At 42.8% G+C, this 230,826-nt stretch overlaps 3 protein-coding genes across 8 annotated transcripts; 1 reads left to right on the top strand and 2 right to left on the bottom strand.

The window, feature by feature from the left end:
• Positions 1-13,660: 13,660 nt before the first annotated feature.
• PRDM2 (PR/SET domain 2) lies at positions 13,661-121,777 on the bottom strand. 5 transcript variants are annotated; one of them, XM_030222057.1, is made up of 9 exons: positions 121,527-121,777; positions 98,489-98,560; positions 81,188-81,305; positions 78,828-78,931; positions 61,591-61,743; positions 49,678-49,804; positions 35,684-35,794; positions 21,937-26,209; positions 13,661-13,683 (listed from the first exon to the last, which is right to left on the bottom strand). In XM_030222057.1, the coding sequence occupies exons 2-9, from the start codon at positions 98,495-98,497 to the stop codon at positions 13,671-13,673; spliced, it is 4,908 nt and encodes a 1,635-aa protein (XP_030077917.1). In that variant the 5' UTR covers positions 98,498-98,560; positions 121,527-121,777; the 3' UTR covers positions 13,661-13,670. The 5 variants fall into 5 exon arrangements, with proteins under 5 accessions (XP_030077917.1, XP_030077919.1, XP_030077918.1 ...); XM_030222059.1 differs by lacking the exon at positions 121,527-121,777 and adding an exon at positions 120,819-121,026; XM_030222058.1 differs by lacking the exon at positions 121,527-121,777 and adding an exon at positions 120,827-121,026.
• Positions 121,778-148,505: 26,728 nt separating this feature from the next.
• PDPN (podoplanin) lies at positions 148,506-178,558 on the bottom strand. Of its 2 annotated transcripts, XM_030222101.1 has the most exons (6): positions 178,240-178,558; positions 172,383-172,466; positions 163,339-163,409; positions 155,093-155,231; positions 153,715-153,826; positions 148,506-148,709 (listed from the first exon to the last, which is right to left on the bottom strand). In XM_030222101.1, the coding sequence occupies exons 1-6, from the start codon at positions 178,304-178,306 to the stop codon at positions 148,700-148,702; spliced, it is 483 nt and encodes a 160-aa protein (XP_030077961.1). In that variant the 5' UTR covers positions 178,307-178,558; the 3' UTR covers positions 148,506-148,699. The 2 variants fall into 2 exon arrangements, with proteins under 2 accessions (XP_030077961.1, XP_030077962.1); XM_030222102.1 differs by lacking the exon at positions 172,383-172,466.
• Positions 178,559-194,856: 16,298 nt separating this feature from the next.
• Positions 194,857-212,030, top strand: LRRC38 (leucine rich repeat containing 38). Its single transcript, XM_030222097.1, has 2 exons — positions 194,857-195,569; positions 211,718-212,030. Exons 1-2 carry the CDS (start codon positions 194,930-194,932, stop codon positions 211,960-211,962), a joined length of 885 nt encoding a protein of 294 aa, XP_030077957.1. The 5' UTR covers positions 194,857-194,929; the 3' UTR covers positions 211,963-212,030.
• Positions 212,031-230,826: the final 18,796 nt, after the last annotated feature.

Below are 230,826 nucleotides of genomic sequence, written 5' to 3'. Positions count from 1 at the left end.
AAAAAGGTTTTGTGAGATGATACAAATCCAATCATGCTATCCACATTCCCCTCACCATCCTTCAGTGGTCAACTTTCATTCGGGCATCTCACTTTATCCTCAGCAAACTTATATATAATGTCCATTCATAATGTTATATCATGAAGGAAACGGGTTTTAAAAAAAGGTTTGGACAAGTTCTTAAAAGAAACATCCACAAACCATTATTAAAGTGGACTTACTACTACTACTACTTAGCATTTCTATAGCGCTGCTAGGGTTACGCAGCTCTGTACAAGTTTAAACATGGGGAAGGACAGTCCCTGCTCAAGAGAGCTTACAATCTAAAGGTAAAAACTATGTAGTCAGTGTAGGTATCAGGGAAGGTGGTTAGGCGCCAAAAGCAAGGGAGAAGAGATGGGCCTTGAGTAAGGACTTGAAAATGGGCAGGGAGGGCGCATGGCGTATGGGCTCAGGAAATCTGTTCCAGGCATAAGGTGCTGCGAGGCAGAAGGGGCGGAGACTTGGGAAAATCCACTGCTTATTTCTAGGATAACAATATGCAAAGGTAGAGCTACAATACAGAGATAACATCGCTATTGTAGGCACCCTCTACTACGTGGGGATTTTGTATTTAACTGGAGGAGAAGTCTCATATATTTGTGCAGCTAATTTCACACATCCTTACGGTGAATCACTTGCTGCTTAATAATAATCATTGACTTTCTCCTCCCACCTGTATTGATAACGTGCCCTCAAAAGCAATGATCTAAATCTAATTGATGTCTATGGCTGCACTATACTTATCTTATGTCGGTCGGTAAGCCTTTACATTTCTAGGATAAGCAGCATAAAATCTGTCTTACTCTTTTGGATTGGTCACTGTTGGAAACAGGATACTGGGCTTAATGGACCTTCAGTCTGTTGACGTTTATATTCTTATGAAGTAGATTTTTGGACTGGATGGAGGTTCTGTAACATGACCTTATAGTTGCTGGAGGAGCATATCCTGGACAAGGTGCTCATCTCTTACTGCTGAGACATTTCATCCTTCTCAGGCATTGCAGTTAGTGGACCACAAATTGAAACTTGGCACTGATGATACTTCAGTATGATTTAAAAGCTTCTCTTTCATATCTTAAAAGTAAGGTCACAAAATGAATCTAGAAAAATTCTAGGCTACAATACTAACACAGAGGTTTCTCAGCTCAGTCCTCAGGCCACACCCAGCCAGTCAGATTTTCAGGATACCCACAATACTAAAAATTTGCATATAATGGAGACATAGCCACAATGAATATGCATGAGGTAAATTTGCATATCTTGAAAACCAGACTGGCTGGGTGTGTCCCGAGGACTGAGTTGAGAACCTCTGTATTAATAACGATGCATCACAATTAAATATGAACACTGAAGCACAGCTTTGCCATAATAGTTAAGGCTTTAGGCAAAAGTGTAGCGCAGTATTTAGCAAAGCACTTGGTTGCCTGCTGCCCTGTAAGGTCATTTGAACAGGGATTTTTACAGCTGCCTTCTTTATCAGGGGTTCTCAACCCAGTTTCAGGACACATCTAGGCAGTCAGGTTTTCAGGATACTCGTAATGAGTATTAACAAAATAAATGTGCATACACTGCCTTCATTCTATATAAATCAATGCCATGCATATTTATTGTGAGTATCCTGAAACCTGCGTGGATAGGTGCACCCCAAGGATTGAGTTCAAGAACCCCAAATAATGAGTGGAGTGGAACAGGTGGATATGAAGCGTCTGTTCACGCTTTCCAAAAATACTAGGACTAGGGGGCATGCGATGAAACTACAGTGTAGTAAATTTAAAACAAATCGGAGAAAAAGTTTCTTCACCCAACGCGTAATTAAACTCTGGAATGCGTTGCCGGAGAGCGCGGTGAAGGCGGTTAGCTTGGCAGAGTTTAAACTCCATATATCTGATTAACTTAACAATGGTTACAAGTGAACTTTAACGCTACAACACTGTATCTCTGATCCTGATAATGAACTCTTTACAATCTGCTTTTCTCTTACGAACATGTATGCATTACCAACTTGTAGTTCCTCATACCGGAAATGGCGATCGCCATTACGGAATAATGTAAGCCACATTGAGCCTGCAAATAGGTGGGAAAATGTGGGATACAAATGCAATAAATAAATAAATAAAAAGGGGTTAGACGGTTTCCTAAAGGACAAGTCCATAAACCACTACTAAATGGACTTGGGAAAAATCCACAATTCCAGGACTAACATGTATAGAATGTTTGTGCGTTTGGGAAGCTCACCAGGTGCCCTTGGCCTGGATTGGCCGCTGTCGTGGACAGGATGCTGGGCTCGATGGACCCTTGGTCTTTTCCCAGTGTGGCATTACTTATGTACTTATGCTCACCCCATTTGACTGCTTTCATTTATAAGGGACCAGCCTTACCGACTTCCCTTCCTCAAGAATTGAAAGAAATTAAACCTTGCTTGTTTACTTAATCCTTTGGGATCTAGAGTTGCTTAGATCATTTTTAATAGGGGTCTAATGTTTGCCAGTATTTCAATTTCTCTTATGTCTTAGACTGTGTTGTACGTTTGCATTGCTATTTGTAGATTGACACTTGATTGATGCAGCCCACCTAATGCTAATAGCTAATGACTGTGTATCAATCAACGAAATGGAATAGAACTGGTAGCAACTGTATTACTGTACTTGGCCAAGGAACACAGCAACTGGCACTGAGCCATTAATCTGGTCAATCGTAACTGATCAGAAGCAAACACGAGTAGTTTCTGATACACACACACACACATGATGGAAACAGTGAAATGTCTTTTAGAACTGTTCCTTTCATTTGGAAGAGGGTTTGAGTATTCTAAAAATATTTGAGTTGTCAGAGAAAAATACAGATTTAAAAAAAAGGCATAAACTAGTATTAAAAAGACAGATATACTACAACATTTATGCTTACCAGCTTCTTCTTCTGATTTGCTGCACATGATGTTCATTGGCATGGAGGGACATCTAGAGGCAATCTGGTTATTTTTTTTTTTTTTAGGCACTAGAAAGTATTTCATCTGATCTGAAGTAGAGGAGTGTGGTAGCCGTGTTAGTCCACTCTTAAGGTTATCAATAGAACTCAAACAAAATAAAACATGGAAAAGAAAATAAGATGATACCTTTTTTATTGGACATAACTTAATACACTTCTTGATTAGCTTTCGAAGGTCGCCCTTCTTCCTCAGATCAGAAATAAGCAAATGTGCTAGCTGACAGTGTATATAAGTGAAAACATTCAAGCATTACTATGACAGTAAAATAGATACCATTGGAGATTCTACATGGAATGTTGCTACTATTGGAGATTCTACATGGAATGTTGCTACTATTGGACATTCTACATGGAATGTTGCTACTATTGGAGATTCTACATGGAATGTTGCTATTCCACTAGCAACATTCCATGTAGAAGGCTGCGCAGGCTTCTGTTTCTGTGAGTCTGACTCAGACTCACAGAAGCAGAAGCCTGCGCGGCCACATTGCTGATCTACAAGGGCCGACTTCTACATGGAATGTTGCTAGTGGAATAGCAACATTCCATGTAGAATCTATAGAAATCAAACAAAGTAAAACATGGAAAAGAAAATAAGATGATACCTTTTTTATTGGACATAACTTAATACATTTCTTGATTAGCTTTCGAAGGTTGCCCTTCTTCGTCAGATCGGAAATAAGCAAATGTGCTAGCTGACAGTGTATATAAGTGAAAACATTCAAGCATTACTATGACAGTAAAATAGATACTATTGGAGATTCTACATGGAATGTTGCTACTATTGGAGATTCTACATGGAATGTTGCTATTCCACTAGCAACATTCCATGTAGAAGGCTGCGCAGGCTTCTGTTTCTGTGAGTCTGACGTCCTGCACGTACGTGCAGGATGTCAGACTCACAGAAGCAGAAGCCTGCGCGGCCACATTGGTGATCTACAAGGGCCGACTTCTACATGGAATGTTGCTAGTGGAATAGCAACATTCCATGTAGAATCTATAGAAATCAAACAAAGTAAAACATGGAAAAGAAAATAAGATGATACCTTTTTTATTGGACATAACTTAATACATTTCTTGATTAGCTTTCGAAGGTTGCCCTTCTTCCTCAGATCAGAAATAAGCAAATGTGCTGACAGTGTATATAAGTGAAAACATTCAAGCATTACTATGACAGTCTGACAGTTAAGTTATGTCCAATAAAAAAGGTATCATCTTATTATCTTTTCCATGTTTTATTTTGTTTGATTTCTATCTGATCTGAAGCAATTACTAATAAGAGTTCACCTTTATATGTTTTCCTGACATTTTTTTCTGAACATTTAGGTGCAGATTTGGATAGCCCTTACCGAATGGCATCGCTCGGACTTTTCCTCTATATAAGAACGCCTGGGTTCCCCTTTCATCAGGCACATCTCAGTCTCCACAGTTAGAATGTCTTCTGTTATTTCATAGTGTTCTTATACAAAGAAAAAAAAGCACAACTGGGCCTTCAAGACTGAGACAACAGGAGTCCTTTATTTCAATAAACGACTCCTGTTGTCTCAGTCTTGGAAGGCCCAGTTGTGCTTTTTTTTCTTTGTATACTTTCTGTGTATGCTGTATTACCCTCTCTGTTTGCTTTATAGTATTCTTATATTTTTATTTATTGCATTTGTAGCCCACATTTTCCCACCTCTTTGCAGGCTCAATGTGACTTACAATATATCATGAATAAGTGGAAATAGAAGAGAATAGACATTTGGTATTACAGAAGGATTTTGGGTTACATGGTAATGGAATACATGATAGTAATATAACAGAAGGCATTAAACATTACTGGGTATATGTGGGGAGATTCAGATGTTATATTATATATATAATATAATCCATAATACTCAACTCATTCGGGGTGCAAGGACATCTGTCTTCTTATTTCCTATCTTCTGTATCACTCTGCACTTGAATATAAAGGAATCAAAGTCTCCCAGCTATTCTTCTTCGGAGGAGTGTGGAGACAGCAGTAAGAAGGGGCAACAGGGGTATTAGGAAGAGTAATTTTACATAAACATGTTTGCACAGTCCTTTATCAGGATAATTACTAGAACATCCCATGGTGACCTCATTTCAAGACTATTAATGGACAACTTTCTTTCTGCCCGAGACTAAAATGGTTGACCTAAATGTTTTAACAAAGTATTTATTTATTAGGATTTATTTACCGCCTTTTTGAAGGAATTCACTCAAGGCGGTGTACAGAAAGAGTAGATCGAACACGACCAATAGGCAATTACAGCAGTAAAAATATTCAAACAACAATACAAGGTATGGCATGATATACAACTTACAATGTCAACACAATACGTACTAGAACATTTGAATTGATAGTGAAGGGTAAAGCAAAGGTGGAACATATAGATAGGTAAGAAGGGTTAGAAAGTAAGGTGACTAATTAAAAAAACGTTGTACATGAAGTTAGAGAGATGGTTAAATATTATCTGCTAGGGTAGGAGTGGCTAGTTTTCCATCTGAGCAAGCATCCAGCAATGAGCTGCCAATACTCTCTACTATTCTCCCTCCAAAGAAAAAAAATATATTATCACTTGGTCTGTTTTTCCAGCAGTAAACTAGCTGGAGGACAAGGAAAGAGTGGAAATAGCTATTGGCCAATAGAACCTGCAAGGTCTCTCCCTGTCAAACCTTCAATCAGTGGGGAAGGGAGAAGAGGCATTCTGAGTACAGAACTTCAACAGATTGTATAGGTTCGAGTGGACCCCATTTATGATGGCAGGTAACCTTTTGATTGTATCCACTGTTCCCCTGCTTTACACAGGTATCAGCATCAATGATTGATATCCTGAGGCTTATTTTCCCATAAACTATTTGTTCTGGATCTTTGGTGTGTGTTATCTTATTGATTTTCTAATTTGTTATATTAGTTGTGAATAAATACTGCTGATGCAGGTACAAGGTACCAAAAAATGACCATGTAGTGTTCTGATGTGTCAGTTCTATGTTATTATTTGATGCATTCTATTTATCGATATCAATACAGTACTTACAGTGGTGGAAATAAGTATTTGATCCCTTGCTGATTTTGTAAGTTTGCCCACTGACAAAGACATGAGCAGCCCATAATTGAAGGGTAGGTTATTGGTAACAGTGAGAGATAGCACATCACAAATTAAATCCGGAAAATCACATTGTGGAAAGTATATGAATTTATTTGCATTCTGCAGAGGGAAATAAGTATTTGATCCCCCACCAACCAGTAAGAGATCTGGCCCCTACAGACCAGGTAGATGCTCCAAATCAACTCGTTACCTGCATGACAGACAGCTGTCGGCAATGGTCACCTGTATGAAAGAAACCTGTCCACAGACTCAGTGAATCAGTCAGACTCTAACCTCTACAAAATGGCCAAGAGCAAGGAGCTGTCTAAGGATGTCAGGGACAAGATCATACACCTGCACAAGGCTGGAATGGGCTACAAAACCATCAGTAAGACGCTGGGCGAGAAGGAGACAACTGTTGGTGTCATAGTAAGAAATGGAAGAAGTACAAAATGACTGTAAATCGACAAAGATCTGGGGCTCCACGCAAAATCTCACCTCGTGGGGTATCCTTGATCATGAGGAAGGTTAGAAATCAGCCTACAACTACAAGGGGGGAACTTGTCAATGATCTCAAGGCAGCTGGGACCACTGTCACCACGAAAACCATTGGTAACACATTACGACATAACGGATTGCAATCCTGCAGTGCCCGCAAGGTCCCCCTGCTCCGGAAGGCACATGTGACGGCCCGTCTGAAATTTGCCAGTGAACACCTGGATGATGCCGAGAGTGATTGGGAGAAGGTGCTGTGGTCAGATGAGACAAAAATTGAGCTCTTTGGCATGAACTCAACTCGCCGTGTTTGGAGGAAGAGAAATGCTGCCTATGACCCAAAGAACACCGTCCCCACTGTCAAGCATGGAGGTGGAAATGTTATGTTTTGGGGGTGTTTCTCTGCTAAGGGCACAGGACTACTTCACCGCATCAATGGGAGAATGGATGGGGCCATGTACCGTACAATTCTGAGTGACAACCTCCTTCCCTCCGCCAGGGCCTTAAAAATGGGTCGTGGCTGGGTCTTCCAGCACGACAATGACCCAAACATACAGCCAAGGCAACAAAGGAGTGGCTCAGGAAGAAGCACATTAGGGTCATGGAGTGGCCTAGCCAGTCACCAGACCTTAATCCCATTGAAAACTTATGGAGGGAGCTGAAGCTGCGAGTTGCCAAGCGACAGCCCAGAACTCTTAATGATTTAGAGATGATCTGCAAAGAGGAGTGGACCAAAATTCCTCCTGACATGTGTGCAAACCTCATCATCAACTACAGAAGACGTCTGACCGCTGTGCTTGCCAACAAGGGTTTTGCCACCAAGTATTAGGTCTTGTTTGCCAGAGGGATTAAATACTTATTTCCCTCTGCAGAATGCAAATAAATTCATATACTTTCCACAATGTGATTTTCCGGATTTAATTTGTGATGTGCTATCTCTCACTGTTACCAATAACCTACCCTTCAATTATGGGCTGCTCATGTCTTTGTCAGTGGGCAAACTTACAAAATCAGCAAGGGATCAAATACTTATTTCCACCACTGTATATACCACTTTAGCCCCAAAAAAGGTCCAGTGCACATTACAATTTAAGAGAAAAATAATACATGGTTCAGAGATACATTAAAATATGTGGAGGGGCATAATCGAACGAAAACGTCTATCTCCATGGGCGTTTATCTCCGAGAACGGGTCCGTGAAGGGGCGGACCGAACCGTATTTTCGAAAAAAAATAGACGTCCATGTTTTATTCGACAATTTGTGAGCTGGGCGTTTTTGTTTTTCAGTGATAATGGAAAATGAAAGCGCCCAGCTCAAAAACTAATAAATCCAAGGCATTTGTTCGTGGGAGGGGCCAGAAGTCGTAGTGCACTGGTCCCCCTCACATGCCAGGACACCAACCGGGCACCCTAGGGGGCACTTTTACAAAAACAAAAAAAAAAAGGTAAAAGAGCTCCCAGGTGCATAGCACCCTTCCCTTGTGTGTTGAGCCCCCCAAATCCCTCTCAAAACCCACTGCCCACAAGTCTACACCATTACTATAGCCCTAAGGGGTGAAGGGGGGCACCTACATGTGGGTACAGTGGGTTTGGGGGGGTTGGACGACTAAGCATTAAGCAGCACAATTGTAACAGGTAGGGGGGGGATGGGCCTGGGTCCACCTGCCTGAAGTCCACTGCACCCCCTAACAACTGCTCCAGGGACCTGCATACTGCTGCCAGGGAGGTGGGTATGACATTTGAGGGTGAAAATAAAAAGTTGTGAAACATCATTTTTTGTGGTGGGAGGGGGTTAGTGACCACTGGGGGAGTCAGGGGAGGTCATCCCCGATTCCCTCTGGTGGTAATCTGGTCATTTAGGGCACTTTTGGGGGCCTTATTCGTGGAAAAATAGGGTCCAGGAAAAGTGCCCTAAATTCTCGCTAAAAACGAAAGGCGCCCATCTCTGATCGCCCGATAACCACTCCCCAGTTCCGCCTTCACCACGCCTTCGACACGCCCCCATCAATTTTGTCCGCATCCGCGACGGAGTGCAGTTGAAAACGTCCAAATTCGGCTTTCGATTATACCGCTTTATTCGTTTTTGTGAGATAAACATCTATCTCCCGATTTGGGTCGCAATATAGGCGTTTTTCTTTTTCAATTATAAGCTGGATAGTATGTTTCAAAGTTATCAAATGAAAAAAGTCTTCTTTCTTATGAAAGGATAAATAATTTGAATCAGTTCTGATATTATGTATCTGGATTTTCAAAAGGCATTTGACAAGGTACCTCATGAAAGGCTACACAGGAAATTGGAGGGTCATGGGATAGGAGGAAATGTCCTATTGTGGATTAAAAACTGGTTGAAGGATAAGAATCAGAGAGTGGGGTTAAATGGGCAGTATTCACAATGGAGAAGGGTAGCTAGTGGGGTTCCTCAGGGGTCTGTGCTAGGACCGCTGCTTTTTAACATATTTATAAATGATTTAGAGATAAGAGTAACTAGCGAGGTAATTCAATTTGCTGATGACACAAAGTTATTCAAAGTCGTTAACTCGCGACAGGATTATGAAAAATTACAGAAGGACCTTACGAGACTGGGCGGCTAAATGGCAGATGACGTTTAATGTGAGCAAGTGCAAGGTGATGCAGGTGGGAAAAAAGAACCCGAATTATAGCTACGTCATGCAAGGTTCCACGTTAGGAGTTACGGACCAAGAAAGGGATCTGGGTGTCGTCGTCCATAATACGCTGAAACCTTCTGCTCAGTGTGCTGCTGCGGCTCGGAAAGCGAATAGAATGTTGGGTATTATTAGGAAAGGTATGGAAAACAGGTGTGAGGATGTTATAATGCCGTTATATTGCTCCATGGTGCGACCGCACCTTGAGTATTGTGTTCAATTCTGGTTGCCGCATCTCAAGAAAGATATAGTGGAATTGGAAAAGGTGCAGCGAAGGGCGACTAAAATGATAGTGGGGATGGGACGACTTCCCTATGAAGAAAGAATAAGGAGGCTAGGGCTTTTCAGCTTGGAGAAGAGACAGCTGAGGAGAGACATGATAGAGGTATATAAAATAATGAGTGGAGTGGAACAGGTGGATGTGAAGCGCCTGTTCACGCTTTCCAAAAATACTAGGACTAGGGGGCATGCGATGAAACTACAGTGTAGTAAATTTAAAACAAATCGGAGAAAAGTTTTCTTCACCCAACATGTAATTAAACTCTGGAATTCGTTGCCGGAGAACGTGGTGAAGGCGGTTAGCTTGGCAGAATTTAAAAAGGGGTTAGACGGTTTCCTAAAGGACAAGTCCATAAACCGCTACTAAATGGACTTGGGAAAAATCCACAATTTCAGGAATAACTTGTATAAAATGTTAGTACGTTTGGGTAGCTTGCCAGGTGCCCTTGACCTGGATTGGCTGCTGTCGGGGACAGGATGCTGGGCTCGATGGACCTTTGGTCTTTTCCCAGTGTGGCATTACTTATGTACTTATGTCCTCTACTTGGCTCACTTTTATTACACAGAGCAGTGATTTAACCTATTGTGATGTCATAGTGGCTCATTCCACCAATAAGAGCCAACCTCATTAGTGATGTCACAATGGCTTGATTGTATAGAATGTTTGTACGTTTGGGAAGCTCACCAGGTGCCCTTGGCCTGGATTGGCCGCTGTCGTGGACAGGATGCTGGGCTCGATGGACCCTTGGTCTTTTCCCAGTGTGGCATTACTTATGTACTTATGATAAATAAGGGTAAAGTGTTCCAGAATGGGAAAGAATTAAACAAACTTTTAAAGCATATACCTTTGGAAGAGGGACAGTTGGTCCTGTAATAGAGAAGAGTAGTTGAAAGTTTATTAAAACTTGCTAGAGCGCTCTAGCTGACAGTGCAGTACAGAGCAGTGCTCAAATGTTCTAGATGAGTTGGAGTTTGTTCATTAGTCTAGATGACAAACCCAAATAAAGAGAATTGCAGTAATCCAGATGTGATAAAATTAACATCTAGACTAACACAGCAAAATGTGTTTCATAGAAATGATTGAATTAGACGCAGCTGTTTTAGTTTTAAAAGTGTTTTTCTTCCTAAGGGCCTCTTGTACTAAACCACACTAGTGACTCCCGGAACGGCAAATGCGCAGCAGCCTGTTCATTTTGAATGGGCTGTGTTGCATTTGCCCTACAGGAATCCCTAGCGCATTTTAGTAAAAGAAGCCCTAAATGATTTACCTGAGGATCAAAAGATAAAGAATAATCCAAAATGACAGCCAACACTTTAGAATTATCTTGTACTGGTAAAAACTTGCCTAAAGGTAGAGAAATCCAATCTTAGGAGTGGAAGAGTGGCCTAGTGGTTAGAGTGGTGGACTTTGGTCCTGGGGAACTGAGTTCAATTCCCACTTCAGGCACAGGCAGCTCCTTGTGACTCTGGGCAAGTCACTTAACCCTCCATTGCCCCATGTAAGCCGCATTGAGCCTGCCACGAGTGGGAAAGCGCAGGGTACAAATGTAACAAAAATAAAATAGATACTATTGGACATTCTACATGGAATGCTGCTATTCCACTAGCAACATTCCATGTAGAAGCCTGCGCGGCCACATTGGTGATCTGCAAGGGCCGACTTCTACATGGAATGTTGCTAGTGGAATAGCAGCATTCCATGTAGAATCTCCAATAGTAGCAACATTCCATGCAGAAGGCTGCACAGGTACGTGCAGGACGTCAGACTCACAGAAGCCTGCGCGGCCACATTGGTGATCTGCAAGAGCCGACTTCTACATGGAATGTTGCTAGTGGAATAGCAACATTCCATGTAGAATCTCAAATAGTAGCAACAGTGGAGGAGTGGCCTAGTGGTTAGGGTGGTGGACCTTGGTCCTGAGGAACTGAGTTTGATTCCCACTTCAGGCACAGGCAGCTCCTTGTGACTCTGGGCAAGTCACTTAACCCTCCATTGCCCCAGGTACAAATAAGTACCTGTATATAATAAGTAAGCTGCATTGAACCTGCTATGAGTGGGAAAGCGCAGGGTACAAATGTAATAAAAATAAATTAAAAATTTTTATTTAACCCACAATTTAAAAGGTATTTGCACAGTAAAGCGAGGGGTTGTTGTTGTTTTTAAACTATGATGACAAATTGGAGCATTAACAGGTGCTGCCACTGTTTTTCTGAGGCTTTTACTTTCCATTTTATAAATTTTTCTGATTACCAATTCTTTAAAAAAATGTTTTAATGGGTTAGCCTTATGAATTTTGTTAATGTAAATAAAAACTGTGACACTTTCCCCTTTAATTGTTCTCTTGTCTTTTAGATTGTAAGCTCTTTGAGCAGGGACTGTCCTTCTATGTTTAAATTGTACAGCGCTGCGTAACCCTAGTAGCGCTTTACAAATGTTAGTTAGTAGTAGTAGTTAATCAGTTAACTACAAAAATTTACTCTTTGCACCTGATAAAACATATAGTACAGAAAAAGCAAGCTTTCAGAGGTTTTTATAAAGTTTATTTTATTGGTTACAATTATATAAAATGTATCATGGTAGCGCCATCAACCTGGTCATTAAGTGCTTGCAACACCATAAAAGATCTGTTTACATATATGACAGGTACACAAAGGTCGATTTCATGCTAGAATAAAATTAGCACTAATTGTTCTTCAGTTGCAGACCTGTACTTAAAATATATATGTCAATGCTGTAATGTTCAAAAAGCAGTGACAACCTCATCTGTAGTCAAATTTTAATATTTTCATAAGAATTCTCTTTTTAAATCATTTTCAACAAAAGAAAAAACAAAAAAATTCAATACAGGAAAAACACTTCAGATTATAAACCTAAAAATGACCTTCCCCTCACAATAAAATCATAAAATGTAAATCACATAGTACAATTGAAGTGTCCAAAACAATTTAAATAATTTTAAATATTTTATTTTTGTACTAACTACAAATGCTTTGTACAATATTTTCAACATAAAAGTCCCCCATAAGAGAAATGTAACACATTGGGAATGATAGTGAAAGTGAAAGCATTAAAGTGGCACAAATTCACTAAACAAGTTAAGCTACAAACTGTAAGAGGTAGATTACTGTTTAAATCAAGAACAAAAAAAAAAGTATGTGAGGGGGGGAGGGCGTATATGTCAGTAAAATGAACCATTTCCCACAAACTTAAACCTTGCAGGGCAACTGAACTGCTGGAGAAATGACACCTACAGAAAAGCAAGTTACCGAACACAAGACCAAAAGTGTTACTTTTAGCTAAGCTAAGAGTAAGGTGCAAATACTTCTGCCATAACCTTTAAACGTATCTTAATTTCTATTTTATTTCTACATAAACATTTACTGTCTCCAAGGGCTGGGCTTTTGGATTTGTGAGATTTTAGCAGTTAATTAGTGCCAAAAAAAATTTCTAACGTGTATGGGTCCATGTGGATGTTTAAAAAAAAAAACAACAAAAAAACAACAGGAAAAGGTTTAAAAAAAAAAAAAAAAAAGGGTCTTCTTTCTTCCCATCCACCCTGGTCAGTAGACAATCTTCAAACACAGAAAGGACTTATCGTGCTGTTGGAACTATGGTCATCGCCTGATGGATTTTAATTCTTTGAAGATTAGAATAAAACCCATTGCATGTTAGTCGAATGTAGCTGTTTGTATTCCACCAATCCTCAAGCATGTAATGACTTATAAAACTTCCAAAGACACTGCTGGCAAGGATAATTTGAAAGTGTCTCTCTTCCCTCCATCTGGCAACCAACACGGCCCAGGAGAAAAACTCCAATTCGGTCCAACAGCAGCACGTTATCTTCAGCCCAGCCTGCTCATCTTTTTTTCCCTAAATAATCTTGAAGCCCAGCATGGCCTTGGGTGCACTGGAGAAAACATACAGGCCAACATGAATGAAGTCTTTCAAAAGAAGCCTGCAGTCATAAACTATATATGTTTATGAGAGTCAGCTCAAACTGGTTTTGCAAGCCTGGCTCATCCACATATCCATTATCATAGTGTTTATTCTAAGCTGAGCAAGCAAACAGCTCTATACTGTCTTTTTTTCTCAAATGTTTTTTCTCCCCATTCTTCACAGAAGGTTCCTTTGAATTAAGAAGCAAGAGTATTAGTGGAAAAAAAAATTCAATTATTTTTCTAAACAAAACTACACAATTATAGACAAGTGAGAGATAGGAAAAGCAGAAACCAGGTTTGAGACAAGGCATCTGAAAGGTTATTTGTATCCTATGATACTGAGCATTCAAAAAGATGCCACACTTCCCACACTAGATGTACTGTTAATAGATATTGTAATGTCTCAATATATTCCACAAAACTTTTACATTTATTTAGCTCTACTACATAGTAGTGAGATGTGCAGGGCGTTGAACTCCGATAGAGGCTTGACAAAACATGGCTTGAACCAACTTTTTTTTCCCTATCATTAGCAGCCTTTTCTGTTGACTGGATTTGTGATAAAGAACCGTAGCAGGAGCAATACAATCTGTTAAGTGATATCAGAAGCAGATTTAACAATTCATTAATCCCCTAACAAGATTCAATGTTTAAGGCAGCGTTTCTTAAGTCAGTCCTGAAGTACTGCTAGCCAATTTGGCTTTAGAGTTGTTTTTGAACCAGTGATCTTAATTTAAAAAAAATGTGTAAATTGCCCATCGCTATAGTCCCTAGGCAAAATACAAGGAAAACCTAAGAAATGATAAAACAATATGGGGGTCCTTTTACTAATGTGCACTGAAAAATGGCCTGCGGTAGTGTAGGCGCGTGTTTTGGGCGCACGCAGATCCATTTTTCAGTACACCTGCAAAAAAAAAAAAATGTTTTTATTTTTGCCAAAAATGGATGTGCAGTAAAATTAAAATTGCCGCGCATCCATTTTGGGTTTGAGACCTTACAGCCAGCCATTGACTTAGTGGAAAGGTCTCTCGCGTTAACAGTGTGGTAATCGCTTATTGCTGTTCACCAGAAAATAAAATAGATTTTCAGCACACATAAAAAAATGAAATTACCGCACAGGCCATGCGGTAGCTGGGTGGTATCTCTGAATTGGTGCGTGTTGGGCGCGAGTAGGCGCCTACGCGGCTTAGTAAAAGGGCCCCTATATATGACTAAAATACACAAAGACAATATACACAATAAATAAAACTGAAATAAACTAATAGCACCTAACCAAATAAATCTCTCTATATAAAAGGCACCACCAACGTTCTATGAAGCCTCCAGCCGGAAGTGTGAAGGGGGAGAGATATCCGGTTTCCCCATAAGTGTCTGCCCCGCCCTTGCTCTCTCTGTAACAGTGAAGGACTCAGAGGGGAGAAAGAGGGCAGAGGGCAGGGACACACACACTCCCACATGCACACAGAAGAAAACCTTGCTAGCCCCCGTTTCATTTGCATCAGAAACAGGGCTTTTTTACTAGTATATTATAAAACAGAAAGGCTGTTTGGAAATAGAAATCCTTTAACAACTTCTTAAAACTGATCGTATCAGTTTCCAGCCATACTGCTAAGAGCAATTTATTCCATAATTCAGGATCACTCAAGGACAACACCGTTACACGTCTTCATTCTTAAAAAATAGTTGTAAGGAAGAGACAACCCTGACAGAGTAAAGTTTGAGAAGGGCACTATGAAACAAAAGAATGTGCCAATAAGAAATGGAAAGAACCTCATTTTAAATACCATTCACCATTCTATGGGGAATCAATGAAGTTCCAAAAGGATGGGAGTGATTGAAGTCAAAGTTTCTACTGTCAGTAATTAACCTTGTGGCCATATTTTGTATCACTGGGCAACAGTTTGATGGAAGAATGGACAACACACAAAAGGCAAAGAGAACAAATTGTTGAATTATTATTCTACAGACCTCAGGAACAGGTTTAAACATATCAACAGTTGTGAAGTTGATGTCAAAATGATAATGTATTCAAAGGTGGCAATACCTGATGTGAGTTACTCATGTAAGGAAGCCCTCAAATGTTAAATACCTGAAACAACTCTGTATGGAAGACTGTCCAAAAGTCTTCAAGGGTGATGTGAGAGACTTATCAATAGTTATAGGAAACATTTATTGTGGCTCAAGGTGCCACTGGTTATTGAATAAAGGGTTCACATACTTTTTCACAAGATACTTAATGTTGAATAAAATAAATCTATTTTGTCTGAGTTCTTTATTTAATGGTGCCCTTTTAATAAGCCGCGGTAAAAATGGTGAAAAATGAAATGGCTGTGTGGTAAGTTCGAACTTGCCATATGGTCATTTTGGGGGGGGGGGGGGGGGAGCCCTTACCGCCACCCGTTGGTACGGGCTCCTGAACTAACCCCAGCAGTAACCGGGCAGTGATTATCATCAGGTAACCACCTGCGAAAATATTTTTCAAATATTTCCACCAGCGCCGGAAATGCAATGCACTGGAGGTAGAACTACCTGCGGTGGAGCAGCAGTAGTTCCGGATTGCCGCGCAGCAAGCCTGCGGTGGTGAGCTTACCACTGCTTAGTAAAAGGGCCCCTTTATCACTTATTGGAGTTTAGATTAAATCTAACCATGTTTTCAGAAGTTTGAGTTCAAATACACCATTCTGGGGGGTTCACAAACTCTCACCACTGTTAGTACATCTAATTTTTCAAACCTGTTCATTTACAATCAATCACACAGGTACATATAAACCAAAACCAGCTTTACCTGTTAAACCTTTACACCCACTTAGGTAATTTTCCAAGAGCAGAATCTTACACAGCGATAGGCTTTATGCATGTAAAGTTATGTATATACAGGCATGTACAAGTTTACTGAACTGATGTGTTCCTGGGGAGGCATTAGCATTTAAATGCATACTTTTGAAAATATGTGCATAATTAACCCAGACGATGTATGCATGCAATACAGCAGGGAAGCCCGATTCAAATTCCAATGCTGCTCCTTATGTTCTTGGGCAAGTTATTTAACTCTCTAAGTTGAAACCTATTTATATGGCTCCCAAAACTGATGCGTCCAAAGTGGCTTATGTGTTGTGTGAAATGGAATTTGGAAGGAAAAGGGGAAACGGAATGGTACTTGATATACTGCCTGTGGTTTTTGCATCTTCATTCAAAGTGGTTTATATAGTATATACAGGTATGTATTTATACCTGGGGCAATGCCTAGAGTCACAAGGAGCTGCAGTGAGAATCGAACCCAGTTCCCCAGGATCAAAGTCCACTGCACTAACCACTAGGCTACTCCTCCACGCCTCTGCCAAACTGAATTAAACTGTTCACAAAATTTTGGAGGGGTTTGTGAACCAGTGGCGTACTAAGGGGGGGGGGCGGTCCGCCCCGGGTGCACACCGCTGGGGGGGGTGCCGCGCGTCTGTCGGCAACTCTCGTTCTCTGCTCCCTCTGGCCCCGGAACGGGTTATTTCCTGTAACGGGGCAGAGGGAGCAAGAAACGAGCGTTGCTGACAGACGTGCGTCGCCACCCCCCCCTCCCGCAGCAGGTAAAGAGGCGCTGGGGGGGGGGGGGGGTCGTTTCACTGGGGGGAGCTCACCTCCCCCCTGTCATCTCTCCTCCCCCTCCCCTCGCTCTGCTATCCCAATCCCTGGTGGTCTAGAGGTACCTCTTCGGGGCAGGAAAGAGCCCCCTCTTTCCTGCCTGGAGCTGCTTGCTGCCCTGCATCCTCCTGTCCTGGTGAGTCCAGCTCTCGGCGTTTCAAAATGGCCACCAAGAGTTGAAGTCTCGCGAGGCTGCTTCAACTCTCGGCGGCCATTTTGAAACGCCGAGAGCCGGAATCACCAGGAGGATGCAGGGCAGCTAGCAGCTCCCTCTAGACCCCAGGGATTGGGATAGCAGAGTAAGGGGAGGGGGGGATAGTCGCGTTTCGCCGGGGGGGGGGGGGGGGGGCGCATCGCCGATCCACCCCGGGTGTCAGCCCCCCTAGGAGCGCCACTGTTGTGAACAGATATGATGTCTTGGAGCTTGTGCGTGGCCTGTGTCCACTAAGTGCTCAAGGTCCATTTAGCCTGTCTCATTTTGAGACAAGCCAGGGGAATTACATTTACCAATAAGGTCATGTAGCCCAAAATGTTCCATCCTGATGTCTGCTAACACCTTCAGATTTCTTCTATTATAGATACTAACTTGGTGACTTTGCTGTGGAAGAAAGACAACTCAGTCAAAAGTCTAGCAGAGCACCTATGAATTCCAGCTGTTGCGACAGGTTAGGACAGATTTGGGATAGCTTATGACAAACTCCACTTACTCTAGCACCTGGATGGTTGCCCTGCACAGATCCTTCTTGTTCCTTTGAGAACTGCTCATGACAAAATGGGCACATTCAATCTGCGCAGATATGCTATGACCACAAGGCATTTAGGGCTCCTTTTACTAAAGTGTGCTAATGGATTTAGCGCATGCTATAAGCCAAGAACCCATTTTATTCCTATGGGATACTCTAGAACTGGCCAGGAAACGCTGCAATATATAACTTAGATTGCGAGCCCATTAGGGACAGTGCAAAGAACCTGTAATAGAAACTGTAAACTGCATAATTGACTCTGGGATCACTTGCGGTATATCGCGTGCCGAAAATAAATAAAATAGGTGTCAAAGTCAAATCCCTCCTTTAGGCAGAACTCAGATGACTGGTCCCCAAAGCCCCTATTAATGCTCGATGCTGACAGTGATTAATGCTCTCTTGATTCCAATGCAACCAGGTCTGGGACCCTGGGACACAAATGCTAAGTCAATGGACCAGACTTATTGGTGTCAAAAAATTCTTTCCTGCTAACTACTATGAAGACCTCTCATGGACACTTGTGAATATAATTTACAGTGAAAGGATTCATGGTCAGGCCCTTCTGTAATGGATATGGGTTCTGCTGCAGCAGCTGCACTTGTCAAAGACACTGGAGGCCTTTTTCTGGGACATATTGTTCAGGAATTTAGTTGAAGCAAAATTGAACGACTCAGTTTTGAACTGGAAGCCTGAGGTCCTTAATCAAGGAACTTGAAAACTGCTGAAAATCCATAGCCATTGGGAAAACTACAGCACAACTGTGACATCAAGCAGATTTAGAGTTTTACAAATGAAATGCAAGTCTTGATACAAGCTCCTGTTACGTTGACCGATTGGCTCCATGGAAAGATGAAGACAGAGCTGATCCTGCACAACAGTGACAGATGGGAATTGATGCAAATGCCCAGTGACATGGCTCAGCAGCTTTTAATTAAACTGTGCTGGAGTAGTTTCTCATGCGCAAGCTCCACCAGTGACATCACCTAAGCTGTGAGGACTGGCTATTCTGCTTGTTATCAGAGAAAATATTTTTTTCGTTCAGTGCATAATTAAGCTCTGTAACTTGGGGATTACATGATAGTCCAAGAGTTTATAAAACTCTAGGGGAAGGTTATCAGGTCCCGGGGCTTTCCTTCTAGCCAAGGTTCAAAGAAGCAACTGTATCTTCTTGGGTATATGGGGGCATTAAGCAACTCTAAGTCCTCTTCCTGCAATGCTAGAAAGAGCAAATCCCTAAGAAAGGATTCCTGGGCATCTGCTTCCGAGTCTCGGGCAGTATATAAAGTAGCATAACAATTACACAAGAGCTTAGTATGTGATTGTTAGAAACTTTACTGCCCGCTAAGTCTCAGAGAAGCAGGATAAAACAGGGTCCTGTCTCAGTGTGAATCAATCTGGTCAGACAAGTGCCCATTTTATTTACCACATTTAAAAAAATGTCTGCCAAATTGCAAGGTAGTTACCATCCGTCTATGAATAAGGCTATTAAGGGCGCTCTGTAATTGGATATACTGTTCTTTCAGTTCCCCTGTTAAATTACTGGCGAATTCCCTATGGACCTGGTGAAGTTGGGCATGAAGCATCAAAATGTATTCAACTTCTTCGTATGATGTGCGAGATAGGAAATAATTTCCCCGCACAAGACCGCCTTCCCTGTTTCCCAGAAAAAAGAGTCAGGGTGGACAAATGACTAGCAAGGTTTTATAAAAGGTTTGGACACATGTCTGGAGGAAAGTTTATAAATCATCATTAAAGGTAGATTTGGGATAAGGAGCATGGAATCGACCTACCTTTTGAAATTCTTTCAAGCACTTGTGACCTGGATGGAAAGGGTAAACTGTGCACATACTATTATCATGTATGTGTGCTATTTTCCTCCTCCAGGAAAACAAATTCACAATCTGGCTAAAAAGCATGCATGTTATGGAAGGCTATGTACATTTTCAGCAAAACAATTTTACCTCGGTACATTGCTTTGAGAATTTTCCTTTTTTTTTGCAGTGACATGCACAATGTTGTTGTATGACCAGACCAAGTATACGAAAGTATGTCAAAATATTTCCTGCAGCTATTTTTTAAACTTAATATGGCACTATTGTTTAATGTAAATCAGGGTACATTTAATAGTTATATTAATGTGATTTTAACAAACGATGCTTTAAAAAAAAAAAAAAACCTGAAAAAACAGTTTCAGCAAAATTTTACTTGACCTGAATCCATAACCCAAGCTTGAATTCCTACTGCGTCTTTCCAAACAGGATCCAGATGCATTTTATATATCTAGCACTTAAAAAAACATGTGTGATCCATGGTAGGTGTGGCAGCACATGTATCTGAACTGCAACTAAAGATTTTAAAGGAAGAAAATAATTACACTGCCTTTGTTACCCAAGGACAGGTGGACTAGATCAAGGCAGGGAAATGTGACTTTCGGGACCTACAGAAAGCCAATGACGGTCAAGAATAGTTCATACCCCAGATTTTCTCCTGATCTGTATTTCACACTTTCTGCAAATTCAACATCAAACTGCCACTAGGAATTATGGATTCTCTGACATATAAAGGGCAATATTTTAACACGGTGGCTATACGCCTTGGTAAAACTGCCTGTATTGCTACAGGTATTTTTACCTACTGTCTTTGTACCAATAGAAATATACTTTCATTCTGAAAACTACCCTTGGGACAGTACCCTGAACATTTGGTAAATCATCACCAGTGTTTTTTTTTTCCCCCTGATACAGATACCCTTCCTCCCCCTTCTAATCTAACTAAAGGTATGTGCATTGTGGACCCTGTGTGTACTCTTAGCCAGGTTAAGGGTGAGCTATTTTGAGACAGCCCGTTTTGCCCAAGTAAACTGTACCCTAATAAATAGCTTTTGAAAGCTCACACTCTATAAGAGCAGGGTTCTCCCTTGGTAGTTCATGGCCTTCCATTGCTTCTAGCTTTAACACATTTCATAAGGTAACATTTGCCCTGGGAGCAGCAGTGGACGGTCGAGGAGCAACATCGTGCGAGGTCATGTTGGTGTGTCTGGTCGTCTGTTCAGCCAACTCCAAGGATTCAACATATTACCTGCAGTCCTTTCTATCAACATGTACCTACGGACCATTTTAGACTCTCTTCTCCTTCCCCGTTCCTCCTATTCTAATTAATTTTATTGTATTTGAATTTAATTGCATTGTAAGCCACTTTAGCCTGCACAACTGTGGGAAAAACGTGGGGTATAACTGTACAATAAATAAATAAAAAATAAATATTCTTACACTTTTAAACTTAAACTATGTGTTACGATACTCTTGTACAGTCAGGTTCTTAAGTATTTGATGCTGCCAATTAATTTACTTGCTAGCTGACAATTCTATTCGCTACGGATTCAAATGCAGCTTAGTTTTTCTTCTTTGAAAGCTATCAAAAGTTATGCGCATTTACATAGTAACATAGTAGATGACGGCAGAAAAAGAACTGCACGGTCCATCCAGTCTGCCCAACAAGATAACTCCTATTTGCTGCTTTTTGTGTATACCCTACTTTGATTTGTACCTGTGCTCTTCAGGGCACAGACCGTATAAGTCTGCCCAGCACTATCCCCGCCTCCCAACCACCAGCCCCTCCTCCCAACCACCGGCTCCGGCACAGACCGCACAAGTCTGCCCAGCACCATCCCCACCTCCCAACCACCAGCCCCGCCTCCCAACCCCGGCTCCGGCACAGACCGTACAAGTCTGTCCAGCACTATCCCCGCCTCCCAACCACCAGCCCCTCCTCCCAACCACCGGCTCTGGCACAGACCGTATAAGTCTGCCCAGCACTATCCCCGCCTCTCAACCACCTGCCCCTCCTCCCAACCACCGGCTCTGGTATATGTGTGTGATACATGTCTATGATTCAGATACCTGGAAGAGAAACATGCTGACGCAATGGTAGAACAGTTAAGATATATGTTGTACTGCTGATATGAGCTTGTGTTGCTGATTTGGATAGAAATTTCAGAAATCATCAAGTACGTCATCAACTACCAGTTCAATAACAAATGCATGTCGTCATTTTTATTTCGTTTACCTGAATTCTCTCAATTCTTGTTTTCCAATATCGTCTCTCTTATTGTCAGAGGGCTCCATACTCGCTGCTAGTTGGGAGCTTCGTGTTATAGGTCCACTTATTCTTTCCCTGGATTTGACAGTAAACTTTTCCAGTCTTTTCTTGTTTGCCAATGTAGATTTATTCTGTAAAACTGCTTTATTTTTTTGGACACGGACATGCAACTTCCGGGATGTTTTGCGCATGACTTGTGAAGAATGGCTTTGAGCCACTGTTTTTGTTTTTTTCATCTCAACTGGAGTGATTCTGACCATTCTTAAGAGACTTGAGTTTTTTGTAGCAGAAGTCTGTTTTTTAGACCTAACATGAGGAAAGTATTTTGCACTTTGCTTGGATTTTAGTGATGCACAAGGCAACTGAATGTGCATTGGTCCTGAGCTTCGAGCTCTTGTTTTTCCTAACCGAGTCTGTGTGCTCTGCATTTTGATCTCTGCATCTGCTGTTCGCCTTCGCTGGCTGCTCCCTCTCTCACTGTTTACAGCGTATGAAGCATGTCCACCTTTCTTTGATGAAGTAGTTTTTTTAGAGGTGGGAGAAGTGGGTTTTTTGGGGCAGCTGTAAGCTGCATGTTTATTTAGACTGCCAACATACGTGAACTCTCTGCTACAGAATGGACAGATGTGAGATTCAGAATCAGCTATACTACTTTTTAGATCTGCTTTATGTTTCACAGATTTATTTTTTTGTAAGATTGCCTTATGAACAAGCTGGTTCTTTTTCTTCAACGCAGTAAGTTTTAATTTGTTAGAAGATAGTTTGCTTATCTCAATGCTGAAATTCAATTTTTTAGGCTGTCCTATACGCCTGAAGGCATTTTTCCCAGAACCATCTAGAATAACCAATCCATTTTTGGGATGTACAGTCTGTTTCAATGGTACTGGATTCTTTTGAGGGGTATATCTTTTCTTATCACTGGCAGAAGCACATACCAAAATGTGTTTGTGTAATTCAGGCATATTATCGACACTCTTTCCACATTTAGTGCAACGAATTGCTGTAGCAAATGTCTGTGGAATATTGTGAGTAGTGAAGTTTGTGGCAGTAGCCCCAATACCCAGTGGATTTCTATTGTGATACTGAAATGGAGGGGGTTTAAAGCTTGGATAATGCTGATTGAGGCCCATGCGCACATCTGGATCCTTTGTCTTTTCTCCAGAGGCCATTATTTTTATGGTTGTATAAAGCTCTTCTGACGAGTCATTTAGATCTCCATCCTCCTCCTGAGAGGGTAGCAAGGAATCTGTTGGCAAACTCCGTATATAGTCTGTGTTTACCTTGCTGGGATCAGTGAAATTCTGAGGTCTCAGCGTTTTACCTTCTAATTCGTGATGGGTGTATTCTTTATCTGGGTGGAGATCCTGCTGATGCTGGTGCAAGTTGCACAGAAATGCAAATTCTTTCTTACAGACAGAGCAAATAAATATCTTCCCAACACCATGCAATAAAAAACGATGTTCTGACAAACCTGATGCATCTTTAAACAGCTGCACACAGAATTCACATTTAAAGGGCCATTCTTCAGCATGCACAGATAAATGTTTGGTAAGGTCTTTAATAGACTGGAAGGGTAATTCACAAACATTGCACACAAAGCTTTTGTTGAAGGTCTCCGGAACTTTTCCTGTTTCTGGTTCATTTGCCATCTGTGACTTTTCGACTGCCATCATCTCCTCCTCAACTGTCTCCTCTTTAAGAGGTTTTGCGAGGAAAGGCTCTGGATTTACTGGAGGGGAAACAACTGAAAGAGACGGAGGAGACGAGGAACGTGAAGAAGAGGTGGAGGAAGAAGAAGAGGAGACCATGGAGGAAGAGGAGGATGAAAAGAGGGTGGGAGGACCAAGCGACGTCATGGAGTTGGAAGGGTCATCATCAGAGGGAACAGGTGACAGAGAAAGAGATCCTGTAGGTGACAGGAGTGGAAGAGGCGAGTGTGAACTTACATTAGATAGTGATGATGAGCATGAAGGAAGGAGAGGTGGTGGTGAAGTAGGAGGACATGGTTGAGGGGAGGGTACATTTGTTAGAGTCAGATGTGGTGGTGACTGATGAGGATGTGTCTTGTGTGTGTGTTCACCAGAGAACTGTAGCATAGGTGAAGAAGGTGAGTTACAAGGAGAAGTCACAGCTGGCAGAGATGAACAAGAACTAACGTCAGGTTGTATAGATTCTTCTGTGTTGCACGAACTTGGACTCCTGTTCAAGTATGATGTATTTTCTACAGTTACATCTATTCCATTGTATTCATTCAATAAAACTTTTTGTAGCATGCAAGTGGTAGGTTTCTTCTTTTTAATACCACTGCAGATTGGCTGCACTGAATTATTTCCTTGGAGTTCCTTTGATTCAGTGCTATTGCAAGATTTTTTGTGTACACTAAGGTCTAATACAGATTCCCAAGGAACTTGAGTCTTATTGTTGTTTTCAGATCTTTGCTTAACACCACTGGATAAATCCAACGGTTGCTGGTTGCATACATTACCAAAAGTGATATTGCTTGTCCAGTCTTTTGACTTTTTATATTCATCAGTGCATAAAGGGCTCACATTTTCCCTTTCTTCCTTCCCAGACAAGCTCCATGCTGGAGAGCTTTCATGACTTTCCAATTTAGGGATTTTTGAACCAAGTCCATCATTCCACATTGTTTTTCCATCACCTTGTTTTACAAAGTCTCGAAGTGCTGGGCTGTGCTGTGGAGAACTGGGAGGTGTGCTGGTTCTCCTCTTAAATCTGTTAGAAACTGTAGGTAAAATGGATGGGGAAGAGGAGGAGGATGATGACGTAGCAAGCCCTAGTTTAGGGACTTCAGTCAATAATGCTGGATTTAGTTTATTATTGTCCTGGGTTTGGAGAAGTTGTTTAAGTTTTGAAGATAAATAAATACTTTTCTCTTTATGAAAAGATAAATTATCAGTCACTGAGATACTAAGAGGAAGATTAAGAGAACACGTTGCTGTTATAGGTTCAGCATCAACTTCCGTTTTAATTTTGGGTAATAAAGGAGGGCTAGCTGTCCTCCTCCTTTTGGGATCATTTTGTCCGCTACTAGAGGATTCTTTTTGAAGGTTATCAGTCATGGGTGGTTGCGAGGCATTCATGTTTTGAGAAATTTCCATAGTAACAGGGGTAAGCAAACAGTTCAGTCCATATATATCAGCAGAATTGGATTCAACTTCAATTACTTCACAATTACTAGTACTGTTGTTGCACGGAATTTTACCATCAATATAGTAATTTAAGTTTTCTGAGATATTGTTAGAAATGCCCATTATGTATACATCATCTACTTCACCATCCTCTTCAGTTTCTGTATTGGTTACATATACATTTTGGGTTGGTTGTGCCTGTTCTGTTTGAAGCCGTTGTTCTTCAAGTAGACATCCTTTTCGTCGTACCCCTTTAGGAATAAGATGGCGTTCATGGACCCTGCGCTGATGTCTACGCACATTTGTATGAGTTCCAAAAACTTTTTTACAGTATTTGCATGGATGCAGTTCTTTAGATTCACCATTCTCTTCTGTAAAACAATTTATTTCTTGGGGACCTTTCTCGGAATCCAAGATATTGAAGTCCTGTAGAGTATCAGATGTACTCTGTTCATCTGCGGATACTTGAGATGCCTCATTCACAGGAGTTTGGCTGTCCGTATTTTCCTCAGAAGTCATCGAGGTTGAAGGTTTTCTTTTCGGCCCTGCCTCATGACGCCGTTCATGCCTACGCCGGTTGATCTGTGTACCAAAGGCTTTTCCACAGTACCTGCATTTGAAAGCATGATTAATAGCCGACACATGGATATGCATGTGGCGCTCGAGTCCTTGCTTAGTTGTAAACTTTCTTTCACAATACTGGCAAGGAAACATGAAAGTTTCTAACAGGTCACCATATGGTTCTACTTTTGTTTTTGGTGCTTTCAAAACAGGCTTCTTCTTAGGTGAGCTTTCAGAATTCTCTTCATTTGTGCTCTTTTGTTCATCTAAAGTCTCTGAGTTTTCTTCACACTCAGTTGTAGAATCTTTCTCTGAGCTTTCTTTAAGTGTGTTGTCACCACCAATACTTTTATCTGTTTCACATGTTATTGCTTTTAATCTATCCTCAGACAGGTTTTGAGGCTTACAAGGAGGAATGGAAGCCATGAAGTTAGGGAGTGCATCTTGATTTACCATCTCTTGAATCACAACAGTCTGTTCCACTGACAGAATTGCAGAAACAGAAGGTTTCTCATCTTCTTCTTTAGGACCTAAGAAAATAAAAAAAATATTAGCAGTTCTTTATAAAACTCTGTCACTGCTCCTCCCTATATGCAGTAAGGGAAGGGACAAATTGAAGCACTATAGAAATAAGATCTGAAGTTGAAGTACTGGCACCTTTGTAACACTTTACACCAGTGGTTTCTCAACTTGTGGGTCTGAACCCCAAACGGGATGCATCATCAGTAGATGGGGGTAATGGAAACAAGTCTGTTCCCCTCCCTTTGGACTTCAACTATGACTTATGCCCAGTAGCGCCAGTCAGCATGAGATGAGTCTGTGAGCATTGACCTCATGTGTGGATTTCCCAGCTACACTAGAAAATCAGGCCGAGTACTAGCATCTATGAGCGTACACTGACACACAGGGTCCCGCACTGACTGCTGTTACTATTGTTGCTGCATTCATGCTTTGGGTAAGTGAAGGAACAGGATCAGAAAGTAGGAGTCTGCTATTTTGTTTTCATCACCAACTGGAGTCATGTGAATTTTTAAAGTGTTAAAATGGGGTCACATGGGATAAAAGTTTAGGATGCACTGCTTTAAAAATAATGTGAAATTTTCTTAGCTGCTAATTTACTTTCCTGGAGTCCTGCCAGGTCAATCCAGATGAGTGGGTTATGCCCCCTCCTCCCAACTAGTAGATGAAGGCAGAGAACACTGACAGTTCAGTGGCATCACCAGTATAAGGGGCCAACATTATGGATTAACACAGATCCCATCATGGAACATTATTATAGCATTATCAATGTATCATGAACGTAGATTAACAGAAAAGATCCCCTTTTAGAATCAATGGTATAGATCAACCTACAGATAGAAGTTCAGAAGTTAGTACCATGAGTACTAAGAGCTACCAGCCCGATTCACTAGCAAGCATGATATACTTAAGAGCCCTGGACTGGTATTGCAGGACTCAAGGAAAAGAAATTAACAGGTAAGAACAAGTTTTACCTTCCTTTTCATCTGTTAGGCCAAATGAATGGTGGTCCCAAATGGCTTGGTGATCCCATTATACTAAGGCTAAATGTGCCTCATATTAATGGTCCTCTATGCCTTGAGACAGCTGATTACGAAAACTCTGGCCAAAGTCGGTGATGGACTGACCACTTGCACAGTACCTGTTCTACATGATAATTAAGTTTTCATGTTTGGGGATCCACTTGAAGTCAGCTCTGCGAAGTCAGCATTTTTACACTACAGTTTTGGAGTTAGAAGGGGTTTTTTTTTTGAGCCCGTGAAGATTAAACAGCCCGTTGATTTCTTTCCACCCACGTTGTTTTTCAACATTCTTTTTGGGAGGTTGGTTGAGCTTTCTGCCGAGGCTTTTTTCCCCTCAAAAGGAAATATTGACCTTTACAGCTAAAATATTCTGAAATGCACTTCACAGAACCATAGTCATACATATAGAAAAATACTTTGGTGCCAATATAGGAGATAAACATTAGAGGTTATACAGAAGTGATACTCTCAAATCCTTTTTTGTGATAGGCCAAATGAATGGGACATATCAAAGTTTCAAGCACCATCTAAGGTGGGAGAAAAACAGGACCTGACGCAAGTTAGTCACAGGAAACATCTCCCATCCTCCCACCACGGATGCCTGAACATCAGAGCCTCAAAATCCAAGCAGGTGTATACTGCTTGCAATCTTATACCAGTAACCCAGAACTTTCCCTAAGATGGTGTCCAGGCTATCATCAAGGGAAGAATACAACTACTGAGCCCCTGTGCAAATCTAGGCCACTGAGCCCAATGATTTCCTTTAGTCCACTCAGCTAAGACTAGTGGACCTGGCTTGGTCCTCAATTATCAGCAAACAGGATATCAGCAACAGCTCAAGAACAAGCAAGATGAACTAAACCCCTCTGGGAACAGCAAATGTCTACACAGCTGTCAGGTTAAGATGACCTCAAAGACAAGTTATTGTACAACAAGGTCAGAAAGGTAGGCTTGGGTGCAACAACCACAGCCAGAATTTAGACACAGCACAAAGCTCCAAAAAAGGACTGTGCCAACCAAAGTAGTCCAGGAAGAGCAAATTGATACGTAGACCACCAATCTTGAAGATTAGTGGTCTAGGAGGACTAAAAACAAAAGGAAATCAACAGGTATGACTAATTGTCAACTTCCTTAGCATCCAGCTGCACCGTCCTATTGACTGGGGTGTACTCCAATAGAAACGCATTGGGTGGAGGAAGACAAAGTCCCCTGAATGATGGTTCTGCCCAAGTCCAACTGGGCTCTGGCTAGCACATCCAGTCACAAAGGAATGGAACAAGCTGTTACTTGGGCCTCTGCTGAAGATGTCACCTGAGCATGAGTTAAGTGTGCTCATAAGCTGGAAGTGCTTGTTCTGTACACAAACTTTCCGCTCTGACACCTCTATTTTTCTACTGTCCGACTCCAACTGATACTAAGCTTTAAATATTTTGCTCTGGGTCTAAAATACTGGCAAATGTTCTGGAACTAAGCATAAAATTATAAATTTACCATATATTACAATGTTGTAAGTTTTTATTTTAATGCTAGAGCTCGAGTTGGTATGTTTTTACCAACCAACTGTGACTCACCAAAAATTGCTTCCAACTCTTCAGCACTGTTTGTTCCTGCAAATATAGGCAGCCTTGATGGCCACCTTTATCCAGCAGGCAATGGACACCACCTGGCCCTTTCGGGGGCCCATGGAAAAGGTAAGGGCAAGGGTATTGCATTTGATATACCGCCTTTCAATGGTACAACCAAAGCAGTTTACATATTCTATACAGGTACTTTCTCTGTCCCTAGTGGGCTCACAATCTAAGTTTATGTCCCCGAGGCAATGGAAGGGTTAAGTGACTTGCACAGAGTCACAAAGTGGGAACTGAACCCGGTTCTCTTCATTCTCAGCCCACTGCATCAACCATTAGAACAGATGATCCAAGAACCAAAAGGCATTCATCTCTTGCAAGCGCCGAAGCAGGAATCTGCAGATATCACAGTTTGTGGAGGCTTCTGGCTTTCAAGTCTGATCCCTGATTCACAAAGGAGAGAAAATAGACCTCCTGGTTCACTCAGAAAGGAAAAATCACCTTCGGTACAAAGGGATAGTGTGAATGGACACCAAATCCTCTGAGAAAGAGATATGGCTCCCGATAGGACAGTGCTGGCAGTTTCGACATCAAACGCCATCAAAAAGGTCCTTGAGAGAGGCCAACTTCTGGGGCTCAAAGAGAGGCACTGAAAGTATGTTCAGCACCAGAGTCAAATCCCAGGGGGGAGGGGGAAGACGATCAAATGAGTGCTGGCAGGTGGGTGACCCCCTTCAAAAATCATGCAATGTCCCTATTAAGTGCCATGGAAACCACTAGCACCTTGCCTTTTAACATAAGGCTACCAACTGGACTATGAGCGAGTTCAATGCCAACCCATGGCTGAATCCCTGCTGCAGAAAACTGAGCACCTCCAGGATCTGAGCCTTGCATGGGGAGAGGGGAGCACCATCTGCACCATGCTTCAAAAATATCGCAGATCCGGAGGCAAGACAAATTACGTGAACGACTTGCAACTGAGCAAAGTGGCAATAACCACGGGAGAAAAACCTCACCTTGCTAGGGGCCACCTCTGAAGGGCCAAACTGTAAGCCAGAAGGGATCCGGATCCTCCATTTTTACCAGAACCTACCTGAACAACCCTCAACCCTTGGGCCAAGGAAGCAGGGCTTCACTAGTAGCTGAACCAGGTCTGTGTACTACAGCCTTTGAGGGTCAAGCCAGAGCCACTAAAAAGACCAAAAAGGGGTGATGTGCTATTCTGCTAAGAACCTGACTCATGAGGTGCTAGGGCTAAAAGACTTCCCTGTACAACGGCATCTATTCCCATTGAGGTCACATCCTTCTAGCGACTGAAGAAGTGATCCACCTTGGTATTCCTGACTGAATCCATGAGGTCAAAGACAGGCTGCCCCCACTGATTCAGGAAGAGCTGGAAAGCTGTCTGTCCCGTGGATACATCAGAGAACACATGAAAAAGTCTACCAGAAAAATTTCCTTTCTGGCTAAGTGGACCGCTGACAATGCCAGGAAGTTCACCTTCAAATTCCAGGGCTACTGACTGACTCCTGGTGCCTATGTGCTTACTGATATAGGCCACTGCCATCACTTTGTCATCACCCAGACTGCTTTCCCCCAGAGCAAATGGAGGCACTCCACCAATGTCAAATGAACGCCTCCAAACAGTTGATGGACTAAGAGGCTTCCAGAGGGGACAATCACACCCTGCGCCACTCAGTCCCAGCAATGAGCCCCCCAGCCGAAAATACTCACATGGTGGCCACAATCATCCAGACAGGCCAAGAGAACCCCCCCTCCCTCCCCCCCAAGGAGGTGGCTGGGACAGTCCCACCAGGCCAGGCTGTGTCAAATACTGAGAGGGAGCAGCACATGGGCACTTGTTTCTCATGACTTTGACCACCACAGTCTCAAAACGACTGCCTGGAGAGGCAAAGTAAGGGCACAAGCCCAAGGGGCCACTTCCAGGGTTGCTGCCACAGAGCCCATGAGCTGAAAATGGTCCCAAACCTATGGTGCTTCCAAGCTGCAGTTCTGAGCCTGCAACTTGTACATGTGCACCTCTGTGAGAAAAGCCATGCCCTGGGCCATATTGAAATGGCCCCCCCAAGTATTCCAATCTCTAAAAGGAAGACAGGCAACCTTTTGCCTGAGTCACCTCGCAGCCAAAATGCTGCAGGATCTGGATGACCTAAAAAGTGATCGTTGTGGAGTCCACCAGAAAGTGACCCCAAACAAACCAACCATCCAAATAAGGATGGACTGAAAGCCCTGGTAGTGAAAGTGAACCGCAGCCACCACCATCACCTTGAAAAAGGTGCAAAAGACAGTTGCCAGCCCAAACAGAAGGGCCCAAAACTTCAAGTTATGAACCATGACACAAAAACAGAGGCAGTACTTGTGACCTGTCCTAACTGGAATATGTAGTTAGATCTTTGACAGATCTAGAGAAAGGCCAGAAACTCGCCAGGGTGGAGAAAGGCGATCACTAAGCATAGAGTCTCCATCCGAAACAATGGAACCTTAAGGCAGATAGGCATTCACCCCTATCCTAGGTCAAGGAGAGGCCAAAAAGAGCCCCTATTATTTGGGACCATAAAATAAATGGAGTAATAGCCTTGCCCCTACTCTGAGGGTGACAGAGATTTCACCACAACCAGATCTAGAAGACGCTGAAGTGTGAGCACAATGGCCTATGGCTGTACAGTCGAACCACAAGGCAAAACCATGACGATGTCGGGCAACTGATGAGCAAACTCCAGGGCACAGCCCCAAATGACCACCTGTATATAAGGCATGGAACCAAACAAGCTTAGCGGTGATTAGATGGTAGCACCAGGAATTGGGAAGTGAAGCCAGTGCTGGGCAGACTGCCCTGATTGTGGCTGGACAGATTCAGCTTCAGTAACTGGAGAACAAGGCCAGTGCTGGGCAGACTTCTACGGTCTATACCTTAAAATGGCAAGGACAAAGATCAAGATATAGGTATGTAGTAACGCATCATATCTTATATTGAGCTTATCTAGTTGGGCAGACTGGGTGGACCGTGCAGGTCTTTATCTGCCATCATCTACTATGTTACTATGAGATGACCAGTTCTCCAACTCGTTTCTCAGGAGCACTGACAGAAACACATCTGACGGAGACAGAATACTGGGAAGCTGCAGGCTGCACGGTGCCCTACACAAAGCAAGGTCAACAAGCTTTCTTTCTCTATCTTTATCTCCTTATATAGGGCTAAAACCCATATGTTCCTAGACTGGTCCGGTGGATGGTCAGGAATGGCTGTTTAACCACAAAAACAAGAGGAAACACCATGAAACTAATAGCCAGCAGACTGAAAACAATTTAGAAGGTTATTGTTCTTGACCTGCATAATTAAGCTGTGAAATCTGCTGCCAGAAAATGTGGTCAAGGCAATCAGCATACCAGGACTCAAACATGATTGCACAAGTTCCTGGACGTCTATAAAAAAATGATTAGCCAGGTAGACCTACTTTTTATGATCCACCAGACACTTGCAATCCGGATGATCTCTGCCCGAGACAGGATGCTGGACTCAATGGCCCTTGGTTTTACTCAGCATGACTTTTCTTATCTCTCTATATAAAAGGCAACCCCATCGTTCTGAAGCCTCCACAGAAGTTGAGGCGCCCGAGATATCCGGTGTGCACTGGAGTGTCTGCACCGCCCTCGCGTCAAAACGTCGAGGGCGGAGCTATGACACTCGACGAGGGCCGAAACGGAAACGCCACAGCGAACAAGGCAAGTAGCTCGGAGGGACGGAGGGAGGGGGCCCCTTGCTAGCGCCCGTTTCATTCCGCTCAGAAACGGGCATTTTTTCCTAGTGTTTCTATAAAAGGATAATTGTGAAGATCAAGGGAAAGATAGATGATGCAGAGTACAGGCAGATCCTAGAGGAAAACCTGTTCCAGTCAGCCACCAATCTGGGACTGGGGAGAAGATTAGTCTTTTAGCAGGACAAATATTGTATATAAAGAAAACTGGTAGGGCTCAGCAAGAATAAACAATGTCTTCAAGTGACATAGTCAAAGTCCCAACTTGAACCCAATAGAAAGTCTTGGAAGATTTCAAAATTGCAACAAACAGCTAGGGTGATTTCACCAAGAAAAAAGGGCAAAAACAGCTCCATACAATTTTGCGGAGTTGGCAGACAGTTATCCTAAATGACTCATAACAGCTATTGTTGAAAAAAAAGGGGCTTCCACCAAGTACTGAATCACAGGGTGTGAAAAAAACTGTACCATTAAAAAAAAAAAAAACCTTATTTACTTTATATCTATAATTGTTCTTTCAAGTCAAAAACAGATATTGGGAAGATCCAACTCCTACCTTAACACATTTTAAATATTTTTTTTGACAGCAGAATATAAAACATGTACAAGAATCTGAGACTTCTACAAGGGCACAAGTGTAAAAGAAAAACAGAAATCTTAATGGCACTGCTGGGCCTGTAAAAAGAAAAAGGTAGAGAGCAAAGTGCATGATTAATTCAGAGGCCACACCTCACACATACTTTATATTCCACTGACTGAGGCAGAGATTACAATTCAATCCACCATCTTCATGGCTGCTATCCTTAACATTCATATTACACCTTCCTACAGTTCTCCCTGCAACATGGCATGACTTCAGTTAGAGAACAGAGTAACTCCCAACTGACAAAAATACTGATGCCATTCAAAAACCCTACTAAGACAATAAATGACTGAATATAAACAGGGGTGAACACATTTTTTTCTAATAGGCATCAACTATCTTTAAGTATCTTTAAAGTTGCTTTCTTTCCAATGATTTTTTTTAATCTCCTTTTTCTTTCCTCTTTTCCTCTCTTATTTTTCCTCATCCGTACTCCAGCAGGAGCTCCTCCACCTGACTTCGGTCCCATCTGACTGCACCAGTGGCTCCTCTCCAGTCTAAACCCAGATAAACTGGCACCCAGGATACGCCCACCCTGGAGTCTTCAAAAGGATTTCTACTATCACAGAAGAGCGAACAGCTGATAAAGATTCCAACATGTGCACACTGTCAGGCGACCACATCTATGTTAAAAGTTAAGTTCCTGAAATTAAAGTATTCTGTCCCCATATTTATGCAGGCAGGGTATACTGTGATGTATATTTAATATGAGTATTATCGGTATTTGTATTCAATTACATTGTCTGTGTAATAGCGTTGTGTAGTTTCTCCCCCTTATTTCCTTTCAGAGTCACAGCTTTCTCTCTCAGCTGGGCTGAGGTCTGGCCAACTCCTTGCTTCTGGAGTGGCAAGATGCAGACTATATGCAGAAGGCAACAATTCTATCTAAGCAACTGAACTGTAAGTTGGATTTTCTTTGTTTATTCCAAGTACTACAATAAAGATTTGTTTAAGAATTAAGAGTTTATGGTAAAGCTTTTATTTGAAGATGGTTTAAGCTGGCTGTTTAGCTACACTATACTTTGCCTAGAATAGTACATAAAGTTTTCATACTTCAAAAAGCTTTTTGTTCCAGAAAATATTATGTCCACTTGTTTCTGCCTATGGCCCACATATGCTTTCTGGAACACACTGACCACTGCAAGTAACTGTAAAGACGTGCATACATCCTGTATCACTGTACTAATGATAATAGTGCTATACATTTAATTTTATCAAACTCTTTTAGGCTAACAAAATTCCTGGCAACTGAAGCATGCAGGACACAGGACCTGAAATCGGCTGAAGTGTGCTAACAGGTCAGCATCAATTATTCATTGCAGGGGTTGGCTGGGTTCCTGTGAACATTTTCATGACCTATGCGTTTGCTAACATGAATCCTTTCAGATAGTTGGGAAACTTATTTTCTGTTTTTGAAAATATTTGCATGAAGAAAACATGGGTTGATTATGCTGTCTCATTCTATGGAGAATGGTGAAGCGACTCTCTTAGATTTTACTACTCTTAAAAATTCTTATGAGTTGCAAGCTTGGGACTGGTATCCCTATTTGCAAGTACACCATTATGCTCGTACTTTGCTATCACTATTTAGTGTAAATTTTGAAGATCCCAAATTTGATGAGATCTGGCCTCTCCCAGCTGTTACAAAGGATTTGGTGGGTAGATATTATGAAGGACTAGAGAAAACATTGGGATTCTATCAGTCTCAGCCTGTTGTAGAAAAGTGGCACATAGAGTTTGTATATTATTCAGCTGAAGACGTAAAAATAAGCTTGTGCAGTGGTTCTGCTTTGGCCAAGTGTACTCAACTTGAGAACTTCATTACTAAATTTCTTCTACGCAAGTATAGTCATCCAACTAAAGTGCACAGAATGGGACTTCCTACAGATTGAAAGTACCCTAAGTGTGGTACTGAAGAAAAAACTTTTAAAACATTGTATATAGGACTGTCCTGTTACTTTGGGCTTTTGGAAGATCCTATGGACACATTTGGGTCATATGTATGGCTGAACTTTTACAGCGAACCCTGCAATAAGCCTATTAGATATAATGGATATAGTGGAACGGGTACAAGGTTTCTTCTCTGTTTCTTCATAAAGAAAGCCTGGTTGCTAAAAAAAATTTAGTTTGCTACAATGGATTAAAGACCAACCTCCTTACCTTACCATTTTGGCATAACCATATGCATGAGTTGTTAAGAATCAAGAGAATGTCTGTTGGAACTGCAGGACTACAGTCTAAGAAACGGTTTGTAAAACTTTGTTAAATAACTTGGAAGTTTAAACTAAATTAGTTCTTTTGGAGAAGGGAAAGATATTATGGATTACTACAATTGGGTTGGTTGGAGCGCTTCAAGGGTGGGCTGAGATATACAGGGGTTTAAGGATGAATCTAAATAAAGCGGGGGGGGGGGGGGGGGGTTGTCCTTCAGCAACTGTCTAACATGGGTGAGACAAGGAAGAAAAGCCTTACTTACCTTGATCCAAGTCCTTCATATCTGCAGAAATGATATTGGATTCTGGCCTCCTTTGTTTGGTATCTAGGTTTTTGTTTCCCTTTTTTCTACTTTCAGCGTTTTTCTTCTTCCCTGAAAAATAAGATGCCCCTAGTCCATGAACCTTATTTATCATCTGTGATTCATTAAACACAGAAAAAAAACAGCAAAGACAGAATTTATCAATATTTTAAAAGGCACAGTTGTTAAAAAGCCTGAATTTGAGCATCAAAAAAACAATGCTCACCACAGTTCTATCAAAAAGTGAAATGTATTCTCCTATATGTTCATTTCCTAAAACAAAATTAAAGAGAACCAAACTGAACCCAGAACATAAGCATTGCCATACTAGGACAAACCAAAGTACCATCAAGCCCAGTATCCTGCTTCCAACAGTAGCCAATCCAGGTCACAAATGCCTGGCAAGATCCCAGGACAGAAAAACAGATTTGATGCTGCTTATCCTAGAATATGCAGTGGATTTTCCCATCTTAATAATGGCTTATGAACTTTACTTTTAGGAAATTAACCAAACCTTTTTTTAAACCCTGCTAAGCTAACTGCTTTTACCACATTCTCTGGCAACAAATTCCAGAGTTTAATTACTCATTGAGTGAAGAAAGTCTACCTTTGCAAAACTGACTATATACATACAGGTGGCTGACAATAAAAACAAAAAAGGAGGACATGAGCTTCCACAGCAAATCAAAGGAAACAAAATGGTGGAAGAGAAACGTTCCAAGAACAATAAGGCCAGAAACGGAAGTCCAAGCTTCTAAAAATCTCTTTATTCTTCAATAGTAATGGTAACCAAACTTGACCCAACACAGGCCGTGTTTCGGCATAAAGCCTTCCCTAGGGGACATTAATATCAGATTGTACCTGTATAAAGCCAGTGGATAGCAAGATATGGAGGACACAGAAAAGCACATGCTCTCTAATTACAAGGGAGAAACAGAACTGAAGAGAGGCCTTCTGGAATATTACAGGCATTTAAGTGACCTGGATAAACTGTGAGGAGCTAATTTCTAATATGTTCTGCAGAACTTTTTTAGTTTCATTCTACTGCAGACATATATTTTCTGGTCCTACTATTCAGAAGCCTCAGTCAAGCAGTAAATGTATTCAAAGTTGGAAAGCATGATAGCTTAAAATTTGGGGCTACCCCCAGGCAAAGGAGATGTTTTCAACATTGAAGACAGCCTGATAAAGAACTTTTTGCTGCTGAACCAAAATGTCACAGAGCCGTGTGTTCTGTGCTGGGAGTGTGGAGTGCACATTTCGAGTGCGGAAGGCAGTAAAAAGTGTGCTAGAAGTGTTTTAATTCCCCCCCTCTTGGACCTCTTTCTGACTCCAGATCACACGGGGGGCTAAAGATACCTATGTCACATAACAGGTTCTGTATGATTTCTCCAACCTCCATTGCCACCCAATCACAAGGAGGTCTGCTCTGGGTTTGCATTAGGGGCTGTAATCGAATTCTGATTCCCATAACTACTGCTTTCTGTGTTCCTGGATCTAGGTATACTCTGGGCCATTTATGTTCCCAGATAATGCCTAATAAAAATCTGTCTAAGTTTCTCCAGAGACTGAGTGTATGTGATGTGCCTTGTAAGCTAAATGTAAGGTAAAGAGAAGATAGAATAAAGACATGGAAAGACTTTAAGGACCCAGCTGCGAAATAAAAGTAGAGTGTACAGAAGGAAGAGGAAGAACTTGTCAAAAACACAGATGGTCTGAAAGAGGAGGAAGAGAGAGCATAATGAAAGCAAAAGGTAAAGGAAAGAAGCCTAAAAAAAAAAATCATATCTAAAAATTGGAAAAGGGTGGGGGGTGGGAAGCAAGCATAAGGGAATACTCCCTGGCTTTTAAATATTTTTGGCCAAGATTAAGGGGCCTTTTACTAAGCTGCGGAAGGGCTAATATGTGCTTACTGCAGGTTAGAAAACATCAGTATGGGGCACACACATCCCAAAGTAGTTTTGGCTTCTGTGCACACTTCCCACATGCTAAAAATACATTTTTTTTAATGCTAGGGGCGTGTTTCGGGGCAGAGAGTAGGCGTGCTCAGTACTAGTCAGCGCAGCTACATTGGCGCATGCTAACCGATTAGCACATGAGCCTTTAACACCTAGAAAATAGGTGCAGTTAAGGGCTCACATGCTAAAGGGACACAGCGCGTGGCCATTATTGCAAAAAGGGAAAATGCAGCCATTTTACAGCCCTGCTAAAAGTGGCCTCAGCCCATGGGAAAGCCACGCATTAGTCATAGCGCAGCCCACATTTTAGCACAACTTAGTAAAAGGGCCCCTAAGCTTTCTAATTTTTTTTTTTATTCCCATCAATATATCTCTCTTATCAACTGAAAAAATGTCTACTGCTTCACAATTATTTGATGTCAAAGTACCAAAATTCGGTTTGAAATTAAATGCATACCCCTTTCTACTACTACTACTATTTAGCATTTCTATAGCGCTACAAGGCGTACGCAGTGCTGCACAAATATAGAAGAAAGACAGTCCCTGCTCAAAGAGCTTACAATCTAATAGACAAAAAATAATCAAATCAATTTCTTTTGGATTTTCCTCATGAAGTACTTATCAGGTTATAAAAATTCTTACTTAAGACCCCAACATTCTCTACACAGGCTCTTGGACAATGGCTATACCAATCAGACAGAATACTTAAGCCACAAAAAAGAAGTTTGAAAAACAAAGGTGTGGCTATACAGGAAGCAATTTTGGACATATGTTTTCTGTAAGAGCAGAACATTGCATGCTGTTCTGTTCCGCACCTGAATGAACACAGCTTTCTCAATGTGCTCTTTCATTGTATGCACAGAACTTACAAAACGTACAAAATTTTAGTTATTATTATTTGTTACATTTGTATCCCACATTTTCCCACCTTTTTGCAGGCTCAATGTGGCTTACATATAACTGTTAACGGTGTTAGCAGATTCCGGTCTGAACAAATACATGGTATGAATGAATACAAAGTGATATTGTGGTAGAATGAGGTACATGTATGGTAGGTACAATTGGGGGGAAAGGGGGAAGAAGAGTCAGGTAATGTCCGTTACGGTCTTTGGTTACATTGTGTTGCAAGTGCAAAATGTCAATTTAGGAGCATAAAAAGTGTGTGTGTGTGGGGGGGGGGGGGGGGGGAGGGGTGCAGCAGGGGTGGATTAAGAACAGGGAAAATAAGTTAGGAGCTTAGCACTGATTTTCACCGCTATGGTTTTATAAATACGGTCATTAATCTAGGCAAATAAACGGCAGGCCTAAATTTATAAGAATAAACATTTAAGACCCTAGAGTAAGATGCATTTTCAGCTGAAAATTTATGCTCTTAAGTTTGGCTGAAATAGTGGACAAATTTAGGAGCATAAATTTAGAAGATCAACCTTTTTTTGGAATACCAAGCCTCTTATCTTCAATAAGTTTTCTAAAATGCCACAACTATTAAAGGTGTCTTTTATAAATTAAGCGACCTTACTCACTAGTAGCACGTGTTCTTCAAGGGCAGCAGGATGAATATTCTTACTGATGGGTGATGATATACAATAGAGCTTGGTGTAATAAACACTCCCCAGCGTTCTTACAGAAGCCTTTTGAAACAGCTTATCATGCATGCACGTGGCTTCCCAGCTGCCATTGTTGCGTGGTGCCAGTTTAGTCTAATACAATAGCTAACAAAATTCAGCTCCAATGGGGAGGTGGGCGAGGCAATAAGAACATTCATTCTGCTATCCTTAGAGAACTGCTGCTACAGGTGACTAACTTTGACACTCTTTTTCAAAGCAGAGGTCTCAAATTGGCCCAAAACACGTCCATCTGCTAAAACCATTTAAATCACAATTTACAAACAGGCAGAATTTGGACGTTTTCCATCAAGTTTGTCCAAATAGCAAGGGGGCATGTTGTGATTTAAATGGTTTTAGCAGATGGACTACACACATTCTGGGCAGTCTTAGGCCTGGGTATCAACTCCCCTCCCTCCCCCTCCCCGTGGGACTGGAGTTTAAACCGGTTCAGTGCACATTGGTTGAGAATTCTGTGTCAATGTGCTCCCCGCAGACAGTGCATGGGCATCCAGAGTAGCCAGTATCGATGCTATAGCCTTCTGCCTGGCAAACAGATGCTCCATCTGGTCCTGGAGCATGGCTCAGAGCCCCTCCTCAAAAGCTGTACCATCAATAAAGGCTGGGGCTCAGGCAGGTTGATCACATCCTTCAAAAGTCATTGGGTATCATCGGTGACTTGGTCTCAGATCAATGGAGGCTGGCACACCCTTTTTGGTTTCTGAGAGGTGAGTGGCCTTCACGTTGGCGGTGCTTCAAGGAAATTGGTAACTGATGCCTCAGTGCTCCCAAACGTCCATGCCAAATCCTAGCATACTCTCGGAAGATCCCCCCCCCCCTCCCAGTTCCCAGCGGCCACCATCAGCGTTCGATGTCGAGGAAGGTGGAGGGCCTCGATGTCAATGTATCCCTAGTGTCCAATACAGCTCACAGAGCCATAGAGACAGACGATATCACCAACAATATGTAAAGTAGGCTTGAGAGAATTGTAGAGGTGAAAGGCTTGATAGCACTGCAACATCACCAGTTGACATCCAGCTCAGGTTGGTAAGGACTGAACAGCTGCCTAGGTGAAGTGAGTTGGTGGCTCTCAGTCCAGTTGGAGAGGTCAAGGCTGAATTATTCACATCATGACCCGTTTGATTCTTACACAAACTTATGAACTCTGCAGCACAACTTTTTAGCAATTTAGAGCAAAGACAAAAGGAGTGGTAAACATAAGCTAAAATGATAACTAATACAGAAAAATGAACAAAAAGGTAACTGCAGTGGATTATTATTTTGTGTTGGCTATTTGTGTCTACTGTTCCAAACATTTTCAATTAAAAAACAGTGCAAAAATAAGTGTAGGACACAAAAGGAGTGGAGGAGTGGCCTAGTGGTTAGGGTGGTGGACTTTGGTCCTGAGGAACTGAATTCGATTCCCACTTCAGGCACAGGCAGCTCCTTGTGACTCTGGGCAAGTCACTTAACCCTCCCCATTGCCCCATATAAGCCGCATTGAGCCTGCCATGAGTGGGAAAGCGTAGGGTACAAATGTAACAAAAATAAAATAGATACTATTGGAGATTCTACATGGAATGTTATTACTATTGGAGATTCTACATGGAATGTTGATATTCCACTAGCAACATTCCATGTAGAAGCCTGCGCGGCCACATTGGTGATCTGCAAGGGCCGACATCTAGTGGAACAGCAACATTCCATGTAGAATCTCAAATAGTAGCAACAGTGGAGGAGTGGCCTACTGGTTAGAGTGGTGGACATTGGTCCTGGGGACCTGAGGAACTGAGTTCGATTCCCACTTCAGGCACAGGCAGCAACTTGTGACTCTAGGCAAGTCACTTAACCCTCCATTGCTCCATGTAAGCCGCATTGAGCCTGCCATGAGTGGGAAAGCGAGGGGTACAAATGTAACAAAAAAAAAAAGGAGATCTGTGAATACGACCAACAGCAGCAGCAACAATACAGTATAAAAACAGGCCAATTCATATTTTGAACAGTCTAGAAAAGTAGTTCTGAGACAGAGAGATGTTTTGGTCTTACCTTGCACTGTTCGATAATTTTGTCAGGAAGACAGTATACGAATTTTATAAATACTGCCACTTAAAACAATGAAAATAATATATTAAAAAATGAACTAATAGCACAAGGCCTGGTTCGGAGCAGTACCTGTGCAAATACTTTGGGTACTGGGGTTGAACCAGCCGTTCCTTCCCCCTCCCCCAATATGACCTCCATGCCCTTGAATACCTTCTGGCCCAAACGAAGCATGCAAACCCTATGTCTGCTAGGTAGAGAGAGTTCTATCTGGTTTTTAGAGCACTTCAGATCTGAAACTTTCTCCAGCCTTGTTTATTAATACATTCCTGTCAAACGTCTTCCCCTCCTGATAGCAGCTGAAAAAATAAAAAAAAAGCTAGAAACATACTATTCAGTTAGAAGTCTACAAATCTGGATCTCCATATCACAACACAAAGCATTTCTCCAACATGCCATCTTTTGTAACCACTGCAGATGAAAGAGTTGTCTAAAGTTGACAGTATTTTAGGAAAATTACCAATGCCGTCACCAATGTTAGAACTGTCACACTGGAGCCACAAAAAATTTGTTCTGGAAACTAATTTAAATATTTCTAAACATCTCTAGGAAACAGTAATTTAGAGCAAAGTTAACAAATTCAAACTATCTAATAAGTACATAAGTAATGCCACACTGGGAAAAGACCAAAGGTCCATCGAGCCCTGCATCCTGTCCACGACAGCGGCCAATCCAGGCCAAGGGCACCTGGCAAGCTTCCCAAACGTACAAACATTCTATACGTGTTATTCCTGGAATTGTGGATTTTTCCCCAAGTCCATTTAGTAGCGGTTTATGGACTTGTCCTTTAGGAAACCGTCTAACCCCTTTTTAAACTCTGCCAAGCTAACCGCCTTCACCACGTTCTCCGGCAACCAATTCCAGAGTTTAATTATACGTTGGGTGAAGAAAAATTTTCTTCGATTTGTTTTAAATTTACTACACTGTAGTTTCATTGCATGCCCCCTAGTCCTAGTATTTTTGGAAAGCGTGAACAGACGCTTCACATCCACCTGTTCCACTCCACTCATTATTTTATATACCTCTATCATGTCTCCACTCAGCCGTCACTTCTCCAAGCTGAAAAGCCCTAGCCTCCTTAGTCTTTCATAGGGAAGTCGTCCCATCCCCGCTATCATTTTAGTCGCCCTTCGCTGCACCTTTTTCCAATTCAACTATATCTTTCTTGAGATGCGGCAATGTGACAATTTCTTGGTTCTATGTTGTCTTACTTTAATCTAATTCCTAGATCCTTTTTATCCTATCTTTTATTGTGTACATGTCATCTCATTATGCTTTGTAACAAAGTTCTTAAACTCCACTCTTCATGTCATATCGGCAGGGGGTTCTGTAGATATCAGCAACAGCTTCCAATGAGCTTTTGATTCAGAAATGGTAGACACAGCTGAGAAGCTTCCAAAAAAGGGTTCCAAGCAGGACAAACAGGGCCTACTTTGCAAAATATGTACATATCCGGATGAAATCTCACTGCTGCTCCTTGTGATCTTCAGCAAGTCAATTAACCCTCTACTGCCTCAGGTATGAACTTAGATCGCGAGCCCTCCAGGGACGAAACAGCTAGTGCACCTGAATGTAACTCATCTTCAACTACTAACTACTATTACTGAAAATGTGTGAGCTAAATCCAATATACCTCAGTCTTTCCCCCAAAATATATCCCTGTCACTATAGGTCTTTTGGGGAAAAATCTTGTGTGAATAGGACATAAAATACAAAGCTTACTGGGTGGGAGGGCACACACAAAGGGACACTCTTAAGCTGCCTTCTCTTTGGAAAGTAAGCAACAAATGGGCCCTTTTTATAACTGTTAGTTCAATCAAATATTTTAAGTGTGATTAATCCCCCAATTAAACATTTTGTTTGCAGTTATCACATTTTAAAATCATGGTCCTGGATAAGACAATATCAGAGTTAACTGGATAGTGGTGATATTCCTGGGCAAAGTTAGGCCACAAAATAGCTGGGTAGCAGGCAGAATATCAGGACGCTAATCCCTTCTTCCAAAGCATCCACACATCCCCACCATGAAGATTCCCCCATAGCACCCACCCCCTCACAAAGACCTCCCATCCCCTATAGGCCCCCGCAGGCCCTTAAGGATACCCTGGTGGTCTAGAAGAAGGCAGGCAGGATCAATCAATCTCCAGTTGCTTCTGTCTGCGCCAGCTCCAGGTTCAAAATCACAGCCATAGCCTCTAGTTTCGGGAAGGGGTGGATGCTCTAGGGGAGGGCACAAAATTAATCCCTCCCCCCAAATATTCAACCCGCTATCCGGTTAGCTAACCAGGTCAAGTCAGGACAGCTTTTTTGCTGCCTAACATTACCCAGTTAGCTAACCAGGTGGCAAGCTGAATATCGCCCCTGTATTATTGAATTGTCTAGGAAAGTGCAACTAACTGCGATAAAATTCTTTAAGCACCATAAACAGTTTTGCATGAATTGTGATAATTAACTGTAATTGATCAACAGAACTACTAATTCTGTATGTTTTTCATGTCCTATAGAATTGGTATTTTGATTATAAAATTACTTTTTCCAAAACATATGTGCTGTTATTGGGCATAGCAGCAGTTAACATGTTTTGACAGCATTTACTTCATCTTATTACTTATATATTTACTAGTAAAACATGCCCGTTTCTTGCTGCAATGAAACGGGCGCTAGCACGGTTTCTGTCCGGACCTCCCCCCCCTCCGTACTCACCCCGTCAGCTTTCGTCCGCCATTGTTGCGGACCTCGGCACGCCACCGTGAATCTGCTGGCATTGCTGCGCCCGGACCTCCCCCCTCTCCCTACTCACCCTGTGGGCTTTCGTCCGCCATTGTTGCGGACCTCGGCACGTCGCCACCGTCAATCTGTTGACATTGCTCCGCCCTCGACGTCATCACGTTTGACGCGAGGGCGGGGCCCCAACACAGTGTTTTCGGTGGCTTCACCACCACGAAGGCTTCGAACCGGAAGGAAGTGCCCGGAGGACCTGACAGTGACGTCAGTGTCCTCAGAACATTGAGGGTGAGTTTTATTATATACGATGTATTCAGACTTCACCTTTGCTAACAAGCGATTCAAAGCGGTGTACTGTAATCATAAAACATATACTCAAAGTAAAGAAAAGGAACTACAATAATGGATAGAAAAGCAAAATACAGGCAAGCATACAACAGAGAGATTAGACAAACGTCTAGGTGGGAAAGGAGAAGGAGAACACACTTAGGGGTAGGATTGAGAGGCTAATCAAGTGCTTGCCAGTGTATACAGAGATAGGCAGTCTCAGCCATCAAGCAGTAGTGACAACTTAGCAGCCAGGCTTACAGTTCATGGGAGTCTTTTACTAAAGCTTAGCTCGAGTTATCTGCTGCAGGGCCCATAGGAATAAAATAGGCCCTGCTGCAGATAACTGGAGCTAAGCTTTAGTAAAAGACCCCCCCCCCACCCCCCATGTTAGCCAGATTCCAGAGAAAGTTGCAGTTGATGGTCCCTGGCTAAGAATTTGCGATGGAGGGTGGAGCCGAGCTCAGATAGTGATATAAAAATGGGGCGGAGGGGGGGGGGGGGGGGGGAGGAGAGTGGATAAATAACTATGCGAAACCTCACAGTGCCGTAGCCCAAGAAGCCAGTTCCAGCTGACCTAGACACAGGCAAGCACGAGAAATCTGCCATGCAAAAAAAAAAAACCTCCACACCAAAGCACATGGTTATAAAGGTATATACATGCCACACTGCATTGTTCACTTGTGAACAACTCTATTCCATACCAATTTTACAAGGAAAATGTGCCATTCTGAAATAATGTAGAATCACATGATAGTATCCATGATTTTTTTTTTTGATTAGCTGTGTTTTTAATACTCAAGTCCAAAAATCAGTTCATAGGTAACTATTTCTTCTTTACATCATAGGGTATGTATCAGATTTGTAATGCATATCAGAAGTATTCTGATAACATAGTGATTTTTATTTTTGGTTGAGTTTTTGCTTTGATCCATTCCTTATTGTCAATTTGCACACTGATGACATTTTTTTAAACAAGCACTGGAGAAAAATGTTTTAAAGAAACCTATCTAGTAGGTAGTATGTGCTCCACAAAGACATGCTTTATTTGCTCAAATGGCACATTATTGTTCATACAAAGTTTGCTCCTTTCAGTTTAGAATTTGACCAGCCTGAAAACACGTTAGCATAATTCCATGAAAAATGAGCTTGCGGAGCTACTGCTAGTGATATGCAACTTATCCTTAAAATCGAGCGTGGTACCGGAAGATTGGAGGGTGGCCAATGTAACGCCCATTTTTAAAAAAGGCTCCAGGGGAGATCCGGGAAATTATAGACCGGTGAGTCTGACGTCGGTGCCGGGGAAAATGGTAGAGGCTATTATTAAAAACAAAATTACAGAGCACATCTGAGGACATGGATTACTGAGACCGAGTCAGCACGGCTTTTGTGTGGGAAAATCTTGCCTGACCAATTTACTTCAATTCTTTGAAGGAGTAAACAAACATGTGGACAAAGGGGAGCCGGTTGATATTGTGTATCTGGATTTTCAAAAGGCGTTTGACAAGGTACCTCATGAAAGGCTACAGAGAAAATTCGAGGGTCATGGGATAGGAGGAAATGTCCTATTGTGGATTAAAAACTGGTTGAAGGATAGGAATCAGAGAGTGGGGTTAAATGGGCAGTATTCACAATGGAGAAGGGTAGTTAGTGAGGTTCCTCAGGGGTCTGTGCTAGGACCGCTCCTTTTTAATATATTTATAAATGATTTAGAGATGGGAGTAACTAGCGAGGTAATTCAATTTGCTGATGACACAAAGTTATTCAAAGTCGTTAACTCGCGACAGGATTGTGAAAAATTACAAGAGGACCTTACGAGACTGGAAGACTGGGCAGCTAAATGGCAGATGACGTTTAATGTGAGCAAGTGCAAGGTGATGCATGTGGGGAAAAAAGAACCCGAATTATAGCTACGTCATGCAAGGTTCCACGTTAGGAGTTACGGACCAAGAAAGGGATCTGGGTGTCGTTGTCGATAACACACTGAAACCTTCTGCTCAGTGTGCTGCTGCGGCTAGGAAAGCGAATAGAATGTTGGGTATTATTAGGAAAGGTATGGAAAACAGGTGTGAGGATGTTATAATGCCGTTGTATCGCTCCATGGTGCGACCGCACTTTGAGTATTGTGTTCAATTCTGGTCGCCGCATCTCAACAAAGATATAGTACAATTGGAAAAGGTGCAGCGAAGGGCGACTAAAATGATAGCGGGGATGGGACGACTTCCCTATGAAGAAAGACTAAGGAGGCTAGGGTTTTTCAGCTTGGAGAAGAGACGGCTGAGGGGAGACATGATAGAGGTATATAAAATAATGAGTGGAGTGGAACAGGTGGATGTGAAGCGTCTGTTCACGCTTTCCAAAAATACTAGGACTAGGGGGCATGTGATGAAACTACAGTGTAGTAAATTTAAAACAAATCGGAGAAAGTTTTTCTTCACCCAATGCATAATTAAACTCTGGAATTCGTTGCCGGAGAACGTGGTGAAGGCAGTTAGCTTGGCAGAGTTTAAAAAGGGGTTAGACGGTTTCCTAAAGGACAAGTCCATAAACCACTATTAAACGGACTTGGAAAAATCCAAAATCCCAGGAATAACATGTATAGAATGTTTGTATGTTTGGGAAGCTTGCCAGGTGCCCTTGGCCTGGATTGGCCGCTGTCGTGGACAAGATGCTGGGCTCGATGGACCCTTGGTCTTTTCCCAGTATGGCATTACTTATGTACTTATGAAGTTAATTTTCTTTACTGTTAATTGTAACATATAGTACAGCCTATTGATTTTGTGGCTGCCAGGAAAGATCTTTATAGAATCTGAGCTACACAAGGTGTTGATGAGACTGGCACTTAAATATGATACACATTAATTGGGATGATGTCATTTTATACCTAGATCTGTATACCTCAAAGTAGGGGAAGGGAAATGGGACTTGATATACCGCCTTTCTGAGGTTTTTGCAACTACATTCAAAGCGGTTTACATATATTCAGGTACTTATTTTGTACCAGGGGTAATGGAGGGTTAAGTGACTTGCCCAGAGTCACAAGGAGCTGCAGTGGGAATCGAACTTAGTTCCCCAGGATCAAAGTCCACTGCACTAACCACTTGGCTACTCCTCCACAAGCTGACATGCTAATTTCTTTCTGTGAAGGGCAGGATCCAGAGCTCATAACTGTAGAGATGATTTCCATAAGGTTAAGAATTAAGAGGAAACAAAACAGAAACCAGGCAACAGCTTCAAATAGTCTACAGACATCTCACTAGAGACCCAAGCGAAATTGATCATAAAGAAAATGTTTTTTTCAATGTGGAAACTCAAACACGTGAAACCATTCTTCGCGAGGGAAATATTTCAGAACCTGATACAATCAATGGTACTAAGCCACGCAGACTACTGTAATGGAATCTATGCGGGATGGAAAGATCAAATCATTAAAAAAAACTTCAGACCGCCCAAAACACAGCAGCCAGGCTTATATTTGGAAAAACGCGTTTTGACAGCGCCAAACCACTCCGAGAAAAACTGCATTGGCTACCAAAGAATGTATCACCTTCAAAATCTGAACGACTGTTCAGAAAATTATTTACGGTGAGGCACCTGGATACATGACAGACCTTACTGACCTGCCAACCAGAAACACCACAAAATCTGCACGATCATACCTAAACCTCCACTACCCAAGCAACAGAGGACTCAAATACAAATCCACCTATGCATCCAGCTTTTCCTACTAAAGCGCACAACTATGGAACGCACTGCCAACAATAGTAAAGACTATGCCAGGCCACCCTAATTTCTGAAAAGCGCTAAAAACAGACCTGTTCAAAAGAGCATACCCCACCGACCCAACATAAAAATACCTGTGACACAATGTAACCAAAGAACGTAATGGACACTACCTGACTCCTCCTCCCTCCCCCCTCCCTAAGTTCCCCCCAATTGTACCTACCATAGATGTACCTTATCTACCACAATATCACCCTGTATTCATTCATACCATGTATTTGTTCAGACTGGAATCGGCTAACACCGCTAACGGTAAGCCACATTGCGCCTGCAAAAAGGTGGGAAAATGTGGAATTCAAATGCAACAAATAATAATAATAAAGATAAGGCCTCTATTCTCAAAGGCCACGTACTGCAAAAAAAACAAAACAAATTATATATATATATATATATATATAAAATAAAACATTTTAGTTGATTCTTTAAAATGAATCATAAGCTACTACCCATCCTCTGGGATCAATGCAGCAATAAGAATTCTACAGTAAAATGAAGACAAGCCTGCCAAGTTATACATTTTTCTCTCTGAACAGTGAATCATCATTTAACAGTATAATACCATCAGCAGTCATGCCTATACTATAGTGTAATTTGTACATTATGGATATTACTATCTTACAAAAATAGGAACTGTGCTTCCTCTCACAAAACCCACATCTAGACGCTTAATTTAACCCTGATCTAAAAAAAGGGTCATGCTTTCTGTCCAGTCCTGACCTGGTAATCCAAACCTGGTTAACCTACTCATGTAACAGCTGGGAGTACAGACTGACAAATATGCTGTAGATTATTTTACATTCAAACCCCATGAACCAAAACCACCACCACCAACAGCAGCTGCTGCCTGTAAACAACAACAAAACAAAAAAAAAACCCCAGATTGCATGTGCTTGATTCGTTAGTAGCTTAAAAATAAAGCAAACTACAGCATGACCCAGTCAGATCATCTTGGCATTTGAGGCACGTAGCAGCATTTTGGTTTTACTAACCTTACAATAATCTTGCTAAACTGGCTACTGGTGGAAAAACAAAACAAAAAAAACCTCGAATAAATCTGTACCTAGCAATTCAGAAGCCAGTTTAGGTTTTTAAATGCACACACCTCTTTGAACACAATTAAATCGAAGTTATCAGACAAAACCAAAACGGAATTTTTTTTTTTTTTAAGCAGACAGTCTGCCGTGCTGGCACATACCCATCTTATGATTCAGCAACGGGGGGGCCTGTGTGCCTTTAAGACAGAAATGCTTAGCTGGGCAGAGGCAGACGCTAGAGTCTGGGAAAGGTCACGCCGACATAGTCGCTGCGCCGCACGGGTTACGACTCAAACTACAGCCTTTGCAAAAAAAAGTTCCTAACTTTCATAATTAGGAACCAAACGTTAAGTTTCCCCCCTTCCCTTTCCAGATCACAAACAAAAAGGAAAGCAGATCGTTTCTCTCTATTTCCCCCCTTTTACCTTTCTTGGCTTTAGGCGAGTTCTTCTTGCTTCGGTTGTTGGCTCGCTCTTCCTCAATAGCAGCTGCTATGTCTGGGTTGTCTTCCCCATTGTACCACACTAACAGCTCTTCCCCCGGTTCGATTGGCTGAAAGGAGGAGAGAAACAAAGGCGACACCAATCAGGCGGAGGCTTCTTAAGTCAACAAGGGAGAGAAAGCAGCAGCAGCAGCAGCAGCAGCAGCAGCAGCAGCAGCAGCAGCAGCAGCAGCGGCTTTGAGGCCAGGGAGGGGATTACAAACAGCTGTACTCTGCGCTGAAAACAAATATTTCCTAACTGACTGTGACTGAAACCAAACAGGAAGGACTCTTTAACCCTTCGGTGCTTATGTCAGCAGTTTGAACTGTACGACAGAGTTAAATGCGGGGCGATGTTTTGCACTAAACCCCTCTGCTGGAGGGAGGACTGCATTTTTTTTTTTTTTCCTTCTTCCGATACATTTTCGCTGCAATCGCGGGCTACGGAATTTTACTGGACATTCAGCTACAGTGAAGATCTGTTGGAAAGGTTGTACGCTGGGGTATGAAAGGTACATTTAAAATAATCATAATTAATGCAGTTGGGGACATGGATGAAGGCAAGTGGCACGGGGTGTACAGGGAATATTTTGAAAAGAGAAGCTCAAGTTATCCTATTGATAACTTGAAATTACAAGTCCTCACAACCGGGGGACATCACCTGTCAAAAACCAAACTAGAAAAAGCACTCCAGCTAAAAACACCTAAAAACCTTTTGAGGCACTACCGTGCATATGGCTTCTCAGTCTGTCACATGGGACCACCTCAGTCTGCTTTTCCACACTGCTGGTAAGACATAGCTGCTCTTCACCTCTTTCATATAAACTATTTTTCTTTAGAATTCATGTTCATCATCTGAAACTCTTCTTAGTGTCCCTAGTTAGTTTTTTGTTTTCTTTTAATTTTTTTTTTTTTTTGCATTTGCCTACATCCATCCCCTTTTCAAGTCCTTAGCTGTCCAATTGGATTTTTCTTTTTTATACAAAATCTCAACATTTGACTTCATAGCAGCTATAATTTTGGCAACATGTCACAGAAAAATCTCCAGCAGCCTTAGGAAGGGCAGGTGGTATGCAAGACCATATCTAGTGCAGATGGTCTAACTGGTGCTTACATTGCCTTGGGCTTGATTATGAACTTGCTCTATGCCATTGGGTTGCCAGATGACTAATATTGGAATTTGAGACTGTGTAGTGCAATAGTAGATCTTTGGGGGTTTCTAAGATCCATTGGCAGCAAAGGCATCATTGGTCCCAGGGGGTTCAAGAACTGTACTGGATGCTGGGGATGCACCAATATCAAAAGGGTATTGATCTCCCTTAAAGTAGAGCACCGACAGAACACAATAGGAAATGGGTACTGATCAATTTCCATAGCAGCATTTATCATTTTCATGGACACCAAGGGCTATTGATGCTGTGTGTCAAACGGAGGCCCAGAATCAGACACTGAGCCTCAGAGTATGGTACGAAGAATGGCCATCATATCTTTGAAGCACTACCGGATGGAGGACTGTTCATCTCTTTTGTTGTTCACACAGGTCATACTTATCTCCAAAGTCCCAGGATCAGGCCACAAACAGACCTCAGGTAATTCAGGAGGACATGGCCTCACTTACTGGTAAGCTGTACAAAGAGAGGTGTAACCAGCAGAAGAAAGTAGGTGTTGATGCCCCTGTACAAATCATTGGTGAGGCCCCACCTGGAGTACTGTGTTCAGTTTTGGAGGCCTTATCTAGCTAAAGATGTAAGATGACTTTAGTGGTCCAGAGGAAGGCCACAAGAATGCCAAAAGACATATGAGAAGAGACTGGAATACCTGACTATATATACCCTAGAGGAGAGGAGGGACAGGGGAGATATGATACAGACGTTTAAATACTTGAAAGGTATTAATATAGAAACAAATATTTTCAAGAGAAGGGAAAATGGTAAAACTAGAGAACATGAGTTGAGGTTACAAAATGGTAGACTTAAGAGTAAATGTCAGAAAATTATTTTTCATGGAGAGGGTGGCTGATGCCTGGAATGCCCTCCTGAGGGAGGTGGTGGAGAAAAAAAAACTGTGGTGGAATTCAAAAAGGTGTGGGATGAACACAGAGGATCTCTAATCTTAGTCCCATATCTAGCGATGCAGTTTAGGATGGGCTGGAGAGAGCTTCGATGGAAACTCAATTATTTGGAATGCGAGGACAATGCCAGGCTGACTTTTACAGTCTGTGTCCTGCTAACGACAATATGGATTCAGATAGGCTAAAGTGAGATTTGATGGCCCTTGGAACATAAGGGCAGAGCCGGCCTTCTACGTTCTGTGTCCTAAAAACATCAAAGAGAGACCGTGATCTAAGGTCAAATCAACAATGAAAGTGATATTATATACTTAATCATGAAGTATATAATATCACTTTCATTGTTGATTTCACCTTAAGATTGATAATGAATGTGACTGTTGAGCAGACTGGATGGACTGTTCAGGTCTTTATCTGCCATCACTATGTAAATTCTATTGTGAAACCTTCTAACTGAACTCTACAGCTTTTTAAATGTTATGTGTACTATCAGTTGCCCTGGTGGCACCCTATGGTTAAACTGTAAAGCTCATCCTTTGAGGACTGTTTTCAGTGATATCTAATTGTTTTATTATATTATCATATCTGGTTTAACTTTATTGTTTGTTCCAACCTTCAAGCTGCACCCTTCCCCTCTCTTCACCAAATCAAAGACACAGTGGGGTTGGAAAGAATTCCATGCGCCATGCTCTGTATGTTTTCCCTATTTGGTTAATCTTTCTGTACTGAATTTTCAATGTGAACCAAATAAACTCTATCCACAGGCAAGTTATCCCAATTACGAGTAGGATTTATAATCACAATGAAAGGCACCCTTTGGCTCATTTGCACCTTAGGATTTTGCTAAAATTTTAAACTTTTAAAGAAAACTGTGTCAGACACAGCTGATATACCAGGCTGTCAATCTACCCTCTGGAGCATATTCTGCCAATATTAAGACAATAATAAAGTGACCTTAAATTCTAATATCATTTGTTAGAACTTTGGAAGAGTAGTTTTTAAGCTTTCAATGGGTCAACAGCTACTTACATAGGGAAAAAGAGTCACTTGACCCCTTTCTTAATACAGGTACATTTTCCACAAGCAAAAAAGGGCAGGATTAACTCGGGGCAGGAGTAAATGCTGGAACTGAAATTTGGAGAAGCTGCGAGTGGGTTGCTGTTGCCACAATTGCCTGCATTCTGGCACAGTTTCCCTTTGTAAACCAGCTTGGGATCCTGCAGGTACAAGATAGGTGGGGGCGTGCAATCTCCACGTAGGGTTTCAAAACTGCCCCGATAATATTCAGATCACTTGTATTTCAGATGAAGAATGAATGCGTACTGTAATCTTGATGAGAGACAGATGTTTTGCCAAGTCTCCTGCGAAGGCTTAATAAAATTTTGTTTTTATTTGATGGATGGTCATGGACTATTAACGATCCAGCAGTTGTGCCACATTGCAGTGGCCGACACTTGCTGGAAGCGTTTGGAAAAATTCTTCATTGAATAAGGCCTTTGGAAGTGTTAGTGGAAAGCAACAGTATCAAACTGTACTGTTTAATTGGAAAGGGATTCTAACAGGATTAAAAAAAATTAAAATGGTTTCTAGCCATCAAGTTACATAAAAAAGAAAAAAAAATCAAATATTCACGTGCAAACTATTAGTTTCTAAGCAGTTAGCTCAGGTTAAAAGAAACTTCCTAAAAAGAAAACAAAAACGCATCATCAAGGAAGGCATTCAATTGGTTTGGGTCAAAAAATACAGCTTGTACCTTAATTTATCCTCCATTCTGCATTGAATTTTAATGAAAAACTTGAACCATTATCTACCTGCTGGCACAAACTGGGTTTAGATACAGTGGTGGTGGGGGCATGTATACTGTTCAACAAAAAATTAAAAGATTTTAGCTGCTCCCCTCCCACCCCCACACAAAGGTATCAAAATCCAGTCATTATGCTCCAAACTCAACCAAAAATGGAGCTTTAGAAGGATGAGATTGAAGCCAATTTTTGGAAGCGTTAAAAGATTTATATCAGTATCTATAGACAACTAATTCCAGAGTTCCTGTACAACCTGAATTTTATTAACCCACATCTTAACATTTTGTTGCAAACATGTAGAAGAAAACCCTCTGAAATTTTCAAAATTTCCAGCATGTATTGTTATAAATTGGACCTAATAAATGGCATCCAACTGAGAATCTTATGCTGATTTTCTTATTTTTTAAATATCTAAGAGCCTTATCATATGGGAAAAATTATGTCTTACCTGATCATTTTCTTTCCTTTAGTCACAGCAGACGAATCCAGAGACTTGTGGGTTATGACCATCTACCAGCAAGTGGATATATGCTCCCCGGTCAGTCAGTATTTCTAACAAAGCAGAAGGAATAATAAAGCAAACATTTCTCCCTCCTCACAGAAATGAAGCATAAACCTGTCAACTAGCAGAACTATGCACAGGCAACCACAGCAAGAAACCTAAGCAGAGAAACAGACTGAACTGATAGTGTCAACCGCATGAAAGGGTGGGACTCTGGATTTATCTGCTGTGACTAAAAGAAAGAAAATTATCATCAGGTAAGACAATTTTCCTTCCTTGTCATCAGCAGCAAACAAATCCAGAGACTTGTGGGATGTAGCAAAGCAGTTTATAAGTAGGGTGGAAACAAGACACAGTCGCAGAAAGAACAGAGGATGCCTTAGACCTAGCCAAAACCAACTGGATAAGGTCTGGAAAACGTGTGTCACAAGGACCATGTAGAGGACCATCATAGAAGAGATGGAGGAGTGGCCGAGTGGTGGACTTTGGTCCTAGGGAACTGAGGAACTGAATTCGATTCCCACTTCAGGCACAGGCAGCTCCTTGTGACTCTGGGCAAGTCACTTAACCCTCCATTGCCCCAGGTACAAATAAGTACCTGTATACAATATGTAAGCCGCATTGAGCCTGCCATGAGTGGGAAAGCGCGGGGTACAAATGTAACAAAAAAAAAATATGTGCCCAGTTGACATATGCCCAAGCAATAGGTGCCTGATGCCAACAAGCTATGACTGCATATGAGGCCGCATTGCCCAGACTGGGGGACCACCTGTAGCAGGAAGGGTGAGTACACCCAGACATTCACTGGTGGCCTGAAGGTAACAGAAAGGCCCACTGCTACAGCAATATAAAGCAGCAGATGGAAACTCCCAGGACGATTTTTCTCCCAAAGAATGGAGGACACAAACGGCTGATTAATGTAAATGGAAATGTGGATACCACCACAGGCAACAACGGCGGGACCGTCCTGAGAGTCACCCTCGACTCCTAGACACGAATAAGGGATCTGCACAGAACACAGTCAGGATCTCAAATTAGCAATGGAACCAAGATGGAGTCACACTGACCATGCAGAGGCGGAGCCAGTTTGAGCATGAAGGCACACGGGAGAACTCCGATGTAAGATGAGGATCCTGTCATATAAGGCTGAGGCCCGAAATATGTGAGACTGAGCCCCAGGCTCAGAGCCAAGCAAAACCCTATAGACATAGAATGAGCTGAAATACGACACCAGCAAGCGACATTCCGCACAGAAAGGGCTGAGCTGTGCACTACAGAAACACCGGAGGCGTGCTCCCCAGTTAGAACAGATTCCCCAATAAAGTGGGAAAGTCACAGATAACAAGGACGAGACCAGAACAAGAGTCTGTCATCTTAGTTGCTCTTCAGTCCTGGGATCAACAGAGTGTGTGTGTGTTTGAGGGGGGGGGGCGGGGGGGTTGCATTTGCTTTTCTTTCTCTCTGTCCTGTTATTGTATTTTATGCTGTATACCGCTTGGATGGTTTGCCCTTGAGCAGTATTACAAATTTTAAAAAAACAAACTTGAAACAGTGTCTGTTGTGCACACAGATGGGTACACTTCTGTCTCCACGAATGGCTCAGTAGTCCTCATCCAGACATGCAGCTGCGCCCAGAGACAGAGCTGCACCCCAGAGCCAGACAAGGAGCTGTGCTCCGTAATCAAAGAAACCCCACAACCCAGTACCTGGAGTAAATGCAGTAGAGGGCAGCAAACGCCTCTACAAGCTTAGGCACAAGCCTAAAGCTGCCTATGGAGCAGGGAAAGAGCAGGCCAAGCAACCGTGATGAGACGTTGCCCCTTAGCTTGAGGCAAGAAGGAAAATCTCCCCCCAGGGAAAGAGGACAGCCCACGCCAGCATACCCAAAGCCTCAGAAAGAGAAGTGAGCTGCAGACTGAAAATGCAGCTGGGAGGAGTAGCCACAGAAGATAAGGCTGCAAGGGCAGCTGAGAAGCCAAGAGTGACCAGCAGTCCGGGCTTCTTCTGTCCGGGAATTTGCCATACGAAAAGGAGCATACATCTGAAACCACAAAGGCAGACAACAAACCTCTGCCAATGATGGGAACTGACACCGTTCGCACCACAATGGCCCGAAAGCTGCAAAAACAGAAAAGGAGAAAGCAATCCATTTTTACAGCCTGTGAACAAAATGGCTGCCACCGACTGAAGAAAGGTACTGTAAAAAAGTGAACCAAAATAGCTCCTGCGCTGGCCCAACGGTACTGTCCCGAAAACACAGGCAAACCCCCACACAGGCCATTCAAAAAGAAAACAGTGTACCACTGCAGGTGCACTAATCTGAACAGAACAAACCTGACAGAAGGGAAGAATGAAATTTCATATTCACAATTTTGCCAGCCTTACAGTACTCACAGGTGGCCTGACTCTGATCAGTTGATGAATCCAGACAGCTGCAGGAGTGCAGACACACCCATAAGAACATAACAGTAGCAATACTGGGTCAGACCAATGGTCCCATCTAGCCCAATATCCTGTTTTCCCTGGCAGAAACCCAATTAGCAGCCACATTCCATGCTACCAATCCTGGGGCAAGCAGTTGCTTCCCCATGTTTGTCTCAATAGCAGACTATGGACTTTTCCTCCAGGAATTAGTCCAATCCTTTTTTTAAACCCAGATATGCTAACCTCTGTTACCACATCCTCCGGCAATGAGTTCCAGAGCTTAACTATTCATTGAGTGAAAAAATATTTCCTCCTATTTGTTTTAAAAGTAGTTCCATGTAACTTCCTCGAGTGTCTCCTAGTCTTTGTACTTTTGGAACGAATAAAAAAATAAATAGATTTGCTTCTACTCGTTCTATGCCAGTCAGGATTTTGTAGACCTCAATCATATCTCCCTTCATCTTTCTCTTTTCCAAGCTGAAGAGACACAACCTCTTTAGCCTTTCCTCATATGAGAGGAGTTCCATCCCCTTTATCATTTTTGTCACTCTTCTTTGAACCTTTTCTAATTCCACTATATCTTTTTTTAAATACGGCGACTGAACACAATACTCAAGGTGCGGTTGCACCACGGAGCGATACAAAGGCATTATAGTATTTTCGGTCTTATTCACCATCCCTTTCCTAATAATTCCAAGCATCCTGTTTGCTTTTTTGGCCACCCCCGCACACTGAGTGGAAGATTTCAACATATCTATAATGACACCTAGATCTTTTTCTTGAGTGCTGACCCCCAAGGTGGACCCTAGCATCAGGTAACTGTGATTCAGATTATTCTTTCCAACGTGCATCACCTTGCATTTGTCAACATTAAATTTCATCCACCATTTAGATGCCCAGTCTTCCAATTTCCTAAGGTCTTCCTGCAATATTTCAGTCTGCATTTGTATTAACAACCTTGAATAGTTTTATCTCATCTGCAAATTTAATCACCTCCCTCGTCATTCCGATTTCCATAACATTTATAAATAAGTTAAATAGCACCAGTCTCAATACAGACCCCTGCGGAACTCCACTGTTCACCCTCCACCATTGAGAGAAATGACCATTTAACCCTACCCTCTGTTTTCTGTCCAATAAACCAATTCCTAATCCACATCAGAACCTTGCTCCTATCCCGTGACTCTAATTTTCTCAGGAGTCTCTCATGAGGAACTTTCTGAAAATCTAGATACACTACATCAACCGTTTATCCAGATGTTTATTCACACCTTCAAAGAAATGAAACAAATTATGACACTCCTCCAGAATGCCATAAATCTGCTCTCTTCCAGCATTTTGTTTCAAAGTTGTGTGAGGAGGAGGAAGGAAGGGGCAGGTGGGCGGGGGGAGTGGAACCACCAGGTGTATCCCAAGTCAGGCACCTCTACTGGCCTACAGACCATCAAGTTCAACTGTACCAAGGAACCTGGAACAGGAGCCACAAAAGCAGGAGAAACCAGGAGCTTTTGAGAGACTGTCCACCACCTGCTGGAAATAGAGAATACTGACTGACCAAGAAGCATACTGTCCAATGTGGCAGAATTCAGTTTGGTACTCTGAGGCCTATTTTCAAAACAGAAAAGTATCCAAAAAGTGGCAGATGGACCCTTTTTTTTTTTTTACCAAAATGTCCAAATTGCTATGTTTAAGATGGTTTTCTATGCAGTTCGTATACAGTGCATTCAAATCACAAGGGAGCTTGTTGGGGGTCGGATTTGGGCATTCCCAAAACTTGGACAAATTTTCTGCCATAATGGAACAAAGCAAAAATGTCCAGGGCCAAGTTAGACAGTTTGGTTAGACCCGTTTCAACCATGACTAGGGTCACAAAAAGGTTCCCCAAATGACCACTGGAGGGATTTAATGCTTGACCCCTCTTACTCCCCCCAGTAGTCACTGACCCTCTCAAAGATGTAAAAGAATACATACCAGCCTCTGTGACAGCTTCAGATGTTATAGCCAGTTCTATTAGAGAGTAAGCAGGTCCCTGGAGTAACCTAGTTGTTTGTGCAGTGCACTATTGAGAAGGGGACCCAGGCCCATATCCCATTCTAATTAGTACACTTGTGGTGGAAAGTGTGAGCCCTCCAAAACTCACCAAAAACCTACTGTAGCTATGTATAGGTGACACCTGCAAGCATTAAGGGCTATTGTAGCGGCGTACAATAGATTTTTGGTAAGTTTTGGAGGGCTCACCAGACAATATAAGGGGGTAATGGTGAGATGTGTTAACTGGGATTATTTGAAATCCACTGCGGTGCCCCACTGTTCTGCTGGGATGTCTGTGTGTGGCCAGCCTACTAAGAATGCCCCCCATACACCCCCTTGGATTTTCTTTTTGTTTTTTTCTGAAAATGGTCCACCATAGATGCACTGAGCATAAAAACATCTAGCAAATGGCCATTTTCAAAACAAAAAGTTGGACTTTTTCTGGTCTGAAAATGGCGATGTTCACTACTGGATTTTTGGACATTTTCTGCAATATGTCCAAAATCGGATTTTGACGTCTTATCGAAAATGCCCCTCTAGCTTCCAGAAGCGTAGCCAGGTTTAGACAGGTTGACGGCGCAGGGGGAAGCGAGAGCGGATTTCCGCCGGCACCAGTGCACATTTTCAGTGCTACACAACGAAAAAAATAGGTCCCGGCGCCAGCAGAACTTCGTTTGGGGGAGCGGCCGCTACCCTGGTGCCTCACCTAGCTATGCCACTGCTAGCTTCACCTGCTGGTAGATGGTCATAACCCACAAGTCTCTGGATTTGTCTGCTGCTAATGACAAGGAATTAATGATTGATAAAGTGTCATAAGTACCTAAGCATTGCTGTACTGGGACATACAAATGGCCTATTAAACCCAGTACCTGTTTCCAACAATAGCTAATCCAGGTCACAAGTACCTGGCAATCCCAAAAGAATAAAATAGATTTCATGCTGCTTATCCCCAAGAATAAGATGGTCTTCGGAAAATTCACAGCTTAATAATGATCAACTAAATTTTCAAACACGTTCACCCAATTAATAGCATTTAAACACCATGTTTTCCTGTTGAATAACTTCTGTTTTAAAGTCCCTACATTTTCTTGTAAGGCATTTATCCTCAAGTTACTACATTTTCCAAATATGAAACAGCAAGCTACACATTCTCCAACATAATCCTTCTTAGGCAGAACTTTTCTGCAAGTCTTTCTTGCCCATAAAGGGTTTTAGATGATTACCAGGTCATAACAAATGAATCAAAGAATTAGCTCCTGACCAGAGGATGTTACCTTCTTGCTTCAGAAGTCTTGGAAATTAATACTCATTCGTCTAAGCCACTGCTGCCTCCTGTTGCTTCAATTCCATTAGTGGGGAGGAGGACAGGTGTGCTCACCATTAAGGAAGCTGTCCTCTCTCGCAGGTGCTCATCTCATTGCCTGTCCTACAACTATACTTGCCCCAATGTCATTGGTCATAAAAGAGAATCTTTTCAGAAAAACACATCCCCAACAAGGCTCTGAGTCCAGGCCAACAATTGGAAAACTGTTTGCCCATGCCTATCTTAAACTCATTCCACCATGTGCTCAATTTATTGCTCAAACACAGACTAAGGTTTGCTTATAGATAGCAGTTGCAAGAGTACTCTAATGTGGAGCAAAACTGTAGTGTGTTTTCACTGCCAGTGGTACAACAGAATAGCCTCTTCAGCGCTGGGCTTGTATTCTATCAAGGCCAATCCGTAAAGAACGCCCTTTACAGAATACTAGCTTGGAGCTGATCATTCCAGAGCCTTGTTTGGATGACATTTATTGAATGCATCCCTACATGCTTTGCACCAGTCATTAGGAAAGTTAGTTGGAGCACCCCATATTAGTCTTAGTATTTGTGGTAGAGGGACAAGCTACACCTGGGCTTTGAAGGGAAATCCCCTTCCCCCCGGAAATAACCTACTCTATTGGAGAAGAACATGAATGTACTGAGTAAAGGAGGAGACAGAAACAGGAGAAAATAAAGGTTCTGTGAGCCCTTAGGGGTATGAACAGCCAGACTGCTCCAAGACACGGTACCCCTTACACAAATATGTCAATTGGCCACAAAGATGAAATATACTTATAGGCTGTACCGGAACACTTATCCAACATGAACTACAAATGAATAAATGAGACTTACAGAAGCTCAAAGCAGGCATTTTCTGGGCAAAAAGGGTAACCATTGAAATTGGCATCTGAGCTTCATTAGTTCATACTTCAGAATCAGATATATTTGATATCTCTGACTTTTACCTTTTTTTATGATGCTTCAAGTTTGTGGAATATTTGGCATATGTATGACAAAAATTCTGGCGCACGTGACTTCACTCAATTGCATATCAATTTATATGAAGTCATTTTTGACATGTTCCTTAAAATAAATAATAAAGCCCACTCGATCTTGTCTACCTACTATTCCAAGCATGCTTAAATTTTTCCTCCATTTGGTTGACCACCATTTCTGCTTGTAGGCTATGTCAGACATTTACTACTCTCTCAGCAAACAAGCATTTCCTTTGAGCCTGGATGCTCCTAGACACAGAAAGGTAAAACATAGAAGGTCTATGCAACCCTGCGTTTGTTCTTCACTGAAAAATTAACAAAATTGATTTCTTTTTTTTTTTACTGCTGTCTTAATGCTATACCAAGTTGCAGCAAACAATGAATAAGGCATGTGCACCTAGAGTAACTAATTTGAGGCCCCATAAGGGAAGAAAGTGCTTTAACAAAGCAGTAACCATGTTCTGCAGCAACAGGTTTCAATAGTAACACATTCGTAAACCTCAATTTCAGTAAAATGCAAATGAAGATGGAATTACTAAACATACACTCAAATTTTAAAAATATTTCAGTCCAGTATTAGGTTTTAAGGGTCATTTTATATCTGTACTTCTTTATTCATACTTCCTCAAAAATACTCAAGTAAAAAAAAAAAAAAAAAAAAGGACCAAATAAATAAAGAAAAATATCCAGATGGCCCCCAGGCCATGCTGTTCTTTGACAGGGATACTGCTACCTTTAGGGTTTTGTAGTAAATGGCCCTGTTGATCTCCAATGGACACAGATTTTGCTCCTTTTCCGAACGAGCCCAATTCACATATCGTAGCCAGTTCCCCTTCTTCGGATCAGTGGCGTCAATACACATCCATCCCAAATTTGGGTAATATACCTAAACACAAAGAAATAACCATTTACTCACCAGAGATCCTACTGCACCAAAATCACGTATGCACTCTTTCAGAATGGAAAGCAAATATAAAAATGTACATTTCATGGCATTAAACTCAACTATATAAATATCTGTAAAGCACCATTGGGTACTCAAAACAGATTAATACATTTAAAACAAAATAATTCAGCTAATTCACAGAAGAAATCCTTACATGCCAAGAGAGCAGCACATTACAACCAATTATTATACAATACTGCTACACAATTTGCAAATAAAGATTAGTGCACAAATTATGTGCTTCAATCTTTTAACACTTCATTGGGTTCAGCAACAAATTTAAAGGTATAATAAGATGTATCCTTCAACTGTAGAAATTAGCTTCATGCAAGGGGAAAAATAGTTTCTTTAATTAAACTAAATAATGGTCCTTTTCATGGAGGTGAAACTGTTCAAGTGTCAATGGATGATTTTATAGTGATTCTACATTTCTACGTTATTTTCATCTACCGGAATAATTCTGTTAACGTAGACTTATTTATTGCATCAGTATGTTATATGCATTGGTCTTTAAATATTATTCTGCAATTGGAAGCAGTGAAGCTCATGAACTGTGCCACAGCGAACCGGAAAGGGAAATGGGACTTGATATACTGCCTTTCTGGGGTTTTTGCAACTACATTCAAAGCGGTTTACATATATTCAGGTACTTATTTTGTACCAGGGGATATGGAGGGTTAAGTGACTTGCCCAGAGTCACAAGGAGCTGCAGTGGGAATTGAACTCAGTTCCCCAGGATCGAAGTCCACTGCACTAACCACTAGGCTACTCCTCCACTCCAAAGGGTGCAGCGGCCAGGACGACGAGCAAGGCCCCTTTTCTCCTAAAATAAGAGTAGCTCATCCCTCACTAATATTTGTATCCTCTACAAAAAACATGTTTAGGGAACCAACGACGATAGCTTATGTCACAAACAACTAGAAATAATCCTCTTCAAATGAGTGCCATAGCTGCTAAAAATCGGGAGGAAAAGCCTCAACAGACTCCTTTCTTGGCAACCGAGCCGATCAATTCTAGGAGTTCTTAGTCATCACTGGCTAAAAAAAAAAAAACTCCCATTATTTCTGATGCTATGAAAAGCTGAGTTTAAACAGCCACGGAGTGGAGTAAGCTTGTGTTCCACGGACCCTGACGAAATTACTGAAACTCTGGCCATTGTTGGCCGTGAAATGGCAATCTGAGAAGTCAGTGCATCTTTAAAGCTAAGTAAAGAGTTTGTTTGGATCACATTTAAATAAATATTTTTTGGGGGAGGTTTGTTAGCCAATGATGACAGTAAGAACTCCTAGAATTGATCGGATCGGTTGCCAAGGAGTCTGTTGAGGCTTTTCCTCCCGATTTTTAGAAAAATTAGTTAAAAAAAAAGGTTAAAAATTTACATTGAAAAATAATTTGGTACTCATTTGACCAGGATTATTTGTAAGTCGCTTGTCACTAATACTTGTGCCATGCAAGCCACTGCAGCTCCTGACCTGCCAGCATTCTAGTGAACAGGAGATGGCATCAGCTAGGGGAACAGCTATAGTGGCAAAGATCTCAAAACAGCATACGCCTGGGACATTCACTGGGATTCACACATTGCCAGTATGGTCTTGAGCAGTGCTTAAAATTCTTTACTACACAGATAGTGAAAATCTCTGGCACTTGTAGTGAACAACATTGCTACTACAGAGGCCCGACTCTCAAATAAAGATGTATGAAGTGTCACTGATTAACAACCTGGTAATCACAGTAAGTTATTTTATGGTACCCGAGCTCAAAAATGTTCCACTTCACTAAAGAATGGCTTCACTCCCATTCAGAACTTTGGCTATATAGGATTTCATAATTTGTTCTAACTGGCATATAAGCTTTTGCTGAAAACTATTTTCAGAGTTTGTAAAATGCTGCAATAATGTCATGTACAACTCAGCAAACTCAACTACTTCCCCTCAATGAAGGGGCTTTAATGTGTTTCTACTCTCCAGCAAATACTACAATTACTGACTTCATCATAATATTCATAGGGCTCATTTCTTTTATGATATACAAGTTTGCTCATCTGACATCAGCAACCTCTGTCAGTACACTTATTAAACTATTAACTTGGGATCTTGCCAGGTATTTGTGACCTGGATTGGCCACTGTTGGAAACAGGATGCTGAGCCTGATGGACCTTTGGTCTTTCCAAGTATGGCAATACTTATGTACTTATGTAACTAATTATACAGATCACTGAATTCCACTTTTAACTACTGATGCAATGCTGAATTCTGAAATGCCCTCCATTATCTCATTTTGTAACTGTGCAGGTCTCCTTTTCTCTTTAATTTTGGACCCATTTCACCTTTGCCCCATCTGCTTAACTGGATGATGTACAACACAGGAGTTAAAGAGTATGAACTGGATTTTTTTTTTCTAAATGAGAGGGTGTCTTCAGCAGTTACTCATATGTCAAAAAAAGGGTGCAAAGCAATAGGTACTACTCACACATAAATCAGCAGAATGGAAAGATTCAAGCAGCATAGGAAAACATTTTTTGTAGTAGTTTCTCTGTCAATAACTGGACACTGGAATAGAGAGTTGCACGGGGACAAAATTCTAACATGTCCCTGCAAGAACCTAGCACATCCCCAGCGTAATCCCCTCCATTCCCACCCCTGGCCCACCCAGCACTGCCCCGTATCACACCTCACCGCATAGTCACCTTGACAACCCCCCCCCCCCCCCCCCCACACACACACACACCAAAAGAAAGCCAGATTTTATAAATACTGGTGAAAGTAATATAAATGCATTTTCTTCCATACTCTGCTAAATAAAAAATTTTAAAGATGCACATTTCCAAAAAAAAAAAAGCAAATAATCCTTAAGCAGCATGTTCCTCTTTCTTTCCCTCCCATCCACAAGCAGCATGTCCCCCTCTCCTCTCCATCCCCTTCTATTTTTTTATTACATTTTTACCCCGCACTTTCCCACTCATGGCAGGCTCAATGCGGCTTACATCGGGCAATGGAGGGTTAAGTAACTTCCATGTAGAATCTCCAATAGTAGCAACATTCCATGTAGAATCTCCAATAGTATCTATTTTATTTTTGTTACATTTGTACCCTGCGCTTTCCCACTCATGGCAGGCTCAATGCAGCTTACATGGGGCAATGGAGGGTTAAGTGACTTGCCCAGAGTCACAAGGAGCTGCCTGTGCCTGAAGTGGGACTCGAACTCAGTTCCTCAGTTCCCCAGGACCAAAGTCCACCACCATAACCACTAGGCCACTCCTCCACTCCGATATGCGCTCTATTTCCCCTTTTCCCTTCCCCCATCTCCATGTACGCCCCCCCTTACCTCTCCCTCCCTTCCTTTTTACAGCCTCCTCACTCCTTCCCACCCATGCTCCCCCATGAATGACTCCATCTATCCACCTCCCCCCTCCAGCCCTGGGTGCCCTCTATGAACATACCTCAGTACATCCTGGTGGTCTAGTGGCCTCTTGTGGGCAGGAAAGATCCTCACTCTTTCCTGCCCGCTGCCACCAATCCTCTCGCTGCTGCTGTTTCTTTGAAATGGCTGTAGAGATTTCAAGTGGTGACCTTGCAAGAAGTCTTGCGAGGCTGCTGCTTGATGTCTCACAGCCATTTTAAAGAAATAGCAGCAGCGGGCAAAAAAGAGTGGGGATCTTTCCTGCCCACAAGAGACCACTAGACAAATCTCTCGTCATCCCCCTTCTCCTCCACTGCTAACTCCAGGCTTCGTCCCTTTTCCCTCGCGGCACCTTATGCCTGGAATCGACTTCCTGAGCCTGTAACATAGTAACATAGTAGATGACGGCAGAAAAAGACCTGCACGGTCCATCCAGTCTGCCCAACAAGATAACTCATATTTGCTGCTTTTTGTACCTACTTTTATTTGTACCTGTGCTCTTCAGGGCACAGACCGTATAAGTCTGCCCAGCACTATCCCCGCCTCCCAACCACCAGCTCCGCCTCCCGATCTCGACTAAGCTCCTGAGGATCCATTCCTTCGGCACAGGATTCCTTTATGCTTATCCCACGCATGTTTGAATTCCGTTACCGTTTTCATTTCCACCACCTCCCGCGGGAGGGCATTCCAAGCATCCACCACCCTCTCCGTGAAAAAAATACTTCCTGACATTTTTCTTGAGTCTGCCCCCCTTCAATCTCATTTCATGTCCTCTCGTTCTACCATCTTCCCATCTCTGGAAAAGGTTCGTTTGCGGATTAATACCTTTCAAATATTTGAACGTCTGTATCATATCACCCCTGTTTCTCCTTTCCTCCAGAGTATACATGTTTAGTTCAGCAAGTCTCTCCTCATACGTCTTGTAACGCAAATCCCATACCATTCTTGTAGCTTTTCTTTGCACCGCTTCAATTCTTTTTACATCCTTAACAAGATACGGCCTCCAAAACTGAACACAATACTCCAGGTGGGGCCTCACCAACGACTTATACAGGGGCATCAACACCCCCTTTCTTCTGCTGGTCACACCTCTCTCTATGCAGCCTAACAACCTTCTAGCTACGGCCACCGCCTTGTCACATTGTTTCGTCGCCTTCAAATCCTCAGATACTATCACCCCAAGATCCCTCTCTCCACCCGTACCTATCAGACTCTCCCCGCCTAACACATACGTCTCCCGTGGATTTCTATTCCCTAAGTGCATCACTTTGCATTTCTTCGCATTGAATTTTAATTGCCAAACCTTAGACCATTCTTCTAGCTTCCTCAGATCCTTTTTCATGTTTTCCACTCCCTCCCGGGTGTCCACTCTGTTACAGATCTTAGTATCATCCGCAAATAGGCAAACTTTACCTTCTAACCCTTCGGCAATGTCACTCACAAATATATTGAACAGAATTGGCCCCAGCACCGATCCCTGAGGCACTCCACTACTCACCTTTCCCTCCTCCGAGCGAATTCCATTCACCACCACCCTCTGGCGTCTGTCTGTATGTCTAGCTCCATCTCTACCTGTTTTCAAATCTATGCTGAAAACCCACCTTTTCACCACTGCTTTTGGCTCCTAGCCACTACTCAATTGCCCTCCCCTTGTTCCTTCTCACCCAGTACTTCCCTTGCCCTTGTCTGTCTGTATTTTTAGATTGTAAGCTCCATTGAGCAGGGACTGTCTCTCTGTGTCAGGTGTTCAGCACTGTGTGCGTCTGGTAGCGCTATACAATTGCTGCTAATAATAATAATAATCTTTCCTGCTTGTAAGAGACCACTAGAATGTACTGATGTACATTCGGGGAGGGCACCCATGGCTGGAGAGGAGGCGAGGCATGACTGGACTCACCTACACTTCTGTAGGATCACCACAGGACCCAGGCCCGTCCCTGCGGGATCACTGCAGGACCTGGGTCCATCCCCACGGACCTGGGCTCATCCCTGCGGGATCCCCACAGTAACCATAGGATTCCCCGCTAGCCCCGTTCCCGTGCAGCTCTCTACACGAATACACCAGCGCTATTCATATATGGAATGAGCTTTAGGGATTTTGGATTTAGTTCAAATCTTTTTCAATAGTTGTTCAAGGGGAATTCGATCAGGTGTACCAGGTATTTCCTTGTTCTTAGTCTAAGCCAACAGAAACTTGTGACTTGCCTGAGATCACAAGGAGTTGCAGCAGGATTTGAACCAGGCTTCTCTGGTTGTCAACCCAGTGCTCTAACCACTAGGCTACTCCTCCACTCATAACTCTGCATATGATGTAAATGTTCATCCTAATACAAGCTCAAAAACTATTTAAATGAGTTTAAGACAGAGCACAATGAGGCAGTATAACAAAATGGACTGACAGGAAAGGGACAATTATCTCTCTAACTTAATGTCTTAGGTACCACATTAGAGAAGCATCAATATGATTCTTTCATATTTAACATCTCATATCAGTAACTGCAGGATCCTACGATATATACTCACATTTTGCAGCACAGTTCTCTCGCAACAGGGTGCCTCTTTTTTCTAGCTGAACCTCTGTAGCTGAACTTCTGTTTTAATAACAGTTTTTACCAGACGTGCAATCCATATAAATTTAGCTAACAGTGCACCTATACATTTGTACGATTGCTTGAGAAACAGAACAAGCAGCATGCTTAAGGTACACATACCATATATACTCGAATATAAACTGCGATTACATTCCCCCCCCCCCTCTTTTTAGGAGAAAAATGTTAACTTACTACTACTTATCATTTCTATAGCGCTACTAGACGTACACCGCACTGTACACTTGAAAATGAAGAGATACTTGAATATAAACAGTTGGAATTACTGGTACTTGAATATAAACTGTCTCTCCTTCCTTCCCTCCCTCCCCCGTGGCATCTGGCATTCCTGCCGTTCCATCCCTCCATGGCTGGCTCAGTCCCTAGCACCTCCCCCCCCCCCCCCCCCCCCCAAATAAATTGAAAGTTCCCATTCGCTCGCTCCCTCTGTTATAAAGGGAACCCTCCTCCCCCCCTGTAGGCTCCCTCCCTAGGCCTACCTTACAGCCCTGGTGGTTCCGTGGTGAGCTGGGGCAGGAGCAATCCTCCTATGCTTCTGCCCATGCAGTCTCCTTAGTGAAAACAGCTGCCGCGAGATTGCTGAAGGAACTTGCAGCAGCCATTTTCACTATGGAGACTGCAAGGGCAGAAGCATAGGAGGATTGCTCCTGCCCCAGCTCACCACTGAACCACCAGGGCTGTAAGGTAGGCCCCGTGGGGGAGGGGGGATACAGCCAGCTGCAGCAGGACACCTTGGGGAAGGGAGAGGACAATGCTACTAACCTATAAATGTACTCACTCTGCTGCTCCCCGGTACCTCTCCACATTCGTCCTTCCCTACACCCCTTCCCGTGCACTCCGCTCCATGGATAAATCCTTCTTATCTGTACCCTTCTCCACTACTGCCAACTCCAGACTTTGCGCCTTCTGTCTCGCTGCACCCTACGCCTGGAATAAACTTCCTGAGCCCCTACGTCTTGCCCCATCCTTGGCCACCTTTAAATCTAGACTGAAAGCCCACCTCTTTAACATTGCTTTTGACTCGTAACCACTCGCCTCCACCTACCCTCCTCTCCTCCTTCCTGTACACATTAATTGATTTGATTTGCTTACTTTATTTCTTGTCTATTAGATTGTAAGCTCTTTGAGCAGGGACTGTCTTTCTTCTATGTTTGTGCAGCGCTGCGTATGCCTTGTAGCGCTATAGAAATGCTAAATAGTAGTAGTAGTAGGTTATTAGGTGGAGACTCAGCTATAAACAGAGACCCCCATTTTTGGGCCCCAAAATATCAGTTTGGTATTCGAGTATATATGGTAATGCAGATAATTTTATAAGGCGCTGCCTAGTCTCAGGCAGTAAGAACACGCATAAATGCTAGTATTAGGCACTTACACACGTAACCAGCCTCTTAAATATTGACTAAGCCTGAAAGTGCATGTCTAAGTTTTATGGTGTGTACTTTCACTGTGAGTGTGCACAGAAGAAGAGCATGGGAGGAGAAGTCCACACTTACACATGTAGTATATAAAACTTATTTATGCTCGTACTTACAAAAAGTATAAACTAACATTCACACCACCCTCAAACTAGTGTAAGTGTTGGATACATATACGTGCATTTTTGCACCTACACCAGTATTTTATAAAGTCAAATAGGCGTGTACTTGGGTGCATGAAAACACACATTACCTAGCAGCAACTTAAATTACCCTCAGTAAGACAATATAAGATTCAACTGGAGACAGAGAAATGCTATTTAGCATTCAGTAAAGGAAAACAGGCTACAAAGTGCCTTTCACAGGGAGGCATATTGAATCTTTTGTTCATTGCTCTTAGGCCTCCGTGGCTGGCATCATGATTGTTGCAGTTGTCCAGGTCTTGCTGTGTGGAACTGACATTTCAGCCATCGTGCTGTGGGGACTGCACTTTGTCTTTATACAGTGGGTTCTCAAACCTAATTGGTTGGGGTTTGAAGTGGGCAAGTTCCTCAGAAAGGCAGATTTCGGCAGGAAATTGAAGCAGAAAAGTCTCTTGGTCACAAATTTGAATTTTGGCGGGAAAATTGGTCACACTTTTTAAATTCTGGTGGGAAATGAGGCTGGAAATTCAGTGGAACAGTTCAGACTTTGGATGGGGGGGAAATTTCTGTAGATTATATTCTGAAACTTTGGGCAGGGGGTGGAAGAAGACCGTTTGTCCTCAGTGCCAGTTCTTTTTGTGCTAAATTTATTTTGAAATGAGCTGTTGCCATGCTTTTAAGATAAGCCCTTTGTATCCACTGAAGTTTTAGGATGTCTTGCTATCTCTATTACCTCTTTGATTCTTCTCGACCACCAACGATCTTCTCTCTCTAAGATTGTTGTATCCTCAAAACATTTTAGCTGCTCATGGTCTACCAAGCACCTCGTCACAACACATCTGTGCAAGAATGTCAGTGGTAACCCTGAGCTTCCCTTGATTACTGATTATGGGAGACTAACCTACATAATGAAGCTCCAGACAACACCACCATTTTCCTTGAACAATGGCAACACTGGGATTCACACAGGTGATCAAATCTACAACCTATGAAAAAGGACACATGCTAGACTTGGTGTACTGGTGGCATTGAGATAACACCCCCATCAGTTGCCCATCCCAACCATCTACTATCCCTTCCTCTCCCAGGTGCTTGTCTCATGCTTTCTTGAATTCAGATAGATACAGTCCTCATCTCCACCACCTCCGATGGTAGGTCGTTCCATGCATCCACTACCCTTTATTAATATTGGGGAACACCTCAAGAAGTTGTTAGCTAGATAAGAACACCGGGAAGAAGTAGAAAAGCAATGGAAAAAACTGAAAGGAGATATTTTAAAAGGCAAACATTTTAGGAAAATAAATACAAGTGGTAAAGAAGGTCACTTTGGTTCTCAAAAGCAGAAGCTGAAAAGGTAAAGGGAAAGAGGTTAGCTTTCATAGAGGCATATTTTCAAAGCACTTAGCCTTCCAAAGTTTCATAGAAACCTATGGAACTTTGGAAGGCTAAGTGCTTTGAAAATATGCCTCATAAACTACAAGAGATTACAGAAAGAGGAAGACGGCAAAAATATCTGGAAAGGCAAAGAGAATCCGGTAAAGTAGTCAGGAAAGCAAAGATACAAATGGAAGAAAAAATAGCCAATATGGTAAAATGAGGGGGATAAGACATTGTTTTTAGATACGTTAGTGATGGTAAAAGTGAAAAATTGGCATTCTGGGGCTCAAGAGTGAAAAGGAAAAATATGTGAGCTGATGAGGATAAGATGAAGGGCTAGGAGTAGGAAGGCAAGAGACAAACACAAGTAGGAATGGAAGTGTAGTTGGCCTTGAACAATTTTCAGAAGTGTGTGTTTGTGTGAGCAGCTAGCTAAACTAAAAGGTAAAGTGATATGGGCAGGATTGGATACATCCAAGGGTACTAAAGGAACTTAGCGAAGTTCTAGCGGCTCTGCAGTCTACCTTTTCAATGCTTCTCTAGAGTCGAGTGGTCCTAGAGGAGTGGACAAGGGCGGATTAGTCCAGCTCCACAAAAGCTGACCTCTGTGGTGAGTAAACTAATGGAAGCACTTCTAAAACATAGGATAGTGAGGTTTTTAGAATCTGGGCCCAAGGCAGCATGGTTTTACTAGAGATAGGTCTTGTCAGACGAATCTAATTAATTTCTTTGACTGGGTGACCAGACAATTGGATTGAGGGAGAATGCTACATGTGGTGTGGCTAGATTTTTGCAAAGCCATTGAGACAGTTCTGCATAGGCAGCTAAAAAATAAACAGAGTGCCCTTGGTATGTGCCCTAAAGTGTCTAGGTTAGAAACTGATTGACGGAAGGTATCTAAGGGTAGCAGTAAATGGTCACTTTGAGGGAAGGGAGCTTATCAGCAGTGTGCCACAAGGATCAGTTGTTGGTCCTGTTTTCATCTAACATTTTTGTAAGCAATACTGCAGAATGGCTGACTGGCAAGATTTGCCTCTTTGCAGATGATGTCAAAACCTTCAATAGGGTAGATACCTTCCGACAGTGTGTATAACATGAGGAGGGAATCTAGCGAATCTTGAAGAATGGTTTAGAATTTGGCAGCTAAGGTTTAAAGCTAGAAAATACAGGGTCATGCATTTAGGCTGAACACCCCCCCCCCCCCCACACACACACACCCCAGGAAGCAGTACAGTATAATGGGTGAAATACTTCTGTGCACAGAGCAGGACTTGGAGGTGAATGTATCCAATGATCTTAAGGTGGCCAAACAGAAAGCTAAAGCCAAATGGATGCTCGAATGCATAGGGAGAAGAATGGCTAGCATGAAAAAATAAAAAAAAGGAGGTGAGTGTCTCTGTATAAATCTTTAGTGAAATCCCTTTTAGAGAGCTATGCACAGTTCTGGAGACCGCACTTTCAAAAAGATAAAAAAAAACAGTATGGTATTGGGTCCAGAGGCTAGCTACTAAAATGGTCAATAGTCTTCATCATAAAGCATATGGGGACATACTTAACAAGCTCAACATGTATACTTCGGAAGAAAGGTGGGAGAAGAAAGATATGATAGAGACATTTAAATAACTCCATGGCATAAATGCACAGGAAGCTCTGGAATGGGAAAGAATAGGATGAAGATAAAAGGGGATAGATTTATGAGTAATTAAGGAAATACTTCTTTATGGAAAGAGTGGTGGATGCATGGAATGGTCTCCAAGAGGAGGTGGAGATGAGGTCTGTATCTGAATTCAAGACTTGCCCAGGATCACACGGAGCTGCAGAGGAAATTGAATCTGGTTCCTCAGTATCTCAACTCACTGCCGACCGTCAGGGAGCAGCAGGAATCGAACCTGGTTCCCCAGGTCCGCAACTACTGCACTAACCATTAGGCCACTCCTCCACTATATAGTATATATATTTTATATACATATTTATTGTATTGGAAGTATTAAAATTATGTAATACATATTTATTTATTTTATTTAGATTTTGCTCACACCTTTTTCAGTAGTAGCTGAAGGTGAGTTACATTCAGGTACTCTGGATATTTCTCTGTCCCATTGTATATACCCCATGTTACTAACCCCATTTGTTTGGATTTGTTTTTTTTGTTTTTTTTGTAGGATTTCCCTCACATTTCTTCTTGTAATTTAACTTCTTATATGAACAAAGCTCTGAGAGAAGGACATTACCCCTCCTCTATTTGAAAGTCTCATTTTAAAGAAATCTGGCCTCGATCAGGCCAACTGTAATAGTTATATAACCCAATTGTTAAATATTCCTTTTGGGGCCCAAATTTTTGAAGCTACTGTTGTACTGAAGTTACTGCAACACCTGGATCGTTTTGATTTATTAGATCCTACAGAACCAGGTTTTCAGACTCAGAATATTACTGACACAAGCTTAGACACTCTTGTGATGCAGCTGGACCTCTCTGTCGCCTTGAGTGAAACAGGCATTTCTGGTTTGGCTCCAACATGGTTTTTAGCAGAATGATTTTGCAGGGTCATTAGGTACAAATTGTCTAAATCTTTGAGAAGGAAGCAGGGAGTCCCACAGGGCTCTCCGCTTGTTAAATGTTTTTCTTTAGCTTGCTGGGATTACTACTCCATGGGCTAGATGTATATTCCCTATATGTGAATGGCACTCAAAATAGTTTTCTTGTTTGGAGAATCATTGGATAGCAGTTATAAATGCATAGAGAAATGCTTTAGTCAAGTTAGTGGCACGATGAATGAGAATCTGCTCAAAATCAGCCTGGGTGGGAAAGGTAAAATCATCCCAACAGCGATTCTTGTTACTGGGAGAAGTCCAGATACTATTTGAGCACTACTATTCATAATTTGGGGATGACCATAATTTTTGTTTTTACTCTATGAGAACCAAGTGACTTCTGTGTACAAGAACGTTTTCATTAACTTACATCTGAGTCAACATATTTTCCCCTGTGTTTCAGATGTCAATTTCATGCAGGTATTTCAAGTCATAGTACTCTTCTCATCTTCCCTACTACAAATTTGTGTATTTGGCCCTTCCTCAGAGGCCTATGGCCCACTTAGAACTGTTGCAGAATATGGCCACCAAGATAATCTTTGGTGGAGCAAGGTAGGCTAGGGAACACCATACCTAGAGCAGCTGCATTAGCTCTTTGTACAAGTGAGGGTGTTTAAACTCTTAATTCTGTCTTAAGATCAGGTATGGTTTGGGACCCACATTTCTTTGTGTTGTAGGTTAATTTCCCATATTGATCTTTATGTTCTTCGGGGGGGGGGGGGGGGGGGGGGGGGACACAGCTAAGAATTCTATCAGCCCAAGAATGCTAGTTGGCAGCTATTGAGAGGGAAAACCCCAATATGGTGGAATAAACTTCTAAAGGAACTAAGAATAGAACTTTCTTATTTATCTTTCTGTTGGAAACTCATGACATATCTCAGAGTTTAAGTATTGTCTTCTTGAGAAGTTAATGGTATTTGTTCTTTTCTGGATTCATTATGTCTTATTCTTTTTTGCCAATTCTTTATCAGGCAGTTGGGTAACTGTTTTAATAATTTTGTTAGTCATTTTCTATCTTAACTTTATTTAGGGATGCTTATGCTGTGTAATATATGATTGTTTTAGTATTTGTATTTTAGCAGATTTCAATTAAATTTTAACACCTTGTCCTGAGCTGTTATTTTTTTTTTTTATTGTGACTCACTAATAATTTTAGATGAGCAGTATAAAAAAAAAATTAAGAGTCAAAATTTAAAAACTGAATACCTAAATGTATGTCATCCAATTTGATCTCATTTTGGTTAAGCAGATTAATTCAACAGCACATGCTAATTACAGTGTTAACATTTAACACAGAACAAGATGGAGAACGGGTGGGGGGGACAGCACCTTATAGTTAACGTAGGAAAAAAGTTACCAAATGTTAATATAACAAGCAGTGCAATACAGTTATCACCACCTAAACATCACTGCCTATATACCTCACATTATCTGTAATGAGATTTAATGCATGATAAAGAAATTGAACATGGGCAAAACTGAGCTTCTCATCTTTCTCCCTAAACCCACCTCTCCTCTTCCCCCTTTCTCTATTTCTGTAGATGGCACACTCATTCTCCCTGTCTCATCAGCTCGTAACCTTGGGGTCATCTTCGACTCCTCTCTCTCCTTTTCTGCTCATATTCAACAGATTGCCAAAGCCTATCGTTTCTTTCTCTAGAACATCAGCAAAATCCGTCCCGTCCTCTCTGAGCACACCACCAGAACCCTTATCCACACCCTTATCACCTCTTGCCTAGATTACTGCAACCTGCTTCTCACCAGCCTCCCACTTAGCCACCTCTCTCCTCTTCTATCGGTCCAAAACTCTGCTGCATGACTCATTTTTCACCAGAGTCACTTTGCTCACATTAGCCCTCTCCTCAAATCACTTCACTGGCTCCCTATCAGTACCTACAGTTAAATCCGTAACAACTGGTGTTATTCCTCACAAGTATAAAACATTTTTGTCATTTCAACCCCTTTGTGTGTCCTTGGTCTAAAACTTTGCATCAAATTCAGACCCCCCCCCAAAAAAAGGTGAAACTAAAAAGCACTTCATGGCAAATCATGAAAGAACTTAACCATTCAGTTCATGAATCATAAACCAGTAAGATTATAAAATTTCCTCACTCAACGATTCCAAGTACTCCTATTGGATTTATATATTAGTTCTCTGCTAAAAAAAAAACAAAAACAACAAACAGCTCTTTTATCTAGGAAAAACAATGCTTATTTACCATCATGTTTCAACTGGCTTGAAGCAAGCAACAATGAAATAGTTCAAGACTTCAGAAGACTAATGCAAATTTACCCCTCTTCAACTAAACTGATCTTATCAACAATGTCAAACCGCACATATTGTAAAATTTCCTGAAATCTTATTTTATAGCATTGTGCCAAAAAAATATCTGTGTCCCCATACAGTTGTCCAAAGATGCTCCTCAGGAAGGCCATCTACATTGTAGGACTTAATTGCGATTAAGGCATCGAGTTCTCCGAAAGAAATTGTACAATTGTCATGTTGGAACTGTCTCTTTGCCTCGGTTTCAGTACACTTTATATGGCAGTGGTTAGTTTCATCGATAAGCAACCACCATATGCTTTTCATGCTACCTTCTTATAGTTCACATTTTATGTAAGTGTTGGTTTCTTGAAATAATTTTGTTGGGCCCATCTTCCGTCAGAACCAATTTATTTTTTGCTGGCTGGAGAGAGAATATATATTTTACATCATCTGCCAGGTCATTCAAGAACCTAAAGACTGCTCAAGATATTGCAGCAAATTTTCCAGACTGCTTCTCTTAAATGCATGGGATGGCTAGCACACCCACAAATGTTCCATTCTCATTGATGAGGGCCTTGAATCATAATCCTCGCTTTCCGAAAGACTGGCAGATCATTCGCTATTGCCTCTATCTGAAATGCTTGGGGGGGTTAGGCATATATTTCTCATTTCTCTTGAAATCTGATCCACCATTATCTGTGCTTTCTTTGTACAAATCTTCTTCATCCAAATCTTGAAGTTGTTTTACATAAGTACATAAGTATTGCCATACTGGGAAAGACCAAAAGGTCCATCAAGCCCAGCATCCTGTTTCCAACAGTGGCCAATCCAGTTCATAAATTCCTGCCAAGATCCCAAAAAAAGTACAAAACATTCTATACTGTTTATCCCAGAAATAGTGGATTTTCCCCAAGTCCATTTAATAACAGTCTATGGACTTTTCCTTTAGGAAGCCGTCCAAACCTTTTTTAAACTCCGCTAAGCTAACCGCCTTTACCACATTCTCTGGCAACAAATTCCAGAGTTTAGAACTTCAAACTATAAAATGACATCCACAAGGCATGTTTACCATAAGAAATTAAGGAAGCCACAATACTGAAATACTACCATGTACAGAACGTTCTTTAAAAAAAAAAAAAAAGTCAACTAATAAAATAAAAGGGTGTGACAGAAATTTTCTAGAAGAAACTAGAAATTACTTGTGTCCACTTTTAGTCTACACAGAAAATGTCAACATGACATAGGTCTCAACACAAAGCCTAGCAACCACTCATACAAAAGAAAAATATAAGATTAAAAAAAAAAAAATCAATGCCTGGGACCGAAGATCTCATCTGCACTTCAAAGCTCAAATTATTCAGTGACCAAAGAGTTATCACCACCTTTTTAATAGGCCAGTGGTTCCCAAACCTGGTCCTGGAGGCACCCCAGTCAATCAGGTTTTCAGGATACCCACAATGAATATTTATGAGAGAGATTTGCATGCACTACCTCCACTGCATGGAAATCTCTCTCATGAATATTCATTGTGAGCATCCTGAAAACCTGACTGGCTGGGGTGCCTCCAGGACCAGGTTTGAGAACTACTGGAATAGACAAAGACCTGCATCCTTCCTTTTCCTCTTGAGGTGCTAAATTTATTAGACAGATCAATGACTTCCCCACATCAAATAGACCAGACTGAGAAGTATTATACAAAACCATACACACAGACTCCACTTCTTCACCCTGAAGAAAGCTACAGTAAAATGGCTGAAATGTCAAAGGGGTCAATTTGACCCCTTTAGGTTTCTAGGTGTGACCACTTATATCATGGAAAGTAGAGTACTTAGTCCCTTGAAACTTACGTCATGTAACACACCAATGAGCAAGAAAAGTTATAGATACACAAAATAATTTGCTCATAAATTAATTGAAGGTAAACAATCTGATTTCATTAGGGGTCAAAATAACCCCTGTGAGCGTTCTAGTATTAAGTGCATTGCAGGTAACATAATGACGTTAGTTATATCTACCGAGATGACATTAATTGCACCATACTATCTGCCACTTTCACTCGCATTCTCTGCCCCCATGCCACAGCAGTTGATGTGTTGTGCCTAATAAAGCACTGTGTAACTGCTGTGTTAACAGTCAATGATTCATGAACTATGTACTCCAAATTCAACTATTATGGCTCTTTCTTACTTTCTAATATTTTTTTTCCAACTTAAGTCTTAGCATTTTAACATTTTAATGATCATTAGAATAAACTTATCTTAAAAGGACCAATGTTAAAATCCTAAGACAAGCTAAAAAAATATTAGAAATTAACAAGCCAGTGATGATTACTGTGAATTATAGAGGAGAGTTCCCCGTGTGAAATGAGTCACCAGCTAAGGCTCTGTTTGCAGAGGGTTCCCGTATACATGTAAACAAATGTATATTATTTTAAAAGTTAAATGAAAAGGTTATAGCATTGGGACATCAAAGAGAATGGATATAGAGAGCCCTCGCTTGAGTTGTCAGACTACAGTTACGTGTGGTGGCTAAATAAACCAAGGCATATGCTCAAATAAGTGTGCCAGTGGTAAAGGGAATTTGAACCAGCATTCCAGTTCTCAGCTGTTTCAATTGCTAGAATATAACTATGTAAAAAGTATTTACTGTTGCTGGTGGTTTTATGATAAAGAATGAAGAGGAATGCAATGGAAGACAATCCAGCAAAGGTAAAGTTCAACTTAAAAAGCAGACTTGAAACATTCTAGATCACTTCAACTTTTTATACATCCTCTTTCATTTCCATTGTTGAACTATGACGAGAGTATTCACAAAAGCTGATAATCATATTAACTGCCGTAAGCTTTATTATTGCTTCAATTAAAATTGTTCTTATACAATCAGAAAGTAAGACACCAAGACAAAATTGAAGATGCCACTAAAGTAGCCAATCTGAAATAATGGATGATATAAAAGGTTTGTTGTCAGAATTATCCTAACAATTTAGGTCTGCTGGTTATTAATAAATGTTTCAATGACATTCTTAATTTTACTCTTTAAGCTAAAATTACCCTTCCTTAAGCTCTAGATTGTTTGGTTGCATTGATTTCAAAAGATTACACTTTCTTACATAAAAAAAGATAGATAACCCAAATTAAATTTTGCAATTCAATCTCTAGAAAAAATACAGATGCAGATGGGCATTATCTGGGCCTAATTAACAGCTCAGTTCCCAGCTTCTTACCTCCCACATATACACATTGTTCTTTACTTGGGATCTTTTCTTCTTCTCACCAACAAAAGGTCCAAACTTTCTTCCTCTTGAAATAGGCTTTGTGGCCCAGACACCTGAAGAATAATTAAGTGTGTGCTCTTACTTTATGCCATGGCTTTAAAACAGAAGGGATTTTATTAGAAGAATGGGAAATCCCATGGTGTAGAAGATAGTAATATAATTATTCTATTTATCACATGGTTTAATAATGTACATGCAGCTGTACAAAAGGTTTTATTTGCAGTGAGAAGATTTCATTACATTGCTAACCACCCAAACTCCAAGTTAAACCTCTCAAACATGTCATTTCACTACAAGCTTGTTACGTGAAGTCAGTATTTAGCATAAAAATATTGGCGAAATTAAGCAGAATGTGATATCCACCTCACCATCTAAAGATCATGAACTGGAGATATATATATATTGTCATAATCAGGAGGATCCCTGAGCCTCAGTCTTTAAGCCTAACCCCAAAGTCCTTATCCCCAGGGAAATGACTGTGAAGGGAACACAGGGTATACCAGGAAGTAAAGAATTCCCAATCTGGATTAGGAGAGGAAGGGAGGGGCATCACAAGTGCACAGGAAGCTTCCTAGGGGATGAGCTAGTGAAGAGAAGAGCCCCATGGAAAATGAGCCTCCATGGATCCGTACATAATACATATTGGTTCCCAACAGGCCTAGGGAACGGGAGCGTTTAGCGGGACATGAAAAGCTTCAGGAACCCAACCCTCTGGAAGTAGAGGTACCCGAGATACACGAAGAGGACTAAATGTCTGATGAGGAGCATATGGACTGTTCTGATGCAGACAATTTTGCATAACCACAGGGTATGTAAATATGAAAATATAGAGGGAATCCCTTAGTCGATGAAAAAAACCTCACCAACAACTTTCTGGTTGACAGCTATGGGGCAGGGGATACTGCCTGTTATGTGAGAACTATCCCAAGGGGAGGAGCTGTCAAGGGTCCCCAGAGCTCTTAAAGCTGGGAGCACCCAAACTAGGGAAGGAGAGTAAAAAGATGGTACTGGATTTTTCTGAGATCTAATTTGAATATTACTTGTAGGCAATTAAAATCCATGGATTATAAATTGCTTGGGGAGAATCCGAGGCTGGAGCTTATCTTGTGGACTTATAGAAACTGATCTTAAAATATACAGTGTCTTGCTAATGTTTGGATTTTGAACTGGTTTGTTCACCCTGAGTAGGAAGGAGTTCCAAAACCATGACCCTGTGAGCAGTCAACAGGATAGGACAGACACTGGCCCTCTTAGGGCCACCCAGCATAGCAGACCATTCCTGTGGAAAGAAAGACCCTTTACTCGGCAGAGTACTATGACATCCTGTGGGATTACTGCATGGACACATCGAGTTCGTGAACCCTTATTACTGGTTGAGAACCTTAACAGCACAAGCATTTAGAACTGGACAGGTAATTTTAGAAAATGTTAGCCACAAAATTTGTTAAATAAAACCAAGTTAGGCAGAAATAGGTCTTCATTAGCAACATAAAGGACAATTATGCAAGCTTTTGGGATTACTCTTCAATCAATGTAATGAAAATGAAAACAGGTGACATGGATACATGGAAAATTTGGATAAAATGTTTCACACTAACCAACTATACCATTAAATGATTACAACATTTAATACACAATTTGAATTAGCCTACTGTGCTAAATATTTTAAAGAACTACATTGGATTTTTTCTTAGACTATAACCAATGTGGGTTCTGTATACTATTGGTCAAAGAAAGAAACCTAGAGGAACTGGTACAAATGTCACTACCACCTAAATTGTCCTGTACAGGATCACATGATTTTTCTTTTGTGTGTGTTGCAACTAATTTCTTAAACAGCATCCATCCCTTTCCCATCTCTCCTCTAACCAACTGAAAGTCTTTCTAATTATCACTATGAAACACTAACTCCCAAATCAGGCCATGTTCCCCTAAAATTTTAACGTGGAAAAAAAAGCAAAATTACACAGGAGACAAAAATCCTGATGGACTACAGATCTCCCTCTACATTATGGTTTACTTTGTTCGTCCAACACCATAATTATTAATTTCATTTCCATATTCCTTCTCTTCCTTCATCATTTAAAAAAATTATCATCCTTTGTCCATTACTTAAATGCTTTATGAATCCATATAAGAAAACAAGCTATCAACTGTACTTAGCTCTTATGGAAGGCCTTGAACTGACAGTACCATTTCTTCTGAGATAAAATGGATTATAGTGTACTTACCCGAATATGGAGATACTGTTTTACTGAGAACTAAGTTGTCTAAATTCCCAAGTTTCCTTTCATGCTTGCAGTACATACCAAGTCTTGACTCGTCAACAGCAGATGGAACGAGTCTCAGTTCCTCGGGAAGCCCTTTGGGGACATGTTCAGGTACATCAATTAGTGTCTCGATTTCTCCTGGTGATTTTGTGGTGTCCTACAATGGAGCATAGAACAAAATAACATACAACAAACATTATAGAATTACTTCCAAGCCACAACAATCTTGCAATTTAAATGTGATAACTGCTGAAATTAAGAACCCACAAAGTTCTTTGTTCAGTTTGCATACTATGTCTGACTTGCACTGTACATTTTCAACAGCTTCTCCACATTTACAGAAAACCTGAGACATTACATATCAATAATGCTCAACTAAATACTCTTAGGCCTTAATGAATTCTCCCACTTTACCTCGTGTATGTTTTGTTTTCCCTATCAGGGAAAGCCATTTAGCCTGGGTCTCACACAAAAAAGGGACCTCCATTTGCAAAATTTGATTAACTTTTAACCGAACAAGAAATTCAGCTCCAAGGGATCTACAACAGCCAGCTATGTTGAAGCAAGGGCTATAGAATACAGCAGACCCCTCTCCGGGCTTGACTGGGAAAGGGCCGTGGATCGACCCCTAGATGCCTACACTGGCTAAGACTCAACTATCCACGACCTGCTACACCTATCCCAACCTGAACCATCTGCTGGCGGCAGAAAAATACTGGCAAGCTCTAGGGCTGCACCACTCTATGTTTATGTTTAATAAACTTCTTATACCGCATATATTTTAATACAAAAGAATCTAAGTAGTATAAAATAAAATAATAAAACATAAAATCAAAAAAGGAACACCAATACTGATAGGACAGAACACATACATTCATACCAGGAATATTAAAATACGTAAAAGGGGTATAATTGAAAGGGGCGCCCAAGTTTTCCTGAGGACGTCCTCGCAGGATGTCCCGGCGAAGGGGTGGGGAAACCCGTATTATCAAAACAAGATAGGCGTCCATCTTTCATTTCGATAATGCGGTTGGGGACGTTCAAATCTCAACATTTAGGTCGACCTTAGAGATGGTCGTCCCCGATTTTTGGCCATAATGGAAACAGAGGACACCCGTCTCAGAAACGACCAAATCCAAGCCATTTGGTTGTGGGAGGAGCCAGCATTCGTAGTGCACTGGTCCCCCTCACATGCCAGGACACCAACCGGGCACCCTAGGGGGCACTGCAGTGGACTTCAGAAAAAGCTCCCAGGTGCATAGCTCCCTTACCTTGTGTGCTGAGCCCCCCAAAACCCACTCCCCACAACTGTACACCACTACCATAGCCCTAAGGGATGAAGGGGGGCACCTAGATGTGGGTACAGTGGGTTTCTGGTGGGTTTTGAAGGGCTCACATTTATCATCACAAGTGTAACAGGTAGGGGGGGATGGGCCTGGGTCCACCTGCCTGAAATGCACTGCACCCACTAAAACTGCTCCAGGGACCTGCATACTGCTGTCAGGGAGCTGGGTATGACATTTGAGGCTGGCATAGAGGCTGGAAAAAATATTTAAAAAGGTTTTTTTTTTAGGGTGGGAGGGGGTTGGTGACCACTGAGGGAGTAAGGGGAGGTCATCCCCGATTCTCTCTGGTGGTCATCTGGTCAGTTCGGGCACCTTTTTGAAGCTTGGTCGTAAATAAAACTGGACCAAGTAAAGTCGCCCAAGTGCTCATCAGGGACGCCCTTCTTTTTTCCATTATCGGTCTAGGACGCCCATGTGTTAGACACGCCCCAGTCCCGCCTTCGCTACGCTTCCGACACGCCCCCGTGAACTTTGGTCGTCCCCGTGACGGAAAGCAGTTGAGAACACTCAAAATCGGCTTTCGATTATGCCGATTTGGGCGACCCTGGGAGAAGGACACCCATTTTCCGATTTGTGTCGAAAGATGGGCGCCCTTCTCTTTCTAAAATAAGCCTGATAATGATGATGTCACTGAATTGTCAATGTTCTCTACCTCTGTCTGCTGGTTAGGGGGCTTCACCTACTCATCTAGGCTAGCACAACGATAAGGAATGAAAGAATGTTTGCACTGGCACACAATAAGAAATGAAAGAATGTCTGCACTAGCAGAAGTCCTAGGAGTATTTTTCCCCCATACATTCACTTATAAAAACAAATCCAGGTAACAATTCCATTTAACAATATATATTATTGTAAATATTTTTTCCAATAAAAGTATATTTCACAACACTATGCCATCAAACTTAACCATCATCGGTTACACTATATTAATAGTTTACATTGAGAGTAGATTATTTTGTCAGTAAGCTGATGAGTTTGTGCAAATTAAAATAGTCAGAATTCAGACCAGCAAAAATGTTGGTTTCGGTGCTGTCTTGACTTTTGCTGTTGTAAAACCGAGGCAGTTTTTTCCATTTTTGTAATCATTACTTTTTAGTAATCATTTTCTTTACTTTTATTTTATTTTTTTAATGTCTGTTTCAAAATATATAGTGAACACACACACACAAAAAGAACCCTCTAAATATACATTAGGAGCCAGCACAGTGGTGGTGCTCTGTACCTGTGTAATTTCAGCTCAGGACCAACTTACCAGAGGCACAATCCTATCATCATATAATCTCCCTCCCTCCCCCCAAATAATGTATGTTTTTGGAAAGAGTAGGAAGAGGGATGAGATGAAGACTGGCAGAGTGCATGATGAGCATTTCTTCCCTGGTGAAAACTCCTCCCCCCACCTCATCCTGATAAAATGTATTCACTCACTTCCTCCACCTTACACCACCACACAAAGATGAAGCTCTCTCTATCTCTATCCCTGCACTTTCCCTCAATGTGCCTAGTATTCCTCAATTATTTCATTCTCTTCTGTGGCATGAAGACACCTTCTACCAAATACAGCCCTTTATCATCCTCCTCCCTGCAGCCCTTCTTCCTCCAACACTCTTCTTTCCATTCCTCTTCCCAATCATATTCCCTCATAATCAAGGTCAAAGCTACTGCCTCTGCCTAGGCCCCAAGATGCTTCTGTTGTCATTTTCTTCCCACGCCCTAACTGGTGCTTCCCTCCCTATTAAGCTGAAGATATCACCTCCTCCGAGTCCAAACTGACTGCCAGTTGAGAAAATTCACTCACTCCAAGTGAGATGATTATTGAAACCTTGAAAGGGAGTTTAAAAATCACCGAAAAAGGAATAAAAAAAACACACACCAAACAGACATAGGGTACTGGAAAGGTTCACATTTAATCAACTAAACAATGGCTGATGGCATCAGTTCATTTCACTGTGTAAACCCAACAAGAAATCTAGACTGCCCCTATTTGACTGCCCCTATTTGACTTACTGTACATTTGTCCTTTAGATTGTAAGCTCCTTGAGCAGGGACCGTCCTTCTATGTTAAACTGTACAGCACTGTGTAACCCTAGTAGCGCTTTAGAAATGTTAAGTAGTAGTAGTAGTAGATAAATACTGTTATAAGCTGAAATTTGGACTTACCTGTTAATTTCCTTTCTTGGGTCCTGCCAGAGCAGTCTAGATCAGTGTTTCCCCAAGTCTGATCCTGAAGTATCCCTTGCCAGTCAGGTTTTTAGTATATCCACAATGAGTTTGCATGAAAGATTTGCATATAAAGAAGGCAGTGTATGGAAATCAAATCCATGCATATTCATTGTAGAGATCTGAAAAACTGACTGGCAAGGGGTACTCCCTGACCAGACTTGGGAAACACTGGTTTAGATGACTGTTTTATGCTCCCCCAATCAGCAGATGAAGCTAGTGAAAAACAGCTCAGAGCTAACATCACTGCTCATATAGGGGGCTAGTGCTGTTTCTGCTTTCACCTCCCCTTTGTTAAAGAACTGAAGGCAATGTTTTCAGTCTCCAATTCAATCACCAAAGCCAAATCAAATCAAAATAATTCTTAAAAGATCAATATCTCCCCTATCTCCCCTTCTCTGGGTTCAATATGGTATATAATTGTTCAAAGTAAAATACCCACATCAAGCAAAAAGCAGGGTAAAATCAAATAAAAGTTATTCATATCAATCTAAGTGCTAACATTGTTAGGAAACAGTAATGTCTTAACCTTTAAAGAGTAAATAAAAGAGTTCCAGAGCTGAACTACCATAAATGCAAAAGTAGTATCAGCAAGTCTTAGGAATTGAACGTTTTAAAAACAAGGCAGTCGTAAAGTTAATGATCTCGTAATCAGGATGAAAAGCCAAATAAAGTAGTTCCAAAGTAAATCCATATATAATCTAAAAAACCCCAGACATGCCACTTTAAAATTATCTTGAATAGAAAGCCAGTATAATTTTATTAAACATGATGAAATATGGCTCAGTCCCTACTCTGGTGGACAATTCAATCCAATTTGACTCGGGGGGGGGGGGGGGGGGGCGGTGTCTGCATAGAAGCAGGCGCTGCGGCAGGTGGAGACCACCGATGTATGGTCACTCCCAGTGTGCAAAGGTCTCACAGCCATATGGACTGACACATCCAATGCAACACCCAATGCCAACACCGATGTTGAGGTTTCGGACCTAGCTCCAAACATCTTCTCTCTGAGCCTCTCTAGCCAACTTTTATACGAAGACAGAGAATACAGTTTGCAGGGGTATGATCAGGCCCCAAACACTGTAGACACCAATGGGTGCCCTTGCCAGAGATGGTCCTGTTGCACTGAGCACAGTGCTTGAAGCCACTGGAAACCTTCAATGACATGAAAGGAAAAACAGCCGTGGCCAAATCAAACAACTCAACAATTCTAAAAAAAAAAAAAAAAAAGGGGACAGCACCAGAAAAAAAGGGGAAAAACTCAACCGGAGCTTGGCAGGAGGAAACCACAATAGCTCTCAGGACTCATACACAAAGTGTAGACCCTCAAGACCTTCATGCCCACACCGAGGCTGAGATTCTCAATTCTCAGCGGCCATTTTGAATCTCGCCGAGACCGTCAGGCAGCATACAGGAGGACGGAGAGCAGCACGCTGGGCAGGAAAGAGGGGGCTGTTTCCTGCCCCGACGTCACTAGACCACCAGGGAAGATCGCGTGACGTGAGTAGGGAGAAATGATGACAGGGCCGGGGGGAGGGCGATCCTGAACTCGGACAAGACGCACCGGAGCACCTAGGTTTTAGAGGTGGGAAAAAGGAAAATTTTTTTTTTCCTATTTCCCTCCTCTAAAACCTAGGTGCGTCTTATAGTCCAAAAAATACGGTAATAATGCTAGACCTGCTTCTTATATCCTAATTCCTTGTGCTTACATTAATATTAGATCGGTAGCTAACAAGACTCATATCATCCATAACTGAATAGAGATTAATCAGCCTGATTGACTCTTTCTTACAGAAACTTGGCTCACCTATGAGGGAGATCCCTTAATCAAAGAAATCTGCCCACCAAGCTATAAAGCAATTGTTTTATGTAGAGAAGAAGAGGGGAGGAAGTACTGTCTTCATTTTAAAATATTTTCTTTTATACAGAAACTTTAGATTCATCCTTGTTCTTAGGAATTGGAAATTATAGCATGTCAGGTAAAATATAACACCTTAACTAGTTCTATAACCTGCATACTGTTTTATTCACCATCAGGTAAATAGTTATTTTATTTATTTTTTTGTTACATTTGTACCCTGCGCTTTCCCACTCATGGCAGGCTCAATGCGGCTTACATGGGGCAATGGAGGGTTAAGTGACTTGCCCAGAGTCACAAGGAGCTGCCTGTGCCTGAAGTGGGAATTGAACCCAGTTCCCCAGGACCAAAGTCCACCACTCTAACCACTAGGCCACTCAATGTGGCCGCGCAGGCTTCTGTTTCTGTGAGTCTGACGTCCTGCACGTATGTGCACAACGTCAGACTCACAGAAACAGAAGCCTGCGCAGCCTTCTACATGGAATGTTGCTAGTGGAATAGCAACATTCCATGTAGAATCTCCAATAGTAGCAAAATTCCATGTAGAATCTCCAATAGTATCTATTTTATTTTTGTTACATTTGTACCCTGCGCTTTCCCACTCATGGCAGGCTCAATGCGGCTTACATGGGGCAATGGAGGGTTAAGTGACTTGCCCAGAGTCACAAGGAGCTGCCTGTGCCTGAAGTGGGAATCGAACTCAATTCCTCAGGACCAAAGTCCACCACCCTAACCACTAGGCCACTCCTCCACTGTTGCTACTATTTGAGATTCTACATGGAATGTTGCTATTCCACTAGCAACATTCCATGTAGAAGTCGGCCCTTGCAGATCACCAATGTGGCCGCGCAGGCTTCTGCTTCTGTGAGTCTGACGTCCTGCACGTCAGACTCACAGGAACAGAAGCCTGCGCAGCCTTCTACATGGAATGTTGCTAGTGGAATAGCAACATTCCATGTAGAATCTCCAATAGTAGCAAAATTCCATGTAGAATCTCCAATAGTATCTATTTTATTTTTGTTACATTTGTACCCTGCGCTTTCCCACTCATGGCAGGCTCAATGCGGCTTACATGGGGCAATGGAGGGTTAAGTGACTTGCCCAGAGTCACAAGGAGCTGCCTGTGCCTGAAGTGGGAATCGAACTCAATTCCTCAGGACCAAAGTCCACCACCCTAACCACTAGGCCACTCCTCCACTGTTGCTACTATTTGAGATTCTACATGGAATGTTGCTATTCCACTAGCAACATTCCATGTAGAAGTCGGCCCTTGCAGATCACCAATGTGACCGCGCAGGCTTCTGCTTCTGTGAGTCTGACGTCCTGCACGTACGTGCAGGACGTCAGACTCACAGGAACAGAAGCCTGCGCAGCCTTCTACATGGAATGTTGCTAGTGGAATAGCAACATTCCATGTAGAATCTCCAATAGTAGCAAAATTCCATGTAGAATCTCCAATAGTATCTATTTTATTTTTGTTACATTTGTACCCTGCGCTTTCCCACTCATGGCAGGCTCAATGCGGCTTACATGGGGCAATGGAGGGTTAAGTGACTTGCCCAGAGTCACAAGGAGCATGATGAAACTGGGGGATCCGGCCTACCAAAGAGAGTAGATATCAGAGATGGAGGAGTTGGAGAGCCAGAGATCCAACAAGCTACTGTTTTGTCAGGGTTAAGAACAAGACGGTGAGTGTAGCCAGTTGGCGAGCTAAAGATTTGTTTCATGATTTTTTATTTCGGAATGCACTTCACTCGTCCTACAATTTAATATTAGAGGATATTAACTTACATTTGGAATGCACTGAAGACCCTATGATTGAAGATTTAGTCACGTTTTTGCAAACACTGAATTGTCAAATTCCTGGTCCTTATATTACACACAACATAGGACACCAATTGGACCTAGCAGCTTTTTCTAACTTGTCTCAAACTTCTACTAATATTTTTAAGAATACAATTCAATATCTTTACATAATAATATAACTGAAAGGCCATCAATATTTGCAAGGCCATCAATATTTTTTAAAACAGGGATGTTTGCTCAAAATTAAATACAGAGAAGACAAAAGTTTTATTCTCAATAACTCTTCTGCCCTTAATGTTACCAATATTATAATAAATCAAAAACAAAATCAATTTTTTTCAACTATAAAATTTGGGGTATATATTTAGATTCTAAGGGGCCCTTTCACTAAGCTGCGTAAGCGTCTTCGTGCACCCAACACGCACCAAAATGGAGTTACCACCCAGCTACTGTGTGGCTCTTGTGGCAATTTCATTTTTGGCGCACGTCCGAAAAAAATTTTTATTTTCGGACTTGTGTATTGGACGCATGCCAACTGGCATTTGACGCGCGTAGGTCATTACAGTTACCGTGTATGTTTTTACCACTAGGTCAATGGCTGGTGGTAAGGTCACAGACCCAAAATGGACGAATGGCAATTTTGATTTTGCTGAACTTCCATTTTTGACAAAAAAGTTTTAAAAAGGCCTTTTTTTTACTGGTGCGCTGAAAAATGGATTGACGCGCTCCCAAAACCTGTGCCTACGCTACCTCAAGCCATTTTTCAGCGCACCTTAGTAAAAAGAACCCTAAATTTTCTTTAAAACCACAAGTTAATATGTTGACTAAAAGGGCATTTATACTTATGCGTATGCGTAAGCTTTGTAAAATTATTTTGAGGAAAATCAATTTCATTTAATTGTGTAGGCTTTAGATTATTGCAATGTAATCTATGTGGGCTGCCCTTCCCAATTTTTGGGAAAAAAAAAACAAAAAAAAAACTACAAACAGTCCAAAATATAGCTTTACACTTGATTTATTCACTGAAAAAAATCTGACAGACTTTCAGTATTCTATGTTAAAACCCATTAGGGGGGCCTTTTACAAAGGCGCGTAGGTGCTATGCGCATCCAACGTGCATCAAATTGGCACTACCGCCCAGCTACCACGTGCCCCCGGCAGTAATTCCATTTTTAGCGCACGCCCAAAGCACACGGTAGAAAATATTTTCTACCACAGGGCGCTTACCTGGCGGTAATCGGCAGTTGGCGTGTGGTGGATGCTTACCGCCCGGTTAGAGTAAGCATGCGAAACCTTACTGCTAAGTCAATGGGTGGCGTTAAGGTCTCAGGCCGAAAATGGACACGTGCTGGTTTTCATTTTGCCGCATGTCCATTTTCCGGCACATTAAAGAAATTCCTTTTTTCCAGGTGCGCTCAGGAAATGGACCAGCGTGCGTCCAAAACACGCACCTACACCAGCACAGGCCAAGGTCACTTTTGGGTGCGCCTTAGTAAAAGGGTCCCTATAGAAGGTAATATTCAGGTTGGCACCTTATTATTTGATGAAACATTTCATTTTTGCAGTACCTACTAGAGGCCCCGCTTACTAAGCCGTGCTGTAGGTGCGCAAACTTTTTAGCGCATGCTAAAAATTAGAATGCACTAATGCTTGAGACACCCATAAGAATATAATGGGAGTCTATCATTAGCACAAGCTAATTTTTAGCACACGCTAAAAAGTTAGCATGCCTAGAGCATGGCTTAGTCAACAGGACCCTTGGTCTTTTAGGAATATTAATTTGTTTGCTTTTCCTTCCTCAAGGGGCAGGAAAAGACAACTGGAAAACTTGTTTTCTTTTCAGGCTGTAAAATGTCACAAGGAAATTTCTGGCAGGCTATTAACTGCTACTGACTATAGGAATTTTAGATGTCTAATCAAGACATACTCGTTTCAAAAATTTGTACTGGAGAAGGGTTAGATATGTTGTCACTGCAGGTCATCTTGTAAATTGGATTCTATCTATTGTATCGAGTTTATACACAATATATGCCGCACACGATATTCTGTAATTTCTGGACATAATTTATCTCTTCCTTTTATGAGATTATGTAACTCCTGGATACAGCCAGTTTTTCTCAGAGTGTTATCCACGCAGAACTGCGAGGTGTACTGCGTAATACAAGATAAATTATGTTAATGGTAGTAGGGTGCTATGCAGTAGTAATCGAAATGTGATCAAGTCTGTCATCACTGAAAGAAGACAGGAAAGTCTCCTTTTTTTTTTTTTAATTAGCAGGAAGTTAAGATAAAAGGACATTAGATAGTCAAAAACTTAAAAGAAGCAGTTGTCAGGGTAAAAAAATATGCATGCGACATGGACATAATTTAAAAGGATTATGGAAAACCAGATAAAACATATTCCACACATTGCTGCTACTACTACTTATCATTTCTATAGCGCTACCGGACGTACGCAGCGCTTCACACTTGAACATGGAGAGACAGTCCCTGCTCGATAGAGCTTACAATCTAATTATGACAGACAGACAGGACAAGTAAGGGATAAGGGTTAGGACATACAGGACATATCAGAGATAGGAGACAACTGAAGGGTTAGGTTTAGGAGTTAAAAGCAGCATCGAAGAGGTGGGTTTTTAGCTTAGATTTGAAGATGGCCAGAGATGAGGAAGTTTATTCCAGGCATACGGTGCAGCAAGATAGAAGGAACGGAGTCTGGAGTTAGCGGTGGAGGAGAAGGGTGCAGATAAGAGAGATCTGCCCAGTGAACGGAGTTCCCGAGGAGGAATGTAGGGAGAGATGAGAGTGGAGAGGTACTGAGGAGCTGCAGAGTGAATGCACTTATAGGCCAATAAGAGGAGTTTGAACTGTATGCGGAAACGGATAGGAAGCCAGTGAAGTGACTTGAGGAGAGGGCTAATATGAGCATAACGACACTGGCGGAATATTAGTCATGCAGCAGAATTTGAAAGTAAGTCAAACAATGGCATGAGTGATTTAATGGTAAGAGGCAGTAAAAATCAAAGTGCAACTGAGAAAATAGAAAGCAAAGCCTAATGAAGAAAATAAGAATTAGCACAAGCACTGGGAAAAAAATAAATGTAAAAAAAGTAACAAGGCAGGCCAAGACAGACTTTGAAAAGAAGCTTGCTAAAAATTTCTTCAAGACCATCCAAAGCAAAAGGCTTGTGAGGGAGTCAGTTGAACTGCTGAATGACCAAGGGGTGAAAAGGAACAGAGGAACTGAACAAATTCTTTGCCTTGTTCTTTATCAAGGAAGATTTTTTGTTTTAATATATTTACCAATCAACAGGTGATAGTCTTATCCTGAGATGAAGTATAATGGTTAAACAATGAGGCTACCAATTCTCTACTGCTGGCCAAAGGATATTATGACGACAGTGGCTACCAAATAATGGTTTGAGGAAGGGATATAGCACTGTATTCCAAAAGAATGAAGAGTTTAGCAAAACACTATCATGATTTTCTTATCATACACACATACAATCAAAATACCTCTTTCACACACTTTAAAATTCAATCAACCAGTTAAACTATTGAACTTATTGAAGAAATACAAGGATACTATGGGTCAGAAAACATACTACTCCTTCTGGTAACATAACAGAGCAACATAACTTGGCTGTGGCTTAGCATTTACCTAAACGTAACTGGGCAAAACCATCTTTCCAGAGGAGACTGCAATTCTTGGCACATAATAGCAGAAGACATTAAAGTAAACTGGAAAATACTGGAGGCCTGCACAATAAGCCTTTGTTTAGAGTTGGATGACAGAGTAAGCAGGTAGGACTCGCACAGAGAGAAATTTAAAAAAAAAAAAAAAAAAAAAAAACCCACACACTATTTTCACACTAAGCTAGTTAACTGAGCTGTTAGGGCTGATCCAATCTTAGTTTCACCCTACTGCCTGATGGACCTGTAACCTTGCTTTTCCAAAGGAAATCAGCAGGGATAGCAAAACTATAAATCCATGCAGGGAGTATGGTAGAACCAGGACTTGCCCTGCAAACTGGAGTCGGTTGGCAATGCTATGTTTGGCATTTGCTATTTAGTTTAACACCGACATAATAAAAGTAAACTAGAATGTTATTAAATCCCTTGTGCATGCCAGTACATTAGGTAGGGCACTCTTATGGAAGAAATACCGAAAACCAGAAATAGGCCACAGGGCTTGTGTTTTCGAGATCAATTCTCTGAAACGCAATGATTTTTAACAATGATTAAAACAATGAGAATCAATCTATAAGCCACATGACTAGAGGACAATACAGTTGGTAGACAAGTGCAAAAGCAGAAAATCTTTATTAACAAATGTTCTGATGGTGATGAAAACCCAAACATATTTAGCACATTAATGATAAAGGGATGGGATAACTTGCATATGAGGAAAGGCTGAAACGGCTAGGGCTCTTCAGCTTGGAGAAAAGATAGCTGAGGGAAGATATGATAGAGGTCTATAATATACTGAGTGGAACGGGTAGATGTGAATTGCTTCTTTACTCTTTCCAAACATACTAGGACTATGGGGCTTGCAATGAAGCTACAAAGTAGTAAATTTAAAACAAATCAGAGAAAATATTTCTTCACTCAATGTGTAATTAAACTCTGGAATTTGTTGCCAGAGAATGTGGTAAAGGCGGTTAGCTCAGCAGGGTTTAAAAAGGGGTTGGATAGCTTCCTAAAAGAAAAGTCCATATGCCATTATTAAAATGGGAAAATCTACTGCTTATTTCTAGGATAAGCAGCATAAAATGTATTGGGATCTTGCCAGGTACTTATGACCTGGATTGGCCACTGTTGGAGACAGGATACTGGGCTTGACAGACCTTCAGTCTGTCCTATTATGGCAACACTTATGTACTTATCAAGCGGAGTAAAAGAATACAAATATGCAAAATATCAAGTCAGTTCTGAACATAATATTTGAAAATCATCTACAGTAAAGAAAGCAGTTGCAAGAACTAGGACTATGTAGTCATCCATCAATGCATGTCCTTGTGTGCTCAAGGTTGGATTATAAAGACTTATCAATTTTAGGGGCACTTTTACTAAGTTGCACTATAAAGTGGCCTGCGCTATGACTAGCACATGGGTTTCCTGCACAATGAGGTCACTTTTAGCACAGCTATAAAATGGCCACATTTTCCATTTTAGCAATAATGGCCATTTTCCCATTAGCTTGTGAGCCCTTAACTACACCCATTTTCTAGAAGTTAAGGGCTCAAATACCAACTACACACTAATCAGTTAGCGTGGAGCAATGTAGCTGCGCACACCTACTCTATACCTTCAAATGTCCCCAGTGCTAAACACTGAAGCACCTCGATATTCAGACCATGGGAGATAGGGAGGCTGTCTCCCACAGTTAACGCTAAACCCGGATATTCAATGCCAGTCCATTTCCCGTGACCGGCATTGAATATTCAGTTTAACTTTGGCTGGTCCAATTTTAACCAGCTATGTTGATATTCAGCGCTGGCTGCTTAAAGTGAGACTGGCCAAAGTTATTCCACCTATTGTAAACTTGGCTGCTCTCACTTCAAAAATCAGCAGATAGCAAGTCATATCACTCGATATAACTGGCTATCTTTAAGCCACTAAACAGTGATATTTAGTGCAAAATAACTAGCTATCCATCATTGAATATTGCCAGTGTAATAGGACAGGACACCGGGAACCCCTCTTGAAGCCGGGGGAGCCAGAACTACCCTACCCAGAATCCAGCAGGGGAAGGGGGTGGGACCCAAAACCCGGATCGGATTCCAGGAGCTGGCACCAGCAGCAGCAGTGAGGAGAATGGAGAGGCAGTAGTTACCAGGAGGGGGCGCATGAACCAAGGGAATCAGTTTCCCTGGCTTAAGAATCAGTACAAAATTTCTGCCACCTGTGAGAAGGAGAGGGCTGCTTTACTGGAGGCTTTGAAGAGAAGAGGGGCAGAGGAAAGGGAGAGAGAGGAGAGAAAGGACATGGAATGGAAAGTGAGTGAGACCGATCTACCTGCTTTTATACCCAGTGGGGAGGAACGCATGGAGGTGGAGGGGTCCAGATAAGAGACTTTGGTCTAGAGAGAAGAGCAGTGGGTGGGAGGCCACAGGGTTGTTTGTTGCTGTGCAGAGGGAGGAGCACTGCTCTGGCAGGGAACCTCAAAGATTGGAGTTTCCTGGTTGGGGCGGAAAAGGCAGAATTGAACTGGTACTGCTGAGAACTAAAGCTACTGAAATCACTGGAGGTAAAAGTGTTTATTTCGGAGGGAAGGAGGAGAAGCCTATCCGTTGCCCACGGGGTACAAAGGACTCCTGAAGTACTGGGACTGTTTCTTTGGGGTTTTGAGACTGGGGGAGGGGGTTACCTAAACTTGCTCATGTGCTGTGGATGTGGACTACAATAAAAGGGATTCTTCCCTCAACTGGCATTGGAGAGGTGTTTACTTTGCGGTGACTGAGAGTGGAGTGCTAAGCCCGGGACGGTGGCCCAGCCCTACCGGCGAGGGAGGAAGTTTACACTGGATAGCCACTTAAGTGCCATATTAGCGGCCATTTTCATTTGAATATCAGACGGTTATTTTTTAGTGCTTGAAAAGCACAAGCAAATGCCAAAACTACCGCAGGATGCTTGAATGCGCCCCATAGTAGTGGATTTTATCCTGCGGCAAGCACCGCAGCTTAGTAAAAGGGCCCCTTAATGAGCTATTTCCACTTAAAGAACATTGGCCAGAAATCATAGCCTGATCTCTTCCTTTCCCTTCCATTCAAAAGCTCTCTTTTCTTGTCAAATGAAATTATTTGCTATATATTTAACGTTTTCTAGAAAATTCTGTATTTTTCTCTTTTCCAGTCCCTGCCATCCTCTGTCCTATAGAGACACTGTTCCCACCTACCATACTGAATTGACACTTTACGGGAAATCACATATTCTGAGCACATGGCTGCTCTTAAACTTTATTTCATCTGAACACAGAAGAATCTAAGTGGAGACCCAAAGTTCTAAGTTGCTGATATCACAAGAGAATGCCCTAACTGCATAAGCTGGAAAATTCCTGCTAAAATGCATGAAATTCTCTACGCAAGATCTGAGTTTACAAATTAAATATTTTGGAAGTGGATGTAAGCAGGACGTATAGGTGGATGAGTCTGAGCGAATGAGTGAGTATATATATGCAAGTCATCCCCTTCTATATATCTCACCTTCCCCTCTCTTACCTTTTGTTCCCTTCCTTCCCCTCCCCTCTGACAAGTGTCTCTTCAGTCAGCAGAGGAGGGCAACCCTGCAGGCCTGTGGATTTTCCAGAGCTACCAGATATACCTTCCTTTCCTGTGCCAGTGTGGGCTGGGAATCCCATCAGCATTCCAGCCTTTCCCCGCGAGTCTCTAGTAAGGCATGAGAACCCTGCCAACACTTCATGGTACTCATCCCCCAAGCTTCAGGGTCAAGACCTTTTAGTTTCAGTCTAAAACTAAAAAAAAAAATTTCATGCATACTAACAGATCCTCAACAACAGGTGCTCTTGATGGAGCATAAAAGGGCCTAAAAATGAAAAGCAATGGAGGATAATCCACATGACAAGTTTGGTAAATGTAGCAAATAAAATAAAAACCCAAGAATATAGCCAACTTCAAACAAATATAAAATATACTGAAAAGGCCAAACTAACAAACAGGATAGGCCTGAAATAACTATAAAAAAAGAAAGCATTAAGAAAATTTGTGGTAGCACTCTACGTTTTGTCTCATTATGAAAGTATATGAAGTTAAGAGGGAATAGGCTTAGAAGTAATCTAAGAAAGTATTATTTCACGGAAAGGGTGGTGGGAGCGTGGAATGGCCTCCCGGTGGAGGTTGTGGAGTCAAGGACTGTGTCAGAATTAAAGAAGGCATTGGATAAGCACGTGGGATTCACTTAGGAAAAGGAAGAGTTAGGAGTTACAGAGGATGGGAAGACTGGATGGGCCATTTGGCCTTTATCTGTCGTCATGTTTCTATGTGTATTTCAGTGGTGTAGCCAAGGGTGGGCCTGGGTGGGCCCAGGCCCAACCAGTAGCAGCACACCTATGATGTGGCTGGAAGGGATGCCCAAGTCCCACCAGCTGAAAACTCCCAACAGCTGTCCCTCCTACGTACCTTGTAAACAGCAGCGAGAAGCAACTGATACATACTGCTTGCACCGGCCCCACAGCCTTCTCTCTGATGTATTCCCACCTATGTGGAAACAGGAAGTTGCATCAGGGAAGGCTGTGGGGCCAACATGAGCAGTGTGTATTAGTTGCTTCTCACTGCCAGTGAAAATCAATTTAAAAGGTATGCGGGGGAGGGGGGATGTTTGAGAGACCATAAGGCATGCAAGAGAGAGAGAAAAAATCACTTGTGAGACAGAGCAGAGTTCTTCTGCCCACCCATCTTGGGCCCAGGCCCACCCAAAATTGGGTGTCTGGCTACGCCCCTGGTGTATTTCCAGGATTTTAGAAGTAATCTTAAATATGGTAGCTCTAGAGATCCAAGATGGCGACGGTATAGGAAGCGTCAACAGACACGCTCCTAAGGCAGACCGACTATCGCTGGAACGAGCACCTTACCCCCTCCATGTGATGGGAAAAAGGCGAGGAAAAATTCGGGAGGCTCCCCTTGCCCTGAGTGGAACTCCTCAGCTCAAACAGACGACGTTGGATAGCTTTACTGCAGTGCCTGTTTCCATGTCGGCTTCTACTCCCTCTGCTCGAGTCAGCGTTTCGTTGCTGAACAGCAGTGGAGACGGGGCTTCCCTGAGCCCTGTTGTACGTGTGGCACCTCCTCAACCCGGAAGGGAAAACCTCCTGCTGAGCCGATACCTCGGACCGAAATGGTAAACAGAGTGATCAGGGAGGGAGCCTGCGGGAGAGAAGAGCTGGAGCAGACAGCCAGAGAGATTTAGAAATAACAACAATTCAACCAGTTTTGTCTAAAACTGTGAGTATCTTGGAGCAGGCTGTGAAAGCCCCCCAACCGGCTGTTTTATTGGGAGAGATAGTAAAACCTGCCGTAGTGACCTTAGAGTCACTCTGGGACTTGACTTTTACCACTCGGAATGCTTTACAAACTTTAATTTCTCAAAATACAGAGACAATTAAAGCACTATCAGAGACTGCATTGAACCAACTACAAATTAATCTTTCTCAAACCTCCGAAGTAAAAAAAACTGACTGAAAAAATTGAAAAATTGGAACTTTTCGAAAAGGCTTCATTTAAGGAGAGAAATTTTTCCTTTAGGCGTTTGGAATATCTGGAAAATCAAGCTAAAAGACTGTCTCTTCGTTTTTTAAATTTTCCTAGATCACCTTTAATTTCACCAGTCCAAATGCTTAAAAAATATTTAGTAGAGATACTAGGAATGCAGGAGACATCTTTGCCGCCCATAACTAGAGCATTTTACCTTCAATTAGATGTTAAATCATCTGAAAATGTACCTTTACAGGGGGCAATGAATTTAACTGCATTCCTGGAAACATCTCTTGAAGTAATTACACAGAGAACTACACTGCTTGCAACGTTTGCGTTAGAAATGGATAGAGATGCAGTTCTCAAACTAACTCTAAGGCATTTAGATTCTGAGTTTATGGGTTCAAAGATAAGGGTCTTTCCAAATCTTTCCAGGGAAACGCAGAGGAGGCGTAAGAGGTTCCTACTGCTGCGGGCTAGAACAGTAGCAGTGGGAGCGGACTTCCTTCTGCGGTTTCCCTGTGTTTGTAGAGTAAAATTTCAATCAAAGCAATATCAATTCTTTGACCCAAAGCAGTTAGAAGAATTTCTAATTAGCAAAGAAGAGGTTAGTGTACAAGTCTAATCCCATATGTACCACTGTATAGCAGGCTAGAGTTAACCTTCCTTAGTTAATTTGTGATGTATCTGTTTAAATAAGCAGGATAATTTTATTTCCTTATCTTGGATCACTATTTACTGTAATATTGTGGACGATAGTAAGAAGAAAATTTCGACATTAGATGTAAGGTTACATGTGAATTACTTTTTCTTTTTGTGTATTGACACTCAAAAATGAATTATGTTTGTTAAAAGCTATAAATAAAGAGTTAAAAAAAGAAGTAATCTTAAATATAAGACTCACCTGATTCATTTTGAATTCCTCTTGTATTCTGTAAAGAGGCAACCAAATAACACTCCTTCAATTACATGAGCTCTAAAAAGAAAAAAAAAAAAAAAAAAGAGTTCAGAGATTAAAAAGCCTACAGGGAATTTGAGTTGCCCAAACGGACTAGAAAAAAAAAACAACACTCTGCTATTGGTATCCTTGGGTCATGAACACGATATACATTTGCCAAAATTTTATTACAGTACACTGGATGATTACCAAACGGTCCTTATTGCTAGCAAAGGAAACAATCATTTAAAAAATGAAGCATGTGTAAATTGGATCATAATAATACACACATTGTATTTACATATCTTTCTGCGTTCAGCAAAGTTCAGGTCTTGCATAATCTCCCAGCTGAATTCTCAAGATAGTTGTGAAGCAGCACAGACGGAAAAATACAACAAAATTAATTAAGCCCTCCTACAGTATTAATGCAGTGTCATTCAAAGGGTGGTCTTCTAGTCTGCTAAGCTGTTGCCTTTTCTATTAAACCAGATCGTCTTTATTATCTCCTCTTTATATTCTCTACTCATAGTAACATATAGTAACATAGTAGATGACGGCAGAAAAAGACCTGCACAGTCCATCCAGTCTGCCCAACAAGACAACTCATGTGTGCTACTTTTGTGTATACCCTACTTTGATTTGTACCTGTGCTCTTCAGGGCACAGACCGTATAAGTCTGCCCAGCACTATCCCCGTCTCCCAACCACTGGCTCTGGCACAGACCGTACAAGTCTGCCCAGCACTATCCCCGCCTCCCAACCACCAGTCCCGCTTCCCACCACCGGCTCTGGCACAGACCGTATAAGTCTTCCCAGCACTATCCCCACCTCCCTACCACCAGCCCCGCCTCCCAACCACTGGCTCTGGCACAGACCGTACAAGTCTGCCCAGCACTATCCCCGCCTCCCAACCACCAGTCCCGCTTCCCACCACTGGCTCTGGCACAGACCGTATAAGTCTTCCCAGCACTATCCCCCTTTTCATAATAAAACATACATTACTGTAAGCTTGACTACAGCTTTACTTTTAGCTTAACTTGTTTAAACCCTATTCTGTAACTATAGAAATGAACTCCTGCTACAACACTAATAAATAACTTTACCCCCCCCCCCCCCCCCCCCCCCCCCGTTTACAAAGTCACGCTAGCAGCTGCCGGTACGCTAACGCCGACACAGCCCACTCACTTTGAATGAGCTGTGTCGGTGTTGCCATGCAACTTTGTAAACTGGGGGGGGGGGGGGGGGGGGGTAGTTGGCAATTAAAAACAAATCACTATGCCCTTCCTCTTATTTTCAATACCTGTATTGCAGAGTTGCTCAACTCAGCCAGTCTGATTTTCAGGTCATCCACAATGATTACTTTGCAAATATATACTGTTTGCCAATCCAGGGGGGAAAACCCCAGCCCTCAGTAGGTTATGATATATTCAATACACAATATACTCTGAACAAAACAAAAAAAAACATAGCAAAAGAATAAATCCAATGGCATAAAACAATGAATAAGCAAATGAACAGTTTATTTAGAAGACTCTGAAAATAATATTTCAGAAGAAGTTAAAGCCAATATTAACAAAATAGTCTAGTGATTAGTGCAGTGGCCTGAGAACCTGGATTTGATTCCCACTGCAGCTCCTTGTGACTCTGGGAAAGTCACTTATCCCTTCACTGCCCCAGGTACAAAATAAGTACCTGTATGTAATATCTAAACCGCTTTGATTATAACCATAGAAAGGCAGTATATCATGTTCCAATCCCTTTCCCTCTTAAATCAGGAAGCAATCTATTCCACATGAGTGGTTATCACCATTGGCTAGGGCTTTTTCAGTTGTCAGGTCAATTTGGCCTCAATACAAGACAGCACCACTAGCAAATTTCCTTCCAAAATACCACAATGACCGAGTTGGGTTGTATGTTTACATCAATTCCTTAAGACAGACTGGAGCAATTGCAACTGGTTACCAATGTGGCTTTTATAAAAACACATTGACAGACTATCAACCATGCTATAGAATTTTAAATCACCTGCAGTGTGTATATGTTACCAATTTCAGGAAGCTCAATGCAAAATTTCACAAATCTGTATCATGTATATTAATTGTGGATATCCTGCCCGGTTAAACCCGTTTGAATATCGGACCCTACAGTGGCATAGCTAGGACTGAATGGCTTCAATCTGACACTGAACATATAAGCCAAAAAATAAATAAAATACTTAGTATAATGCTGTCATATGGTCAATATCCAAAAGAGAAATGCATGAGGTGGTGGAGATGAAAACGGTAACGGAGTTCAAACATGCGTAGGATATGCATAGAGGAATCCTGTGCCGAAGGAATGGATCCTCAGAAGCTTAGCTGAAATTGGGTGGCGGAGCAGGTGGGGGGAAGAGGGGGTGGTGATTGGGAGGAGAGGATAGGGGAGGGCAGACTTGTACGGTCTGTACCAGAGCCGGTGATGGGAGGCGGGACTGGTGGTTGGGAGGCGGGAAATACTGCTGGGCAGACTTATATGGTCTGTGCCCTGAAAAGGACAGGTACAAATTCAAGGTAAGGTATACACACGAGTTTGTCTTGGGCAGACTGGATGGACCATGCAGGTCTTTTTCTGCCGTCATCTACTATATGTTACTATGTTACAGACTATGCCAAGACTTTTTAAGCTGGAATCTATGCCAGTGACACATTTACCCATATGACAAAAACGAAAGTCAAAAAGTGAAACTAAAAATAAAAAAAATAAAAAAAAAGATTGGCCCCAGTTTATAAAATAGGCACCTTCACCATTAGTTACTATTTGTTTTGGGGTTCTTTTTTTAAACAAAGCAGGCTCCAAAAAGGAGACAGGATGGACCAGCATCTGCTCTGGAAAATCAATTTTAGAACAGCACAGACCATTTTCAGGAAATGGGGTCCAGACAACTTCCTTGATGATAAACCTTTCTGGGGTGTTATTTATCTACTACTTATTTCTATAGCACTACTAGAGGTACACAGCACATGAATACCTGCTCGACAGAGCTTATAATCTAATTAGGACAGACAAAGAGAACAAATAAGGGATAACGGAATTACTATGGTGGAAATGATAAAACATTGGCTGAACGAGTAAGGGTTGGGAGTTAAACGCAGCATCAAAAAAGTGGGCTTTTAGCCTAGATTTGAAGAGGGCCAGAGATGGAGCTTGACGTACCGGGCTCAGGACATCTATTCCAGGCATTTGGTGCAACATGATAAAAGGAATGGAGTCTGAACTTAGCAGTGGAGGAGAAGGGTACAGATAAGAGAGATTTCACCAGTGAACGGAGTTCTCAGAGTGGAGTGTAGGAAGAGATAAGAGTGGAGAGGTACTGAGGAGCTGCAGAGTGAATGCAATTGTAAGACCATAAGAGGAGTCTGAACTGTATGCAGAAAACAGATAGGAAGCCAATGAAGTGACTTGAGGAGAAGGCTAATATGAGCATTGCGACACTGCAGCAGAATTTTGAACAGATTGAAGGGGAGAGAGATGGCTTAGTGGGAGAACTGTGAAAAGCAAGTTGCAATAGTCTAAGCCAGAGGTGATAAGAGTGTGGATACGGGTTCTGGTAGTGTGCTCAAAAAGAAAAGGATGAATGTTGGTGATATTATAGAGAAATAAATGACAGGTTTTATAGTCTGTTGAATATGTGTAGAGAAGGTGAGAGAGGAGTCAAAGGTGAACCCCAAGGATATGAGCTGATGAGAGTGATATCCACAGAGATAGAGAATGGGGGAAGAGGAGAAGTTGGTTTAGGGGGAAAGATAAGGAGCTTTACTTGGGCATGCTTAGTTTCAGATTTCTGGTGTGGAGAGGCAGATCTGGAAGTCATCAACATAAAGGTGATACTGAAAACCATGGGATGAGATCAGAGTACCAAGGGAAGAAGTATAAACGGAGAAAAGAAGAGAACCTAGGACAGATCCCTGAGGTACACCAACTGATAGTGGGATAGAAGTGAAGGAGGATCCATCAGAGTATACACTAAAAGTACGATGGGAGAGATAAGAAGAAAACCAGGAAAGAACAGAGCCCTGAAATCCAAGTGAGGACAGCGTATCACAATGTAGGCAGTGATCAACAATGTCAAAAGCAGAAGGATGAGGATAGAATAGAGACCTTTGGATCTGAGCAGAAACAGGTCATTGGAGACTTTAGCAAGCACTGTTTCAGTTGAATGAAGATGGCGAAAGTCAGATTGAAGTGGATCAAGAATAGATTGAGATGAAAGAAAGTGTAAGACAACGGTGGTGAACATCACGTTCAAGTATCCTGGATAGGAAAGGGAGGAGGGAGATGAGGCAATAGTTGGAAGGACAGGTAGGGTCCAATGAAGGCTTTTTGAGGAGTGGTGCGACTACGGCATGTTTGAAGGCATAAGGAACAGTCGCAGTGGAAAGTGAAAGACTGAGGATATGACAGATAAAAGGGATGACAGTAGGAGGGTGGGAACAGGATCAGAGGAACAGATAATATCGAGGCCAACAAATTATGGACCCTGTTTACTAAGCAGCATTACAGCACGTTAATGTTTTTAACGTGCATTAACCATGTACGTGCCTACAATATCCCTATAGGCGTCTACACGGTTAGCGCGCACACTAAGTGTAGGCGCGCTAAAAACACTAACACACCTTAGTAAACAGGGCCCTACATTTGTAGTGTCATAATTAGAGAAGGAAAGTAACTCCCACTTCTTGTCATTCTTTGGAATCAAAAATGATAGAAAACGTTCTAATCATTTGGTCACAAAACAAAAATTTCCCAGTCAAAGCCAGAAGGCTTAGCTGAAAGTTTCAAAAAGAAACGTTTAATATACAGTGTATGAGTAAACTTGAATAAATCAATGAGTCCACAAAATGAGAGAGCTGATAAAAAGCCCCACCGTATTTAAAAATCAGAACAAATTTAAGACCAAGTCACCTCCACCTCTCCTTCCCTTAGTCCATTCTCTCAATCCTCCTTCAACTCCTGCTATGAGAGTGAAGGGGGGCAGACTCAAGAAAAATGTCAGGAAGTATTTTTTCACAGAGAGAGTGGTAGATACTTGGAATGCCCTCCCACGGGAGGTGGTGGAGATGAAAACGGTAGCGGAATTCAAGCATGCGTGGGATAAACATAAAGGAATCCTGTGCAGAAGGAATGGATCCTCAGAAGCTTAGCTGAGATTAGGAGGCGAGGCTGGTGTTTGGGTGGTGGGGCTAGTTCTGGGCAAGACGTCTACGGTCTGTGTCCTGAAAATGGCAGATACAAATCAAGGTAAGGTATACACAAGAAGTAGCACATATGAGTTTATCTTGTTGGGCAGACTAGATAGACCGTGCAGGTCTTCTTCTGCTGTCATCTACTATGTTATGTTATGTTATGTTACTATGTATGTTCTGAAATCACTGAGGAGCAAACTGCACATTGTTTGCTCGTCAGCTTCTCTATATTGGCAAAACTATAAGTTTTACACAAGATTAGCTAAAGAGTATTACATTAAGAAAGGCCATTTGGAACCACCTTTAATGGTAAACTGTCAAAGCATGAACCATCTCTATGAAGATTTAAGAATGTGTTGTATGCATTCTTCATAGATCTTGGAGAGGCAACAATATGAACCGCCTACTTCTGCTTGAAAAAGAAAGGTTGGTTTTTACTATTAATACTTTTGGCCTTATTCAAGAAATATATTTCAGGTGTGCTTCTATAATTTTGATAACTCTTTTTTCTGAGGGATATGTTTCATATGGTTCTCATATTCCTGGGCTAGTGGTTGATGTGTTTTATAATCGGTAATTATACAATCAATGTTTCTATTAGTGATTATTTATTGTTATTTTATTTGATTGTATATTTTTGGTGGGTCTCACATGTTACCTGTGTACATACAAATGTTACCATTTTATAAGGTTGTCTGATGATCACTTTTAAGTTTCTAATGACCATGTCATTGTCTTTGAACATGTCCCTCCTCTGCCCCACCCTTTTTATGTTTTGATTTGTTCTTTGGGGGGGGGGGGGGTCAAGTATCACTTTTCTGCAAAACCATTTTTTTCAGGCATATCATCCCATTTTATTTTTAAAATAAGTTCCCTTTCTTTATTGGAGTCAAATTGGGGGGGGGGGGGGCTTTTTGATTTCATTTTTACTTTTAACTTTGTTTCATTGGCTCCAGAAACGGGCCTTTTTTTACTAGTATGTAATAAACTGGTATGTTGTTATTTTATGTATGTTTTTCTCTCTCTCTGATTTGTGTTTATATGTATATATTTATGAGCAACATGTTTTAAATAAAATTGTTTTATTAGTAGTACGCTTTTATTTGCCATTAGGGCTTTTTGCAGTATCATTCTAGCTATTAATTCATGCGTTAAAACCAAGGCAAATCTGAAATTTTAAGTTACTATCTGCTCTCATAGAATTTCCGTCTTTTAAAATAAAAGGTACAGCAAATAGGTTAGGCCAATACGAGTTTCCTGCAGACCTCAGTGGTGGCCAAGAAACAACATAAAGCTGCACAAATTTCCTGTGTACTTTATATATTTAAAACAGCTGCACTGATCACACACTATCACACTGACTCTGTGGCTCATTTGGAGCACATAAGAAAATATATAGCTTTAGATTTATTATTTATAACCCACCCTTATCCAGGGCGAGGTATTTAAAAAAACACACAAAAATAAACAAAACATACAAGTATCATCAATACAACAAAAGCCTCCTTTGCAACCCATGTGGGAGAGGGAAAAAAAATGTCCCAGGCATTAAATTACATATGTCCAACAGTGACATGGAAGGCCAAACGCAGCAAATGGGCCTTCAAGTGACGTTTAAATGCCAATAAGAGAGTCTCATGTTTCAGTCCAGATGGTAACTTGCTCCATTCTGAGGTGCCAGTAATCTAAAAGGTCCCTTTTCTGGTCACATCCAGACAAAAACAATTCAAAGCGGGTACAACCAAGTTTCCAGCAACCATCAAGCTTAACTGTCTTGACAGTACAAATTGCTGAATAGCATTCTTCAAATAAACAGGAGAATCATGGTACAGTGACGAAAAATAAGAGTTTAAACTTCACCCAAAAATACATATATATACACATATATCTCTATCTTTATCTATATCTATCATCTATATATATACACACACATATATATAATCACACATATTTTTGTAGCACCAGAGGTTAACGCATGAACCCTTACCACCACCTCAATGGGCGGCAATAAAGGCTCCCTCCCCGAAATGGCCGCACAAGTGCTTTACTTGCCGCACGGCCATTTCCTGCAGGAAGGCGAGACTTACCAGCTGCGGTAAAAGGGGGCCTCGGCGCATGTGTACAACACACACCAATGCCGGCCCCCTTTTGACATAGCTTGGTAAAAGGGGCCCTAAGCCTAGTCATTTGTGGGAAAGGAGAACATGCACAAGGGCCCTAAATTGGTAGATACTACTGTTGTATAATAATACACTCCCTCTACCCATTGCCTGCTCTGTATGGCGCCACTGACTACTAAGCTGGCCTAATACATAAAATATATTTCACTTTCTTTTATTTTGACGCATTCAAGATTTCATGGCTCTAGAGAACTTTATGGCTAGCTTGTTAAAGGAAAATATTGATTGGTAAAATATCAGTACTTTATCAAAATAGATCTATTTAGAAGACATGGATGGAATAAAGAAAAAATGTCCTAAGATACATAAATCAACTCAAATCTCAACCAGGCTTTTAAAAACCAAATCGAGAAAAAAAAATACCTGGCACATGCAGAATAAACACAAATGTAAAGATGTGGAGTGATGTTCTATGTATACCAGAATGTGGAAACTCCGTAACTACAGCCAAGATTTTGCAGTCTGGAACACTATGCAAGCCCCAGCTGCACCACTGATGAAACATTTTTCCACGCTCTAAGGATCTGCCATAATGAAATCTTCATAAAAATAGTATCCAAAGAAACAGGTTCATTTAACTACTAATATTAAAATCCAGGTTAGTAAATTGCAGAACATCTGTCCAAACTATTTAAATGCTGGTTTCTATTATCAAAGCAAAAGAAAGTCATTAATGCATATACATCTTAGATAGTCAGAAACTCACTAGACAACCAAAATTCAAAGAGGCTTGGCTACTTTACACAAGAAATGCACAACTATTTATATTCCGCAAATACCAAAAATATTGGTTCAATGCAAATATGATAAAGGACCGTAAAAACTGGGTAAACTCTCGACAAAAACTCAATTTCAGATCTGATGTCTAACAGTAAAGTGTTCCAAGTTTTGCTACCTTTAAAAAAAAGGCCAAGATAAATATCCACTTGGGATTTGATTCCCTTTGCTGATGGAAAACAAAATACTAGTTGGGTCTCCATTATGCAGTGTTCTAGTTAGGGCCTCTTATCAAGCCATGCTAGCAGCTCCTGTTGCTGTAATGCCTACAAAACCCATTCGATTTAAATGGGCTTCGTTAGCATTGCCGAGCGGAAACCGCAAGCGCGGCTTGATGAAAGAAGCCTTAATGAGGGAGACATTAATAACTGAGACATACAAAGTGGAGCTAAACCATGAATTCTCCTAAATACTAGAAGTCTGCACAATTTATCGGTAACCACAGGGGTCACCCAATCAAACTTCTGAGCATCTCATAGTAGTCTAGCCAAGGTGTTTTGTAATGTTTACAATTACTATTTAACTTTCTCAGAACTCCCCACGTGTAAGATATTGCAATAATCCAATTGTGAAATGAGTGACTTAGTAACAGTCTTAAGTTGATCAAATAGAAAATATTTGAAGTATATAAAACTCTTGTTCACTAAACTTAAGCCTGGCGTCTGTTGGCAGTTGGCCCAGAAAAGAGAGCCAGTCACTGGACCACAGAGTTAAATTAGTTGAAGTAGGTAGATCATCTTCAAGTTAAAGTAGGAGTTTTCAACCCAGTCTTTGAGACACATTTAAGCCAGTCTGAAGCCACAATGAATATGTATGAAATTTGATGCACTGCCTTCACTGTACAGAAATTTCTCTTTCATGAGGGTATCCTGAAAACCCAACTGACTGGGTATGTCCTGAGGACTGGGTTGAGAACCTCTTGGTTAAACAGAAAGGGAAGCAGGGATTTAGAAGGGATATCAACAAACTAAAACAAAAAAAAAATCTAAAAAGAGAGGATAGGAGAGGGATACAAAAGAATTAACTGGTAGAAAGAGAACACAGTAGGACCACCATTCAAAAAAAAAAAAAAAGGCCGCTTGATGTAAGATCCAAGATGGCGTCTTGAAAGGACGTGAGGATCAGAGCTCCTGAGTTCCTGGTCGATCGAACGCCAGTTTCCCTAATTAACATCATGGGGAAGCGAAAGGGGAAAGCTAAAGCTCTTACCTCCCTGAGCTCTGCTGTGAACCCCGCTGAGCGCCAGACCGTCTTGGAGTCTTATGGAGTGACGGTCCTCCGTGAGCAACAACCTGGTTCTGCAGGGTCCGCCTGTGTTCAAGCGGACCATAGCATTGAGGGGGTATCGTTGAGTCCTCCCCCAAATAGAGCCCCTCCTCGACCAGGAGTAACTATGAATGCGACGGAGGCACAGGGGACTGGAGCGATTGGTGGAACGCCGCCCCTGGTAACTGTGCTGGGAGCTCCCGTTGTATTTTCGACGCCAACTAGTTTTACTACAGAAGAAGTGTTCTCTTCATCTATAGCTGGCGAGATGACTCCTGAAGGACACCGAGGAAAAGTTAAACCGGCTGTAATAACGCTTGAAGCGCTCTGGGACGCAATCCAAAGTATCCACACCTCTTTACAATCTATTTCTAACTCTTTTGGGGGTGAAATAACTGATTTAAAGGAAAAGCAAAACAATATGGCCGAAAGAGTTCAGAATTTGGAGGTAGAACTTACTAAGTCTCAAAATTTATCAGCCACTCTAGTCAAGGAACGAGACATTTTTGCTCGTAAAATTGTTTACTTAGAAGATCAAAGTCGTAGGAACAACCTGAGATTTATTAATTTCCCGAAGTCTCCTTTAATTGCCCCTTTGGACATGTTGAGAAAATATTTTCTAGAGATACTTGGGATCCCAGCGACAGCTTTTCCACCTGTCGCTAGGGCCCAGTACATAACTGGAATAAAGAACACAGTTGGACAACCTCGGGCTGCACCGGACCTAGACTTGACCCATTTTCTGGAAAGTTCCTTGGATATAGTGACTGAACGGACTACACTTTTAGTCACTTTCGCATTAGAAATGGACAGAAACAATGTTTTCCGGACTTATTTTCGCCATATAAATACGGAATTTCTGGGTTCAAGGGTTCAGATTTTTCCAGATCTAGCTAGAGACACTCAGAAAAAAAGAAGGGAATTCTTGTCCTATAAGACTAGAATTCTCAAGCTTGGAGCGGTTTTCCAATTAAAATTCCCATATAGATGTCTAGTGTCATTAAATGAAAATAATTATGTTTTCTTTGAACCTTTAAAATTGTTACAATTTATTGAGGCACAAGAAAGTGTGGGTAAACCTTTAACTGCCTCCCAGTGAGGTAAATGCTATTGTGTAGACTATCAGGGTTATGTTTGCTCTTGAAATTTCATTTTTACATTTTTTCCTGTACTATTATTTTCCTAGTACTTGGATCTTCTGTTGATTTGTGGACAAAGAGTTCAGAGAAATATTTCCTTTTAATTATTTGTTTGGATTATCATATTTCTTGTATTTTCAATACATTTATGTTGATATGTAAATGTAAAAAGTTATAAATAAAGAAAATAAAAAAAAAAAGGCCACAAGAAGAAAAAAGAAAAAATTTGCAACAATATCCCATTTCTTCTGCCCTTTCACAGTATAAAGTATAAAGGGTGCATCTGGGTGCAGAAACCCAAAAGAGAGATACCGGATAGGAGGGAAGAGATTAGTAAGCTCGACTCAGGAGAGAGACCTTGGGGTGTTGGTGTCTGAGGATCTAAAGGTGAAGAGACAAGGCGACGGCCGAGGCCAGAAGGATGCTAGGCTGCATAGAGAGGGGTATAACCAGCAGAAGAAAGGAGGTGTTGATGCCCCTCTACAAGTGATTGGTGAAGCCCCACTTGGAGTATTATGTTCAGTTTTGGAGGCCGTATCTTGCTAAAGATGTAAAAAGACTGGAAGCGGTGCAAAGAAAAGCTACAAAAATGGTATGGGATTTGCGTTGCAAACTGTATGACAGACTTGCTGGCCTGAACACATATACAGTGGGGGAAATAAGTATTTGATCCCTTGCTGATTTTGTAAGTTTGCCCACTGACAAAGACATGAGCAGCCCATAATTGAAGGGTAGGTTATTGGTAACAGTGAGAGATAGCACATCACAAATTAAATCCGGAAAATCACATTGTGGAAAGTATATGAATTTATTTGCATTCTGCAGAGGGAAATAAGTATTTAATCCCTCTGGCAAACAAGACCTAATACTTGGTGGCAAAACCCTTGTTGGCAAGCACAGCGGTCAGACGTCTTCTGTAGTTGATGATGAGGTTTGCACACATGTCAGGAGGAATTTTGGTCCACTCCTCTTTGCAGATCATCTCTAAATCATTAAGAGTTCTGGGCTGTCGCTTGGCAACTCGCAGCTTCAGCTCCCTCCATAAGTTTTCAATGGGATTAAGGTCTGGTGACTGGCTAGGCCACTCCATGACCCTAATGTGCTTCTTCCTGAGCCACTCCTTTGTTGCCTTGGCTGTATGTTTGGGTCATTGTCGTGCTGGAAGACCCAGCCACGACCCATTTTTAAGGCCCTGGCGGAGGGAAGGAGGTTGTCACTCAGAATTGTACGGTACATGGCCCCATCCATTCTCCCATTGATGCGGTGAAGTAGTCCTGTGCCCTTAGCAGAGAAACACCCCCAAAACATAACATTTCCACCTCCATGCTTGACAGTGGGGACGGTGTTCTTTGGGTCATAGGCAGCATTTCTCTTCCTCCAAACACGGCGAGTTGAGTTCATGCCAAAGAGCTCAATTTTTGTCTCATCTGACCACAGCACCTTCTCCCAATCACTCTCGGCATCATCCAGGTGTTCACTGGCAAACTTCAGACGGGCCGTCACATGTGCCTTCCGGAGCAGGGGGACCTTGCGGGCACTGCAGGATTGCAATCCGTTATGTTGTAATGTGTTACCAATGGTTTTCGTGGTGACAGTGGTCCCAGCTGCCTTGAGATCATTGACAAGTTCCCCCCTTGTAGTTGTAGGCTGATTTCTAACCTTCCTCATGATCAAGGATACCCCACGAGGTGAGATTTTGCGTGGAGCCCCAGATCTTTGTCGATTGACAGTCATTTTGTACTTCTTCCATTTTCTTACTATGGCACCAACAGTTGTCTCCTTCTCGCCCAGCGTCTTACTGATGGTTTTGTAGCCCATTCCAGCCTTGTGCAGGTGTATGATCTTGTCCCTGACATCCTTAGACAGCTCCTTGCTCTTGGCCATTTTGTAGAGGTTAGAGTCTGACTGATTCACTGAGTCTGTGGACAGGTGTCTTTCATACAGGTGACCATTGCCGACAGCTGTCTGTCATGCAGGTAACAAGTTGATTCGGAGCATCTACCTGGTCTGTAGGGGCCAGATCTCTTACTGGTTGGTGGGGGATCAAATACTTATTTCCCTCTGCAGAATGCAAATAAATTCATATACTTTCCACAATGTGATTTTCCGGATTTAATTTGTGATGTGCTATCTCTCACTGTTACCAATAACCTACCCTTCAATTATGGGCTGCTCATGTCTTTGTCAGTGGGCAAACTTACAAAATCAGCAAGGGATCAAATACTTATTTCCCCCACTGTACCTTGGAGAAAGGAGAAACAGGGGTGACATGATACAGACATTCAGATATTTGAAAGGTGTTAATCCGCAAACAAACTTTTTTTTGGAGACGGGAAGGCGGTAGAACTAGAGGGCATGAATCGAGGTCGAAGGGGGGCAGACACAGGAATAATGTCAGGAAGTATTTTTTCACAGAGAGGGTGGTGGATATGTGGAATGCCCTCCCGCGGGAGGTGGTGGAGATGAAAAAGGTAATGGAATTCAAACGTGCATGGGATAAACACAAAGGAATCCTGTTTAGAAGGAATGGATCCAAGCTTGAGAATGGCAAAGACAAATCAAACGCGGGTATAAAGTATCACATACCATGTAAAATGAGCTTATCTTGTTGGGCAGACTGGATGGATCATACAGGGCTTTATCTGCCGTCATTTACTATGTTACTATATGTGACATTACAGAAAATTCTAGACCAACACCTCCATGCAATTCTTATGGGAAAATTGACAACTTTGGCTCCTTTAACAACATTGAAATTAGAAAAGTCTGATGCCCCTACAGGCAATGGCAATTGGCAAACCATTCCACAACTACACATCATACTTGTTTCAAGGTTATACAGGTTCAAAGTTCGTCTGAGCTCTTCAAACATTTTTAGCTATTATTTTACTACTGATTTACTGAACAAATCAAAATATTAGTTTCTTTATGCTAAAATTTAGAACTTATTACAAATCTTCCTTAAACCTTTAGAGAGGCCATTATGAGTGCACAATCTCGTAAGTACATAAGCATCGCTATGCTGGGACAGACCAAGGGTCCATCGAGCCCAGCACCCTGTCACCGACAGCGGCCAAAAGAACAAGCAATTTGTCCCGCCCATCCTAGGTATACTGTATTCCCTCGTCCATTCAATAACATTCTATGGCTTTTTCCTCCAGGAAGCCATCCAACCCTTTTTTGAAGTCCGCTAAGTTAACCGCCTTAACCACCTTTTCCGGCAGCAAATTCCAGAGTTTAACTACGTGTTGAGTGAAGAAACATTTCCTCCGATTCGTTTTAAATTTACCACACTGCAGCTTCATCGCATGCCCCCTTGTCCTAGTATTTTTGGAAAAAGTAGACAGACGCTCCACATCGACCCGTTCCATTCCACTCATTATCTTATAGACCTCTATTATATCTCCCCACAGCCGCCTTTTCTCCAAGCTGAACAGCCCCAGCCTCTTCAGCCTATCCTGATAGGGAAGTCGTCCCATCCCCTGTATCATCTTTGTCGCCCTTCTCTGCACCTTTTCCAATTCCACTATGTCTATTTTGAGGTGCGGCGACCAGAACTGAACACAATACTTGGTGTGGTCGCACCATGGAGCGATACAACGGCAGAATAATATCCTTATTTTTGTTTTCCATCCCTTTCCTAATGATACCCAACATTTTATTTGCTTTCCTAGCCGCAGCAACACGTTGAGCAGAAGTTTTCAACGTATCATCAACTACGACACCTAGATCACTTTCTCGGTCCGTAACTCCCAACGCTGAACCTTGCATGACGTAGTTATAGTTTGGGTTCCTCTTTCCCACATGCATCACTTTGCACTTGTTCACATTAAATGTCATCTGCCATTTAGACGCCCAGTCTCGTAAGGTCCGCTTGTAGTTTTTCACAATCTTCCCGCAATTTGACTACTTTGAATAACTTTGTGTCATCAGCAAATTTGATTGCCTCACTAGTTACCCCCATCTCAAAATGCTCAAATGTTTTCTAGCCATTTCCAGTTTCATAGAAAATGAAATTACTGGCTTCTCAAAGTCAAAATACTTTGGGGGTAATTTTTAAAAAATGTAAATGCACATTTAGGACATCTCATCTATACAAAAGGGTACAGGAAACATACTGTATCCTAAATTGAGCCATGGTTACAATATGCTCTAAACCAAAGATAACATGCTACTGAGCCAATATAAACATTATGGGCAGCATTCATAAAATGGGAAGACCTGTACATAAATAAATACAAATAAGGAAATTAAGGCACTTGGCAATTTATATAATAATCTCAATAAAGAAGGAAGTGGAGTTTAATAGACACTGAATTCTCTGAAAATACTCACACCTAATGAAACGCACCATACCCCAAGTTTAAAAAAAACACTAGAAGGAAAAAGCCTCAATGAGCCACATTCGCCTACATTTCAAGCAAGAAAAAAACTGGCTACAATACTATATCACTGGCAAGTGCGGTAGCTTCTTCAGAGTGGTTATATTCACGATAGAGGTTAAGTACTCTGTTTCTTTAAATGTTAACTCAACTAGAGACAAATTTCAAGAACAATGATTAAAGTAAAATACACAGGAGGTTTTTTTAATGCCAGTGATAGCATTGCAGTCAGTTTTTTCTTGCTGGAAATATAGGCGAGTGTCTCTCGTTGAGGCTTTTTTCCTCCTAGGGGCAGATGATCAAAACTCCAGTGCTATTCTGAATAGCACTATAAAAATAGTGCCGGAACCGATCAACTCTGAGCATTAGGCAGTTCGTTGGGAGGATTGTGCTTGGCACATGTGCAGAAGAGTTCAGTGGTAAACTCAGCTCCTGTGCACACACGCCTGGTAAAACCCGAACATGAAGCACACAGCATCTGTTTTCTGCAGCCTATATATAAGCGTTTTAAATAATTTTTCTGAATACTTATATTTAGATGCAAGTAACAGATGCCAATGTGTGTTGTTTTTTTTAAGCATAACCGCTTTAAGAACACCAGTATGTGCTTCACGTTCAGTTCTGCTGTTTCTCACAACCTGCACTCAAGGGCTTGCAAGGCTACCTTCTGCTTTCAAAAGCAATCAAAACAAGTAGATTTTGCAGAAAGAATCATGAGAAAAATGTAAATCATGGGAAATTCTCTCTTCCAACACCCTATAGAGTGGAGGAGTAGCCTAGTGGTTAGTGCAGTGGACTTTGATCCTGGAGAGCTGGGTTCTATTCCCACTGCAGCGCCTTGTGATTCTGAGCAAGTCACTTAACCCTCCATTGCCCCAGGTACAAATAAGTACCTGTATGTAAGCAGCATTGAGCCTGCCATGAATGGGAAAGCGCGGGGTACAAATGTAATAAAAATAAATATCAACTAAGCAACTAAGCGTATTCTATATACCATGCAAAATGTTATGTAATACACTTAGGCAAAAATTATTTCCACGCAGATATATATATATATATATATATATATATATATATATATAAAATCTCCCCTTTAATGCACAGTAAACCATGCATAAACTGCAAATGAAAAGCCACCTTAAGGGGCTCTGCAGTAATTTAGCAGCTACACTGCAGTTTACAGCATGTTAAGTGCTTTTAGTGTCAGGGGTGTGGCATGGGCAACAATGTGTAGAAGCATTAGCCAGCACACAACAATGTTAACACAGATAGCTAACTGGCTATACCATACAGTTAATACAGGAGCACTTACCACCAGGTACTGCTAATTGGGACTTTAATGTGGGACCACAATTAGAAAATGCTGGTTCTGTCCTCACTGGTTGCCATGTAAAATTTTGCAGGTGCTACACAGTACTGTGATAAGCCATAGTGACTACAAATTTTACCATTTTTTAGTAAAATTGCCCTGATGTTTTGTACTTTAAAAAGTATGCACTAACAAAGTAACTTATGCAGATATTGGGGTTCATTTTCAAAGTACTTAGACTTACAAAGTTCCATAACTTTGTAAGTCTACGTGCTTTGAAAATACACCTCATTGTCACAGGCCTGTAGGATGATGTTGGGTGTGTTCCTTTGTAAGTGTGATTTTTGTGCTGTCCTATTTTTATACTGGTGTTCTTTTCTAGTTTTTTTTTTTATCTTTTATTTTTTAAAATGTAAAGATTATAATAACTTCAAAAGAAATATCCATGATAGGAGAAAAAAAGGAAAAATAGAATGCGGAAAGAAATTGAGCACCTGGCATTACACTGTATTCTTTTGCTATTTTTCTTTTTATTACCCTTTTTCTATTAATAGTTTAATACACTTGGAGCCCTGTTTACTAAGCCGCGTTACAGGTGCATTAACATTTTGTATGCGCGTTGTGTACACTCCTACACAGTTAGCGTGCGCGCTAACCAACCTACATTTGTACCCCGCACTTTCCCACTCATGGCAGGCTCAATGCAGCAGGCAATGGAGGGTTAAGTGACTTGCCCAGAGTCACAAGGAGCTGTCTGTGCCGGGAATCGAACTCAGTTCCCCAGGACCAAAGTCCACCACCCTAACCACTAGGCCACTCCTCCACTCCATTTAAGTACACGTCCGATAAGCGAATGCTCTTTTTCACTGCATGCCGTACTTCGGTCCCGTTTTTGGCACCATCAATTTCTGTGGGGACAAACTTCGGTTTAGTGCACCACTGATAAGTGCAAGAATCACTTATATGCATGGTTTAAGACCGCTCCTCTGTGGGAAAGACTCTGCATAAACGCACGCAGGGAATATGGAAGCCGATTGGCACAAGACAAAGGGGCGATAAATTTGAAATCTCATTGGTTAACTAAGCGAAAGAAAGTTGTTAGAGTGTACACTGGAGTCGTCGTTGTCATCGCGCAACTGTAAGACTAACACTGGCTGAATGAATAGAAGTTCTTAAAACATTAGAAAACAAAGTCAAGCATCTATTGCTAAAGAATATGTGTCAATCCCAGTCAAATTTCACGTATCTTGAAGCAGAAAGATCAGCTTCTGGAAGACTGGCAAAACAATACAAATCCACACAGGAAACGGGCGGGAAAAGCTGAGGAGGTAGAATATGCTCTTCTTCGGTGGTTTTCTCAAGTCAGGAGCAGACAGTTTCCTGACAGTGGTCCACTGCTTATGGAAAAAGCTAATCAGCTAGCTGAAAGTCTTGGACTAACTGAATTCAAAGCCACTGTTGGATGGTAGGAAAGATGGAAGGCGAGGAACAATATAGAATTCAAGAAACAGCATGGCAAGAAACGAGACGCTGATGACTTTGGTTCTGAAAACTGGGTTGTTTCAGTTCTTCCTACCATCTTGAACGAGTTTGCACCTCGTGGTCTTCCTGCCACCAAACACTACCTCTCTGATCCAACCTACGGATCAGGGCATAATAGCCAATTTCAAAAAACATTATTGGGCTCTTGTGCTACGTAGTCTGATGAGCATTATGGATGTCCAGACTGGCAAGGATAAACGTGCTGTTGAACTGGCTCATAATCTATCATTGTTGGATTGCCTACATATGCAGAAAGAAGACTGGAATCATGTTACACAGGTGACCATTTTGAACTGCTACAAGCGGGCAAGCTTTGTTAAGGATGTGGAGAGGGACGAAACAGATGCAGCTGTTGCAAACGCGTCAGATGAACAGGCTGTTGACATCCCAGCTGGTGTTACTGAAGAGGAGTTTCATCACTACGTAGCTGTTGATTACGATCTACAAACAGCTGATGACAGCACTGATGTCGAGATATGCGCCTACACGCAGGCAACGGCTGATGATGAAACAGATGATGAAATGGGCAGCGAGGCACATGCTGATGAAATTCAACAAATTCAACAGTGGAGGAGTGGCCTAGTGGTTAGAGCACCAGTCTTGCAATCCAGAGTTGGCCAGTTCAAATCCCGCTGCTGCTCCTTGTGATCTTGGGCAAGTCACTTAACCCTCCATTGCCTCAGGTACAAACTTAGATTATGAGCCCTCCTGGGACACAGAAATATCCAGTGTACCTGAATGTAACTCACATTGAGCTACTACTGAAAAAGGTGTGAGCAAAATCTAAATAATTAAAAATAAATCTCCTGTCACTTTTGCAAGAGCGCTGGAGAGTCTCAACACTGTGCGGGCCTATCTGGAGGCCACTGGATGCCAGTGCTATGACAGATTTTACCGTCTGATAGACGTAGTCTATGAAACTCTCAGACACACTAGTGTACAGAGGACTATGACTGATTACTTCAAGTAAGCCTAACGTCAGTTAACGGAGACTGTATACTGTACGTATAAAACAGTACCGTACATATGTTTATCAGATGTCAAGCTTTTTTGGGTCACAACGGTTAAGTGCACGCTCCGGTTAACTGCATGTATTTCTTTAGTCCAGACCCTTGCACTTAAGCAGACTGCACTGTAGTAGGTACATTAAAAATGCTAATGTGCCTTAGTAAACAGGGCCTTTGATATACTACTCTTCTAAACAAAGTGGTTTACAATAAAACAAGATTAAAGAGTTTCCGAGGGGAGACAAGATGGCGTCCTGAAGAGAATGCTGTAAAGCGGCTTTCTACCCATTTTTCCTTAAACTCAATATTAAATACCTGAATCAATGCCAAAACGGAGGGGTAAGCAGCGAGTGATACCCTCCACAGCTGCGAGATCCTTGGGTCCGATGGACCGCTTTACTGAGCCTGCAGGAAGTTCGGGGTCAAGCTCCTCGTTGCTGGAAGGGGCGATAGGAGGTTCCTCACTTCCCCAGCCAGAGGCAGAGACTACTCTTAGCCCCGAAGAACGGAGGCCTCTGAAGATGCCGGCATGGGGTCGGCAGCAGGGTCAGGAGACACCCAGCGTCACTGACCTAGGAGTGCTTCCTGCAGAGGGGTCTGTTGCCAGCCTAGGACCGCCGAACATCGTCGTCGGAGATAAGACAAGGGAGAGAGCCAGCGTTTTGAAAAGATTACAAATTTAGAAATAAGGATAAGCAATAATGAGAAAACTATACTGTCAAATATTGAAAATATAAAAGTCATGTCAGCAGACACAATATAATTTGATAAAAGAAAATGTTTTACTACATCAAAAGGTTGAAAATATGGAAAACCAACTAAGAGCCAAGAGTCTTAGGTTGATTAGTTTTAATTTTCCTAAAACTTCATCGGTGGCTCCATTAATAATATTTGTCAGAAATTTTTAAAATTCCTGAACAAGCATATCCACCTGTGTCAAAAATTTACTATTTACCACCATATAAAAAAAGAGGAACAAAAAGTAAGAGTGGATCAAAATGAACAAGGAGCAGATGTTTCATTTGACAAACTCAATTCAACACAAATAATTCAAGAAGAGGAGAAGGGGACACCAACTACATTAATAGTCTCTTTTGTCTTGGAACCTGACCGGGACTAGGTACTCAAACAATGTTTTCGTCATAGAGATGAACTTTTTATGAACAATAAAATTAGAATATTTCCTGACATTGCTAGAACAACACAAAAGAGACGTCAAGCATTTCTAAAACTCCATCCTAGGGTCCTACAGTTGGGAGGATTATTCTGGTTAAACTTTCCATGTAAATGTGTGTTAAAAATTAACTCAGTTAAATATATCTTCTATGATTCAACTCAACTGAGTGCTTTTCTAGATTCCAAGCTGGTTGACAGTCCTAAGCAACTAGTAGCCCTATCTACATCAACTCCGTAATAGGAAAGTCAGGCTTATTATGCCTCTCTTCTTGTGCTGAATTTAGTGAAAAAATTATTTCATGAAATTGTACCTTGTTTTCTCTCCAAATTGTGGACTTGAAATGGATGAGATAGTATTTCCTTATATTTTGACTTGAATGCTAATGATGTTTAATCCGTTACATTTTTACATGGCAAGAGATTTCTTGTAATCATTGTTAATGCTTAATAAAAAAAAATAAGATTAAAACTAGAAAGAATATTTTCTGTGTTATTTTCTAGTTTTATTCTTGCTTTATTGGAAATCATTCTGTTTAGAAGAGTGGTATATCAAGGGGCTCATTTTCAAAGCACTTCGGGCCCTGTTTACTAAGCAGTGTTATAGGCGCGTTAACATTTTTAACGCGCGTTAACTATGTGCCTACAATATCCCTATACACGCGTGCGCTCTAAGTGTAGGCGCGCTAAAAACACTAAACGCACCTTAGTAAACAGGGCTCTTAGTGCTTCGAAAATACGCCTTCAAGTGCATTAACTATTAATGGAAAAAGAGTAACAAAATGAAAAGTTGCAAAAAATGCACTGTAATCCCAGGTGCTCAATTTTGTTACCTTAGCGATAAAAATCCCCCCACAATAGCTACCAAGTTCCTAAACACACCAACCTGCATACACACTCTGATATTCATACCAATCAAAAACACAGTGTTTCACACATGTCAAGTCCCATCACTAGTCCATGTGACAGGGCTTTTATTCTAGTAAAGCACTGTGCTAATGCAATCAGCATGTCCTTATGCAATATTAAATATAACAAATAGAAACCAACAAATTCAAGGGACATCAGTTGTGTGCATGAGAAGTTACATAGCGTTCTGTAGGGAGATATACATTTCTTGGACACATACCACCTCAACTAATTATTTCCCACCCATCAGAATTTCAAAAAGTCACATCCTTCCCCAATGTTTGCGCTCCCTAGCTGAAATAGTTTCCGAGTCATAAGTCACGGTGACAGGAGGAAAAATGAACCAATCACACACACTAGTACAAACTCATAAACCTTTCTTTTGAATAGAACAGGTGCTAAAAGCAGACCACTCTTTAAAATATTTGATACACCCCTCTTTCTTGTGCTCAGAAAAGTCTTCTAAACAATTTTATTTCCCTAATAAGTTCATACAACAGAAATTCCCCTTCCTGAAACAAAGGTCAGTAAACAAGTTTTTTTTTTTTTTTTAAATTACACCTTTACCAAATTATCAGGAGTTAACATTTCATTCAACAGGGTAACCACATTATTTCATGCTGGTATCACTGTCTTTACTCTGTTTCAAGAGCAAAACCTAAAAATTTGGCACCTGGTGTCTACAATTCAGAAAAACAAAAATAAAGACCACAGAATTTGGGGAAAGAGGGGGAAAATAAAGTCAAACAAAACAAGCAACAACAAAAAGCAGGAAAAGAGATTTCCACTTGCTACAAAAAAAATTTCCGCATAGCACCTAAAATTTATTTCCACCTAATCAACAAAGAAACAAAAAGCATATTTTCTTATTGTTGACATCAGATAGCAGCCCAAAAATATTTTGAAATTTCAGGCACCAGTAAAATCTGTTTGTTTTACTTTATACATTTTTATTATTTTTTAAATTTCCTTGTTTGCCTGCTGCCCCCCCCCCCCCCCCCCCCCCCCCCCGGGGTTTGTCCCACCTCTTTGCGACAGCAACAACAGGCACCTGAAGCTAGGTGCCAGAGCAGATTTTTCCACCCTTACACAGGGCCTGATTTACTAGGCTTCCCCCCCCCCCTTTTTCTCTCTCTCTCCATAGACAAAGAATGTGTGAAAAGCTTTAACAATCTAGGCCCAGGAAAGAAGACTGCTATAAGCATCCTACTTGACACTATTTGATGCTCCATTGAGGGAGTGTATAATCCAATTGAAATACATTTTTTTTAAAAAGCTCCATTTCTTATGCCACATTTTACAATGATCTTCCAGAACAGAGCGATGTACAACCAATAAATCATCAACTACAAAAACCTTAGAACAATAAACCTAGATTAATGCGAGACTTACAAAAATACCTTGCTATGGTACCAAGCGAGAGGAGGGTGCCGCTGCCACACCAAAAAAAACGTAAAGTCCCAAAGAAAAGAGGCAGCCAGCACGCACGCTTAGTGAAAGATTAAAGATTTCCTTTTCAGTCTCACACGAAGCAGTTACAGGAATGGCCAAACAAAAAGCTCCCAACACAATCTTTCGCCACCGATGATTCTGCACCAACCTGAACCGCTACTGAATACGAGGGAAATCAAAAAATTAGCTATGAAATTCTGAGGTGGACCAAATAATCCCTTGCTAGATCTGGTGGGTCACTTTTCAAGCTTCAAAACAGGAAGTGCATTTCTGTTTCCAATCAATCCGCTAACACACGAAGACTCTTTGTCAATTAAATATATATATATATATTTTTTTTTAAATCAATGAATTCTTTTGCAAAGTGTTCAGCAGCGCAGCCTCGATCCATCCAAAGTCCCATTTCGGCCGCTCCTGGGTAAATGGGAGAGAAAAACTCTTGAACAGTAACGTTTGCAAAAAAAAATAAATGAGGGGGTGAAAACAAAATCGGTTTTCCAAAGAAATATTCAGCCCCCTCCCCCTTCAAAATAAAATAAAATAAAACAATTGCAGCCAGGTCGGTGGGGGGAGGGGCGACAATCTGCACACAAGAGAAAGCAAAAAGGGACACTCGCTTGGAGCCTGACAAACGTTTCTTTCTCCAACCTTTTAATTCGGCGGCAGCCCGAAGCCTGTGCGACCCGGCCCAGGTTCTCCTCCACGCCGCTGGACTTCTCTCTCTCTCTCGCTCCTCAAATCCTCTTCCCCCCACCTCCCGCTGGAGCCCAGCCGCTCCGCCTTCTCGCCCTGCGACCGCTGCTGCGGCCTGGCCTAGCCTTGGCTCGCCTGAACCTCCCCCTTCTCAGCCGGCAGCAGGAGAGGAGGAGGCGTAACCTCTCGGATATCGCGTTAACTTCTTCCGCCGCGCGGGCGGCCCGGTCGTCTCACGCGACGAGCAGCTGCGCCTGCGAGATCTACAGGGCTCCGCGCGGCTCATCTCGCGAGACTTGGCACTTTGTGGGGGCGCCGCTGACGAGCGCCGAGCGGCCGGTTTTAGCGGTGTGAGAGGGTGGTTTTGGGGCGGACGCAGGAATGCTTCGTGGGGGAGATTGGGCTACGGTGATTGAGGGATGAGAGGGGGAGGGGGAGGGGGAGGGGGAGGGGGGGGCAGAGAGCGCTAGTTGCAGCGGAGGTGTGACGAGAGGTTGGGGGCGTCCAAACTTGATATGGGGGAGGCCGGGAGCGAGGGGTGGGGGGGTAATGGAGAAGTTCAAGATTGGAGGGAGGAGCGAGGAAGGACTCGGGGAAGGTAACACAGGAGGAAGTGGCGGGAGAAGAGAAGAACGAAAAACAACAACCAGGAGAAGAAAGAATTAGGTAAAAGGAAGACAAAGTACACCGAAGAGGTACAAAAATAAAACAAATTTAGAAACCCAGAGGTGCCAAATTACCAGGCTCCATCAGGGAGACCTTTTCACCAATCCTTCAACTTGCATCCCAAACTAGGATTTATAGTCCCTGATTCTACCCATTGCAATCCATGCTGCAGATGCATCAGTGTTAAGTTAGTCCAGTACGACATAGAGGCAAAATTTCAAAGCACTTTGGGAGGCTAAGTGCTTTGAAAATGAGCCTCATAGTAACATAGTAGATGACGGCAGAAAAAGACCTTCACAGTCCATCCAGTCTGCCCAACAAGATAAACTCATATGTGTATCCTTACCTTGATTTGTACCTGCCTTTTTCAGGGCATAGACCGTAGAAGTCTGCCCAGCAGTATTTCCCGCCTCCCAACCACCAGTCCCGCCAAAAGATACCAATTTTCTCTGTTTTATTTCTGTTTATTACATCAGAAAATTAGGAGTGACCTAAAATCTCCCGTTTGGAATTGGGCAACTTGGCAGCTCTGAGAAACCAGACCAAACAAGAAATCTGTATTAGAACTAATCGACATTGAATTCCTTAATTTGGCTACTTTAATTTCACTGTTATTATTTAACGCTATACTTTATCCTACGTTTTACATATCTGATATGTGTTAATTATTTCTTTACTTCCAATTTTCTTGATATCTTATGTACCTTAATTGTAATAACACTCTGTTCTTCTCGTTCCGTTAATGGCAATTGGCATTGCGGCATAATGTAAGCCACATTGAGCCTGCAAAGAGGTGGGAGAATGTGCAGCAAAATAAATAAAGGAGGCACATTGAACCAAGTAAGCTAGAGACACCAAAGGTTAGAAAAAATGTATTACATTTTAAAACTCACCTCTTCAATGCTGCCTTCGGCACCTAACCTTTCGAGAAATATAGTATGCCCTATCAGATTGACTCTACACTTGTCTTTTAGATTGTACACTTGTCTCTAGATTGTACACCTGTCTTTTTAGATTGTAAGCTCCTTGAGCAGGGACTGTCCTTCCATGTTAAATTGTACAGCGCTGCGTAACCCTAGTAGCGCTTTAGAAATGTTAAGTAGTAGTAGAAAAAATGTATTACATTTTAGAGAATATTAATAAAATAATCTGTTGTATGAAGCAGGAATAAAATAGTGCCTCTGTATTGATCCATGATGCAGCTGCAGCATGAGTATAGTGTACAGTTGTGTACCGTCATCTTATAGAAAGATAAAGCAGAGCTAGAAAGAGCAAAGAGGGGGAGGGGGTGTTAAAACCAGAGGACATTTGGGGGGGCAACTCAGGAATAACATCAGGAAGTACTTTTTCATGGAGAGGGTGGTAGATACCTGTAATGCCCTCCCATGGGAGGTAGTGGAGATGAATATGGTAGTACAATTCAAAAATGTATGGGATAAACACAAAGGAATCCTATATTGAAGGACTGGAACCAATCAAACTTTGCCATGATTCGGGGCGGAGTGACCATTTGGGCAACCTTGGGAGTGCCAGGGGGCCCGGTACCTCCTCCCACATGATCAACATTTCTTTCCCCTCCATTCCCAGGTCTGGTACTCCCCCTCTCACCCCCTTCCCCACTCCAGCATCTCCCCTGTGTCAACCCCCCCCCCCCCCCCCCCGCATTTAACTCAACAGTTCCTTTCTCCGTACAGGGAACCAGCATAGGCTGTCTGCCACTGACCAGAACCTTCTCTCTGTCGCGACCTGCCCCTTTCTGATGTAACTTCTGCTTCCGCAAGGGTGAGCCATAAGGTTTCAGTCAGCAGCAGAGCCTAAGCCAGGGCCCTGTACAGGGAAAGGAACTTTTGAGGTTGTGGGTTGGTAGACTTAAGAGAAATGTCAGAAAATTCTTTTTCACAGAGAGGGTGGTTGATGCCTGGAATGCCCTCCCGAGGCAGGTGGAGAAAAAAAACTCTGGAGGAGTGGCCTAGTGGTTAGGGTGGTGGACTTTGGTCCTGGGGAACTGAGGAACTGAGTTCGATTCCCACTTCAGGCACAGGCAGCTCCTTGTGACTCTGGGCAAGTCACTTAACCCTCCATTGCCCCAGGTACAAATAAGTACCTGTATACAATATGTAAGCCGCATTGAGCCTGCCATGAGTGGGAAAGCGCGGGGTACAAATGTAACAAAAAAAAAAGGTGTGGGATGGACACAGAGGATCTCTAATTAGAAAATGAATGGTATAAAAAACAAAACTTCAAGGGCTACATGTGTGTTTGCATGTCAAGTGGTGCTTAGATGGCAACTCTGGCTGTAAAAACGAAGGCCGGTGCTGGGCTAGCTTGTACGGTCTATGTCCCTTATATAGCAATCCAGTTTAGGATGGGCTGGAGAAGGCTTCGGTGAAAACTCCAGTAATTTAGAACATGAGGACAGTGCTGGGCTTTTATGGTCTGTGTCCCGCAAATGACAAATTTGAATATTTAGACGGTAGTGAGGGCTGACATGGTAACCTAACAGTAATCGGTCAGTGCATGGCAAATGTCCCGTGCTGCTCGATTACTGCCAGGAATGCCTACTCCCTGCACCCGCGCTAAAAATATAATATTTTCTAGTGTGGGAAATAGCGCACGGCAAACTCAGAACTACTGCCAGGTGCCTGGGCATGTCTGGCGGTAGTTTTGTTTTGCCGCTTGGTAAAAGGGCCCAAAAGTGGTTCTTAGTGAAAATAATATTTCCTATAAATGTTGGACACAGAAATAGAAAGTATTTTGAAAATCTGGATGCAAGTCACAAATTGTAGGAGGCAGATATAAAAGTTGTTTATTTTTATTACCTTTTTTAAAAAAATGTTTTTCCTCCTTTTAAATGTTGTTTTGACTTTGTTGGCTTTTTTCCCCATCAGAATGGAATTATTTTTGTCTTTTTCATGTTTGTAGGTTTTTTGTTTTGCTTTTTTGTATTTGAGGTGCTCTTCCTTTTCACTTTCACTTCCTCCTAGTTCATCTAGCTTTTTGGGTCCCTTCTTGTCCCTCCAATTGTAATCTGGGCAGGCAGGAATAGTGGGTTTCACGATGGTCCTCTTCAGGCTTGGGCCGCCTCCATCACCAGCACACATCTCGCTTGGGCTTCCCCCCATGAAACAGTGCAGCTTTTATCTGGCCTGGGCTGGCTGCAGCACATGGCTGTATTTTGCCTTCCTGACTGAGTGGCACATAATGTTCTTTCTGTTTGGGCTGACACCAATGTTTTTCCTACACCTGCCTGGAGAAATGCAGGGTACTCTGAAATGTTGATCCTTACTGGCTTATGTGGTCAAAAACACAAACACATCAAAGATACAACACAATTTAATAAAGATGTACGGAGAACATTAGGTGTATATTTAGGGCCCTTTTTAGTAAACCATATTAAGCACCTACCCTAGATTCTATATACTGGCGTCTTATTCCCGGAATTGTGGATTTTTCCCAAGTCCATAAACCGCTACTAAATGGACTTGGGAAAAATCCACAATTCCAGGAATAACGTGTAGAGTGTTTGTACGTTTGGGAAGCTTGCCAGGTGCCCTTGGCCTGGATTGGCTGCTGTCGTGGACAGGATGCTGGGCTCGATGGACCCTTGGTCTTTTCCCAGTGTGGCATTACTTATGTACTTATGTGTGCACAGTTTAATTGAATAATTGAATAATGAGCCAGTTGGCAATAATTGGGTGCTAATTAGCAATAATTAGAATTTATGCACACAACTTACTATCTTACAACTTAGTATTCTATAAAAATGTGCAGGTAAATTTTTGTGCGTAAATCTGAAAAGGGGGTGTTGCCACAAGAGGGGCATGGACGACTCATGGGTATTCCAAGAATTTATGCACATTGTTACAGAATATGCCTGATCCGGGCCTAATTTACCCCAGGTTCCAGTTGGTGTAAATTTCCACACCTAAAAGGTGTGGATCCAACTCAGAGTACCATTATAGAATAGTGCTTAGCACTCATTTTTCCCAGCGCCATATATAGAATTTGGTCCCCAAAACACCGTTTACCACACAGTAACTACTGGTACATAACCGTGTTAAAGGGGGTTCCTAGTATTTTTTGCAATTACCGTGTAGTAAACCACACATTAAGGCCCCCCCCCCCCCACCTCACATTCTATAATGGTCTTCAAAATTTGGGCACAGATCCCAGACTGGTGCCCAAAATAATTAGTTAATGGGCTCCAATGATTTAATTATTGGAGCTAACTAGCCCTTAATTGGCACTAATTATGATTTGGTCACCGATCTGGCTACGTGCTATTCTGTAACAGTGGGTACCTAAATTGGATTGAGCTCAGCTCAAAAGGAGGTGTGGCCGTGGTCATTGGAGGGGTGTTCACAAAAGATGCACAGCGTTACAGAACAGGGATCCACACCCAGCTGAAGCCAGTTAAGTGCTGAATTCGGTAGCCAAAGTTGGGCGCTCAATACTATTCTATAAAGAGTTCTCATCCCGGAGCGCCCTTTAGAATAGCGCTGAGCACTGAATTTTATCGTCGCTGAATTTTCAGCACCTTTTATAGAATCTGACCCGCGTTAGGAGGTGTCATGGGTGGAGAATGAGTATGGAAGACATTTTGGAGTTGGTGCATTGCAAATACTGGGGCCCTTTTACTAAGCTGCGGTAAAAGGGGCCTTTCACTAGCGGTGGCAGCTGTTTTTGCTGTGCACCAGAGCCCCTTTTACCACAGCGTGTGAAATAGCTGAAAATGAAATGGCCGTGCGGTAAGTTCACACTTCAGCGTGATCTTTTGCGGGGGGGGGGGGGGGGGGGGAGCATGTACTGCCACCCATTGAAGTGGCTGTAAGGGCTCCCACACTAACCCGCTGGTAACTGATTACTGCCAGGTAACACGTTATGGAAATATCCTATATAATAATTTGCACCTCCAACGTTCCATGTCTGGCTGCCTGGGTTCGTAACGTCTCCTGACGTCAGCCAGCCTCCAGTGTTCCATTCCCCCTCACTGTTCCACCCTCGAGTCAAGACGTAATGACGACAGAGGGTGGAATAGTGAGAGGGAAGGGAACGCTGGAGGTGAGCTGATGTCAGGAGGGATGTTACGAACGGAAGCCAGCACCAGCCAGCCACAGAACGTTCAGGTACAAATCGAGGGGAGGAGAGAGGAAGGGCAGGGCAGAGGAGAATTGATGGGTATGGATGGGATGGATGGACAGTAGAGGAGAGAATCACAGGGCAGGGAAGACGAGAATTGCTGGACATGGAGGGGAGGGCAGGGGAGAGAGAAAAAAAAAAAGCTTACATGACAGCCTTCCTAGGACCCGTTTCATTGTTGAGGAAACGGGCATGGTTCCACTAGGGCAACTCCGGTCCTCGAGAGCTGCAGGCAGGTCAGGTTTTCAGGACATCCACAATGAATATGCAGGAGATAGATTTGCAAGCACTGCCTCCATGGTATGCAAATCTATCTCCTGCATATTCATTGTGGATATCCTGAAAACCTGACCTGCCTGCAGCTCTCGAGGACCGGAGTTGCCTACCCCTGCACTAGGTTTTTCAATATTTCTGCTAGCACCAGAAATGGCTTGCACTGGGGGTGGAACTACCACTGGCACCCACGTTGGTGTTGGATCGGCGTTAGTTCCAGGTCGCCGCCCAGCAACCCTTTAGTACAAGGGCCCACTGTGCACTATTTGGCACATTTGCAGTTAGCGTGAGACCACTTACAGTGGGGGAAATAAGTATTTGATCCCTTGCTGATTTTGTAAGTTTGCCCACTGACAAAGACATGAGCAGCCCATAATTGAAGGGTAGGTTATTGGTAACAGTGAGAGATAGCACATCACAAATTAAATCCGGAAAATCACATTGTGGAAAGTATATGAATTTATTTGCATTCTGCAGAGGGAAATAAGTATTTGATCCCTCTGGCAAACAAGACCTAATACTTGGTGGCAAAACCCTTGTTGGCAAGCACAGCGGTCAGACGTCTTCTGTAGTTGATGATGAGGTTTGCACACATGTCAGGAGGAATTTTGGTCCACTCCTCTTTGCAGATCATCTCTAAATCATTAAGAGTTCTGGGCTGTCGCTTGGCAACTCGCAGCTTCAGCTCCCTCCATAAGTTTTCAATGGGATTAAGGTCTGGTGACTGGCTAGGCCACTCCATGACCCTAATGTGCTTCTTCCTGAGCCACTCCTTTGTTGCCTTGGCTGTATGTTTTGGGTCATTGTCGTGCTGGAAGACCCAGCCACGACCCATTTTTAAGGCCCTGGCGGAGGGAAGGAGGTTGTCACTCAGAATTGTACGGTACATGGCCCCATCCATTCTCCCATTGATGCGGTGAAGTAGTCCTGTGCCCTTAGCAGAGAAACACCCCCAAAACATAACATTTCCACCTCCATGCTTGACAGTGGGGACGGTGTTCTTTGGGTCATAGGCAGCATTTCTCTTCCTCCAAACACGGCGAGTTGAGTTCATGCCAAAGAGCTCAATTTTTGTCTCATCTGACCACAGCACCTTCTCCCAATCACTCTCGGCATCATCCAGGTGTTCACTGGCAAACTTCAGACGGGCCGTCACATGTGCCTTCCGGAGCAGGGGGACCTTGCGGGCACTGCAGGATTGCAATCCGTTATGTTGTAATGTATTACCAATGGTTTTCGTGGTGACAGTGGTCCCAGCTGCCTTGAGATCATTGACAAGTTCCCCCCTTGTAGTTGTAGGCTGATTTCTAACCTTCCTCATGATCAAGGATACCCCACGAGGTGAGATTTTGCGTGGAGCCCCAGATCTTTGTCGATTGACAGTCATTTTGTACTTCTTCCATTTTCTTACTATGGCACCAACAGTTGTCTCCTTCTCGCCCAGCGTCTTACTGATGGTTTTGTAGCCCATTCCAGCCTTGTGCAGGTGTATGATCTTGTCCCTGACATCCTTAGACAGCTCCTTGCTCTTGGCCATTTTGTAGAGGTTAGAGTCTGACTGATTCACTGAGTCTGTGGACAGGTGTCTTTCATACAGGTGACCATTGCCGACAGCTGTCTGTCATGCAGGTAACGAGTTGATTTGGAGCATCTACCTGGTCTGTAGGGGCCAGATCTCTTACTGGTTGGTGGGGGATCAAATACTTATTTCCCTCTGCAGAATGCAAATAAATTCATATACTTTCCACAATGTGATTTTCCGGATTTAATTTGTGATGTGCTATCTCTCACTGTTACCAATAACCTACCCTTCAATTATGGGCTGCTCATGTCTTTGTCAGTGGGCAAACTTACAAAATCAGCAAGGGATCAAATACTTATTTCCCCCACTGTATTGCCTCCTAAATAGAAGATGCTAAGTGTTTCTGCACCAACTCCAAGCAAAGACCCTTACGGTAGCTACAAATTTTAGTGCAGCTCCTGTAGTGGCAAATGGTGGGAAGTCCCCCAATAGATGCCACGTTAAATTTGCAGCTACTGTATGGTAAAGTCACGCATTAAGCCACAGTAGGTGCAGATTTTACCTCGGTTTAGTAAAAGGGATCCTATATTCTTTAATTCATCAAAAACTTCCAACAATGCCCCAGAAATATACTGCCAATTATAACATTCTAAGCAGTTCACATTACACACAGACATCATAAAATACAAACAGAAACATATACTCATAAAACAACAGTGGCTAAAGATGATCAAAATATACATTATTTTAAATATAATCTACATAAAATATTACATAACAATGAAAACATAAAGCAAAATTCATCACTGCATTGTATTTCTTATACTGCCTAAACCTCTTGAAATAAAAACATTTTAAGCTTTTTTTTTTTTTTTTTAAAGTTCTCAAATCCCTTTAAGTTCTAATTTCCACTTGTAATGCATTCAAAGTTTGAGGTCCTGTAATAGAATATTTCTTGTAATTTCTTTTCTTGTAAACCAAACGGTATTTCCAGCTGATCTGTCTGAGAACGCGGTTTGTAGCTGGATCATCAGTTCTCAACAACAGAGTATAAGAACAAGATCAGTATCCTAAACTTAATTTGTAAAATCTGAGGCAGTCAATGTAGTGGTACTAATACTGGTGTAATATGTTCCCTGTGGGAGACCCCAGTTAACTGCAGGTTTGTGAAGTTCTGAACTAATTATAGGGCTTGCAACAGATGTAGGCACACCCCAGTAAAGGTATATTACAATAATTAATGACATTGCTCGATGATGTAAACCTATACAGAAGTCTTCTAATTAAAATCTTTTAACTGCCTTAATGTGCCGTAAAGGAAGATTTTAGCATCTAAAATTATTCCCAAATAACTTGGCCAGTTCTTATCTCTGGGATCACCGGTATAGACTTTTCTGTTTGGTAATAAGGTGGAGAGGTCAATGCACAAAATAATTTTACTTCCAGAGCAAACAATATAAAGGGAGTTTTGCTTATGACCAAAAAAACCACCAGGCAAATTTCTCTGTTTAAATGTCTGAAAATAAGCTAGATATTTTTTAAAATCTCAAAAGGTGCCTAAGATAAATGAACATTTATAATTATTAAAGGGGGGGGGGGAGTTATCAAGGTGCAGTAAAAGATCGCCTTTTACCACATCTTGATTTCCTATGAGATTTAGCAACCTGTGGTATCTCAGTCATGCAGGTTGCTTAATCCCGTTTTAAAGCAATAACCCCACTTGCGAGCCACCTTGCAAGCGGCATTATTCAAGGGGCCAGGAGCATAATGTCCGCAGGCCAGCAGAGCAGGGTAACCCCCCTCCCCACTGGGTAAAGTCTCACCCACTCCCCCTTCTAAGGGTTACATTTAGAACAATGTTGGTCCAGGGGGATCTTCAGTCAGGATTGATGCCCAGTCACTCCTGCCCAGTCCATTGCTAGCTGCAAAACAGCGCCCCTAGCAGTGGTCTTGCATGACAACCCCTAGGGATCATATTTGCAGCCCGTTGCTCCCGGGTAGTAAAATAACCCCAGCAAAAAGGTGAGGTTATTTAACCATCATTTTGCGACCTTAACACAACTTGCGGTCAGGCATCATTAGGGCGCTTTAACTGCTTAATAACATCTCTCCCCCCCCCCCCCCCCCCCCCCCCCCCCCCTCCAATGAAACTACACATAAATGAGAAATTTTTTATATCATAGGAAGATCAAAGGTAACAAACGTGCTGAGTCCATCTGAATTTTAATAAGACACTAGTAAAAAAGCCCCGTTTCTGATGCAAATGAAACGGGGGCTAGCAATGTTTTCTTCTGTGGCAGTGTGTGAGTCCCTGCCCTCTGGCCTCTCTCCCCTCCCCCCTCTGAGTCCTTCACTGTTACAGAGCCAGCGATTTGATTTCGTGCTCTGCTGTTTTCCTTCACTGACTGTGTTACAGAGAGGGCGGGGCAGACACTCATAGGGAAACCGGATATCTCGCCCCCTTCACACTTCCGGCTGGAGGCTTCATAGAACGTTGGTGTTGCCTTTTATATAGAGAGATTAGTGAATCAAGTTTCAGAATTCTGAACAAATATGAATCGACCTGCTATAATGGCTTATCTTTATGAATGAGAGATCATGCATTGCCTTGAAAATCTTTGGAATTAGTACTGGCAAACTGCCTAAAACAAGTTCACTGGCTAGATCATTATGAACATCGTCATCCTCAAACCACCTAAAACTCCCCAGGCACTTTCACACCCTGCAGAATTTCAGCCAAATTGCAAAGAGGTATTCCTGAGGAGATAAGCAGTATGCATAGAAATGACTTTTCTAATCTATGTGCTTAGTTATGTCCTGATTTCACCCTTGCAGAAAAAAGCAGGTATAGATGTCCACGGTCACTTTGTATTAATGTAACTTGGAAGCAGTTTTGAACAGGAAACTGCCCAGTAGTACATTTATAGCAACATGTGATCATAAGAGTAGAAAAATTGGGTCAGATCTAGCCCAGTGTACTGTTTCCAACAGAGGCCAATCCATGATATATATTATCCTATTGTTCTTTGAAAGCTCAGTTTTTTGTGGTTTTGTATTGTTTTGTCAATAAGGAAATTAAAAAAAATAATAATCCACTGCTGATACAAGAGACAAACCTGAAACAGAAAAGAAAAAGCAAGGAGAAGGACACTAGGGAAAGAGAGAGAAAACAGACACAAGACCAGGAACTGAGAAGAAAGAGTGAGACACTGACCAAAAAATCAAGCCAGCGGTACCAAAGATTGAATATTTGTATTGCCTGATATACATATTAATCAACTCCTCAGTGTAAAATAGAGTTCAAAACCTGTGACCTGGACAAATCTCCCATATAGAATTTACATGTGGGGAATATTGGGATTTTGTTATTTGATTTATTTCTGATGCATAATTAACAGTCTTATGTCATCTCATTCTCTCTCTCTCCCCCCCCCCCCCCCCCCCCCCCCCCCCCCCACCGAGAGGTTGAAATAATTTTTAGCCTCTGGCTCCTAGTTCCAAACAAAATTTGTCAAAGACTGTTGTGTTCTAATTAGACTGAAATGAGACAGAAGTTTCCTAGAATATATGAATTAATATTTATGCAGCTTTTTAGTATAGTTTCTCCTTGCTGTTTTAGGGATTCTTTTACTAAGCTGCAGTAAGCACTAACACGTACATCACGCATAATTCTGGCATCTGCACACGCTTGCCACGTGCTAAAAAATAGATTTTATTTTTTAGTGCTGGGCGGGTTGGGGATGGAGAGATTAGGTGTGTTCTTCACTAATTGGTTAGCACAGCTGCATTCCCATGCACTAACCAATTAGCACGGGATTACCGCCTACAGAATAGATAGATGTCAGTAATGGAAAATTAGTGCCTGGCTGTTAATTCAGGAAATAGGAAACCTGGTCATTTTACCCATGCAATAAAAATGGCCTTGGCATGCGGGAATGATTTGCATAAGCATGCGCTAAGGCCGCTTGTGATGGAAAAGTACTCACAATTTCAACCTGGCTCTTATTCAACCTTGATGGCACACATACACGGGTAAATGTCAATATTCCATAACTTACTTGCATATATGGCTCCTGAGTGTTGCTGCCTCTTCATAGAATTAATTGCCCCCATTATCTTAGAGCTATTACTGTCTCTTACTCACAATGGCCTGTATTCTATAACAAGTTAATCAGCACTGATAATTGCATGTTAAGCAATTAGCACTAATTGGTATTAGAATTTATACACATTACTTGCTAAGCGTATTCTGTAATGTGGTCCGCATAAATTCTAAGTCACATAGTTGAAAAGTGGGCGTTTATGGGAGTGGAATGGGTGAGTCGTGGGCGTTTCTAAAATCTATGTGTGTTTTAGAATACACCCACACTGTGCCTAATTAAGGCGAGATTTACACCGGGTTTTAGTTGGCATAATTGACTGCTGCTAAATGTAGTCACGCGGAGCAGCACTTGACGTATTCTATAACGTATGCATAAACTAAAGCGTACTTTATAGAATACACTGATTTCTGCGTGGAAATTGAGGCATGATATATGGAATCTAGCCTTAATGCGTGCATTATATGCATGGTTACAAACTTGGAGACCCCCTTGCATGCTATATGGATTACTGGGGGCCTTTCCTTCTCTGACACAACTTCCTGTGTACGCATCAGAAGAAGAAAAGCCCCCAGTAACACACAAGCCTGCCTGTTTGAATTGCTGTTAGAGCAGATTCATAAACCAAGTAAAGAGAATAACGGAGAGGGGGAAGGAGAGGAGAGCAGGCAGCAGATGAGCCCAAAGGCAACAGCTCCACTGCTGGCCTAAGCGGGAGAAGATGACTGAGAGGGAATGAAGCCATGATGTGGGAAAACTGAGGGAAGGAGATGCTGGCGGTACATGGAGGAAGACTCCAGGGAAGTGGGGAGGCGAGGAAGGGAAATGGAGAGTTACTGAATTCACTGACACCATATTTCACACATAACACACATTATGCATGTGGGTACATTAGTTGAGGATTATTTTACGTCTACACCCAAATTGTGTGTGTTACATGCATGGGCATGTTATAATGGTTAAAAATACAATAAATTTATTTGTATTCCATCATAAAGTCAGCAAAGTATCCACTTGTAAAATATTCCAAGAAAAAAAAAGTTGTTCACTGTGAGATTTTCATGCTTCTCTGTACTGGCTGTTGAAACCCACTTAGATATAGAGGCTGGCCAAAACTGAAACTGCCACCGAAACTGTCTGAGTGTTTTCTGCTGAAATCAAAACTGCAGCCAAAACTTACCACCTGGCTTCAGTCAAAACCAAAACCTCAGGTTTGGTTGTGTGAATATGAACCAGTGAGGGCTACTGGGGTTTGTCAAAGCTTGAAGTCTGCATCCCTCTGCTAAACCCACAGTGTCCAAGCCAGAATATAATAATTTTACCTCCAAGCAAACTAGTCTCCACACCCATGGACTGCAACTAATGAAAACAAACTAAAAACCATGGTGTTTTTATAGTGGCTGACTTTGTGCCAAACTTTGAGTGACAGCTGATGTCATAAATTCTAAGGAGCTTATCATCCCAAATTTACAGACTTAAATTCCAGCTAAAATTTTGTATCAAAAGCATTTATTTGGAGCACTCTATTGTATAAACTATTGTACAAGGTCATAACTGCAGTACAAAAAAAAAAAATACAGAGTAGCCCCTTCAGGACTAACTTACAATCGCTTGTGGTGTAGTCAGGGTAGGAGCAATGCCCCAGTCATGGCAGCCATTTTGAGAGCAGAGCCAGTATGGGCAGGAGTAACTTTGCACAACTCTGGCCCCAACTACACCTCTAGACCATCAGTGGTTGTAAAATAGGTTGGGGGGGGGGGGCTAGAGGTGGAAGGGAAAAGGCACTCAGGGGGGGCTGGGAAGAGGGGCAACTCCTGTTCAGGGGAAGGGAGGGGAGGCAAATAGGACAAAAGCACAAATTTTCAGCTTCCATTAAAAACATGCAAAACATTAACCTTTTGGCCGAAACTGGGCAGAAAATGGCTTTTGGGCCGGTTTTGGCATGGTAACAGAAACCAAAACTTGGTTGGCCTCTACTTAGCTGTGCAGTTTCTTCCATGGCCCGATGAAGAGTGGATAACTCTTGAAAACTAGCCACAGACAGATGTATTACGTTAGAGTGTTATACCAATAAAAAGGTTTCACCCATTTGTTTGTTGATCCTTTTTTCTTCTTAGTCCTATTCCCAAAATAGCCTAACAAGTTGTTAAACTGAATAGGGACCTTTGTTTCTTAACCTGAGTATATTTTACTAAGGAGGAGGCTGTTGGTTTGAGGCTTGAGCGTCCCTAAATCCACAAGACTGAAACAAAGAGGCACAGGGCCAGGGTGAGGCTGAGGTGATTTATATACAAATGACTCAATTGCACCTACTGAAAAGTAAGAAATAACAAAACACTAATTTGCTTTTCTGGAGGAGGTTGTTATTTAGCCTCTCCAAGAAAGTTACTAATGCCGACGTATAAAGAGCATCAACACATGTCAAGCAGGCAAGTTGAACGAGTTGCATACTTTGAGTGGCAATTTAATTTCTTGTGGCTTCTGAAACAGGAAAATTCCACACACACAAAAAAAAAACGGTAAACCAATATCTTCTGCAAGAAGTATAGTGGAATCTAGTTTTCCCCTTATATTTCACACCTTTGAGCACAAATTCCACTTCGCTTTTTGCAGGATTTGCAGCCATACTTTTTTTTTTCCTGTGGCGTTTCTTTTTATTTATTTGTAGCAAATTTTAGCCTGCCAATCTGGGAGGAAAAATCCCTACTCTCGATGGATTCCAACCAAAATATAGCATTGATAACTCAAGCGATAAACCTATAAACTAAACACAAATATACTGTATAAGAGAAGAAGCAAATGCTTATTTGAGAACTGCCATGAGCGTTCTTGGCATCCATAAACCAGCACTTACATGTCTGTCTGTCATGCATATCAGTCCAAATAAGGGATGTCTCGGGTGATCATAACTTCTTCATTCTCCATGATCCCAATACTTTTGCAGTACAGCGATGTTGTAATGTTTACAAAGTTTCTGATGAATGAGATGTGCCATCTTCTTGTGTGGAATTTTTCTGTCGTCAGACATTTGGAGCCGGCTACAAAGATGAGTGACCTCATCAATTCCAGCTGTTTCCTACAGAATCTTCAGATGTCTAGTACGCCCAATTTTTTCTATACTTGCATTAAACTATCTCATCCATAATCTGCTGTCCTGGCCCCAGCATTGAATTTCTGGGTGTCTGGAGCTAGGTAATGCATATCGTTTATCATTTATTTATTTACTATACCGTTCCTAATTGCATTCACAAAACAGAACGGTTTACATCTTAAAAATAACATTATTTTAAAAAAACATATAAGAAATCCATTAATTTGATAGAAAAGCACAGCAGACTAAAACATCCATTCTAAAAGATATAACAACAATGGACAATCATTCATAATAAACTATAAACAAGCATATTATTTGTTACTGCATATTCATTGTCTGTTTTTCCCCTTTCATCCTAGATTATTATCGAACGTATCCTGAAACAGATATGTTTTCAAAAGTTTGCAAAACTGAACATAGGACTCTGCCAATCTAACAGTTTTAGGAAGACAGTTCCAAATAGAGGGAGCTAGAAAAAAGAAAGCTGAATTTCTAGTAGATTCCCATCTAGCCTTTTGTGGTGGTGGAATTACTAATCTATTATCTGTAAGTGATCGAAGTGTTCATGTAGGTGAATATGGTAAGGTAAGATTAGCTAAATATGATGGAGTCAATGAATGTATGGCTTTATGTGTCAGAGTAAGTAGAGGAGTGTGGTAGCCGTCTTAGTCCACTCTTAAGGTTATCAATAGAAATCAAACAAAATAAAACATGGAAAAGAAAATAAGATGATACCTTTTTTATTGGACATAACTTAATACATTTCTTGATTAGCTGTGTCAGAGTAAGAATTTTAAATTTTATTCTGGCTTCAACTGGAAGCCAATGAAGATGATATAGGCGTGGTAAAATCCAGCACTTACGTGGCTATGCGTTACCACATAAAGATAGGACAGACTTTATGCAGTTTTATTTATTTATTTGGATTTATTTACTGCCTTTTTGAATGAATTCACTCAAGGCAATGTACAGTAAGAATAAATCAAACTTGAGCAATAGACAGTTACAGCAGTAAAAATATTCAAATAACAATACAAAGTATGGCATAGTATACTACTTCCAAAACACAACAAAAAGCACCAAGAGCCGTCAAACGTGGGACACGGTTCCTTTAATTGTGGACCCGGCGTGGGCCGTGTTTTGGCGCAGAGCACCTGTGTCAGGGGCCAATTGTGTTCTGATATGAGATAGATGCCATGTGTAGCAACAAAATTCCTCCTTATGAAATAAAAAGAATTCATGCAGTTTATGAAGTAATCGCTTGGCACGTTAGGATCAAAATCAGTCCCCTCGTTTTTTGATAAATGATTTTTTGATTCATTTATCAAAGAACGAGGGGAACACGCCGAGCGATTACTTCATAAAATGCATGCATTCTTTTTATTTCATAAGGAGGAAGTTTTGTTGCTGCACATGACATCTATCTCATATTAGAACACAAATTTCTCAACCTGCACTACCCCAGCTGCAAAGGACTTAAATACAAGCTGATGCATGCCACTACCTTCTCTTACATGAGCACGCAGTTATGGAACGCATTACCTACAGACCTGAAAGCAATCAACGAAACAACTATCTTTCGAAAATCTCTGAAGACATTCTTCTTCAACAAGGCCTACAATGAGAACCTACAGCCTCACAAAGTCACCTCACCAACCCGCTCAATTATGAACGCCTACCTTCTATAAATACCCCAACCACTTCTTTCTTCCCTTCCTAATCGCTACACATTACTAACTGTATCTGATATCCTGCAATGACAATGTTAACAAATCTATATAAGCCACATTGAGCCTGCAAATAGGTGGGGGAATGTGGGATACAAATGCAATAAAATAAATAAAAATAAAATAAATTTGACCCCCGACACGGGCTCTGTGTGTCAAAATACGGCCCGTGTCAGCTCCATATTGGAAGATTGACTTTTAAGTTTCACAAAGGAACTATGTCCTGTTTTTGAAGGCTCTTGGTGCTTTTTGAGTTTTGGATTTTGTTGTGTACTTTGGACACACTCTGTGCTGTTTTATAGTATAGTGCTTATAATGTGAACACAATATGTAATAGAACATTTTAATTGACAGTGAAGGGTATAAGCAAAGATGGAACATATTTATGCAGTTAACCTGGCCGGTTAAGTGCTGTTATTGGCACTTAACTGACCAAGTGCCAATTCTGCCCCTGGAATACTCCCAGATTAGCCAGGTTTGAGTTTGGCTCTAACTGGTCGTTTTCAGCAGCATTAACCAGTTAAGTGTCGCCGAAAATGAAAGGTTAACCCTGAAAAGGCAGTTTAACCAGCCAGGAGCCGTTTCTGACCAGTTAAATCATTTTGTATATGGACCCCAAAGTATTTTAGTTGCGTATATGTTGGAGACATGCCTTGCCCTGTTCATGTGCACGCTGCCTTGCAGTTATGAATTATAGCAATAATATTCTCTTAAGGAATAGTGCACATTATGTAAGTTCCACATGCAAGGTACACATAACTGCACTGTGGAAGGAATGGAAAGGGGAAGGCCAGAGGGTATAAAGTGGAAAACAAAAAGCAAAACAGAGAAAGAGACAAGAGCAGTGTTTTCCAAATCAGTCCTGGAGTACCCTCTTACCAGTCAGGTTTTCGGGATATCCGCAATGAATACGCATGGAATTGATCTGCATATACTACCTTCAAAATATGCAAATCTCCCTCATAAATATTAATTGTGGATATCCTGAAAACCTGACTGGCTGAGGTACCTCCAGGACTAGGTTTGGGAACCACTGGAGTACAGTAAAAAGACAAAAAAATGTAATACAAAACCAAAGCTGCAAAGATATCGACTGTATTTAAGATCATGTAATGACTGCATCATAACAACACTCTGTAAGCCACATTGAGCCTGCAAAAAGGTGGGATAATGTGGGGTACAAATGCAATAAATAAATAAATAAACCTCCACTACCCAAACTGCAAAGGACTCAAATACAAATCAACCTATGCATCCAGCTTTCATAAGCACACAACTATGGAACGCACTGTCAAAAGCTGTGAAAACAATCTACGACCATCTAAACTTCAGGAAATCACTAAAAACCAACCTGTTCAAAAAGGCTTACCCCAACGACCCAACATAAGTGCCTGAACCCTGCAACACAGCAAAGCCAAAGCTCGTAATGGACACTATATAACCATTCCTCTCTTCGATCCCTATTGTGTCTGAAACACATGACCCTTATTCGACCACAACATCACCTTGTATTTGTTTCTCTACTGGACCTGGCGAATGCCTTTACGGTACTATGTAAGCCACATTGAGCCTGCAAATAGGTGGGAAAATGTGGGATACAAATGTAACAAATAAATAAATTCTTAAATGTGTGCAGCCCCATTTTAGACAGGTCATAGAAGTCAGAATTGAGACGTCCAGGTCAGAACAGCTCCAGTTTCTGTAGTATTTTAGAACAGAATCTGGATTAACTGGTATTTAGGATGGATTATTGTAGTATGCTTTGTTGAAAAGGTTGGTTTTCAATAATTTTTATGTTGTTTTTATTTAGGTAGTTCGTTCCATATTTGCGTACCTATATAGGAGAAACTGGATGCATATGTTAATTTATATTTCACTCCTCTGCAGTTGGGGTAGTGAAGGTTCAGGAATGTGCGTGATGATTTAGTAGAGTTCCTGTTTGGTAAGTCTATAAGGTCTGACATATAACGCGGAACTTCACTGTGTATGATCTTATGAACCAGAGTGCAGACCTTGAACGTAATGCGCTCTCTTAGTGGAAGCCAGTGTAGTTTTTCTCTTAAGGGTCTGGCGTTTTCATATTTTGTTTTGCCAAATATGAGTCTGGCTGCCGTGTTTTAAAGTTGGGTGCAGCAATTAACATGGCATTCTACAGAGTCATAGGCGCCCCATATAAGAGGCTTGGGGAGGCTAAGCCTCCCCAGCCCAATGGTCGACTTCCGGATGTTGCGTCCGCCCTGCCCGCCCCCCTCGCGCATGCAGTTTAATTGTTTTAGTTCCGTCGCTTCCACGGAGAATACGGAGGTCAGCTCCGCCCTCTTGGCAGCGACACAATGTCATTGACGTCGCTATGGAGGTAAGCTCTGCCCCCTTGGCAGTGACCACGGAGGTAAGCTCCGCCCCCCTTTAGCCTCCCCAAAACAGTTGGCTACCGACCGTCTATGTACAGAGTGTACATCCTGGAGCACCCTTTATACAATAACACAGAGCACTGATTTTTTTCCCCTGTGCCTAATTTTCGGCACTATTTACTGAACACCTTCCATCTAAATCCTCTTTCACCTCTGCTTACGATCGACTGCTTTTAAATCATGTAACGATGTTATCATATCTACACTCTGTAAGCCACATTGAGCCTGCAAAAAGGTGGGAAAATGTGGGGTACAAGTACAATAAATAAATAAGGCCCATAGTCCCCTTCTGAAATGGGGAATGAACATCTATGAATGTGACTAGTCCTTATCCCACCCAAAACATGCGCAGACTATCCAATTTGCACATATCAAAGTGAATAGAGCTTGTAAAATGAGGGCCATAATGTTTAGCAGCACTTGTAATATTGCCCAAGTTGCCTGATAAATCAAACCTGGCTCTTGAAAATCTGAGCAAGCACCCAAGATTGACTAGAGTTTTTCCCACCCCAGTATAAATATTAGATATTTTCTACTACAATAAATAGCAAGTATTAACCTACAGTATTTGATCACTGGGAGCCACTGTTGCTCTCTTTAAAATGAGTCGCATTATTTACAGAAGCAATGAGTAAAGGTATCATTCCAGGGTTGCACAGCTGCAAAATTTGTCCCATAGGGATCTAGAAAAACAGACTGGCATTTTTTTTTCAAGCAGCTTTTATTTTATTGCAATTTAGGTAAGAATTTACAAAGGCCTTAATGAACATTTTGAATGTGAATTAAAAGCCACTTGTGGCTGTTTAAAGGCCAGAAGGTCTTACTGTGCTTCCAGAGGAATTTTTTAATCACAGTGATGTGTGATGATTACGGAGGGAAAAGTCCACAGACGATTATTAAATTGACTTGGTGAAAATCCACTGCTTATTTCTGGGCTAAGCAGCATAAAATGTATTGAAAATTTTCAGGTTCTTGCCAGGTATTTGTGACCTGGATTGGCCACTGTTGGAAACAGGCTGCTGGGCTTGATGGACTTTGGTCTGTCCCAATGTGGCAATACTTATGTGGTATTGTATTACTTGCATTCATAATAACTACATTCCAAGAGATGGCGCAAAGTTTATCACAGAAAGTAATAGTCACATAATAGGTGGCAGCAGAAAAAGATGAGTCAGCCTGTTCAGTCTGCCCAGTTATCTTAGGTATTTATATTCACACCTTTTTCATTGGTAGATCAAGGTAACTTACATTTAGGTAAACCAGGTATTTCCCTGTCCCCAGAGAGCTTACAGTCTAAAGCAGTGTTTCCCAAGTCCAGTCTGGAGTATCCCTTGCCAGTCAGGTTTTCAGGCTATCCACACCTCATTAACTAATTTATGCATGGATCACAGATCTGCACTCAAATTTGTACGGCCGGCCGACATAGAATCTGGCAGATAAAGGGCACTTCTGTATTCTAGGTTCCCAGATTTATGTGCATGTTACCTGCATAAATGGTAGAATACTAACATTAAGTAGAATTTATTGATCAGACAACAGAACTGGAGGGGTAAACATATGCCCGACTTGGCCAAGTTTCGCCCTATATTGGGCTGCCTCAGGGGCTAAGAACTAGCGTTCATGAGGGAGAGAGACGTGTTTTTATCCAGCCTAGTGTTTGCAGTTATTCCACATCAGTTCAATATTCTTAGCCCCAAAGGCAGCCCAACAGCAGGTGGAACTTGTTTACCCCTCCACGTCTGTTGTCTGGTCAATAAAATCTACTTTGGATTATTTTGGTCTACATTCTGTTTTTATTCACCTGGTTACTGCTCTGGATTTTGTGGACCGATTGCCTTCCTGTTTCTTGGGTGAATACTAACATTTCTACGTGTATGTGCTCACCAGTAGCGTAACCACGGGGGGGGGGGGGGGGGGGGACTGGGCCCTCCAAATGGGATTCAGGTCCCCCCAACGTCTGCTGCTTTGGCTGACAGGGATCCTAAAGCCTTGCGAGCAGAAGCCTTCCTCCGGCGCTGTTTGCCACCATGCTGCCTGCCTTGTTTCCCCACCCCCGCGAACATGCTCAGTTTTAGTGAAATTGAGCATGCGTGAGGCCTAACGATCGAATTTGATGGAGGTGAAACACCTGGAAACCACAAGAGATATTAATGTAAGATAAGATAAATAAATATAACTAGGTCTTCTAGCGAACTTGACGTTTTCTCCCATCCTTTCCGAAGTAGAACTATTGTCTTCAAAGAAATAACAAGATTAAAAAAAAAATAAAGTAGCTCCTTTTTGAAATCAGCAAAGAAACGGGAAGTGGGTATTTTTTCAATATAGTTTGTACTGAATCAGGAAGTGGGTTTTAAACTGCAGCGTGCCACACCTACAGCACAAAAACATACAAAACAAAGATGTTAAACTGTCTGCATCATATAGTTTTAAACCTCCCAAAAAGGTTAAACTGCTCATAGCAGCTTTTCACCACTTGTACTACGCATCTGGCATATGTGCAGCACACAATTGGGCTCATTTCCAAAGCAAATGGCCATCTCAAAATAGCCAAAAAATGTCCAAATCACAATTTTCAAAAGGCAGAATTTGGACATTTTACACTGCAGCTTGTCCAAATTCCAAGGGGGTATTGTTGGCGGCATCTTCTGGGTGGGACTAGGATGGACCCAAAATTAGGACTTCTTTTAGCGATAATGGAATGGGAAGAAATGTCCACATCTTTAAAAAGGGCATCAAACAAAGTATTTGACTTATAACAATACACTGTTTCTACCTAAACTCTTGTATACAAATGTCTTTAACAGGAGGATAGGTGGTCTCATAAATCACTGGGATCTGTTTCTGAATAGCATATCTCAAATATATCAATCCCTTTTTTTGTGATTATGGATAATCATTGACCTCTACAACCTCCTCCTGCCTCAAGTGTACATTTGAATGCCCTTCTTGCTTTTAAAATTTTGTTTATTTACTTTTTGTAAATTTCTTTCAATTTCACTTGTCATTTGACATTCGAATCTACACTCGAGGCAGGAGGAGGGCAGAGGGTAAGATACAAGTTAAGACATCATCGTTATGGCTTGAATCACAAAAAAAACACACATTCTCTGAGTATTTTTTGCACGCTTATATGCTTTCTTAATAACTGCGGGCTCCTTTTACCAAGCTGTGGCAAAAGGGGCCGCCGCTAGCATCGACGTGTGTTTTACACATGCGCAGAGGCCCCCTTTTACCGCAGCTGGTAAAAGGGAAGTCTCGCCTTCCTGCAGGAAGTGGCCATGCAGCAAGTAAAGCACTTGCCGCGCAGCCATTTCGGTGGGGAGCCCTTACCACCACCCAATGAGGGTGGCAGTAAGGGCTCCTGCGTTAACCCGGTGGTAACCACAGCACTGCCCAATTACCACTGGGTACACTCCAGCGCTACAAAAATAAATATTTGTAGTGCTGGAAATGACTGTGCACTATGGGTGGGAAGTACCACCGGGCTGCTGCGGTAGCTCCGTGGTACTTCCTGTTTAGCAAGCGGTAAGCCTGCATTGGGTTTACCATCACTTAGTAAAAGGAGCCCTGTATTAGGTTATTTACACAGTGCAAATCTGCTCACTACTATTGAAGCATGCCACTCCTCCTCAGTTGAGCATGATCATTTAATTCTTAAAAATTGTCCTACTGGAATTCCATTCCGTAAACCTTTGGGGTGGTAACTCCGATAGTGAAGAAGAGCGTTCCGATCAGCTTTCTCTAACCAATTACATACACCACCCCTCAAATCCACGAGAGATTCAGCTTTCTTCAGCCAGGCACCCTTCCTCTGGAATAGTCTTCCCCCTTGAAGTCAGATCGGAACAGGCATACCTTAAGTTTAGGGCCGCTCTTAAGACACATCTAGTTTCCAATGCTTTCCCCTCCTGGTGGATAGACTTGCAACCAGATGGACTGGTCTACTGGTTCTGCGGCTCTTTTTTCCCCCTCCACTTTTTCTTTTGTTCCTTGTTGTTCTGTCCGATCTGATTATTGTAGCTCTTTTCATTTTTTGTGACTGTGTTGGTATTGCACACAGCTTTGTTTTTTTAAAGAAAGGCAGTATATCAAGCCTGTATTAAATATTAAACTCCACCTCAGATGGCTAGTTGCATGTTTGGTGAGTGGAGAAGTGGCCTAGTGGTTAGGGTGGTGGACTTTGGTCCTGAGGAACTGAGTTGGATTCCCACTTCAGGCACAGGCAGCTCCTTGTGACTCTGGGCAAGTCACTTAACCCTCCATTGCCCCATGTAAGCCGCATTGAGCCTGCCATGAGTAGGAAAGCGCGGGTTACAAATGTAACAAAACAAAATAGATACTATTGGAGATTCTACATGGAATGTTGCTACTATTGGAGATTCTACATGGAATGTTGCTATTCCACTAGCAGCATTCCATGTAGAAGGCTGCACAGGCTTTTGTTTCTGTGAGTCTGACATCCTGCACGTACGTGCAGGATGTCAGACTCACAGAAGCAGAAGCCTGCGCGGCCACAATGGCGATCTGCAAGGGCCGACTTCTACATGGAATGTTACTAGTGGAATAGCAACATTCCAAGTAGAATCTCAAATAGTAGTAACAGTGGAGGAGTGGCCTAGTGGTTAGGGTGGTGGATTTTGGTCCTGAGGAACTGAGTTTGATTCCCACTTCAGGCACAGGCAGCTCCTTGTGACTCTGGGCAAGTCACTTAACCCTCCATTGCCCCATGGAAGCCGCATTGAGCCTGCCATGAGTGGGAAAGCGCGGGGTACAAATGTAACAAAAATAAAATAGATACTATTGGAGATTCTAAATGGAATGTTGCTACTATTGGAGATTCTACATGGAATGTTGCTATTCCACTAGCAACATTCCATGTAGAAGGCTGCGCAGGCTTCTGTTTCTGTGAGTCTGACGTCCTCAGACTCACAGAAGCAGAAGCCTGCGCGGCCACATTGGTGATCTGCAAGGGCCGACTTCTACATGGAATGTTGCTAGTGGAATAGCAACATTCCATGTAGAATCTCAAATAGTAGCAACAGTGGAGGACTGGCCTAGTGGTTAGGGTGGTGGACTTTGGTCCTGAGGAACCGAGTTCGATTCCCACTTCAGGCACAGGCAGCTCCTTGTGACTCTGGGCAAGTCACTTAACCCTCCATTGCCCCAGGTACAAAATAAGTACCTAAGCCGCATTGAGCCTGCCATGAGTGGGAAAGCGCGGGGTACAAATGTAACAAAAAAAAAAAAGTGCCTCTGAAGACCAGCATATAGCCCTGCTCAAGTGATATAACCGGCCAGGAGCCTCTCCTGCCTGCTTAAATTGCTTTGACCATCGACCCGAAAGAGATAACCAGGGGACGCCCAACATTATCTGGACAATTTTTTTGAGTCTGCATCAGAAGTGACTTTTAGCATATTATGCCATTGGACTAAATAGCAAATCAATTCTTTGTTCTCACTCATAAATTAAGAGATGTATTACATAAACATATAATCAGTGGATTTAGATTAGATACATACAAAAACAAAGTAAATAAAGATACTGAAATCAATAAATGCGCTTTTGAATTTATAAAACTATTAAAAAAACAAGAACTTCGATAGCCAGCACTGGGGGCATAACATTTTTAAAATAAATTCTCAATCACAGTGAAAATTCCATTGCGTCAGTGAAGCCTGGATCTGCAGCGCAGTGTTACATTACGTGAAACTAAAGGTCCAGTTTACTAAGGCGTGTTAGTGCTTTTAACGCACCTACAATTAGTGCGTGCGCTGTGTAGGCACCTATAGGGATATTGTAGGCGCATATACAGTTAACGTGCGTTAAAAATGTTAACACGCCTATAAAGCGTTTTAGTAAACAGAGCCCTAAGTATGGCAGGATTACTAATAAGTAGAATTACCAGAGGACTGTACATTTGATTCTTCTGGTCATGAGAATGTATGCATACACACTATTATGACGTCCATTTAGAAAGCAGGACAACTACAGTGCATGTGTTAAACAGGCCCCTCCAGACCAATAAAGACTTTTAAGAAGAGCTAGGCAACATGCAATTAAATATATAACCAAGCTACTTCTTACTCAGTTTTATCATGGACCTCAGTGGCATCACTCAAAAGGCTCAACTCTTCATTGCCTTAAAGCTTTACACACCCACCTCATCACCAGTCCATTCCTTAATCAATATTAACTTCTTGTCTCGAAAAGGATTTTTTTTTTAACATAGCAAATAATTGCTTTTACTTTATATCTCAGATTTATATGGTAAGAATAAATACTCATTTTATCATGAAGATTTTTATTATCTTTCACAGCCGGTCAAGGGAGTGTATCTTCATGATAAGGTGAGTATTTATTCTTACCATATAAATCTGAGATATGAAGTAAAAGCAATTATTTGCTATGTTAAAAAAATCCATTTAGAGACAAGAAGTTAATAGTGATTAAGGAGAGGACTGGTGATGAGGTGGGTGTGTAAAGCTTAAAGGCAATGAAGAGTTGAGCCTTTGAGTGACACCGCTGAGTCCATGATAAAACTAAGAGAGAAGTGGCTTGGTTATATATTTAAAGGGGGTTTGGACAGATTCCTGAGGGAAAAGTCCATTGAACATTATTTAAAAAAAAATTGGGGGGGGGGGGCAGTTGCCGGGTTCTTGAAGCATGGATTGGCCACTGTCGGAGACAGGATGCTGGGCTTGATGGACCCTTGGTCTTTTCCCAGTATGGCGGTGCTTATGTACTTATTACATATTAAACAGGCGGCATTCTGAAAGAAACCAGCTCCAAATGTCCACTTTTTGTTATTACTTGGATGGTACTTGGAGGAGTAGCCTAATGGTTAATGCAGTGGGCTGAGAACCTGGGGATCTGGGTTCGACTCCCACTGCAGCTCCTTGTGACCCTGGGCAAGGCACTTAACCCTCCACTATCCCAGGTACAAACTTAAGATCATGAGCCCACCAGGGTCAGAAAAAGTACCTGCATATAATATATGTAAAGCACTTTGGTTGTACCCACAGAAAGGCAGTATATCAAATCCAATCCATATTTCTTTTTCTTGTAGTACAAGCCCCCTTCTTCAGTTAAAGATTCAAATAAAATTAGCTGAGCACCTCACAAGCATTTTAATCCTGTACACCTTCCTAGCATTGCTAGGAAAATAAAAGTTGCACCTCTTGATTTGGTATTTTCTAGTTAATATAATATTTTATTATAACACTTCTGGTGACAGATTCTAATTAAATTGTAAATGAACTTCTGAACAGTGCAAAGATTAAATATGGCACGTTCACAGATTAATACTCTACCAACCCTGGGGGGGGGGGGGTCTTCCATAAACTTTAGGGTCAGCTCAGTGGTATTGCTGAGTGCTCTCATAGTGCAGGCTTACGCTCAGTTTCCAGGTCAGGTTTTCCATTTGCAGTGGGGATGCTGTAAAAAGTAATAATAGTCTCTGGGGAGAAAAGGGGAGGCCTTAGCAGGTGCACAAAAGTGAAGCCTACTGGCTGGATTCAGTTCTTGAAGGAGCCATGACCGCCAATGATTGTATTTGCGTTCACTGGGCTGCAGTGAGCGGATGATAAAAAAAGAAGACAAATCCTGGACAGACTGGTTCTAAATGAGCCAAAACGTATAATAAACGGGTAAGGCCAGCTTTTGACAGAATCTGCTGACATGGGAGTTCATGGCACTAAGAGGCATACAAGGAAATAATGCATCTAGGTATGTCATGTGCTACCTCATTGCTAGCATAGGATCTCAGAAAATCCTAGTATATCTTTCCTTCCAAATGTTTTAATATGGTGCATTGCACTTTAAGATCAGGTAGCTTTAACATTATTTCTGCAACAATTTTTTATATTGGATCTTTCACAACTGGTAACAATAACAAACAGTACTCTATCTCACACAACAAATCCAACAATCAACTTTCCATAAAGATCTTCTCTACCTAAGAACAGTTTCAGTTCACCTGAGAAACTCCCAATATTTTTTTTTTCTGTGTGACACCTCTGTTGGCTAAGCCAAGTGAGCTGGTCATGTTTCTGTACAACTTTCTTTGCAGAGTCATGGACCTTAAGTGCTCCAAGGTCTCCATGGTCGTCATCTCATGGTGACGCAGGAAACTCTCTACTGCAGCAGGACACGAGAAGGGTGGCTGTCTCTCAGGCTCACATTGAGATTCTACTTCTTTAGTAAGGCCTAGGAAAACAATAAGAAAAAAAAAAAAAGCAGTCAAAAATTTAAATCATGAACAAGGGTATATTGATTTCTAAGTGTGAACAGACTTATTTCCTTTGTGTGTGTGTTTTATTTGGCTTTTTTTTCCACATTGTTTCTTTTCATTTTAAGTCGGTGAAATGAACCAAAGTGGGCACCAACAGTCAGGTGTCAAATATGCTTATACAAGTAAGCAATTAACAAATGAAACTGGGCTTATAAATAAAGTTAATTCAAGTTTTAGGGACCTTGGTAGTGGGATTGAAAAAAAAGGAGATATAAACTTTTCTCCATCACATTTCTGTTCACTGGTCCATGAAAGTTTTTTGAATTTATCTAAATATAGTGATCTATCTTCTAAATGCGATGTATATGCACTGCATATGAATTGCATAGAAAACAGTCTTAAAAGTGGGTTTCGGGAATAGCGATTTGGATGTTTTGGCAAACAAAACATCCATCTGCTGCTCTGTGCCGCTCTTTGGACATTTTTCTGTTTTGAAAATGAACCCTTTAATATACCACTTTGTGTAAAGACAATATTGAAAGCAATAAAATAACGGTTAAGAAAGGAATGGCAGATCACAAAAGTCAAAGGAACAGCAGATAGAATTATTGATAGAAGTTTTGCTGGCGGCTCATGCTTCATGACCGTCTGAAAAGTAAAGTGGCTACTCTAATACAAAAAAAAAAAAAAAGCCTCTCTCATTACTCTGTCCACTGACTGGAACTCTGTTCAGAACATCGTGAAGGACATTCTCAGAATCAACCGCTTTGTCGTGTTTATAGATACACTGTACTCTCTGTACCATATCTGCCCTGAAAGCACAGAACTTAAAAGATGTGCAGCAATGCTCCATGAAAACTGGATGAAATATGGGAATATGATGGTTTCCATCAAACAGCCATACAGTGAAAGCAGTCTCGAAGGATTATCACGCTCTCTTCCTTTCCACCAGTGAACAGGAGCACAATGTTTGGTGGATTTAATAAATATGGACCTTCTACATTATTTTTACTCAATTGGGTGTAGCCAGTTCTCCAATCAGTTGGAACTGAGGGTGACCCGGGGTGGGTACACACAGGAAGTTTGGTATTTGTGGCTAAAAAAACTTTACACTCTCCTCCACCCATCTCTTCCCATGCACACAGAACAAAGATAAAGGGTCAAACGCAATCCATGCTGCGAAAAACACCAGGGAAGACTGGTTGAGCCCTCCCTAGGGGAACAAAAATGTGTAACAGCAGGGAAACAAAACAATATGACATACAATACATACAAAAAGGTAAGATGGTGGCAGAAAGTATCAAACTTGCTCACAGTCGCTCCTGTTCGTCTGCATTTCTCAGCTCTCCCTCTCCTCCTTTGGATGGGTTTGGCACCTTCTCAGTCCATCTGCAAGTGTCTCTCAGTTAATAGGGGCTTTAGGCAGCCTCTGTACTCCTCTTCCTCGATTCCCAGTGCTTGTACACTGAAGGGTATGGGATATGCTGGTATCTCTTCTCCTGTCTTTCTGTGCAGTCTCTCTATACCAGGCAAGTCCCTTGTCCCTTCAGTGCGCTACTCTTTTCAGTTCATCAAATATACAACTTCCCTGGGCTAAGGCAAACAGGATGCACCCATGACTTGTGTCTTACTTCCTCTCAAATCAGTTCTTCAGCGTGTACTCTTGCCTCTCCTGGGTTCCATTCCCTTCTCCAAATGATGGATGTAGAACCAGCAGCAGCTTCACTCTAACTCCTTTCTGATCCCCTCCTTTTCTCTTCTCTTGGCATAGCATGTCCTGGAGATTTACCTGATCCTCTAGCTTAAACCCCTCTTCTCCACATACTTCTGGGAAACAGACCCTCTTCTTAGCCTCTCTCTTCTCCTCCTCTCCTCTCTGAGGTAAAGGACCAAGATCCTCCATGAGCCCTTACTACTACTACTTAACATTTCTAGAGCGCTACTAGGGTTACGCAGCGCTGTACAGTTTAACAAAGAAGGACAGTCCCTGCTCAAGGAGCTTACAGTCTAAAGGACAAAGTGTCAAGTTGGCAGTCTTGCTGTTTTTACTCCTCCATCTTTACTGGATTCTCTTTGGGGAAGGAAGGTGCTGGATGCTTCCTACAGTTTATCAAGTACAAATAAACTAAAGTAAACTCATTAAACTCATCATACCGCCTTCTAATCTGTAAGGAATAACTACTACAAGGGTTTTCTAGAAGACCCACCCCCTTAGTACTTTGAAAGCACTGTTCTTAATCAGGGATTCAACATAAGAGTAGCCATACTAGGTCAGACCAATGGTCCATCTAGCCCAGTATCCTGTTTTCCAAACAATGGCCAAGTACCTGGCAGAAACCCAAATTGTGGCAAAATTTCATGTAGAACCCCAAAGAATACAAGATTCTGGAATCCTAGAGTAACAAGATTCCATACAGAAACTCAAATAGTAGCAACATTCCACGTAGAACCCCAAAGAATAACAAGATTCTGGAATCCTAAAGAGTGACTCCATGCAGAATCTCAGAGTAGCAAAATTCCATACTATATGCCCCAGGGCAAGCAGTTGCTTCCCATGTTTGCCTCAACAGCAGACTATGGACTTTTCCTCCAGGAATTTGACCAAACCTTTTTAAAACCCAGATACACTAACCGCTGTTATCTCCTCCTCCTACTACTAATCATCATTTCTATAGCACACCTCCTCCGGCAAAGAGTTCCAGAGCTTAACTATTCATCGAGTGTAATGTTCTTCCTGTTACTGAAAGGAAGGTCATAGAGATATCCTGCTACATGGGGTATATAAATGTTCCACAAGAGAAGAACTGCCACTTTTTATTTAGAGAAACATGTACTGACTGATAATTCAGCTGCCAGCGGTCAGCGTTTTTATTTGCGCTGCCAGATGTGTTCCCGGATACTGGGCACCAGCATTGAATATCCAGTTTTAGGTTGTCCGCTAAAGCTTATGTGGTTAAGTGCAATATTTGGCCCTTAACCGCATAAGATAGGCCTTCTTTTTATGTGGCCCATTTTATGCGGTTATCTTATGTGGTTAAGGGCTGAAGTTAGCCAGTTTCAACTCAAGTGCTAACCACGAATATTCAGCGACACAATACATTTTATGCTGCTTATCCTACAAATCAGCAGTGGATTTCCCAAAAGCCACCTTAGTAATGGCTTATGGATTTTTCTTTTATCAGTCAGGTCTCATGCGCTAACCAGGCGGTAGGTGGCCAGCGCGCGTAAACTGCTGATTACCGCCAGGTAAGCGCCATGCAGTAGAAAATAGAAAATATTTTCTACCGCCTCTTTTGGACCCACATACAAAATGGAAATACCATTCGGGGCACACTGTAGCCAGGCGGTAGTTCCAATTTGGCACACGTTGGACAAGTGTAGGCACCCATGCCTTAGCAAAAGGGCCCCCTAGGCACTATCCAGTAACTGGGCACGTAAGTGTATTTGCGGATCAATCTGCCGTTTTAATCCCGTTTTGACTCCTTGCATCCATTGGAATGCATTTCTGCGCCGAACGTTGGGCGCCATTTATAGAATCTGGGGTAAATGTATAACTGCTTTTGAAAACTGGCCCATAACTTATTTTATTGGCCCATGACTGATAAAGAACTTTCTGCGGAACCTTTTTGTGCAAACTTCCTGGAGGAAGAATGACCACTTTGTAAGACAGTATTTTTTTGTTTTGCTCTTTGCATATATAAATCAAACATCATTATAGAATTCAGTTCTCTCTAAGGCTAAGTACCATAGAGGCATATTTTCAAAGCACTTAGCCCTCCAAAGTTCCATAGGTTTCTATGGAACTTTGGAAGGCTAAGTGCTTTGAAAATGAGCCCCATAGTGTCCAGTGAATTAATTGCAAAGCTACTGCACATTATATAGTAAATGAACATATAGGAGTAATGTCAGGAAGTATTTTTTCACGGAAAGGGTGGTAGATACGTGGAATGCCCTCCTGCGGGAGGTGCTAGAAATGAAAACGGTAATGGAATTCAAACGTGCGTGGGAATCCTGTTTGGAAGGAATGGATCTACGGAATCTTAGCGGAGTTTGGGTTGCAACACCGAGTACTGGGCGGACTTCTACGGTCTGCGCCCGGATAGTGGCTGAATAGATATGGATGGGCTGGAGTGTAAATTTTAAGGGGCTTCGACGTTAGCTTCAGAACTTTCAGTACAGGAACAGTGCTGGACAGATTTTTACGGTCTGTGCCCTGAGAAAGGCAGGGGACAAATCAAACTCGGGTATAAAGCATCACATACCATGTAAAGTGAGTTTATCTTGTTGGGAAGACTGGATGGACCGTACAGGTCTTTATTGTTACTATGGCAGATAAAGGTCCGTATGATCCGCTCAATCTCCCAAGTAAGGTGGCTAGAGTGGTACCTGCCACTCTGTGCTGGTTCCATCCTTCTATGCTCTTGTTTAAAGTGTGAAAGTCATTTAAAGTTTTGCTTTGTTCCTGTCCTTTTTAAGTTTATCCCACACGTTTCTGAATTTTGTCTCCACCACCTCTCCCGGGAGGGCATTCCAGGCCTCCACCACCTTTTCTGTGAAAAAGTATTTCCTGATGTTACTCTTAAATTTACCTCCTTGAAATTTCTATTCATGTCCCTCTAGTTCTACTGCTTCTTCACCTCTGAAAAAGATGTGTTTGTATATTAATACCTTTCAAGTATTTAAACATCTGTATGTATCATATCTCCTCTAGGGTATATATATTCAGGTCTTCCAGTCTCTTCTCTTATGTCTTTTGGCGCAAATCCAGTACCATTTTTCTCCCCTTTCTCTGAACAGCAATGGCACAATATTTCTCACAGACTATTTTTCTACTGATTTAATTCCTTTTATACTGCAGAAGGTCACAATACCCGACACAGAAGCCTTTAAATTAATGTACGTCCCTGCTGAGATGCAACTAAAGGGGGAGCCCAAGAAGCTCAAAACTATGCAGTACGGTATCCTTCGAACATTACTTACGTGTATCTGCCCGACATTTTTCTCACTGCTATCATGATAATACTGGCAAGCAGTCCAACGAGGGTGATAACTCCAGCAATTATCCCTATGATCGCACCTGTTCCTAAGGACCCTGAGGAGGAAAAGAAAACGATCCATTCAAAGTATGATCAGTGGAAAAGCAGAACATGCAAACAGCATTACAGAATGCACTGCAAGGGAGCCACAGGACAGAAGCACAGAAAACTGTGCCATTCTATCACACTGGGCTCACTTAACTGGGTGCAAGGGAGTTATAGACATGGCAAGCCCAGACCAGATATATTCAGTGGAGTGGAACGGGTAGAGGTGAATCTTTTGTTTCATAAATCAACCCTACTGACTATGGTAGGTACCTTGTGACGCTCAAAAATTCAAAGATTGCAACAGACTACCGAAAGTAATGTCAGGAAAAGGGGGGGCCTCGGCGCGCATGTAAACTACGCGCCGACTCCAGCGCCAGCCCCTTTTTGCTGCAGCTTGGTGAAAGGGGCCCTAAGTGCTGAGAAATATCAGTGGACAGCCTCACACAATCGATTTAAACTCTCCTGCCCACTTAAATTACTTTGAATAATCAACCCTTACATGCTTACGTCCTATAGCATAGGTAACGGGATACTGTCAGCTAGTCGGATATACACAGCTAAGACGGTTTACCTCATGTTTTAAGAGCTCAAACACTGAAAGCATATCATCACTTTTCACTGAAGCACATATAATATTTTATTTATTTGTTACATTTGCAGCCCACATTTTCCCACCTTGTGGCTTACATATAACTGTTAACGGCGTTAGCCGATTCTGGTCTGAACAAATACATGGTATGAAAGAATACAAAGTGATATTGTGGTAGAATGAGGTACATGTATGGTAGGTACAACTGGGGGGAACTTAGAGAGGGAAAGGGGGAAGAAGAATCAGGTAATGTCCGTTACAGTCTTTGGTTACATTGTGTCGTAAGTGTCCAGGTATTTTTATGTTGGGTCGGTGGAGTATGCTCTTCTGAACAGGTCTGTCTTTAGTGCTTTCCAAAAAATATACACTCCTACCAGCAGTTTTCTGTTCATATCACCAGCAATGTAATTTTCCATGTTTGGTACATCATAATCACATTTATGGATACGCTTTTTCACCCTGTACTATTTACAGTAATAGGCAGTTCACAACATACATTAAAAACAAACAATAGAATAATGTAGCCATATCAAAATGGCTCCTTTCTCAGTTACTCTGTGTAGGTATCGATACTGGGCCCTATTTGGAATGAGTTTTGCTTAAAGTGTAGAACGGGAGACACCCTTTTGAAAAGGAAATGCATTGCGTCTTGCGCTGTCTATCAAAGATCCCTGAACCTTTGTACCTTCAAAGTTCTGTATCTTGACTCCATCATCCGTAGAGTTTACGTGACTCAATTTGGTCAGAATTTCACTTTCTGTGGTCATAAGTTCTTCTGTGAAGGGAGAGTATCCAAGCTCTGTCTCTTTTTCTATTCCTGGTAACTTATATGTAAAACAAAACACAGTAAAAATGTAAACTGAGTAAGGTGAAAGTTCATACTTTATAATTTTTGTATATTATAGTGAGGATTGTTTTGTGTGTGTAGAACAAGATCCCTTTCATAACCATTTTCTCAACACGATGCCAACGTGTCCACGCAGAAAAAGGATCAGATCATAGTGTATCATATAAATAAGTTTCATCATGCACCACTGGGGCTTGCATAACTAGACATACAGAGGTCCATATTTAAGGCTAGTTACTCAGGAAGCAGCACCTAATACCTGCATCCCAGATAACTAACACTTACTGTGCCCAGGAGTGATATTTAGTGGCATTTTCCAAAAAATAAGGCTGAATATCATGCCTGACCACCTCAGTACTATCAGGACAGTGCTGTGGTGGTCCAGGGGGTGGAGCTAAGGCGGAGCCAAATGGTGTGGTTCAATAATAGGGCATGCATGGTGAGGGGGTCATTCAAAAAACCTTTGTCAAGATGGGGGAGTATCTCCAGGAGTCATTAGCAGGATGAGAACCTTTGGGGAAAGTAGAAAAGCAGTGGGCAAAATTGAAGATCTTTTTTAAGGACAAACATACACAACTGGGGCATTCGGCACTGCTCAACCGTCCCCTCTCCTTTGCCACCAAGAAGAATAGACATGACCAGCTATTTCTTTGACAATTTGGAATTTATTATGGCCGCAGCCAAGCACTTTACATTACATCTCATAAATCGCAATTACTTCTGTTGTACATTTCATAACTCACTATAGCATCACAACTCATAGGAAAACCCCTAAGTACACAGCTTGTCATTCGCTTCCTGTTTTAACGCGCTGCTGGTTGTGCCGTCAAAGCACACCCCCACCCCTGCTATAAGGTCTGTTACTTATAGCACCCGCCGATTAGGGTATCTCCCGTTTAAGGACGCACCCTGCATAATCTCTGGGCCTCCCGGCCATTTAAGCCAGGAGACAATATTATCAAGCTAAGTGAACTTCGACCTGGCCCCTTGCCGGTCTTAACCTTGCACTTGACCTTGAACGTCAGCCAGTATTCCCCGCCCCCGAGGAACCATTCTGTGGCGACATGCTGTGTACCCCCCCCCCCCCCGTAGTTTTACCTAATCCCTGTCCCTAACCGCCCAGCTGTGACAGTTGTGCCCTAACTCTGGGTGGGTGGGTCGGGTCAGCTCCTCTGGCTCGCTGCTGCCCGCCCGAAAGACCTTTTCTCACCTGCTGTCCCTCTTTTAAGCCTTCCTTCCCCCTTTCCCCCCCCCCCCCTCTCTCCCCTGTTTTCTTTAACCCTTTCCTTCCCGCTGGCCTGCAGCCCAGTTGTGTGCGGCCTCCCTATTTGGTTTGGCCTCCTCCTTTTTTGTTAGAAAGTAAGTAAAAGTAAGAGGCAAAGGAGGCTGCTTTAGTTCTTTAAAGTAGTAGCTGAAAAGGCCAAGGACAAAGACTGCAATTAGAAGAAGACAGGAGACAATATCTGGAAAAACTAAGAGCAGCTCATAAAGTAGTCAGGAAAGCAAAGATACAAATGGAAGAAAAATAGCAAAAATGGTAAAATGGGGGGGGGGGGGGACAAGACATTTTTTTTAGATATGTCAGTAAGAGGAGGAAGTGCAAAAGTGGCTCAGAGAGATATAGAAGAATATTTGAAAGTGAATTACAAAGGACAGCATACAGCAGGAGTAATCTGAGATTGACTGAAGGTGGTCCAAGGGAGTAAATTAAGTTATTGCAGTAGAGCAGAAAAGAGAAAAAGAAAGTTAAGGCTAGAGGTTTGAGAAAGTTCCTAAAGAAAATACAGCAGGTGCAACAACAGGCTACAGGCTCCAAGGAAATATCAAAGCAATTAGAAGTTAGGAATGAATTTAGGGAGTTAGAACTTTAGGAAGTTAACCATCAACTCAACAAGCTTAAAGCAAACATACTTTGAACAGGGAAATAGAGTTAATAAACTACTGTCCTTTAGACTAAAGAAGAAGCAGGAATAAAATATTACAGATAAATGACCAAGTACGGGATGGAGGTTAACAGAGATAAGCAAATTCAGAGATGTTTTGTGACGTTTTACAAACAACTTTATAAGCCAGAGCACTTTTGCAACAGGGGAAGAAATTGATCAGTATTTAAGAGGGCTGCCCATAAAAGAGCTAATGGAACAAACTAGAGAGATTCTTGACAAGCCTGTATCAGAGTACAACATGTTGATGGCTATCAAGGCTTTACCAGCCGGGAAGGCTCCAGGAGTTGACAGCTATACTACAAAATTCTAGAAGGTATTTATAGAACTGTTAATTGGGCCCTTTGTCAAACTGTATAATTTGCTGGGCCAGGATCCTCTTCTTATGCACTCAATTAGAGTGGCAGGAATGATCGTTTATAGTTTATTAAAATTTGCTGTACAGCTCTTATTGAACACAAATCAGTGGTGAACACAAACAAAAAATCAAGCTATGAAAGGAACTCCAAGATTGCATAGGACAGAAAGAAGCAATTCTCATATGCACAACATTCATTCAATTGGTCAAGGAAAAATAGACTGATGGGTTTAGGGATGGCTAAAAGAGGAGGGGGATGGGCTGCTGTGCAACTAACTCCTCCACTATGTCTATCAAAATGTTACATTGAAGAGAAGGCCAAATTAAAGAGGTAGGTCTTAAAAAATGCACAGAATAGTGGGAGTGAGGTCTCTGCACAAAGTGAATGGGATAAGGAATTCCAAAGTGAGGGGGCAAGAAAGAAAAATACAGAATTCCAAGTTTTCTCCCACCTGGCTTGAGCCAGAGGTGGAAGGACAAGTCGAAGATCATTGAGTGGATGAAGACAACAGGCTGGAGTATAAGGGACAGTGAGAGAGGCAAGGTAATCGGGCTTTTCATCACGGAGGGCTTTGAAAGTGAGAAGGAGTATTTTAAACTGAATCTGGAAGGATACTTGAAGCCAGTGCAAGGATTTCAGTAGTTTCTACGTGTAGCACAGTAGAGGATCCTGGCAGCCTTATTTCACATGAGTTAGACTTAAGACCGGCATAGACAGCATTACAGTAATCGTAACAGGAACTGATGAATGCATAGAAAAGGGTCCGCAAAGCAGGTGGATCAAAATAGCTCCTAACAGCCCTAAGTTTATGCAAGAAATAAGAGACTATTTTCATGAGAGATGAAATTTGCTGGGTGAAAGAGAGAGCTGAGTAAACCCCTAAGTATTTGCATGATGAAACTGGGGGATCCAGCCTACCAAAGAGAGTAGATATCAGAGATGGAGGAGTTGGAGAGCAAGAGATCCAACAAGCTACTGTTTTGTCAGGGTTAAGAACAAGACGGTGAGTGTAGCCAGTTGGCGACCTCAGCAAGACAAGTCTGAAGAGGGGAAAGATCTAAAGACAGAGGATCAGTGTAGTGGATCAATAGAATATCATCAATGTAATAGTACGTGATAACTCCAAAGGTCTGAATAAGAAGTGCAAGGGGACTAGGAAAAAGGTTGAAAAGACAGGGGGAGAAGATGTGGAACTCCACAAGGAAGGGTTTGTGAGGAGGAACGGGATGTAGAAGTAGGTACAGTCTTGCAGATAGGATGTAAACCATTTTATGTTAAATCAGTTTATTAACAAATACAGCAAAAAGAATTCCAGTCATCCCAAATTTCCAATTTTCTTCATCCTCCCACCTAGACCACAACCCACAATTACTATCCCAAATGCCATGGGATCTAACACGTGAACACCCCCACCCACCCCACCTACTGTAACCAACCCCTTTAAAAAGTGACTAAAAAAGAATATGTAAGCCATCTATCCATATCAATCTAAATTAAACAAACAGGTGTAAAAACCAAAATAGGTATCCTATTGTGCTCAGGCTAGCTAGACCAAATTAAGATAAAAGAATAAACATGCCAAGCCAACAAAAACTGCTGGAAAATTCAAAGTACACAGCAGCAACCTCCTAAGTTCCTCCTTTGGCTGGGAGATTTTGAATAAAAGATATAGCTGCCTCCACAGAGATTTAAAAAAAAAAAACTGAACTTGACAAGCAGACACAATCCGAAGTCGTGTAGGATAAAGTAAAGCATGCCGAGCATAAAGTTCCATGCATAGGGGAGCAAATGTTTTTCATTGAATGCGCACTTTAGCAGTTTAATCCTGAAAACAAAGAACTTTCTGATGATTATAGTCTAAACATTGTCCACCCCATAAGGTTTGCAGGATAGCTCGCGTATAGGCAGAATGCTGAACACGAAAAACACTCATCCTGGGACGTGCCTGACCACCAGTCTTAATGCCTATCCGATGGGCCCATATAATTTTAAGGGATCTTCAACAAAAAGTGTCAAATTCAAAGATTGAGGAAGCCAAGTCTCAAGTCTTCACTAGATCTGCATCCTTCAGGGACTCAGAAAGGCCAACCAGAATCAAACTATTGAACCGGGATCTGCCCGCCATATCCTCCACTTTGCGTTACATCTGCTTGAGGTCGAGGAGAAGCTGATCCACAGAACACGATGCATTCTGTGCCCCAGTCTCCAGTACTCCCACAAAATGTTGCTGAGCATCAAACTCTAGATCCATAATATCCAAACGTTTGTAAGCAGCCTCAATTTGCTGTAATTTAGCATCTGAACTTCCACACTTCTGTCACAGTTTCCTTAGTCCATTCAGAACAAACCGAAGGACTTGGTGGGGCCAATTGTACTACCATCTTGGCTTCAACTCCTCGTGTTGTCTTCAGGGCCCTACGGATCAATCTCAATGAGCCAATTCTTCAAACTCTGCACCACTCCAAAGCTACTAGCGCAACGAAAGGCAGGGAAGCTTTATTACCCGTTTGTCGCTAAAATCAGTGGGGAGATGGAGGGACTGAGCAGGCAGCCTCCGCTCCTGCTCTAGGTGTCACGTATCTACGTGAACCATTTTATTACAGTGTCGCCAATACCAACAGAAGAGAGCCTGTCTATGAGCAGTGTGTAATGAACCAAACTGAACGCTGCGAGAGATCTAATGATACCATAAAAGCAACAGAAGCAGTTTCAAGTTTACTGTAAAGTTTGGTAAGTAAAGATGTTAGGCTTGTTTCCGTGCTGTAGACAACACAAAAACCCGATTGACGCAGATATAGATAGTGGAGGAGTGGCCTAGTGGTTAGTGCAGTGGACTTTGATCCTGGGGAACTGAGTTTGATTCCCACTGCAGCTCCTTGTGACTCTGGGCAAGTCACTTAACCTTCCATTGCCCCTGGTGCAAATAAGTACCTGAATATACTATGTAAACCGCTTTGAATGTAGTTGCAAAAACCACAGAAAGGCGGTAGGTATATCAAGTCCCCATTCCCTTTCCCCATTCATTGACTCAATATGAGCCTGGACCTATGAAAGAACTAAGGGGCTCTTTTACTAAGCAATGCAGGCGCCTATATGCGCCCAACGTGCACCAATTTGGAGTTACTGCCCGGCTACCATATGGCCCTTGTGGTAATTTCAGTTTTGGCGCGCATCCGCTACGAACGTCCAAGAAAATAATTTTTATTTTCTGATGCGCGTCAGCTTCGCGCATCAAGTGGCATTCTATGCATGTAGGTCATTACCGCCCGGTTAACATATGAGACCTTACCGCTAAGTCAATGGCTGGCAGTAAGGTCTCAGACCTAAAATGGACACGCACCAATTTTTATTTTGCCGCATATTCATTTTCGGCAAAAAAATTTTTAAAGGCATTTTTTTACAGGCGCGCTGAAAAATAGATCTGCATGTGCCCAAAACTCGCGCCTACACTACCACAGGCCATTTTTCAGCGCATCTTAGTAAAAGGACCCCTAAGACTTTAGCAGAAAACGGCAGATTAGAAATCAGTCAATAATTATTAGGCCAAGTTGGATCCAGATCACTTTTTTTAACAACAGATCAAATTAAGTTGTGTCTTAAAAGTTGGGGACTGTACCCAGCTGAAGACACAATGAAATAACCATGTATATAAGTGGAATGAGACCAGCTATTGGGAGGGAAATCCACTTTGATACAAGCAGATCAAGACCACAAGGTAGTAGAATTCATACTAGAAATAATCGTTGAGAGAGAATTCAAGGACTATATGCTCTGAAAATCACAATCAAGAGGGATACATTTCTCAGATTATTTTCTAATATATAAACTTCATTTCATTGTAATATCATTTCCCTACTAACACTATAAGCTGACTAATATTTGTATTTGAAAACAAATCACCTCAGGGTTCCTTTCTCACTTAACCTAGCTTCTGCGCACCACAAGTTTGATTAAAACGCTGCATCTTTATCATACCCAATAGAGCCTAGAAATTCTTTAGAATCACCCAAATAGTATCCAAGTCAGAATATCTAATATAATAATTCGCACCTCCAACGTTCTGAAGCTGACTCCGTGGCAGCGTGGCAGTGAAGCCGTGTAGTGTTCGTAGGGTTCGTAATCGCCCTGCCCTCGAGGGAACTCTGTATAGTTGCCAGCCCCAGCGCCTCCCTCTCTCTCTCTGCCCTCCAAGCACGACCTGTCCTCCGGCAGCCCCTCGCCTTCCTAAGAGCTGGCTGTATTTTTAAAATTCTTACCTTGGGGTGTGGCATCCACAGTGAAGGCGAGCGGCGCTTCACACTGCCTTCGCATGTGTCTCAGCTCTGCCTCTGGTCCCGCCCTGGTGTACAGCGCTGCGTATGCCTTGTAGCGCTATAGAAGTAGTAGTAGTAATTCTAGTGGTATAGTCCGGGCAGGAGTGATCCCCAGTCACTGTTGTCCATGTCAGCTCTACTCTCAAAATGGATGCCGTGACCTCTATCAGCAGTCTCAAAAGATTGCCACTAGAGAACATAGCAGCCATTTTGAAAGCAGAGTCAGCATGAGCAGGAGCTTGTTAAAAAGCCAATTACTGGCACTAATTATCCAATTAAATTACCTGCGCAAATTAGATGCGTGCAATTTTTGGCGACTTTTATAGAATCTAGGGGATAATGCCTTATAATACACTAACATAAGTCAGGAATTGGGTGACAAAAATTAGGCGCCACACCCAGTGTAAACGTTGAGTGCCTAAATGCACCACTTAGACGCCCAACTGACAGTATTCAATAAAGCGCATTCTATAAAGTACGCTTTATGTTCAATCATTTTTATTGTTAACGATGCCTGAATGATATACATCAAAGTCAATACAATTTATCAAATCTAGAAGAGAGAAGCAATATTGATATATCACTTTGTCAACCTTCGTTAAATATAAACAACATTCCCCCTTCTACTCATCCCTTGTTCCCAACCTCCATTCCACTATGCATAAATGATTTAATGAACAGCTTCAGCATCAACTGAATCTACGTACTTGCTTCTAATTGAACCTTATTTGTTAAACCTCAAACTTAGAAACGTCAAACAACCTATTGTCCTGTTATTCATTGATGATCATAAGATGAAAGGTTGACTTGAAAGCCCTTCATACAGTCCACAGTATTAGCCTACCAACCCTAAACCCCCCTCCAACCACTCATTCCACCTCCCCCACCCCAAAGCAAGCTACCTTAAAAATTCAAAATATGACTTCTCCCTCTAGAGGGCAAGGTTAACCACAGAGGCTCCCATTTTTCTTGAAACCGAACCCCTGGTATGCTATCTAAGGATCGTGCACTACATCTGTCCAATCTCGTTTTTTTCAGCGCCAATTTTTTTCGGTGCGATTTACAGAATTCACCCGAGTGCTAATTCTGTAACGACATCTGGGCACCCAGATTCCACTACAGAATTGGAGTAAAGTGGACATCTATACGTTAAGTTTAGGCGCTCTCACTTACACCATATCAATAGCAGGCGTAAACATGCATGCCTAAATACGACACATCAGCGCATAACTTACAGCAGTCTAAGTTATATGTGTAAATGGAAGCCCCACCCATGCTCTGCCCATTGGTACGCCCCCTTGCATTTATGCGCTGAACGAGTTGCGCGTGTCAGTTATAAAATACTGCTTAGTACCCAGCGTAATTTATGCGCTAATGTTCTATAATTTTAGCGTAAAAATGGCACTAACATTTGGGCACTGAAGTTGTAGAATGAGGCGGTAAGGTGCTACATGTTATCTGATACCTACCTGTGTGGGGAGTTTGTTTGAGACTGAGACATCTTTCGTGGGGTCAGATGTTTCTCCTTGTACAGTGGTGCCTGCCAAATAATAAAAAAACATTTATTAACCAGGGCAATAAAAGTGGCTTATAATCTGTCATTTGCTTTCCTCTTTAAATGGTAGCAAGCCCATGTAAATTTTATTTATTTAGATTTTGCTCACACCTTTTTTCAGTAGTAGCTCAAGGTGAGTTACATTCAGGTATACTAGATATTTCTCTGTCCCAGGAGGGCTCACAATCTAAGTTTGTACCTGAGGCAATGTAGGGTTAAGTGACTTGCCCAAGATCACAAGGAGCAGCAGTGGGATTTGAACTGGCCACCTCTGGATTACAAGACAGGTGCTCTAACCACTAGGCCACTCCTCCACTCCAGACCTCAATCATGTCTCCTCTCATCTGTCTCTTTTCCAAGCTGAAGGTATCTCTACTTTTCAGGGTATTGCTACTCTTTAGGGTTCCAGAATCCTGCTACTCAGATTCTTCGTTGAATCCTGCTATTCATTATGATTCCAGAATCTTGTTATCTCTGGAAAAATACTAACAAATATTTTCTCCCATAGTACACAAAAAATTGACTCTGAAATACAACAGATATACATGATTTTTCAGTACTATACTCGAGAAAAATGTTTTACAATTTGGGCCCGGTATGAGGAATGCAAAACTGAATGCAGAAAGAAGCACAGTATCAGGGCTGGGCCTACTGGGCTCCCAAATGAAGAAAATAAAAAAGCATCCCTGATTTTCACAGCAGAAAATAAATAGGGATAGAAGAATCAATCATCAGTGAGAAACACAAAATGAAAGATAAGAGTTTGTCTTTTTTGGTAGTGTATGCCGAACAAAAACAATCAATGGACCACGTACACATATTCGCTATGGGCCATCAAGAAATATGTTATGGACACCGAAGATAGTATAGGACTCATAGAGGGGCATAATCGAACAGAAACGCCTATCTCCATGGGCGTTAATCTCCGAGAACGGGTCCGTGAAGGGGCGGAGTGAACCGTATTTTTTAAAAAAAATAGACGCCCATGTTTTATTCGCCAAGGTGTGAGCTGGGCGTTTTTGCTTTTCAGCGATAATGGAAAATGAAATCGCCCAGCTCAAAAACGAATAACTCCAAGGCATTTGTTCGTGGGAGGGGCCAGGATTCATAGTGCACTGGTCCCCCTCACATGGCAGGACACCAACCGGGCACCCTAGGGGGCACTTTTACAAAACCAAAAAAACAGGTAAAAGAGCTCCCAGGTGCATAGCACCCTTCCCTTGGGTGTTGAGCCCCCCAAATCCCCCTCAAAACCCACTGCCCACAAGTCTACACCATTACTATAGCCCTAAGAGGTGAAGGGGGGCACCTACATGTGGGTACAGTGGGTTTGGGGGGGTTGGACGACTAAGCATTAAGCAGCACAATTGTAACAGGTAGGGGGGGATGGGCCTGGGTCCACCTGCCTGACGTCCACTGCACCCCCTAACAACTGCTCCAGGGACCTGCATACTGCTGCTTGGGAGGAGGGTATGACATTTGAGGGTGAAAGTAAAAAGTTGTGAAACATCATATTTTTGTGGTGGGAGGGGGTTAGTGACCACTGGGGGAGTCAGGGGAGGTCATCCCCGACTCCCTCTGGGGGTCATCTGGTCATTTAGGGCACTTTTTGGGGCCTTATTCGTGAAAAAACAGGGTCCAGGAAAAGTGCCCTAAATTCTAGCTACAAACGCATCCATTATCGGCGAAAGGCGCCCATCTCTGTTCGGGTGATAACCACGCCCCAGTTCCGCCTTCACCACGCCTCCGACACGCCCCCGTCAACTTTGTCCGCATCCACGACGGAGTGCAGTTGAAAGCGTCCAAAGTTCGGCTTTCGATTATACCGCTTTATTTGTTTTTGTGAGAAAAACGCCCATCTCCCGATTTAGGTCGGAACTTGGGCGTTTTTCTCGTTCGATTATAAGCTGGACAGTAACATAGTAGATGACGGCAGAAAAAGACCCGCACAGTCCATCTAGTCTGCCCAACAAGATAAACTCATGTGTATACCTTACCTTGATTTGTACCTGTTTTTTTCAGGGCACAGACCGTATAAGTCTGGCCAGCACTATCCCCTCCTCCCAACCACCAGCCCCGCCTCCACCACCGGCTCTGGCACAGACCGTATAAGTCTGCCCAGCACTATTCCCCGCCTCCCAACCACCAGTCCCGCCTCTCATCACCGGATCTGGCACAGACCGTATAAGTCTGCCCACCACTATCTTCGCCTCCCCACCACCAACCCCTCTTCCCCCCACCGGCTCCACCACCCAATTTCGGCTAAGCTTCAACGTCAACGCATTTAGATTTACAAAGTTCCGCAGTAACCTATGGAACTTTGTAAGTCTAATTGCTTTAAAAATACATCTCTATATCACAAAAGGTAACAGACGAATTTCAATTAGCCACATAAAAGGAAATTTTACAACAGAGCATTGGGTTTAAGAAGGTGCCTTCGTAAATCCTATTTTATTGTAAACAGCAGAAATCACACCCACCTTACAGGCACAGAAAGTTACACCCGCTCTCAAGCGCTGTTCCCTCTAAGCTGAACAGGAGTCCTCCACCTACAGTCCTGCCAGAGGGAGGTGCTGTTTCACTATCCCGTGTTCAATAGTGAGAGACAGGCAAGCTCTGCAGGACTCCAGGGAACCTGTCTGTCCCTAGTGATTGAAAACACAATACTGAAGCTCCACCCCCTTCTGGCAGCAAAGCAGTTGGGAGGACTCCGGCTCAGCAAGAACAATGCTCTCAAGCCGGTGCAAATCTCTGCCCCTAGATTACCCATTTTCTAATACTTGCAAACTCCTCCATGCTCTTTAAAAGGATAACACTGTCAGTAAAACTTCTGGCTCCTGATTCAATCTTTCTATCTCGTTTTTGTTCAGCAAAAAAAGATTATAGCCATATTTATGCTAACTGAATCCCAAATAATTTCTTTGACTAAATGGAATACAAGTACATCATTTACCATGTTCTATGTTTATAATAAAAAAGACCTCAGCTATAACTTATTTGTTAAGCTTTATTGCCAGAGATGCTTTAATTTGACTTGTTATACATTACACTTCTTACCTCGCCTTCTGATCCCCACTGTTACTAGTGAAAATAATGTGATTTCAGTCCCACCCATTACCTATTTTTCTAAGACAGAATCATCCAGTTCTTTTCTGGGTATATTTTTCTGGGATAGACTCATCTATTCCAAATTGCTGAATCATTGTATCCAGACAATGTTCCTGCTATCTAAAGCTTACACAACTCCTGTGTCCTTATCTTAACACATTTCTAGTGTAAACGTGAAAATTATATGCTTATTATAATGAACCCATGAGGGCCCTCCTGGGAAGATCACTAATGAATTTCATCCTGAACACTGATCTTGTTCTGAATTGCATCCTCAGTGAAAATATTTGGAGGCTGATATCATAAAATGGTCACACCCCACAGCTGATCTGCAGTTTCACAGTAAGCCGGCGCCTCTGCTGGACTGGGTAATGGCAAAACTGCTGCTTCCCAAGCAAATCATACGATTCTGAAGCACTGCAGACACTGGAATGGGGTCTGAGAATTTCACTACAACAAAGCAAGTATCCAACAGGCAGGAAAGAAAACAGATATAGCTAAACAAACCAAAATAAAAAAGGGGGGGGAGGGGAATTTAATTCAAAAAGATGTTCACATGCTGTAATCTGCAGGAAAAACACTGTAGCAAATAGGAAACTACTTGAGAAGGCAGGGAGTGAACCTTTTAATATCCACTCCGTGCTGCCAACACACTTTCTAGAAGGGAACTTTCCTCTTCTTTGACCATTTTCTATTCAGTTTCTTTAATGCTTTCTTAATTTACTGTCTTTCTTTAGGGCATCCAGACTTCTGCTTCCTCCTCTCTCCAAATCTCCCATTTAAGAGTTTCTCAAACGTTGAATGTGTGATTGCTGTTTTATCTGGCAGAGGAATGTATAACGAGGCATGCCAGTCCTCGTAGTACCCCCTCCAACACTCCCTTTGCATTCTTGCCTGGGTCAGGCATCAGAGCCTGCTATGTTTGGTAGCTACCATAATATTTAGAAAATGCATGCGCAATGAGCACAACAGCTGGAACTGATACAAATAAAATGTTTTAAATATCTGCATTTTTTTCATTCTCTTACACTTGCTAATTATACTTCTTGGTTGGGCTGTAGAGATTTCAAAAGGGCATAGTTTGAGGGCTGATACACATTCGAGGCATACCAAAGTTCCATAGGTTTCTATGGAAATTTTGGAAGGCTAAGTGCTTTGAAAATGAGCCCCTTTATCTCCTATCTTACAACAGGAACACACATGTATTACAGCAAATTGTCCTGCTGGGTTCTGCTGTATATTTTGGCAAACACATGCACTCCTGCAAAGTATTTTCGAAAAGGCTCTGCAACAGCAAATCCCACCAGAACTGTGTATGTCCCAACCGGGACATCTGCATTCCAATCTCTATATTCTGTGTAATATGGGGGCTCATTCTATCAATGTAGGTGTCCTGAAAGCCTATTCTCTGAGGGCACATGGATGCCCAAATTCAGTTATAGAATACTAACATAACCTGGTATCAGTGTGCATTACATTCTGGTAGCCACAGTTACAGCAACCATAGACTTAGAGGCTCATTTTCAAAGCACTTAGCCTCCCAAAGTTCCATAGAAACCTATGGAACTTAGCCTCCCAAAGTGCTTTGAAAATATGCCTCCTAGTGTAACTGTGACCACCCAAATGTGGCAAGGGTGAATGTAACATACTGTATTCTATAAGTTGTGTGCCTAAGTGGCAGCTCCTCCCATGCTCCACCCATGTGAATGACCCTTTGCATTTACACACTCTTGACACTTATTCACGCCTTTAAGGATTACCGCTTGGGTGTTCTACTGCCACTTATGTGAATAAGCATAAGAATATAAGATACCTGCTAGACAATGCCAATGTATACCATCAGAATATTACTATGATTACAGACCAGAACAAAATGGCTAACATTCGACAGCCCAAAAAAACCTCGCTACCTTTTGTAATTAATCAAACAACTCTTCCAGCCATCTATAGCAATGCTAGATCTGTGGGGAACAAGGCTTTCTTACTCAGGAATTATTATTATTATTAGCATTTGTATAGCGCTACCAGACGCATGAGGCGCTGAACACCTGATACAAAGAGACAGTCCCTACTCAAAAGAGCTTATAATCTAAATAATACAGACAGACAAGACAGTTACAGGTGAGGGAAGTAATGGATGGGAAGGGATAAGGGGAGGGCAATTGTGGCTAGGAGCTAAAAGCAGCAATGAAAAGGTGGGTTTTTAGCATATATTTGAAAACAGGTAGAGATGGAGCTAGACGTATAGATGCAGGAAGTCTATTCCAGGCATAAGGTGCCGCGAGAGAAAAGGAGCGAAGCCTGGAGTTAGCAGTGGAGGAGGAGGACGACAAGAGAGATTTGTCCAGTGAGCGGAGTTCACGGGGAGGAATGTAGGGAGAGATGAGAGCGGAGAGGTAATGGGGGGCTGCAGAGTGGATGCATTTAAAGGTCAGTACGAGAAGTTTAAACTGAATGCGGAAGCGGACAGGGAGCCAGTGAAGTGAGTTGAGGAGCGGGCTAGTGTGGGTATAACGATTCTGGCGGAAAACAAGTCATGCCGCAGAATTTTGGACAGATTGGAGAGGAGAGAGTTGGCTGAGCGGAAGACCAGTGAAAAGTAAATTGCAATAGTCCCAGCGAGAGGTGACAAGGGTGTGGATAAGGGTTCTGGCAGCGTATTCAGAAAGGAAAGGGCGAATTTTGCTAATATTGTAGATAAAGAAGCGACAGGTTTTGGCGATCTGTTGAATATGGGCAGAGAAGGAGAGAGAGGAATCAAAGATGACTCCAAGGTTACGAGCCGAGGAGACAAGGAGGATGTGAGAGCAATTAACAGAGATAGAGAAAGGGGGAAGAGGGGAGGTGGGTTTAGGGGGAAAAATGAAGTTCTGTTTTGGTCATGTTGAGCTTTAGATGGCGTTGAGACATCCAAGCAGCAATGTCAGACAAGCAGGCTGAGATTTTGTCCTGGATCGAGGTTGAGATTTCAGGGGTGGAGATGTAGATCTGAGAGTCATCAGCGTAAAGATGGTACTGGAAGCCATGGGATGAATCTACTAGAATCTTCAGATCTAGGCTTTCTGTTTATCTTAGAAACATGGCTCACAGAAGTTGATAGTGCAATACTGCCCCACATCTATCCACCCGGTTATGGTATTCTTCATTCTCCAAGACAGGGTAAAAAAGGAAGCAGACTTGCTCTTATCTTTAAGAGTTTTTTTCCATGTGTCTTTAGTTAGTTCTGGGGTTTTCACTGAACTGGAACACATGCTACGCAAATTCTGCGATGATTCAAGAGAGGCAAATCAAATCGCCCTACTCCTCATTTACCGTCCTCTGGGAGCTTAGTCCAAGGCAGAACCACTACTTGTAGAGATTACTTCCTCTGCCTTGTCACAATTCTCAAGGATTATCTTCATGGGAGACTCAATTTTCACTTGGGAAATTATGCAGACACCAATGTCCACAACTTCAAATCATTCTTGAAGGACTGCGAACTAACTACATTCTCTGAAGGTGCAACTCATGAAAAAAGGACAAACATTAGACTTCATGACGTCCTATCCTAATATATCGATTAGTTCATTCAAATGGAAGCCATTTCCGGCTGAATATTACACCTTTAATAAACTGTAAATTATTTGGTCATTTATTTAAGCAAGTAAAGTGTTTCAATTCTTGCTTTTGTGCTGCAATATTGCACATTCAACAGCTATGCAAAATATTGTTCTTGGGTACTTGCCAGAGAAAGCTGTGCTTGTCTGTGTCTGGGATGAATTAAATCTGGTACCCTTTTGGTTCTTAATAAAGATATTAAAAAAAAAAAACAACAGGAAAGGTCAGTCTTGGGATAACGAGGTTAGCAAAGATCAGCAGAATTTGCTGTACACTTTAATGAAAAGTGTAAGCTGGCAGGCAGCTGGAGGCTCAGGCTTCACAGTTATTGCACCAGGACTGTGTGTGTGTGTGGGGGGGGGGGGGGGGGGTGTTAAAAATGGCTGTTATGCTGCAGTGATCTCTCTGGCTGCACATGGGCATGGTCTTCTGAATTATCTGCAGCCGCATTCCCTCTCGAGAGAGAACAGTTGTACAGCACAATAATGAAATATAACTCACCATATGTTTCCCCATCAGTCCATCCTTTCTTGTTTGTCAAAATATGCACAGGTCTACTTTAGATAGTTCATGTATGTGAGAATAACAAACGTGGAAGTGGCAAAATGTAGAGTGGGGCCATGATTTTCAAAGAGTAAGTCTACATGTGTAGGCCCAATATAAAATCAACACATCCCCACCTCCAGAACACACAAATTAAAAAAAAAAAAAAAAATTCTTGTGGAAGATACACATTGATGTGTCCTGAAATAGGGAGAGACTTACGTATGTAAAAGGCCCTTGAAAGTAGGGCAGGACAATAACAGATCCACAAGGAGCCGAAAGGGAGCTTCAAAACAAGCATTAGTGTAACCAGGACTTTTCAACATAGTAAATGACGGCAGGTAAAGATCTGTATGGTCAATCCAGTCTGCCCAACAAGATAAACTCATTTTACATGGTACGTGATACTTTTATATGTATACCCGAGTTTGATTTGTCTCTGCCTTTCTCAGGGCACAGACCGTAGAAGTCTGCCCAGCACTGTTCTTGTACTAAGTTCTGAAGCTAACTTCGAAGCCCCTTAAAATTTACATTCCAGCCCATCCCTATCTATTCAGTCACGATCAGGGCGTGCGTCTGCATTTCCCTCCTGTCGCATCTCTCCATTCCCTTCTCGGCCTGGCCCCGCAAAGATCTGGTAATTCCCTCCCTCCTTCCCACCGTCCCTTTAACTCTCCTCCAGTCTTCACCGGGGCAGCACCAGCGGTAAGCATGGCTGCACCAGGACTTTTTCTCTGAACCATCCCACTCTCCAGAAAACTGGAAGTTGCGTCAAAGGGGGCAGGACAGTTCAGAGAGAAAGCCCCGCGAAGTCCGCAGGCAGCCTATGAGTGCCTCTGCCGCTGCCCAGGTGAAGACTGGAAGTAATTTTAAGGCACAGGGAGAGAGGAGGGAGGGAGAAAAGAGGGACTGACAGAATGCAACACACGCACCTTAATATGCGCCACTGAAAACAAGAGGTTTATTGATAAAGCACCACAACTGAGCAGACCCGACACGGAGCCATGTTTCCATAAAGGCCGCTTGCCACGGGGGTCACAGAATCAAATTATTCAGTGCTGTGCTATCAGAACAGCTTCATGTATAATTCCAAAACCTATCCACTTCAAAGCTGAAGAAAAAGCTACCTTACTTCCACAGCACTGAACAATTTGAGCTTACCCTCGCATTATGAATCTACTGCCACATCTACACAACACAGGATAAAACTCTTCAGACACACACATGCCTACACGCAGATGTTCATGTGCACACTCTCATTCTTCAGACACATGAACACACGTGAACATTCATTCTTCAGACGCCCGCATGCACTCTCACACGCATGTATGCTCGCATTCTTCAGACACACACATGCACTCACACATGCAGTCATTCTTCAGACACACATGCACACTCGTTCTTCAGATGCACACATGAACAATCATTCTTTGGATACACATATGCACTCAGACACATGAATGCACTCTCAGATACACACAAACTGCAGACACACACATGAACTCTCTCATTCTTCAGAAACACACGTGCAGTCTTAGATACATGCATTCACTCTCAAGATACACATATACACACGTTCTTCAGATACATGAATGCATTCTCATTCATACATTTCTCGTTCTTCTGATATACACATATGAACTCACTTTTCAGACATGGGCAGGAGCGATTTACAGAAATGTAATATTAATAAAAATAAGTAGTACATACTTATGGGGATCTGGAAAAGCAGAACAGCATTAGGAGGAGTTAGCGGACTGCGTTCCTGGCTTGGTGTCACTGCTGTTGATCTCACTGTCGGAGGAAGCAGAGTAAAACTGGCCTTTTAAATTGCTTTTAGCAAAGGGATGGCATATCAAAGCAGAGGCTACCTTTTACTGCAGTTGGGACAAACATCCAGAACTGCTCCTCTCTCTCCGCTGCTATGAGAGAGATTTGGTCCCAAAACAGCAGATGATGTCAGACCGGTGGTTCTCAACCCAGTCCTTAAGGCAACCTAGCCAGTAAGGTTTTCAGGATACCCATAATGTATACAATGGAGGCAGTGCATGCAAATTTATCTCATGCATATTCATTTTGGGGATCTGGAAATTCTGATTGGTTGGGTGTGTCTCGGGGACTGGGTTGAGAACTTCTGATTTAAGATGAGCTACCTATAATACTGTTCATTTCTATAGCACTAGGTCAAGGTCACGTTTATTATACACTTGCTAATACTGTCCAGTGGCAAACTGAGTGGTTTACATCTTTCTGTAAAATAAACTAGAAAGGAATTTACAATATCAGACAGTTAACTAGCAAAGCAAAAATGTGCCACAGGATTCAGTGGTACTAGACATAATGTGAAGCTGTTCAGACATATATAAAAGACAGTTGCTTCTACCTAGGGATTATAACCTACTTGCTTTTCCATTTCCTCACTTCTACTTGTCTTCTCTCAGACAAAAAATAATTTGGCTTAATTTCTTGTAACTGAAAGGATAGGATGAACAGTCTAATGTGTTAATAAATCACATGACCTGGAGCTTTGGAAACATTTCCATAGCTGACCCAGAACGTGCAACGGAGCAAAGGTGAAACACTATTCTTTTCCTAACCAATTTCCAAGGTTTATTACTTTAACAAAGCATTTAATTGAGCCAAGAGACTGTAGCCATCAATACTTTTCAAATATACTTCTACAGTTTTACTTTCCATTACTAATTTAGAAAGGCCAAATGACAATCGTAAATCATGAGAAGTGGAACGGAACGGCACCACCAATATTTTGCTCAACATGGCATCAGCTATTAGAGAGCTTGGAGTGGGGCCAAATATTGGTTTGTCTGGCCACTCCGACCAAGAAGGCGCTCTATGGTCTCCAATATAAATGGTGAAGAGCCCAATGCAGATCAATGGAAAAAGAGCTTTGTCATTTAAGGCCACTTTCAAACAATGCACTTTTAATCGCTTTTAAACTAGAAACTGGGGGGGGAAGGCCGACAGTCGCACAATAGCACATGGTTCGGAATAAGGTATCTTTCGAAGATATCACCAAAACAGGGAAGATAGGGCATTCCAATAGCGAGGTTGCAATAGAGGCCACAGTAGACCAGATGCCTTTAAATAAAAAGCAGATTTTCAAGATTGCACATTATCACTGTCAGCTGCTGAGCAAGATGTAAATAGGAACAAACAGTTTGAAATGTCTATGTGCAAATATCAGAAGCCTAAGAAATAAGATGAGAGAGTTAGAATATATTGCACTAAATGAAAAAAAAAATAGATATAATAGGCATCTCTGAGACCTGGTGGGAAGAGGATAACCAGTGGGACACTGTCATACCAGGATACAAATTATATCGCAGTGATAAGGTAGATTGAATTAATGGAGGAGTAGATTTATATATTAAGGAGGGCCTGGAATCAACGAGATTGAAAATTCTGCAGGACACGAAACACAGCTTGGAATCCCTATGGATTGAAATTCCATTTGTAAAGGGGAAAAGGATAGTGATAAGAGTGAACTACCATCCATCTGGCCAGGATGAACAGACGGATGTAGAAACGTTATCAGAAATTAGGGAGGCTAACAAACTGGGGAACACAATAATGGGCGATTTCATCAACGAATTTTACCTCTCTGCATGCCTTGATGTTACATTTACTCAGTCAACAATTCTAGGAGGGGAAACAATTCTAGTCCTTACTGGAGTGCATGATCTGGTGCTGGGGCCGCTTGATAACAGTGATCATAACATGATCAAATTTGGTATAAGCTCTGGAGTAAGTATATGTAGGAAATTCAATACGTTAGCATTTATCTTTCAAAAACGAGACTACCATAAAATAGTGAAAAAAAAAAAAAAAAAAGAGGAGCAGCTGCAAAGGTCAAAAATTTGTATCAGTTGTGAATGCTGTTCCAAAATACCATCCTAGAAGACCAGGCCAAATATATTCCATGTATTAAAAAAGTAGGAAGAAAACCAAACAACAGCTGGCATGGTTAAAAAGTGAGGTGAAGGAAGCTATCAGAGCAAAAAAAAATCCTTCAGAATATGGAAGAAGGATCCGAATGAAAATAATAGAAACAGTATAAGGAATGACAAGTCAAATGCAAAGCACTGATAAGGAAGGAAAAAGAGATTATGAAAAGATGATTGCATTGGAGGCAAAAACACAGTAAAAACGTTTTAGGTATATTTAAAAGCAAGAAGCCAGCAAAAGAATCAGTTCGACCACTAGATGACCGAGGGGTAAAAGGTGTACTCAGGGAAGACAAGGACATAGCAGAAAGGGGAGGGAGTGGCCTAGTGGTTATGGTGGTGGACTTTGGTCCTGGGGAACTGAGGGACTGAGTTTGATTCCCACTTCAGGCACAGGCAGCTCCTTGTGACTCTGGGCAAGTCACTTAACCCTCCATTGCCCCAGGTACAAATAAGTACCTGTATACAATATGTAAGCCGCATTGGGCCTGCCATGAGTGGGGTACAAATGTAACAAAAATAAATTAAATTAATTCTTTGCTACGGTCTTCACCGAGGAAGATGTGGGCGAGATTCCTGTACCAGAAATGGTATTCAATGCTGATGAGTCAGAAAAACTGAATCAAATATCTGTAAACCTAGAAGATGTAATGGGGTAATTTGACAAATTAAAGAGTAGCAAATCATCTGGACCAGATGGTATACATCCCAGAGTATTGATAGAATTGAAAAATGAACTTGTAGAACTATTGTTAGTATTATGTAATTTATCTTTAAAATCAAACATAGTACTGGAAGATTGGATGGTGGCCAATGTAACGCCGATTTTTAAAAAGGGTTCCAGAGGTGATCCAGGAAATTACAGACCTGTGAGCCTGATGTCAGTGCTGGGCAAAATGGTAGAGACTATTATAAAGAGCAAAATTACCAAGGATATTCATAAGCATGGATTAATGAGACAAAGCCAACATGGATTTAGTGAAGGGAAATCTTGCCTCACCAATCTACTACATTTCTTTGAAGGGGTGAACAAAGGTGGATAAAGGTGAGCCGGTCAATATTGTGTATCTGGATTTTCAGAAGGCGTTTGACAAAGTACCTCATGAAAGACTCCAGAGGAAATTGGAGAGTCATGGGATACGAGGTAGTGTCCTATTGTGTTAAAAGATAGAAAACAGAGAGTTAAATGGTCAGTATTCTCAATGGAGAAGGGTAGATAGTGGGGTTCCGCCGGGATCTGTGCTGGGACCACTGCTTTTTAATATATTTATAAATAACCTAGAGATGGGAATAAACTAGTGAGGTAAATGAATGTGTCGACAACACAAAGTTATTCAAAGTTGTTAAATCGCAAGAGGATTATGAAATATTGCAAGAGGGTCTTACGAGACTGGGAGACTGGGCATCCAAATGGCAGATGATGTTTAATGTGAGCAAGTGCAAAGCAATGAATATGGGAAAGAGGAACCCAAACTATTACTGCATGATGCAAGGTTCCATAATAGGAGTCACTGCCCAGGAAAAGGATCTAAGTATCGTTGAAACCCTCTGCTCAGCGTCCAGCAGCAGCTAAGAAAGCAAACAGAATGTTAGGTATTATTAGGAAAGGAACGGAAAAAAATGAGCATGTTATAATGCCTTTGTATCGCTCCATGGTGCGACCACACCTTGAATACTGTGTGCAATTCTGGTCACCGCATCTCAAAAAAAAGATGTGTGGAATTAGAAGATGTATAGAGAAGGGCAACAAAAATGATAAAGGGGATGGGACAACTTCCCTATGAGGAAAGGCTGAAGCGGCTAGGGCTCTTCAGCTTGGAGAAAAGATGGATGAGGGGAGATATGACAGAGGTACATAAAATAATGAGTGAAGTGGAACAGGTAGATGTGAATCGTTTGTTTACTGTTTCCAAAAATACTAGCACTAGGGGGCACACAATGAAGCTACAAAGTAGTACATTTAAAACAAATCACAGAAAATATTTCTTCAATCAACGTGTAATTAAACTCGAATTCGTTGCCAGAGAATGTGGTAAAAGCAGTTAGCTTTGCGGGGTATAAAAAAAGGCTTGGCTATCTTCCTAAAAGGGAAGTCCATAAGCCATTATTAAAATAGACTTGGGAAAATCCACTGCTTAATTCTAGGATAAGTAGCATAAAATGTATTATACTCTTTCGGGATCTTGCCAGAAAATTGTGACCTGGATTGGCCACTGTTGGAAACATGATACTGGGCTTGATGGACGCTGCCCTTCTGAGAGAAAACAGTGTTGGATCTAGGTAGATGCAGCACTTTTGGAAGTGAATGAGTGCCGGATACAAGTAGATACAGCTATTCTGGGTGGAATGAGTGCTGGATGAAGGGGGATGCATCCCTTCTGGAAGAAAACAGTACTGGATCCAGGTGGATGATTCAGCCCTTCTGAGGTGAACAAGTGCTGGATCCAGGGTGTCAGAGCCCTTCTGGGAGAAAACCGTGCTGGATCCAGGGGGGATAGGGCCCTTCTGGGTGGACCGTGGAATGAGTGCTGGATCCAGATAGATGCAGCCCTTCTGGGAGTCGTGCTGGATCCAGGGTGATAGGGCCCTCCTGGGGGGGGGGGGAATGAGTACTGGATCCAGTAGGATCTAGCCCTTCGAAAAAGAATTAAGTGCTGGATCCAGGGGGAAGCAGCTCTGCTGTGGGGAATGAGTGCTGGATCCAGGAGAATGTATGTATGCAAATCACCATTAATATTTATTAATGAGATCGTTTGCATGCAAATGACTGTGCTATTTGGGGCTGGTTTGGGGCAGGGAAATTTTTTTTCCATCTGGCAACTCTTGTAATCTTGGGCAAGTCACTTAACCCTCCATTGCCTCAGGTACAAACTTAAATTGTGAGCCCTCCTGGGACAGAGAAATATCCAGAGTACCTGAATGTAACTCACCTTGAGCTACTACTGAAAAAGGTGTGAGCAAAATCTAAATAAATGGTGCTAATTATGCTGATTATTCTGGTGATTATGATTACCTCGTTAATATTCATATTGACTATTAATATTCATATTAACCATATTAATATTGTGCTATTTGGGGGCTCCTTTTGGGTTGGCAGCATTGATTTCTTGCTCGTGCTGAGCCCCTTGAATCGCAAATACGTTTGCGGCATGAACACTGCCACACAATGTCGTTCCAATGGGCTGATCCCTCAGCGAGACAAAGAACACCGGTGTAACGCCAAATATGCTGGCTCGACTGCATTAAAGCGTAGTATAAAATCAGAAAACAGTTTCGATTGCAGACGTTATGTTACCGATTTCCACAAACCACGTGATGACTGCGTAGAAAATTCAACGGGACTACACCATGCAAAGAAAATCTTAGCAGCTACCTTTTCTGAAAGGTTTAGATGTTATTATATCTCTATAGGAAAAGTCTTGCTTTTTGACAACTTTTGAGTTACAGGTGACACTGATGAGCTTAAATGCTCTGCAAGATACATTACATATATATTTCTCTAGTCACACATAACGGCATAGCGGAGCTACAGAGTTTTAATTTAACTAAATGTTGAGAAACGCGCATTTCCTGTATGGATTGAAGAGAGAGGATCTCCTTACCTTCTTCAGCTAACGCAGAATAGCACTGGCTTGTCAGGAGGAAAGTCAGAAAATTAAGTTTAAACATTTTTCTAAGTTGATTTCCACTAACGAGGTCCACAAACAATTCACGTTTAATTGTGTAATTAAAACTAATCGTTATTGTTCTGAATATTCCTTTTAAGCTGTCTGCAAATCTGCCGTGAGCGGACAGAAAAAGGAGAATTCTGGAAGAGCAGCCAGAAAGTTTCTTTAGTCAGGGAGGGGATGGGTGGGGGAGGTTAGCTAAGGTGGTCTTGGTCTGGAGAGCTAAGATTGACCCTCCCCCCCCTGTTCTCTCTTGGCCAGCCCTGAAAATATGATCTCATTCTCAGCACAGGTTTAAAATTACAGCGTGTGTGGAGCTAGCTGCAAGGGATTCTTGGGCGAGGTGATGTGTCAATTAGGTTGAACGGAGGGATTTTAGGAGTTTCCTCAGTTTTCAAGCCTGTTATAAAAATACTTTGCAGGGAAGATAACACCATTGTTCTTGCATAGAATACTGGTGAATGTTTCAGTAATGTGCTCTTGCCTTATTCTGGCCTATAAAATTAAATTGAATGAATGAAAATTGCTTGCTTGCATGTATGGAATTCGAAGAAATAGTGCCTGTACGCAAGTTATATTTTTTTTTATTATTGACTTAAATAGCATTCTATTTGAAATTCATTCTGGACCATTAAATACTGTGGTTAATTGAAATATTTGCCAGTAACTACTGGACATTTCTTAAAATGTATTTATTTTCCTACACTAAACCACAGTGTTCATACACACTGCTTATTCTGAGGGTAATAATTCAGGCCCTTTTAATGCGCAAAGCCTGCATTTTCAATTGTGCTTGGGTATGGCTGGTACTTTGCCCTCTGCTCACACGCAGATTCAAAGGATGTAAGTATTTTTACATAGTAACTAGTGGGTCTCTAGATAAGTATTTGGGGAGGCAATAGAGGGGCCAAATCAGTGACATTTCTGCACATCACAGCCCATCCCTCCCCACATGTAAAGGTTCTAACAGCATAGATAGCTTGCCTACTCCCTTGGAGTGGCAGGGAGCAGGAAGGGGGGGTGAATTTAGTGGTTAGCGCCCCCCCCCCTCCCGTCATGTACCTGTTTACCACATATACTCTGTCCCTCTGCCCCCACCCTTCCTCCCAGGCCTACAGCCACCAGCCTCAACCTTCCCACCTGCTCACTTCTACCTCTCAGCACAGTGGCAAAGTAATATGTTTTTCATTATTTGTTTTTCCAAATTTCCTCTCTCTCTCTCATTTATAAGGACCAGATGCACAAAACCTAACGAGCCAGCACGTGTTTTTACACTGGTTCTAGCTGGTTTAACGAGCATGGGGTTCCGCGAGACATGCACAAAAGGGTTCTGTGGGTTTTTTCCTATCATGGTAGCAGCTAATGAAAATTGCATGCAAAGTTATTTTAATGAGCTAATTACTATTCAGATGTGCATTCTGAGTAATGCACAGCTGTTTTCCTAGCGATGCACAGAAAAGACCCACCTACCTTTATAATTAAATTTTTATGGGTAGTCGGGAGCTGCCGGTACTGCTGTTTCCTTCCCATTACCGCTGAAATAGCAGCTGCCGGATTGCTGAGAGCTGCAGCATGTCTAAAGCAGGGGCGTAGCTACGTGGGGCCACGGGGGCATGGGCCCCCACAGATTACACCCTGGCCCCCTCTACATTTGACCTGCCCCCCCACCCCACCGCCGCATCAGGTACCTTGTTTGCTGGCATGTAGCCCTGTGCAGGACGTAAGGCATCAGAAACAGATGATCCCACAACGAAGGCGCCAGAGTCGACCGGCACTGAAGAAAACTCTTCGGCTGGCGGGGATTGGGGTCCCCTGCCAGAAAACAAGGTACCCAATGTGGTGGCGGCGGGGGGGGGGGGGGGGTTTGCAGTTGTGGCAGCGGTCCAAAGTGGCGGGGGGGTTGCAGTTGCGGGGGGGGGGGTTGGCGGCTAAACAGACGTGCTAGAAGAAGTTGGTGACCAATAAGGTCATATTCAGACGATAGGTCTAGTGAGACCAGGAGGACAGTCTCACCCAAGACAATCATTGGTCTTTTGACAGCCCAGACCTGTCAAAGAAGTGCGGGAGGATTGTGCTGAGCGCATGCTCAGGCACAATTCTCCCGCACTTCTACCCCATGATTAGAGATAATTGCATGCTTAAATTTGCATGCAATTATCTCTGATCATCGGTGCGGTAAAGCCCCGTGCTGTTCCAGCGCTATTTTAGAGTGCTGTTTGGAACAGCGCAGGGCTTTTGATCATCTGCTTGTAGGGTTGTATTTTGTACCTCTGGACATCTTAACAGGGTGGATTAAGGTTCCTTGGGGTAATAGAAAGCAGCTGTTGTTGGGGTTGGAAGGGTAGAGGGCGTTGGTTGGGGTATTATAGTTGCTTGTTGTTATTATTGTTTTCTATTTGTGATTTATAAACAACAGTTGCACAGAATATTGTATCTTTTTATACTTTAATATAAAGATTTAAATATAAAATCATAAGTTTTCAAGGCTTCTGCAGATGAGGATAGAGCCTGCAGGCATGGGGCAGGGACAAACTTTGTCCCCTTGTCATTGTCTACTTTGTACCCACAGTCAATTTCAAATAGTGGCACAGCCAGAAGACAAATTTTGAGTGGGCCAACAGATGGAAATGTCAAAATGGGAACTGTGTGGACTCCGAAAGCATAAGTGGAGAGGCTATTTCCCATCTGTCTAGGAGAATTTTTTTTTTAATTTATAGATTTTCAATTTTGCATTTATGCTTACACATAAATTTAGCAATTATAAAAGAAAACATCAATACTATTATCATTTCACTGAAAAATATCATAAGTTCCTTAGACCACAATAAATTTGTCCAAGATCAAAGTAATGAAAAGAAAATGTAGATTAAATAAAGCGAAAACAGAAAGACTCGTCTAAGAGCGCAGCCGGTGCATAGCATTCTGTTCAGAGATTAATACACTATTCTTTACTGGAAATAAATTCTAGAAGTTTCTCAGGTTCAAAGAATACATAATTCTGAGAACTAAAAACTACCACAGATCGACAGGGATATTTAAGCAGAAAGGTTCCACCTATAGTAAGGAGTCTAGATCTAAGCTGTAAAAGAGCTTTTCTGTCTAGGAGAAATTTATAGCCAAGGAGGTTTGATTGAGAACAGAAGACAGCATGACATCAAAAGGTTGAAGCCACTTAGGTAAATCTCTGTTTCCCACACTCAAAACAAAGCAAAGAAACCTATGAGTGGAGGAGTGGCCTAGTGGTTAGGGTGGTGGACTTTGGTCCTGGGGAACTGAGGAACTGAGTTGGATTCCCACTTCAGGCACAGGCAGCTCCTTGTGACTCTGGGCAAGTCACTTAACCCTCCATTGCCCCATGTAAGCCGCATTGAGCCTGCCATGAGTGGGAAAGCGCAGGGTACAAATGTAACAAAAATAAAATAGATACTATTGGAGATTCTATATGGAATGTTGCTACTATTGGAGATTCTACATGGAATGTTGCTATTCCACTAGCAACATTCCATGTAGAAGGCTGTGCAGGCTTCTGTTTCTGTGAGTCTGACGTCCTGCACATACGTGCAGGACGTCAGACTCACAGAAGCAGAAGCCTGCGCGGCCACATTGGTGGAATAGCAACATTCCATGTAGAATCTCAAATAGTAGCAACAGTGGAGGAGTGGCCTACTGGTTAGGGTGGTGGACTTTGGTCCTGAGGAACTGAGTTGGATTCCTACTTCTGGCACAGGCAGCTCCTTGTGACTCTGGGCAAGTCACTTAACCCTCCATTGCCCCATGTAAGCCGCATTGAGCCTGCCATGAGTGGGAAAGCGCAGGGTACAAATGTAACAAAAATAAATAAAAATATGAGCTGCTGCAGCCAGTTGTTTTTCTTTATTGTTGGTAGCATTTATTATTTAATCTCACTTACATGTTCAAACGTGCCAGCTGCTGCAGCATACAGATGTACAGAGAGGAAGTATAATAATGGAATAACATTTCTTCTCCGAGGACAAGCAGGCTGCTTGTTCTCACTGATGGGTGACGTCCACGGCAGCCCCTCCAATCGGAAACTTCACTAGCAAAGTCCTTTGCTAGCCCTCGCGCGCCCGCGCGCACCGCGCATGCGCGGCCGTCTTCCCGCCCGAAACCGGCTCGAGCCGGCCAGTCTTCTTTTGTCCGCACTCGGTACGGTCGTGTTTTCGCCGTGTCGAGCCCCGGGAAGTCGACCTCGCGCGTCCAATTTGTTTGAACGTGTTTTTTTCCTTCGGGAAAGCTTTGTCCTAGTCGGGAAGTGCTCCGGAAACCCCCCGCCGGGTTTCGTGTAAATCCTCCCCGTACTTCCAGCTTTTTTGCCCCGGTAAGTTTTCTTTCGTCGTCGGGGTAGGCCTCTTTTCGGCCTCGGTCGAGATTTTTTCTCCCTCTAAATTTGGTGCTTCAAATTTCGCCATTTCGGCTTTTGATTTCGCCGGCGTGATTTTTCCGCCCATGACATCGAAGCCTTCCAGCGGCTTCAAGAAGTGCACCCAGTGCGCCCGGGTTATCTCGCTCACTGATCGACACTCGTCGTGTCTTCAGTGTCTGGGGGCCGAGCACCGCCCTCAGAACTGCAGTCTGTGTTCCCTGCTTCAAAGGCGGACTCAGGTAGCGAGACTAGCCCAGTGGAACGTGTTGTTCTCGGGCTCTTCGTCGGCATCGGCACCGGGATCTTCGAGTGCATCGACGTCGTCAGCGTCCAGACCATCTTCCTCGGCCGCCCCTGCATCGAGTGCATCGAGGCATCGGGCCTCTGCATCGGCGCCGAGACATCGGATAGCTGCATCGACGTCGGTGGTACCAGGACCTCGTCTGCTGATGTCGTCGGACGGTGGTGCATCGGGTGGAGTGCAGGTGAGGGCTGTCCATTCCCCTGCTGGTGGCGGTGAGCCCTCGGGTGGGTCTCCGCCTACCCTGAGGGCTCCTGCGGTACAGCCCCCCCGAGATCGACCTTCTTCAGTCTCGGCCCCGAGGAAGCGACGGGTGGATTCGACGTCCTCCTCGTCGGTGCCGGGGAGCTCCGGTGACATGCTTCGGAAGAAATCGAAGAAGCATCGACACCGGTCTCCTCCCCGTGTCGGCACCGAGAGCTCTGGGTCGCCGAGGGATTCGGCACCCAGCAGGCATCGGCACCGAGAGGACCGCTCACCCTCTGTTCAGGAGGTGTCGATGCGCTCCGCTCTGGACAGCCCGGAACAGCCTCCACGCCCGGAACAGGTACTGACGTCGACGCCTGCATCGACCTCTCAGCCTTTCTCTGCAGCCGCTCTAAACGAGAGCCTCCGGGCCGTTCTCCCAGAGATTCTGGGAGAGCTGTTGCGCCCTACCCCTCCGGTACCGGCGGTGCTTGCGCCACCGGTACCGTCGAGCGTGGCGCCGGCTGGCCCATCGCCCAGGTTGAGGTCCCCGACGTCGGTACCGCGTGCGGTACCGACCGCGGCCACCTCCCAGGAAGGCTCCCCGACTACGTCGGCGGAGGGAGCTTCGCCGATGCGGGCGAGGGAGTCTACCTCTCGACGCCCCCATCGTGGACGGGGTTCCACGGAGTCGAGCAGGGCGAGGTTGCAGACACAGGTCCGTGAACTTGTGTCTGACACCGAGGGTGAGGCCTCGTGGGAGGAAGAGGAAGATCCCAGATATTTCTCTGACGAGGAGTCTGGGGGTCTTCCGTCTGATCCCACTCCCTCTCCTGAGAGACAGCTTTCTCCTCCCGAGAGTCTGTCTTTTGCCTCCTTTGTCCGGGAGATGTCTACGGCCATCCCCTTCCCGGTGGTTGTGGAGGACGAGCCCAGGGCTGAAATGTTTGAGCTCCTGGACTATCCTTCTCCACCTAAGGAAGCGTCCACTGTTCCCTTGCACCATGTCCTGAAGAAGACATTGCTTGCGAACTGGACCAAACCATTAACTAATCCCCACATTCCCAAGAAGATCGAGTCCCAGTACCGGATCCATGGGGACCCAGAGCTGATGCGCACTCAGTTGCCTCATGACTCTGGAGTTGTGGATTTGGCCCTAAAGAAGGCTAAGAGTTCTAGGGAACATGCTTCGGCGCCCCCGGGCAAGGACGCTAGAACCTTAGACTCCTTTGGGAGGAAGGCCTACCATTCCTCTATGCTCGTGTCCAAGATCCAGTCTTACCAGCTCTACACGAGCATACACATGCGGAATAATGTGCGGCAGTTGGCGGGCTTGGTTGATGCTCTTCCCCCTGAGCAAGCCAAGCCTTTTCAGGAGGTGGTCAGGCAGCTGAAGGCGTGCAGAAAATTCCTGGCCAGAGGAGTTTATGACACTTTTGATGTTGCGTCCAGGGCCGCTGCTCAAGGTGTGGTGATGCGCAGGCTCTCATGGCTGCGTGCCGCCGACCTGGAGAATAGAATCCAGCAGCGGATTACGGACTTGCCTTGCCGTGCGGATAACATTTTTGGCGAAAAAGTCGAGCAGGTGGTAGAGTCTCTCCACCAGCGGGACACCGCATTCGACAAGTTCGCCCGCCGGCAGCCTTCAGCTTCTACCTCTACAGGTAGACGATTTTTCGGGGGAAGGAAGACTGTTCCCTATACTTCTGGCAAGCGTAGGTACAATCCTCCTTCCCGACAGCCTGCGGCCCAGGCTAAGCCCCAGCGCGCTCGCTCTCGTCAGCAGCGTGCGAATCAGCAAGGCCCCGCGGCTCCCCAGCAAAAGCAAGGGGCGAGCTTTTGACTGGCTCCAGCAGAGCATAGCCGACATCCAAGTGTCAGTGCCGGGCGACCTGCCTGTCGGAGGGAGGTTGAAAGCTTTTCACCAAAGGTGGCCTCTTATAACCTCCGATCAGTGGGTTCTCCAAATAGTCCGGCAAGGATACACCCTCAATTTGGCCTCTCAACCTCCAAATTGTCCACCGGGAGCTCAGTCCTACAGCTTCCAGCACAAGCAGGTACTTGCAGAGGAACTCTCCGCCCTTCTCAGCGCCAATGCGGTCGAGCCCGTGCCATCCGGGCAAGAAGGGCTGGGGTTCTATTCCAGGTACTTCCTTGTGGAAAAGAAAACAGGGGGGATGCGTCCCATCCTAGACCTAAGGGCCCTGAACAAATATCTCGTAAAAGAAAAGTTCAGGATGCTTTCCCTGGGCACCCTTCTCCCCATGATTCAGCAAAACGATTGGCTATGCTCTCTGGACTTGAAGGATGCCTACACACACATCCCGATACTGCCAGCTCACAGACAGTATCTGCGATTTCAGCTGGGCGCACGCCACTTCCAGTACTGTGTGCTACCCTTTGGGCTCGCCTCTGCGCCCAGGGTGTTCACAAAGTGCCTAGCTGTGGTAGCAGCGGCGCTTCGCAGGCTGGGGGTGCACGTGTTCCCATATCTCGACGATTGGCTGGTGAAGAACACATCCGAGGCAGGAGCCCTGCAGTCCATGCAGATGACTATTCGCCTCCTGGAGCTACTGGGGTTTGTGATAAATTACCCAAAGTCCCATCTTCTCCCAGTGCAGAAACTCGAATTCATCGGAGCCCTGCTGGATTCTCGGACGGCTCGCGCCTATCTCCCAGAGGCGAGGGCCAACAACTTGTTGTCCCTCGTCTCGCGGGTGCGAGCGTCCCAGCAGATCACAGCTCGGCAGATGTTGAGATTGCTGGGCCACATGGCTTCCACAGTTCATGTGACTCCCATGGCCCGCCTTCACATGAGATCTGCTCAATGGACCCTAGCCTCCCAGTGGTATCAGGCCGCCGGGGGTCTAGAGGACGTGATCCACCTGTCCACGAGTTTTCTCGAATCCCTGTATTGGTGGACGATTTGCTCCAATTTGACTCTGGGACGTCCCTTCCAAATTCCTCAGCCCCAAAAAGTGCTGACCACGGATGCGTCTCTCCTGGGATGGGGAGCTCATGTCGATGGGCTTCACACCCAAGGAAGGTGGTCCCTCCAAGAAAGCGATCTACAGATCAATCTTCTGGAGTTGCGAGCGATCTGGAACGCTCTGAAGGCTTTCAGAGATCGGCTGTCCCACCAAATTATCCAAATTCAGACAGACAATCAGGTTGCCATGTACTATGTCAACAAGCAGGGGGGCACCGGATCTCGCCCCCTGTGTCAGGAAGCCGTCAGCATGTGGCTCTGGGCTCGCCGTCAAGGCATGGTGCTCCAGGCCACATATCTGGCAGGCGTAAACAACAGTCTGGCCGACAGGTTGAGCAGGATTATGCAACCTCACGAGTGGTCGCTCAATTCCCGTGTGGTGCGACAGATCTTCCAGGCGTGGGGCACCCCCCTGGTGGATCTCTTCGCATCTCAAGTGAACCACAAGGTCCCTCAGTTCTGTTCCAGGCTTCAGGCCCACGGCAGACTGGCGTCGGATGCCTTCCTCCTGGATTGGGGGGAAGGTCTGCTGTATGCTTATCCTCCCATTCCTCTGGTGGGGAAGACTTTGTTGAAACTCAAGCAAGACCGAGGCACCATGATTCTGATTGCTCCCTTTTGGCCGCGTCAGATCTGGTTCCCTCTTCTTCTGGAGTTATCCTCCGAAGAACCGTGGAGATTGGAGTGTTTTCCGACCCTCATCACGCAGGACGAAGGGGCTCTGCTGCATCCCAACCTCCAGTCCCTGGCTCTCACGGCCTGGATGTTGAGGGCGTAGACTTTGCCTCTTTGGGTCTGCCAGAGGGTGTCTCCCGCATCTTGCTTGCTTCCAGGAAAGACTCCACTAAGAGAAGTTACTTCTTTCATTGGAGGAGGTTTGCCGTCTGGTGTGACAGCAAGGCCCTAGATCCTCGCTCTTGTCCTACACAGACCCTGCTTGAATACCTTCTCCACTTGTCTGAGTCTGGTCTGAAGACCAACTCCGTAAGGGTTCACCTTAGTGCAATCAGTGCATACCATTACCAAGTGGAAGGTAAGCCGATCTCAGGACAGCCTTTAGTTGTTCGCTTCATGAGAGGTTTGCTTTTGTCAAAGCCCCCTGTCAAGCCTCCTACAGTGTCATGGGATCTCAATGTCGTTCTCACCCAGCTGATGAAACCTCCTTTCGAGCCACTGAATTCCTGCCATCCGAAGTACTTGACCTGGAAGGTCATTTTCTTGGTGGCAGTTACCTCGGCTCGTAGAGTCAGTGAGCTTCAGGCCCTGGTAGCCCAGGCCCCTTACACCAAATTTCATCACAACAGAGTAGTCCTCCGCACTCACCCTAAGTTTCTGCCAAAGGTTGTGTCGGAGTTCCATCTGAACCAGTCAATTGTCTTGCCAACATTCTTTCCCCGTCCTCATTCCTGCCCTGCTGAACGTCAGCTGCACACATTGGACTGCAAGAGAGCATTGGCCTTCTATCTGGAGCGGACACAGCCCCACAGACAGTCCGCCCAATTGTTTGTTTCTTTTGATCCCAACAAGAGGGGAGTGGCTGTAGGGAAACGCACCATATCCAGTTGGCTAGCAGATTGCATTTCCTTCACTTACGCCCAGGCTGGGCTGGCTCTTGAGGGTCATGTCACGGCTCATAATGTTAGAGCCATGGCAGCGTCGGTAGCCCACTTGAAGTCAGCCACCATGGAGGAAATTTGCAAAGCTGCGACGTGGTCATCTGTCCACACATTCACATCTCATTACTGCCTGCAGCAGGATACCCGACGTGACAGTCGGTTCGGGCAGTCAGTTCTTCAGAACCTGTTTGGGCTTTAGGATCCAACTCCACCCCCCGAGGGCCCTGTTTGTTCTGTTCCAGGCTACACTCTCAGTTAGTTGGTAAATTTTTTAGGTCAATCTCAGTTATGTCCTCGCCGTTGCGAGGCCCAATTGACCAATGTTGTTGTTTTGAGTGAGCCTGGGGGCTAGGGATACCCCATCAGTGAGAACAAGCAGCCTGCTTGTCCTCGGAGAAAGCGAATGCTACATACCTGTAGAAGGTATTCTCCGAGGACAGCAGGCTGATTGTTCTCACAAACCCGCCCGCCTCCCCTTTGGAGTTGTGTCTTCCCTTGAAGTGTATTGTCTTGCTACATACTGGACTGGCCGGCTCGAGCCGGTTTCGGGCGGGAAGACGGCCGCGCATGCGCGGTGCGCGCGGGCGCGCGAGGGCTAGCAAAGGACTTTGCTAGTGAAGTTTCCGATTGGAGGGGCTGCCGTGGACGTCACCCATCAGTGAGAACAATCAGCCTGCTGTCCTCGGAGAATACCTTCTACAGGTATGTAGCATTCGCTATAGTGTCAGCAGGCCCACGCCTTCAGGCCTTCCTGCAGGTATGAACTGGGCTGACCCTGGAAGGGCCTTTCCCTGGACACAGCACTCCCAGAAGCACACTAAAAAAAAATAGGCTTAAAACCGCTTTATTCCATCAGCAAGGCCAAGACATTTCCTCTTCCAGACACAGTCCTTGGTTACAGCACATATCACCCCTTGTTCTTTCCCCCCCCCCCCCCCCACCCCCACCGGCCACAGTTTCTGGATACAGTTTAAATTATTCACTGCTTCCCCAGCATGGCTTGATTCCTGGACACAGTTTTAAGTCACTCACTGTTATAAAGGAATCCTGTGCAGAAGGAAGGGATCCTCAGGAGCTTAGCCTAGAATGGGTGGCAGAGCTGGTGGTTGGGAGGCGGGGCTAGTGCTGGGCAGACTTATACGGTCTGTGCCGGGGCTGGTGGTTGGGAGGCGGGACTAGTGCTGGGCAGACTTATACGGTCTGTGCCGGGGCTGGTGGTTGGGCGGCGGGGATAGTGCTGGGCAGACTTATACGGTCTGTGCCAGAGCTGGTGGTGGGAGGCGGGACTGGTAGTTGGGAGGCGAGAATAGTGCTGGGCAGACTTATACAGTCTGTGCCAGAGCTGGTTGGGAGGCGGGGATAGGGCTGGCCAGACTTATACGGTCTGTGCCCTGAAGAGGACAGTACAAATAAAAAAGTAGCACATATGAATTTATCTTCTTGGGCAGACTGGATGGACCGTACAGGTCTTTTTCTGCCATTATCTACTATGTTACTATGTTTCCCCAGCATGGCACCACTTCTGGACACAGTTTAAATTACTCACTGCTTCCCCAGCATGGCATGACTTCTGGACACAGTTTAAATCACTCACTGCTTCCCCAGCAGGGCATAACTTCTGGACACAGTTCAAATCACTCACTGCTTCCTCAGCATGGCATGACTTCTGGACACAGTTCAAATCACTCACTGCTTCCCCAGCATGGCATGACTTCTGGACATAGTTCAAATCACTACTGCTTCCCCAGCATGGCCAGGTTCCTGGACACAGTTCAAGTCACTACCTGTTTCTCCAGCCACAGCTGAAATCATTCACTGCTTTACAGCACGGCACCTCTGTCCCCCTTGAGTGGAACAGCTGCTTAACATTTCCTCCAAGCTTTCCCCAGCCTTGAAGGTTTGTTATGAAGCCTTTCAACTTCTTCCTTTGTACCTGAGCTAGAGCAGCAATCTCCATGGGCTCACTTCCTCAGTCATCTTGGACTTGGATCTCCTCCCCGACCTCTTTCTCCACCTCCCATTCCATGGGCTCCTCTCCCTTTATAGTCCCCATCTGGTCCTCTCCATCCTGATTATTCCTCCTTAGCCATTCCCCTCCTCTCCCTCAGGATCCTGGGACTTGTAGTTCCCTTGTTGCTCCCGTTGCTTGCCCCCAGGGCTTTGCAGGGGTTCTTGGGAACTGTAGTCCTTCTCCCTTCTCCTGCTCTTGGGAAACATGCCTCCGTGGGGGCGTGGCTTCCCAGCCCCTAGGATCCTGGGACTTGTAGTTGGAATTCCGGGTATGAAACCTACCCATCTTGCTCCTCTCCCGGATCCCTTCTTCCCTGACCCTCAGGGGTTCCTCACAATAGGTAGAGTAGTAATTTGTTATAAATCGTAATCAGTGTGTCAATTGGAGGGGTTGGTTATAAGGACTCCCAAGCACATTTTGTATTCATGCAGACATTATTTTTCTCCTGGTAAAGCACCACTAAAACAGACATCATGTTATGAAAATCAGATGCTCAACATTTAGAGTTTCTATTTATTTATTTACTTATTTATGACATTTATATCCCACATCAAACATGAATTAGGTTGACATGTAGGAGCATTTAAAATCTTGTTTTTTTCCTGTGCTTAGATCAAAAGAGAAAGCTGGTTTGTGGGAGTGAGGGAACGAGCAGACTCGGCCAACAGGTGCGCGTTACCCCCCCAGCGGTGTGCACCCGGGGCGGACCACCCCCCCCCCCTTGGTACGCCACTGCAACCAGGAACTCTACTAACTCATCACATACGTTCCTGAATCTCCACTATCCCAACTGTAAAGGACTAAAATATAAATTAACATATGCATCCAGTTTCTCTTATATAGGCACGCAAATCTGGAATGAATTACCAAAATCCATAAAAACAACCCACGACACAATTAATTTCCGTAAATTATTGAAAACCAATTTATTCAAGAAAGCATACAACAATAACATCCTAATTACCAGTTAACAAGATGTACACTGGACCTACACAAAACGTAATTCTTTATTTCCTAATTGTTCATACTATTTTTATCATGATTTGAAGTTTAATATTCCTGATTGTTCAAGCTAATTTATCACCAGTGAAATTTAATCTAATACCTTTTATTTATTATTATAAGATAAACTTTCCTTACCTGAATACCTAATCAATTCTGTCTCCTCTATCTTAACTATGTATTTATCTTTTCCGGAACTGGTAATCACCATTACGGAACTGTGTAAACCACATTGAGCCTTCAAATAGGTGGGAAAATGTGGGATACAAATGTTATACATAAATACATAAATTTTATGTTAGGCACATTTTATAGAATTACATTTTGAACTTTTCACGCACGCTTTAAAACAATGCACGCTAAAAAAAAGATTTGAATGAATCCCTCTACTAACTAAAAGAAATCTATGCATCCCTAATATCATATTGCCTCCCACCCCCCCCCCCCAGCACAAAATTTAATCCTAAAAGTGTCAAACTACGATTTTACCTTGCTAAAATGAACTAAAAATTACAAATGACTTAAAACATCTCAATTTTCCTTTATCAGTCGACAGTTGTGGAATGAGCTTCCACTGGAGTTACGTTCAGTGATTGATTAGATTTCACTTCACAAGAAGCTGGAAGCGTTTCATTTTTGTCAGGTGTGTTGCTATCAAGATTACAGATGGTTTTTTTCTAAGTAGCATCAGATTAGTCTTAATTTTATTTAATTTGGGGATTTTTATCCAGTTACGTGTATTTTTATGATTTATAAAGTCGTGGAGAACACGATTCGGCCTGGCTGTCCCTCCACCTAATTGCAACTGTCCACATCTAGAGGACATCTTGAAATGTATTAAGACTATTTTATTCACTATACCCTGAAATAATGAAATGAGAAGACAAGTTATTCTAACAAGAAGTGAAACTGCCTTGCCCTGTTATGGAAATTGTTTTTCTCCCTTGATTATCCTTGTCCTTCAGAATCAGGGCTTGAGTTGCTCTGTGTTATTAGCTCCCGTTCAGCAGTTACAGCCCATAAAGCAGCTGCCTTCACATAAAGCATTGGCTGCCACCATTTTCAAACTGATGCACATTTTTATAGCCTTGCAAGCAATAAAACTGATAACATGTGCAGTACAGGACTGGAGAATAATTTCCCATCATTGCTTGTTAAGCTGGAACTTTAATCCCAGCATGCATATAAATAAGTCATCCCGCATACTTACCCCGGTATTATAAAGCAGGTGCAGGGTTAACTGTATTTTCACTCCAAAGAGAAATCGGCTGTGTAGTCAAAGGTAGCTGTGCTTGGTCTGCCTTTTTCTTTAACTATTTTTTATCTGATGTGTTGCTTTTTTATTTTTTTTATTTCAAATTTTATGTTTCAACAATTTTTTATTGATGAGGTCACATGGTATACAATTCCATCTCAGTCAATATAAATCGTATAACAGCAAAGTCTAGTACATATTACTAAACCTGAAATGTCCATCATCAATGTTTTCCAAACTTTTCTCCCCTATCCCTTCCTTCTTGTCTACTCCTATATCTATAATGTGTACATGTATAATTACCGTACAATGCATAACTATTAACAATAAACTTTTATATGAAACTCCAATATTTATAACTCGTGTTTTACTTAGTGTATTATCCCAACAATATTTACTGGTGGGTCCTCTTAATGTGCTCCTTCAAAGGATTGTTCTCCTATCTAATAATACACATGTCCCTCTATTATGCATTGAACATTACCCTTCCCACTCCTATACCCCCCCCAACCTCCCTCTCCCTCTACTCGCTTAAAATGTTCTCTAAACATCTACTACTACTACTACTACTACTATTTAGCATTTCTATAGCGCTACAAAGCATACGCAGCGCTGCACAAACATCATGGTTAGTTACCTCTACCTCTGCACATGCTATTCCTACCAGAGTGTAAAATATTGGTCTTGCTTCTTTTGGCACTGTGCTCCTCTTATAATAGGGGCAGATTATTGAGCACTGCGCTTCTCGCTTTATGTGAGATACTGTGTAAATATCTGTTTTTAATTTCAAATTTTAAAAATGAACATACAAGTTACACTCTTGGAATAAACAAAACGGAAACACAATTATCAAAGATAAGAAAACATTATCAAGAAAATCATTAATTCCTTCTTAGACCCCAAAAAAGAGAAAGGAGCAGAACAGAAAGGGGCTCTTTTACTAAGGCGTGATATCACTAGCGCATGGCTACTGCGTGCTAAAAAGCATTACTCTGGGACATGCTGAGGCATCCCGTGATAGCGCACTGCTCACCGCATGCTAATCCGCACAGGAAGCGTGCCCATGGGCGGAGAGTAGGCATGCCCTGTGCTAATCAGATAGCTTGGGCACACTGCCTGATTACTACCGAAGTAGCGCAGGAGCCCTTACCGCCAAGTAAATAGGTGGTGGTAAGGCAGTAATGGCCATGCGCTAATTGAGAAATTAGCATGTGGCCATTAATGGGGGATTATAGCAAATGCAGCCTGACCTCTTTTTTAGCATGGCTTAGTATAAGGACCCCAGAGACAGGGAGGTCATTTAAAAGAAAATAAATAAGGAAAAAGCATTAACATGCCCCCCCCCCCCCCCCCCATCTATGCAATCCATGCGATACCATCTATGCTGGACATTTCAAGTAATAATCTTCTTTAAATCCAAGAAAGTTCTCAATTGCTCTGGGTGAAAGAGCACATATTTTATTCCTAAGTGTCTTATCAGACAGTTACAGGGGTAAACCAAAAAACAAAAAATAAATAAAAAATGCCCCCATAATTAACACTTCTTGCCTCAAAGCTACCCCCGACCCTTTTACAAAGTTGCACTAGCAGCTGCCATGCGGCAATGCTGACACAGCCGACTTGCCATGCAGCCATTTCGGTGGGGGGGGGGAGGGGGAAGCACTTACGCCAGCCATTGAGGTGGTGATAAGGGCTCCTGCGCAAACCTGGTGGTACCACTGCCCTAATTACCACTGGATAAATACATGCGCCAGAAAATTTAAAATATTTTGCAGACGAGCGTAGAGGATGCGTGCCAAAATTGAAATTACCACAAAGGCCACGTGGTAACCGGGCGGTAACTCCAATTTGGCATGCATTCGGTGCACGTAGGCGCCGACACGGCTTAGTAAAAGGACTCCAACACCATGAGCTTTCATTTGTAACCACCTGGGCATTTCTCCACCAGTTTAAGCCCATTCATTAAGATGATGGTCATGGGCTGTATGTCTCACCAGTAGGTGTCGCCATAGCATCATAACTAGGACTTTCTCCCTTCAAGGGCTCTGAGTGGTACCCTACAGTCTTGGCCAACCCAGGGCGCAGTATCCCAGGTCTGGGAATCAAACTAGGGTCCGTTCATGTGCCAGCGTGTGTAGCATTTATCACAGAGTACCTATCCTATTTCAGATTAGAAGTTCAGTGATGCTAGTGGCAACCTGCTGTTGACAAATCTTGTGTATGATGATAGCTTTATCTGGCGTTGCAATAATCCAAGTGTAGAAAGGATTAATTAGGATCCAGCTCATTAATTTTGGGGGTGATGCACACAAATGACAGAAGAGCATGTAAGAAAGCACTGCTTGGGTTTTGCATTTCGCTCTCTGGGATGCCGTGTTTCTGTGATTTTTAAGCTGTTTGCCTAATTGTGAACTGAAATGCCCATCACGGCTGCTCCATGAGGTATCCCATCACCCTTCAACTGCACATGAATAAATGATCTCCCCTAATTCCTGTGGGCCAGGATTTTGTCTGAGAAAAACTCATTAAAAAAAAACGTGTGTTTTTTTTTCCAACTCTCATCCTCCCCAAATTGTACTAATTTAATAAATACTGTTGTCATATCACAGAAAAACATCGCTGCACGCTTAAAACAAAAGAAGAATGCAATTGATAATCTACCATTCTGCTCCCCTTCGTTTCTTTTCCTGCTGGCACAATCCCTTCCTTCCCAACAATCACTTCTGTCCCTCTCCCCTCCTCACGGTCTCTGCAATCTGATCTACGGTGATACGTGATCTCTTGGACACAGCCCCAATGCAGGCGCATTCAAGTACTGTACCAGCACAGGCACCTCGGCTGAGCAAAATGTCTGTCCCCTAGTCCTGCGCCTGGCTTTGCATGTCCTTGACAATGCTTGCATGCGTCCCTCTCTGCCTGCTACCTTCTTACTGCTTTTGCTGCCTGCTCCTCCTGCCCTGGGGGCAACTTTGCCCCCCTGCATGTACGTGCATCGATTTTCATACCATAGACTGCATGGATCAGGGGCTCCGGAGCCTCCCCAGCGCCTTCCCGTTGGATGTCAGGAAACTCCTTGCAGCCAACAACCATATTCGGACTATACCGGCCGATTTATTTGTCTACTACGGTGACCTGGTGTACCTGGACCTGAGGAATAACTGCTTGACCTCGTTAGAGGAGGGGACCTTTGTCAGCTCCTCAAGACTGGTCTTTCTAGACTTGAGTTTCAATGCCTTGAGGCAGCTGGACGCTGGGATTTTCAAGGCAGCGGAGAAGCTGATTAAGCTGAGTCTGGGGAACAACAACCTTTCCGAGGTGAACGAAGCAGCTTTTGAGACGCTAGACTCGCTCCAAGTGTTGGAGTTGCAGCACAATAATTTGCAGAGCCTTCACGTAGGTGCCCTGGAAGCTCTGCCCTCACTCCGGGCTATACGCCTGGAAGGGAACCCCTGGCTCTGTGACTGTGACTTTGCCAAGATCTTCTTCTGGATCGAAGAAAACGCCAGTAAACTTCAACAAGGTAAGGGGCGTAGCCAGACCTCGCGGTGGGAGGGGGCCAGAGCCCGAGGTTGGGGGCACATTTTGAGTGCCATCCCCCCCCCCCACCGCTACGCCTCGCCTCCTCGCCCTCACCACCGCCTCACCTCGCCCCCTCACTAACAAATACCTTTGCTTTCAGGGGTCCCAAACCCCCGCCAGCCGAAGCCTTGTAAAGCGCGGTCTCCAGCGCAACTGCGTTCGCTGCCTGCCCCCTGCTCTTCTTTCTTCTTGCTCCTGTGCTTCGGCTGGCTGGGGTTGGGGATCCCCCCCGCCAGCCAAACCAGGCGCCTGGATGAAATTTGCAGGGGCCCAGGCCCCCATGCCCCCCCCCCCGTAGCTACACCCCTACTTTAGGATCAGAATTTGTGAGAAAATCAAGCTCCGGGGTGTGATGGTCGTCAACAACCGACAGTAAAATGCTGGATTGTGTTTGTGAGAAGTGTAGACATCTGAACCCTTTTACTGAGCTGCGGTAAAAGGTGGCCTACGCTAGCGTCAGTGCGTGTTTTTGATGTGAGCTGAGGCCCCCTTTTACCATAGCGAATAGAAGACTATCTTTGTTTCCCGAAAATAAATGGCCATGCGGTAAGGGAACCGCTTACCGTGCGGCCATTTCAAGGGAGAGCACCTCAATAGGTGGCAGTAAGGGCTCCCACGCTAACCCAGTGGTAACCGGGCAATTTACCGCCGGGTAAGCACCAGCGCTACAAAAAGAGAAAATATTTTTGTAGCGCCGGAAATGGCACGCTGGGGGTGGGTTCCTGTGGTAGGCCGGCGGTAGTTCCGGATTGGCGCATGGCAAGCCCTGACTGCAAACTGCTGGCTTTACTTTCTTCCGAAAGTCTCTCTAAGCAGGGCACTCCTGGAGGGTGATGATTTATATGGAGAAGGACACTTGATTGAAATCCATCTTTCATTTTCAGCCAAACTGCTAATACTGCGTTGAAAATGAACCCATAAAACATTGAAACGGAGTGTGGAAAGAACAAAAGGGCAAACATTAATCAGACGTTACGTCAGGGACAGAGTGTCATATCACCCTAATTAATGACCATATCTACTCAGTACTGGGTAGGGGTTGGCAGTGAAGGATATTACTGTTCCTACCTGCCAGCTATGCTTCTCTAGGTAACCTTAACAGGAAAAGGATGTTTCCATATAATATGACAGCATTTGCAATCTAGCTCATCCATGTAATAATCAAAATTCCCAAATAACCCACAGATCTAGCTTTTGGCAGTGTCACATTTGGTGACCAGTGGCGTAGCCAGAGGTGGGCCTGGGTGGGCCGGGGCCCACTCACTTTGGACCCAGGTCCACCCAAAATTGTGACGCTGTGGCTGGTGGGGATCCCCAAATCTTACCAGCTGAAGATTCTCTGTCCTTGGGTAGTCCCCACTCTTCCAAATGTCAGCCAGCAGCACTTGCCTTGAACTGAGGCTGAGACTGACCCTTCTGCACATGCTCAGTTTTCGCACATGAAAAAAAGCACTGAGAATGCATGGCCTGCCGACAGCAGCATCAATTTGAAGCAAGTGCTGCTGGCTGCCGTTTGGAAGAGTGCTGGCTGCATGAGGAGGAGGAGGAAATCTTCAGCTGGCAGGGTTTGGGGATCTCCGCTAGCTCAAGTATTTAATATTTGGGGTTTGTGGGCAGGGAGGGGTGGAGAGAGGAGCAAACAGGGGGGGGGGGGGGAATGAATTCCATGCCCACTCACCTTAGGCTCAGGCCCACCCAAAATTGGCCATCTGGCTACGCCCCTGTTGGTGACACGCCGAAAGAGTGTCAACCAGATAACCTTGATGAATGTCCTTTGCTGGTGTTATTTCTATAACACATCCATACACCTGATCAGAGCTGTGTCTCTTCCACCAGTCCACCGCTCTGCGTCCACTAGGAATGAGCTGGCTGATATTCAAAGCCACTTAACTGGCTGGGAATTGCTGCTAACTAGTTAACTCGCTTGTTCGCGGTTAACCAGTCATTTTCAGCAGCACTTACCGTTGAAGATTATGGGTTAGTGCCAAACCTTAAGCCAGCTATGTTGGAGGTATTCCGGGGGGGGGGGGGGTGTTCCAGGGACGGAGTCTGGTTACATCCCAATATTCAGACGTAACCAGCCAGGTTTAGCAGAAAAATAGGACCGCATAAATAGCTGTCCTCTCTGTTTCCAACAATTTTATTGATGACAAAATATAAGAAAACTCATCCAACACAGTTGCTATACAATGAATAAAGTGTCAAAGCAGTAATGGAAAATTCCTTTATCAATTATTTTTTAGATTTTATTTCCCCCCACCACCTATAGCCTTCCCCCAACCTCTCTCTCTCTATATATATATATATAGTTCAGAAATATTATTTATTCAATATACAGATCACTTTGTTTTAACCCTTCCCAACAACACTGCCCCATTAACCCTACACAATACACGAAAACCCTTTACCACAAGACATCTGTAATCATAAAACACTCCCCTCCCCAAACCCATCCAACCAAAGCCATTTAAAAACATTTATCACGGAAACAGCTAATGGCTTGTGTTCTTATAGCCCCCTGAGAAAACCAACATTTCCATTCCCTCCTCTCCCCACTTCAGAGCCCCCATATTCCTGTCCTAATCCCAAACTCATACCCCTCCTCCTACTCAAACTGCCTTTTCCCACCATCCCTTAATATTCGAGAATCCAAGTCTACTGTCCATCATTTATCATGTCAGTATTCAACCTATGTAGTTCCCCCCCCCCCCCCCCCCCCCCACACCACCACCACCAAAACATTCAGAATTTGACTTCAAGCCCTAGGGGATAATGCTTGTATATAGTCTTCCCAAATGTCCGAAAACTGTTTACTGTGCTTACATAGGCCATTGACCCCATGACGTTCCATCAAACATGGAATGTGAAGCCTATTCCTCCATTTCCAAAGGAAGGCACAGCAGGTTATGTTCAGCTTTTGAAAATATCTTTCAAAGCAACCACTCTAGATTTTTTAACCAGCAATCTATTATTCTTTCTCATCGCTCCCAAATATCGCTCCTAACCCAGAACCAAACCCCAGGACTGACAGTTGATAATTTGTCCTAGTATCCCATTAAGGAAATAAACAATGATACCCAAAAAATCTCAAATTTGATGACATTTCCAAAAAACACGTCCCAAGTCGCCCTTAGAGAACATGCACTTCGGACACTGAGGAAACGCTACACATTCCATCCTATACGCTCTAGCTGGGGATATGTATGCTCTATGCAAAACCCTATACCAACATTCTCAATATTCTGCACTGTGCAAAACTTGAGGGATTCATTTAACTATGGCAAGAAAATCTAAATCTTCTCCTGTAGAAACTAATTTCCCTTCCCATTTAATTTTTAAACCATCATATGAGTTTAGAATGTCCAAAGTTTAACAGGAATTTGTGTAGCAAAGGCACTGATGACGGGTTAGGGTTTTGAGGATTAAATAAGTCCCGTAAATATGCAATTAAATCAACAGAAAGTGAGTCCAAAGATAAGGAGTGGACATAATATTGCAATTGATGACATGCAAAGGTATCTCCTGGATCAGTTCCCAGTCTCTGTCTCCGCGTTGGTAGGGAATGTAACCCGCCGTTGTGTTGCATACAGCGTTTCAGAAGACTGACCCTTTAGCTTGCCATTTAGTAGATACTACATTATCTTCATCAGATGAATAATCTGAATTTCCTTTAAGAGGAAATAAAAAGGAACGATCAGGATTCTGATTCCAGCGGTGTGTTAGAGCAAACCAGATACCCAAAGGGGCTTCAATAATATACTATCTTTAACAAGGGATGGAAGATTTTCACGGGAAACTTGCAGTAACAAGTTGAAATGCCAAGGGGCAAAGAATTCTTTTTCCAGATGATAGGGTGTATAGTTTTCCAACTCAAATAACCAATCCCCGAGAGGCCTCAACAATTGAATAACTGAAAAATAGGCAAACCCAATCCACCCATTCTCCAGTTCTCAAAACTTAACTTAGGTTTTTTTCCCTAGTCCCCAATGGAACTGCCCCAACACCTTACGTAAGGCCTGAAGATATAACTGTCCTATCTTTATCCGCTAACCCATGGTCAGTTAAGTCTAAATACTAACCTTACCAGCCATGCGTTAGCCAGCTTTAAAAAAAAATGGCCGTTCAGTGCCGAAGCCCAGACAGGGCCTGCATTGAATTTCTGATTTTAGTGCTGGCGATGGACAAAAAAACACTGTCTGCTGCCAGCTGAATATTGGGGGGGAGGGAGGGGGGGAGGGACATATTTACTTACTAATGCGCTCAGAGACCTGTTTCTAAATTCAAATCAAAACTAAAATCCCATTTATTTTCCGTAGCCTTTGATACTGGCTAGCGTTGGCAGACGAATTTAATTTAATTTAATTTGGTATTTATAACCCACTTTACCAACAAGTTCTAAGCGGTTTACATTTAACAGTTTGTTATCAAAAGATTAGCTAACATTAATTAGTAATAACTTACAGTCAAACTGTTCAGTATACAGTAAACAATATTACATTCCATCCTATTAACTAGCTAGAGATGGTTGAGCATAATTGTTTATGTAAGATCATATTTAATATGAAATTTTATAGTCTATAATGTAGACCCTTTGTCATTTTATTGGGACAAGTTTAGGTTCCGTGTGAGTGTTCTGCTAGGTTTAGCAAGTCGTTTTGTGTTTCATCTTCCGTGTCTTGTGTAGATGTGGGGCTGGTTTTCCTGAGGTTGAGCCAAAGTGTTTCTGGAATAACCAAGTTTTAACTGAGCGTCTGAAATGCAAATAGTCTGTTATTAATCTTATGTCTCGCGGCAGTAAGTTCCACAGTTCCGCTCCTTTGCCTGTAATTGTAATTCCCGTGAAAATCTTCCATCCCTTGTTAAACTGTGAGTTTTCTTTCTTCGTCATTCTTGTGTGAAGTTGGCAGTATGGTGGGCAAAGATTTGCCTAACAGAAAAATACAGACCCCATTTTTTAGCGATGCTTAATAAACGGGAGGAGGGGTAAATCTTTAAATGACCCAATTTAAACAAATACTGGCGCACAAAAATTGTTGGTTGTTAAAAATTGTTGCTCACACACAAAACAATTTGCATGCGCTAGGCCAGTCCTTAGAGGGAACATTATTCATGACTGCCCCCCCACCCAAACTTTGCTTGCTAACGATAGACACCCATTATATTTCTATGGGCGTCTCTTGCGTTAATGCATGCTAATTTTTAGCGCACGCTCAAACGTTTATTCACCTACAGCGTGGCTTAGTAAACAGAGCCCATGGTCTTGAAGAGGTAACCCAAATGACCCTACACAGGCCGTGTTTTGGCTCAAAGTCATCCCCAGGGGTCACCTGGACTAAAATCAAAAACTCCACTATTCCTGAATGAAAGTGTGATGTTTGAAAAGATGAAAATCAATAAGAGGAAAAACCTCAAATACCAAAGTCAGACTATCTGCGTAGTGCCCAGGATAGCTAGACAAGAGGAGTGCAAACCATTTTAAAAAAATTTTTATTTATGAAATTATCAAAATAAATCCAAGACGTATATTCTTGTTACAGAAAAAGACATTCTAACAAGGAAATAAAATTGCTAGGAAAAGTTTTTTTTTTTTTGTTACATTTGTGCCCTGCGCTTTCCCACTCATGGCAGGCTCAATGTGGCTTACATATTGTATACAGGTACTTATTTGTACCTGGGGCAATGGAGGGTTATGTGACTTGCCCAGAGTCACAAGGAGCTGCCTGTGCCTGAAGTGGGAATCGAATTCAGTTCCTCAGTTCCCCAGGACCAAAGTCCACCACCCTAACCACTAGGCCACTCCTCTACCCCTAACCACTAGGCCACTCCTCCACTGTTGCTACTATTTGAGTTTCTATTCCACTAGCAACATTCCATGTAGAAGTCGGCCCTTGCAGATCACCAATGTGGCTGCGCAGGCTTCTGCTTCTGTGAGTCTGACGTACGTGCAGGACAACAGACTCACAGAAACAGAAGCCTGCGCAGCTTTCTACATGGAATGTTGCTAGTGGAATAGCAACATTCCATGTAGAATCTCCAATAGTATCTATCTTATTTTTGTTACATTTGTACCCCACGCTTTCCCACTCATGGCAGGCTCAATGCGGCTTACATGGGGCAATGGAGGGTTAAGTGACTTGCCCAGAGTCACAAGGAGCTGCCTGTGCCTGAAGTGGGAATCAAACTCTCAGTTCCCCAGGACCAAAGTCCACCACCCTAACCACTAGGCCACTCCTCCACTCCATAACACTGGAAGTCATTAATCTGTCTTGAAGTCCACCACTTAATCCGGGGACAAGGCAAATATCAGGAAAATACATTTCAAAGGAAAATGGAAAGAGATAGATCCATCCAATACTAATCCAGAGGAGGACGGTAGACAATTGCTGCTCCTCCACTTTCTCCAAGTATAAGCAAAAAGCCTGTAATACTTGGTAGGGAAGCTACTGCTGCTACCAAGTCCTTCCCCCTATTACCACAAACCCATCTACTGTTCCACAAGCGTCCGGAGACTTCTCCATTATTCCCTTAGTTCTCTCCCTCTCTGGAAGCTTCTAGTGCCAGAACATATGATTTCCTGACAGGTGCAGGAAACAGCAAGACCACAGAAGAACTGGCTCCAAGTTGTCTATCTGCTAAGTGATAGGGACCTAGAGAAAATCACTGCTGCAAAATGCAGGCAGCATCTTCCTATTCAAGATCGGGAGGCGGGGCTGGTGGTTGGGAGGCGGGGATAGTGCTGGGCAGACTTAAACGGTCTGTGCCAGAGCCGGTGGTGGGAAGCGGGACTGGTGGTTGGGAGGCGGGGATAGTGCTGGGCAGACTTAAACGGTCTGTGCCAGAGCCGGTGGTGGGAAGCGGGACTGGTGGTTGGGAGGCAGGGATAGTGCTGGGCAGACTTATTCGGTCTGTGCCAGAGCCGGTGGTGGGAAGCGGGACTGGTGGTTGGGAGGCAGGGTTAGTGCTGGGCAGACTTATACGGTCTGTGCCCTGAAGAACACAGGTAAAAATCAAAGTAGGGTATACACAAAATTAGCACATATGAGTTATCTTGTTGGGCAGACTGGATGGACCGTGCAGGTCTTTTTCTGCCGTCATCTACTATGTTACTGTTGGCTGGCAAGACTACATAGGCTAGGAATGGAAACACTAAAATTGAATTAACTGTGCAGAGCATAGAGAATTCAGACAGCATGGAGACTGTTGAAATTCTCATGATGTTCCATGAACCAACGTTTGATGTCTCACAAATCAAGCTGGAATTTCCAAGGCATAGTAACATAGTAGATGACAGCAGAGAAAGACCTGTATGGTCCATCAAGTCTGCCCAACAAGATAAACTCATGCTATTTTATGTGTATACCTGACCTTGATTTGTATCGGCTATTTTCAGGGCACAGACCGTTGAAGTCTGCCCAGCACTAGCCCCGCCTCCCACCACCGGCTCTGCCACCCAATCTCCGCTAAGCTTCTGAGGATCCCTTCCTTCTGAACAGGATTTCTTTATGTTTATCCCACGCATTTTTGAATTCCATTACCGTTTTCATCTCCACCACCTCCCGCGGGAGGGCATTCCAATTATCCACCACTCTCTCCGTGAAAAAATACTTCCTGACATTTTTCATGGGCAGTTTAGAAGGAAGCACCCTCCGAACTCCCCAAAACATACGTGCAGGTTGAGACCTTCAGATTTCTTGCTGCCAAACAATTGTTGAAATCTGCTAGATAGCCACAAACACAGACTAGAAGCCGGGCTCCCAGAAGTTTCTGACAACCAATAGTGACAGTTACACCAAATTTTGCTAATGAATCTCACAGCAAAATGTGGTGCAAAATTACTTGCAAATATCTTTGGAAGAAGTGACTCTCCAGTGTCATTTGGCCCCCAGGGAGGGGTCCCCACCAAGGTCCAAGAATTGAAGAGGACCCAGCCTCTGCGCTTTATAAAGCCTGTTTAACAAGCAGAACGAGATGCTAGAGCCAAACTTCAGCAGTTCATTAATTTAGACTTTGAACGAAATTTATTGTGGAGAGAACTGCATACAAAATTTTGCTATTTGCAAAAACAGAATTTCTTTTAAACAGTGCTTTGCATGCATAAACCTAAACAGCACTTATTTATTTATTTATTACATTTATATCCCACATTTTCCCACCTATTTGTTGGCTCACTGTGGCTTACATAGTACCGGATAGGCGTTACAGACTCCGGTGTAAACAAATACAAATTGATGTTGTGGTAAGATAAAGTTCATGTGGCACAGCCACACTAGGGAATCGTACAACGGAAGAGTTGTGTTATGTCCATTACGTTCTTTAGTTTTGTTGTGTTGCAGAGATCAGGCGTTTATGTTGGATCGGTAGGGTATGCCTTTTTAAACAGGTTAGTTTTTAGTGTTTTCCGGAAGTTGAGGTGGTCGTTCGTAGTTTTCAAGGCTTTTGGTAATGCGTTCCACAGTTGTGTGCTTACGTAGGAAAAACTGGATGCGAAATTTGATTTGTATTTGAGTCCTTTGCAGCTTGGGTAGTGCAGATTTAGGTACGCTCGTGTTGATTCGGATGTGTTTCTAGTTGGTAGGTCTATCAAGTCTGTCATGTAGCCTAGAGCTTCACCGTAGATAATTTTGTGGACCATTGTGCAGATTTTGAAGGCAATACGTTCTTTGATTGGGAGCCAGTGTAGTTTTTCGCGGAGGGGTTTTGCGCTATCAAATCGGGTTTTTCCGAAGATAAGCCTGGCTGCCGTGTTCTGGGCGGTCTGAAGTTTCTTTAATGTTTGTTCTTTACATCCCACATAGATTCCGTTGCAGTAGTCCATGTGACTTAGTACCATTGATTGTATCAGGTTGCGAAATGTTTCCCTCGGGAAGAATTTTTTCTTCATTTGCACAACTCGGTTACCTGAAAAGCCAGAACTGCAGACCGTGGGTTAACCTTAGCCTCTGGCCTCACCTGGTGATGTATACTAGCTGGGGAACAGAGCTAAGTATCAGTATTCAGTACACAGGAGCGGCTTTCAGGTCAGGAGAAATCCACATTTCTCATATTTCCCCCATCCCACGTGGGACAGCTATGTTGCATGTTTCATTCATATCCTCATTACCCAGGTACAGCCTCGATCATAGCATTCTATATCAAATAATGTGCACAAGGTCTTTCCCCTCGTAAGTCCCTGTCCCTATTGTTTAGGTCTGCATGAGGTGATGAATATTTTCTCTGGAGCTAAACTGCTCCACCTGAGGGTAGATACCCTGCAATTCTTTGGATTTCCTCCTAACAGGATAAGGAATCAAAGCTTTATCACTGACCTCTACCTTTCATCAATAATTTGTAGCTAAATAATATATACTGGTTTTGCATATTTTATAACCAGGTGAGAAAGTGAAAGCAGAGGACACAGGTTGGACTCATCTGTCAATGATCCACCACTCTAATGATAAGAAATTTTACCAATAAGCCCAGTCCTTAAAAGAATGACCTTGTACTGGGGCTGGAACGTACGCAGTGTGGCATTAAAAAAAAAACTCTCGGAATTAGCATTTGACAAATTCAGGGTATGCAAAGAAAACATGACACATAAAGGCGTTCAGCACGACCGTCCAATATTCTACTTTGCATTCATTGTTAGTAAAATATATGGCTGTGGTTAGTTTTTATTCTTTTCATGAATATTTTATTTATTTTGGGGTGTTTTAAAATTAGTTTAATACGTCTGTTCTAAGAAGCCATTTTTAGTGTGTGTTAAAATGATATAACATAGATTAACCACTGAATTAAGCTGTACTAAGTTGATTACTATGGAAAGACAACAAAGCAGATCAGTAGAAGAAAACCATTAATTTATTGAACAAAAAAACCCAAATATTCAAATCAGCTGATTTGAATATTTGTTTTTTTGTTCAATAAATTTATGGTTTTCTTCTACCGATCTGCTTTGTTGTCTTTCCATCTTGGAGTTTGCAGATCATCTCTGCCTTGTTGTTTTCTTGGACCCTCTAACTTGATTACTGCCCATTAAGGGGTCCTGTTACTAAGGTGCGCTAACGGATTACCACATGCGTTAAAAAGCCATGTGGACCATAGGAATATAATGGACTGCATGTCATTCAGGGCCTCTTGTACAAAGCCGAGCTGCCGATGCTCGGTGCAGCAAACGAGAGGAAGCCCATTCAATTCCTATGGGTTTCCTCTCATTTGTCGCGTGGGAATCGCTAGCGTGGCTTTGTAAAAGTAGGCCTTAGTGCACGCTAATCGTTAGCATGCGCCAAATCCGTTAGTACGCCTTAGTAAAAGGACCCCTAAATTAACACACACTGAGGGCTTCTATTTGCCTTTTCCAAAAGAGCATAGACTCCTAATGACATTGCTCTCAATGCAAACAAAATTTAACAGTAATGTCTCACGCGTTAACTGGGCGGTAATCATCAGCGGGCATCGGTTTGCACCGCATGCTAGAAATTTTCTGGCGTGCATGGCGGGCACACATAAAAAATGAAATTACTGCCTGGGCCACGCGGTAGTTCCAAATTGGCGTTGTTGGGCGCATGTAAGGCGCCTATGCAGCTTAGTAAAAGGGTCTCTAATTGTTTCTAGTGTTTGGTATTCGTCCTTTCCAGATGTTAATTTTATGTTTCAGTGGGCTGCTGGTATTTCTATTTGTAGATATATTTTGGTATTATATATCCCTGTTTTTGTATTTTTTCTGGCTAGTAAACATGCGCTAGTTGGTTGATACTGAGTGTTTTGGGCTTTTTATTTATGCAGGGTTTGTTTCTAGGATATTTTTTACCCTACTTTTGATTCTTGTGTTCTGTGGACATTTGGACTGATTCTTTTTTCAGGGGTCCTTTTACGAAGCTGCGGCAAAAGGGGACCTGCGCTGGCATCAGGCGTGTTCTTGGCACGCACCGAGGCCCCCTTTTACTACAGCGCATAAAAGGTTGTCTTTCTTTTTTTTTTTAAAGAAACGGCTGCGCGGCAAGTGAAGCACTTGCCGCGCACCCATTTTGGGGGGAGCACTTACCGCCACCACCCATTGCAGTGGCGATAAGGTCTCCCACGCTAACCCGGCGGTAACCAGGGCAGTGCACGGCACTGCCCGTTTACCGCCAGGTACACAGTAGTGGTGTACGCTGGGGGTGGGATCTACCGCTGGGTTGCTGCGGTAGCCCGGCGGTACTTACGTTTTAGCAAGCGGTAAGGCCGTTTTGGGCTTACCGCCACTGTGTAAAAGACTCCCTCAGTTCCTTAGCAGTCAGTATATATTTTTTCTCTCTTCTTTTAGGATCAGGTTTACTTTCAGGCTTATTTTCGAAAGAGAAGGGCACCCATCTTTCGACACAAATCAGGAGATGGGCGTCCTTCTCTCAGGGTCGCCCAAATCAGCATAATCGAAAGCTGATTTTGGGCGTCCTCAACTGCTTTCCATTGTGGGGACGACCAAAGTTCACGGGGGCGTGTCGGACGCATAGCGAAGGCGGGACTGTGGCGTGCCTAACACATGGGTGTCCTCAACCGATAATGGAAAAAAGAAGAGCGTCGCTGACGAGCACTTGGGCGACTTTACTTGGTCCATTTTTTCTTACGACCAAGCCTCAAAAAGGTGCCCGAACTGACCAGATGACCACCGGAGGGAATCGAGGATGACCTCCCCTTACTCCCCCAGTGGTCACCAACCCCCTCCCACCCTAAAAAAAAACTTTTAAAATATTTTTTGCCAGCCTCAAATGTCATACCCAGCTCCATGACAGCAGTATGCAGGTCCCTGGAGCAGTTTTAGTGGGTGCAGTGCACTTCAGGCAGGCGGACCCAGGCCCATTCCCTCCTACCTGTTACACTTGTGGTGATAAATGTGAGCCCTTCAAAACCCACCAGAAACCCACTGTACCCACATCTAGGTGCCCCTCTTCACCCCTTAGGGCTATGGTAGTGGTGTATAGTTGTGGGGAGTGGGTTTCGGGGGTGGGGGTGAGGGGCTCACCACCCAAGGTAAGGGAGCTATGCACCTGGGAGCAGTTTCTGAAGTCCATTGCAGTGCCCCCTAGGCTGCCCGGCTGGTGCCCTGGCATGTGAGGGGGACTAGTGCACTACGAATGCTGGCTCCTCCCATGACCAAATGGCTTGGATTTGGTTGTTTCTGAGATGGGCATCCTCGGTTTCCATTATTGCCGAAAATCGGGGACGACCATCTCTAAGGTCAACCTAAATTTCGCGATTTGGGCATCCCCGACCGTATTATCGAAATGAAAGATGGACGCCCATCTTGTTTCGATAATACGGGTTTCCCCGCCCTTTCGCCGGGATGTCCTCAGGAAAACTTGGGCGCCCCTTTTGATTAAGCCCCTCTTTGTGGTTCCTTTGGAAGGTAGCAAATGCACAACTGAACATCTAGGTAGAAGTTTCGGTTTTGTGGTTTTACCTGTGTATGTGATTATTAGGACTGAGTCAGTTGACCTCCTTTATTGCCCTTTGCCTTGCAGAAATATTCTTGTATAAAATTGCCCAGAGTGCATACAGCCTGTGGGGCCCTTTTACTAAGCCACGTGGGTGCCTACACACGCCCAACGCTCATCAATTTGGAGTTACCGCCCAGCTACCACGTGGCCCGCGTGGTAATTTCATTTTTGATGCTTCTGCTATTTGCGCCAGAAAATACGTGTGAGTTTATTGAAGCACTGGCAGAGAATTAGAGGCTACAGCAGGGCTTCCTAAACCTTTCCCACAGCTGGTCAGAATATCCACAAAGGATATGCACGAGACTCGGTGCCAATTTATCTCAGGTATATTTTCAAGTTTAATGGTACCATCGATAACTCTTTGGAGCATTTAATAACATTATAGTTAGTATGAAAATGGAATAGAAATACATAAATATATATATTTATTTATTTATTGCATTTGTATCCCACATTTTCCCACCTATTTGCAGGCTCAATGTGGCTTACAGAGTATTGTTATGACATAGTCAATTCCAGGATATCAGATACAATTGGTAATGTACAAAGATTAAGTAGGGGAAGAGAGAAGGAAGGTGTTAGGCAGGATAGTGTAGAAGGTGGGCTTTAATAGCTGGATGAGTTGGTGAGGCTATGGGTTATCTTTGTAGGCCTTGTTGAAGAGATGTGTCTTCGGAAATTTGCGAAAGTTAGTTATTTCATCAACAGTTTTCAGGGCTGTAGGTAGTGCATTCCACAACTGCGTGCTCATGTAAGAGAAGGTGGTGGCGTGTACCAGCTTGTATTTTAGTCCTTTACAGAGATAAAAGTGGCAAGTACAGAGCAGCACTGTCTGAACTGTCCACTAGATGGAGACAAAGGCAGTGATGTATATATCTTATGCATCTTTCTACAAAAAGGTTTTAAGGCCAGACTTAAACCTATCAAAGGATTCTTTTAGGCGAAGGGTAGATGGGAGAACATTTCAGCGACTGGGGTCTGTTACACTGAAGATTCTAGCATTTATTTTAGATATTCGGATTCAGCTTGTCCGCCTCTTCATAGGATATATTATCTTCCAGCTCCTAGACAACGTTCAGGCTCTCCTGATGTTAACGTCCATGGGAGACATAGTAATATAGTAACATAGTAGATGACGGCAGAAAAAGACCTGCATGGTCCATCCAGTCTGCCCAAGACAAACTCATATGTGTATACCTTACCTTGAATTTGTACCTGTCCTTTTCAGGGCACAGACCATATAAGTCTGCCCAGCAGTATTTCCCGCCTCCCAACCACCAGTCCCGCCTCCCATCACCGGCTCTGGTACAGACCGTATAAGCCTGCCCTCCCCTATCCTTGCTTCCCAACCACCACCCCCTCTTCCCCCCACCTGCTCCGCCACCCAATTTCAGCTAAGCTTCTGAGGTGGTCTCTAGATCTACACTTTTGGTGGCTTTTGTTTTTCCTATAAGATAAAGAGGCTGTTTTGCGCTTTTTTTTTTTGACTCTCAGATTCCACATTTCTTGGAGGAAATATTTCTATGTTTTCTGACATATCTACTACTACTACTACTTAGCATTTCTATAGCGCTGCCAGGGTTACGCAGCGCTGTACAAGTTTAAACATGAGGAAGGACGGTCCCTGCTCAAGAGAGCTTACAATCTAAAGGTAACAAACTATGTAGTTTGTGTAGTGTAGGTATCATGAATGGGGAAGGTGGTTAGGCGCCAAAAGCAAGGGAAAAGAGATGGGCTTTGAGTAAGGACTTGAAAATGGGCAGGGAGGAGGGCGCATGGCGTATGGGCTCGGGAAGTCTGTTCCAGGCATAAGGTGATGCGAGGCAGAAGGGGCGGAGTCTGGAGTTAGCGGTGGTGGAGAAGGGTACAGATAGGAGTGATTTGTTCTGAGAGCGGAGGTTACGGGTGGGAACATACGGGGAGAGGAGGGTAGAGAGGTAATGGGGGGGCTGCAGATTGAGTGCATATCTAAATGGACTCAATTCACATGGGAAGAAGTTTTTAGCCCTTAAGCCACATGTTATTTCTTTAGGAGCTGGGTTTCAACTGAGGTTTCCTTGTAAGTGTTTACTTTTCCTGGATCAACATACTTACGTGTTTTATGAATCTTCTCAGCTGCAATTTTTCTTGGAAGGAAGAGGGGTTTCATTTAACAATGAAACCTCTTTGACCTACTAACGAACCAAAGGTATATTTAATATGGACTGGACACACTGCATGTTTTCTTATCTTTATCTTTTGACCAGCTTCCTTTGGTATTTCTTGGGTTGGATTTTCCTACTTAAATGTGCTCTGACATAGCTGATTATGGAGTCCTTTTACTAAGGCGCACTGAAAAATGGATTGTGGTAGTGTACACGTGGGTTTTTGGGTCTGCGGCGATCCATTTTTCAGCACACCTGTAAAAAAAGGCCTTTTTAAAATTTTTGCCGAAAATGGACGTGCAGCAGAATCAAACTTGCCGTGCATCCATTTTGTGTCTGTGACCTTAGCACCAGCCATTGACCTGGCAGTAAAGTCTCATGCGGTAATGGCCTTCGCGCGTCAAATGCCACTTGGCGTGCGTCCGATTCGCGCGTCCAAAATTAAAAATTATTTGCTGCAGTCAAAAAAGTCTTCGTTCTGTTGCATGCTGACATCCTTCACGTACAAGGTGCAGGACGTCAGCATGCAACACAACGCAGACTTTTTTGACTGCAGGATGAAGAGTCGGCTGGCGGGGATTGGGGTCCCCCGCCAGCAAAACTGAAGGTAGGCGACGGCGGGGGAGGGTTCGTGGCGGGAGGGGGGAGTCGAGAGGGCGGGAGGTCGTGAAAAGTGGCGGCGGGTCGGCAAGGGGGGGGGTCAGTAGTGGGGGGGTCAGCGTCACTGGGGGGGGGGCTAAAATGTGCCCCCTCACCTCGGGCTCTGGACCCCCCTCCCACCGAAGTCTGGCTACGCCCCTGGTGTAAATGCTCCTGCCCAAAGTTGGGTGCAAATCCTGACAGTACGATCTAATCTATAAAAGGTGCCAATCCCGGAACGCCTGTTATAGAATACCGTTTCACAAAATGTAGAAACTGTGGGGCCCTTTTACTAAGCCAAGTAAGCGTCTACGTGCGCCCGACACACACCAAAATGGAGTTACCGCGTGGGTCTAGTGGTAATTTCATTTTTGGCGCGCATCCGATATGCGCATCTGCAAAAATAATTTAATGGATGTGCGTATCGGATGCGCACCAAATGGCATTTGACACGCCTAGATCATTACCGCCCGGTTACCATATGAGTCTTTACCGCTAGGTCAATAGCTGGTGGTAAGGTTGCAGACCCAAAATGGATGCGTAGCAATTTTGATTTTGTCGCATGACCATTTTTGGCAAAAAATGTTTAAAAGGCCTTTTTTTTACAGGAGCGTTGAGAAATGGATCAGCGCGCACCCAAAACCCGCGTCTACACTACCGCAAGCCATTTTTCACCACACCTTAGTAAAAGGACCCCTGTGCAAATTAAAAGACTTGTGCACTTATTCCCAGTTTGCAGGGTGCCCAGGGGAAAAATTGCAATGATTTTTTTTTTTAATTTTGCTCAGATTTTTTATCCAACCTCTAACATTGCTGAAATTTATAGGTTCACACCCTTGTCTTGCTCTCTGCAGGTATGCAAGAAATCCATTGCTCCTTGGAAGACAGAAGAATCTACCTACATGAGCTGTCAGAAATTAGCTTTAGCGAATGCAAGTTTAGCTTGTCGGTCCTGGACTTCTTGATTATCTTCTTCTCCGGAGTGGCCGTCTCCATTGCTGCCATCTTCTCAAGCTTTTTCCTGGCGAGCACAGTGCACTGCTTCCAGAAATGTGCTCCGAGCAAGGACGATGACGAGGAGGACGAAGACGAAGACTGAGCCTTAACTCGCACCACATTCAAACAACAAAAAACAAACTTCCAAGCAAGCATAAGTAAAACATGCACAACAAAACAGTTCTTTAGTGGCAAAATTATTGGCCGCAGCCTCTTTATTTAATTAAACATTTAACACTTCACAAAAGACTGTATTTAACTAACTCCATCGATTCCCTAGTAATACCAGGCAGCCCTAACCTACCCCTGAACAATTAGAAGCTAGTCAGTGACAACGTAGCCCCAACTCACATCATAAATTAAAACAAGCCAAATTGTAAATAACATTAAAGAATTCTCTTTACATTCAATTAAAATGAGCTTTGCGATGTTGCCAAAACCTTACCTCGGCTCGACGTGGTATCGCACCCGAGCCTTGATTCTTTTCTCCAACTTCACTGAATTGAACCCCAAGTTCACCCCAATGCCAATGACCACCTGCCTTTTACCCTATTAACCCTGCATAAACTGTGACCCTACCACTCAACCGTCCCATATCTCACCTCCCAACCAACTAAACATGTTGCCCGGCCCCTGCCCTGAAGACATTCCACTCCAGGGTAGGCAGGATGGGTGCTTTAAATAAACCCTCTTTTCACCTCCCAAACTCCCTCACACCACTTCAACAATAGCGTCCCACTCTTGCACTTTCCTTTAATCGCCTTCCTCTCTGCTCCCAAAACAGCTTTAATTATCAATTTCTTGTTATAACTCACCTTTCCATATTAAATTAACCCTAATCTTAACGATTCTTTAATTTAATGTATTCAAAAACCCTTTTTACCTTCCCATCTCCACCCCCCCCCCCCCCCCACTCCCCTTCCACTTTTTTCATCTGAATGCCTCTCTGGCCAAGGTTAAGGGATCACTATTAAATTAGTGGGCTTTACTTATTCTCGAAGGCCCTGCTTTCGTATGGACAGAAGAACCCTAGGGCCACTTTTACCAAGCTGCGGCAAAAGGGGGCCGGCGTGCGTTTTTTACATGTGCGCCGAGGCCCCCTTTTACCGCAGCTTAGTAAAAGGGAAGGTCTGGCTTTCCTGCAGGAAATGGCCGGGCAGTAAGTAAATCACTTGCCACGCGGCCGTTTCAGGGGGGAGCACTTGCCGCCACCCACTGAGGTGGCGGTAAGGGGCTCCTGCACTAACCTAGCGGTAACTGGCCAGCGCGTGGCACTGCCCGATTACCGCCGGGTACAGTCCGGCGCTACAAAAATAAATACATTTTTCTAGCGCCAGAAATGACGGTGCAGTAGGGGTGGGAAGCAGTGCCGGGCTGCTGCGGTAGCCTGGCGGTACTTCTGTTATAGCGAGCGGTATGCAAGCGTTGGGCTTACTGCCAGTTAGTACAAGGAGCCCCCTAATTGTTTGCACGCTAATCACCTGGGATAGGCAACTTCCACGCCTCAAGATCAACAGTCCTCTCGGATTTTCAGGCTACAGCTGACGAATAGTCATGAGATAGAGGTGCATGTAAAGTACTTCAACTGCATGCGGATCTTTCTCATGCAAATTCATTTATGTATTTGTTACATTTGTACCCCGCGCTTTCCCACACATGGCAGGCTCAATGCGGCTTACATGGGGCAATGGAGGGTTAAGTGACTTGCCCAGAGTCACAAGGAGCTGCCTGTGCCTGAAGTGGGAATTGAACTCAGTTCCTCAGGACCAAAATTCATCATCCTAACCACTAGGCCACTCCTCCCCTGTTGCTACTATTTGAGATTCTACATGGAATGTTAATGTTGTTATTCCACTAGCAACATTCCATGTACAAGTCAGCCCTTGCAGATCACCAATGTGGCCGCACAGGCTTCTACATGAAATGTTTGACTGTTGCTAGCATTCCATGTAGAATCTCCAATAGTAGCAACATTCCATGTAGAATCTCCAATAGTAGCAACAGAATCTCAACAGTAGCAACATTCCATGTAGAATCTCCAATAGTATCTATTTTATGTTTGTTACATTTGTACCCTGCGCTTTCCCACTCATGGCAGGCTCAATGCGGCTTACATGGGGCAATGGAGGGTTAAGTGACTTGCCCAGAGTCACAAGGAGCTGCCTGTGCCTGAAGTGGGAATCAAACTCAGTTCCTCAGGACCAAAGTCCACCACCCTAACCACTAGGCCACTCCTCCACTGTTGCTACTATTTGAGATTCTACATGGAATGTTGCTATTCCACTAGCAACATTCCATGTAGAAGTCGGCCCTTGCAGATCACCAATGTGGCCGCGCAGGCTTCTACATGGAATGTTGCTAGTGGAATAGCAACATTCCATGTAGAATCTCAAATAGTAGCAGCATTCCATGTAGAATCTCCAATAGCAGCAACATTCCATGTAGAATCTCCAATAGTATCTATTTTATTTTTGTTACATTTGTACCCTGCGCTTTCCCACTCATGGCAGGCTCAATGCGGCTTACATGGGGCAATGGAGGGTTAAGTGACTTGCCCAGAGTCACAAGGAGCTGCCTGTGCCTGAAGTGGGAATGGAACTCAGTTCCTCAGTTCCCCAGGACCAAAGTCCTCCACCCCTAACCACTAGGCCACTCCTCCACTGTTGCTACTATTTCAGATTCTACATGGAATGTTGCTATTCCACTAGCAACATTCCATGTAAAAGTCGGCCCTTGCAGATCACCAATGTGGCCGCGCAGGCTTCTGCTTCTGTGAGTCTGACGTCCTGCACATACAGGACGTCAGACTCACAGAAACAGAAGCCTGCGCAGCCTTCTACATGGAATGTTGCTAGTGGAATAGCCTTGTTTTGTGGATTGCTTGAACAAAGAAAAGAAGCAACAAAGAAGGAGGAAGATAACATCTATGCAGCCTTAACCCTTGTCCCTGAGGAAAGTGATTGAAACCCCGCGGAGGCAGTTCCAGGGGAAGGCAACTGATAAATGTTTCAGCAAGGCAAGATAGTTCTGCCTGGGAGGCAAGAACTCAAAAGATAAGTGCACAGTTTTCACCTAGTATATACTATTTTAAAAGTAACAAGTGATTTTATAGCACTGTGGTGATTGGGACGCATAAAAAAATGAGCATATGTTGCTCTCCCAAAAAATTGTTAGAGTTACCTAATGAAAGAAGTGCTATGCCACTTTTTAGCAGCATTATTGACTGCAGTTACAGTGGTTTATATCTGAGGGTACTCTATACACATAAATTATAGATCTGCCACATTATACTGGTGTGAACTGTTTTGCTAGCACTTTCTTGAAGTTGGTGGCTAAGAGTCCTGGTTTGTGTACACAAGCTAGTGGAATAGCAACATTCCATGTAGAATCTCCAATAGTAGCAACATTCCATGTAGAATCTCCAATAGTATCTATTTTATTTTTGTTACATTTGTACCCTGCGCTTTCCCACTCATGGCAGGCTCAATGCGGCTTACATGGGGCAATGGAGGGTTAAGTGACTTGCCCAGAGTCACAAGGAGCTGCCTGTGCCTGCAGTGGGAATCGAACCCAGTTCCCCAGGACCAAAGTCCACCACTCTAACCACTAGGTCACTCTTCCACTAGCAACATTCCACGTAGAAGCCTGCCCTTGCAGCCGCGCAGGCTTCTACATGGAATGTTGCTAGTGGAATAGCAACATTCCATGTAGAATCTCCAATAGTAGCAACATTCCATGTAGAATCTCCAATAGTATCTATTTTATTTTTGTTACATTTGTACCCCGCGCTTTCCCACACATGGCAGGCTCAATGCGGCTTACATAGTAACACCCAGTTATGAAAATCCACCTTCTATATTTACCCGCCTAACACTTTCCTTCCTTCTTCCCTTACTTAATCTCTGCACGTTACTAATTGTATCTGATATCCTGGAATGACAATGTCATAACAAAACTTTGTAAACCAGATTGAGCCTGCAAATAGGTGGGAAAATGTGGGATGCAAATGCAATAAATAAAAATAAAATAAAATATAAAGAATTACAAAGTTGTAAGAAGAATATACAGTTTGTTGTAAACGCAGAACTAATGGGGTTAACGGATTAGTAAGTAAACATAGGAGGAATTGGGTTCATTAATGATATCCTGAAAACCCAAGTCGATGGGTGTCCACAGAGACTGGAGGTTACCTATACCTACTCATTGCTCATTACCATATGAAACCAAGTCAAATTAAAAAAAAAAAGAAAAAAATAACCCCTTGGGGAGCACTGTGTGGAACTTTATGTTTAGACCAAGTAACCTTCAAACAGGGCCCTGCCAACACGGTAAGCGAGGTAAGCATGGCAGGAGGGCGCCCCGCCGCACCATGCTTACCTCGCCCTCTTCTCCCCAGATCCTTTTCCTTTTTTTTTTTTGTTTAAATTTACCTCTGTCCGGCGGCAGTGTAGCGTTAGTGAGGAGGCGGCGCTCCCCCGCCCCGACGTGTCAGTCTTCCCTTCGCTCAGTTCCGCCTTCTTCTGACATCAGAAATGACGTCAGAAGAAGGCGGGACACTGAGCGAAGGGAAGACTGACACGTCGGGGCGGGGGAGCGCCGCCTCCTTCTCACAAACGCTACGCTGCCGCCGGACAGAGGTAAATTTAAACAAAAATAAAAGGAAAAGGATCTGGGGAGAAGAGGGCGGGTAGTGTAGCGATCGTTTTCAGGGGGGGGCCAACTGCAGGGGGGCGCCGGAGACCCTAGGCACGGCCCTGCCTTCAAAATCTCTATTTGTGAGGGACCTTCTGTAAATGCAACTGGAATATAGTTATTTGTGTATTACTATTTATTTGTTAGGATTTATTTACTGCCATCTTGACTGAATTCACTCAAGGCGGCATACAGTAAGACTCAGCAAACATAAGCAATAGACAATTGTAGCAGTAAAAATATTCAAATCACAATACAAAGTATGACACAGTACACTACTTACAATGTCAACACAATACGTAATAAAACATTTTAATAGACAGCGTAGGGTATAAGCAAAGATGGAACATATACCCCCCTGTTTACTAAGCTGAGCAGCAATGCCAACACAGCCCATTCAAAGTGAAAGGCTTGCGTTGGCATCAGCGCACAGCAGCCGCCAGCGGGGTTTAGTAAACAGAGGGGATCGATAGGTGAGAGAGTAAGAGGAGTTAGAAAATAACATAGTAACATAGTAGATGGCGGCAGAAAAAGACCTGCACGGTCCATCCAGTCTTTCCAACAAGATAACTCATATTTGCTGCTTTTTGTGTATACCCTACTTTGATTTGTACCTGTGCTCTTCAGGGCACAGACCGTATAAGTCTGCCCAGCACTATCCTCACCTCCCAACCACCAGCCCTGCCTCCCAACCACCGGCTCTGGCACAGACCGTACAAGTCTGTCCAGCACTATCCCCGCCTCCCAACCACCAGTCCCGCTTCCCACCACCGGCTCTGGCACAGACCGTATAAGTCTGCCCAGCCCTATCCCCGCCTCCCAACCACCAGCCCCGCCTCCCGATCTTGACTAAGCTCCTGAGGATCCATTCCTTCGGCACAGGATTCCTTTATGCTTATACCACGCATGTTTGAATTCCGTTACCGTTTTCATTTCCACCACCTCCCGCGGGAGGGCATTCCAAGCATCCACTACTCTCTCCGTGAAAAAATACTTCCTGACATTTTTCTTGAGTCTGCCCCCCTTCAATCAATAGGGTACTATTACCGAAGCATAGAGACAAGAAGTGAGGAGCAAATATATTTACAGCACAAAGCAAAAATTAAAAAAGAAACCACAAAAAAAAAACTATGAAAATTGAGCTGCATTCTTGCAGAGAAATTGGTAGGAAATGTACCTTGCTACCAGAGTAATTTTTCTTTTGATTTGGAATTTAAAGAGGAGGTTTGCTCATGAAACCGTAGTGAACTGCAGCCATTCAGCTTCTTTTTCATTTGAACAGAAAAAAAAACAGTACTGAAATAATATAGACCTCAGTCATCCCCCCTCAGCTGAAGAGCCAGTGGCGTCGCAAGGGCAGCTGACACCCGGGGCGGGTCGCCTCTGCGCACCCCCCCCGGGTGCAGCGCGACACCCCCCCCCCCCTCTGTAGCGCAACCCCCCCCCCCCGTGAGAACATACCTGGAAGGCGGTGAGGGGCGGGCAGGAGAGCCAATCCGCCGAGTGCACGCCACTGGGGGGTGTCGGCGCCTCGCTGGTTCCTTGCTCTCTCTGCCCCAGAACAGGAAGTAACCTGTTCCGGGGCAGAGAGAGCAAGGAACCAGCGAGGTGCCGACACCCCCCAGCGGCGTGCACCCGGGGTGGACCGCCCCACCGCCCTCCCCTTCCTACGCCACTGTGAAGAGCCCTAACCTTTTTATCCTTTCCTCATAAGGGAGGAGTTCCATCCCCTTAAAACACTCTTCTGCATCTGTCTTTCAAGTGTGTATCCTCCTGAGCAATTCTAAAGAGCCCTTTTTCCTCATGTAAAACATGCTTTTACACCTGAAAAAAAGAGTTTTATCAAAATTAACCTCTAATATGGATTGGGCAAATATTTAGCCTAATCTAATCCAGCACTTATTAACTGCCAATTCTTAGAAGGTCCAAGATGGTATTCAAGATTGAAAAATACAAAATAATATAAATGATAAAGCTAGCAAAATAAAATAATATCCATTAAACAGAATTGACAAGTAAATATTCATGAAATTAAAAAAGTCTTAAGATTTTTATAAAATAATGAATATGACTTTTCAGTTCTTAATTCCATTGGCAAGGAATTCCGGTGTAAAGCAGCCTGAAAGGAATATGATCGTTCTTAATTTCTGTCTGAAACTAAACATTGAGCCGAAGGATAATGAAAAAAAGTTATTCTTCTTGAATCTAAACCATGGGCGTAGTCTGGGGGAGCGAGGGGGCAGTGCCCCCCAAATGAGCTGCCACCCCATCCTCCAATCCCCGAGCCTCTGCGAGAAAGCAGCACGCAAGCCGCTTTAGACCTGCCCCCAGAAGCCTTTCTTTCTCCTTCAACTTCCTGTTCCCGTGCAGGTGGGAAGCTGTAGGAAAGAGAAGGGCGTCCGGGGGAGGTGTAAAGCAGGATGCGTGCTGCTTTCGCTAAGGCTGCCAGTGGCTTGGGGGATTGGAAGACTCCTTGGGGGGGGGGGGCAACAGCGGGAGAGAGACACGCCCCACCCTTTGCCCCCCCCCCCAAATGAAACTGTCAAACTACGCCCATGATCTAAAAGTTAACTTAGCGAAAAAGTAAACCATATGGGGTCCTTTTACTAAGCCACGGTAAAACGTGGCCTGTGGTAGTGTGAATGCATCTTATGGGCGCACGCTGGGCCATTTTTTTTACCACGTCTAGGAAAAGGAGCCTTTTTTTAAGGGGCTGGAAAATCAACGTGCACTACAACTTGTAACATTCTCCTTCAAGGCTTTGTAATTCTATTTACTATGTAAGCCACATTGAACCTGCTTTGTGTGGGAAAGCGCGGGGTACAAATGTAATTAATAATAATAATAGATCCGTTAAAGTGTATAACAACTTTTTTTCTTTTTTTCTTCTTAAAACCTTTTTTTAATGTCCATTAATTTATGCATCACCATTTATACTTTTTCTCATTTCTTTTCTCAAATTAATCAATATACTTAACATAATCAACTACTTAGCTGGTGGTTTGGCAGCGAACTGTGAACCCAGGAGCCTCAGCTGACTTGGCCGGGTTTCGTTATTCCTTCGTCAGCCATTTTTGCTAGTTTGAAGAAAAGGTTAGGAGAGCACTGGAAAGGACCTCTACCCTGACGAAGGAATAATGAAACCCGGCCAAGTCGGTTGAGGCTCCTGGGTTCACAGTTCGCTGCCAAACCACCAGCTAAGTAGTTGATTATGTTAAGTATATTGATTAATTTGAGAAAAGAAATGAGAAAAAGTATAAATGGTGATGCATAAATTAATGGACATAAAAAAAGGTTTTAAGAAGGAAAAAAGAAAAAAAGTTGTTATACACTTTAACGATCAATTATTATTATTAATTACATTTGTACCCCGCGCTTTCCCACACAAAGCAGGTTCAATGCGGCTTACATAGTAAATAGAATTACAAAGTCTTGAAGGAGAATGTTACAAGTTGTAGTAAACATAGTAGTAGTGGGGTTTTGAGGATTTGTAAATTGAGCATGGAGAGGTAAACAAAGATAGGATGAGCAAAAGGAGGGGTAAGGAGTAGGAAGGATGGAGAGGAAGAGATTGAGGAATGAGCATAAGGAGATTGTGAGACATGGTCAAAGGTATAATAATCGTCGGGGCAGGAATCATGCGGGTGGGCTTAAAAAGTTAAGTTGGGTCATTAGAGTAAGCTTTCTTGAAGAGATGGGTCTTCAACATTTTTCTGAATGGAAGATGGTCGTATTATTATTAATAATTACATTTGTACCCCGCGCTTTCCCACACATAGTAATCAATGAGGATTTGCATCTGATTGCCTAAAAACTTAGGTTTTGCAATTAAGGTCATTAAGGTGCCTTGAAACTTATGCAAACCTAGGAACTAATTAATCTCTGCACATTAGAAAGTTCTAATGTGGGTTAAAATTTTTTGTTAACCGAAAGGTGTGAAACAAAAATTGGGGGGGGGGGAGGGAGGAACCAACTTATGGGGTCCTTTTACTAAGGTGCGCTGAAAAATGGCCTGCGGTAGTGTAGACGCGTGATTTGGGCATGTGCAGAATCATTTTTCAGTGCAGCTGCAAAAAAAATGCCTTTTATTTTTGCCGAAAATGGAGGTGCGGCAAAATGAAAATTGCCATGAGTCCATTTTGGGTCTGAGACCTTATCGCCAGCCATTGAGCTAGCGGTAAAGTCTCACATGGTAATCAGGCGGTAATGACCTATGGGCAGCAAATGCCACTTGGCGCGTGTAGTTGACGCTCACTACAAAAAAAATATTGTTCGGGCGCACGTAGCGGACGTGCCCCAAAAATTAAATCACCACAAGGGCCATGTGGTAGCCGTGCGGAAACTCCATTTTTGCACACATAGACGCTTACGGGGCTTAGTAACAGGGTCCCTTTATGAAATAATCTCGCCTCTGTACATCCCTTGTGCTTATTGTAGTAGTTTGAAATTGTGCTGATTTCTTAAATTAGAAACTCCAAGCTACTTCAAAAACGGATTCAGTGGCATCCTGTATTTTGCCTAGGTCTGGTGTTAGGAATTGGTAGCCCACACTGATGAAAGTATGAAGGAAAATAAACAACTTATTTTCCCATCTGGCTGAGGGAACGGGAATTGTGCCTGAAGGACATAAAAACTCCCAGTGGGAGAAGCAAACAAAGCCATGGCCCAGCGTACGAAGAGGAAATGGTTCTGGGAAGCGCTTCATTGGAGATTCAGTTCACCTTACGTTAATAATTAGAATGATTTCTGACAGAAAGATAATCACTGGCGCCAGCAAATAAGAAACGAGACAAGAAAATACGAGTCAGGGGTTCCTTCTACTCTTTCCCAGCTGTAATATGGGTGTCTTTGTAAGTTTGTGCTAAATATCTGGTTAACACCACCATTTAGTTATTGCTGAACAGTAAAAACCCAAACGTTAAATGCTGTTTTGCTCTCAGAAGCCAGAATGAATTTGAATGATTTGAGCTCTAAGGAACCAATCAGCATTGTCTGTAATACAGAATAAATCAGGACACTTTCAGAGGAGCCAAAGCAATCATCAGGATTCTTATATTCTTTTTACATGTATTTCAAAAGTAAATACTTTTTGAAAAGGGACAGTATTAATCAAATCTATAGCGTAACACAGTAGAAGACAGCACAAAAAGACAACCAACCCCTCTTACCTGTCCAGTTCTTGTTTTCTTCGCTGCTAAGGATGTATCCCAACAACTCCCGGCCACAGAGCACAACCAGTTCGAAGTATACAAACCTTTTCCGGAGACAAGAAGGTGGTAGAACTAGAGGACATGAATTGAGTTTGAAGGGGGGCAGACTCAGGACTAATGTCAGGAAGTATTATTTTTTTTTTCATGGAGAAGATGGTGGATATGTGGGATGTCGTCCCGTGGGAGGTGGTGGAGATGAAAACGGTAATGGAATTCAAACATGGGTGGGATAAACACAAAGGAATCCTGTTTAGAAGGAATGGATCCACGGAATCTTAGCGGAGATTGGGTGGCGACGCCGGAATTGGGAGGCAAAACCGGTGCTGGGCAGACATCTACGGTCTACGCCCTGATGTGACTGAAGAGATAGGGATGGGCTGGAGTGTAAATTTTAAAGGGCTTCGACCTTAGCTTCAGAACTTAGTACAAGAACAGTGCTGGGCAGACTTCTACGGTCTGTGCCCTGAGAAAGGCAAGGACAAATCAAACTCGGGTATACATATAAAGTATTGCATATCATGTAAAATGAATGTATCTTGTTGGGAAGACTGGATGGACCGTACAGGTCTTTATCTGCCGTCATTTACTATGTTATGTTACTGTTTCTCACAAATACAATCAACTGTTTGTGTGGATCTTTGTACCATATATATGTGCTGTAGGGAACTTTCTATAATAAACGTATGGTCTTGTAATACATTCTTTTCTCCCTTATTTGTAATTCCTTCATTTGTCCAAACAATGAGGAAAAAAATGAACGAAAAATAAAATAAAAAATAGGAAGAAAAGACCTCATTCGTAACCTAACTCACAAAATTGGAAACATTTGTTTCTTTTATTTCCCTGCATGTGAGTGGTCAAAAAGCCACCAGTCTAAAAACTTCCTTCCTCCATTATTGAACAAGACTGATAAATTGAAAATATTTATTCAACAATAATTTTTTCATTCAACAATGGGAATTGCAGCGGTTATAGCTGGCAATCTTTTTGGATTAACAACAGAAACAAGCTAAGTAACATCTTATAGTCAAAAAAGTGAAAGTCACATGTTACTAATTCCCATTGTTGAATGAAAGAATTATTGTCGAATAAATATTTTTAATTTATCAGTCTTGTTCAACAATGGAGGAAGGAGGTTTTTAGACCGATGATGACTTTTTGACCACTCACACGCAGGGAAATATAAGAAACAAATGTTTCCAATTTTGTGAGTTAGGTTACGAATGAGGTCTTTCCTTCCTATTTTTTATTTTATTTTTCATTAATTTTTTTCTCATTTTTTGGACAAATGAAGGAATTACAAATAAGGGAGAAAGGAATGTATTACAAGACCATATGTTTATTATAGACTGTTTCTCATAAAACCATAAAGAACTGTCATAACTGAAACCAGCTTGAACAAAAATACTCTTTCATTCTCACTGTTCTTGTAACAAACTCAAACAATGTGGATCTCATTCTATTGTGCCATGTACTGTAAAAAAAAAAACAATAATAAAGTTATATTTGTAAATCTTGTATTGAAGAAGGGTTATTTCCAGTGGTTAAATGCATCTTCTGTTGTCATTGTTGCAGGTAGTTCTAGATACCCTTTTGCAACTGTTACAGATACATATCTTTTTTCACCTTTGTGTACTTCCCAGATGATCCACATTCTGTTTAAAAGCAGCAGAATGAACAAGAATATTCAAAATATCACTTTGACACCGGTCTTACTACTAAGATTTATTTATTTATTTCCAGACATTTGATATACCACAAATTGAGCCTATACAGAGGTGACTAACAGGCTTATTTTCAAAAGAGAAGGGTGCCGATCTTTTGACACAAATCGCAAGATGGGCATCCTTCTCCCAGGGTCGCCCAAAAATCGGCATAATCGACAGCAGATTTTGGGCGTCCTCAACTGCTTTCCATTGCAGGGACGACCAAAGTTCACGGGGGCGTGTCGGAACCATAGCGAAGGTGGGACTGGGGCGTGCTTAACACATGGGCATCTTCGGCCGATAATGGAAAAAAGAAGGGCATCCCTGACGAGCACTTGGCCGACTTTACTTGGTCCATTTTTTCTTGCAACCAAGCCGTGAAAAGGTGCCCAAACTGACCAGATGACCACCGGAGGAAATTGGGGATGACCTCCCCTTACTCCCCCAGTGGTCACTAACCCCCTCCCACCCTAAAAAAAAACTTTAAAAATATTTTTTGCCAGCCTCAAATGTCATACCCAGCTCCATGACAGCAATATGCAGGTCCCTGGAGCAGGTTTAGTGGGTGCAGTGCACTGCAGGCAGGCAGACCCAGGCCCATCCCAAGGAGTAGCCTAGTGGTTAGTGCAGTGGACTTTCATCCTGGGGAACTGAATTCAATTCCCACTGCAGCTCCTTGTGACTCTGGGCAAGTCACTTAACCCTCCATTGCCCCTGGTACAAAATAAGTACCTGAATATATGTAAACCGCTTTGTAGTTGCAAAAAAACCTCAAAAAGGCAATATATCAAGACCCATTTCCCTACCTTTTACACTTGTGGTGGTAAATGTGAGCCCTTCAAAACCCACCAGAAGAGGGAGGGGGGGGGGTTCTATTCACTGGTTGAAGAAACTAAACTATCTGAGGCTGATATTTGATTGATTATTACTTGCTATACTGCTGTTTCCAGCCAGTAGCTCATAGTGGTTTACAATAAAAAGTAGTAACACAGAACATGTAAAAAAGAACTGCATTGGTTAATAGGAAAGAAAAGACAACCACACACTCAAAAGAAACAACAAAAACGAGACAATAATATATAAAAAGAAACAGAGAATAGCTCTTAGGTCATTAGTCACAGTGAGGTAGCCGAGAGCAACGGCAAATTAAGCAGAGGGGAAGGCTTGTTGGAAAAGCCAGGACTTAAGAAGCGACTTAAAGTTTTACAGAGATGTTTTGGCTCTAATTTAAATGGCACTTAACCGGCTATCTGGCGTATTCAGCTGAATGTCTCCTGATGAATATTGCTTGCTATTTTAGATGACCTATTTTCCATTAAATTTTGGTTTTATCTCCACTGATCTGCTTTGTTTTTTTTTCCATAATAAATATGCATGACATAAATTGTAGTGGTGTGAAAATAGACGGCCCAGATTTAAATCCTAGAACAGCTCTTCGTGGCCTCAACACAGTTTCTTAACCCTCCATGCCACGGGAGAAGGCAATGGAGAACCATTTCTGTATCATGCCAAGAAAGTTGGGAGGGGGGTTTCATTTCATTTTCTTCCATTAATAGGGTCATTTCTCTTTTTTTTTTTTTTTAGTGTGTGCTATTGGCAGAATGCATGTAATTTATCCACCCCACCAATGAAGCTTGCACATATGTAAATTTAATTTTTTATTTACCAGGAGGAAGACTTAATTAGTATGCAACAGTGCCACCTTTTTGCTGGTTTTAGAGAAAGGAGGAATTTTGATTTAGATCATGCCATTTTCCTTAGCAGCTCAGAGGGCTTCCAATCTTATAGGCCCTTTTACTAAGGCACACTGAAAAATGGCCTGAGCTGGTGTAGGCACGTGTATTGGACACGCGCAGGTCCATTTTTCAGCGCGCCTGCAAAGGCCTTTTTTGGGGGTGGGGAGGCTGAAAATGGACATGTGGGAAAATAAAAATCGGCGTGCGTCCATTTTGGGCCTGAGACCTTACCGCCACCCATTGACTTAGCGGTAAGGTCTCATGCGTTAACCGGCGATAATCATCAGTGCATGTAAATTGCCAATTATGACCCGGTTAGCTAATCTTTAATAAAAGACCCCCAATGTATGCTTTCCGTGCATTTTTTTAAAGGCGCTAGCATTGTTTTCCATATTATCCGACTTTTCACTTATCTGACAACGGCTCGGTTGGATCATTGAGACAGTACCATATTATTGCCTTCATGTTCCACCATGTATTTCATGGATGTGTGTAAAGCTACCCTTGAACGGAGAAACCTAATATAAATGAAAACCTATCACCGTCTGAGCTGCGCATTCTCTTTTGAAATGACAGTCCTGTCAGCTGCAAAACTGCTCAGAAAGTGCAAGTTTTGATTTGACTTGCGGGGGGGGGGGGGGGGGGGGGGGGGTCTTGTCTCTTGTGCCTTATTGTTTGACTTTTTGATGCTGCTTAACTTGATTCCATATTGAGTCACCAGAAATGAAAATTTAATCTACAGATGACATTTTTCCTCAAGCTCTCTTTGATTGACTGAAAATAAAATCATGGTGGCATGTTAAAAATATCCTTGGTTTAAGCAGCTTGTTTTCATCATGTGTTAAAACTAACTAATGCACAGCTCTCCGAAGATTAGATACTGAGATCTAGAAGAGGTAGAACTTAGAAGTTATTACAGTGAGGGACAGGAAGTAAACAATAATTCTTTCCTCCTTGTTAATTATAAATAGGCTGCATCTCATCACTCTTGAAAAGGTGCATTGACATAATAACCTAAAGCTTTCTGTCCATGAATGTAACCCTTTGAAATACTCTACCATCAAGAACTGGCAAACCTAAGGCAGTCAAGATTCCATTCCTGGACAAAGATTTCCTGTGTGGGTGAGAGGAACAGGAAGTGTTAATGTTACACCCCTTGGAGAGCCACCTATAAATAATTTCTGCAAAGGGCCTGGGGTTGCGTTTCAGATTGATTGTCCGTGAAACATTACCACACATTCAGTCTGCCCAGGTGTTAAGTTCTTAAAAGCAAATTAGAGATAATTGTAACTGTATTGAATTTGCTAATAAAGTAACTGAAGCATCAGAACCAAAGATTGTTCACTAGAGATAACAACCCCTAAAAAAATAAAAAATAAAAACAAGCTAGAAAAAGAAACAGTTAACACTAACCACAGCTTAAAATTATAAAAAAACACCAATAAATATAGCTTGCATCTCTCTGGGTGTGACTCAGAGGCTCCAGGTTTAGAAAATCAACTGTGGACATCTCCCACGATTGCTCGGTCCTACAGATGTCTCTTTTCATCCAACGTCAGGTGGAGAGTAGAAGCCCACAGAGAAAGTAACTGGAAGGAAGTTTCTTTCAGCCTTCTGCAGTTGCTGAACGAGCCAATCAGCATCGGGATACACATAGCAGCAAAGTGCTATCTCTTGTTCCTGCTAAAGCCACTAATGCTTGCTTGCTTGACTAATTAATTAATTAACTATATAGAAGGACTTGGCTTCGTGTCTCTGTCTTTTTTACAACTTTCTGCTCTGGCCTCTCTCTTCCTTTGCATATGCTAACATGGGTATGCAGTGCTCTCTTTCTAGAGGGAAAGGTACTGGTACTAGCATCATGGAGAGGGAGGGAAATTAGGGTGACTGCCTCGTACCCCCACAGGAGCCCTATGCTCTGCAACCGGCTTCTGAGCTCAGTCCCAGCTTCATCTTCCTCCTTTGCTCCTTTCATTGACCCTCAACCTCTCATCATAGGGGGTGATGGTCAGATTCATGAAGCTTGATTAGTATCATAAAAGTGTTCATGTTGCCAAAGTACATGCCGTACTGGGTCCGACCAATGGTCCATCTAGCCCAGTATCCTGTTTTCCAAACAGTGGCCAAGCCAGGTCACAAGTACCGGGCAGAAACCCAAATTGTGGAAACACTCCATACTACAAATCCCAGGGCAAACAGTTGCTTCCCATGTCTGTCTCAACAGCAGACTATGGACTTTTCCTCCAGGAATTTGTCCAAACCTTTTTTAAACCCAGATACGCTAACTGCTGTTACCACATCCTTCGGCAAAGAGTTCCAGAGCTTAACTCTTTGTTGAGTGAAAAAATAATTCCTCCTATTTGTTTTAAAAGTATTTCCATGTAACTTCCTCGAGTGTCCCCTAGTCTTTGTACTTTTTGGAACGAGTAAAAAATCAGTTTACTTCTACTCGTTCTACACCACTCAGGATTTTGTAGACCTCAATCATATCCTCCCTCATCCATCTCTTTTCCAAGCCGAAGAGCCCTAACCTCTTTAGCCTTTCCTCATACGAAAGGGGTTCCATCCCCTTTATCATTTTGGTCGCTCTTCTTTGAGCCTTTGCTAATTCCGCTATATCTTTTTTGAGATACGGCGACCAGAACTGAACGCAATACTCAAGGTGCGGACGCACCAGGGAGCAATACAAAGGCATTATAGTATTTTCAGTCTTATTCACCATCCCTTTCCTAATAATTCCCAGCATCCTGTTTGCTTTTTTGGCCACCGCCACACACTGAGCTGAAGATTTCAGCGTATTATCTACAACGACACCCAGATCTTTTTCTTGAGCGCTGAGCCCCAAGGTGGACCCTAGCAGATTATTCTTTCCAATGTGCTTCACCTTGCATAAAGGGGTAATTTGAAAAGGCATTTCCACTTTCCAACACGATAATGACTAAGAAATAAAACCATGCTCTCCAAGGCATATGAAAAAAATATAAATATCAACAGATTCACACCCCAGGGCCTCCACAGAAATTTTAGTGCTTCCGGTCCTCTCCCCGCTTTGCTCAAGGCGTGCACTTTATCATCTTAAGGGAGCAGATTTCCTCTGGGGGTTGGGGGAGGCAGGGATTTCCCTTCAAGCCCCTGGTGTACAGGTCTCTTCAAGCAATCACTCAGAGACATGAACGGAGCATGCACAGTGGGTGCCAGCTTCCCCACTATTCAGATGGCTCGGGGGGGGGGGGGGGGCTCTATAGCCCTGGTTTACATTTTTAACATGGTGTGGTTGGGGGGAGAAAGAGAGAGACAGGGGCAGAGAAGAAATGAGTGGGCCCACCCAGAAATACACTTCTGTCTATGCTATTGGTCTGGCTGCAGCCTGCCCTGTCATATCTATGCCATGTATTTCTGATAATCATAGTTCCTGTTTCCTCACTGGCACAGCAGGGGCCAGCTCGGGGTAGGTTGGAACATTTCTGCCCTACCTCTGAGCTTGTTTGCTATTACTTCAGCCTTGTTTACTTGTCCAGCTGTGCATTTGGGTTCTGTTTTTGCCTTGCTTCCTGATGCCTAAAGATTCTTGCTTTCTGTAATCCTTGTTTGCCCTTTTATGTTGGATGCATTTCTTGGAGGTACAACGACAGTAAGGCTTTCCTTGAGCAATCCTAGTTCTCATCTTGTTCCTGTCTAGTATTCAAAGCCTCAGGAGTCCCTGCTAGCAACTCTGTGACAGAATGAACCAGCTAAAGTAAAGATACTGACAGATGGACTTGGTCACAATACTCCAAGTGAAGCCTCACCGATGATTTGTACAGAGTCATCAACACCTCCTTCTTCTGCTGATTCTACTCCTCTCTATGCAGCCTAGCATCCTTCTTGCCGTGGTCACTGCCTTAGCACATTGTTTTGTCACCTTGAGATCCTCAGACATCATCACCCCAAGGTCCCTCTCTTCAGCTGTGCTTATCAATCTCTCTCCAAGGGGGTGCAGAAACCCAAAGGAGATGTACCAGATAGGGAGGAAAGAGATTGATAAGCTCAGCTCAGGAGAGGGTTCTTGGGTTGATGAGTCTGAGGATCTCAAGGTGACGAAGATTGTGTTAGTTTTGGAGGCTGTATCTTGCTAAGGACATCAAAAGACTTGAAGCGGTTCAGAGAAAAGCGATGAAAATGGTATGGGGTTTGTGTCACAAGATGCATGAGGAGAAGACCTGAGCTTGTATACTCTGGAAGAAAAGAGAGACTGGGGTGATATAGAGACATTCAAATATTTGAAAGGTATTAATCTACAAACAATCCTTTTCCAGAGATGGGAATGTGGTAGAACTAGAGGATAGAAATTGAGGTTATGGGGAGGGGGGGGGGGGGAGACTTAGGAATAATGTCAGGAAGTACTTTATATGGTGCTTAGCATTATGTGCTATTTCCAAACTAATTTTTTGGTGCAGTAAAATATAATGGAAGCAAGGTGCTGAAATGGCAGATCTGTGTGGAACTATACTTTTTTTTTTGTTACATTTGTACCCTGTGCTTTCCCACTCATGGCAGGCTCAATGCGGCTTACATGGGGCAATGGAGGGTTAAGTGACTTGCCCGGAGTCACAAGGAGCTGCCTGTGCCTGAAGTGGGAATCGAACCCAGTTCCCCAGGACCAAAGTCCACCACCATAACCACTAGGCCACTCCTCCACTGTTGCTACTATTGGAGATTCTACATGGAATGTTGCTACTATTGGAGATTCTACATGGAATGTTGCTATTCCACTAGCAACATTCCATGTAGAAGTCGGCCCTTGCAGATCACCAATGTGGCCGCGCAGGCTTCTGCTTCTGTGAGTTTGACGTCCTGCACGTATGTGCAGGACGTCAGACTCACAGAAACAGAAGCCTGCGCAGCCTTCTACATGGAATGTTGCTAGTGGAATAGCAACATTCCATGTAGAATCTCCAATAGTATCTATTTTATTTTTGTTACATTTGTACCCTGCGCTTTCCCACTCATGGCAGGCTTAATGCGGCTTACATGGGGCAATGGAGGGTTAAGTGACTTGCCCAGAGTCACAAGGAGCTGCCTGTGCCTGCAGTGGGAATTGAACCCAGTTCCCCAAGACCAAAGTCCACCACGCTAACCACTAGGCCACTGTTATATTTACCTAGTTATTTAACATTTTCTATTCTGCCTAAAGACTGTACTCTTCCACGATCCCTCGTGCCTTGGAAGGGGAAGATTCTTCAGCTCTCAGAGATAAACTCCTAGGCTGGAATAAGAGAGACAAATCTGACTCAGATTTAGCACAACTAAGTAAAATCTTTATTGGTATTTCTCAAAGCCAATACAAAATGATTGTTTTCTCTGGAGCAGAGTTGGCACACAGCCAGCAAGACGTTCAGGCTGAGCTACAAGGCTGCTCAGCTAGGCTTTCTCATTCTATATTCTGCTGTAGGCTTCATTCCTTCTAAATCGTGATTTCTTCTGATTCTAACTTATTGTTCATATAATGGAATTTCCTGTTCCTGTTTTTTTTACCAACCTCTCCTGCTCCAATCACATGCACACCTAGTGGTCATTGGTTAATCCCTTACCCTATACACGTTCTTTATAACAGGCTCACTGGTCTATAATTTCCTAGATCTCC

The sequence above is a fragment of the Microcaecilia unicolor genome, chromosome 13 (genome assembly GCF_901765095.1).
Source record: "Microcaecilia unicolor chromosome 13, aMicUni1.1, whole genome shotgun sequence".
Lineage (NCBI taxonomy): Eukaryota > Metazoa > Chordata > Amphibia > Gymnophiona > Siphonopidae > Microcaecilia > Microcaecilia unicolor.
The sequence above is the reverse complement of the archived record's forward strand: the minus strand, read 5'-3'. Positions and strand labels throughout refer to the sequence as shown.

Coding starts and splice junctions, on each gene's coding strand:
- PRDM2 (XM_030222057.1), bottom strand. Junction 61,744..78,827: donor ACAATGTGTATATGTGGGAG/GTAAGAAGCTGG, acceptor CTTTGTGTTTAG/GTATATTACCCAAATTTGGG. Junction 26,210..35,683: donor TATGAAGGACTTGGATCAAG/GTAAGTAAGGCT, acceptor TTATTTTCTTAG/GTCCTAAAGAAGAAGATGAG.
- PDPN (XM_030222101.1), bottom strand. CDS start 178,306: ATGTTTAAACTTAATTTTCTGACTTTCCTCCTGACAAGCCAGTGCTAT. Junction 163,410..172,382: donor GCTTTTCCAGATCCCCATAA/GTATGTACTACT, acceptor ATTATTTGGCAG/GCACCACTGTACAAGGAGAA. Junction 155,232..163,338: donor CAAACAAACTCCCCACACAG/GTAGGTATCAGA, acceptor TTTACATATAAG/TTACCAGGAATAGAAAAAGA.
- LRRC38 (XM_030222097.1), top strand. CDS start 194,930: ATGTCCTTGACAATGCTTGCATGCGTCCCTCTCTGCCTGCTACCTTCT. Junction 195,570..211,717: donor CGCCAGTAAACTTCAACAAG/GTAAGGGGCGTA, acceptor TGCTCTCTGCAG/GTATGCAAGAAATCCATTGC.